At 40.5% G+C, this 288,358-nt stretch overlaps 3 protein-coding genes and 1 long non-coding RNA gene across 12 annotated transcripts; 1 reads left to right on the top strand and 3 right to left on the bottom strand.

Annotated features, from left to right (window-relative positions):
• The first annotated feature begins 87,102 nt into the window (after positions 1 to 87,102).
• ATF7IP (activating transcription factor 7 interacting protein) lies at positions 87,103 to 194,675 on the top strand. 9 transcript variants are annotated; one of them, XM_030480554.1, is made up of 15 exons: positions 87,103 to 87,258; positions 141,632 to 142,692; positions 149,809 to 149,895; positions 154,172 to 154,317; positions 155,401 to 155,538; positions 157,373 to 157,438; positions 158,141 to 158,214; positions 159,083 to 159,171; positions 160,439 to 161,074; positions 162,654 to 162,721; positions 178,078 to 178,156; positions 183,311 to 183,475; positions 184,353 to 184,538; positions 187,355 to 187,467; positions 188,727 to 194,675. In XM_030480554.1, the coding sequence occupies exons 2-15, from the start codon at positions 141,639 to 141,641 to the stop codon at positions 189,141 to 189,143; spliced, it is 3,318 nt and encodes a 1,105-aa protein (XP_030336414.1). In that variant the 5' UTR covers positions 87,103 to 87,258; positions 141,632 to 141,638; the 3' UTR covers positions 189,144 to 194,675. The 9 variants fall into 9 exon arrangements, 3 of the variants coding, with proteins under 3 accessions (XP_030336414.1, XP_030336413.1, XP_030336412.1); XM_030480553.1 differs by lacking the exon at positions 87,103 to 87,258 and adding an exon at positions 104,024 to 105,128; XM_030480552.1 differs by lacking the exon at positions 87,103 to 87,258 and adding an exon at positions 104,024 to 105,128 and having other exon boundaries at positions 183,308 to 183,475.
• Positions 98,246 to 102,776, bottom strand: LOC115605716. The gene is made up of 2 exons (XR_003990701.1): positions 102,393 to 102,776; positions 98,246 to 100,185 (listed from the first exon to the last, which is right to left on the bottom strand). It is a non-coding gene; the product is annotated as an uncharacterized LOC115605716 (long non-coding RNA).
• A 4,354-nt stretch (positions 194,676 to 199,029) lies between the features above and the next one.
• On the bottom strand, positions 199,030 to 238,009 carry PLBD1 (phospholipase B domain containing 1). Its single transcript, XM_030480555.1, has 11 exons — positions 237,904 to 238,009; positions 229,157 to 229,376; positions 222,692 to 222,775; positions 220,632 to 220,770; positions 213,632 to 213,796; positions 212,314 to 212,458; positions 205,410 to 205,610; positions 205,157 to 205,297; positions 202,176 to 202,361; positions 200,839 to 200,945; positions 199,030 to 199,289 (listed from the first exon to the last, which is right to left on the bottom strand). The coding sequence occupies exons 1-11, from the start codon at positions 237,977 to 237,979 to the stop codon at positions 199,122 to 199,124; spliced, it is 1,632 nt and encodes a 543-aa protein (XP_030336415.1). The 5' UTR covers positions 237,980 to 238,009; the 3' UTR covers positions 199,030 to 199,121.
• A 4,954-nt stretch (positions 238,010 to 242,963) lies between these two features.
• Positions 242,964 to 287,954, bottom strand: GUCY2C (guanylate cyclase 2C). Its single transcript, XM_030479498.1, has 27 exons — positions 287,744 to 287,954; positions 286,715 to 286,827; positions 285,325 to 285,392; positions 282,019 to 282,234; positions 279,563 to 279,684; positions 278,591 to 278,687; positions 274,181 to 274,295; positions 272,829 to 272,964; positions 270,569 to 270,654; positions 270,025 to 270,136; positions 266,273 to 266,354; positions 264,693 to 264,798; positions 264,094 to 264,156; positions 263,435 to 263,506; positions 262,394 to 262,498; positions 261,060 to 261,146; positions 257,593 to 257,725; positions 255,660 to 255,797; positions 251,946 to 252,034; positions 251,114 to 251,205; positions 249,334 to 249,492; positions 247,838 to 248,030; positions 247,307 to 247,481; positions 246,263 to 246,361; positions 245,389 to 245,483; positions 244,613 to 244,689; positions 242,964 to 243,584 (listed from the first exon to the last, which is right to left on the bottom strand). The coding sequence occupies exons 1-27, from the start codon at positions 287,952 to 287,954 to the stop codon at positions 243,410 to 243,412; spliced, it is 3,216 nt and encodes a 1,071-aa protein (XP_030335358.1). The 3' UTR covers positions 242,964 to 243,409.
• Between the last annotated feature and the right edge of the window lie 404 nt (positions 287,955 to 288,358).

The raw sequence follows: 288,358 nt of genomic DNA, 5'->3' as shown, positions 1-288,358 counted from the left end.
TCACAGTACTCTTTCCAGTCTAGATAGCATGGATAATTATATCTGTTTCCATGCTCTGCTTAACCAAAGTGGTATTTCTTAAACAATTCCATAAACATAGACAAGAGCACTTTGATTTCAATCTTGTACTTATTTTCCACCTGATACTAAGATCCATTTCTGAGAGTGAATAAACCTTAAAAAAATAATTTAATCCTATAGTCAATGGGCAGAAAGAGGAAGGGGAAAAACATGAGTTTGGGGAGCTTCATGGCTTATTGCTCTGCAACTTGTCATAATAGGTCATAGCCATTATGTTACATTACAACACAAGACCTATGATAGTAGACCAGGGTAAAGCATACAAAGATTAATATACAATTTATGCAACAACTGTTTAACGTACTGGTGCTAGGAAAAAACAGGTTAAAGGAAGTAACAGGGAGAGGGAGAATATAATCCTCATTTTTTGTTATTCCAAGATCATTTTAACCTGTTCAGTGGACAAAACATCTTGTTTGACCAAAATCTTTTTGCTTTAAGAGAGATCAATTAGTACCCTAAGTAACTTCTGCTATGCCCCAGGGTGGAGTTAGGTGTGTGCTAGAATGTTCTTATCTGTCTGTATCTGCACTGAACTGTTAAGCAGATGCTCACTGAGGAGAAAATAGACTGCAATAAACTGGCACTGACACAGATCTGAATCGCTGGAACTGCCATAGAGATAAAATTCATTTAAGAAATGTGGTTTCCATTTCCATTTTCTTTTAATAAAAAGCTAACAAAACATTAAAAATATGTACTATTTCTAACAGCACACTAGATGTAAGTAAAAGAAGGAACAAAGGCTTCCTTTTATTGATGCAAAATGTGAATACATCACAAATACTGGACCTCATGGAAGAGCCAAATTAAAGTCCCTTTTCATTGCAAGGAACAGAGCCTGTCTTCACCTACACAGCTGACCAACACTCAAGGTCTGAATATGGCTTCTAAAATGGACCAATGTACGGGACTCCCCCATGGACCCAAATAGAAGTACACATGGTAATGAAGAAAGCATACAGTACAACACACCTAAGCAAAGATCTCTATGCTATGCTGATAGAGAACTGCCTTTCCTTCCCTCAATTAATCTGCTCTTTATCTCCCAGCACTCCATCCCAGCCACTATGCAGTGTAAGCCCAATATACTCTAGCCACTTTAGCAATGCTCTTCCCAGAGTGGGGCAAGACCCTAAAGCAGTCTATTATTTGATCCTGGCTCAAATCCAAGTTCTACCCAGGCTGCTTCAACTGCATCTAATGAGCTCCTGTCCTGTGCAATAAGTAGTCATGATAAAGCCCCAAAATTACATATATAAATTGGTTTCTCCTCTCATGGTCCTGAGAAGAGCAATTATTCTGCCAGATTAACCTGCCTCCAAATCAAGCCTTTGGTTCTGCACTCTAGGAAGATTTAAGAGTATGAATTTGAAGTACCCTTACTACTTGGATGAGATCAGAAGCAGGAGTGGACAGCTATAAAGGAGAGCTGTATGCTCCTGCATCCTCTCCAATAACCTCTCTACGCCAGGCTGACAGTTCCAGAGCTGGCGGTTAGCTGTTACATCAGCCTTCTAGAGATATGTAAAACCTGGACAGATCCAGCACCCTAAATGCCTGCTATTATGTACCAAAGAGAAAAATTGCCATGCTAGCCTAATTAGTGATCAGGTCTTACTTAACAATGTGAATGAAGATCACCATGGATACTACAAGTCACTGCATACTTTTAACTCTAAAGTACATCAAGAAAAATCTGAAAAAAACCTGGCTAAGATCCCAAACTCTGCCTTACATATTTCTTCTAGAAATATTTAGTATCACAGCATCCCAATTCCCGTCTCTTCATGCTGCCTGGTACTCACTGTCACAGGGTGAACGAGACACCTCATACCACCCTGTTGTGGGAGAAACACTGTTCAAGGTGGCGTATCAACCATGTTGCTATAGAAAGTTTTCAGGTCACTAGCATAAAAGGACAGCAATCCAAAATTAACAAAACATCAGGATTACCAGTAGAAGTCTTATAGCTATACTGAGTTTTTTGTTTCCGGGAAGAAGCTAAGCAGCCATTTCCTTATAGCCGCATTTTGTTATGTGCACATTCTTGCACTGGATTAATGAAAGCCAAAGAAGTACCAACACTACTTCCAATAATGCCTTGAGAAGTACCTGTGATGAAGAAAAGTGAAGTGCAGCATTTTGGGGAGGCTCCTGAAACAAGACCCAAGCATCTCCCAAGATCTCTATTTGCCTTCAGGTTCTCAGGGAGCAGAAGGGCAGGCTGCTCCACGTGGAAAAGGCAAGAGAAGATGGGAACTCCAGGATCATACTATCATTTACACAGGGCCAGCCCCACAACACCTGAGCAAGGCCAGTACAGCAATCATCCAACAACCACAAATGAAGTCCATGATCAGTCCAGGAAGCCCAACCAAATTCATGAAAGATAAGAGCAAACCTGCTTACTACATAGCTCAGGCACAGAGCAAAGCTGAGGCTATATAGCACTCCCAGGCTGAGGAGCAGAGTGTGTGGGTTAGGGTCCCGGGTGAAACCGCTCAGGGCAATTACAGCCCATCAGGGCAGTCAGGTCTTGACAGCAGCTCATTCTGGGCACTAGGCAATACTTAGCGTCTCTGTTTCCCACATATGGGCCATGAGTCAGCTTCAATGGCTGCTGCTCTGAGTTTTTCACCTAGCAACAAGACAGACAGATGGATGGGGGGGTGTTAGGAGAGATGTTGAAGCAAAATGAAATGAGAAAGACAGAAACTACATTGCCAGGGAGACTAAGGGGTGGGTGCAGTGCCTGAAGCTTAAGTTTCTATATGACAAAGTTTGAGGGTATCAGAGTCCCTTCTGCACTTTGGCCTTCCTGAGAAACCATGACCACCTCTCATGGGGTGAGGGACACATCCAGCTCTTTCCTGAATCATGCTGGAGGTCAGTGGGCTCCTGTGCTTTGACCTGCATATCAGAAGCTTTGCACCAGCTCAGTTGTGACCAAAAGACTTTGCCATTTGCAGTGCATGAACCTGCCTCTCACCAGGTGGCAAAAAGTGCTGTGTCAAAAGGCAGCCATGAGGCAGCCCTTGCCATGCACACTGAGGTGCAGCAAGTGAGCACTGCCGTAGCTGATTTTCCTGAACCTGAAGCCATGGGGAGGACTGGTGACACCAAATGCTGCCCAGGGGATAACCCCTACCAGTGGTCAGAGCCCTGTGCCTTCTCCCAGTACATACTACACTGCAGCCATCGCTAGTATCAGGGGGAAACTATTATCAGTATTAGTACCAGTGGGAATGGCCAGGCTGCCTCACCACCTCTTCCCAGAGGCGAGGATGCTCTCAGAGACTCGGGGGTCAGCGCTAGGGAAGGCTGTGCCTCCTCAAGCTCTAAAAAAAGGACTTTGTTCCTGCTCAGCATTTTTTTTTTTTTTCCCCATCTGGGCTAAATCTACTCTTAGAAAGAGATAACTCTATCTCCAGGGAAACAGGCTCTCTGTGCTCACAGCCATCTCTCCCTCTCCTTTTGCCATGGGGTCACTCAGCAGCGAGACTGACACACACAGGTGCCATGGGGCGTCTGGCTCGTGGGGCCACCCCAGGCCAGGAGCACTCCGAGGCAACATGTGCTGGTCTCCATGCTGGAGCCAGGGCCACCACACGACCTTTGTGAGCGTGCCCAGCCCTGGAGAGCTCACAGAGGAGTGATTACGGAGATCGACTGTGCTCAGAAGTATCTCATTACTGAGACTGACTCGTGCAGTCTGCTTTGAATCTTCTTCTTTTATGCCCAAAATAGCTTCATGTTCTCAGCACCAGTTTTCTCTGCAAAATCACTCACTGCCCTCCCTCCTACCACAGAAAGCCAGACATGTCCTGCTCACAGAAGTCCTCCCCAGCTGCGCTGCAGCATTCCCATCCTCCCACAAAACCCTCCATCCTCTCCCCAGCTGAGCACTGCAAGTCCATGGGATGCTTTGGGTAAGCCGGGGCCAAAACAGCTCAGGGAGAGAGAAGATAACATGACAACAGGCTGAGCTCATTTCAGAGCCCCACAGGCCCCTTTTCCATCTTGCTCAGGCCAGTTACCCCCTTCCCTCCCCACCTGCCCAACCTCTGCAGAAGCAATTCATGTCATGGTGGAGGAAGGTTTCATCCAGCAGTTTCTGGGTTTCCTATCTTGAGGATCAACCCTCAAACCTGAGCCCCAAGGAAATTCCCACAGCAGCTACATTTTGGGGTGGTTCTTTATTCCCACAGCCAAACTCAATTTGAAAGAGCTTTTCTGCATTAGAACCTGAGTTGGAAAAGAAACAAGCCCTCAAGGGTCTTCTGGGCTACAGTTCCCCATCTATGGGCGGCTATGAGACCTTTCTTATGAGTGCCATCCCAGGTAACCCAGCCCTTCCCTGCTTTGGGAACCAATTCGAAATCTGTGATGGCCCCTCCCGGGTACCTCTTCTTTGCTTGAAGGCAGAGACATCCAACACACCCCACAGTGTGTTGCACGAGACTTATATGCAGATTTCCACGCAGTCTTGCCAGCAGCTCTGCCCTGCTGGGACCTCAGTCAAAGAAAAGCACACATTAGCAGTGGACACACTGTCTTCCTGCATCCCAGACTTCTGGGCACAGCGCAGAAGCATCAGCCCTGACACAAGGCCCGCACAGAGTTCGTTGCAGGATCCGTGCCTTATCTTGCCTCAGCATCTGAAAGCAGACTTTGGCTAAGTCCTACATGCTGCTATTTAAAGTAAGCCAATTTGTATTCATTCTGCTTGCTACATTCACCAGTTGTTCTGAATTGTGTTTGAAGCTGAAGGGAAGAGGAAATGTACAACAAGAAAAAATTATACACTGGTAAATTTTGTTCTAATCCCTTCTCCTCCCATTATTTCTTCCCCTTTTTTGGGTTTCTTTTTTGTTTTCTGTGTTTTATGTATTATTAGCTTTAGCATAATTTTGACTGAGAAAATATGTAGCTGATAGGACGGACTAATTACACTACCTAGAAGAATTAATTACACCATCTGTGACTGACAGTGGAGCCTGACTTGTTGCTTCCTGGTAGATGGAGCTACAACACCACCAGCCCCAAATCTTTCCCTCTAGAAGGCATAAGAGGAATTACTGTAGGAAACATCATTTAAAAGCCATTAATTCTCTTTTTTTAGCAATTTAGCATCATTGGGTGACCTAGCCTGTCTGGCCAAGTCAGGGATGAGGCTCATCTGCCTCCCCTTGCAATCTAGAAAGGAAATATTTCTACACTTATCCTGGCCGTCTGCCACTAGCAATCAGCTGGTTTAGTCAACCCTAGGAGCTAAAATGGTCCAGGGCTCACTTGCAAGGCAAGTGGCACAGTGGGGCTGAGGTCCCTGTGGCTACCTTCCTCTTCTACCCCTTCACACCTCCTGGGATCAGTCCCTGGACAAAGCTGTCCCTGAGCTGGAGCCAGGCTTTGTCTGCGAGTTGGCACAGGCTAAATCTGTGCTGGGGATTGCTCTTCTGTGTGATGCTCAGGATGATCACAGGACAGACAGTGCCCTGGTCCTGCCCAGTCACTCACAGAGACTCCCATGATCAGCATTTGCTGTTGTTCCCCACTCCAGCAGAGGTGGGAGGGCAGGCTGCTCTCTCAGCACCCACTGTGGATGAATAAGAAACCACAACACTGTGAGGGAAGCAGCGAGTTGAAGGCAGTGACGTTTTGCCTCACTGGAAAGACTGCATCTCTTATAGGTTCACCCACCAAGTCCTGCCAGCCTGCTGCTGGCATGTCATCAGCAATGGGCTCTGATTGCAACCCTGAAAGGATGGTGGCAGCTTTGGTCTCTGAAGCCAGCTGAAAATCTGCCCTGGTTTCTGTCCTGGCTTACAATGGACCTATGAAGATTGTCATAGCTGAATGTGGGTGAAGGAAGATCTGTTCAGCTGCATAGCCTTGAATGTGTGTTTTCAGCTAAGGGAGGGGAGTGGTGCTCACATGGGTCAGGAAATTTTAAATAGTCATGCTTTAAGGTAGCTGTTCCTGCCCTTTTTGCCTCCAGCTTTGCTGCAGTTCTTTTCCTCCCACTCCTCTTTTAAGCCCACTCAACTTACATAGGATAAGCTGTCGTAGTTATGTTAGAGCAAACCTCCTGACTGTATAAACACATCCCTAACTAAAATTCAGGACCCTGAGCATACAGTTGTCTGTACAGGTCCTTGCTATTTTTGTCAGGTGCACGTTACATTGACAAAAAACCCCTGGACTCCCCAGCTATTGATCCCTAGTTTTGCCCAGGGATCTGGTTTCTCTCAGTGCTGAACAACTCAGTGCAGTGATCCTTAGCCTGAGAAACCTGAATTCTTCTCTAGGTAACCAAGGAAGAACTCAAGACATCCACTGAGACCTGATGTTTGACTGACTCAGTTTTTGCCCCAGGTCTTGAACAGCATCCAAATAATATTTTGGTTAAGCCTCTAAGAAACACACACTAGATCCTGGGGAATTCCCAGGCACTCACAGGGGAGGCAAGCTTTATTTTGGACCAGATATTGGGAAATGTCCTGGGTGGTGACAAGTGACTGTCAACACACAAAGGTGCTTTGGTCTCATCAAGTAAACAGGGTGCCGAGAACAGCTCACGACTCTCCAAAGGGCTTTTTGTACACCATGAAATTCCTGAGTGGGGACTGAAGTTCCAAAGTACTAGTCCTGCACTGCCAGAGCAAAGACTCATGTCTGGCTCATAGCAAGTATTTGCATAGATGCATTTTGTATGAGAGAAACTTCCTGAAATCCTCCTTGTCTGGAAAGGAGAGGAGCTACAGAGAGCAACAAAATTTGGTGGTTATTCTTTCCTCCTCTCCAGGTAATCCTTGTGCCTCTCTTTGATTGGGAGGCATCATCTGCACCTCCAAATTGGGAAGTGCTTTTCTGTGCAGTCTATAGCCACTCCCAGCTCCAAGAGTATGCCACTAGTTTCTCTTAGAATGGCCAGGTTCTGCATCTTGCCAAGTTCTGTATATGTGGATGAAGGGTGGAAAAAGAATGGACTGGAGTAGAATTGAAGAGAATAAAGGAGATGTGCCAGTGGAGGAAGAAGAATAAGCCAGAGAGAGTCTAAGGAAAGTGTGTCTATACGAAGTAAAAGGACATCCGATGAAGGGGAACAGTCATGGGGGAAAAATAGGAAAAATTTGGGGAACACCTGCAGTGATGCAATGAGTGAGCAAAATGAGAGAGGAAAAGAGGAGCAGATGCATGGAGAAAAGACAAGGAGATGCCAGTTTGCCATTTGCAATACTGGAAATAGTGACGGAGTGAATGATTTGGATCCGGTACAGAATATTCGTGCACACATTTTTCAAGAAGCTGTTCCTGCATTTTCAGCTGGGTATTTCTGCGACTTTGAAATGTCACTTTTTTTCTTTATACCATAGCTTACTTATCTGTCACTTGGAGGCAGTGATAATATTTCCATTAGGAGACCATGGGTATGCTTAAACAAAAAGCTTCAAGATCACAGGTGGAAGCACAAAGTATTGTCACATTTAGTTGGATTTCACACACATATAGACATGCTCAGATGACCACATATATCGATAACTACATGTATGTACATATAAATATATCACGAAGATATGTATGCCTTTTTTATTTATTTAGGCCAAGCTGACATTTCATGGTTGCCTAGTTACCAGAGAACAATAATGAGAATCTGTTTAGTATATATTGCATGAGGAAGGGAAGGGAGAGGGCAACTGGGTATCATGTCAGACACAGCCACTTGTCAGGTAGATTAGCCCTTTTAGTGGGAAATATGGAGAAATGCAAACGAGATCAAAGCTGAAAGGAATTCGGACAGGAAGGCAATGAGCTGTGGTGTGTGGTATGTGTAGGTCTTGGTATTTCCACGGCACCTCCATGAGCATGAATCAAAGCTCACGTCATCGGAAGTCATGAACTGTTCATTACTTTTGTGACAAACTCCAGCTCTCAAGTTAAACAGACATTAGGAATATCACAAGTGGTTTCAAAATCTGCCTCCCTTTATACTGAGCCTCTACTCTCCTGGTCCCCATCTACATCAACACTGGTACCCTTGCTTCAAAACAAATGCCTTTGCTAACTGTGAGGAAGGAGGTTTTGCTGGTCAAAGCAAAAAGCACTGCAGTAATCAAAAGCAACAAAAAAGCACATTATGCCATTCCAAATGCATTCATTCTTTCTAAGACTTGCCTCTACTGCAGCTCCCAACCATTTCAAAATTTGCTTGGCCTGATTTTGTAAACCCATGGAAAAGCCTTAAAGTTCAGGAACTCATCTCACCATTTCACTTCACGCTGAAGGTAGGCTGGGTTAATTTTGTTGATGGAAAACAGCTTTCCCAGGTTGACATCTTGTGTTGCCAGCTCTCACACAAGCCCAGAAAACTTACTGAGAGAGCTTGAATTTGTCCGAGGACACCATGAGAGTGGTTTATGGTTCAACATTCCCTTGGGAATAGAGCTTCTATAGTTCAATCTTCTCTAAGGCACTTCTAACAGCAGATAAAGAGGTTAAAATAAAATTAAAGATATAGGGTATTTGCTACCATTCCTATATTAAAAATAGAATTGCTAAGCTTAGAGACAGGCATACATCAATCAAAAAAACCCAGACTTTTGCTATATTAAGTTGCCAGAAGTTCACTCTCTGCTTCATCCAGTTGAAAAGATGCTAGAACACAGTCCTTGTATCAGGGATCCAAATTTCAGCTAAGACCCTTGTCCTGGATATTACTCAGACACATATTGGATATGTTAAACACATAGTTCCCTCACAGGGTTCCACGAAGAGTTAAGCCTTCTTCCCATTCTCCCCAACTTCCAAGAACTCCCTATGACTCATAACATTAATATTTAATCAAGGTTTGTTAACATTTCTTCCAAATGATTATTGACTGTCCTAACTTCAGTGACGCTGCTGTTGTCCCTTGATCACATCTAGGAACAAGTCCTGACAAGAGTTCATCCTCTGCTGATGAAGTTAAATATCAGTGTTCAACTTGACTCCAAACAAGCTGTTTGTATGTTCTTAAAGAAATATTGCTAAGACTTTCAGAGCATATGTCTGGTACTGGACCCAAAGGACCACCCAGCCCAGTGCTCTGACTGCAACAGGAAACAGCAAAGGCTTAGGCAAAGACAGTGCAAATATACAGTGATCCTTCTCCTACCGTATTCTCCCAGCAGTCAGATACCTGCAGCTGAGAGTTTCCTGAGCCAAAGATCAAATCTGCGTCAATCTGTTTGGTAGATCTTAATGTTTTTTTTTTTTTTCCCCCCTGCCCTAAATGTGTCAAGATGCTTTTAGAACTATTTATAATTTTGCCCTCCACACCACCTAATGAATTCCATAGTTTCAGCATGCACCAGATGAAAAAAAGTGCCTCTTTTTGCTTTTGACTGATGGATTTACTGGGGATTCCTACTTTTTATATTAAAAGAAAACAGTCATATCCTACCCATCTCTGTGATCCTCCTAGACCTCTGTCATGTTCAACTCAGACATCTGTTTTCCAAGATGAGAAATCCTAACACCCTATCAAATAAAAGGGAGTGTTTGAATCTAGCAAGATTCAAGCCTTATGATTCAAGCCTTATAAACTGAAGCTTTGAAAAGTGTACAGAAATGTAGAAAACTATGTAGATGTAGTATGAAGTAGATATACATTATACAAACATATTAATGAGAATAGCATGTGCAATCTCTTAACAGCTTTTGATGAAGACTGGACAGGATAGCAAACAACCAGCCTTGGGGAGAACAGTATGCTTAAGGCAAACCATGCCTGCCCCACTACTGAAGGATGTTGTTATATCAGAGCAGTAAAAGCAACATTTGTTCATAATTCAAACTAGTTCTAGCTCAGCTAAACTGGTCCCAGAATCAGCTGTGCTGCCGCAGAGATCAGATGTCTGTTGTATTTCTATCAAGCCCATTGCAAAGCCCGTTCCAAGTGAGGCTGAAACCCTCAGCAGCAAAAGTGGCTCTGACTGTCTGAAATTTGATCTAAATTACAGCTCTGGCAAATTTTAGATCAAGCTTAACTGAGCAGGTTTTTAAACTATCTTGAATTTAGGAGGCATATGCTCTAAGTCTGGAGTTTGGGTTTTTTCTGTACTCATGTACACAGATAAGTACAAATTACTGCTTTTTAATCCCCTCTGCAGAACACAAGTCCTCTTACTGCCTCAACCTACCTTCTCTACTGTGTCATAAATTATGCTGGGAGCAAAGTGTATGACATATAGGAGCTAAAGAAACTACAAAAGAAAGACAAAGATCTGAAAATGTCCACCCGCAAATTATAACTCAGATTTATTCTGCAGCCTATACCCTAAAGGTTGTGGCACCTAGAGCCAGATGCTTGTTAGAGATATTGAAGTGACCTTTGACTCTTCCACTGCCTACCTGCTTAGCAAGACTTATTTACTTCATGATCATCATGCAATCTGAAATCATCCAATAATAACTATTCCAAAAAAAGTCAACCACATTTTCATATTTAATATACATACTGTAGCTAAATAAAACCACTTTCGAGGGGTAAATAATTGCAGAGGAAGAGAAAAATTCAAGAGCGTAGGCTATGAAGATGCACTTTCAGCTGAAATGTTTTAAAAAGCGATTAGTTGAGGCAGAAAAGCAGGAAAATTGTTCCTACATAGCTAAATCAACACTAGAGGAGGGTTTCACACTAACTCTGGTAAGTAAGTAGAAGAAACCAGGATGACACACATGAAGGAAGGTGTGGGAAGGAGGTTATGGTCTAGGAGATATAATAGATAAGAGAAAGGAACCTGAACCAGAAAGTTGCCTCACCCTGGGTCTAGAGGCAAATTCCTTTATCTCCTCTGTCGAACAGCTTTTCCATTTGTAGTGGGGAGGTGGATGTTACAAATGGGGTATTGTGAGGATTAATAGTGCAAAGAGGTTTAGGAATTTAAGTCCAGTACAGCCAGCCTCAAGGAGTGAAAAAAAAAACCAAACCAGGAGCTGGACTCCAGAAAAGTCATTACAAGGTTTACATATTTTTTTCCTCTGGAAATGCCACTGTGTTTGAACTGCCTCTGGAGCACCCTATTCCCAGTTCCCCAGCATGTAACATTCAGAGTCACCAGTGTTCCCAAAAACAAATGGTGATTTTGGATCACCTCTGCAGTGACTCTGGCTGCTCAGTGACGGAGAAAATCCAGGTCCTTCCCACAAGTGTTGGTGATTCCCCACATCCCATGCACCTCCTCATCTGCAACGCCAACAGTGAATTATACACTTCTCAGCCCCAACTCTCCTGCCATTATCCCAGTCCATAGGAGTTACTTCCCACTTCTCCCCCGTACTCCTTGGCACACCCCTGCGAAGATTCTTGTTTGCTTTCCTACCCCTACCAAAACCTACCACATGGGTTCCGGTGAAACAAGGTGGAATAGAATGGAGTAAAACAATACAACCACAGCTGCATTCAAACCTTCCTGCTTCTTTCTTGCCCAGGGAAAAAAAGAGTTTGGAATCTCACTTTTTCCCTTTTCCAAGCCTGGTACTACATGCTAAAAGTGAGTGGAGCAAAACAAAGTCAATATGTTTTCCCCACAGGTGACAAGGGAGGACCACTGCACAGAACATCTGCTCCCTCCGTTGTCCACTGACAGGAGGTCCACTGCCCTTTCTCCAAGGTTAAAAAAAACTTTTCTAGTATTTTTCAGAATCTACAAAAAAACAGTAGCCACCAGTGCAGTGAAACAGGGGTCATGGCTGAGAACCATGACGTGGCCACAGATGTAAGGCAGCACAGGCCCAGACCACAGAGAAATAGCACAAGGTGATGAGGGGACCTTTTCCAAACACACCATCCAGATGGGCAGGCTAGGCAAGGCCAGGAAAGTGTGTGAAATAGAGAAACAATGCAAAAATCAGCTCCTGAATCACTTGGAAACTGCTCCATTGGAGAGAAGGGGAGAGCAAACCTAAAGAAAGGTGTTGCAATGGACAAAGAGGATCTGAAGTAAAAATAAAGACTTCTCTAGAGGTAGAATTGAGACAATTGGTATGCAAAAGTCCCACACACTACCTACATGTAATGACACCACCTAGGGATTCATCCTCACAGAAATAGCCCAGCCTAGACTTGGCCAGCAGTGGGATGAACAGCACAAGGAGACAACGCAGGAGCTGTGTTGGTGGCTCTGCAGACAGCGCTCTGCCACCAGAGACAGTTCTGAATGAGCACCTCCCTGAAAGACTGTAGCTGAAGATGCTGTCTGCCAGATGGCCCCAAATTCTTCCCAGAGCTTTGGAGTTTGTCGTGATTTCCTCCTTTTTTAGGGCTATGATGTCCTGCCTCATGCAAAATGAGGCTTCATCTGCTTTAAGCAGTAGTGAGGCAGAAAGCTTGGAGAGCTCTCAGCACGGAGGACTCTGTTTCTCTCCAGCATTTGCAGGTACCAGTAAACTGCTCACGCCAAAGGCAGCTACCACACATACTTGTTTCTAGTGGGGATGAAGCATGTCTTGCCAGGTAGTAAGAAATTTGCCCTGTGGAGAGCAGGCTGGGTCAGGAAAAGATGCAATTCAGGAAAAGAGACTAGAAAGCACGGAGGGGTGGTTTGTAAAGCCAAAGCGGACTATAGGACCATGTCTGATCTCTGCTGAGGGGGCCATCACCAAAGCAACATGATGTGCAGGGGACCAGAAGTGGTGAAAAGGAAGAAGAAAGAAGAGGAGATCAAGTGGAAAATGGAAGATGCTGTGAGGTAGAAAAACTGGCAGATGAGATGGGAGAATGCAAGCTGGATAAACACTATTCTATCCCCCCTCCTTACTGAGCAAAAGCACTTTGAAAATAAGTCATTATTATTATGAACATAAAGAAATAATCCCAGTTTTTCTCTATCATCTGTCCGTTTGGTTGAGAAATGTCAGATGCTCAGGGAGAGGAGGAGGAAACATTGACATCAGACAACATCCATTTGTAAAATTGTATCTGCCAGTTTCCCAGCAGCTGTGATCTCCCATTAATACCAGGAGTGAATGTGAAAGGCTACACAGAGGGGAGCTGGGGGTGGAGGAATTAGGATTTTCAGTTCTCCCAAGCAATACTTGGCACTATAGCCAGTGCTTGCTAACGAATTGACTCAGTCACTAACTCACATGGGCTCCCTCTCTAGTAATGGACTCCTCTCTCATTAGCAAATACAATTGACAGTAAAAATAAACACACTTGCACCCTCCCCCTCTTGTGCTGCTGACACAGCCCTGATTGATGGATCTCACAAGTACATCAATGAAAGGAGAGGACAGTTGCTGTTATCAACTAGTTTGAACACAGGACAGAGCTAATAATAATATTTTAGGTTTACAGAGTCTTTCTGTCCAAAGTACTGTAAAGAACAGAGAGTGGTCTAGCAAGCTCTGAATGGTTTGCAGTAAGTAAATTTGAGAAAGGGCTCTCATTCTAAACTTCTCTGATAAGTTGCTCAAAGGAGCCATATTTTAAGTTTATTTATTTTCTGTTAGCACTGACAGTGAACAATACCCAGAGTTAACAGCCTAGAAAAGAGAACAACAGAAAGCAGACAGGCTTTGTTTTGTTTGCAAAGTGAACAAAGTCTCAAACAGTTCCTTTGGTTCTGAAGCACAACTGCAGATACCTGTGCCTTGTCCTAGTGATAAAGTATTCCAGCAAGTCTCAGGAAAAAAATTGCAAAGATGTTATGCCTGAGTTATCTGAGAACAAGAAGGGGAGAGAGGGAAGAAAGTATATTTGCTGCCTTTAAACAAATAATCAGATCTTTTTGCATTGAAGTGCAAGTAGTCAAGATCAACACTTTGGTGAGGAACTGTCATTACACCAGATCATAATGAAGGAAAAATCTTCAGCATTTTAGGAATATATCTAGTTACATATGCAGTAACACCAATGTTATCACAGAACATGCCCAGCAGCCTGCAATGGCAGATGCAGTTTTGTGCAGAAGCAAAGCCTCTACTTCCCATCAAAGATTATACATTACAGAAACTTCAGCAAAGAGCCATTATGCACATACTCCACAGTCTATGTCTGAAGACACTATTTTGAGCAAGAGCCGTATGTAAGTCTTCCAGCACACAGTGTTCTGCATGCATTATCCCACTTCACGTTACTCACTGCACATATCCTCCTGCCTGAACTGTCAGCTGCAATCTCACCGAAAAGGGCAACAGAGTTGAACCCATTCCCCAAGAGTCTAATACCATGAAGTCCATCCGTTTTTCTGAGAATCGGTTTCTCTCCTCGTAGGAGGGTTTCTGGCAAGGCCCCACATTTTCCACAGCAACAGAATTTCCTATGGAATACATTTTATACCAGAGCATTTCTTAAACAGCAGGACTGCATTCTTCAGGGAATAACATTCTACTCTAAGGTTGTAAAGAAATCTTAGAATATAAAACAGATGTAATGTGATGCCACACTGTCCTCCTGAATACATGGCTAGCATGGAAGCATCCTTTTGCATTCTCTTCCAGACAGGTTTTACGCCTAAGCCAGTTCTATGGCTCTTCAGCACTTATGAGAAAGGCGTAAAACCTTCCCTTTTCCTTACCGGCATCTAATCCTAATTAAAACAAAATTATTAGCTTTATTAGGTTCATCTTAATGGAAAAAATAGCTAAATGAACCTGGGGTTCCTCAGCCCCAGTATGGACAGTGGTGGATTTACTAAACCCCAAGTTACCATCACTTCTCTCATTGCCTTCCCCATCAGCTGGTTCAGCAGTGAACTGTAACCAGTGCAAAAACTAATTCCATGTTAAAAACAGAGATACCATGAAAACAAATTCAATGTAACCTCAATATTATTGGCGAAAAGGGCAATATTAACCAGAACATTATCATTTTATATGTAAATATATGATTCATTTAGGGAGTTTTCCAGCAGCATTAAGGCTCAGTCAATGGAAAAACACAATTTTTGTTTCTAGCAGCTGGGTGGCAAAGCCATCTCAGACCTGATTCCTGCAAAGAATCCAACCTGGCCAATTTTTCCCTAGTCACTTCTCTTCTGATTACCCAGCATATCCCATCTACTGGCATACATTCTTCACCAATGCTCCTAGACAGGAGTTTGTGGACGTCAGCTTGTGGACTTGAAGAAAAGGGCATCAAAATCAGATCAGTTAAACTGGCAGTAGTGAGTAGGGTTAGGGGCTGGAGGCTGCAAAAATCTCAGTCCCCTGGAGGCTGGAAATAGGATTTTCTGCATGGATGAAGGTCCTGGAGGAAGTAGAGAAAAAATGATAACATTTCTTTAGGAAGGAGGGAGAAGAGGAAGGAGACATGAACCAATCCCTACCTTTCAGTTCAAACCATCAAGAACGCTTCTATTCCTCCTGAATGTTCTGAGGTTGAGATGGAAAGCCATCATTTTTCCTTCCCCGTCTTACTGTGGTACCATGTTTTGCACAAAACCCCATCTGTTGTTGACGTTCAGTGTGCTCGACAGTGCTCTGTTCCCCTCCACCACAAGCTGTTGCTGTAGGGTTCAGTTCTTCTCATCCCAAATCTCATTTGCTTTCTGCAGCCAAAAGCTGCAGCTCTAAATGACTCCTAAAGAGAACAGAAGACATGCAGCTTCTGATCTTGCTGATGGAAGTATTTGCTTTGTAACCTTTATCTTTTTTCTGCAGGCATACAGGAATTCCTCTGTGTACAAAGACCCCTTTATTTTTGTACCCACCTGCCCCAGTTTTTTGCTCCTTCAACCTCCTGCATTGCATTCAGCACATCCTGCCTCCTGGGCCAGACCTTTCTGATAACGTCAGGTGAATAGAATAGGAGCAGCTCTATAACAGCAAATTACGTTTGTTTTAAATCTATATTTGTCATGCCAGTGTGCAACAGAGAAGATTTAATTAGCCAGTGAAGCTCACCTTTGGTATGTTTTCATGAATACAGTAAGAGTTTTGATGCATGACTTCAGGCTACTACAACAAACAAAGAAAACACACCATGAAATTAAGAAACATAATAAAATACAAGAGAAGACACTTGGCTGCTGTTACACTTTTCACCAAGAAATGGGCCACCACCAAACCTGGATCAAGCTGCCTAAATCTGAGGATGTACTTTAATTCAGATCCAAATTTTGCACTACAGTCTCAGTTAAATGCTGGAAAGAAGTTAACTGCATGTGACATGACTGTACAGGACCCTGTTCAGAAATAAGGAGAGAAAAGCAAGCATGCGTGACTAAACCAGTGGCCCTCATGTGACACATTAAGAAAATCCCAATGTTGTTTTGCATTGTTTTGATGGCAAGGGCTGCAAAACGACTACTGTGCCAACCAGGATAAGACCAGGACATAGCATGACCCTGTCCGTATTTCTGCCATGCTCCCTATGTTGGGTCTATACAACTTTGAAGTGGAGCCACCCAGCTGCACGAGTGCTCACACAGCTCTTTAGAGCAAAGGCATGTCCTGCTGGCTTCAGTGATGTCATACAGATGAGTAATATTAAGAGTCAACATCAAGAGTCAAAGCCGGACTTCCCATTGACCTCTTCTAAGCAGCTGCAAAATGGCACCCTTCAGATAGCCAGACCACTTCTCAGTGAAGGTCTTCCCATCAGCCCGGGTACACCTTTGATCCTGTCCTAACCCATGTCTTGCCTGACCTTCTCTGATGAGCAGAAATTAAATGATACATTTGACTTTGCAGGTATGTTATAAGGATTCATTATTTAACATTTACACTTCTCTACACATACTGCTGTGTGAGGCCACTTACTATCTTTCAGTCCTCCACTCATGTCAAGAAAATCAAACACAAAACCCCAGTTTCAGACCACCAGAAGGAAAACTATCCAGCCCAAATTTCCAGGAACTGTTTTCAATTTTATCTATCATGATTTCTAGTCAATAGACTTTCTCTCCCATGTTTCAGAAATGCTGGTAACCTACAACGTGAAGGAGAAGCACTACATCAGCAAGCTTTACCAGGTATGGTTCTGCTGGCAAATTCCTTAGAGCTTTACTGTGCTTGCAGCACCCATTAATGCATGTCTGTCTTTGCCACTACTATTTCCACATAGCACAGCATGAGAAAGAAAATAGCTCCTGCAAGCACACACCTGAGGTTTGCATCCAGGTATGAGCAGCTGGGACTTTTTAACATGACTCAGGTTAGGAAGAAGCCATGCTTGGAGCACATGGATGAGGAGCAGTGTGGGAAGGTCTTACCAAAACTGGCTCTGTCACTCCAGGGCTGAAGGAAAGATTTCATTCTCCAAGAGCTGCCAATCTAGTACTTTTTTGCTAGTGATAATATTTTCTAAGTTTAAAAATAAACTTAGTGAAGTATGTGCTACCTAACAATGTATGTCTCTTCAGTCTCAGGGAAAAAAATAAAAATAAGAAGAAAAAACTGACTGAATATCAAGCACTGCAAACCAGTATCAGGTATAACCAAATTATAGCTTAATATGTTTCAGGTATCCCATTTAGAGCTTCAGATCTTCCAAGGAAATAGGTTTTCCCCACTGAGAAATGTATATGCGGTGAAATTAAAGCTACTTTAGCCCCATGTGAACCAAAAGTAGGTTGGATATCTATTTTAAATAATCACCCAAATGTTAATTTTTCATGATGGAAGGAAGACCTGAGAGGAGAGGAACATTCTCTTCTTCTAACCCTTGTCTTCTCCTCCAGACTACTGTCTTCACTTCTCAAGCCTGGGGTGTAATACAGCAGAGGGTTAAACGTGTAAAACCCTGCTTTCATTGCTATTTGCCAACTTTAGAGACAGGGCAGGGCACCAGTGGACTGGAGAGCCTTCTCTGAATATTTGGGGCACCATCCAAGTGCCATATAGGATGAGAGGAATATGAGATGCCAGAGTGAGGGGGAGACTCCCAGCATATGTCCAAGCAGTGGCACCCAAACCCTTCTTCCATCTGACATCTATCCTCCCTCTCCCTCTTCGGAGGCAGACCCTGCGGGAGTGCTGGCATTCCGGATGGCCATGGGACAGGGAGCTGGGTCCTGGCTACACATGGGGCTCCTCTGGCTATCCCCCCCACCGCCCTCCACGAGCAAGAGGGAAAAAAATTCCTCAGGCAAAGGATGAAGGCAAGTGCTGCTGCTAAGTGGCTCATTGGTTTCTATGGCAACTGGCTCCGCTCTACTCCAGCTGCTTACCCCACAGTCCCTCTGTCACCCTATTTTTAGCTGAAAAATCAAAGAAAGAGGAAAAGCGGTGGAGGTTTGGGGAGGAGAGAGTTGGAAGACCTTTTTGGGTTTTGCAGAGAGGAGGTTAATATGGATGCAGCCATGTCTCGCTTTTAACCATAAGTTAAATCCTCGCTGTGGACGCTTCCTATGGGATTCCTCAGACTTGATGCACAGTCAGGTCCCATATTTGCCAAGACCATGAAGCAGTGTGCAAGCAAGGCAGCCCAGCCATCCCCTCGTGAGCATGTGAATCAGCTGGGCTGTGTTTGACCTTGGCATTGAAATTGGAAAGAGCAAGCAGGCTTTTCCATACTTGGGGAAGAAACCTCTCCCCTCCCACAACCCAACATAATGAAGTGATGTATGTCAGCACACCAACATCTTTTTAACTCTTTGGTCTAAGAGGTTATTTCCTTTTTTTTTTTTTTTAATAAAGTTGTGTCTTCTATGATCTCTCTGTCCTGCATGGTGCAAAAAAAAAAAAAAAAAGTCCTCACAATTAATGCGACATATTGTGCTTAAATACCTCACCAATGGAAGACCCAGAACAAAATTTACCTGGGCTGTATCAAGACTATACTTTAGCTAATGGATTTTGGTATTTGAGACTTTGATTGTTGAGCTGCAATATTATCTGCTGGTAAATCTAGAGTAAAGATACTGTAGCCTGCGGTTTTAGTATGCACAGGAGTGTGTGTTCACAGAAGCACGGGTTCCTTAGTCTCTTCTGACTACCTGCTTTTCTGAAATGGATATACCCAAACACTGAGAAACAACTATTTCACCAGACATTTCTACCTTCATTCCCCTCCTTCACCCTAGAAATTCTAGAAATTTTACAAAGAAATGTTGCAATTATCCCCAAAACAATAAACTTTAAACTCCAAACCAAGGCAGATTGATGCCATAAACTTCTATTCACTTGCTTCATTTCAACTGCCTTCAAACCGTTCCTGCTAACAGGGTTGTTCAAGTCTACCTTTGTACCACTCATTTTCATTTGCTGCCATGAGAAGAGAGATTGATCTGTATATCTGTGCTCACACAGCAAGGCTTCCCATCTTGGAGCTGTGATATTGTCGGACTAAGAGGACAGGAAAAAGATCAATGATTTCTAACAATGATCACTTTTAAGAGGACATGCATTGGTAAAAATGACTTACTAGTCCAAGTATCGCATTTGCAGTCTCTGCAATCAGTTCTATATCCTGGCAGGCATTAACACTTTTGCTGTAGATAAACGCAGTGTATTGGGAGAGAATCGTCCACTTTAAACATGTTACTGGTTATGGCATGTCATGGTATAGACCGTACAGGGCTTAAGAGGAATCATACAAATGGAGCAGGACACAGCCAACAGAGCCTAGCAGTGTCCATACCAAACAGCTTAAAGAGTGTCAGGGCACTGGCAGGGCTGAGAGCTCCCCAGCAAAATCCCACCATCCCAGCTAGGGAGCAGGGCAGCCAGGGGGTAGTGGGACCTCCACGGTGCAGCAGGACCCATGGCTAGTCAGGCCAGGGCTGTGGGGAACTGGAGAGTATCCCTGCTTCAGTGTCACTGGGGCAGAGACTGATGGCCTTTGGGGGCTGAAGTGGAGTCCTGGGACCTGGGCAAGGTAGAAGGAAACCCAGCTGGGCAAGGACAGTCAGGGCTGGTGGTGCCCTTGGAGCCCTGAAAAGAAGGTGTACAAGGAGGCTCAAGACAAATTTTAATTCCTAGGAATTTGGAAACTGGCTCACTCTGTAGAGCCACTTAGATTTTCCACCTCAGTTTGTGGCCTCCAGACCACTCAGTGGCAACATGTCTGGTGGTTTAATTACCACTGTGTGAAGTAACGGAAGATTGCCAATTTTTCTCTGAATGTTCCTTTGTTAGTTTCTGGAGAGACATAAAGAAAAAGTGTTTCCGACAGACCTCTTCTGGTACATGTTACTTTAGACACTTTGAACAAGTCCCTTCTGACTAAATTTCATTTTCTGAAACCACTACCAAGTCCGTCCTCGCAGGAAACCTTGTAAAACCCATTATCAAAATCTGCCCTCAGAGGAAAAAACACACTCACTTTATAACCCCTCTGCATCCTGCATCTCTGCCACAGTTTGGGGGACTGTCAGGATGAAATCCCACACAAGAAAGCAGAAAGAGGACTCAGAACCACAAATCTTCCTCTGGCAGCCCTGGAAGACAAGAGACCCCTCAGAAAATGACAAGGATTGTAGGACAAGTACAGAATACCCAAGCACACAGGCCTGCTCTGCAAGGAAACTTGCCTCTGGCCAGCCCAGAAGAGATGCAGGGGAGAAGAGATGCTTTGCAGTGAGAGGCACTGAAGGCAGGAGCAGAGGTCACCTGAAGGAAAGCAGCAAGGCTTGACTGCAAGGCAAGGAGGAAGAGAGACAAAGAAAAAATACATTCCACTAAGCACACATGCACAGCCAAGATGGAAGGAAGCCTGTGCTGGGTAGTGACGGATAACATCGTGCTGCAAGCAGTAAATGAAAGGAAGAGTGACTACTTTTAAAAGGGGCAGTCAAGGGTGGAAGAGAAAATAATCAATTGTGCATCCTCACTTGCATCTGCAAGTTAGGTAGAGAAGTTGAAGCTCTATGACTACCAGACAAGTGACTTTACTGAGGAACCGTGTCCCATTTGCAAAATTGGAGGCCTGACCTTCCTTGTAGAGCATTTTCACATCTACATATGGAAATCACCAGCTCTAGGTGGTGATTCTGATCATTATTTATTCTGCTTTCTGACAAGAGGAGTGTACGAGCACTTCCAGATGAAGTGTGTGTGCCCATTTAATATTAATTTATGACAAGTAGTCACGTGCAGCCTTGACATTTGTTTTCCATGTATAGGAAACTTGAGCCTTTGAATGTTTATGAGAAATGAGCACACATGCAAACAATGCTGACAGAAGATGATCTTCTTTAAAACCTATTTTCACTTCTTTTGCATTTCTCATTTGTCCTTACTCAGCACATTTAACCTGCAAACATTATCCTCAAAAGGTCACAAGAAACCTGGATTGTCAAATAAAGCTGAGGCACTGCAAAGATGGTACTTAGTAACTCATACAGAATAAGACTGATAGACATACATGGAGAGAAATCTTAAAGAGGTCTGACCATAGTCTAAAGTCTGATAAAACAATCCTCCACTCATCAATGGGGACCCTCAGCTCTATCTCCACCATAAACTAGAAGACCAAGTTAAAAAGAGAAAGCCATAATAATTATCAAATGTAAACCAGCCCCATGAAACAGTCTCTTGTAGCTGCACCTCCAGACAGTCCATGGCAGCAAGGTGATACAAAACTCTTCAGTCTGGGTGACACAGCCTAAAACTCAGGACTGACTCCTTCACTGAAGTGCCAGAGCTGTGAACAAACACATGCAGAGCAGCTACAAGGCATCAAAATCTATTTGTTCTGCAGAGCTCTTGGATAAATCCTTCCTGATAGCAGCCCTCAGGATGACTGAGATACAACGCTGGTGGGTATCAGTGACCACTCCAACAGCCGCTGTCTCTCTAATGATCTCAAATCCCTTAGCCTCATGGGGAAGCAAGATAAATCTAAAACAGAGTCACAGAGAAGGAGACTCTCTCCTGGAGAGAAAAATAAGCTCTTTGGAGTGTGCCATCCAGCAGTTCTTGTTCATGGAGATATCAAAGGGAAGAAAGGAGAAAGTCAGATGAACACCTTTTGTTCCTTCTTTGTAAGGACTGCTAAGCTACTTTGCGTTATAGAGATGTTCCTTGTTAAGGGTAACCCCATGTCATCAGATGTCTCTTAGCAATGTCATGCATGGATGCTTATCACCTGCTACGTTAGACCTTGTTTGAGCTTGATCCCCTTAATATCAAGCAAGCAAGTGTAGCATCTAGTCCAGGTGTTATACCACTTGTATGCTCTGGGTTCTGGGCACAGAAACATAGAGGAATCGAATCTTGAGGCTTTTTGTTTCCTCATCAGTTGTTTTAATGAAGCAGAAAAATTCCATTACTCTATACAGAGGGGACAGGCTGTCTATCCTGTCCTTTTGAGGTCTGTTTGGTTGTTCATAATTTGCAGTGATGATCTTGAAAAAGCTGGTATACTTTACAACCAGGAACTCCTCAGAAATGAGATACATCAATGAGAATTACTTGCTTACGCAGACCACTCTCTCCATCACCACATGCAAAAGGCCTGTAAGCTAATTTCCACTCTATCTTGTGTCCTAAGTCCATGTCAGTCTGGTGTTTGCAGTAAAGGAGTTCATTCGGTTTCATTTTCAATTCATCCTTAAAATTCTACCTACACCTTGGTATTCATTGACCCTGTTGCCTTGGCTGCAAAGAGATGGCAGGGGCATTTCAGGATCTTGTGCCAGCAAAAGAAACAGCATTAGAATGAAACAGGGAGGAGGATGCTGTGCTATACAAGACATCCAGGAAAGAAAGTGTGCAGGATACTAGCAACATCCTGCAAGACAAGCAGACTTCTAGGTATTCTTTCAGATACTGACAGTGGCTAAAACATCAGAGGATGATGATGCTGTGGCTGCTTTTGTACTTCAGCATCTCCACCAGGAGACAGCTCACAAGGTGTTTACATTGAAAAGCAGGAAACAGCTGGCTGGAAGTTAGGATTTCACAGCAGCAATGGTCCATAGGATTGATTTAACCACCAAACACAAGTGTGCACCAGAAGGGTTTGAAACACATAAGCAACTGTGGCTCACCCCTCAGAATAGCCTTTCAGTTAGGTGAAGGAAGACTCAGCTCAGAGAAATGATGGGGTAACATACATCCCACTGAGTTTGTCAGACACTAGACTTCTTTGAGGATATTGGGGCTCCCTGACCTGTCTCTCCTGCCCCATCCTGCACAGGCACATCTTTTGTTTCCTAAGGCCTATGTTGATTGAACCTCAAGGACCTTTCTCTCTAGTGTACTACTTCAAGACACCTTTGCAGCAAATTACATGGCATCATTCAGCAAGAGACAAAGATCAGACGACCAGCTTGGGAGTGGGCTAGTAACATCATACTGCATGATTCCTAAAAAGGCATCTAATAAAGGGGATAAGGGACTGCCATAACAGCAATCTGACAGTTTAGTGTTGCTATGCAACTTGAGTTGCGAACAGACTTTTGCAGTTGCTTCTTATTTGTCCACTCAATGCTCAGTGACAGTGTTTGGCAATCTTCCCCCTTCATCACTTTACCTAAACAGCAAGAACTCATGTGCAGGTTTTGTGCCAAGGTGTCCTCTTCCAGCAGTCTGGGCAAACTGAGATGCAGACATCTATAATATTTTTTCCAATCTGGATGAGATTCTTATTGTGACACACACACACATAAACAGCTACGTATGTTCACACACATTTCTCCTTTCCTCTGATTCATTGCACAACTTTCCCTTTTTCCTCCTTTCCCACCCTAAGGTCATCATGTTGTCAAAGAAGAGCACTGTCTTTGAAAGCTTCTTCCTTGCCATGTCACACTTCTTGTCATGCCAGTTCACACTTTCCTAACTTTCTACATGAGGTTCCTTCAGACCTTGCTATCTTTCTCCTGACTATTTTCTCAGACTCATACAAAGTGGGGACATATATGGCTATTTACTCCATCTTGTTTTGTTCACCTGTCCTAATACTGCCTTGTCCTGTCTTGAAACTGTGATTGGTTTTAAAACCCTCCAGCAACGATGCCTGCAGCCCTTTCCTTGGGACTCTGACACTGACAAAACTCAATGGTTAGGGAAGCTGAGCTGCTTGTCTCCCTGGCTGAAATCTGACTACTTCTAGTGACATCTCTATGTGCCACCCTCAAAAGCTCTCCCTTGCATCCTGGTATCACCTGAATATCAAGATGATGCCTATTCTGCATCACTATTAACCACTACTCACTCCCTATTACCCTTTGTTATCACTTCCCAGACAACCCTTGCAGTCCTCACACAATTTGTTGCTTTTCTCTGAATTCCTTTGGTTTCCACAATCTGTTTTGTGGTGTTGATTGTGTGATGTTTAATAGCCGCAGCTCGGAGTTGGCTGCATTTCAGTGGTAGGAGGGGGAACACAGCGAACTGTGAACTGAAACTCCATATAATGTTGCTAGAGATGAGAACAAGTAAAATCTCCAGAAAAACATCTTTGAGAATGTGTATCTGTGCAGGCATTGTGAAGATAGGGATTATGTTATGCAGAGAGGAAGAAGAGCTAACTGACAGTAGAGATTTGCAGTCCATATTGATGTTTCACAATTGTGCATCTGTCTGCAGAACAGCTATGGAGCTCTTGAAGTCATTGCACTAAAAAAAAAAAAGGAAAGATAAATCAATAACTTCACTCACCCTTTTACCACAGCTCAGAGGATGGAGGAGGAGAGTGTCATAACAGCTCACGCTAGTGAGAAAATTTTAATTGCAACAGTCTTCAACCAGAAAATACTATTTTGATAAAATCAACGTTTTTCACAAAATCGTAAATACAAATGAAAAATCCCTATGGCAAAGGAGACTCAACCGAAATTTTCAGTATTGAAAAGTTGGCCTTAGCAAAAAAAAAAAAAAAAAAAAAAAGGCCAGATTTTTTTTTCAAATTAAAACACTAATTTTGAAAGCAACCTTATATTTTTCTATCATATTCTATTCTTGTATTGTTCTTACATTCTTCAGTTAATAATGAGAGACCCTGATGTGTTCAATATCCTGCTGTTAGCCTGGAATCGGGTTTCTAGAGTAATAAAAACAATTGGTCCCTAACTAGTACCTAGGACATTTCTTCTTCAGAGTGTAAAAATTTAAATGGTTTCATTCAGCACAGACTACTAACGCTGGTACCACTTTTGACAGAAAACTCGTTACCTCCTAGAAAAATCACTTGTTTTGAAAATATAAAAAAAAAAAAAAATCACCTGTACTAAATTATGTAACAGAATATTTAATTATGATATTCATGGTATGCTATGTTACTGGTAAGATTGCATAACATGCCCTCATATGAGACTTGATTTGGCATAAGCTAACTCTGCATTACAACTGACATGTGAAACAGTACCAAAATTTAACTAATTTTCAAAAGAAAACATCAGCTATTTTTCTAAAAGTACCTAATTGAAAGGTTCTTAATTTTCAGTTCTTAGGAAGACACTGAAAACAGTATTTTTATCACTAAGAGCAACAAGAAGCTTTGAAATCATAAACTTTGAGATTTCTCTCAAAATGATCGTTTCAAGTTTCATCTGGCTCTCACTTAACCTGTGATTCATTCTTTGTACTAACTTTAAATCTCCCTATTTGGAACAGCTTTAAGATTGGAGGCCTTATTGAAAGCAATCGTCACAAATAGAGCACACACTTCATCTTATCTGGTTCTACCAGCATTTGTTGCTAGATATATCAGCTCATTAGTACTCACTTTCATCTCAATTTTAATATTTTTTATATACATTCACGGGGATCTCAAAATTATCCCCATCAGGATATATAAATGAGGATAAAATTAAATCAATCTTGCAACCCCACCACACCCAAGAACTAGGAATGCTTCAACACTCGCACCGCAGCCCTGCTCACAAAAACCTGTTGCAGGGAGAACCTAGGGTGGGACAGATACTTCTCCTCCATTCCTCCGCTCATCTCATTCCGCATCTGCAAAGCTCAGACGTTCCTTTCCAGCATGTGATAGCAGCAAGAAAGGAAAACGATCACGCTTCTGAAAGAACAAGTCTTCTGCTCTTTCTGCCTTCAGCAGCTGCGGTAAAACCGCAGCCCAAGGCTTCCACCTAGTGTCTGCTGGCAAGCTCGGCACACCACCACGGCTAAAAACGTGGGATGCCAGTGGGTGCCCTGGAGCTTACAGATAAGGAGCAAAGGCTTGGTTTGTTTTCAAGATGGGAATATTTTCCTTACAATACAAAACCAAGTTTTGGCTCATCATGAACCACCCAAGCCTCGTACGCTGTCACCTAGAACTCAAGCACTAGATTTTGATTTACGTGTGGAAAATAAGATTATCTTCCTTTATTATTTTTATCCTCCTTCCAGTCCATGCTAAAATGTTACGAGGATGCAACGCAAAAGAGGAGAAGAGAAGCTTGTTGTATGAGGTAGGACTGCTCTCCCATGCCCAAGGATGTCTTCCTAACCTTTCTCTGCAGTACTGCCTTTACTCCATGGTCAGCCTCAAAGAAAACTGAAGGACTTTCTACACTTCAATCCCTACTAATTGAGAGACACTTAGAAATTAGCCTAGCTTCTAGAACAGATACAGGCACTTCGCTGTTGGATTTTTATTTCCTCAACGGCAACTAAAGCATCTTTGTAGTTGTCAAAGCAGCAGGCTCATTGGCACCCTCATATACTGTCCTGATAGGAGACTGCCCTCTACCTTCTCTGGTAAGTCCAGATTTTAAAAATGTCTACTGCAAGTGTTTCCATGACAAAAGGCTGTTCCTTCCCAGTTTTATAATGCCTCTCTTGATCTCTTTGCTTCAGCTACCTTGGAGCAAAACTCCTTGTCTGCAGTCCCCTGTGCTTTGGTTTATGGAGGCTAGAGGCCATGTTCTCCTTCCAATACCTGTTATTAGTCATTTGGGCAAGTGCGTGAATATATGTAGATCCATACATGTACCCATTCACAAGAAACTCTGTAAAGAGGAGCTCAGAGCTTACAGCATGGCCCCAGAGCTTTTTAGAATATGGAGTACACTTGGAAACTGGAGTTACTGAAAGCCATGAAAACTCTCCAAGTCATGAAACCTAATTCAGGTGCCCCAGCACCTCACTACCCCACTTCTCTTGCCTACAAAAGCTCATTTTCCTTCAGGTTCCCAGATGTCTAATATTTTGATGTGTACATAAAATTCAGGATATGTTTTCTGGAGTTAAAAGCCCATTCTGACTGAAGCAGTCTTTTTGCAAAGTAAAGGTAAAAGGGAAAGGAGAAGCCACACATTGCCCCTTGGGGATGACAAAGGCATTGGGCAATAGAGACACTTCAGCATCCTGCTAGCGTAAGACCACCAGTCTCCTCTTTGTGAGCTCCACCACTGTACTAGTAGAAGCTACAGGGTGAAGACAGTATATTTTATTGACGTCACTAGCCAGCATTACTTAGAACAGGGCTAAGCACAAATGCAAAAAGAACTGCCTCCAAGCTATTCTATTTATATTTCTACCAGAGCTACCATTGGTACAGTCATCCTGCCACTGAAATCCTGACCTTGTCGTTGCCAGTGTAGCCACAGACCAGAGAACTTCATTTTGGATCCTTTCAGAATTTGGCATGTCTTAATACCAGCAAAAGCAGCACTGGCAGGGGGTGGAGTGTGCTATTTGCACAGGACCTGCGTCAGGATTGGCATTCAGTGAATAGCAAGACATATGAAGGCATTTTATCCCAATATAGAGAATAACGCATCTTCCTCTGCGTTGCTGGTGGTAACTTTGGCAGTCCAAGGAACAATGGTAATTGCTCGTTACTGTGGAAACAAGACCTCCAGAAATAACACTAATGAGCCAGCAGGGTCGTGGGAGAAACACAAGCATACTGTCTCCTGCAAACACACATGATTTGTCTGCACACAAGAGATGGGGCTCTGGAGAGAGGATCAGTTTATCTGAACACAACAGGCACCCAGCACAACCTCCACTCACCCTCCATGCCAGTCTGAGCTTGCAAACAGTTTAAGTGACCTGAAAAAAAGTTCAGATGATAACTTTCAGAATCATTGCTCCCCCACCGTACAGGGAAAATAAAAGAAGATGTAAATGTCAGTCACAGGGAGAAGAAAGAAGTGGGTGTACTCAGATAACAGGGGTTTATTTACCAATAGCTCCAGTGGCAGGCCAGGAACTTCTCAAAAAGCAAACAAACAGATAGGGTCACCACTTTGCTTATTATTGCACTCCCTCAAACAGTTTTTACTTACTATTTATTTATTAGCAACACTAAGAAGCTTTAGATGAAATCAAGGCACTACTGCACAGGTTAAGAATACCCCTGCCACTAGTGTTTGTCACACTTTATGTCCACACAAAAAGCAAAAGGATGAGAAGAAAGACTGTGTGTTGACTACAGGCTAGGACCTCAGGCAGAAAGACTCAAGAGTGGTTCTCTCAGGAGTTAGTGGCAGAGCCAGGAGTTCACTAATAGCAACTTCACTCTATGCAGCCTTTGTCCAGAGCTTTAATCATAAACTCCTCCTTCTTCCTGCAACCTAAAAGCCAGAAAGAGAACATGGGCAAGCAGTAGGAAGCAGTTTGACACATAAAATGGGAAATAAAAATCAGAAGTTAAAGGATCAAGATGGTGACATGTCCTTCAAATAATATTGCATTTACACAGTATTGGGGGGGAGGGTTCTCTAAGGCTTTAGTAATCTTATTTTTGGAAGTCTTAATGCACATTTCTATCAGGCTTTTTCCCTTTAAAAATACAAAAGAAAAAAATTCACAATAGAAAAACCAACCTGTTTAAGGCCCCAAGTCACTCTCAGACAGGTACATCAAACAAAACAAAATAGAACTATAGAACTATGTGTATATTGAAGCCAGTAAATGAACAGCATATTCTCCAGTGCTGAGCTGCTGGGATCCCACTTCAGGATTCCTGCATTTCCGCAGCAACAGTGGGTGACACTGCGGGCACTGGAGTAGAGCAGAGCACAGACCAGCAGCTCCTGGAGAGCAAAGCTGGCTTGGAGCTGCAGCTGGAGAAGGACGGAGCCAGTTGAATAAGCAAGGAAATTGCCTCAAACACTGCTCCTTTAAAGAAAGAAAACAAGAGTTTAAATCCATATGGCCTCCCTCTCATCTGATTACGTGAGCAGCTGCCCAGTGTGTAAGAACCCCATATATGTTAAAGAAAAAGGGGAGAAATGAAACCAAATTTGGATAACAATTTCTGAGGTTGTGGCCATATATTTGCCTAGAGCACCCCGCCCCTCCAAATCTGGAAGGTTACCATGGTGACAAATTTTCGCTGTAGGTAAGAAGAAAATGTTTCTGTATGAAAGCCATTTTGTGGAAACATAAAACCCAAAGATTAAGCCCCATTGCACCATTTATAATGTTTGTTGCCATATACTCACAACTAGAGCCTTCTCATCTCAGGAATGGTTAATCACAATGCAAATAAGCTGCTTTTGTTTTAATTCATGTGTTCTGCTAATGGATTTCATCTTTGTGCAGTAAAAAAACACTCTCAAAATTTACCAAAAAATGGAGGTATTCATTTGCTTCCAAACTGCATCTCAAGGAGTTATTAATACTTTTTATTCTCAGAAGACAGATCCATTCCATTGCCTGACTGTGAATTAGAAGAAAATTACCTTAAATCATGTTTGGATCTGATTCATAGCACCTTAAGCACGGAGAGTCCCCAGTGCAGCCCGTATCACGCAGGCACAGCGGTGAGCGGAGCGTGGCTTGGATTATAGACTTCCTCTCAGTCACTCAGGGGAAGGTTACAGCCCAGTGCTCACACATTCACTGGGCCTAAATTATATATCAGCTCATGAAAGCCACCACAGCTCCCAAACTCTCTCTGCTCCCACCCTGGGATCCCCAGGTAATTGGCATGTACTGAGCTGCCATTTCCTCAGTTGGGTTGTCTCAGGCTGAGGAGCTCTGCTCCCACTGGTTTAATTTCTCTCAGTCTTAGCACAGCAACAGGCATAGGCAGTCGCACAGCCTCAAACCACACCATATCATCACCTGGGAGCCAGGGGCAGAGTGCCAGCTGCGAGAAGCTCCTGAACTGACCTTACCACCACTGAGGATTTGGCTTTGTGGCATTCAACGATGCTTTTCTCTACAAACTCTTCCTCGTCTGCTTGAGTCTTACCTAGATACCAATGTGCCTGTGGACACAAGCACAGCTAAGTCATGCTCTGGCTTTAGGAGAGTTAAATGAGTAGCAAGATGGCACTCATGCTGTGGAATAAAACCATGCTTTAAGCAACTTATCCCTCCATATGGGAATCAGGGGGATGGGGCGGGGAGAAATGATTTGGGGTTGTTACTCCCCATTACTGAGCACAGGCTCATGATGTGATTGGAAACACATTCCCACCTCCTTTGCCTCCAGTGCAGGAATAAAGGCTTGATCTTTCCTTCTCTCTATGAGCCCATGTAGCCATGTACTGCATGGCCATCCCCTGTCAGCACACAAAGCCACATCAAAGCATTGCAGAGCACTGCAGGTACTCTCCTTTTGCCTCAAATCTTTTCAAAAGACCTACAATCTGAAATCTCAACATCCTGCTTTATTTAGTCTTCAAATTGCCTTTCAGTAGTCACTGAAATGTAGTGATTACAATCCATTTATTGTGTAAGGATTTACAGTGAACTATGCCACAGCGACTTCTGCCAGGTTAATTGTGCACTGAGCTCCACAAACACACAACCAAAGTTCAGCCCTTGTTCAGCCAAGAGAGGTGCTCTCTGGATAATTTATTCTGTCCTCTAGCCATGGTAGTAGAAAAGGGGGTAATCACTAGCCAGTAAAGCCAGCAGCAGTTTTGAGTCTTTGTCACATAGGAGCAAATGTGCCCTTGTGGTTAGTGATGGTCTGAAGATCCTTGCTGCTCGTCTTTCTTCCTCAGATTATCATAGGATCGTAATTAATGTTTGTAGTGGAGAGTCCAAGTTAAGCAGAGGTCTGGTCAGAGTTCAGATGGGAGAGGACTGTGTAAGCAGTCATTTCATACTCTTGAGCAGGACCAGGTGTTAAAATCCACCTCCAGAATCTCCATTCTCTGTGTACTTATCCAGGACCAGCACTGGCTCTGCTTAGCTCTGCCACCAGCCCTCCCACTGTCTTATCAGGCTCAAACCAGAAGTCTCTGCCCCACACAAATCTCCGCCCCACTTCCAGAACTGATGGGCATTATCCTGGCAGCCCAAGATAGCAATTCTCCACAGGAAAATCATGTGGGAAAAAGAGGTACATTCTCTTGGGAATTCGACTTTTCCTGGTGCTGGCAGTTGTCTTCTTTCTGGATGGAATAAAAAGCCAAGGTTCTTCCTGCTAATAGTCATTAAATAACTTTTCTCTTTTTTTCCTAGTACCATTTCAGTATTTTGATCAAGTTCCAGCTTGGTTTAATTACATACTTTCTATCTGAATTCCTGCCCAAGCTTCATTTAGAGAAATTATTCATTTCCCATCTTCAACATTATTATTATTGTGCTTATTTGCACGATGTGCTCAGCATTCATTGTACACATCTTCAGTGCTCTGATGGGCTCATCAGAGTGGTGCCGGTGGGATGGAACAGAAGAGCACTCCTCATCCGCCACCCTGAAAAATGAGCCCTCCTTCCCATCACATACAGGCAATTTTCCACTGCTGCAGATTAGGGAACGCTCACAGTCACATCTGAGGCATCAAAAAAAAATATTACCAATTCGTCCTCAGGACATGCCTGAGTGCTGAACAGTAATGTTATTTAGAAATAAAATCTTTATCTGACTTCAAATAACAAGTCAAAGGGAAAAATGTTCATTTCAGGCTATTACATTTTCCAGGACGCACCTTCCCAGTAGTGAAGAAGACAAGGAAAAGTTGAGTGAGGCTGGCAGAAGCACATGCCCTGGGAACACTTTTCATGTCTCCTTGAAAGGATAAAAGACTTACGCAGGCTTCATCTCACATGACCATCTTGTGTGAACCTCGTGCACCATGTCCTTTCTTGTCACATGGTAATGGATGCATGCAGAGTATATAAGTTTATGAAACTTAGTCATATTGAAACTGATGCTTTCTTTGGCTGAGTGATTTGTTTTCTACTCAGCTGTTTTCAACAGCTTTTAGACTTTACTTCTCAATATCCTTCCTGTAGCCCCCTGAGGTTTACCATACAGGATCAAAGAGCACTTTTTCTTTCTTCCCATCTCAGCCAGGGACTTAGCTGGAAAACTCCTGGAGAATGGCAGAGACCAGCACAACACAGCCTTTGCTGGCTTACTGACAGAAGGACAGGAGTAGGACAGCCAGAATGGAGGAGTGCATAATTTCCAGCACGTGAGGTCAGGCAAGCATTGTTTAAAATTATAATGAATATAAAATGAATGATCAAACACCAACTGCATTATATACTTTTGTAGGGTAATAATGTCCCCAGAACAAGAGACAGCCTCGCACCAATGTCAGAAATGGAGCAAACACCCAGACAGCCTATCTTAACATCAACTGCACTCCAGTTCTTGGCGTTTGTTTGCTTTTAGATATGCATTAAGTTCTGGTTCCAAACACAGGGCATCAAAATGAAAGCAGCAGTAGCATCTGGCCAGGGAACCCTGTACAACTCAATCTGTATCTAATCACGGACAGACACAGTGCAGTGATGGAGCAGAAGATGCCACATCACTATCCAGTTGGAAATCAGCCTCCTTCCCAATGCTGAGATAAAACCCAAAACACTTTCAGAGGCTCAGGCTCAGTCTCAAGGGCAAACATATTTCAGTGAGGTAACACCTGATCCTCTGCTTCTCAAGCACACTCCTTCCTGCACAGCAGGTTACTGCAATCTCTCTGAGGAAGCAGAATGCCCCTTAGAGGCAATAAGTTTCAGTGTCTGTAATATCAAGCCACATTATCAGCACTTTTCCAGCCTTGCCTTCGGTTAGACACACATTTATTCTACAGAGAACTGGAAGTGATTTCAGACACTACAATTACTCAGATGCATGCCACCCCCAATCTCCTCACTCCTATCAGTAGGATCCTCATTCCCGCTGCCAAGAGGACTGAAGGTGCAAGCAGTCCTCATCCATTGTTGTTCAATGCCCATTATCTGAGCACTGCTGGGGAAGGTGATATGACATTGCACCGTAGCACTTTTCCCATCGCACCAGCTCAGCTGGGGAGGCAGAAGTCTCCAGTGCTGAGGGAAACTGAACACTTGAGGGTTATGAACATCTTAAACTACCTTACCTAAACCCAGAAAAGAAAGCTTGTCCACATCCTTAAAGATCTTACACATCCTCTAAATCACTCAAGATTTATCTTCTACTCAGCATGTGCGAACATGTGTATGTCCCATCCTGGCATTCAAATCCACACAATTCTTCACTGAGCAGTCACACCCAGCACAACTCTTGTGATACCTCATGGCTTTCTGAGCATTGCAGAGGCTGTAATCAGGTAACCACCCCAGAGTCTAAGATCTATTTTTTCTTTTAAGCACATTTCTGGGTTTCATAACAATGTGGCAAATTTGCAAGCAGTGAATGTTCCAACACTAGACGGAAAATAAAAAGAATCTAAAATGTATTGCTTTAGGTTGTTGTTGGTAGTGGTTTAATCCTGTAATTTTAAAGGCAAACTTACTTTGGAGGGGAGGTTTGGCACGTGATTTCTTTGTGTTTGGGTTGGCAGAATTTTTTCCAATAAGCACACATTCTGCCATACTAAATAGGTACATGTTCAGAGACTGGCTTGTTAAAAGTATGTTTATGCAACATATTTCTGGTAGCCACAAGCTCATGCTGGCCTGTAATACACCATGTAGACATACCCTGTAATTCCCTGAGGAAAGATGTCTTTGCTTCACTCTCTTCGCTTGCTACCACAGAGACTACCCCAACTCTCAGTACAGTTTGAGAACTGACTTGTCTGCAGTTTGCTTTGAACATGCTTGGTACTAAGGTCACTCTGTCCACAAGACATTTGTTACTAGGGCCATCCCCTTTCCTGCCTCAGATGATTACAGGTTATAGGAAGCTGGGTCAATGAAATTTTAAAACAAAAAATACGTTTTGTTTTTCCAGTAGATTCTTTCCCCTGTCAATATTTTGTTAAGAATGAAGAATCCACCTCTTTTCTTAACTCTCAGTGCAGTTATGTTTAGTTTGCCATACCCATGATGCTGCCCATATCCTGCTTAACTTTCTAGCTCCCTAAACAAGGTCCTATCTAGTTTGGAGCTCATTATGGCTGTGGTCATACTGAGCATCTTAAGCACAAGCAGTGAACACTCCCTGCACTGGTAAGTGGGGATGCAAAAATGAGTACTAGTAAGTGGCATGGTCACTAGCAAAATTTCCAATAAAACAAAGAAACACGACTGAAACAAAGACCTCACAAAGAAGACCCAGATTTACTCCAGACAGAAAAGAGAAAAATGAAGAAGATACATTAATGAAGACTGTGCAGATACTTGCAGTTTAAAAAGTGTTTCTTACATTACCCCCACCATAACCCTAAAACCAGAAAGAAACTCCTCCTTTATGGGAATCTGAAACTCAGTTTCTGGAGGGCTCCAAAACGTGATGGAAGAATTTCTCATCATGTCTGGGGCAGGACCTCAGATCAAAAGTCACCAAAAGGTATGCTCTGAACACTGAAGGGCAAAATCACACCGTTCTTCAGATAAGACCAGGTATTTTCCAAAGAAACGAAAGGATGAGGCACCCAGAAAAATAGAACAGTAGGAATACCAGATGTTTAATAACTAAACATAGCATTTGTGTGTTACATGTGATTGCTAAAAATCTCAGTGCAGAGGAAACATAATTTCTGTGCAAGGAAAGGAAGCACAAGGACTAGAAGGCTGGTTGAATCAACCCTGCAGAGGGAGGGACAAGGTTTGGTGGTTGGCAGAGGAGGTGAACTGGTACCTCCAGAAAAGGGAAAACAATTACAATTACAGAGCTGAAACACAGTTGCTTTTTACAAAGAGAATAGCTAATGGATAAGAGGAGCCAGATAAAATGCTGCTGTGGGAGAGGTCACGATCAGTTCACACTGCTTGTTGCAAACACTGCATGCCCTTCCTCAGTACAAAAGCAGCAGAGAGATTGAAAGTCGATAATGCAATCAGGTGAGAAAGAAAAACAAGTTTGGCTGGTAAATTCTGCAGATAACTGCAAAGATCAGCTGAGGAGCTGGATGGGAGCTTCAGTGAAGAGCCATCCTAAACCAAAACGAAATAAGGGAGAGCACCTGGGAGGTGCTGTTTGAAAGCAGCAGCAAGCAGAAAAGGAATAAAAAGCTACTAGGATTCCCTCTAGAGCTCCCTAGAAAACTCATCTATCTTATTAAACCACAAGATCTCATGAAACCTTGGCTCTTCTTGCTGTTTCACACACACACACACCCTTTTTTTACTGTCCTTGCTCTTTTGCAAACAAACCAGCCAAAGAAAAAGTGTTTCATTTCTAAAGAGACCTTAATCAATACCACTATTACCCTGTTCCCAAAGCATGGTGTTGTGAAAGCTACAAGGCTACTAGGACCTGCTAAGAACTGCTAACATACAGGGACAGCAGCATACAACAAGGTATCAGTGTAGGATCACAGAAAGACACAGGATGCTACTCTGCAGCACATCTCGGAATCCGCAACAGAACGCCCAGGGTTACTACATGTGCATTCAGAGAATCAGGTTCAGAGACATTTCTTGACCACTACTTTAGCGTGTACAAACACAAATGTTAGCCACGGTGTCAGAAGTATTACCCTAATGCCCACCCCAGTCTTTGAAAATTCCACCTCTTCTCCAAATGCGAGTGGCCCACTTCTAATTTCCCCAGCAAGCTTCAGCTTCTCAAATTTTTTGTTTTTCAGGTGTCTCTATAAACACATGCTCTCTCTCCTCTACTGATGCTTCTTTCATTCCCAAATAAATGTGTGCAGCAGCAAGATTTCATTTGGGGAAGAACAGAAAAGCAATTTCAAACAAAACATGTCTTTAAAACACTTCTCAGATTTGATTGCCAGGCCTCTGGCAACCAACACAGTTGTCTATGGCTCTGATATTAGGCCATAAATTACCTAGCCAAGAGCACCACAAGCATAAAGAGTCAAAGAAAAACAGTAATAAAAAACACCATACATGTAAACAAAAACAGTTGTCTTTCCCCACCACTAAAATGCCAGAGTAGCAAAGTTATAGAATGACATTACAGTGGGGTTTTCAAAGAGGACAGATGTAAAATTGTCTAACAGAGCCAAATATTTCTGAGCCGTCAAGTTGTGTTCCAGTTCAGACCAGTATTCTATAACATATAACTTCTGAGCACTACTGGAAATCTCAGAGCAGTTCTCACGGAAACAGCATCCTCATTGGAAATGTACCACCTCACATTGTAAGGATGAGAGCAAAACCATCAGAAGTCCAAATGAAAACTTCCATTTTCTTATCATTAACTGTGATCTTTTTTAAAGGATTTTAAAAAACATTTGTGGAAACACCTCCACTGGCATAATTGTCTTTACGTATCAAATGCAGTTGCCAAGACAGGCACTATAATCACACCAGCTTGTTTCAATCTGTCCAGGAGGGAGTATAATTAGAAACAAGGACAAAGTTCATTTTCGTCTGGCTGCAGAGATTAGATCTGTTAAGAAACATTATCTTCCATTCAAATTAATATCTAACCATATTAATTTTCAAAACATAACTAAAACTAAGCTATAAATTTTTAAAATTCAGAATACATTTCAGTAAGCTTCTACAGAAATATTATATCTTGATCACTTCAAAATGATACCTTCAGGTTTCAGTGTTTTTCATGTACACTGGATTAAAAACAATTGTAATTTTAACCCAAAATCCTAAACTTCCACATTTTAAAACACTGGTAAATGGGAGTGGTAGGGAAAAAAAGACTGACCTTTTCATAAACTCTCAATAAAAATATAAGCCTATTGGAATCCACCCTTTTCCATTAATTCTTTCAGCTATGAGAAACTAACATCTTCCAGTGACAAACTTTCTGGCCAAAGAGGAGAAAACCCAACAAAACACTAAAATCCCCACACAAAATTATCATTTGGAATCAACAGATTGGATTGCTCACTGGAAACTAAGCTAAGACCCTATTTTATAGCAATGCCAAAGCAACCATTGCTTAGAAAGAGAAAGTGGATTTGCAACTTCCATGAACTCAGAAAGATTTTGTAGTCTCCACTTCTCTCATGGCTTCCAGTTGTAAAAGAGACCTTTTAGGATTTCACGAAGCATATAGTACTACTGTTGTTTTCATTCCTTTGATCTGTTTCTCAGCGTTAATTTTTAATTTGAGTGACCACAGTTCAGAACAACTGCAAAGTTTTTTTGACTGGTCAAAGAAGGTACTAAAAATAGAAAAGGCTTAACATAGCCCCACTTGAGGCAAATGTAGATTCGTGTATTACCTTATTTACATAAAAGCTGAGACGCTTTAGGGGAAGAAAAAAAAAAATAATTATGTCGCTTGTTAACTCGGGGGTTTGGAGGGGTCTTGGTTTTGCTTTTAAGAACCGGACCACATCTCCCCTGAATTATGAAGGGTGGCAATACCAAACAAAATCAAGAGATGGCAGCATTGGTAAAGCATCTCAACGCTCTTTTTTCGGTACTGGACCAGACTTTTTCTACACAGTGTTTCCTCGGTGCTAAAAGCCCTACCTCGAAAAATGTTCTAATTAAGCATTCGGTTTGGAGATCTTGTTTATGTGGTACAAATTTGGACTGGCAAAAAAGAAGTATTAGAAAAGAGGGAGTAACTACTCTTCTTATGGGAACACAGGCCAACTCTCAAAGACCAGAACTGACAGGCACGTTACTGTTACACGTATAATTAAGATTAGGAATTGTTTGCCTTACAGTAGGCCCCCGATGTTCCAGTCAGAACTATAGCTAATTATAGTGTTGCTGCAAAAGTATGTATTAAAAGGCAGTCCCTGCAAAAGATTTACAATGTAAATTAAGATACATTGAAAACCTACTAAATCACTGAAAATGAGAGCAGGAGTGCAAAGATTAACACAGAAAAATCATTCTACATATTACAGTCCACCCTCATACATACAAATTGTGGCAACGTGAAGACATAAAGTAAAAAAAGTAAGAATAATAATCATATTTTATAAAAAGATATCTCTAGTTCTCTCTTCAGTGTGTCCATCATTTTTTAAAATCCAGCCATCTGAGTCCTGTTTAGGCCCAGGAAAGCAGTTGCACAGTGCAACCACCTTTAAATGGAAACATTCTGTTGGGCTATGCCCAATCTGAAAGATATACTATAATAGTAAACAACTTAAGCACATTAAAACTAGACTAGAAGAAAAACAAGCACATTTTCACAACTTCCACCCCACTACATAAACCATGTGTGTTTCTGAGGTTATCATGAGATCCACTGTCAAACATTATTGTAAAGATCATTTTGTGGTACACAATATATTGATGACCAGTGTTAGAAAATTAGTTAAACAAATATCTGTGAGGGATTTACAGTCATCCAGCTAACGCTGTGGCCACACAACTTAGGTATATTTTCTTTGACCCCATCACTTAAGCGTAACATAGGCACCCAGTCAGAGAGGCTGGGAAGTCCCTTGGGACATGCTGTTTGTGTCCATGATCCATGGACAGGCAGTGAGAAGGGGAACCAGTGGTCCCACTGCAGGGGAAGCCCAGGCACGTACCACATGGAGCTAGAAGGAGAGATCAGGGGAGCAGGAGCCTAGGCTGCAGGGTGGAAAGGGGAGCTCTTCCTCTGCACTTTTCAGGTTGACACCTTCATGAGACACCTCAGCCAGTCTAAGAGCTTACTCACTCCGAAGACGACCTCCACTCCTTCCCACCCACCCCACACACCCCCACACACCTACTTATACCCTCCATCCCCTTCAGCACCTATCTGGCCCTTTGGTCAATCAGTGCATCTTGCTCAGGAGTAGAAAGCAAACCAAACAGTAAGCAACAATGGTTTTCTACTACTTCTGAAAGTGAACAGCTCACTAAAAGTCACCCAAAACACAAGGGGACAGAACCACACACGGGAGTAGGGGAAGGGCAAGCAGGACTGCCTCTCTGAATAGCTGCAAGCTACTAGATCAGCTTCAACTATCATATGAAATATCACCCTTGATTAATATCTGAGGACTTAGATGCTTAAGAATATCTTTGGTCATAGGTTTGCCAAGCTGGGGAAGAGGGTTTGAAACTAAATTTGCAGAGGAGGGGAACCTCAATCCATCCCACTCCTACCAGTTTCCTGCCAGTGCCAGCAGTAACAACAAGGTTTCCTGTTTCAGTAGTCAATGCCCAACACAGACAAGACAAACACCCAAAGCAGAAGACAAGTGGCTCACACATTCAGCAACATATATCAATCTGGTGGGCAAATTATTCACAGCCTTGAACATAAGAACATCAATCAAGTGCCCTAAGGTGCTCCCTTGACTCTCAGACTGAAGATGCCAGATGACCTTGCATGCCTGGGTGCAGACTCTATGTCTTCCCACCTCCCCCTGCTCACCAAGATGCCTGGTATGACAGAGGGAAGGGCAGCCTGTGCTCTTGCGGTTACCAAAGCAGTAAATGAAGGCTGGGGTCAGTAAAGCAGGCAGCAATTGAGACAAAGGCACTCCATCATCTAACAGACAAGCCTTACTGGATACACAGGATACAACTATACAAAACTAAGCAATGACACACAGTTCTGTTAACAAGACCTCACTAATCCTAGCTATCAAAGACCCCAGGAGCCTTGGGGACCTGGAGATGGTATACTGCAGAGATCCATGCAAATGCAGCTCCTTTATATTTAGTGCTCATGGGTCCTTCCTTCTTGTCACTTCTTACTCTTTTCCCAGTTCTTTCGAGTCTTCTCATGCCTTCCTCGACTTCAGCACTTATTTTTCCTGCCTCTTTTTTAAATCTTTACAAACACACTTTGCTCAGCTTTTCCTCAGCTCCTTCCATCCTTCTTACAAGCTTCAAAATCACACAACAGCAGCCATTCTTCTTTCTGGTTTATTTTGCTGATCTAGTTCTGGATTATTTAAGCTAACTATTGCAGATGCCAACTACAGGCTGTACTGGCTACATTAGAACTGCATGTGTAATGATTCTCTGTCTTGATTAACCTAGTATTAGACTTTGGATACTGAAGTCTCTCTAGCAGTCACTGCATAACATCACCAATCTTATTTTGTCACTATGTCTGAAATTAATAGGAAAGAAATGTCACGGAGCACAAAAAGTCAACACATAGCATGTATTTTTCTGCAAAGCACCTTATTTAATTCCCTGAAAAACAAGTGAAACATAAACTCTGGTTTCACAGAAGCTTGACTGTGAATGTAAAACAACATGCAAGCAAAAAGGTTATATTTTCATCAAACTCAAGAAAAGGAAGTGATACACAGTATTTCAATTTTAGGACAGGAAAGCAGAATGACTTTCCAAGATCTTATTTTGGTTTTAATAGAAAATTCCTATTCTCTCCAGATTTAGAAATTGTTGTGCTTTTTTTCTGAAAGCAGAGTCAAGCTATACTGTAGAAAAGCACAGGACCAACACTACTACTCCTATGTAAGCAGCTGTGTGGGAGCATGCCAGGAACCTTTCTTGCACTGCCAGCAACTAGCAAGTGTATTCAGCTCTCAGCAAGCATCCTTTGTCAGAGACCTGCAGGCTTCATCACTTGCTGAGAGAAAATTTCAAACTTGATTTTTCCAATTCCTTACCTCCTGCTCATTCACCTTCTCATCTCTCCTGCATCTCAACTCAACTGCTCATCACCTCTCAACTCCTACCTCTCTCACGGCTTATTTTGCACCACCTAATCAATCTATTCTGCTTCCAGGTCACCCACACTTCTCTGTCCTCAAGCCTCCTGAATGTAACTGAACACCTCCTCGAGAAAACTTATCAGAAGAAATTCAGTAAACCTTCTGATTTTTTTTTCAATACTCACCCCTACATTAATAATACACCTTTTTGTGACAAAGTTAGATTTCTGAATAAAATTTTATGTTTCTTTCACTTGAAATATATAACACAAAACCGGCTTTGCAGCACTATATCTGCTTCTGCGTGTATTTTACAGCTGACATTACACTGAGCACCTTGAGGATTTTAAAGTATTTCAAGACATTTGAGGATGACAATATTACTCTTAGGAATCTAAAAAAAAACCCCATGCCAACTTCTGGCTATCCTCTACACCTAGGTTTTCAGGAATAATATCAGCATTTCTTGTAGGGATTCAAACACTTGTTCTACTTCAAATCCTGTGATAATTTCTGTGATTACAGCAGATGCCAGTGAATTGTCAAACCGAGGTGAAATAAATCATAGGAATAAATAACAAAGGCAAATTCGCTTACCTTTATGAAAATTAAATTTTACATAAATCTACACATGTGAATTCTGAACCAGAAGTCTTTCCTATTTAAGTATTGATTTAAAAATCTGTTCTTTTTTAATGTACTAATACATTTCATAGTTTCCTATGCACATAATTATACATCTGTTCTACACATACTAATTAAACCTTTGGCAAATACAAGGAACCAAAGTGCCAAAGGTATATTTGGCAGCGTGAATCTCCTGTAGATTCTCCTGAAACAACTTTGACCTATACCTGTGGCCAGCTCTATCAGCTGCCAAAGGTTTAGTTCTTACATATCCCTAATAGGTCAAGACACTTTTGAAGCCTGCAGGCACAGTCTACCTGTATCTCCATTAGAGGTTTGCCAAGATTATATACCCAGAAGCTGTAACAATTAATCCATTTATCCAAACTGAAAGAGGGTGGTTCTAAGGCAATTGGTCTTTTGCTGACAAATGAAAAGCATGCGGGTGCAAAAAGAAGACTAATTCTGTTGAAAATCACTTTTCCGTCAGGTTATCAATACTTTGTAAAATCAGTAGCAGTACCATCAACATTAGCAGGTAACGACTTTTGTAATTCCTGTTTAACTTAAACAACTATTAAATCAACATCAAAGAATAATCCTGTTCACCTCCCTGTCTGGCTCCAGACACTTTCTCCTGCTGCTGCCCTTGGGCTGCCATTACTGTTTGCACTCCTCGCAGTGAGGAAAACTAGGCTAGCTAAAGAAAAATTAGCTTTCAACTGGACTGGTTCCCTGAAGCAAGTCATCACACAGCCACAGGCGTATGAGTGGCACAAGGGAAGTGGTGGGAAGAAGTGGCAGGAGACAGCGGGAGAAGGAAAGCCAGCCTGCTCCTTTCAACAGCAGCTCGTACTTCTGCCAGATTAAAATAGCAGTCTCATGACAGTCTAAACTACTTTGAACAAAGGAGGGAGGCTGCTTTCAGGGACCTTTTTTTTCTTTAAAATTTTCATAGTAGGACATTTGTTTGCTAAAGGGAAAGCATTCAGTTATGACAAATTATGGAAAAAACAACATGTTAAAAAGTCCCCCAGTTACGTAGGAGTAGGAGATCTGAGCAAGTTTAATGAGCCAAAAAAGTTTGAAGAGTTATCACAAAACAATCCAGGACAATAAAAAAATTATTTGACAAACAACTTTCCTAAGTTTTCTGACTAATTAACCAATACACTTGAATTTCTGAGAATATATACATTAAGCACTCAGAGTAAATGCGGGTGTGCTCTTCATAAAAAGCACAGCTGCTGAATGCTTGGTTTGCTTTTTAAACTGAAACGTTGGAACAGAATTGTTTGAAGTTTTATTATGTTTCTTCTACATCTATATTCTGTGAAGTGACTTTTCAAAGCTTTTTTATGTTGGTTCTATTTTTCCTTTACCTTCTAAATAATAAAATAATCCAGACAGCTACTTTCTTAGAATTCAGACTCTGGCATTCCTTTCTCATCTCTACAGTTTTGCCCTTTTCTCCCCTGAATGCATTAATTGCTAGAATAAAACAAACAAACCCTAACACAGTAGATTTGCAGTTGAAGGAGAGATTTCTCCTTAAGAATAGAAGACTATTCTGAAACAAGCCTGTATTTAGTTTCCATTTTTTAAAAAATGGGGAAAAGGAGATGGCAGAGTGGTGGCAGGATGACAACATAGCCGCTGCACAAAAAAATGCAGCTTAGTGATGTATTGGGACATGTAACTACTTGCAATCTTTTGGACTACAGGATACTCACATTCCTCAGTGTGCTGAGCATGATGCCTCCAGGATCCAGAGAGAGCTCTGTCAAAGTCTGGACTTAAATGGTCGTTTCCATGGGTAATGGCTGAGATGTATTTCAAAGCCAGAAAGTGGTAGGAATGAAAAAATGGCTAAAATTTCTGAAAGGAAGCTATAAGGAGGCAGAAAAAAGGCTTGGCATTGTGCACTAGGTCAGAAATGCAACTGAGGTAATTTACCAAAACTGGGACTGTTGAGTAAATACTACATTCAGGGACTAATAGGTACTGTCTAGAACTAGAGAAGGAAGATTATGTATTATCTGAGTACCCCTCAATCTATTTGCAGGCTTTTCATTATACACAACAAAAAAAGGTTTTTTAAGATACATTTTATTTGACTTATAAAGCAAAAGGTAAAAATTGGCAGCCTTCGGTGTATTATGTCAATACTAAGCCTTTAAAAGCCAGAAGAATTCAATTTACTATACTAAAACAACTGTCAAATTTCCTTAAACTCACTGACTCCAGCTCTTCTCCCTGTCACCACCTCTTCAGAAATACAGCCACCTCTCAGCTCCAGTTTTCCTGGCATCACTCCAACGTGCCGAGCTTGACTGAAAGTGAGCACTCCCTTTAGCAGATTTCCCCTGGCTCACTTTCAGAGATATGGCAAGATTTATGTTTTCACTTCAAGACTGCAAAGGTGAATTTTAAAATAGATAAATATTTATTTAACCCGTCAATACACTGGAACAAGCATGTACACATAAAATCTATTTTGCACAGCCACACATTCATTTTGAGTTCTTTGTGGATGGACAAAAGCCAAACAAAGACTTCACTACCCAAAACCCCACAAAATCTGGAAAAAAATAACTGCCATTGACCAGGAGAGGGAGACAAATGAGAACAGCCAAAATCAGGACTGTTGGTGCTCATCCTAACTGAGCCATAATGTATTAGAAGCAATTTTTTCAAGTCATGTTTCAAAAAGGGAGGGTGGGACATGCCTATTACAAAAGAATCTGTATTCAGTTGCAGTGTAAAACGGTTTTCTGATTCCCGAAATTCCTGAAGGTTTCTACTTTCTTTTTTTTTTTAATTTGATCCCTGCAGTTACACATAAACATCCAAACCCTTTCCCTGGAGTATTTCAGAGACAATGTGACCTATCTTCTCTAAGGAAATCAGGGAGAGAGTGCAAGGCAGCAGGACAGGCACAGGACAGGGCAGAGACTTTCTCTTTGTCTGAGTGGCCTCCCAGAGCCAGGTCTGCCAACATTTGAAAGTCATAAATAGAGTGTGAAGATGAGGGGATACTTTTGACTCTACGAAGAAATGTGAGAATGCAAGTATTTTCTGTCGGCATGAGGGCTGGAGGCAAAGGATGGGGTGGGGGAAGGGGTAGCAGTGCTTTGTATAGTGGGGCTAGTCCCTTTTAGCAGAGACAGCTGTTTGCAGACAGCCTCCTGTGTGATGAGTGAGACATTTTTTTCCTTACACTCTCAAATCTTCTCTAAGGCTAAGCAGGAACTACCTGTTTTGAAACGCAGCATTCTTCTACTCCTGGAGCAGAGGATCCTTAAAATAGACACCTAAAATGCAGCATAACTGGAAACCGACAGAGTGTAATAAATTCCAGTAAATCCACTTTGTCCAGACTTCATTTGGTAATGTGTCTGTGCATTTGTGGGTGTATTTCCACACATACATAAATTTCCCCCGAGGTCATTGCTGTGATTGGATGTGCTTCCTTCAGCAGGCAGTGACAATAGTGCGTGAACAGCCTCTGTAAAACACTCTGCAGCTGGTGAAGGGAGTAAAAAGAAAACTGGAAGGGGAGAGGTCAACATGCTTGATTGCTGGGCTGCCGCTCAGCAGCAGTCTCAACAAACTGGAAAAATACAACAACGGAAACCTCATAAAGTTCAACAAGAACAAATGTGAAGTCCTGTACCTGGAACAGAACAACCCCATGAATCTGTACAGCTCAGGAAACAAACTAGAAAACAGCTTTCCAAAAAAGGACCTGTGACTCCTGACAGGCAAGAAGTTAAACATCCTCAGCAGTGCACTTCTGCAGAAATCAAGGCCAACAACTGAGCTGCATTAGCCAGAAGCACAGCCAACAAGTTCAAGGGAATTGTTCTTTCTTTCTATTCAGCACATCTGAAATTGCACTACTCCATATAGCGTGTGCTGTTTTGGGCTTCCGAGTACCACAAAGGTATTTGCAAGCTAGAGCAAACTCAGTGGGCCACCAAGCTGGTTTTGGGCCTGAATCCAGTAAGGCAGACGAAAGGATAGAAAGCACAGGAAATGTTGCAATATTGTAGCAACAATGGAACACCTATAAGAGGAGAAAGTGATTTCATTCTAGAGAAAAATTGGTTTAATTTAGTTACTTACACTTGGTCCCAGTGGTCTAGTCAGGCTTCCTTGCAACTGCACTTAAGACAAGTGATGCCAGCTACCATGTGCTCCTCAGGTTTCCTGGGTTCATAGCTTTGTGTCAAGATGTTCTGGTAGCCATGCCTTTTTGGTTTTGGGTATAGCTCATGGAGGTTTTTTGGTAGGTTTTAGGAGGTGGCACTAACTGGTCTCTCCACCTTCTCGTCTCTGTGAGTCATTAAGATACACTGACAGTCTTCTGTCATAGACCTATTCCTCCTTGACGTTGTGACAAATGTCTCCCTGAGATGTGTAGGGTCACTACTTCAGTACCTTCAGAAGCATGGATATCTGAAAGCAAAGTTTTCACTGAAACTACCAGAATAGCAGCAGAGCTGGCTAAAGCACAGGCACACGTACAGCTCCTCTCTGTCACAAAACCATCCCTGACAAAACTGCTCAGCCACAGAGAAGTCGTGCCAGCCACTGGCTCCAAACAGCAGACAGGCATCCCACAGCATCCACGGGATGTGCTGAGAGGCAATTGCTCCAGAGGGAAGTTAAACCGCCGGGCAAAATCCTCTTCAACATGGGGTCAGGCGGGTTTCCTTTAACCTGTAAGAACGGGGGATGGGTTAAAGAAATGCAGTGTTTCCTGTGGTTACCGCGTGACAAAGCCAGGGTGTGCTTATCTCCCTGGTGACTGTGCGGGGCAGAAGGGAGAGAGCAACACCCGTATTCCCTGTGCTGACACAGTTGGACAGCCATTACTGTGACTGGGGGAGATAGACGGGCGTTGAAGGGGCCTTTCTCTGCCATCATGGTGGCAGGAAACGGAGGCTGTGATGAGAGGAGACAGAGCCTCTGGGGTCCCATGTGTGCACGTGTACGGGATGCAAGAAGCCGAGTCCAGATGTCTGACAGAGAAACGGAGTGGTTCCTCCGCGCTGCACACACCTGCAGGGGGACAGGCCATGCTTGGTTACCCAACAGGGCAAAGCTCGTGTTGTACCCATGTCTTCCCTAAGCAGAAGGAAAACAAATCTGCAAAACACACAGTATTTCGCTGACTCGGGAAGAGAGAGAAACGTGGGTAGGGCGCCAGGGCAGACAGGCAAGATGCCGATTAGCCCGAAGGGCAGCAGCAATGTCCGCAGGCGTGGAGCGGTGGGGAGGGCTCGGCATGGCCCCTCTGTCCAGCGACGCAGAGCGAGGCAGAGCAGGGGAGCTCCGGCCACCGGTGCTGCCGAAAAGCAGAGAGAGACTCAAGGGAAGGGAGGAGGAGGAAGGGCTGCTCCGCTGCCAGCAGAGCCGGTCTGGGCCAGTTCGAGCTGGTTTGAGCCGGTTGGGGCCCTGGAAGGAGACAGCAGCTGCTGAGGCTGTCCCCTGCATCCGGGCGGGCGGTACTCCCCGGACTGGATACGCACAGCCGCCGGAGCGGGGTTCTACGCAACGTCGCCCCTCTCGGCCGCCGCCGACAGCCGCAGGACGGCCTGGCCTCGCCTGGCCACGCCGCAGCCGGAGCAGGAGCCGCCTTCAGGCGGGACTCCACTCCTGTCTTTCCGCCTCGCCCCGCGCGGCCCCAGACTGCCGGAGGGGCAGGGGGCCGCCCGACCGGTGTCGGGTTTCAGCCAGAGAAGCCGGTTTTGCGGCCGCTGGGGGAGGGGGCGCCTCAGGGGCCCCCCGCCCCGCGGAGGGTCCCCCAGGGGCCCCGCTGGGCACAACTGGAGTCATTGCCCCTCATAAGGCCTAGCCGCCCCCCGGGGCGCTGCCCCAAAACCGCGGTGCGGGCTCCCACGGGGCATATCCTGCTCCTGCCCGGCGGGAAATCTGTCATGTAGGAAGAAGGCGGGCTGGCCCGCCCGGGACTGTTCTCAGAGAGCTGTTGAGAGGCTAGGGTGCGGGCGCTGCCTCTGAGCTAGCCTGGGGTGGGAAGTGTGTGGCTTACTGGTCAAGCGGGGCGAGAGGAGCATGGTTTGTCCTGGTAACCTTAAGCACAGGTTTTCAGAGTTGCCTAGAATCTCCCTTGAAAATGCGTGTCAAACCACACCTGATTTCTCTATTTTGCAGTGTACTTGCAAATATATAAGTACTGGATTTGATCTGGTGTGGTAGCATTCAAAGTACAAAAAGGCAGTTGAACACTTCTGTGGGGGAGGTGACAATCTCCCCTGAAAGACATTTGCTGTTATTTCCTTCTGTGACTGATACAATCTCATTATTATTGTCACTGGAGCACAGAGCCACAGGCTCCTGTCTTGCTTTGGGAAATGGTTTCACACTTTAATACTTCACCTAGTAGATGGCACTTCTTTATCCTTCCTCAGCCTAAATTACCGTTCCATTATGTCGTATTTTCTATATCATTTTTCAATAGCCACTTACAGCATAGTAAGTCGATCAACTTTTGACAAATGGTTTACTTTTCACTTGTACTCATTACTTGAGAGAAGATCTGCAATTGCAACAGATGTAATTTCTGGTCTTCGTGTTCTTTTGTTATTTCTGGGCTGGCCACACTGGGCTGGTAACACAATTAAACTGGCCGGTGGTGTTTCAGCCTAAGGGCTAACTCAATCGTTTTGTTGTTATGCATAACAGCAAAACAACAGCCTTGTCCCTTCTCTTTATATGAGATCAGGTCTCCATGTGTCTTTAATATCCTGCTTCTGGTTTCAGTCTTTCATCTCTGCCTCTGTTATTGGGTTACATTGTTCTCTAAATAACCCTGATAAATGGAGGACGATCCCTGCCTACCTGTCGATCATCAACAGTGAGTTTACTTTTTTTTTTTTTTTGGTCACTTTTTCACCATTGGCACAGGTTTGGGAGAGGTGGGAATGGAGGTGCAGGCAAGGTACTCCCTTGCCTAGTTATCTAACCCATTTAGAGAACCCATTTAGAGTCTATGTAGATCCATTTAGAGAAGCTATTGATAAAAATGCCTGTGCCCACACAGATTTTGCCTACAGCAGTATTCTCTTATCAGAAGCAGAGCTATTCTCGTAACTCCAAAGCAGTCGCAGAGATAATCTAACTCAGAACCTTAAGGTGTAAGAAGAGATGTGGGCTGTATTTTGTTCTTCAAAAGCTCAAAGGAGTTAGGAGGTAGTATGGACAAACTGTATTTTTGTAAGTACTAAATATGAACAGAGTTGCTGGATCAGAGGTGTTCATGTTTCAGCTTAATATCCTTAGTACCTGGTATAAAAGAGAAGTGTTGGTTGCATTTCCTTCCAAGAAGATATGCAAGTGAATATAGCTAGCAGCAGGTACTCTTTTCTCCTTGACACAGAAGTCAGTGAAGCAAGAGAGCTACTTACTATCTCTATTGATTACTACAGTGTTGTCAGCTGTGGTGCTTTGGGTAAGCCAGTTGTGCTGCACTATTCTGATACTCTGTATTGGCAAAGGATTGGGATGGGTCCCATCCTGTACTGTGGAATTAAAACTGTATTGAAATGCATAGGACAGTTTATTCTCCCAATAATAGCTCTTCTATTTTTGTGGGTTTCTGTTATAGTAATAAGAAGTGTACCTGTGTTCCATCAGGGGGAAAAAAAGACAAACTCCAACATTTCTGTTCCTTCAGTTCCGTGGATATTGTGTTTCGAAATATTTCTGCCCCTGAGAAAGTCAGACCCGATTATCTATGACACCAATGCAGGAACTGTAAACTCTTGAGGCAGCCAGATCTTTTTAGCTCTGCTTACTTGAGAAGTGTGCCTCAATGAGCAAGAGGTTTCCTGCATGTCTCTCTTAAATACTGGCGAATATGTGTTGCTTCAGAGTTGCTGTGTCAATTTTGTCACACTTGAAGTGTTTGCATTTTAATGAGAAAAAAGTTTCTAAATTACAAAACAGCATTTTTATCTCCTTTTTATCCCAAATGTCTCCACCGGTATGTTTGTTACAATGTTCTGGCGTAACCATGAGAGTACATGTGAGATACTACAAGTGGGTCAAACATTAAGCAGACTATTTTAGTCATATGCATATTTCAGATGTTGTGGTTAACACATTGCACAGCAAGTTTATGTTCTTGCGCTTTCAGGCAACAACATCGTATCGCCTATGTCACAGATCCTTTCATAGGGAAGGCATGAAAAATATTTGCTCACACAAACATGAGGATGAGGTTAAGGGAGTTGCTGGAGGTCACTGCAAGTTGAGTGGAGTCGTGCACAGGAAATAGATCATCTGACAGCTGAGCACTAGACTACTCAAATTACCGGCGTTTACATTCTTAAATAAAATTGAATTGCTACTCATCTTTCACCTATCTGCAAAGACTAGAATTGAGGATTCCCTGTCTGTAGGAACAATTGAGAATACTATGGACATATAAAGCCATATAGAATGTGAAGTGAAATATTTTGCTTTCATGGCTTTTATCCACTGTTTCCTAGGCAACAACAAACTTTGAATATGGGTCCTGACAGATAAAGAGAAATACAGTGGTTTTAGTGTAAATACTACCTATGCAAGCATACTGTAGAGTTGTTTAGTATACTTGAGCACTATACGTAGAATTAATTGGTTTAGTCCTCAATTTGTCTGATGTTTTTAATGAAATATAAAACTGGAGGACTAACAAGGTATTCTTCCAGAAGATCTTGGAGCTTCTTCTTTCTTGTCACTGGAATGGATGTTTGAACCTAATGCCTCAACCAAACTCCAATTTATGTAATTAGGTTTGGTCAGCTCGAGCTTTCTCCTGCCTACCTTATATACACCATGTGTGTGCAGAATTACAGAGATACTTTGCTCTGCCCTAGATCTGGCTGAATTTTAACCATGCGCATGGCCTTTGGTTGAGCTCTGACTTGTTTGTGGGCTGGACTATGGCCAAATAACAGGACTAAAACCAAAATGCCGGTCTCGGTTACTCTACCCCATCGATGCCCAAACACTGTAATAGGGGACCTAATTTAAATGGAAAAAGACCAGGAACTAGATATGGGAGGTAGATAGTCATGTGGGGCATTTGGTATCCCAGGGATACAACTGGGACATCAGAAGGAAATAGAGAAAACAGAAACAGAGACTGTGATTTAATATGGAAGTACAGTAGACTGGCTGGTCAAGAAAATTGGGTAGAAAATTGAGGAAAAAGCAGAGTCTGGGGGTTGTTGAAACATAAAGGGTCAGTTTCAAGGGAAACAGGCAGAGGAGTTTAAAAGTAGGTTTCTTTTTCAGGTCTGGAATAAAATTCATGACTTCTGAATCCCCCCAGTCCTCAGATATAAGCAAACAGCAGTGAAATCCACTCACAAGGGCATGGCACTAAGTGTAGAGGATGAAAACATGCTACCTCTGTTATTTCTGTGATAGCACAAGTCACAGAAGTCTGTAATTCGGTCTTGTCTAGAACCAAAGTGTCGAGCTGACATCATGTGATTGAGTTGCTAGGGAAGAATTTAAAAAAAGGTCCGTTTTTGTTTGTTTTATATTAAAACTTACTGATAGAAGTACTCATTTAAACCATTGTTAAGGCTGCAAAATCAAATGTTCATTCCAAAAATTCTAGAATGAAAGTTGCCTGCACAACTCCAGTTTATCCTATAGTTTCAGTAAACGTTAAGGTCATTAGCAAGATCTTTGCCATATGCAGTGTACAATGTTGCTGGAGTGAACAAAGATTATCTAATAAAGGAAACATCCATTGAACCCGTGTGTTTCTTGCTGGAGGTAGAAGTTGTATGATAGGTCACCATTGTTGTCTGTGTATTGCTCATGGTTTTTAACAGTTTACACCACTGAGAAGTCTCTAGATTTATTATGAAGTTGGGCCTTGCCTAACAACTTTTGTTGGTTTTAATTGTAACAAGCCTGATTCATGCTATTGGTGTTTGGTCAGCTTTTAACTTACTAGTAACAAAAAGAAATGTGGGTTCTTTGATGGTTCTTTTCTTTATGACATCTGAACAGTGTTTTGTTTCCCTTTCTTTGGGGACATATTGATCTTGGCTGATCACCACTTGTTTGACATTTTCTCTTCTTCCTCCATCTTCTCCAGAATTCAACAAGTTTTCTTCATTTTGTGTTTTGCGTACAAAATAAACCACATTCTTTGTCACTGTAGCATTTAGGAAACCGTTTGTGTCTTGTTAGTGTTAAGGATTAAAATACAGACAATAGGATATATTTTTAGGATGAGTAATTCCTTATCTATGCTAGTCTATTTTATTTTCTATTGCAATTATAGATAAAAACCTCTGTTAAAACTGTATATGTAGTTCTTTTTGAGTCTAGTTTAGCTTTCTTTAATACCTAGGGTAGAAACTTTTCCACTTATTCACTTGCTTTAGGGAATTCTAATTACCTCTCACTGGAAAAGGGAGTCCTCCAGGATAAGGAAGACCAGAAGTAGTCTGGCTTCAGGGCAAGTTTATTGTTGCTCTGAAATTCTCCAGATCTTTGAGAGCAAGAGAGAATGCTTTCCACTTCAGGTTCTTGACCACAGCAATGAGAACCTTTGCAAATAATATATTTAGAGAATAAAATGTTTTCTTCTCCTCTCCTGGTAAGTCAAACAGAAAGAAACAAATAACCCAGATGAATTAATTTTGCTTAGGGCATTTCAAAATACTTTCCAGCTGAGATTAAACATGAAGAATTTTCAAGGCTTAATGTGGAAAGCTTAAACACACAAATATTTCAAAAAGTCCCCTATTTTAAAAGTTGATATACTTAGAACTATTCTGGATTCCCAGTTATGATGCACTAGCAAGTGTCTGCTATGATACAAGTAATCATAACTAATGAATAATGGAGACTTGCAAAAAATATTTTAAAGGTAAGGGGTTGTGTTTTTTCTCCAGAGGTCCCATGCTTTAGAACCCCCATGAATGTTTTCTGAGTTGTGGTTATTGATAAAAGGATAGAGTTACTGAAGAGGCTTAGGGGATCAGTAGTTTCCTCATTAACTATCTGACCTGCAGTTGGTATTGCCTGCTGGTCTCTCTTAGTTACCTGAGAGGGGGGAACCAGAGCTGCTGCACAGGCACCTAATACATTCACATGATGGCCACATCCAGCTCTGAGCACCTGTGAAAAACTGCTTGGTGAAGGTCAAAGAATCAAGAACTCCCTCTCTGTAGATGTCCTGATGATGAGTTTACATTAGCAAGGTGTTATGCATCTCAGTAATTTTAAATGGCAGCATGGTCACAAATGCAAGTTTTTTACAGTCTTAATTATTTTGGTGACTCAGAATGTGACAAAAAGAGGGAAGAATAAAGAGAACAGGAAAGTGAAACTATTATCAATCTCTTTTTCTAGCAGAGTGTAAACACCAAATTAAAAGACTCAAGGACAGGTCCCATGAGATAGCAGCAGAAGAACAGCAAGCATGGTGAAGAGGATGGGAAGAGAAAATGGGTTGGAAAAGTTACATAAGGAGTAGGAGGAAAGGAGAGAAGGGTGGAAGGTGTAGGAAGAAAGGGGAAAGCATTGTAGATTGAAGAAAGACAAAAAGGGATGAAAGGAGGTTGGCAGAGGAAAATTTTAAAACAGGAAGGAGATTAAATGAAGAGTAAAACACTCAAAAAAGTAGGAATTCATTTACAAGTAGATTTGCATCCTTCCTTCCAGAATCTTTCAGAGGTCAAAATATCTCAGTGGACCTCAGTATAAGGTCTGTTGTCTTCCCCCAGATTTATTTTCTACATGATATAAAGTGGTTTTTTGTACAGTGTAGCTTAGAGTTTATAGGCAGCACAAAAGATGATCTACCTAGGTACAGCTGTGCAGACTATCGTTTACAGATGTCCATGTTTACAGTTCTTTAAGCTATGAAATGAGCAAGTAATTGTAATTCATCTGGTCTTTAGAAGTTATTGGGCTTTGCCTCAGAGCAGGGATAAGGTTATTAATGTGATGTTCATGGAGAGGTTTTTTAAATGGAGGGAAATGGCATTCATTGATTGGACAATAGCATTCCTCTGAGTTACAGTTTTTATAAACACAGTTTTCTGATTTCTGTAGTTTAGCTGTGGGGTGGTGGCAGCAGGTGTTTTAATGAATGTGCTCTGTAATACTTCTTTTCTGAACTGGACTAAGAAACTTTCAGCATTAATTTTCCATTAAAATGGAAGAGTATCTCACTTCAATTAAGCAACAACTGCCTCATTTCAACTAAGATGAGAAAAGTTGTTACTCCTTTATAGTGTCAGAGAATAGTTTCCATCACCAAACATATGCATGTATTGGCAAACAAAAAGGCAAGTATCAGATCTGTATGGAAGAAGTATATTTTGCTGTCTGTTTTCTAAAAATGTATCTTTTGTTATTAAGTTCCTGCTGATCTGAGGCAGTATTACTTTGTACAGTTTTTTCTAAAGAAGTGGAATTGATCAAAGAGCTTCCTGCTTCCATTGTCATTTTTAACCTATTGAAAGTAATTCACAGTTCCCCTAGTTCAACAAATAACTTAGGTAATTATGTAAGATATCCTACCAGTTCTGGATCACACATTGCCCCATACTTGTATTATGTATCTCTTGGCTAGAAATAAGGAATACATGTGCTTAAATGCCATGGATTTAACATGCGTATTTTTAACAGTGCCTTGTATCACAGCAATTCATTTGTTAAAACAAGTTATTTGTTTTTCTCTCATTGTGAGTTCCTTTTCTTTAGTGATGGGGTTTCACAAAGTGTTCAGTGTTTGGCAGCATAGAGACTAAACTCTCCACATGTCAGCAGAGGTGTGTAAAAACCTGTTTCCTAGGGTGAGAGAAAAAATGTTGGAAACTGATGAGACACAGCAGCAGAATTTGAAATAGTGCTAATTTATGTCTAGCTGATGGATGTATATCATAGTTCCAATGTTTTCTTAGTGTAATTTGAGCAGGACACATATTTTCAAGCTAACTCTATGTCCATATGTAAAATGGACATATGGAAAAGGCAGAAGCACTTTGAAGTCTTACTGTGAAATTCTTAATGCAATCGCAACTATGAAACAGTGAAATATAACCAAAAGTGTTTATCTTCCTTTATGCCTACATTAGGATTGCTAAAAAAGGGGGGAGGAAGGAGGAGGGAGAATTTTTCTCATTGATCATTCAAATAACTTACATGTGAACAATAGTACTCTAACCTAAAGCCTGTGTCTGGAATGGAATCCTCTCTCACACCCTTCCAAGCTGACCATCCCTCCTCCCATCTACCATAGCTCATATTTCAGAGCTGAGCTGATCGCCAGCAGACTATAAGCTGCCAGGAGAAACACATAATTTGCTCAAAAGAAAGCAGAGGCACAACCTTTAACTACCCGCCATGTCCCACTCCCTCCAGAACTAGAGATATTTCTATATAATAGATGATTTTGCTATTTCTCATACATATAGCAAATCTCATCAAAACCATCATGCATGCCCACCAGCATGAGGGCTTTATCATGATCAAGAGGCTGCATCTCCTCCCAGAAAGCTAAGTAGGTCATGGCAGCTGACCTGTCCCTGTGTTCTAATGTGATCGAGTCCTAGAGCCAAATCCAGATTGTTGTTCTCATGTGATTTAGGCACTCTGCTCACATCTGGCAAAGAACACATGGATTAATAAAAGCAAAGTTTATAAAAGGACGCCATGGTTACGCTCTTGCCCTTGGGCATAAGACATTTAACACCACGTCTTGCCTCTACTAAGAAATGTTTGAGATAGTTAACATGTTCCTACCAGCAGACTTTGGACATGCATGAGTAGCCGAGTCTCTTTTGCCCATCATCTGAACAGAAACAAATTGGCAGCAGTGCCCCCTTGCACTATAGTTCCATTCATTCTTAGAATTTTTGGCTCTGTGGTTTCATTAGTCATGGAGACTGGGAAGGCGGAATTTTCATTAGCTTTGTCAGTTGAACTTTAAGAAATTAGGAAGAACAGTGTAAAAAGCTTAAATTAAAAATGCTCCAATTTTAAAAAGGTTTTATAAAAACCAACAATATTTTTGCTTTTCTTCTCCCCCATCTTTTTTTTTTTTTCCCAATAAATATTCACTCACTACTAATCATCAACCATAATTACAATATCTGTGTCAATGTGTGCATGCTGTGCTTGGAATATACGTTGATTCCCTGATAGATGTTACTTTTAACTGCAGGAAGACATTTCCATGGAATTAGGTGTGATGAGACAAGGGGAATTTCATAGAAAAATGGCTGGACATAGTGAGATGATGGCAATATAACAAACTAAACATGGAACATTCGTAAATAGATGAAGCAATTAAGCCCAATGGCATTGGCTCGTATACAGGAATTTTTATTCAAATAGCCATACAAATATGGGGTTTCCCCCTGTCATATTTGTCCAGTGAACGTTCGTTATATCATGTCATCATGAAAGCGTGGAATGGAGAGAGTTTTCTTTACCAAAGCTAAGCATTTCAGGGTGACAGAGAATAAAAAAGGTCAAAGGTGTCTGTATAAATGAAATGTGAAACAAGCGGGGGTGTAAATATAAAAACACAACAGCTATTCTCACCCCTTCTTAACTAACATGAAGAACACTCATTCTGTCTTCAATTTTTTATGTTACACTGGCAGGTAAACAAGCTCTTAAAATAGGTTTGTTTTAGGAGCACTTTGAAGTTAATGTGAGTTGGGGGAGACAATGAATGTAAAAGTGGAATGGCTGGTCTGAAATAACTGTGCACAGATATTCCTTATTCAGAACAAAACTATCCATACATGAACTTAATTAGGAAAAGCTTCATGTGTAAATGAGTTTTAATAAAGTATTTACTTAGGTTCTAAGTGACAACATTTGACAAAGGGTGGTTGTTTATTCATTCATACCACTTAGAGGCTATAAAGCTGAATCTAAGCAAAAGGCTTTTGGATAAGAAACTGGACTCTTAGCTCGGTTAGAGCATTAGGTGGGCAAGGTGTCTGAGAGGAGGTCTCCAAGCCATCTTCCTTTTTTCCCCTGCCTCTGGACTGATCTTAAAGCCAGACCCATCCATTTTGTAACCGAAAGAGGTCTGAAGGTACAGTTAAGCATGTAGGAGTGAGCTTCTAGGCAGCAAATAGCCAGACACTGGAGCAATTCAAACATGTTGACTAGGCCTGGGTCCAGAAGTATTAAGTCACAAATGTCTTCGGCTTAATGCACTTAAAAATATTAAGTGTCATCACTATCTCCCAGCCACAGCAGATTGAAACAGTTTTAGAGAGGACGCAAGTTTGGGCTTGTATGTACAGGTTTCCCATTGCCTTTTTTTGCTCTTTATTATTAGAAGGAGGGACTGCCCCCAGCATGTGGAGAGGGGCAATCCCATGCACAGATCATCTTATGGGAAGGCATAAAGAGGAGCCTTCTAGTACTCCTGTGCCTCATCTTTTTTCTGGGTGGGGAAGAAGACATTGTCAGTTCACAGTTGCCAGGAGGTGATGGTTACTGTTCAAGAAATGCTGACAACTCCAGGAGTGTTGTGCCTGGGCCAGTTAAAGCTGTGAAACAAGTATAGCAGCTCCCATAGATTACATGCTCTACAGCTGCTCTGAAGGCTGCCTGTCTTTACTCTGCAGGAATGCCTCTCTCTGGACAGTGCTACTTGTGACATGTCCCTCCAAAAGTGCATGGCAGAAGCTGTTAAATTTTGTTTGTGATTTCAGGTTTCAATGCCAAGGGATGGGGGGAGTGGTTCCGTATCAGTAGAAATGCTTCTAACAGCTTTTTGTGTCTTAAGCTCTTGCCATATTTTAAATTAAACCACACTACTATTACAGCTACCAGTGAAGGAATGGGCTTCATTCCTTGGTACCAGCAGCCAGTTCAGCTGAACATGGATCTTGTGCTTTACAAGCTCTTGAAAGAGGCTCCACCATCATCAATCCAGTCCTGTATAGATGTCTTCATAGAGACAAGCTGCTGCCCTCCCCCACAGAAGGTGACTGATGCCAGAGTGTGAACCTTTGTACAACACCTTTTCCAGCCAGGATGACTAATGTTGTCTGTGTGACAGTGCCATGGAAACGGCTGTTAGGAAAACAAGAGTTGCTAGTGACCAGACCCACGTGTAGGGCTGGTGTGGCGAGCCAGGCACAGAGTTCTTCAGGAACTCGAAACCTCGCCTGACACAGCTTCTCCCAGTGCTCCCACAAACAGCCAGCCCCACAGCAGGTGACCCAAAGCAGTCCTTCTAAGTAGTGTTTTCTCAGCAACAGATTCTGACCCTCAAGATGTTTATTCCTCCTGCTGCGTCTCCCTCACGAATGCAATTTATCCCTTCTCAGTGAATCAGTACAAAGGTGTGTGGAGCTGCACTGGTAATCAGGTCATCAAAGAGGTGGGGGGAAAAAACCCAACAAGCAACCTATTTCCCCACCTATAAAGTTACATTTCAAACTGATAATTTCTGTGACATGGTGTAAAATACATCTCCATAAACAAATTACTGGCACAGTGGAAAGGGGTGGCAGACAGCTGGGGATAGGAGCAAGCAGCTGACTTTGAAGCCCTGTTAAACTGACTGTGGAATAATTACTGAACATGATTTAGAGATTAAACTTATATTTGAAAATGTAGCATTGTTCACACATAACAGAAAGGTGTAAAGTTAAACGGACTTTCAGGGTAAGGTGCGACTGCACCTGGTATGCAAGGAATTCACTCCACAGCAGTTCCCATGGCAACACTGCTTGACGGAGGATGGGGCAGAGTGGAGATTCTGCGGCCAAGCTCTGTCATAACACAAGCACAGATGGGAACTAAGTGGTATTAAAAACTCATAAGGACTGGTAAGCTGCACACTTGCTACCCTGAGCCAACAGTCAGGTTGGCTGTTAATATTTTACAAAATGTCCTTTGTGCGAACTTTGCTTCATTTTAATACATTTCAATACAAAAGCACACCTCCATCTCCAATGCTACCCACCTCCAAGGTGAGACCAACCCCTCCTCGAGCATGCTCTTTGAATTCTTTTTGGTATATACCTTTAAAAGCAAAGCAAGAGAATTTTACACCAATAATAATAAAGGTATGTATGACTAGAGTCACTCAAGCTCCACCTTGAAGGTGAAAAATAGTATAAAAATAGCCCAAAGAAGGGGGACTATCAGGGAAGACATCATCATGGACAAGTCAAGGAAGATTCCATCAGCAGATTATCCTTGACTTCTGGGACTGGTCAACGGGCTAGACCTTTCTTCCCCCCTGTAGGGACGCCTTTGGGTAAGACTTGCACGGTATCAAGTGCTTCCCTGGGAAAATTAGGAATCTTTAGATAGAGGCACTTTCTACTTTTATATTTTGAAGCCAGGCTGTGTTATTCATAACTTTGTCACGCGTTTGTACAATTCATAACCCTAGTATTTGCATGTGCTTTTTGCAGACAGTGTATTTATCACCGGTAATCCATAAGAACCTGTATCTTGCTTCAATAAACTGCACTGTTTAAGTAGCTAATCGTAATAGTTTTCTCATTGAGTGTGACCAAATCCTTTAACCGTGGCTGTGGCGGTTCATGAGCATGATTAGGCTGAAGGTGCAGTGTGCTATTAGTGCATCTGGAATCGTGATCATTCAATATATTGAACGCGACCAGACTGATAGTGGTAAATTGGGCATCACTCAGAATCTAAGCTGAGTGATACCCAGCCCCTCTAAATCTGAGGACCAGCTGGAACGCAAGGGGGTTTATTTTCTGCCAAATTGTTTTGTTTCTTAATGCAACACTGACTTCAGCCCCAAAGCCAACCTGAGGTGTGATGGCATGGCTGGTGTTGTCCTCCCCCTCTGGTTGATGCTTGCGGCATCTTGGGAAACCCATCAGTAGTTCTGACTTGTCACCCAGCGAAGCAGGATGGATGTTCTTTGTTTAGAATTATCTCAGTTATCTAGAAGAGAAAGATTGAGCATGCTGCCTGATTAGCATGAGAGGCAAGAGCGATCTTTAACCAGTAAGGGGTGGAATACTAACTAATAAACAAATTGTGTAACTCTCAACTAAGGGACACTAATTTATTTCTTTGTCAAAATGTATAAATAGCTTAGTTAAAATCATCGATGTGCTTGATTTGCAGAGACTTCCACCAAGCACCCTGTCAGAGAGTAACAAGACTCTGCATCTTTGTTTAGAAAGCCCCAAATCGGCAACACAGTTGAGTGTTAATAATACTAGAATAAGGTACTTTTCCTCTAGGTGTTTTTGCAAGAGAACCTTCTGCCTTGGATAGGTCACTGTCAGTGAAAGTCTTTGTCTGTCCTCCAGAGAGGTGAGGTGTGGGTAAGAGCAGATGACCTTTTACCCACTCTACTTCTTCCTTCCCCTTATGGTTCTTCTCTGAGCCCATGAGACCACTACTGAAGCAAAGAGCAGTTTAGTTTCCATGCTCTTGCTGTACTAGGCCTTCTAGCAGAGATTGCCAACTCAAGGGCTGATTAGTGCCCTGTGAAGTAGAGGGATATGAACACTGCTTCATCAGAAAATAACCATCGGCTCATTTGTACAGGCTACTGAGAGCTACTGAAGAAGTGAATCAGTTTCAGTCTCTCCTAGCCTGAGAACAGTTGGTAAAATCTGGGTGACAGATTCTGGTCTGGTTTTTTATTGATCCTTTTAGTTTAGTTTTTTTAGCACCTGTGAAGTGCTTTTCCTGCCTTCTCACAGTAAGAATATGAGAAAAGGACCCTTCAGTGGTCCTTTTACCTCTTGCTGGTCATCCTCTGTGCTCTATTTGTTTTTCTTAGCCAGCTGAGTCCCATCTCATCTCTGTGCTGTTCTCCCTTCCCCTACATCTTAATTACCATATATTTCCCTTTGGGGTTTTTTCTGTTCCTGTCACAATGATAGTAAAAAAACCCACAACAAAAATTCCCCCAGTTTTGACAACATTGAATTTAATTTGTGAATGCATAGTCCCCAGAGAGAAAACAATCTTGCATATAAGACAGAAAAACACTGACAGAAACAAAACAGAAAGCATCAGGAAAAGCTGGGATCTAAGCAAGATCTTTCTCTGGGCATTCAACAGTAAGGAAAGCATTACTTTAGTAGATGAGAGCGGTCTCCTGTAGCAATCACTGTTAGTTGCTTCAGGAGAAGGTACAACATGAGGACTAACTCACACAGAAAACGTCTCTTTTAGCACTTCCTATCCTCCTAACAAAGCTTGTCTTCATTTGACTTCAATTTAGTGAATGGAATGGCCATTTAACTTGATGGCACCTGATATTTGGGATGGTTAATGTGTGCACTCTTCACACAACTGATCCAGGTTCTAAAAGTTTATTCTTTAATCTAGGACTGTATCTTGATTGATAAAAATGGATTGTTCATGTGTGTATTCATAAAATTTCTCACTGTGAAACTCTAGTGGACAAAAACACATGGACAGTATCTACTTCACTGCAGTTAAACAAGGTCAACATTATGCTCTAAGACAGTCTTCCCACTCAGGCTGCTTGTAGGGTAATGAAAACTACAAGGCTTTGACTTCCCTGGGATTTCCTAGCATGATGGGTACTAAAAAGGAAAAAACCCTGTAATTCTGTCTGTAAAAACCACAGGCTGCTACTTGCTTTTCCCTGGAATCTGTTCCTGTTTGATTTTTTGTTTTGTTTTGTCTTTCCTTACTTTTTCTACTATTTAAATATCATTCTTGAGTGATGACTCATGGCAGGAAACAGAGCTGCCTTGTGTCCTTGAGCAAGAGCCAGAAGGCATATGTAGGTCAACAGAGCATGTACAGAATGTCCTGCAAACTTGAATGCAATGCACTCCACATTTTAAGTGTTTACACTCACAAGCATTCATCAGTGCTAAAAGTACTAGTGATACACTGTGTTCTGGAAAAAAAAAGGGAATCCAGAAGCAAAGAATGGCTCTGCTAGGAAAGACCTGGAGACATAATTTTTGATAAATAATCTACTTAATGTTAAAATGCTAGGAAAGACCTGGAGACATAATTTTTGAGAAATAAGCTACATAATAAATGTTAAAAATGTTAAAATTTGGGTGACCTAGATAACTTTTTCCGCTGTCTAGCTCTTTCTGTGGCTTTGTATACCTTTGCTGTATAATTATCTCTGACTCATAAGGAGTTACAATCTGTATGTGTTGAGAGGTTCTGTCCAGGCACTAGTCAGAAGCATCTTCCAACAGTTTCAGCCATGATTCACCTGGAAAAGAATGTGGGGCCTAATCATAAGGATAAAAAAAACCCCACAAACCAAAAAAAAAAAAACCAAAAAAACCCACCACCACAAAAAAACCAACAACAGAAAAAACACCCCCAAACAAACAAAAACCCAACAAAACCAGTTGAAGCTTTGGTCAGATCTGTAGAGCCACAATGACATATTTGCCATTTCACTTCCAAAAAGCTCCAGAATCCATTTCTTAACTTAAATAGATTTCTGAGGACTTTAGAGGTAGCTGACACTGGCTGGTGTAAAGCTGGTTACCACTTCAAAACAACACAGAAAAATTGACATCTATGCAGCCAATCTCAACGTTGTTTTTTTCCAAGTATTATTCCTATATATGATTCTACTATGTCAGTTATTGCAGCTTTTTACAATCAAATTTTCCTGTTTCTCAAATTGTCTTTTCATCAGCACAATAGTAGGAAAATACAAATTAGGGAAGGTGTGATTCTGACTGTGCATAAAATGGTAAGTTCACAAGTTCAAAATGTATAAATTTCCCTGCTGGTAATCTCTCTCAGTTGAGCTGGGAATAAATATAATACCACTTAATTATGGTGATCTTATTCTTCATTCTCCCAGGTCTTTAAGCTTTCCTGGGGCCATTTAGGAAAAATTCTGTGCTTTCTACTATGTATTCAGCCCTGCAGTGCCAGCAAATTTAGCTACCCTGGAACTGTGAGCACTGGTTGTCAGAAATTATTTCTAATCAGAGGAAGATATGTTTTTAAACAATCCTTACCATGCAAGGAACCAAAATCTTATCTGCCCTTTCTCTTGCCAACAAAACTACAAAATATTGCTGAATACATTTTGGACCTGGAATTTTTCCACAGTGAGACAAGACGGAAGGCCTTCCTGTAACTGTGGAGGGCCTACATTGCCATGATGGGTTGTGTATGGGTGAATGTGCATGTATGCACATATAGCACATGAAGACTATGAGACTGAACAGAGAAAGAACGGAGGAATGGAACTTCTTGTTTTCCCCACAAAAGTCAATAGGTTTGTAGCTGTTCTGCTTCAGTGCACAGGTGTAGAGGAAGTAAAGTTGGCAACAGTGGGAAGAGATGAAGTCAGACTTAACTTCACTCTATTATATGTCAGTCACAGAGAGAGAAATGTCTAGATGAAAATAATGATGCAGGTTCTTATTTGACATATTCAGTATATTTCCCTCACAGCAGCATGGAAAATGTGTCTTTGTTAGAAAATGCCAGATACCAAATGCACACAGTGTCCCTGGGACACATAAGACACATCCAAAGGTCAGGAGACCTCTATTTAGGCTGCAGATTTTGCCTCTCTCATCTGAGAGGATAGGACTATTTGCTTTGAACTGAAGCGAAGTCACACAGAGAGGAGTTTGGAGAGGGTCAAATGTACTATGCAGGGCCTGAACTGAGCTCTGTACTGCAAAGAAAAGGTTTCAGCTGGGGTCCTTGGAGAAAATTATCCATCTCAGCTCTTTCAGCTTCACCCAGTTAGGCTGCTGCTTGTTAATCAGCCCTGTCAAGGAGAGGCATTTCATCAGTGTATTTCCTTCGGCTTTGTCTTTGTCTTACCCCGGCATCATACTCTGCGGGTTGTTCTTGTGCTGGATAGCAACAGATTTCATTGCACTGTGTGATGGAAAGGGCTTCCATCTGGGTTTTATACTGTAAATTCTGAATTCTGTGTAATTACTTTAGTGCAGGCTTTAAAATAGATCCATATAGCTTTGCAATAGGTTTCAACTGCTAAGCGCCATTTCTCCCATGCTGTTACTTAACCACCAAATTTGCATTAGCAGGGTATCTTTGTGAAGGACATCTTGAAATTGTAGCATGATGTTACTAGTCATTCTCTAGTGCTGTGTGAGCATGAGCTGTTTGGATTTGGCATTGCCAGCTGAGCATGCTCGGAAATTGTGTAGGTTTTGGGTTTGACAATTTCTTCCTCATCCTGATAAGTAACCTCCATTGGTTAGTCTCCTGACTGTCTTCAGATCCTGCTAACAGGTCTCTGCTGACAGCACATTAAAAACAATTTGGGGGAAAAAAAAAAAAAAAAGGCAGGAGGTTTGAACCCTGGATGTTCAAGAATGGATGTGATTTTATTTTCTTCAGAATCCTCCATATTTTGGAGAGGCTTATCATAATACCATTTCCATCAGAAGAATATATAAAGCAAATTCTTTGCTCTGTAAATCTGCAAACCATTGTTCCAGATTCTGGTTGGGTTCTTTTTCATATTTAAGATAACAAAATAGCCTGATTTTAAAGTTATCCTTAGTTTAAATAGCACTTAGTTGTCAAAGGCAGACTTCAAAATAACTAAAGCTATCCAAAGTACCTAAATAATTGTCCAGATCATCAAGTTTTCAGGATGCTGGACATTGTGTGACTTTGGAACTGTGGCTGGTTGTAACCAGAAATAATTATTATCAGAGAGTTGTTTCTTATCCTGTGTGAAACAAGTTAGGGAGTGTAGTCTCTGATAGTTAGATGGCAGCCTCCCATTAACCGCTAATGTAGTTCCAACTGTTGCCAGTTTTTAGCTGGCTGAATTGAAACCAAGAATCAAAAGGCTTAAACTCTTTCTTCTTGTCAGAAACTGGGCATTTGCAGGACTGATGGTTGTTTTGCTCTAGTGTACAAATAAAGAGATAAAATATATATGGTAACTTGGATGTACATCAGTGAACTCCCAATAAAATTCCTAAGAAGGATTTTATATTATTAAAGAAAACATTCATTCAACATAATAATCATTTAAAGTGAATAGGGAACAACGACAGAATTTCCTTTCACTCTGTAACAAGCCAAAAACTTGCTAAAATCTTATCTATAAATAAGTATAGTATGGCCAGATATGGGCACTACACTCCAAGCAAATACACGTCAGCTGGAGAAAATACAAAGATGAGTAACAGAAATGATAAGAAATCTAGAAAACTTAACCCATGGTTGGAATAACTGGACTTGTTTCATCTAGTGAAGAGGAAGTGTAGTTACAATTCAAATACTGAAAAAGTTGCTGCTAAAAGGATCAGAATAATTATTTTGTTTCATGTCCACTGAAATAGCACAAGAAGTAACAAAGTGGAAAGAGAAGAAGATCATTTCATATTAAGAATGTTTAACAGTTTTTAAAAAACTTTTCTAAACGGTAGGACAGATACATGCTGAATGAATTCCAATTGGAAGGCTGTGAAATACCTGTTGTCTTCACTTGTCAGCTTTCTAGCCATTTTGCTGAGATGCAGATAGGAGCTCAGAACGTTTATCCTTCATCCCTCTCTTTTCCTTGGAGCTTTATCAGGTACTCAGTAGATGACAACCTCTATTAGGAGTGCAGCATGAGAGTGGAAATAAAAAAGAAAAAAACACATAAATCTTTATTGTCCAAATACCAGGCCAGGCACCAGCAAGGATGAAATTTGCTTTTCTTTATAACTTTTTGATGATTCCTATTCCCAGTTTGAAGTGTGCTTGAAAAGGACATTTTCTTTTTCACTTGCAGCTCTTTTCTATGGGACCTTTAACCCTATGCAGAGCTGGTATTCACTTGGAGAGCATTTGAGGAATCTACAGCCATGTCTGAAATTGCATGCTCAGACTGTCTGGGAGGAAGGCATTATTTGAGATGCGTTTCAGATGTCAGGATGGCTTCCTTCAAAAGTCAGTTGTCTTTTCGGAAATATGCATTATGCTGTTTGCAAGGTGTTGTGGTTTAAGCCCAGCCAGTAACTCAGCACCACTCAGCTGCTCATTCACTCCCCCACTTCTTCCGCCCCCTGGCTCTGGGCCAGATGGGGAGGAAAATCGGAAGAATGTAAACCCCACATGTTGAGATTAAGAACAGTCCAATAACTAAAGTATAATACAAAACTACTACTGCTACCACTAATAATAATAATGATAAGAGAAATAACAAGGGGAGAGAATATAAAACTAAAAAGGGAAGGGGGAAAAAACCATAAACACAAGTGATGCACAATACAATTGCTCACCACCTGCCAACTGATACCCAGCTCGACCCGAGCAGTAATCTGGGCCTTCCAGGTGACTCCCCCCAGTTTATATACTGTGGTATGTGCTGTGGTATGGCATACCCCTTTGGCTACTTTGGGTCAGGTGTCCTGCCTCTGCTTCCTCTTGGCTTCTTGTGCCTCTCCTCACTGGCAGAGCATGAGACTGAAAAGTCCTTGATTGGGGTAAGCATTATTCAGCAACAATTAAAACATTGGTCTGTTATCAGCATTGTTCCCGGACTAAAGCCTAAACACAGCCACTGCACCAGCTGCTAGGAAGGAGAAAAATAACTGTTTACAGCTGAACCCAGGACACAAGGTCAAAGCCTCTAGGCTGAATTAGAAAGAGAACACTGTGGGCAACCTAGAAAAGGTAGCATTTACCTAGGGAAACATTTGCCAAAGTTTAACACACACAACAAAGATATACATAGATATAAGTAAATTATAAAAAATTGCAGTGAGTGCCTTATAATGCATTCACGGAGATCTGCTTTTGACAGTTTGCATTCGAAAATGTGAAAGGTAAATAAAGGAGTGTAAGCAATTTTCTTTTTCCTGTGGGGTTTGGGGTTTTTTCCCCCTGTATTTTTCGTGTTTCTCCACAGTCAAAGGCTGCAGGATGTATCCCTGGGAAATGAGCATGTTGAAAATGTAATTCTTCGGTACACACAGCTTTTCATGCACGAAGATGCGCAGATAGAACCCGAGGATGCAGAGGGAGGGTAACTGTTCACAGTGTGGCAGCGCTCAAACACTATGAGGAATGAGGCAGCTTAGCGCTCTCTGTAAAGTCATATGATAACACAGCAGGTAATTATGAGCTAGATGAGCTCCATGTACCAGTTTCAGGCTGGGTCTTCACTGAATTTCCAGGAGTATCTGTAGCATCTAGATCTCTACTTCTGGGCCACACACTGCCATAGAATCACAGAATGGGCTGTCATGTGGGCAGCAGCAAAACAAGTGAGCTGGTTCAGTGCCAGCTTCTCGGATATATTTGTCAGTGCTACTGTGGGAAGCAAGAAACCAACAGGAAGGTTACATAGGTCTTTTCTGTGTCAGTCTTCAGATGTAATGAGGTCATTCCTTCTTGTCTTGATATAATCTGGCAATGGGTATACGGCCATTTCCTGGAACTATGTGAGTCGTCCTGGCTCATTAGTTTTCCTTTGGCTTTTTTCATAAAGAATAAGTGGGATCCAGGGTGAAGAATAAACACCATTGTATTTTCATTCTGTGACTATTTTATTTCCAAGTCTTTCCTTTGTTAGCCATGTTAATTTAAGAGGAGTACATTGATATTAGATCCTAGGCATCATTACTGCTACTGCCTTCCAGAACTGGGTTTGTTTCTTTGTTTGGGTGTGTTTTGTTTTATTTTTAACATGTCATATACATTGAATAAATTCAATGTATCTTCTTTTTTTGTTGTTGCTTTTGGTTTTGTTTTTCATGGGAAAACCAAATCAAGTAATTCTTGCAAAGCACCTCTTTGGAAGGAGATAGAAAAAATACATTTTTAATATCAAGAGGAAGCTGCTGGCTTGTCCCCCAAAATATTTCTAGAAGTGACTTGGATGCACGTACACATACAGATTGCGTCACTATACTGCTAGATTCTTAAACAGATCTCGGGTCCTAAGCACTTACACTTTTTGTTGTCTACAGTACAGCAGTCTCAAAATCTAAAGTATCTTGTCATCTGTTTGTCTAAGATCAGAAGGCAAATGGAACATCGAGACATCAGCCGGTAGGGTACCCCAACATCAACAAGGTGCAATTTTGTCTTTTGTCTTTGCCTTCTAGTTTCTCTCTTCTCTGCCTCTTGATGCTGGATTTTTATAGAAGTGAGTTGTTCATATTTAAGGATTTTATTTTGGGTTTCAAGTTAATCAGTTCTCACTAGCTAGCATGTACAGGACACCACCAAGAAAATCCCATTTGCTTCAATAAAAAAATATATTTTTTTTTCCCCTGTGCTTTTAATTTCAGTAAGTTTGATTAAAAAAGGACCTTGAAGTATTTTAAAAGAGAGATGATTGTGTGATTGTCCTGCACCATTCCACCTCAAACATGGTTCCATTTCAGAATAAGAGTTTTCCTGCATTAGAAGTTATGTGCTGTAATCATTAGTCTGTGGAGGAAATGAGTTGTTGCACATTTGTTGTAACATTCCTCAGTTGCCTAAAATGCTCATACCAGTAGCATTACGTATTTATGTATGCCATCGTAAAACAGACCCACCCATGCAATAATTATTACCGCATGAATGTGAGACACTTACTGGAGGGTCCACTTAGGAACATACAGGTCTGTACACAGATGAATATATATGTGGTCGTATAATGGTCATAAATATTATGACCATTGGTTCACGTACTTCAAAGGCACGTTTTCACAGGTATATTAACCTGACTTTATTGCATGCAGGTAAGGTGAGCACAATAGTATATAGGCTTAGAAATTAAGTGCCTGACTAAGCTTGGTAGCTTACAAAATGAGTCTTCTTGAGAAGTCACTAATGACAGCTTCATTCCAAGTATTTAATTCTACCTTGCTATGCAGACATGCAGCTGGTGGAAGAGATTTCATAGAATCATAGAATCCTAGTATAGTAAAGGTTGGAAAGGACCTTAAGATCATCTGCTTCCAACCCCCCTGCCATGGGCAGGGACACCTCACACTAAACCATGTCACCCAAAGCTCTGTCCAACCTGGCCTTGAACACCGCCAGGGATGGAGCATCCACAACCTCCCTGGGCAACCCATTCCAGTGCTTCACCACCCTCACTGTAAAGAACTTCTTCCTTATATCTAATCTAAACTTCCCCTGTTTAAGTTTGAAGCCATTAACCCTTGTCCTACCACTACAGTCCCTAAGGAAGAGTCCCTCCCCAGCATCCTTATAGACCCCCTTCAGATACTGGAAGGCTGCTATGAGGTCTCCACGCAGCCTTCTCTTCTCCAGGCTGAACAGCCCCAACTCTCTCAGCCTGTCTTCATATGGGAGGTGCTCCAGCCCTCTTATCATCCTCATGGCCCTCCTCTGGACTCACTCCAACAGCTCCATGTCCTTTTTATGTTGAGGACACCAGAACTGTACACAATACTCCAAGTGAGGTCTCACGAGAGCAGAGTAGAGGGGCAGGATCACCTCCTTTGACCTGCTGGTCACGCTTCTTTTGATGCAGCCCAGGATACGGTTGGCTTTCTGGGCTGCAAGCGCACACTGCCAGCTCATGTTAAGCTTCTCGTCAACCAACACTCCCAAGACCTTCTCCGCTGGGCTGCTCTGAATCTCTTCTCCACCCAACCTGTAGCTCTGCCTGGGATTACCCCGACCCAGGTGTAGGACCTTACACTTGACTTGGTTAAACTTCATAAGGTGGCATCAGCCCACCTCACAAGCGTGTCAAGGTCCCTCTGGATGGCATGCCTTCCCTCCAGCGTATCAACGGAACCACACAGCTTGGTGTCGTCAGCAAACTTGCTGAGGGCACACTCCATCCCACTGTCCATGTTGCCGACAAAGATGTTGAACAGGACAGGTCCCAACACCGATCCCTGAGGGACACCACTCATTACAGGTTTCCAACTGGACATTGAGCCATTTACCACAACTCCTTGCGTGCGGCCATGGAGCCAGTTCTTTATCCACTGCGTGGTCCATCTATCAAATTGATGTCTCTCCAATTTAGAGACAAGGATGTCGTGAGGGACAGTGTCGAACGCTTTGCACAAGTCCAGGTAGATGACGTTAACTGCTCTGCCCCTGTCCATCAGTTCCATGGCCCCATCATAGAAGGCCACCAAATTGGTCAGGCAGGATTTCCCTTTAGTAAAGCCATGTTGGCTGTCACCAACCACCTTGTTGTTTTTCATGTGCCTTAGCATGCTTTCCAGGAGAAACTGCTCCAAGATTTTGCCAGGCACAGAGGTGAGGCTGACTGGTCTGTGGTTCCCTGGGTCTTCCACCTTCCCCTTCTTGAAAATGGGGGTTATATTTCCCTTCTTCCAGTCATCAGGGACTTCACCTGACTGCCATGATTTTTCAAATATGATGGACAGTGGCTTAGCAACTTCATTCACCAGCTCCTTCAGGACCTGCGGATGGAATAGATATTGAATATATAACCCTCTGCTTACAGATGCATTAATATAATGCAGGACAGTATGTATTGTGCAAGGTTGTGTCAGCTTTCTTGTCTCTAAAGAAAGGAAGTTAGAGGCATGTGCTGTTAAAACTGAACTATCATGACCAGTGGGATTTCACAACAGAGATGATGTTGCAAAAGCATCCTGAATGCTTATCTTGACTTGCTTAGCCACACATTTCTACTTCAATTACCAGATATGCAGAAGTAGAATGGCAAGGACATTGGCAAGTAAGTCCAATGCAAAATTTCTCCTGATTCTGTTTTCAGCTGTAGTTTATTCTTGCTGTCAGACGAAAATCATTATTTCACACCTCATCATTCAGTGACATAGTTTCCATGCAGTCATCTTCCTCCCCACCATCACTCTGTTTATATGAGCTAAGGGGGTGGATAAACGTTTTCCTGTAAGGACTCCACCAGAGTTTGTTGTTGGCAGATATAGTCACAGAAGTAATTTCAGTGGGCTCACTGATGATGTCATTGCACAGTACTCTTTGTTCTTAACTCTCATGACTCTCTCTGATGGGACTGCTTCCTGTATGGCTCTCACTTCCTTTTCTCATCAACATTGCACTTTCCTGCCTCCAAAGGTCCTTCACAGCCTCCCGTTCTCTTTGTGTTTCCTGCAACCAATCCCTTCCGGTTTTCTGCCATGTAAAGGAGAGACAAAGCTGCACCTTGAAACTGAAAAACTAAGGCAGAAATCATGGAACCAAAAAAATCACTGCTACTATTTTGCTCTACCTTTGTTTTTTCCCTCCTTCACATCTTCCTTACTCTTTACATTATAAGCATTCCTTATGCCCTATAGTGAAAGTGTTAGTACATTGTAAAAACTTAAATGTTTCCAACAATTTCTTGTCAAAGCTAATGCAAAACATGCCAGTAATAATGTGGAACATTTAATATCTTAGTCTAATAGCTTCAAACGGTAGTGACTTCTCAGTATTTCTTACATGAAACTAATATTACAAGCATAAAATTCTACATCTTACCTATTTTTGAATTATAAAAGCATCAAAACCAAGTTTGGAATCATTTCATCATACTCAAATAATCCAATGATTAATTTTTTTTAAAAATGTGGTACTTCAACACATGCACATTATAAACAATTGCAAGTTACTGAGATTAGAATAAAGTCAGTATGTCAACTTTTAAAATTATGTGCAATAGAGAGTTAAATGTTTTGGGTTTTAAGCATATGTGCTATCAACAAAATCACACAGTGATTAATTACAGTGTAGTTTCAGTCTAGTTGATCCTTGGTTCCCTGGTTACAGTGAAGTCATGTTTTTTAATGATTAATTGATACCAATACAAATATGAAGTAACTATACCAGCATTCTAGTTATTCCCATTCTATGCAACACGTGTATATTCTACATCTGAATTCCACATACATGTATAGACAGACACACAATTACATATATGTATATGTTTACTTGTATGCATATGTATCTCAGACACTGTGTTCACAAGAACCATTGCATTCCCACTATGATTATTCCCAGCCATGTTCTTTGTGGTTATGTGAATTAGTGGTAATTGTAGGATAAAAAATTACTGGTATAACAATGCTATAATTTCAGTGTAATTGCAGTCATTGTATTATGAATTTTAACCAAATATCAAGCCTGTACTTCCAAAACAGAGCATTTAAGTGCAACCATTGCATGAAAACGCTTGAAACATTTCACTTTCTGAAAGTTTCCTCTTTCTCTCCCACACTAGTGCCTTTCTTGTTTGTTGGGATTTTTTTAATAATTAAAAAAAAGAATCTGTGGGTAACTGAAAAACTCATATATATGAAATATGCTTGGCAGGAAAAAAATATGGAAAATTAGCCTTTTTCTTCAATTGCAGAGTTGAGAATTATTAAATCCTAACTGTATTTTTTTCTGAAGAGATTTACAGTAAATAGAACACTTGTTGTAACGCATCTTTATAAAATACTATAATAGGCTGTTTTCCCCTTTGGATCTTACTTTTAATCAGTTTAATTTTAGTATTTATTATTTCCATCTGTCACTTTACTGAAGATGCATGCAAGTCACATTCCATCTTCAAACTGAAAGAGAAAGAAAGGAATATCTCTACACTGGTGTTTGGCCACAAAAAAGGGCCCAACACCTTTGCACTTCCAAAAAATACAATGAAATCATTTATTAGTATAAACAGGGAGGACTGTTGCTTTTCACCTGAAAGAAGGGTGGTTACTGTAGTTATGCGTCCCTAAGAAATGACCAATTGATTTTGCAGCCAAATAGTAAAAACAGCTTTTAATTCCTAGAGTATAGCAACCCAGCCCAGGATGCTCAGGAACTAGTGATTCACTGGTAATTGTCTTAGTGCACAGCATAGCAGCTATAGTTGAAGCCCCCTGCAGCTGACTGTGCTCATCAAGAACAGGGTTCACAGCTTCTGAAGGCCAGCTGCAATAAACCCTGTGTTTCAAAAGAGAAGATCTGATGTGTTTTCTCCCATGCTGAGTTCCCCTTGATAGTCACATGACAGGCTGCAGCTGGGGAATGTGCTTTTGGGAAAAACAGCACACTGAGAGACATGTGCCATGTCATTGCAGGCCCTCTCCCACTCCTCATTCACCACATGCCATGCTGAGCTGATAAACATGATCTTGGATGCTGGAGTGAGGGGAGGCAGCAGCACTGCACTGCTGGTGATGTAAAATGAGACAAGAAGCGGTTGAGTAAGCCTGAAGTTCCCTGAATCAAGGATTGAATCCATTGTCTGTTTATTCCTAAAATGTTTTATTGTTAGTGCAAATGTCAGATAACAGTGTAAAGATCTACAGGCCTGCTTTCTTACTACCCTGAAGCTTATGACATCATTTCCAAAATCAGAATTGTATATTCACAAATCAGCATATCAATACACATAGTAAAGTCAGGATCAGATGAAACCCATGCCTTCATATATAACTGTGTAGCACTGTTAAATAGTAAAAGAGGGCACATGCAAAAGTTTGACATATGAAATAAAATATGGTGCTCTCAATAGCACAGTTGACTATAATAATGTTACTGTTCTGTGCTTTATATTAAATGTGTTTTCAGTTTAAATTCAAGGTGAATGTAAAATAAGGTCTGTTTACAGATGGAATTATTCTCTTCCATTTATCTTATGAAGAATAGCATACACTCTTTTCTAATGCAGCAGAACATAATTTGACCAACTGGTGGTGGTGGTAGTGATAAACAGGGAGATAGAAAGACAAGGAAGTTTATCACATCAACTAGAAACCAGGAATAAAATTCTACACTTTAGAAATGCTATAAAGTGTGCTCATGAATCATAGAAAGAACATACAGCCACAGTGATTTGTACTTGTGATGAGTTTACAGTAAAATTCTGATGTCTGAAGAATTTGGGATAGTTTGTGCTTTTTTGCAGCAAAGGAACTCCGGGGCAAAGAGGCACTGAATCTGGGACTTCACAAATTTGCTTTTAGCACCATGGCAGTGAATATGCTTCTAGCATGTAGCTGCTAGTCAGCTGCTCCTTAGTAACATACCCACTTCACAGTTAGTAGGAAAGTTTATACTAAAATGGCAATTCTAAAATGCTAAACAGACGACCTGTAGAATAAGTCTAGTACCAGGAATTCAGATTGCCATGTAAGGATTTTAGCAAAACAATTAGAAAATTCTTTCCTACTGCACTGTTTGATAGTAATGGGAAAAGCTCAGAATTGGTTTCTCTTGTGGATGCAGGAGACTCAAGTTTAATGCCTGGAGTAGAATGAAACACAAGAAGATCAAAAGTAGATACATTTATTATTTGAGTTATCTTAGAATAGATAATCATAGAGTCATAGAATGGTTTGGGTTGGAAGGGACCTTTAAAAGTTATCTAGTCCAACCCCTGGCAATAAGCAGGGACATCTTCAACTAGATTAGGTTGGTCAGAACCACATCCAGCCTGGCCTTGAATTTTCTAGGGATGGGGCATCTACCACCTCTCTGGGAAACCTGTTCTGGTGTTTCGCCACTGTCCTGGGTTCAACTGTAGCGGTCATTTTTCTCCTTCTTAGTAGCTGATGCAGTGCTGTGTTTTCGACTTTAGCCTGAGAACAATGCTGATAACACACCGGGAGCGAGGAGTGGGAGAGAAGGAGGAAGGGAGGGGAGTGAGCGAGTGGCTGAGTGGTTCTGAGTGACCAGATGGGCTTAAACCATGACAACCACCTTCATAGTAAAAAATGTCTTCCTTATATCTAGTGTGAATCTACTATCTTTTATTTTAAAACCATTATCCCTTGTCCTGTAGCTATAGGTTGCAGTAAGGAATCCCTGGAGCCTTCTCTTCCCCAGGCTGAACAAGCCCAACTCTTAGCCTACCTTCATAGGAGAGGTGCTCCAGCCCTCTGATTATTTTTGCGGCCTTTCTCTGAACCTGCTCCAACAGGTCCATGTCTGTCTTACAGTGAGGGCCCCAGAGCTGAATGCAGTACTCCAGGTGGGGTCTTACCAGTGCAGAGCAGAGGGGCAGAGTCACCTCCCTCGACATGCTGGATACACTTCTTTTGATGCAGCACAGGATTTGGGCAGCAAGAACACATTGTTCACATCGTGCACATCTTAGGAACCTGCAGACCTGGCTTCCATTATGTGATATAGAAACTGCATATGCTCAGGTTTGAGTGAAGATGCAGTGGTGATAGGAAGGTGTCATACTGGAACAATTTCTTTCACATTGGACAGAGCATGGGTTGCACCAGGCAGTTCTAGTATGGAGACTACAATCCCAGTAGGCTTCCCAACTGCTGCAGTTTAGTACATCCACAGTGCATGTCTTCCAGTTTTCACAACATGCCCTCAACATGTTTTTTGAAAGGACAAATGGCAAGTCAGCACGAAACGTCTGTGCCACTCAGTATTTTTCATAGCTTTTATAGCTGTTCTCACTTGCTACTTTCTAAACAAAACATTCTAACCTTCTCATTTTTGTTCTAATCAATGTTTTCAGACATCTCTGAACTCAAATTTCTGTAGTGGTATACCTGTTTGAGATAGAAGTATCATACCTGAAAACTATTTCATATGAGAGAAAACAAAATAGATACATAGATAGATGTAATTTTTCTTCCAATTTTGTATGTCTCCTCACATTTTTCTATTTTACTTTTTAATTGTTAATTCATATTCAGTGAAGCTTTACATGTCCATCATAACCACTAGATGTCTTTCCTCAGGAATCACTCAACGTAGAAGCCATCATTAGGTTTGTGTATAACACCTTATCATTCTTATCTGTTGTCTACATTATGCAAATTCCCTAACTATTCTATGAGGCAATCTTTATAGTATGAACGTGTATCAACTTTGTTAATATATATTAGTCCACATTACACACTACAGTGTAATTAGGTAGTGGAATTTTACAGGAGACTTTGGTATTGTTCATTCTCAAGAAAACAAACTAATGGACATGAGCTCATTGCAAGGACCAATAGGACAGCCCAGCTGTGGAAAAAGGACACTGGGTCTTGCAAGCTTAGAGCTGTCCATGAAAGATAAAAGAGCCCTGAACAGCCAAGATAACACCAACATCCTAGCCCCTCTAAGACGTCTTTGAAACCCTCCCAGCATTGTCTGGCATCATAGACAAGTAACTGCGGCAAGACTGATGTCTGAATCAACAGACAAGCAGCCAGAATGCTGTGGAAATATAGCTGCTTTGCAAAGTTTTACAATGATTAGTAATGGCTGGTGTTATGTTAGTGATTAGTCAAATCATGTTGTAGCTGACACTTCAGGTGTCAAGAGCAAGCATAAGAACCTTGTGTAAAGTTGCATTTGGCATACCCCAATTTGGCTGGGACACCTCACAGGCATGAATAAATATTTGCCCTTGTAATTCTACACTTTGTGTCCTAGCCTCTCTCCTCAGTCGGCACGAGCAAGCTGCAAATTTTTAGAACATCTAGCACAGGGGGAAAAAAAAAAAAAAAGAAAACTGTCATACAGATATCTGGTTGTCTACATTAGCTTCCTCTGGATCTCTCTCACTTGTGACCTCTTTTGTTGGGATGTAGAGCGTAGATCTCAGCAAGTCTCCATAAACACATTCTATTTTAAGTAACTGTGTTTTTACTCTTAGTACTACTAATGTTACTGAAAAACAGAAAAGTACTGTCCCAGTGACATCATTTTAGAAAGCAACTCCGCTGCATAAGAATGATACGCTCAATGAGCTCCTCAAGATCTCAGTCTCCACCAAAACCAAAATTGGGGCAGGGATATTCTGTAACGTTCTTTTGCACTCTTCAGCTTGCTCTGGCCGCGCTCCCCCACAGGAACGACGAGGGGCCACACACCTGATTCGCAGGACAAGCGGTGCCTGTGGGGAGCCCTCCCCAGGCACGGCGTCTGCCAGGTCCCACGGCGCCAGGCCTCCCCACAGCCAGCCGCCGGGCCTCTCCGGCCTCGGCCCACCCTTCCGCCTTCCGTTTCGCCAGTTTCGGGCCCGTTTTCAAGGCAGGTTCTCGTTTCTTCTCCTCCCCCACGACGGCTCCGTTCCCCTCCCCCCGCTCCAACGGCCGTGCTGCGAACTCTCTAGAGGTTCCTCGTGCCCGGAGCGCCGGTTGCTAGGCAACACTGCTTACCTCACGCGCGTTGCCACGGTGACAGCTCCCCACGCCCGGTCCCTGGCCATGCCATGCCAGCCCCTCTCCGTGAGGCCCCGGCGCTTCCCGCACCTCCTGGCCTTGCCGCCAGCCGCAGGGTACCGCAGGCCGCCCTCCCCTTAGCCTGTTGGCCGGAGGCACCAAGTCCAGGCGGGGCTCCCAGCCTCAGTTTCAAGACCACTGGCCGCTCCACGGCTCCGAAAAATAAATATGGGAAAAAATGTTGTTCCGTAAAAGCAGAGACCAGGAATTCAGGCAGGCAGTGCAGCGACCCTTCATGAGCTCCAATGCGGTCATGGTTCAGCTAATGGGCAAACGTATTTTGTTTTACTGCAATACACACCATCTGTTGGTGGTGGAAGTAGTTTCCTCCAAAGGTGCCTAAAGGAGTTGAAGAGCATGTGTGTGCACAGCCAGAGAGGAGCCATCATGAAGGGATCAATTTGAGCCGGAATAAAACCCTAGAAACATTAGGTTTCCTGTTCTAAGAAATCACTCTTACCACTCTGCTAGTGAACTAGCAAGTAACTAGTAAGTAAAATCATGGTCTTAATCCTTAGTAAGAAGCAGATTGGTATAATGGAAAAGCCACCTTCTATCCAATGGGACATTACTTTTGAGTAATTGGAAGAAGACCCTTTAAAATTAGGAGGAGCAAGGCCACTAAAAAGAGAAAAAACTGCAAAGCACAAGAAAATTACTCATCCAAGCAGAACCTGAAACAAGACAAACCTTTTACCCCTTTGCAACAGGTAGATGGCTTTCCTGAATAAATAGCATCAGCTCATTTGGGGTTTTATTGTAGAGTAATTCCATCTCACAGTTATGATGGACATATGTAACACAATTTTTGTTTTCTGCTGTTGCTCCAATGCTGTAGCTTGTAGGATTACCAATTGGTAGCTATGTAGTTCCTCATTGATTTTACTGTTGGGTGACCAAAAATGTGAGTGAACGTGCTTTTTTCTCAACTGATTAGAGAAGCCCTGAACAGTTTCACATCTCAGGGAGAAGTGAGAGACACAGAAAGGCTGGGAAAGGGTAAAGCAAAAGAAATACCAGAGCCTGGAGCTGGTGGAACAGGTGAGACGGAAACAGCGCATGCCCTGGGGACACATCTCAGGAGTGAATAGGCTGGATATTAGCATGAGACTAGTACAAAAGGCAGAACTACATAGGAGGCTGGTGAGAAATGCACCTAACACCCTCAGTAATTTGAAAGGAGTTGACTCTTCACCTGAGGGTTTCATGTCTTTTATTCAGAGCTTTGTCCCTTGACAGTGAGTCTCCTGACCAGATTCCAATACAATTCCACATTTTTGTGGGTCAAGTTTTGGGGACAGGAATGAAAGAGTGATTGTGGAGAGGACGTAAAGAGCGAGCAGATACTTTGTTAAATTTCGTAGGTTAAGCAGGTTTTAATGGATGTATTCTTTCTAAATGTATCAAATATTCAAATGATATTTCTGACAATTCTGTTGGCCAGGTCTGTTGTTAATGAAATACTGTGTAGAAAGTGTGTTATTTAGGTGTTGAGAAATATTTACTTCTCTGTCATCCATCACACAAAAAGTTGCATTTTGGTGGCTGACAGTGTTACCATCAGAAAAACTTAAACTGATTCATTCCTCTTATTTCAGGCAACTCAGCACTAGCATCATGAGGGCGGACTATTTAACTCCAGTTAGTACATTGAGTTCTAGAGCTATATCTCTATTTTTTTCCAGATAGGAAAAAGACCAGGATAAACTGAGGTCACACAATGAGTGTTTAAAAATGTCTGAATTTTTAACTGAATGTATGTTTAGTAGTATTGACATTTCATTAGCAGTATTATTAATATAATAAAATTTTTCTTTCAAATTAAATACTGAAGAATTATTGGTATCTGAAAGTTGGGGTAATGTGAAACGCAAAATGAAGTGTGAATTTGCTCAAAGACATTACAAACATTTAGCACATGCTGTTGAGAGCATAACTTCTTCCATGTATCTATGGATTTTCTGCATGATCTGTTTCTCTTCCTCTGGCTTCAAGAGTGGTATTTTTGCCACAGGAAGAACTTCCTTAGAAACCTGTCCTTACTCCATCCTAATGAAGAAACCAAGTATGATGAGGTAATGTTTTGTTTTAAATTTGTTAGATTTCTTTTGAAACAAATGAGATATATTTGAAAGATAGTTTTGTTAATAATTAATAATTTTGATTTATATGGTGAGTTACATCAAGAAAACATTAAAATGTCAACTTTTAAGACTATAGCAGAAAAACACAAGCAAAACAAGAACCAGTAGCATCTTGTGATAAAAATAACTACTGTTTCAACCTTTTTATCAAAAAATCAAAGAATAAAGGAAAATATGTGATTTATTACGCTATTGGAACTTTGGTCTCTTCTTGGTTTGAGATGGGGAGAGGGGAAGGTGGTGTTTTAATTTTTGTTTTTATTTCTAACTACCCAAATCTCTTGGCAATAAATTCCATTAATGTTCCCCAAGTTGAGTGTTTTGCCAGTGGCAGTAACTGGTAAGAGATTTCACTGTCTTTAGCTCACCATTCAAAACTTGTCCATCCTATTTTTCCCACCTGTCCTGTTGAAGAGGGCGACAGTGGGCATCTGGGCGGGCAGCTGGCTGCTAGACAAGGCTAAGCCACCACAGTCCATTTTGGTGTCTAACATGGGGCTCAAGGAATTTTAGATAATGACAGTAACTGGGAGAGGTAATGGGCAAAACTTGGTCTGGACATTGCCAGGTAGTGGAATAATTTGGACGAGCTTTGATACTGGTGTTGGGAATTTTTGTTGTGGTGAAGGGACAAGAGGTGGAGTTTTATTGTGCGTGTATATTGTTCACTGTTCAGTTTGTGATGATGTGGATGTGGGGAATTTTTTGTTGATGTTGTAAGTGAAGTTTGTGGAGGATGTGTGATAAATTTATGTTCTAATGACAAAAAATGTGTTTCAGAAGGCAAGGGGAGGAATGTATTGCATGTAGGTGGCAAGGTTTTGGTAGCAGAGGGACTGCAGGCGCAGCCTTTGAGAAGAGGTCAGGGACTGCCCTGTGCCACACACAGCTGGTTCCAGCCAGCTCTGCAACAGACCCACTGCAGGATACAGCTAAGCCCATCAGCCAACCTGGTGGCATCTCTGGGATAAAAACACTTATGAAAGGGTAAAACACTGTAGGAGGAAGGAAAAAACATGTGAGAAATAACCCTGTGAATTCCAAGGTCAGAAAAGGAGGGTGAAGTTGAGCCTGGGAAAAAGGGGGAGGTGTTGTTTTAATTTTTGGTTTTGTTTCCCACAATGCAAATCTTTTTTAACTGGCAATAAATTAAATCAATTTTCCCAAATTCATGTCTGTTTTGCTTGTGACACTAAACCTACTATTTGTTGTAATCAACTGGTCACCTTCCTTTTAATTTTCCCTCTTCTCATGTGGCAGGCATCCATCCACTCTTCACAGCCTTCATAGGTGCAGGGAATGGCTGATATAGAAGAGGTGCATGTCACACAAAAGTGGGAGCGGAAAAGTGATTTCAGGTCCCTGTATCATAGGGAATGCCTCTGTGAGAGGGCTCTACAACAGTGGTAGAGGAGTAAGATTGTGTATATGTTAGCCTGTTAGCCAGATTCTGAGGTATTCTCATCAGTGGCTCCATATTCAGATTTTGTGGACCATGCCTCCTGTTTGATATTTTCTAAGCTCTATTTATACAAGAGGTACTGATTTTGTTTTAGCACATAATAAAAAGAACCTCCAGGAGGTGGTCATGAGAAAGTACTCAGAACATGGCAAAAAATACTAGATGACAACTTCAATTAGGAAAAAGCTTTAAAGGCAAGACAATGACTTCTAGCAAAAATAACACGCAACTTAACACTGACAAAACCTAAACCTTCAAAAGGTTCCCTTTTTTTGTTATAAATATAGTGGCACTTAAGTTGCCCTTCATTTTCAGTTTAAGTCACTGTGGAGAAAATTCAACCCAAGCAGGAAATACAACAGTAACAGACCCAACAATAATAAATAAATAAACTAAAACAAGCATGAGTTGTCCACTTTCTAGAAAAATCTAACACAGGTATTACATTGAAAAAACCCCAAGGTTAGAGCTGAGGAAAAGAAACTGAGAAAAGAAACTGATTCACCCTGAGGGTACCCCTTTTTAAACAATAGAGAAATTTTTCTTTTAAAGTAGGAATTTCCATTTCTAAACATTCAAAAAGGTCAAATATGTTCATCCATTTAAACTAAACCAGTAACATGACTACATAAAAATCAGCCCATGCATTTCAGATGATCTGCATAGTCCATCCCATATTCATTGCATTCCAGAGTGATGCTCAAATAGATTTCTTCCAACAAGTCAAAACATGCTTCCAAGGAGGGAACATATGAAATATTCTTTACATTTCTTCAAAATTTTCTAAAAATATTTAAATGTATTGGATAAAACCTAACAAGACACGTGCCCATAAAACTTTACCTGTGTAATGTGGAAGTCAAGCACATTGCATCTAAGTAGTACTGTGGGAGTTAAAACTGAGCACTTATTTCTTAACTTCTAGTGTAATAACAATGCTACCACAGTATTACTTTGCATTTTTAGAGGGGGGGGGAGAAGAAGGCATCTTCCAAATCAAGTTACTTCTAGAGCAATTATCTGGTAAGTAATGGAAAGACAACTGTGTTCAGGAAGTAAGTTACATAGTCAACAGCTTGATGACAACCATATTGTTCCACAGCCATCACATTAATATTTCTAGTGATTCAAAATAAACTGCAAGAAAAATAGCTAAAGCCAAAAAAGCTTTTATACTTGTAAGGTTCTCAAGTATATCAGCTGCTGTTTTTACAACTAGGTTTCACAACTTTCTCATATCAAAGAATAAGTGGGACAATGGGAGACAAGTTCTTCCAACAAACAGATTCCTGATCAGTGCTTAGAATTAACTAAATTTTTAGATCCTTTGGAAAAGGATCTTCATTTAACACATTCCAGTTGTCAATTAGGTCACATTTTGTTAAAATTACTTATTCTCTTGAAGTCTGATAGACTCTTCAGCTGGATGTTAAGCACAAGAATTCACAGTACAGATGATACTTGCTTTTATCTCAAAATATTGATAATATAGCATAGTAGAAAAAATTTAACAAGCTATAAAAACATGTTTTTGTCACTACTTCATCATGGAACTGTGCACTTACCACTGAACTATACCAATCTTTATGGTACAAAATACAATTTTCTTATTAAAACCAGAAATGAAGTTAGATCTAGCTTGTTATGGTGGAGGTGGAAGGTAAGAAAGGGAGAGTACAACTTCAGAGGAAAAAATGACTGGTAGGTGTGTAATCTAAACATGTCTGCTCAGCAAATACATTAGTTAATACAGCAAAGTCACCACAGAGTAAGTTAGATCACAAAGCAGCTGAGCAGCAGAATAATTACTTCATGATTAATACAGTTTATTTTTTAAAACTATTATGAAATCAGAGAGGAATAGAGTAGATTTAAAATTTTCCTCAAATCCCCTTACTACCCTTAAAGGTAATGGACAGTATTAGCATATTTTACAAAAGTCGCATTACAGGAAGGTACTTAATCTACAGCGGAAAGTAACATAAATGCCTTAAATAGCTTCAATTCATTATAGTAAAATTTTCTCAAGTATCTTGGTTACATTTACTATGTTTGTGTGTTTTGCATGTTGTTAAATTTATGTTTTTAAAAAGTTTAAGAAATGTCTTAACATATTTTCATTGATTTCTTCCTGCTGGCTGTGCTTTAAGTTCTGTATTTAAAAAAAAAGTGCCCTCCTATGACGAATTCAAAAAAATCTTCTCTGTTTTTCTTCACCAGGAAAGTATAATGCAATTCCTTTTTCAGTGACATTTTAAACATTCCTGATAAATTCTTGAAGTCTCAGATTAGCCATTAAATCACAGATTTATGTTGTCCAATAGGGATATATGTTTTTTTTTTTTTTCTTGCCAGAAATATTTCTGTTCATTAAATTAACTTTCTGGTATTATGGTGTTTCTTTTGCCCTGTGTAGGAACTGTTCATAATCAGAGAAGTTGTAATAATTTCATCCTATTAGGTTATTTCTAAGCAAGAAATACTTATTAATCTAGTCAATTACCAAGAAAAAGTAGCGTAAATCTTACTGACTCAAAAGTGTCATCCATTTAACAAATTGACCTCTTGCAAATACACATTTTCCACCAATGATTTAAAAATAAAAGGTACAAATAAAATTACTTTTCTTTTTTCCCCCTACTGCTAACCATTTCTTATCATCATATTTTGTTTTCATTAAAAGTCAGTAGTTGTCTATATATAAAAAGTACATTTTCAAACAGAGAACTATACCTCTTTTGTGCATCACCTTCCTTTTTCCTTTTCATCATTCCCATTTGTGACTCTTCAATGTCTCCATTAGTAATTATTAAATCATATGGAGAGAATTACTATTTGGGAAATATTCAAGGTGTTAAATTTCATTTTTCTAACACAATTTGACATACAGAAAGAAGGATCATGTCAGCTTACTACTAATAGGTCTTTCATAGGTAGAGACCTGTTCTATGACAGTACCTGGAAATAAGAAAATGAAATGTTATATGCATAGTTTAAGCCTTATGTTCAGTGGAGAATTGAGAACATCAAGAAGAAATTTTCTGTTGCACACAAAATACTTGTTTATAAACTTTTTTTACTGTGAGGGTGGTGAGGCACTGGAACAGGTTGCCCAAGGAAGTGGTAAATGCTCCATCCCTGGCAGTGTTCAAGGCCAGGCTGGACAGAGCCTTGAGCGACATGGTCTGGTGTGAGGCGTCCCTGCCCATGGCAGAGGGTTGGACCTAGATGATCTTAAGGTCCTTTCCAATCCTAACCATTCTGTGATTCTATATTTTTGTAAATATTGTGTTGGAATCTATCGGGTCCCTTCTCTGTGTTTATCATTACAATGCCTGAACACATTAGCAGAGTCCTCACACAAGACAGTGAACTACATGGACATCTACTTTTTCATGGTGTTTTACAGTTTTAGTATCTTGCAAATTTAACTCTAGTGTAGTATTTGCTTTACATGTCACTTTCACAGCAAAAAAATGAATTTTGCAAATAAAGAAAAGCTGCTGAAGTCACATCTTTTAAACAATTTTTTATTTTAACTTTCTTCTAACAAAGAGTCTCAGCAATAAAACTGATACCATTGCTTTTTCAAATTTATGGCCAGTCTGACTTCAGCAAGAGCAGCTGACAGAAACCTGGACTTCCGCTTCATGAATTACTAAACTGGTAATTCAGATATGGTCATTGTTCTTCAAATTTAAGGATGTTAGCATAGTGCTTATGCTGGTATCTAAAATGTCGTAGCAGGGCACTTACTTGCTGTAACAGCTACATTAATACAACTTTGGAGTTAATTAACACAGCTGTGGAGTATGTGAATAAAGTAAATAAAATACAGGTTGGGGTTTTCTTGCTTTTGTGGCTGAACGATAATACTGCCTGAGAAAGAAACTGAAAGAACAACACTGGCATTAAAAGCAAATAATTCTGGGGTATAATCTTTAGGGGTTTTAGAACCCATTTTTAATCACTAATAAATCATTATTTATTTGTAATGATAGAAAATGTCTATGATATCCTGAGGAATATATTAACTTAATTTGTGCTAAGTAAAACAAGAATTAAAATAAATTTTCCATTTAAAGATAATTTTGATGCTGATTTTCTGTCTTTGGTGATCAACAAGAAGTAGTTCACATTTGTTTGCTTTTTAATAGTTTGTCTTTTCTGTAATTGTTTTGGAGCAAAAGAAGTTATTCCACTTCTGTCCTTGTTGTAAAGCTTTGGTGAAGAACAGGATCAAATTCTGTCTTTGCAAAAAGAATTCATATGCAAAGTTAAATTTCTACTCAATTCAATCTAAAACTCTGAATGAATTTGTTTCCTGTCACCTTTCGAGTGTTTAATTAATTAATAATTAAAAAAACCCAACCCAACAAACCAAACAAGTCAAACAAAAAAAACCACAAACCCAACAAATCAAAACCTTTCTAAAGAGAATTGAAATATTTATGAGTAATTCTTAAGAAATAGCCATTGGTCTACTAGTATTGCAGAAACTTTCCCATGCTATTTAAGTGTGAGATTTCAATGGCAACTTTCATGTTTCGATATTTCATTACAGAACAGGCTCTCTGAACTTCTTTCAGAGATTTCTCAGTTTCTGTCCCTGTGAACAATATATGAACTCTGGACAGCTGGATTCTTCAGCATTTGAAAGAACACTATGAATAAACTTATAAACACTTCAGAGATTGCCAGCAACCTAGAGTTGGGGGATAATCACAGTCAACGGCATTCCATCTCTTTTGGTAGTAGTCAGTGGTTCCCCACAATTGCCAATGAAACTCTGTCCTGTCACGAAATGGAGACAGATATTAGGCTTGAAAATAGGAATTTTTTTTTTTTTTTTTAGGCACTTGGATTTTTAGTACTATTTTTAATTCAGAGATCCAAGAAAGATTTTTGTAATAATTAATTTCTTGGTGCATTTCTATATTTTCTATTTACCTGTGAGAAAAGAAAGTCAAGCTCCAACCAGCAAATTCATACCTAAATGCATATTTGACAAACTGTATATTTTTTAGGGTGACAAAACCTTTTTGATTCTCCCTTTAGGTACACAAAATGCACTGCAGTAGACAAAATACTATGTTGCATACTGAATTGTTTGGAATAACATCAACTGTTATCCAAATAGATGGTTGTACTATTACCCAATCTTCTGAAAACATGCATCTTTAACCACAAAGCATTCACTCCTAATTGGCTCTCAAAGGATGTATGTGCATGGACCTTGCAAAAGCATTCTCCAGCAGTGAAACTTCAAGTTAAACAATAGGCATGGCTAGGAACTGCTCACTTCTGGATAGTTCTAGATTTTTCTTTTCAAAATGCCTTGTCCTTGGACTGTATGCAAAAGCTTAGAAGACTCAACTAAAACTCAAGCCTCCCTTTTTCCAAGATGAAACATTCCACTATTGCACTGCAGCTTGACAAAGCTAGCTCAGAAATAACTGTTGCAGGTGTCTGTCACACTTTCTCTTAGAAATTGTCTTGCCTATAGTAAAGATGGCAGAGCAGGATATACACATTTCGACAGTTCCCAGGCTAGCATCCCTACTTAAGGCACTGTTGCAGATGTAAGTTTGCAGAAATTTATGGGCACATGTATACATTTCCTTCTTCCATCTCGGCTGTGTAATGGAAGCATGTAGCAAGGAGGTCAGGCAAACCACTGGGAACAGCAGCGTCTTAAAACACTGCCATTCAATCGGCCAAGCACATCTGACAGGACTCTTAAAATGGCGGTGTCGTAGGTACTGTTTCACAAAATACAAGAACAGAACATTCTGTTGGTCAGCCTGGTCTGTATGCAATAGACAAAAAATTCATATTTAGCTTACTCTTTAAGTAGATAAATGAGAATGACATTTCTCACACTTTCAGTAGGAAGAGTATGAACTTCATTTGCCTTAACAAGGAGGGAATGGGACTCTCCATAACTGAGTTAGTAGGTGTCTGATACTTGAATCTCAGCACTAGATTAGCAAGGCAGTAAAAGAGCATTTCTGCCAAAACTTCTACACATATCTTTGTGTGCTCTTTTATCTCCTTGTGTACCTGAGATACAGCTGCTGGTCTCTCTGCTAGACCTGACCCTTGCCTCGTTCATTGGATAGACCAGCTGTTGGTAATGGTCATTCCTGCCTTTGGCTCCGATACAAAGGGTGCCAAGTTCTAGCTTGGATTAAAGCAGGTCCTGTGGTTTTCTCCCCTTCCCATCTGCACCCTTGAGGTAGAAACGGGTTGTGGGAAATGGCCATTGGGGTTTGGACCCCAATGCAGCTCACCCAGGGTAAGCCGTGTGCCTTAGATCCACTTAAAGCACAGCCAATGGTAACTTTTGGCTTCCTGGCACTCGTGAAACCCAAAGCCAGTTAACAAAACCCCAAACCTATCTTTTGGCCACATGCAGCCTCTCGTGGAGAAAACTCAAGGCTACCCCACACACAGCCCCGAATCTGGATAAGAGGAGAGCTGCAAGCAGCTGATAACGTAGGTTATTTTCAGAGGTGCCCAGCGGACCTCGGGCCAGAGAGGCTACAGAGGCACACAGCCCTCAGCTGCTGTGGTGGAAAACTGAAGAAGAGCACGGAGAGCAGGAAGGGCGGGAAGGACAGGGCAGGAAGGACAGGAAGGGTGGGAAGGGGTGAGGCATGATCGGCTGCTCCCACCCTGCCCCTGAGCCGTGGCCCCGACCCCGCCACAGCGCCCTCTGGCAGGAACGGCTGCACTTTGGCCCCGACGCGTTATCAGCAATAACCATCCTCCACCGCCTGCCAAGGGGCGGAGCCACCCGCTCATTTAAATAACTCGACAGCTCATTTGCATGCTGCCAAGATGGCCGGCCCTGCGATTGGCCGGCTCCGAGGCAGCCCCCACTGCCGGCCCCTGTGCCCACGGAGGGGGCGGGGTTAGGACAGAGAGGGGAGGGGACATGCGGCTTATTTGCATAACGGCCCGGCGCGTGCGACGGGGGTTGGCGGCGTTGGTTCCTGGAGCGGGATCCGTATTTGAATCTCCAGCGGCAGCACCGAGGCGGGCGGGAGCGGCGGCGGCGCTCGCGCGGCGCTGAGGCAGGAGGGGCGGCGGGACACAGGGGCGCAGGTACGGCGCGTCCCTTTCGCGGCGCGAGCGGCCGGGCAGCGGCAGCACTCTGTGTGGAGCGCTGCCCCGCGCGGCGGTAGCGGCGGCGGCACTAGTGCGCATGCTCCCGGGCTGCAGCTTTGCACACGCGCCGCAGCGCGCAGCCACACGGGCTCACAAGCGCGGCGCAGCTACGCGGGCGCTGCATGGGAGCACGTGACGCAGCTCCAGTGCAGGCGGCGGCGCGCATGCGCGGTGCGGTTTTCGCGCAGAGGTGGCAGCAGGTGGGGCGCTGGGCGCGGGGCGGTGTCTTCCTCCGCCCCCCCACGTGTGGAGGGGTCCGTGCGGCAGCGGCGGCGGCGGTGGCGGTTACAGGTAGGTCTGGCGTGGGGCAGGGCACGGCTGGGGCACTCCGCTGAGTCCTGAAGGCAGAGAGAGCTGGGCAACACCGGGCAGTTGTCTGACTGCATTCTGTCCTGTGCATGGGTGACGTGAGGTGCAGGCGCCTCCCATGCGTCACCAGGCGGGTGTTTGGGTGGGACAGCAGTGTGTCTGCCTGGCGCCTCAAGAGTGTTACCTACTCTCGGAGTTGGGGATGACATGAGCTGAGTGGTGCTGCACACAGCTAGTGGGTATCCTCACAAATACAGCAGGTGTGGATGTTGAGTGTCGCGGTAGGAGCAATGAGGAGAAAACTTTTTTTTTTTCCTTACTGCAATCAGTAAATGCACTGATGAACTTCAGATTAAAGTTTCTGAAGCATATGGGTATGTGGTTTACTAGAAATAAGGTTGTTTCAGTGGGAAAAAAAGGCCTAGTTGTGCCTTATTTATGCGATGTCATCAGTAAACAAGGCCAGAGTGGCCGCTCCAGGTTGTCATGAGTGCCCATGCCAAACAAAATGGCGAAAGTTAACAGATTAAGTAGTATATTAGTGTAAAGAAGGCACATTTAAACTTCTAATTTTCTTTTAATTTAATTATTCAAAATACGAAAACTGTGTTTATGGTTAAGCGTTTCACACTTTAATTCTCATGTCACATGGTAGCCTACTGGAGGTGTAGCAGTTTTTAATGTCTGTGGATAGATACCCTTACTGGATTTCCTAATCTCTGGCAGATACCCAGTGGAAATGCCTACATTAGAATATTCTGTTGTGTAGTTGTAATCTTGAAATGCATCTACCTATTGTAATGTTGGTGCAACCCTTAACACAGAGGGCCTTGGATGGGAAAATTGGATGGAATTGTTGATGGAAAAAATATTATCTTAAAATAAAGGGGTGAATGGCTCAACTGTTCTGGGCAACAGTCAATGAGCTTAAACCTGCATCCTTCATGCAGTCACAGAAAAATAACACTTGTGCATCTAAACAGCTTATTTAACTTGCTAATTGGTGAAAGTAAGAGTATGTTAATGAATGTGTGGTCAATATCCCAGATTATACAAACACATGCAATATTATTATGAATAAATTTATTAGAATTTGTATCTGCAAGATCAGGATATTCTACAGTCATGCTGTTTGGCTCTCTTTTACAAGTTAAAATATATTTTGGACCATAATCTATTATACCAGTTACCTAAAGTAGATACTAGTAAATGTATTTAAAAATGAAAATATGAAGGATGTGCTTAATTTCTGCATAAATCTGAAATTAGTAAGCTAAATATGAACTCTGTACACAAGCAGTGGATATTAGTGTAAGAAATAAGTATGTTTTTCTGATTAGGTACTGGTTTGTGCAGTCCTACAGGAAGGTATGAAGGGGATTATGACCTCGAATATTAAGAATTCTGTGGAAGGGAATAAAAAAAAACACAAAACCCGCTGCTATTTGATATGTGATCTTGGGTAGGTAATTCATCAGTTTTCAGATTTCTGAAGTGAGGCTGATGATAGTTGTCAGGCCCATCATAAAATGTATTCACTAATGATTGCATGAGGACTTGTGCAATTCGTGAATTGTGGCAACTACACCCACTATTTATTCCTCATATTTAGCAGTTATCATCCTATTTTCTATGCTCCAGAAGTATCAAGTTCCTATCTGTATATAATTCAAAAAGGAACTGTACTAACAATTTTGGAGAGCAATACATTTTTTAATAAATGCCAAGTAATTAAAATACAGAAAAACTTGTTTTGTCACTGTTTGTAACTAACTGCTTATTGTGTGTTCTTTTTCAAAGAATCTCAAGAGATCTTTGTGTTCCCATCGTTATGTTTTAGTTTAGTACGCTTATTACACTGCTTGGAGTAGGAGGCTTTTTATCAGCTGCAACCTTGCTACCAAATGTAGCTGTGCTGAACTGATGCTTCCTGTGATAATGTGGAACAGTGTAGTATTTTGCTGTATGAATTAATTTAACAAGACCATCTTAGTGTTGTGAAGGCTCTAAACTGATCGTAACAAAATTGATTCACAGAAGGATGCAATAATTATATACATCAATTAAAACAGTCAATTTGATGCTCTTAGTGAGGGACCTCTTAGTTTTCATTTCCTACCCATTACAAAGTCAGTTTTCAAGATGCTAATCCCGCTAGATACTCGTACATGCTATCCTCTGCTGTATTTGCTGAAACCTCCTGCTTTAGCTTGTATTGTTATGCCCATTTCATGTATTTAGAAGATCAATATTAACTGTAGTACATTAGTTTCCTGTAAAGGCTCCTTTAGTAATGCTTCCATTTGGGGCATAAAGACAGGAAGTGTGGTACCATATAGTACAGTATCATAGACATATGCTTTCATCGCAGCATGGGAGGTCATCTTGCTAGGCAAGAGACTGAACGACCTATGAATAAAAGTAGGTCAATTTTAGATACTGACTTCACAGAATCTGCTGTAAACAGAAACCGTTTACATGTTAAGCAATTTTTAAAATCCTATTTTTGTAACTGATTCCTAATTAGTTACTAAATCCTCATTTTCATTGTGTTTGATCGAGATTTTTGGGAGAAGGCGCTTTTTCCTGTTACAGACAGACAGTATTTCCATAGTGAAAGGTCACTGACTAACCAGATACTCCATTTTCGATAAAAAAAAAAAAAAAATAAAAAAATAAAAAAATTCTCCCCATCTAGATATTTTTAATAGTATAATCATTGATTAGGCTTATGTGGGCTTACTGTCAGAAATTATATTTATGTCAAAAATCTCAAGGTTATTCATGTAATGGAGATAGTAAGGCCAAAAGATACTTTACCAGTTGCTCTTACTTAAATAGTTTGCAAGTTGAATGCCTTTTTTTTTCCCCCCCCCCCATTTACTCTCCACGTGGTATTTTTCTATACTGTGGGCTAATTATGTGCTTGTGAGTTTATTTTGGAAATTACTGCAGTGACAGAGATGTACATCAGAGTTTTCATAAGGGATATTAGGTGAGGAAAATAAGGTACAAGTTCTAAAGCTATTATGATACGTGAATGTGGGGATTTTTGGGGGGTTTTTCTTCCTCCCAAATATTTTTATATAATATTTCTCTTAAATTCAGTGACATCCAAGATTGTTAATATTTTTCAGCTAAATTTATGGTTGGACTCTTTACCTCTCCTTAGCATGTGACATTATTCTGAGAGGTGTACCTACACACACAAAAACATATTGGGAGCTCATAAACTGGCCAATACAAATGATGCTTTCACGATGTATATTTGCGACTCTGTTTCAGTTACACTCTTTGCACCATATGCTGTACTGTATGAAAAAAAACTCTACTGTTTCTACCATATTCTACAAAACTGTTCGTCAAACAGCAGTGACTTACCCAAATACAGGATGAAAAGGATTGTTGTGTGGGGCAACAAAAACCTTGATTTTATTTTTGACAGGCAGAGAGAAAACGATTCTTTAAAGTGATCCCTGTAATCAGCTGTTCTTGTTAAGCTGGACAGTTACAGAATGCCTTAATCTCTGAATAAAGTTTAGATGTGACTTGAGTAATACTTTACATTTAAAATTCCTCAGTCTTGGTTTAGATATTGAAGCCTGGTGTGTGATCCCAGAGGTGACTGAAGTCTTCTAGATTTCAGATTTTTAGTCAAGAGGATCTGGAGCATAGATTTTGTCAGCCTTTGAGTTCTGGTTATTTTTTTTTAAAGCAAAATTTTGCATGATGATGTGGAATCTTAATCTTCATTTGCCTGAAAAGAGTACGTGTATTATTCACAATGTCTTTAGTTGTCTTACCTTTTTTATTTGTCTGGGGTTTTTTGTTAGTTTTTTTCCCCTCCTTATTTAGGTAGCAATGGGAATCAGAAAATCCTTTAGTTCTTACGTAAAAAGCTTAAGTCTCTGGAAGCATCCGATTATTAAAGTTCATTGTTAGCCTACAGATCAGCCTATAAAAGTGACTATGATCAATTTTAGAAATACAAAGTACTGATATGATATTAGTTGTCCAAAAACTGAATCTTCAGAATGCATTAGTACCTTTTCTTTTTTTTTTTTTTTCCCCCCAGAATGGTAAAGTTTGAATTAAACCAGTACATACTCTAGCTTTTCAGGGTGCATACAACTGAACTGTGATTCAGAAATGGGAGTCTGGTTTTGGTTGGGGTTTTTTGTCTTCAGTTGCACATTCTGGTTTTAGTTAATGTTGTAGTTCTTATCTCTGTCCTGTCTGAACTATTTGTGTCCATATATATGCAAAAAAAAAAAACTCAAGGTTGAGAATAGAATTTCAGCTACACTTGAGTTTTATGTGGCTTAGTGTTTTATGTTTTCATTAGAGGCTATGCTAGACATTAATTAAAAAAAAATTAAAATGGTGTTAGTGAAAAATAAATGCCTGCATAAAACGTAAAAAATGCATGATCAAGATTATTAAATGGCACTTAGGAATTCCACTAAGACAAATGTGTTTAACAAAATAAATAATCTTTTTTTGCTTAAGCAGAAAATTGCAAAACAGTGTATGACAAAAATGGTTAATTGTACCATGACCCTACAAGTTTTAGCTGAAATCTGCTCAGTTCTAGCATAGTAGTACAATTTTATCTGAACATTGTTTGTCAATTGCTTTATCCATAGTAATTCTTGAAATACTTGTTGGTTTTCAGTAAATCTGACAGTAGTAAATATCAAAGAGAATTAATTCCTCAAGTTTTGTGAAAACAAGCATCTGGGGTGAGAAGAGGCTACCATTGTCCGCAGTGAGGGAACTTGGCAGTTACACACGGTTTTGGGAGGATAACTTGCTATCAGTCAGGACATGGGTATTGTCTGTCAAAGCAGTATGGAGGCTGTTACAGCAAAATGCAATATTCGGATTGGAAGTGTGTGTGCACTCACTTGCCCTGCATGGTAAAGCACCAATGATAACGTGAGGTTACTCTGATTAAGTAGTAGCAAGACAATAATTCTGCAGGAAATGTGGTTTCATTAGTTCCATTGCTCACTCATTACCTTGTTCGGTACCACTGACGTTATTTTTCTAAATCACCAGTGTATTTAATAGCAAGTCTCCTCCCCCTCCCCTCCTTTTTTGTTTTTTGGTAATAATTCCTTGGTGGTGTAACTGAAAGCATAATAGTAACTATGTGGTATTAAATAAATGCCTGATGTTAGCTGTATGTTAGCTTCCACCATATCACTGTGGAGGAATTCGGAACACTCTGTGTTTGCGTGTATATTGTATAAATGCCGTTTATGTTCCTTCGGGATTTAAAAGTAACTTTAAAAAAACCAAATGAAACAACACCACACTGCACCCTTTAAGATGTTTTATTTTGAGCTGTGAGTGTTATGGGTGACTAAAAACTGTACTCATGAGTTACTAGTTTTTATTTCTTCCAGGAACTAACATCAAATCATGAGAGGTCTTAGTAAATGAGATGTTTGTGTGTGAAGTTTTTGTTTTTTTTTTTTTTTTTTAATTTCTAAGATGTTTAGGTAAACTAATAGAGCTTTTTTGCTGTGCATAAGTTACATATTTTTAGTACAGGAAAAATGTTCTTCTCTTTTTAGATCCAATTTCTGAAAATGCTTTTAAGTAAAATCAAAGCACAGGTTTTTATGAATGGCTGTGAATATGTCACCTAGCTGTTAAAATAACCTGTATATTTGCTCCATCATTTTGTGCTGCCTAAGCATTATCCTCCACTTCAGAATAGTGTAAAGAAATGATGGGAGGGGAAAACAAAAACCAGCAACACTCACCCCTCCCCCCCCAAAACAAACAAACAAACCCCACAACACAAAAACCCGCGACAATAAAACCAGGAAAAAAACCAACCTCAAACCCAAAAAGACCCCATCAGAACAAACCCTGACACAAAACTAAGTTCCTTCTGTCTTTGCCTCCAACTTACTGCAGTTTTCAGAAGTCATTTTAAAAAGATGTTGCATTCTACTTCTTTGTAAGTCTTTTCAAAATGTGTTTAGTAGCAAACTAGCATATAGACGTACATGGTTGCTGACTCCAGTCCATACATTGAAAACTTCTTTCATTGGTCCTACCATCAAGTGGCTTTGAATCATAAGACGACATCAAATGTGCAGATTTTGACTTTCTGGACTCTAGTGTTCCTTATCTCATGATCATCATGGTCTTGCTCTTTTCCCCAGTGGTTTAAGTTGTTTTTATCTTCGAAGTCCTTGCAGTCCTAAGTGAAAGCTGGGATGTTTCTTGAAGTCAGTCTGCTGGCCTGTGAAAATATAGGAGCAAAAGAGGGTTTCAGTACTTGGTCTATTGAGACTTCAATTCAGATGCATACAAAGAATACTAGTCTCTCTCATGAGTTTCATCAGTGTAAGAATTGTTTTGTCCACTTAATGTTAACTAATATAAAAAAACAAAACAAAACAAAAAAACCCCAACCAACCTAAAGCAAACAAACAAAGGAAAGTAAGTGAGAAAAGTGGATGGGATGTGGTTTGCAGAAAAGGAAATGTGGATGATATGTAGCTGACTGGTTTAAGTGCATGATTTGAGTGAAAGAAATTATTTATCCTTTGGCTGCTTTTTTACTGCCCTTGTTATATGAAATAACATAAAAACCTATCTGAAAGTCCAGAATTTTCTGCCTCCTCATGACTTCCTACATACAGCCCCAGTTTAAAGTCTGACTTAATGTAATATTTAAGAGGGGTGAGTGTGTGGGGGTGTTATTATTTATACAAGGCAACAATTTGAGAAATGACAGGGTACTATTCTCTTGAGTTTCTTGTTTGATGTTCATGAGAAGGTTGGAAAATGGACTATTTTAAAATTTGACTTATGACTAGAATAATTGAACTTGCTGAGATGCTACTGCAGCATGTTCGCATGTCATCAGAAAAAGGCAGAGTTAAGGTTGCTTGGAGTCTTTGTTATGAATTTAACAGAAGTCTAAACATAGCAGGTTATGCTTAAATTCCATTCTGAATCTCTTTAAAATTACCAATTTTCTTACTTATTCGTGGTGTTTGGAGGACCTGTATAGGTGCCACCCTAACTAGCAATAAGAAATTGTAGTCCCACACTAATGTAGGAATTCCATGTTAGTGTAGATTCACTTAAATATTTCCTGGACCTACGCATTCTCAGATAAGTTATTCCAGTCTTAATTTTCAGTTTAATAAAACATCAGGTTTTATTTTCAAATTAGTTTGGTTAATATTTTAACCTGTTAACAGCTGTGTATGTTAACTGAAGTGAACTCTTGAGTGAATACATATGGTTTCTTACCACTCAGCTACATTTGTTGCAGTTTGGGTTAACGTATTTCTGCATATTCATGAAGCTTTTTGACAAGGTAAGATGACTGACTGCAGCAACTGGAGTGTGACATGGGTTCTGTTTTCTCTGGCTTGGTGAAAGTGTTCTCTGAATTTTATTTTTTTTTTTTCCTACAAGTATTCTCTATTCAAACCTATTTAAGGTCATTGAGTTTCCATATATCGAGCTCAAAGACTGAATGTTAGAGAATGCAGTGTTGTACCAGTGCAGCTCTTGGGTTCCAGATTAGAACCTCCATAAGTTTTTGTTGAACTTCTAGGACTGGATGTCAGAATTCACCTTTTGATGTAGGAATTTTGTAGGTGCGCTAAACATAGAACTCTCTTCTATTTAAAACATAACTACTGTGGAAATCAAAGTCTATGTATATTTGTCATACAAATTAAATACTAAGTTTGAATTTTTATATATTGCAAAATTACTGTAAATCCCTGTAAGCTGAAGGTGTTCTACGTATGAAGTTTAGAGTAAGCAACATGGAGTTATAATTGACAGAAAAAAACTTTTTTAAATTCATTGTAAAATTTGATTTAGTAATGGGTCTTGGGGAAGAAAAGCTTCAGTGTAGTGGGTAATTTTAAACTAATTGTAATAAAGTTTTTCTCCAGTCCTCACAAATTTGTTTTGAGAGACTTGTCTTTTGGGCATTTGAACTTCAAGCATATTTTTAGTCTTCTGATTCTGTACAGTATTACCAAAGACAATAATAATCAATGTAGCTGTTTATACATATGTGGCATGTGCTGCTTGTGTTGCAAATCATGTTGATGCAAGGACAAAAGGAAAAGCCAGGTGGTGTATAGCAACATTTCTGAAGTTTGAAATAGTAACTGTGGTGCTGATGAGTACATCAGACAACTACTGCTGGCATGATTAATAAGTCCTGAAATAACCAGCTACAGCTGGCAACAGACATGCACAGTTATGTAAGTTCAGACATTTTTCATAAAAGAAGTATGTGGAGGGCATTTTCTCCCACTTCTGAGGGGAGGGGAGCTTACTGTGTTGAGCTAATTTTGGATGACAAAGACTTTTTTTTGTAGAAGGCTAGGAATAATACAACATTTAGTTTCCTTCAGGACTGCCCCATATGCTGTTGCAATTCTTTTGTTTTAAAATTAGCCAGGTTTGGATTTTGTCAAGGAGGTGCACATGGTGAAGTGAGGCAGGTTCAGAGGAGCTCCCTCCAGAACTATCTACTGTTGCCTGGACAAGAGCGTGTGATTGATGTTAATGAACAGATACTAGAGAGAAACTTCTTATATTTTGTTCTGATTGCGTTAAGATTGTATGTTTGTTTGACAAACCCTTTATTCCCCTCATAGATTACCAAACCAGTTCTTCAGGAGCAAACTATTCACTATCATTACCAGATTACAGCAAAATTCCTGAAGGGATTCTAGATATGTCTTCTTCGAAAAAAAATTACTCAACATATTACATCATTCATAAATAATTAGATACTTGATTTCTGCAGGCACTGATGTTCTGGAATATTCTTGGGGTTTTTTGTTAGCTGTCTTATAAATTGATCTTCCTGTTCCCTCCCCCCCCCCCAGTAAACTTTTATTGGGCAACTGATATTATACAGCGTTTTAAAATAGGTGGTGCTGTAAAAAGGTACAGATCAGTTTTTTAAGGTTTTTGGGTATGGATTTTTAATTTTTTTTGTTTGTTTGTTTTTTTGTTTTAAGGCTGAAACAAGACTACTCTTGAAAAGTATTCCCTAATGTTTTTCAGTTCTATGCATGATCTGGCTCTGTTTCTGTGGCTGTTAATATGTGACATGGATTCCAAACTGCCTGGAGTCGGCAGGGATTTGAAGTATGCAGTACAGTTCCTGGATCAGAGACCTAGGAGGGCGGCCTCTCGGTGGTTTGGGGTTTATCTTAGTTTTCTCTTTACCAGTGGTGCTCTGAGTAGGTGCAATGTTGCAGCTGTGCCTTAACCATTTCCTGCCTGTCAAGAAACCATTCCTCTTCCCCCCCCCACTCTGCCTGTGCAGTTTGTTGCAGTGTAGCAAAGAGGGAGGTGCTTTGCTGTACAAATGTTTTATCCACTGCTGAGTTGTCACTGAGTGGCTGGTCTTGAGTGCACACTGCAGCCATCTTAATCACATTTTCAGTGCAGCTGAGACAGTGCAGTTTCAAAATGGCTGTCGAAGTGCTCTTCATTGCAGCAGCTTAGCTTGGCTGTATGCAAATGAGCAGAGCTGTTGGCATCACATGCGCCAGACTTTATTGGTGACAGAGGTAAGCACCAGCTCTGTTTTGCTGAGAAACAATTTGAAACTTTGTTTAGGCAAAATTAAGTGCTATAAGCTGCATAAATACTGTCCTTTTTTGTCAACAGGAGGGTGGCTTTTTTGTGGTTTGGTTTTGGGTTGGTTTTTGGTTTATTTTCATGGTTTTTTGTGGGTTGTGTGTTTTTTTTTTTGTTTTTTTTTTTTTTTTGGTGTTTTTGTTTTGTTGTTTTTTTTTTTTATTTTTTACCCAAACTTGGTTTTGGGTTTGGTTTTTTTTGTTGTGTTGTTTTCCCTCCTTCCATCACTGAATTAATTCATAGACCTCTATCTCTTTTCAGAGAGTACACTGGGTGGCACAGGAGAGGTCAAAGGTCATGCCATCTGTTTTGCCAATCAAATCATTTCATTTTGGCTCTTTCCTTAGCGGGCCAGAAGAGCTCTCACTTTATGCTGCCCTTTCTCAAAAGCTTGCCGCATTCTTTAACTAAAGCATAAACAGTTTATAACCATTGTTAAATTTTTGTAATCAAGTGGTTAAATTTACATTTGATCATCATATTTTCAACATGTAACTTTTTCCAGTGGTAGGTAAGAATTACAAAGCCCGCGTAAATACATTTGAATAGCAATGATAATGTAAACATTAACTATTCTGCAGGTAGCAGTTATTTGCTTCTCAAAAATAACATTCATTTAAATTCTGCAGAACTATTACAAATGATAGGATGAAATTTTCAAGGTTTTTTGGGTTTTTTTTTGTGGTTTTTTTTTTTTTTTTTTTTTTTTTTTTTGTGTAGCTTAATTGAAATCCGAGTTTCAAAAAGTGCTAGTGGTTTCAACATGGCCTAGTCTTTTCCTGTGTATGTTACTGGTTGGTGGCCTAGCTATATGTCATGTTCAACACTCATTAAAAGGTAGTTAATAGGTGTCAGTGTCTAGGGACATGAAGGTGGGAGAAAAGTAGTGCTCAGCATTTTTTCCGTTTGGGAGGGGAGAACAGAAAAGAGGAGAAAGAAGACATTTTTCCTCATGACTCATTTTCTTGGTTTGTGTCTGTCTGAAATGCTAGTTAAGGTCTTTATGGGATCTTAAGATGGACAGGAGTTAATTTGAGAGTACTTAAATAGGGAGTTACTTAAAGTTCTCCAGAAACGTATGAGGAGCAGCAGAAGAGCTGGATAACTCATCAGGATGTAGCTCATAGTATTTTCTTGTCTGAAGTTGAACTTAGTGCTAAGGATGTGAAAGTCAGTACGAAACACCTAAAAGTTTAGTCCTTCCTCAATATTTTCTCACAATTAATTTGGAGCTTTTAGCTGTAGTCAAGCACTTCATGGTTAAATTAGTTTTTAAATACCTGTTCCCATAAATGATCTTCTACAGTTAATGATAATAAACTGTTTATAAAGAAACAAAGTATTCTAGGCAGATCAGGTTCTCAGGAGATGTGGTTTGTCCACGTTTACTGTGTGTATTTAATGTGAAGAACAAAAAAAAAAAAAAAATCGGTAAAATACAGGATTTTAACCCAGGTTGATTGCTGACTTAAGCTAACTCTGATTTGTAAGTAATTAGTCATGGGGGTTTCCTGCATTAGGATAAAAGATCAGTGACAGGAACAATGCGAATGTGTGGTCCCAGGTGATGATGAAATGCAGGTAGGTAGATAGCGCATTACTTGCTTTACTGCTAGTAGAATTTTGGTTAGTGTCAAATTTTAATTCATAGTGGGCTTTCTTGATTGGGGAGGATAGTTAGGTCCTGAGAACATCTGCTCACTTTAAAATGTCTGAAAACTTTGATAACAAATTTTACTTGAATGCGTCTTGAAAAAATGCGAAGTTTTGCCATACATCCATCTAATGAATGCAGATTAATAATCTCATGAGATTTCCTTCCCATCCCCCAAACAATAATCTTTTTGGGTTTGTGCAAGATACTCTTGAGTCAAGTCATCCTGACACCAGCCTTATGATGATTACTGAGGTTTGTGCTGGTGTGGTTTTTGGTCAGTTATTGATTACAGACGTTAATAACTCATATTGTTCTAACCAAGCAGAAACAATTCATTCTTTATAATGAGGTCACTGAACTCCTACTTTGTAATCATTGACAGGGGATGAAATTTTATGTCGAAAACATACTGTACCTAACACATCCTGTGGTGATTTGTTCTTGTTGGTTTTGGGGGGTTTGGTTGGCGTTTTGGGGTTTTGTTTTGGTGGGGTTTTTTTTTTGGGGAGGGGGTTGCTTTGTTTTTTTAAGGATCGTATGAAAACGTTATAAAACAGTAGGCCTAAAAATTGTCAAGTACTGTTGGTTCTGTTGGGTTTTTTTAATCCTCTCTTTAGTGGGAACATGAAAAGGAAAAGTAGCTTTTTTTTGACATTTACTGTGGAGAGTAGTTCTTTACGTGTGTTATGTTTGAGTAAAATATTGTACATTCACACCATTCACACAGTCCTTTTTTGCACCATTTGTTGCCCATGTTTTTTTCCTGTGCACTGAGTAAGCTTACTCTCATTTTACAGAAAAGTCACAGGGAGACTGCCAGAGTTCAGAGGAAAGCTCTTGTCACAATGTCTTCCCTTCCCTTTGGTTTTGGTTTACTTTGCTCTTTAACAGGCCATTTTGAAAAGAGTATCATTTTTGGAGGTGCTGAACAAAATGGCTGGCCCAGAAGGGAGCAGCAGCATTTTGCTGTATGAGGTGGGTGGTGTGGTTTGCGTTTGGGTTTTTTGGGGTTGGTTTTCTTTCTTTCCTAAAGTGGGTGTTGGAATGCATGAAGTATGGTAGGTTTTGAAAACTGTGCTGTGTATGGAACACAACCCTGTTTCCAGAAGTCCAAGTACACTGTAATGTTTGCTGTACACTAGTACTGGCAGCCGACAGCATCACCTCTTCTCTCTTCCCTCCCATGGTGTTAATAGCTTGTTCTTTAGTAGTCAAAAAGAAAATGAGAAACACAGATTTACCTGCATGAAACAAGGCACTTCCGTAGAGGGGCGAAAGGGGGAGTTTTTATTAAATACATGAATTAGATGTTCATGATTTGAATTAGAAATAGTTGTGTATAATGAATTAATGACTTCAACTGAATTGATTGGTATACATTTTTAATGCGAGATGCATTGTCAGACTCTGCTCAGTGTTCTTGGGTCTGCATTTTCTCCACTTCTGAGAGCTGCTGCATTCTAGAACAATTAGCTTTACACTGCTGATAAGTGAACTGGAAGGATAGGTTTTCAGAAGTAAATACATGGCAAATGGGTTAGCAGGCTCAAACACACATACTTTCAAAGAGAAATGCCCAACATTAGTTCACTCTGAAGGGCTGTATAGATTCACAAGATTCACTTTTTTCTTCCCCTCCACCCCCCCTGCATATCCGATCATAAGAAGATGATTTTACTTTGTTTTGATTTGTGCTCCAAGTATTTGGCCAGTTTTTCATTACTAAATCGCATTTGCATGGAACCATTCTAACATGGCTTGATTATTTTTTTTATGTTCCTCTTAAAACTCAGAATTGTCTCAATTTGCACAGCTGCATCTTCTTTTTTGGTAGGTATTTTGGGAGCAAACAATTTCAGGCAGGATTCAAAACAAACTGGAATGGACTGCTGAATTAACGCAGTCCTACTCAATGCATGCAAATCACTTTCAAACAGCCGACTTATTTGGTTCTTTAGGTGCTAGAAATAAATCGTTACCAAGCACTTGGAACTGTTTGGAATCTTAAATACTTAATCACATTATGACTATTATTAAAGAGTTAAATTGGATCTCTATTTTTAGCTATGAACTTTGTCTTCAGAGGAATTGCAAGTAAGGCAGATGCTTGTTTTCTGCATCATCTTGATTTGCGGGTTAAGATCCTCAGCTTTTCAGTATTTGTTTAGTAAATGACAAAATTACTCGTTTAAGTGAGCAAAATATGGTTCTTTTCTGAAGTTGATAGGAAGTCAGAACAGTTGTTTTCCCTTTCTAAAGGACAGGAAAGGAGTGCAACATTAGACTTACTGCATGAAAGTTACCCATTTTACGCCTTCTCTGTCCCTTTCCTACAGAAGAAAAGCAGATACAGTTAGTGTCAGCCCTTCCCCCCTTCCCTTTCCTGCCTTCCCTGCTCCTGCTGTTGATGCATGCTTCTGCTGTAAAATATCTTGAAATAAACCACACTGGCTAAGGTAATGGGCTTGATACACAGTTCTCTACTTCAGAAATGAACACAATTTTCTGTGTCTTTCATCAAAGACCAATGTGACAAAAACTTGGGAGCTACAAAGCTCTGGCTGACTCTTATGTGAATAATCTGTTTCATGCTTTGGAGAAGGGGGTGTTTTGTGTTTTGGACTCTGTGTGTGGGTTGCCTACAGAAGGCCCCGGGCTTTTCATTTTCTTTTGCTCTGGTAGGTGTGGGGTGTTTTAGCTTTCTTCTTCCTCCCCCTTTTCCTCCCCTCCCCCCTCCCCTTCTTTTTAATCAAGCTACTGGTGACACGTTTTATCATAGTTGGTTTTATTTCATTTTAGACACACTTTATCCATCAAATGCTTTCCTATCTAAAATTGTGTCTGAATTAGGCAAATCACTGTGGCAGCCTTTTCCGTACCTTTCTAATCTAAGATGAATCAACTGACATTTAAAATTCGAGCCTGTCATCTTTGGTATGTACCGATTGAAGCCATACAGCTAATGGTAATTATTTCTAACACCACTGGCCTTACTAAGTTTGACTAACATCTGCTCTTGAAAATCGCTTCTGATGAGAGACTTAAAAATTGTGCATGTTGGAGCAAGAGTCCTGTTCGCTGGCTTGGAGAAGCCAAAGTCAGGTGTTTCCACTGACACAATGCTCAATGTGGAGAAGGCAGGCAGATATTTTGTGTTTTTTCTGTAATGAGAGTCACATGGAGTATGTTATGGTTTATTCTCCCACATTAGACTCCAACTACACCCACCCTCCCAAAAAAACCCACACAGAAAACAAAAAGAAAAAAAAACCACCACCACAAAACCAAAAACCCCCAAAACACCCAAATACCCCATACTGCAGCTAAAGCGGTCCCTGGACTAGTTCTCAGGGCGAGTTGGCCAGCTGTAGTTGTGTACGGCTTAGCAAGCCCTCGGGTTACTTCAGCTCGCCTCTAGCCCGGGGCCGCCCCCTGTGCCCCACTTAACCTAGCCGGTGCGTTTCTGATTGCTAAACCGATGGCTCCTCCTCTGCGTTACAACTAGCGTTATAGCGAAAGGCCGGGCGGTGCGGGAGGAAGGCAGGGCCGAGAGAGTGCGGTGACTCAGCGCGAACGTTCTGGAAGCGGGGTGGTGCCTCCCCCAGACGGCAGATGGAGAGTTCGCCCATGGGGCTGTCGGCAAGCTCTGGCGTGGATTTCCCTGAGCGGAATGGAGCTGAGGATGGAAAATGCTCCACGTAAAAGGCTCTTATTTTGCAGTATCCGTTTTTCTGTGTTGAATCATATTGTTATTCTGGTATTTCTGCACAAGGGTGTAGAGCTGGGGAGGGGAGTGGCTCTGTGTAGGAAACACGGGGGTTTTTTTGTCTGCTTTTTTAAAGCAGCATTGGTGCCCTTTATTTTTAAGCTCAGAGGCTGTTCATCTGATGATTCATTCTGCAAATGACAACAACATCACTGGAAGATGTATTCTGCACAGTGGTTAAATGTGCTAACACACACACATCTGCCTGAAAATAAAATAAATCAAAAGATACATGTGATGTAAAAGTAGAGCAATACCAGAGCACTTGTATACTTAATAGTTCTCATTTTAATGTGACAGTCATTCTGGAAAAATCATTATTTTTTCCTTACACATCACTTTAGGCTTTTGGATACAACAGCTGAGGATGAATTGTAACCACCAATGAAGAGTAATTTGCATTACTAAATACTTTTAGACAAAAAAAAAAAATCTATCTTTTTGACATTACAGATGAGCAAATTCTGTTATGCTCAAATAACCTAGAACCAACCTTACAGCAAATTACACTCACAGTGGGAAAAGGAGAGGTGTAAAATAATTTGACTATGTATAGGCTTGACACTGTCGACACTCCAAAGAGAATAGTGTAGGGAACTTGAAGAGGCCTGTGGTGAAAAGCAGGCTCTTCTGGTCCTGAGGGCCCTGTCTTTGCCTTGCAGGAGGCGACAAGCATCAGTCTCCATCACTTTCCCCTTCCACTAAATGGTGCCAAGCTGCAACTGCAGCAGTGTTACTAGATGTGTAGCTAGTCAGACTTTAGCTGTGGCTTTAATGCGATTTTATTCAAGGTTTCACAAATTCATGTTTACAGTTAGTATAACAACTAGTATGTCTATTTGCATTGATTTGTTGCATGCTGTAGGAGTTTCTTATAAGGCAGCAAATGAGGGCAAAAAAGGTATTGGTGAATGATTCGTCCTTTACATATGCACATTTAATACCAAGCAAAGCCTAGGTTTTGGGGGGTGGGGTTGTGATGGGTTTTGTTGTGGTTTTTTTTTTTTTTTTGAAACAGCATTTATAAAATATAATTCATTTATTAATGTAATTGGACTTTGGAAGGAAAAAGGTTAGAGTTAAGAAAATAACTGTTTGACATCAGAGTGAGGCTGAAATCCAAGCTCCTGCCTCTACTTGTCACTGTACCTTTCAGGTACTTGAAAAGGTAATAATCCATGGCTGTGGATGGTTTGGGGTTTTTTTTGTTCGTGTTGTTTGGTTTTTTTTTTTAATCTAACGAAGAAAAAATACATGTGAAGTGGAAACAGCACATCAAATGGCCATACTTGTTATCTGTCAGCATTAGATTATAAATTATCTATTCTACTTGTAGCTGGTATTGGTTATTGGTAGGTTGCAAAATAATGGAAATATCAGTTTAATAAAAGCTGGTTGCTGAGCATCGCACATACCCCTTTTTTTTGGTGTTATTTCCATTAGTACAGAATGCTCACCAGAATTGCTGTGAACAGTGTAGTGTATAGCACATCCTACTAGGAGCAGGCTTCAAGGTGGAATTTTTTTTGCAGAGACTATTGTCAGTTTTCACTTGTATGAACAGTAAGTGCAGCAGTTGACTTCTGATGTGGATCTGGGTTATTAGTAAAAAAATAACTATACGATGTATTCTAGAACCCGTACTAGTCTGGCAGGGAGGGGCTTTGCTCAGCAATATTCTGCTGCAATTTAGTCCTGAAATGAGGCCCCTTTATGTAAATTTTTACTGGCGCCAGCTAGCTGTAACTGCAGTCTGGCTGCGCGTCGGCAGTACCTAACATGTGTCATGGACTTCTGTGTGTGGATTGCAGGAGCTCTGGACCGTAAGAGCCATGCTGATGAAAGTGAAAAGATGCACAAAATAACCTAGGTGTAATTAGATTGCCAGTAAGTGAAAATACTGTGAGGAAATTCAAGCTTTCTTTTTTTTTTTTTTCTTTATAGTGTGCTGTCTTATGCTGTGCTATAACAAATTTATGCTTGTTGGTACTACTGTGTGGCATGTGGGAGGTACTTCACTGCACATAGTTGCTGCAGTGCTAATAGTTGGCAGCACAGAAGGCAGTACAAAGAGTCCGACTGGAGGCACTTGCAGTTGCAGCGTTCCCTTGGAGGCTGTGGCATGCTCAGTGAGCTGCAGGGGCACTCCTGGCACCTTCAGCCACTTGTGTGGAGAAGTGGGAGTTCCAGCAGGCTTTAACAAGCAGATGTAGGCTACTAGCTGAGTGGTACAACAGCATAGCTCAGGCTGGCTAAAAAATAGTACTCATGCTGCTGTGTAAACAAAATGAGATCTTAGTATCAAGATGGCTGACCTGGAAGTCTACTTGTAGCTCGTGATACTTATGCAAATGAGCTACATGTCAGTGGCTTACTCAGAGGAGGAAGCTCATTTTGCACGTGCCACCTTCTCACCAGGTAAGAGGAGCAACTTGTTTTCTGCATTAATATTTTAGAGGCCTTTGAAGTTATTTTTTCCACTTAGGTGCCCACCCCCACTTTGGCATAATGCCATGAAATAAATTTAAATGTGTTTTCTGGGGAGCCTGGAAGTTGTTTGTTCTTACTGTAATTGTTTTGAGGTTGCTGTTGTTACAGAGAACATTAACTAACAATTGTTGTAAAATGTTTAGTTCAGTAAAACTGACAACTTTAAAAATATTAGAAATAAAAGTAGAAATATGAGTATGTAATTTTTGCTGCTAATGTTACTGGGTTTGTTCAGTTCAAACCCAAACCTCTACTCGTTTGTTACTGTCTTATTGTCTCTATAGTGACACCAGTTGATGCACTGGAGGCTTAGCAATACTGTGAGCTTACCCCTGATAAGGGTGCAGAATTAAGAAGGCTGAATCCACCACTGGTGTGTTTTTTGGCTTCATTGTGTTGTGAAGAAACTTCTTTATTTGATTGTAATTTGAATTCTCTTCTTTTTGAGATGGCAAAGCTGTTAAAATTATCGGACACTGAGCTGTTGGCCATGTGTCTTTTCGTATAAATGCACATTCTTAAGTGCATTTATGTAAGTGTATTTGTAAATAGGGAAATGGATCAGAATACAGCTTTTGTCTGATCTCCCCCCTCAGAAGACAATAAGCTTGCTTTAAAGCAGCAAATTTTAGATTACAGTATTGCTAATTACATAATATACTGCATTGTGGTTATGCATGTAGTGCATGAAATGATTGCATGGGGCAAATGTGCTAGTTCTGCACAAACATAGTTGGGTTGTTTTTGTTTTAAAAATCAAAATTTTGATAGGATGGGAGAGTGGAAAGGGGAGATGGTAAAAGAAAGTGATTGGATCTGAGAAGTCTCTGAGCTAGAGAAAAAGAGATAATTGGAGATGCATGAACAGCTCAAGGAATACATGGTTACTTGAAGGCAGGCAGCTGCTCAAGATAGGCATGTGGAACTGGCAGTAGATGGGCCTTGTCTGGTTGAAGGAAAAATGAGATTAAGCAGAGAGAATAAAACTAAAAAGGTAGAAGAGCAAAGTAGGCAGATGATTTGAGTTTAAAATGGCAGTGATAGGGACAGAAAGTATTGGAGCCGTTCTGAAATGGACTGTGAATTAAGGCCAATAGAGAAAATATAAATATAGTAGGAAAGAGAACTATTACTGGTTGATATTGAGGAGGGGGAATTTAAAATTTAATGATAATATAGGTATAGTTCTGCACTGATATGGCAGTGTAAAATGCTGTATGCCAACAAGTTGGGCCAAGTGAGTCTTTTTTTTGTACGTATCTAATTTACTTTGGTACCTTTGTTAACTTTCCTTTAGTGGTAACTTCAGATTTGATACAGGACACAATTTCGCTTTTCATTTAGAAGTCTGGTCTATATACATGTCCAGAGTAAAAAAAAGTACAAAAATGGTATATGAGGGAGTGTGGGTGTGTGAGAAACTATGTAAGTATATATGTGGTAGATTTTCTAATAAATGACATTAGAATTACCATTAAGAACTATATAAAGGTTGTCCATAAAGGGCAAATTCTGCCATTACGGATTAAAATCTGTCTTGCTTTCATTGCAATATGAAGGAAGCAACTCAGGACCCCTTCCACCTTTTCTATAAAGTGTAAGTACAAGAGTGGAAGAGGAGATATGGCATGGAGTGGGACCTGGAAGATTAGGAAAGTGATTAACAGAAACAAAATGGTCCTGAGAGAAGACCTTGACTAGTCACCTATATTAGTCTTAAAAGAATTTCTCAATTTTTAACAATGATGACATGATTCAAAGCGAAAGAGAAGTCAGATTACATATTTTGGATTTTTTTTTTTTCTTAATAGAAGTGAGATTATAATATCTTGCAGGTGATTTCAGTACTTAAAATCTACAAGTTACAAGGAAGATACTAAAGAGTGCATGATAGACATTTCTTAACAAAGGCTATAAGCAGGTCTTTGTAATCTGCACCCAAGAGTTCTAAAAGAATTGGCTGAGAATATTTCTTTTCTGAGGTGTCTTTCGCTGTAACTTAAAATACATCGGGAATTCCAGAAGGCCTTGAAGACTTACTTATAAAGGTCAAGTAGGATGACCCAAGTCACTGTTTAGCCTCACTTCAATCCTGGGGAAAAATAATGGAGGGACACCTGAGGGAGTCAGTAAATGCAAAAGAATATTATTAGAATTAATGCTGAAGTGGTTTAATGGAAATAAGACTTTATTAAAAAAAAAAAAATAATCCTAATGTAATTTGGTTTAGAACAAGGTTGCTCGGTGTAAATACCTGATATGTGAAATGCAATTATGCCTTGATGCAGTCTTTTTCTTAAATAACAAACAGCTCCCCGCTACCCCCAATCCCTGTATCAAAAACACTACATTGGTTAAAAAGCTTTTGAAGGGGAGAGGGGTAGGAAGCATGCACCAAGTAAAGTTTCTTTGATCGGTATTGTAAAGCAGTTACTTTTGTTAACTTACAGAGGATAGAAGGATTGACTGTTAGAGTCATCTGGATAATTTGCTTTGTGGGACCCGCTCAGTCTACTATTGCACAGCAAAATCTGAAGTTGTACATTTAGAAACCATCTGTTATAGAATATACCTGCGCTTAACAGGAACCCCAGCCCTGGAATAAAGTAGGGATGATAGAGACAAAGAAAAGGTCCCAAATAAAAAGTTAATGTAGAGGGGCTGAAATTTTCTTGAGTGCAGAGAAACAGTAAGGATATCATCTGCTTTACTCTTGCTATAATCTGCCTTGACTATCCTGATAATGTGGATTCTGCCTCAGTACAGGTTGCAGCCCTGTTGTCCATAAGGTTTTTTCTTACAATGTCGAAAAATTAGGAAGGTTTCTGGGAAAAAGCACGAGTCTGGCTCAAGAACAAAACGGTAAAATAATTTAAAAGTTAAACCAGTAATTTAGGTTGGAAGGGACCTCTGGAGGTCATCTACTCTGACTTCTTCAAAGGATGGTAACTTCAAAATTAGACCAAGTTGCTCCAGGGTTTGTCAAGGTGAGGTTCAAAATTGGCAAGGGTGGAGATTGCACAACCACTCTAGATAAACTTTCAGTGTTTGACCACCCTTGTGGTGAAGAACTGCTCTCTGTATTTATTTGGAATGTACCTTGCTACAAAGCTTGTCAGTGTGCTGTGCATTTCTGAAAACAGTATGGCTTTGTCTTCTCTATGAATGCCAGTTAGGTTGTTGAAGAGAGCAATTAGTTCTCCTCACTTAGCAAATTCAGCTCAGTAATCTCACCTCATCTGTCATGTTCTCCAGCCCTCAATCATTTTGGTGGTTCTCCACTGAACCTAGGTCCTGGAAGTGGATGTACCATATTTCAGCTGTAGCTTCACAGGTGCCAGAGTGGAGTAATCATTTCCTTTGATGTACAGGCTGGTTTTGCTTATGCAGCTCAGTTTTGAGTTTGAAAAGAAAAAGTTATTATAAAGCAGTAATTCTATTGAAGCTGCATGGAGGTCTCATAGCAGCCTTCCAGTATCTGAAGGGGGCCTACGAAGATAGTGGAGAGGAACTCTTCATCATGGATTGTAGCAATAGGACAAGGGATAATGGGCTTAAACTTAAACAGGGGATGTTCAGGTTAGATATAAGGAAGAAGTTCTTTATTGTGAGGGTGGTGAGGCATTGGAACAGGTTGCCCAAAGAAGTGGTAAATGCTCCATCCCTGGCAGTGTTCAAGGCCAGGTTGGACAGAACTTTGGGCGAAATGGTCTAGTGTGAGGCGTCCCTGCCCATGGCAGGGGAGTTGGAACTAGATGATCTTAAGGTCCTTTCTAACCCTAATCATTCTATGGTTCTGTGTTCCTTTAGAAGGCAAAAATGACTACTAAAATAGGCTTTCCAGTCGGGGTGGGGGAGTAATGGGAAGCTGGAGGCAGACCAACTAATATTTTTAAAAGCAAGCAGTGAATTTTCTTTCTTTGTGTTTTGTTTTTCCGGAAAGACATCTAATCTTGATTTGAAGACAGGTTTCAAATTAAAAGAATGGCCAGCCTATGGCGCTTAGATGACATATGGATTTGGAACAGCTGATGTATGACTTCCCTCTCTGGCAACTCTGCAGTTGGGTTACATGGGATAATGCTGGAATGAAGTCTTCCATGTAATCTGTATCTCTGGTTATGGGATACAGTTACTTAGTGGGGACTGTTAATGACCTTTATCACTAGTTTGACTTAGAGCTGCTTACATATTTAGCCAAACCATGCCCAGCCTTATACTGATGTGGTGAGACCCCACAAAAGTTGTCTAGATCTTCTGCGCAAGATAATTTCTGGGCCATCTCATCTTGTGGCTCTTAGCCAGATAAGATACTTAGATGATAAGGTCAAGAAAGTTAGCCAGCTTTGCATTAGCCAAGTAAGTGCCTTTCTGGTTTAAGCAAATGGACAGCTAAGGGCATTTAATGGTCTGATGAGACTAGAAATGGTCCTTTTTGTTGTCATACTTTACAAAGTCTTCCTTAATTCTAGGCATTTGGTATTATTGACCAGACATGTTGCAGTGATTCTGGATACTTTTGCTGTTTCCTCCCATCCCTTCCTTTCTGAGAGGACAGTGGGCAAGGCTTAATCTCCATGCAGCAAAACTTGTAACTGTTGAGTGAAAACCCTTAGAGTCAAGAAAAGTAAAATACCTAATAATACTTAGTGATCCTGGGTAAAACAGTATCTTTGTGTAGTCAGTGATTTTTATCATCTTTTTATTTACAATTGTATTTCTCTTCTGTTGTGTATCTTTCTATTAATTGGTGATTAGACCTGCCTTAAAATTTCACCTTATGTGATGCTTTCTTTTTGCACTTATATCTGCTTTGTTTGTTTGTGGTTTGGGTTTTTGTTTGTTGGTTTGATTTAGGGTTTTTTTTTGTGTTTTTTGTTTGGGGTTTTCTGTGGGGTTGTTTTGTTGTTTGCTTGTTTTTTAAAGAAGAACAATATTTAAAGCTGTGAACAGTACAACTTTTGTATTGTCTTGTTCTAGAACTTCAGTGACACAGTCACAAGTATATCAGTCGCAAGTATAGCTATCAGTTGTGGTATAGGGCTGAAATCTGTGTCTATGCGTGTGTGTGTTGAGGTGGGAGGGGAGCAGGTCCCTTGTGTTCTTCATCAGCAACCTCACAGAGAGAAGGGTGAAGCCTTGTTTATCTGTTCCGAATAGAACTGATGTCTGCTTAGGAAAGATCTGCTAATCTGTGCTGCAAACAATGAATACACTACTGAAAATAGTTACGAAGTTTTCCAGCTTTGTTTGAGGTAGAGCATCAGCAATTTCCAGTGCATGCAGTTGGTTTCATTATGGGACCAGGGAGGGGAAATTATGAAGCTCTGTCACACTTGAATTTGCTGTCGTAAGAAGTGATGGACAGAGAATTCTGAATGTGTTGCAGCCCTGGATTTTGTACTGAACTGTCCTAATGGCAAATATTACATACTTCACAGCAGCAGGGAGAATGAAACTAATGTCTCATGAGCTAGTTCTCAAAGTGAGAAAGCTGTAGAATTGCATCTGCTTTCTTTTATTGGCTGGGATAAATCTAGTATCATGCATGCTAGCAAAAGAGCTGCATGTGTGTTCCAGGAAGCGTTGCTTGACAGCATAAGGCAAATTTTGCAAATAACTTGCATTCTTCAGACTAGGAAGTTATCAGTCAGCTCAATAATGGAGAAGAGGCATTGCAAAACCAAACCCAAGACTCCACTTGACATAGAAAATCCAGCTATCATATCAGCGTAAAAATGTTAAAATGTAGCTTTAGCACCACTTGATGTAGATGATGCAGACTATTGGTTTGGACATACTGTAATTATTTCTAACTTAGTATAGGAGGTGAGCTTCCTTTAGGGGGAAGGCTCTGCTTCCATCTTCTAAAGAGGAGTTATTGTTTCTAACGAAGAACTAGCTTTCATTTAACAAGGATATTGGAATATTGGAACATCAGCCTTACAAAATAATGAAAGCACTTTAATGAATGCAAACCTGATAAAAAAAACTGGCTGATAGTTGATCTGGGAAAAGTTAACGTTATTTACCCCTTAGTAGCTACAGTGTTCTTTTGCTTGTATGCAAAATCTGACTAGCTTTTATTCTCTCAGCACAGTTTACTTTTTGGTTTAGGTGTTATTTTAGTGTTTTGGGTTTGTGTTTGGTTTTTTAAATCTCAAGTCTGTTAATGAAAGCAGCATGTGTCACTGACTTACTAGTCCCTGATTGCTGCTGACTTTCCCTAGAAGAAGGTGGAAGCACTTTGGTCATCAGTACTCGAGTTACAGTATAACGGAAAAGAAACTTTTCTTCCCAAACAGCTGTGGTAATTATCTACTCTGTTCAAATGGAACATATGCAGTAGTTTGAAAGTTGTTGATACGATCTTTGTCTTCACACATTGAAGGATTGCTGTGATACTGCTGTAGATTCTGCATCACTTGGAAAGGCCTTCAACTGTCAGCAGCAGCCTTCTCTTTGAGAATTATGCGCTTTGAAAACAAGATGGAAATTCTCAGGATTCCTTGACGATTTGAAAAAACCCCAAACCTGTGCTCAAACTTCTAGCTTCAATCAGGTCTAAATAATAAAGTCAGCTTAGAATTGTTTGAGTTTTGAGAAGAAACCATTTGGGTGTCCAACACCACTGTCACGATTGTCAAGAAGGCTGGTCCAGACAGAGGGTCTGCACAGGTGCTGAAATCAGTGGGCACTGTGAACATGAACCCACAATAGTAGTATATCAAGATGTGGAGCCCATTGCTTTGAAAATTCAGCATAAGTGGACTAAGTTTACCCAAAACCACAGCAACCATGTGCAATTCTAAAATTATAGGGTATCTCTAACCATGAAAGGCCAAATGCATAAAATGGCAGCATCTATTTCCCAGAAGACTTCTGCATTATGCCGTGCCATATGACTAGTCAAACACTTACATGCAAATGTATTGTGGTCTGGATATGATGTCAAGAGATTTCACTAAACTTTTGCATCTGGGTACCAGTTATGGGAGAGAGAATGTTTCTTTGGACACTAAACTAAGCAGGTATGTTCTAAGCTATATAGCTTTCTCAAAGAATTGCTTCTTGATTTGCAATACAGTTTAAGTTCCAAGGAATAGAGAAGGTTTTGATAATAAAGCATTTTCAGACTGAGGGTAACTGATAGCTGGATTTCAGTCTTCCTATTTAAGACTCATATGTTCTGGGAGAACATGACAATGTCATGTATTTCACAAAAGATTAAAAGATGTAGCTTGTTTTCTGCTACCTGTCAAGCAGGTGTTTTATTTCATGACTCACCTTCACTACTGTGCATCAAATTACTTATTTGTTTGGGAGAACAATTATCAGGTTACAAATGTTTTATATAATTGGAAATACATAGTTGAGAGTACAGGATTCCACGTAAGTGGCTGCTCAAGGTCAGACAGGAGGTGAAGTGATTAGATCTCTTAGTGTTTATTAGAAACATAATGAAATTTCTTTGTTTTGAAAAGGTAGGGGATCTTGATACCTTCAAGATTTTAATGCAGAATCCTTTTCTAAGCTCTTCTGAGTATCAGTGTTTTAAATTAGATGGAACAAAACTGTAGTGGTGAGCTTTGCACGTGAGAATCCATGTTTGTTATTAGTTGTTTCCCTGCAAAACTTGGCTAGGCTTCTTATTTGAGTAAAAAAAAAAAAATCTGGAAAAGATACTGATTCACTGAAAAGCTGTTTACCCCAGTCATTTTTAAAGGTCAGATAAGCCTTCTTTTATGTACAATGTTAAAGTTTCATTAGTTTGTAACTGTTACTGAGGTAGTACAGGCTATGGAATCTGTGCTCTTTTGTGAACCACAAGGATCGTTTTGAATTGGTCTTTGCTTTAGATCTATTAAACATATGAAGAAAATGACAGTTTAGGAGTTTGAGTCCCTTAAAAGTGTACCACAAAATACTAGTTTTATTATATGCCTTAGGTAGTACCCAGAAGACTTCTTCTACAGCAGCCAGACCATTTATTGGTAGCTTGGGGACACGAAGGAGGTGTTTGCTGTGAGCTTCCTACGCTTCCAGAGTTTAGCATGAGTTAGCTTTCAAGGATAGGATTCACTTCACAGGCATAGTTGTGCAGAGCCATTTTAGATGCTCTAGGATGTGACTTGCATCTCAACTGTGATTCCAGGGCACTGGTCTTCTCTAGGTCTTGTGTGCTAGCTTTATGCAGATTCCAGAGCATCAAAACCAGTACTATTTGCCTGTGCTTGGGCTACTGAGTCTTAATCCTGTGTGTTCCAAAGTTCCTTGAACTTGTACATTTACCACAGTTTACTGTAACCTCTGCATCCTGTTGTCCTTAAAGTTGGAAGGTCTGAGCACTTCAGAACTCTTCAGGTAAAACATTGTACTTTGCTTAAACTAAGATGCACATGTTTGGATAATGGAGCACAAGTCAATCTGGTTTTCCGCATCAAGATATACCATTTTCTGTTCTGTGCTCTCATAAATTTGAATGATTTCATACAGCAGATGAATTCAAGAAGCAGCGTCTAAAGAGCAGCCACTTACCTGGATCTTTTCTGGAAACTTTTCGTAGGAGAAGCATTCTAATCCTCAGCAAAGATGCCAAAGCACTGAAATAGATATTTTTGCTTTGGTTATCTGGCATGTTTTGTCATGTTTATTTCATATCCTTGTGAAAAAAGACGACACAAACAGTGGCACTTGGAATGAACTTGTAACTTGTGGAATATTCTTAGAAGCAATGAATTTATTAATCAAAACTTTCACTCTTCAAAATGAATTCAATATCAGAATAACATTCTGAATAGGGAAGTCCCTTACTTGGTAAAATACGTCCTGCACTGTGTTATAATGGATGAAGAATTAAACCCAAGATATTCGGATTCAATGTTAAGCTTCACAGAAAACAATGCCAGCTCATAGGAATTCATAATTTGTCAGTCATCTAATCTTACCTTTTCTCTCTTACAAGACAAGCATTTTAGGTGGTTTTGTTCCAAAATTGCATGTGTATTTTCAGATCTACTAGAAATCTTTCTCCCATTCTTTATTTTACTTGAAAAGCAATGATTTTGTGTGGTATAGATTTTAAGGTTATGAAATGTGTTCCATATCCATTGTGAACTTGAAATGTGTTGTCTTCTTAAAGCATAAACTAGATAAAAGCTGTCTTTTCAAAATAAATTTATTTGCCTTTGTATTTACTTACATGTGTTACTGAGTCTCCTCTCAGTACCTGCTGACTAGCTGAAGCTTTTTTCCTAAGAAAATGCAAGAGGCAAGACTCTTGTGGATCACTTTATCACAATTCCTGATTTTGACAGTAGAGCTTACAGACTCATCCCTGTATCTCACTTTACAGTCAAGAAAAACAAAGGCAGGAGATAATGCTGATTTGACAGGGCAGTTGTTGACCAGTAGTGGAACTGAAATAGAAACAAGATCATCTTCAGCACCAGTCTTGTGCTTTGTTCTCCACGTCACAGTATCTTGTGCTAAAGGTAATGACACATCCTCCTCATGATTTGTCATTGTGCATATGCATGCACACACACACAAGCACACATGCACTGTGGCTAGAAAACAATCATTAGAGTAATCCCAAAGTTTTATTTGGGGGTTGTTCCCATGTAGGCTTAAATTATAGGCTTAAACTAACAATAGTGTGTGTGACTTTAAACTTACATAGTAAAATAGAGCAAACTATTCTAACTTGCTAGCGTGTAGAGAGAAAGGAATGTTTGGCTGAAGGGGGAGGGAACATCACGGGACTGATAACAACTAAGGAGACAGTAAATAAGACCATTGATGCTAGCCTTCAAGATAGCAGAGTGGTGCCTAACGTGGAGTGAGACTGGAACAGAACAGAAGCAAGGACATACCAGCTGCTAACACAGCATTAGGACCTTGTGAGCATGCGCAAGCACTGACGTCATTCAGTAAACACAGTGAGGAAGATGATCGACGACCAGAGACACCCACTCAGCAAGAAAGTGCACACGTAATAAGAATGCAAATATTATAATTAGGTTCCTGGAAATCTCATGAATATGAAAATCGTTTCCTGGAAAAGCTGCGAATATGCATGAGTATGTAAAATATATAGCTGCTGCCAGCAAGTAATGGATGTGCTCACCTTTGCGAAACTGACTTTTGCAGTAACACCCATGCTTCTTGCAATTCCATGTGATTGTGAGGAACAGTCATTCAGTGACTTTTTTTGGCCAAAGCCATATTTACCCATAGGGATACATGTGTGTTTTCCTGCCAGCAAACAGGCAGATCTTGCACTGAAACTCCAGTCGTCCAGCAAGGCATAGAGAATTTGTTGCTATCACATTCTTGTAATGAAGACCTCTGTTTTGTTCTCTCCTTTTTTTTACATTTAGTGCTGCTCTGCTTTTACAGACTGGTGCATCTTTGCTAGTAAAGTTCTGCTCTTGCAGTATGGAGGCTTTGGAATCTCCAGGCCTTAGGCCTTCACTGTACCTGGATCTAGTGTAAATTTTCACACATCCCCTCAGACTGACAGATGTTGGTAGAACGTATCTACTTAGAGCTGAATTCGGTATGTATGCTGTCTGTTTCATCTCACCTTCACTGCCTGGATAACCTCAAAGATTATGAACTTTACAGTATTATGGAACTTTGTGAGAAATTAAAGTCCCTTCTATGGAACCTCACATTTGAAGAAATCTTGAACAGAGCAGCTGAAAAGCCACACCTTCAAAAGCAGAGAGCAGTTTCCGGAACAGCATCTAGTGGAGGAATCTGAGCATTTTAATTTAATTTTTGGTGAAACTGCCTCTATGACTTGATTGGTTATTGATTATTTTTCTGGGAATTGAGACTTTTAGAAAGGAAGGAAGCCTGATGAACAAAATAGTTCCTTTTCCAGAATACTCTTTGGTGCCAAATATTCTGTTAGTTTTTAGGATTTGGCTCTCAGCATGAGAGACCGTTACTTCCTTAAGTACTTCTGTTCCACTACCCATATGACTTTGAGGCAGAGAAATGGATCACACCCATATAGTCTCTTGATACCAGTCTTAAGTTTTAGATGTTCTTCAGGGTTACATTCAAGGGTATCTTCTACGACGGTCAGACTAAGGACATGGCACTCCCAAACAAATGGTGTGGAGAGGGCTGAGGTACTGCTTCAGACACAAATAAAACTGCCTTTCTCTCCCACATGAGAGAGAATCCACATCAACCTGTCTTCTCCCATTTCATAGTTGTGTTATTTGTGTCTCTGTGGAAAACGAGTTCTTTTCTACGTGACGTTTAATTGCTTTTGTTTATTTAACCAATCAATTTCCTTTAGTGATAGTTTAGCAGCTTGAGTATAAATCTTTAGATGAAGTCACTTTGATTTTGTGTGGCTGTTAGTTTGAGGAGAGGGGAAGGGAGAGCAGGCGTTTATGTAGTTCATATGGTATTTTCACTGAGCAAGTGAAAGGAATTATTCTACCTTTTCTTTCTTCTTGGTCACAGTACTTAATCTTATTTGAAAGGTTTCTCTTAATTTTACTTGAACATTAGTTTCAAGTGCTGAGGCATCGGTACATACATTCGAGATGATGAGTCATACTATTTACCTGTGCTGAACCAAAACTTTATGTAAGTTTTCTCAATTGTTGGGTTTTATTTCCAAAAAAAACCCATAAGCATTGCATCTATCCAAGCACTCATTAGTTGAATACTGGATTGTGCCAGAGCTCACCGAGGTGAATCAGTTAAGGATGGTCAGAGTTGCTCTGTCCAGTGAAAGCTGAATCTATTCTCTGGACTATGTTTATTATTAAACATTTTTTCAAGGCAGCCCTTTGGAATGAGGTTAAATATCAAATGTCTAAAGAAAATAATGTGATGGGTAGAACAGATGAGTCTGTTCAGACACCTGCCCACATCACTTTCTGAAAGTCCACTGGTGTGGTGAGGTGATTGTGGACTCCTTCAAACATAAATTTGAAAGCATTTAGAAAATTTTATCAGTTAATTCTCTGAGGTGCAATTTTCACCATCTCTGGCTTCTTTTTTTGAAGGAAAAGGAACACAGACGTCACCGATAAAGCTGTGATGACTTAGTTTGGGACAACTGCTGTATTCACTGTTCAGCTGCAGATTTTTACTTGCTTGATAGCCTTCTGAATTTTTCTGGTTTATGGTGACACTTGAAGACAAATCTTTTGCTACTTTTGGTTTATCATTAAATACCTTATAATGTTGAAAAGCTGAGAAATCTTTATGGCGATTTCATTGCCATAATGAGCTAAAAATGTGGTGGTTTGCGTTTTGTTTTCCTTTGTTATATGTTTGGTGGGTTTTTGGTTTTTTTTGGGAGAAGGGGTTTTTTGTTTGTTTGGTGGTTTTTTGGTGGTTTTTTTGGTGGGTTTTTTGTGTGGGTTGGTTTTTGGTTCTTTTTTTTTATTATTGAGCATGGGGGAAGGGGGGTGCACAGCTGTGGGTAGAGGGAGGGAGAAGTTGAGTTCGCAGTTTTGAGTATGTAGTCATACATGATAGAAACACATGTAAACAGCGTAACGAGGAATTTCACATATAGGTAGACACACACTGCACACAAACCCTCCCCCCATCATCTGGTGGTAGAGTACATAAGCCACCAATAGTTGTGGCTTGAGTAGATTGAAAATGAGCTGGAAATAATCGAAGCTGTGATTTCAACATTTTTACATCAACCTGCTTAAGCAGCCCGTGTACCTTCCTGGTTCTAGCTGTTTGGTCCTAGCCTTTAACATCCTGTTCATGATGTTGGCACAGCAAGGAGCTGGATGGGAGGACTGATCTGAAGGGCTGCTGAAGGGAAGCTGGTTCCATGGCTCACTGCGCAGTGTTTTACAAACTGTTTGCCAACATAGTAGAAATAGCATAGGGTGGAAATGAGGAACTGAGGAATACGCTTGTAGGATTTGTCACTGCAAAAAGGCATGTTGATCCTTTACTTCAGTGTCAACAATCCTGTAAATATGAGCAATAACTGTAGAACAGAATTATTTTACGATTTTGGGGAAGGACTGTATTTTACAGAGAAAATTAATTCTTTGTTTCCAAGGGCATTACCTCATTTTTGTGTGTTAAAAGTTTTTGCTTTTGGTTTGAAGGGGGTTGAAGTCTAATCTCTCATATTGAATTTGGAAAGTATTCTTATTATGTGGGCTTTACAGAAAGCTATGTTAATGTAGAATAACAGTGAGAAAGATCTATAAATGTGTGGAAGTTGTGGAGTAATATGAGGTGGTTCTTTCTCACTCTGTCATTTACTCTGAATAAACACCCTTCTATTTTCAAGTCTAACTTCCATTGAAATGCCTTCTGTCTTAGGTCTGTCTTCCTTTTCATTTCCTCGGCTTATTCGAATACAGTGAAGAACACAAAGCCACAAATGGAGAAGCAAACCAGATTTTATCTTTTCTTAAATTTAGTCATGTAGGTTATATTTTTTTTTTTTTTTCTTCTTGGTGAAGTCTCAGGCCCTCTAAAGGCTTCAGACGGAGCAGGATTTTTTCCCAACCTTTTTAAGGAACATCTTCCAAGAAGTGCTGGCAGACCCTATGTTTTAAAATCTCTTCTCCTTCCTTGCATGGATAAGAATGGAAAGATGGAAGAACTTAAGCTGACTGAAATAGTCATTTGGGTCTTCTGAAGCTACTATGGCAGTAAGGCCTTGACTAACAGGATTCTGAGGATGGAGTAAGAAGCTCTAAAGAGCATTTCTCACTCTTCCTATCAACCTTTATCATCTCTGCACAGTTTCAAAGTGACCCAGAGCTGTGTCATGCCAGCAGTGTCAGCCCAGTTGCATCTCAGTTGAGAAAGAACTCTGATGGCTAGTTTTAGATCTCATGGTTTAGAATCTGGTACTCTGGTCATAGGCTGAATACACTCTGACTGTAACAAAGGATCTCTGGTGAACAAAGCGGAGGTGTCTGGGTGGCCCCTTGTGAAGTCAGTGTTTCAAGCATGGTTTGCATAAGCCTTCAAGTTAAAAAGACAGCTTGAAATAGCAAACCCAGCATCCTGCCATCAGAGGACTCCTATCTCAAATTCTGCTCTACATGATAAAAAGAATCGGGAAGGACTAAATGAGGAGAGACGACAATGGACCCTACACGATTCAATGTGAATCAAGCAGAAGCGACTTTATTGTTCCCACGATCCCTTTATATACAGAGTTTTCTATCTCTACATGCAGTCACACGCCTTTTGATTGGTAAAAGCCCTCTTGCACGAGGCAATCATGCAGCTCGGTAAGTGTCCTTATTGAATCACCTAATTCCTGGTGTTCTTCCCATGTATCCGACTGTAGATGTTTTCTTCCTCTTATCTTCTTCTTGGTATGCGGCTGCGTGTTTAGAAGAAGCACTCTGATGGCTGGTTCACATCCTCTTTTCTTCTTCTTGGTATGCGGCTGCATGCTTAGAAGAGGCCCTCATATGGCTGGCTCATTACATGTCCACTGTCCTCCAAATACGACCCCACAACTAAATTTGGATCTTGCTATAAAGCAAAAAATATGCAGCCCCAGCAAAAAGAATACAAAAAGAATTGTCCCTGTTTTCAACTACTCTGTGATGGAAAGTGAGAAAATTCACTGAAGTCTGAATGAGGAAAACAGCAACCAAAGCAGTTTTCTGTCACTGTTGTGTGAGGATTTTGCTAAAACATGCTAAGCAGAATCTGTTTCTTTCTATTACTAGCATTTTGTAGAGAATATCCTAATACTGCCTATCAGAAAGTGTGGGTTTACCTCCAGTTCTGATGTAGTACAGAAAGATATTTGGCGGGAGAGGGCGTGTGTCCCTATGCAGTACAAAAACACCAAGAAAACAACTTTGATAAGGAAATGCCTACAAAAGAGGAAAAGCATGATCCTTACCCAATCTGAGGCAGAGTCCTTACTCAATATCATTGTTAGAATAAAGAAAACTTTAAGTTTGGGACGAAGGCTTCCAGGCAAAAATGAAAGACTGCTGGGTATTGTCATTATACTCTTCATTCAAAACAAGATCCTTTATGCTGATACAGAAAGAAGACCTATTGTCAACCTACGTGTAGGCAGACAGAGTTATTTCTTCCTTTAGGGAGAGGTTATGAGACCCACATGTGGTCTTGATAAGAACAAACTTGAGACTATGGAAACTATGTTAGGAAACCATAAACTGTGATAATGGGCTCCCCTTATACAAACCGTCAGAGGAACAGGGGGAATTTAACTGGTAATCTAGGCTCAATGCCAGAAAAGCATCCGCAGGTTCTGTATTTATAGTCAGTTTTACACCAGTTCATCGCCATTATGAAATGACCTGCAAAATCGGTGAGCATTTTTAGGAAGTTGGCAGTATTGGAAGTATTTCTGGTTAACATCTTGATGTTATCCCTTTGTATGGCTTTTTGAAGTCTTTTTTGGAAACAAATGTCACAGCTATAGTGTTGTGTTACCAGTTTTCTCATAGATGGTCATGGGGGTGTCTTTTAACACTATCCTGGCACATTTAGTCTTAAAAAATCACAGAAGACTTCACAGGTATTTCCCTTGTTTCAAGGAAGAAAACAGAACTTATAGGGAACGTTAGCCCTCTCAAAACAAATAGTTTTAAAAAATGTCCATTCGAGGATCAGTAGTTTCTTGTGCAGACAGTTTGCACTGCAGCTGTAAAAGATTTTGAAGAAGACGGTGACAGCTTCCAAACAAAATGGATTAGAAAGATTTTTCAGGAGGTTATCCAGTTCAATAGCTTCTGTTGCCTTTTCCTTGATGTTTCATTATTTAGAGAAATAATTCCACAGGAAGGACCCATGATGACAAATCAATGTGACCTGGTTAAAATTCACCTTTTGGGTACACAAACAAGATAATTTTATAATCACAAATGCAAACTCTAAGAGAGTTGGTCATGCATACAGAATCATCAGGAGAGTCTGGAGTGAGTCTGCAAAATGATCAGGAAACAGCTCAGGTGTGTTATGTGCCAGCACGTGAAGAAAGGATGTATACTGATGTCTTCAGTCATTCAAAAATAAATTTAGCCTTTGATTTTTGGGAGAAGATGAAACTGCAGTCCTTCGTTTACAGGAAGCAAGCAGACAAGCATTGTGGCTTGCTGGTTCACCAGGCAAAAGTCAGCCTGTGGAGGAGCTACATTCAGAATATTTCTTTCAATGTTAAAGGTTTCTGAGTATAACCTTTCTGAAAGTTGAGCTATTATAGCTAAACTCAAATTGTCAAAATTTAATACAGCTTTCCTTTGAGGCTTTTCTACCATTTGTCAGTGGAGGCATTCCTGAGTATAATTCATCCTGTCCGCTTCTGGCATCTGACTCCGGGTGGCATTTGGGAAGCTTTCACAACAAGAAAAATTGAGTTTATTGTAGGTGATCACGCTGTCTGAGTGACCCTGTGCAGATGCACTTTTCTCCATGTAACTTCGTATGGAGTTTAGGAATGCAAGAAATCTAAAATAGCCATGTAAATTCTTCATGTACTTTTGTGTTTGTGTCCACGTATTAACCACTACTGAAAGTGCTGGTAGTCTCACTGGCCATTGTTTTTTGGGTGCAGGCTCAAAAACACTTGTCAACTGTTTGGGCAAAATCCCTGCCAAATACTCTTTTGGTTCAATTAAACTTGCAGCTCCTTTTTTTGGTATTGTATACTACAGTGAATGCTAGTATGATGTTTTATGTAGACTGTCAACACTTCATGAACTTGTTGTCTTGTTTTCTTATTTTTAAAGATTCACAGTAGCAAGCAAAACAATCACCTCATTACTTGAAGAAATGTGTTTTGCTTTTGCTTACTTCCATCCTTTCCACTTAGGAATGCAACACTGGCATTGGAGGTGGCTCTAGACCCACTATTTCTGAGCAGGAAGAGGCATGGGTCATAGGATGATCATATCTAGATACATTTCTCTGGTTCACTAGGCTAGTATCTATGATCTTACCAGTTGGCACCAAGAAAATGTTGCTGGCTGACTTCTGTCTACAAGTTCACTGTCAGCTACCATGTTGTCATGGTTAACACTTATCCCAAATGAAACCAGGACAGATGCACAGTTGATGATGTTGAGTGTCTGCAAACTGGGACTCATCATAGCTGTCTTTGAAAAGAATTCGGGGGGGGGAGGGGGGGGCAGAAATTATCCTAGATGTGAAGTTTAAAGCCAAGAATGCCTTGTGCATCCTGCATAATCTCAAGCCTCATCAAGGTCATTAGTGAAGAGCTTCTTAAAACATAAGAAATACTTTTGGAAGTTGATCGCCTTAGAGGTCTGTAGCTTCTTTTTCTAAAAGGCAAAGGTCTTCGTTTATCAAGTTGAACATCTCTGCTGTCTTCTTTCTTATTTTGCATTTATGTCCTCTGAAACCTGGCCTGAGAATACCTGCAGCCTACTGTGTTCAACAGGATTGTCAAGAGGACATTTTAGAAATAACTTTTTTCTACTTTCTTCTTCAAGGACCTTTCTCTAAGAAACTGAGAAAACAAAGATGGGCTCTTTCTTGTCATGTGGAAGAAATACCTATTTTAATTTCATTTTCTTATGTTCAGAAGTCCACATTCCTTTGTAATATTAACAAGAAGCTGTAATTCACAGAAAGTATTTCAGACTCCTAGTACTAAGGTTTTGCTACAGTTGACATTTGGTCACCCTGCAACACAGAAGATACTCTAGCTGCTAAGTAGCTTGTATTTATCTTGTTCATAGAGACTGGTGATTGAAAGGTTAATCCAACTCTCATCACCCTTGTAATTAACCAGTTTACTCATCACAGAAATCCAGTCTTCAAAGGGACTTATGTCAATATGAATTTGCAAGAAAAATGACTATCTGAAGGGAAGCTTTTTAATAAAAAGATTGCCAAAAGTATACTTAAGATTTGTTGGACTTGAGCAGTTTGATGAAGCAATATGCTAGACTTCAGAAGTCCTCTGAAAAAGTACCATCATGCAAAAATTTTGTAGAGTGGATTGTATCTTGACCAGAGACAGTGTTAGAATAGCTGCAAACATCCCATCAAATCCTCTCTTGTCAAATGGGTGAAGAAAAAAAATAATGCATGCAACACATCATCCATCCTTTACCCTTATCAAGGCATTTGGGAATGATACTTCCATCTGGAGATGGGCAGTCTAGCTATATCATCTTTTAGAATCATGGAATTTCTTTTTCCCTGGAGATGCTTAAGAATATTCTGGGAAATAAGGCCATCTAATTGGTCTGCCAGGCAACCCTACCTTCCCATGAGAGAGTTCAGGTAATGAGAGCGTAACAGCAGCTGGTTTTATATACTCATGGAAAGGGAAGAACTAAGTCCTTGTTGTTTCAGAATGTCATTATGTCTGGTTTTAAAGCAAGGTAGTGTTCTCAGACTGGTATTTTCAGAGGATTATCTAGAAATGTCTCTAAAACTTCTGTTTCCTTGAAGACTACAGTTCACGCATGCCTCACGATACAGAAAATCCTAGAAAAAAGAAAGGTCATAATAGATGTAAAATTGGTAGTACAGTTTCTGTACACAAACTTTTTAGTTCATTCTCAGTGTCTGTCTCTTTGATGTGGTCTGACAGGATAGATTTTTTGATGGCTTAATGTGCACAGTTGGGGGAAAAAGTCTTTATGGGAAAGGATCGCAAAAGCAGAATTGTATAGGCACTTGCCTGTATGTAAAGAAAAAGCACTCACTGGTCTCCAAAAAATCTACTTGATCACATTTCGTAAAATAGTTGAGAATAGCTCACTTCTTCATTTGGTATCTGATGTTATGCAATTAGTGCATTTTAGATCTTTGGAAAAGGAGTGAGATGGGGTTATTAAAAGAGCATTAGGTTCCAATAAATATTCCCAAATGGCAAATGTCAAAATTGAGATGAAACTAAGAAATGTTGCTTAGCAACTGTGGTGGTCTCTGGTGGCCACAGATGAACAGCGAGTCTGTCTGAAGAAAGATGTCTAAAGAAGGTCATGAAATTCAGTGATGATTTCTTCCTCATTCTGGTAAATCTTCAAACTGCCATTGTCAGGGGTGGGAAACAACAACCTGGCAATAAAACTGACCTTGCAAATCGATGTTTTCATAGTGGTAAACAACACTTTCTAGCAATTTTTTTGGTATTTTATTTTTTTATTATATTAGCAATAAGCTCTACTATTTCTGTTCCTTGACTTCAGAATTTGAGACAGGATTATACTGGATTAGTTGTACCATAGCCTATAGTAGCAAAACTGGGAGGAAAAAATATTTCATTATATCTGACGATAAATTTCATTTAATGTTTTCTTGGGTTTTTTTCTTTTGCATCAGCCCTAATATCCTCTGCGACCTTTGCAATGCTCCGTGCTGTACATTTATGCAACTGCAGAGTGTATTCTTAGAGAAGTTCTGCAAACCCCACTGGCAACAGCTTCATTTCTTCTTGCCTTCACATAAAGATTTCCTAGTGCAAACATATTTTGAAATATGCAATGTGTGAACTCTTTTGATATTCTTCTGAAATGAAATTTTGCAGGAGGAAGACAAAGATGAGTAAATGGGGTGTGAAGGTTGAAACCTATGTATGAAAGCACAGTCTGAATTTGTGGAAATTTTAACAGTGCTCCTTTTTTAACAATTTTTGTAGGTGTGAAGATACAAATCCAAAATGCTTTGCATTGTGTTGCACTTCAAGTTTATCCTGATGTTTTCACTTGAATTCTATGAAGTAAAAAACACCACCAAAAAACCCCAAAACCTAAAACACCACCTAAAAGAAGTGCTGTGTTTTTGTCAGGGACTTTAAAGTCTTAGACGCTCAGTGTCTTGACTTCTGAAAATTACCATTCCCTTCTAGAATGTGATCTTCAAGCCTTGCAGTGTACCTTGCCCATAAAACGAAGACATGCATAATGTTTATTAGACATGCTGTTTGTCTACATTGTTATGTAGGGTATTCCTAAATAAAAACAAATGGACACATATCCTCTCTTTTCATTAATTCTGCATTGCCTTAGATATTAAACCCACTGTCTTTATCTATTTGCAACTTGAAGAATTTGTAAGATCCTGTTAAACTTGGTATTCCTTGCTGTGTCTTCAAGTATATTTCTCTGTATTTTTATCAGCAGCATTTACTGAATGAATGGTTTATCTCACTATGTCAGAACGGTAAACAGTCAAAAAATGAATTCAAGAAGAAAATGCAAAATGGAGCTCTAATCGTATTCGTTGACCAAGGAAATGGAAGTCAGGTACTTGGAATTAATCTCTAGGGTCTGATAGAAGTCTCTGTGTTATATCATATAAATTAGAAATTACATTTCAGAAGCAGAGTTGTATTTTTTGTGTATCTGACGAGATGCCATATTTGTGTCCTGGGAGAAAGGTGGCTGAAGAGGAGATAACCTTGGACAAGCCAGAGGACATGCTTCCTTTTCTCTCCCGGGAAAGAGTTCCAAACCCTGTATTGACAAGAAGTTGTACAGAACTGGCACAGTATCCTATTTTCATAGGTTTGTTATTTTAAATGTGAAAATATATAGAACAGACTTCCTGATTTTGTGTGTGTGTGTGGCGGGGTGTTGTGTCTTACTGCTTTTTCTTGAACATTACCACTTTTTAAGGTAGCCTACAATGGTATCAGCAGAAAGAGCTTTTTAAATTTTGCCTCTTCATGCTGGATGGTACCAGAAAATAGAACTGTAAATGCTTGCATTGCATCTTTTGGAATTACTGCACTCGTCTTTATACTGCTTTTCTTTAAAACTGGTTAGTACTGACCTGTCCAGAGAGGATGCTGTCCAGTAGTGAAAATTAAGTCTGTGCATTGGTGACACTTGCACAGGTCACTTCAGTTGTATTTCAGCTGTGCTAAACAAATTCTGTTTGAAGGACGGAAGACTTGGTTTAGCTATCTGGACATATCATGGTAAAAATAGAGATCAGTTCTTTAGGTTATTTCTACTACAGGTTTCACTCACTGAGAAATGTGTTTGAAAAGGTACTAATGATCACACTGCTCATCTTTCTGTATTTACACATGTATCTACTGGTGTTTTTGTTTTCAGTGGTGAGTAATCAGCTTGATCTTTCTGAAAGAGTCTATAATAAAAGCAAACCTAAGTAATTTCTAAATATTACCAATTGTTATGTAGAATAACTAGGAACCTTCAATAATTGTAGGATACTCTAGGAACTAGGCTCCATAAAAAGCTTAAATGCTAGGGGCATCAGAGTTTACCACACTACCACCCACACTCTGGTAAAATATTCTGAAAACATTTTGTTCATTTTATGCTTCTATTGTATGCAGCTACAAGATGTTTACAAATCAAGAAATGGCACAGGACTGTTGCCAAATGCAGTCTTTGCTCTGTGTCCTTTTTGCATTGACTGTATCAAATAAAATAGCTTCCTGGTTTCAAATCACCTCAGAGTACTGGACAGATTTAAAATACAGGTTTGAGTGGTTGTGGTAGCAGGCTACAAATGTGTGCAAAAAGGGTAGATGTCACTGTTATTTCTTCAGATAACAGTTTTCTTTAGAAGAATCTAATCCAGTGCAATGGCTGATTTTTACAAACTGAATCAGTTTGGAAAGTAACCAGTTTACTGGTGGTTTACTGTTCTTTTTAATCAACACAAGGCATAAATGAAGGTAGGAGAGACTTGAGAGTTGCAAATGGGGGGGGAGCTGGGTTGAGTTTGGTTTTATTTTTGGTGGTGGTTTTGTTTGTTTGGTTTTGCGCTTTGTTTTGGGTTTTTTTCCTTTTTGTGGTTGGTTGGGTTTATTTCTAGGCTTTTTCTCTCATCTTGAGTAAGTCAATTAGCATTCTTTCTCTATGGCTCAGTTCTCCATCAGTAAAGTAAGTGCAAGATACATAGATTCAGTAGGGGGATAAGCCAGGTCTTTGACAGCAAAGGACTCATAAGATACTAAGCATAATAAAAGTAAATTTGACTTTCTCACTCTGGTCATAACTCATTTTTTTCACAATGCAGTTAGAATTAAGATTCCTGTCTCTGGTCTGTCTCTTTTTCTGACTGTCCCTCCCTCCCATGTACCACGTTTCCACTTCCCCTGCATGAATGATGTGTTTTTTGTTTCTCTAGTAATCTTAAGTCTGGGAAACATTCGATAATCTCAATGAAGTGTATGTGAGGACAGAAAAGATAAATGGAGTAAACTAGCTTTGTCGAAAATTGTTGTTGGAGGGAAATTTTACCAGCTTTTTGTATACATTAGGATTTATGTTCATCTGTTTAGCAGCAATTTTGAATTGCTGTTTAATTAATGCATAATTTATTGTCTGTACCTGATTTCGGATTTGGTACTTCGATTTTTGAAATTCTTCCTTACGGATTCAAGGAGTGAATGCACTCAGTTGAGATCAGTGATCATACATAGAATATTTATTGAAAATTATTTCAGTATTATAAATATGACAGAATTCCTGCATGCCTTGTTCAAGATCAGTATTTGATATCTGGTTTGAAGACAGGTGTGATTGCAGGCAACCAGCAAAAGGAGAGTGTCATCTAATCCAAACTACTTCCCAGTAGGTATCTTTGGAATGCTGTGCTCTAAACTCATCTACTTTTATGTTTTATTATTTGAAGCATGTGTCCCCAAATGGTCAGATTGGACATTGGATACTAGTTTTCCTGAGGCAGGGAAGCTGCATCGAATTTTAGTTACTGTATTTATAGGTGACTTTTGGCAACTTAGTACAGCTTCATTATAGCTTGCTTATGTTAGCTTCTTTGTTCTGTGTATTTTCAAATTACCCTGGAAGTTATAAACTCTAGAAATGATTTTAATCCCTAGATACTAAATACTGATAAGATGCACAGGAAGGCACATTTAGTATTTGTTTTTACTGTGAAGTCATACTGTACTATGTAGTTAAAAAACACACGATTACTTGTAAGCGGTTTTTAATACTTAGTGAAGAGGTTTAGATGAGTAAAAACTCCAATTGGTTGTATATGCCAAGCAGAACTCATGTTGGGGGGAGGATTATTCTGTTTATTTTTTTCCTAATATGGTTTCTCAAGTTAGTTGGTTGGTTGGTTGTTTTCCCTCAGGAAAGAATAGGGCCAGGGAAATCAGTTTTCTGTCTTTGCAGCAAAAATAGTTTGGGCATGGGAGGGAGGAAATGCTTTAATGCTGTCAACCTCTCCTAAAGATCAGAAATTTTCTTTTGAGTTTTGGGATAATCTGTCCCCCCTTAAGGAGTTACTTTTTCCTTTTGGTCCTTGTCACAAATGACTATTCTCTGTGATTATCAAATGCAGACACATGAATTTTGCAAATCATGTTTATGTAAGATATAATTAGTTTTAGGCTAAGCGATTTCAAGCTTCAATAGATATATTCCCTTAAGGATACACTGGCACACTAGACATGGATTTTTCTCAGAGCCTGACCTTTTTAGTTGATGCAGTACTCATCTTTGTGATGATGACACTTTGTGTTTGTTTGGACAACTGAATATTAAGCAGAGCCATCCAAACCAGCTGTGGGTTATAAATAGACTCGTCCTGAATTCATTTTCCTGGTACATTTAAAATAGTCATTAAGTTAATGGACAATCCAAATAGGTGAGTGAGTACAGAATTTCTGCAGAAAATTTCTACAGCTTAAATGCATGTAACTCTGGCTTCATATGACCAGAAAAACTTGAGAATGTTATGGAATTGAGTTTGTCGTCCAATTTAAACTGCCAAAGTAATGTTTTGTAATAACATACTCGATTACCATCAGGTCAGTTGGCAAAAAGTTTAGTATGAGCAACCTGGTCTAGTGGAAGGTGCCCCTGCCTGTGGTAGGGCTTGGAACTGGATAGCTTTAAGGTCTCTTCCAATCCAAACCAGCCTGTGATTCTATATTTATATGAACTGCTACAAATAATACTCTTCTTTTTTTAAATAGAGAATAAAATGTTTGCGCATACTGCAGGATGTTCACTGAAATGTTTTTAAAGGATGGGATAGTATGGCTTTTCATATTTTCTGTACTAATACTCATGGTATTGAATTCATAATCTTCAGTACAATCAACATTTGTTATCTGTAATTGAGTATGTCGGTCTGGAAATATGTAAATGAAAGATTGCATTAGGAGCTTGGTACTGTTCATAGAGCAGAGGCAAATTTTGTCTCCTTTTCTTCTTAATATTCTGTCCAAACACTGCTGTGCCTCATGGTCCTTCCACCACTGTATAATTTAGTACAGTCCAAACTCAGGAGTTAAATAAGTTGTTTATTCTGCCACTTTACCGTATTTTTGAAGCTTTCAAGAAATAACTACATATATAATATGTAATTAGTACCTTTGCACCCAGTCCTTTTATGTCAGAATAGTAGTTACAAGCATTTAAAAATAATTAGGAAGACATACACTTGAAAATCAAATATATTTGATTGTGGGAACAGCCTCCTTGCCCTGTCCCTAAAAAAAGCCTGAATAACCAGATGATGCTAACTTTATGGGTTACCTGTAGTGCTTTGTCAACCTCTGAAAGGTCTGCCTGTCCATTACAGCAAGACCTTGACTCATACATTCACACCAAAAAAACCTAGGGCTCTTTTATTGCATGTTTTGGTGCTGGAGCCCTGATGTTCCTCTGATTGTTTTGTCAGCCAGTTCAAGGAGCTGAGTTCAACAAAGCACTGATCCTGCTAAATATGTATCTGGAGGGTAAGCTTCCCTGATCTAACTCACTGCTGTTAGTTGTACAGGTAATGTAAGCTGGTATTGAACGGCTGCTATGCAATACACTAGTCCAAAGCTGTTCTCTTGTTCCCCCTTCTGTCTGCTGTCTTGTGCTGACTTAAGTGTTTAAAAGCAGCTGCACAATTAATAACATCAGCCAACTGATCTGGCTGAGACTTTGATTACTTGCTTGGTTGTTTGGTATTTGCTGTGTTAAACAAAAAGGTTTATCTGAAGTCACATGCAACCTCATCAGTGCTTGCATTATATTCGCACTTTATTTCATCCTTCATATGCAAACATGACTGCGTACTGTGTAATCTAATATCAACACGCTTTATATGGAGTGGGTGCAATTCTGTTATTAATGTCGATTCAAAAACATTGGTAGGACGAAGAAACTTTAAATTTTTTTCTTTTTTTTTTTTTTTTTTTTTTTTTTAAATGAGCCAACTACAAAAGGGTTTTCCCATCAATGGAGTGGTTACTTTCAGGACATTCCTTCGGTCCTCCTTTGCTTTTGCTCAAATATCTTTCTTTCTCAAAATATATAATGTGAGTTGACACGAGCGTGTTAGCATTAGGTGGAAATCAGCACCTCAGAAATAACTAGGGCATATTGGGCTTTGTTGCTAATGCAGATAGATACCCCTGTGCCACTTAGAATGTGTGACGTTATTTCAAAATTTATACCTACTTGCATTGAATTTTAAAAGTGTAGCAAGAAGATACTAATGAGCAAAGAGTCTCTTATACGGTAACAGTTGAATCTAAGATGTTGCATTTGGTCTCAAAACAACTTGTGCAAATGGACTATAGCAAGATTGTAAGTCCACTGACTATGCAGCAAGTATAGGGAGAAACAGGGGATACATGGAAGGTTCTAGAAAGGAAGAATACAGCAAGAGTCGATACTATTTCAGTACTATTTTACTTTTTGTCATCAAAATCTCTTTCAAAACCAGTTCTATTGTTCTTAACATTTATTTCCATGATTGGAACTATATAAAGAAACCATCTTGTGTTTGTCCACTGTCTGTTTCCTGTTCCTTGGTCAGTTTAGCAATGAATTAATTTAAATCTGGCAATCTGTGTCTACAGAGCCTTGTTCTAAGCATGCTTAAGTTGAAGAACCATCTATGCTATATAGCTGCTTGCGTGTTTGATTATAAAATGTTTAAAGTGCAGTTTCAGTAATAACTCAGGTAATTTTTCTTAAAACAAGCCTTTATGAGTTTGCAACATGACAAATCTTTGCTTAGCAGCAAATCCAGAAAAATAGTTGTCTGCCCATTGACCCAAGAGAATTTAACCTGCCAATGTACACTTTCACTAGGTTAAATAAATCTTACTCTATTGTTTGCTTAGTATGGTAAGAAATTGACTGCCATAGAAATTTATTAGAAAGTGACTGCTTATCATTGTGAAAACATGCATTACCCGCATTATCTAGGGGTCTTAGCATATTGATACAGTGGGTTACCAGCACTGGAAACTCAGTATTTTCCTCTTGTATCTTGTAATGGATAGAATATTAGGTTGTTAAATTTGTTTTTAAGTTCCCATCCTTCCCCAGCATTAGTTTATTTTGGAAAATATTTAGCCTCTGATTAATGAATAACTTGTAAGCAGGGGAGCACAGTTGCTAGTAAAAATTATTAGAGGTAGCCAACTAATGACTATGGAGTAAGCTACCTTTCCTAAAGAAGGAGCTTGTGACTGATAGTTCCAATAGAAGGTACAGGTAACAAAGTTTCAGTACATTGTAGCTTTTACAAGAAACTCTTGTGGTTTTTTTGGTTTTGCTTGCTTGTTTTCTTCTAATGTTATTTTTAAGATTTCTTATATTCAGATTTTTGTTTTCCTTCACCTTAACCTTCTTATTGGGATTTCTGATTAGTTTTTGTGATTGTTTCGTGTCATTCAAAAGTTATCAGTTGTTGTGCATGGTCACTCCGCGACTTCCTTCTCTCCTTATTTAGTTGCGACAATACATTTTCACGTACCAGAGGTGCCTATGTATACCTTACATGTCAGTGGGTGCTCTTCAGGTCGCTAAAGCCCTGGATTAGGCAGCTGTAGGTGTTCTGTATGCATTGGGTGCTGTTCTCATACATCTCATTACATTGCCTTACATTATCTGCCTGTAACCAGTTCCTTGAAACAGAAACCAGGGGGCGGATGTGGATAGAAAAGTGTGGATATCTCTTGCTTCTGCTGCAGTCAGAATAGTTTATGCCATCAGTTCAGTAGCCACTGCAAATAAAACTTGCATAGGTGATGCTCAATTTTGTAGGTTGAAAATGGTAAAATGCTGTATATGCAGATCACTGCTGAAGTTATTTGTAGTACAACATGTATTTACATAATCATTTTTAAACTGTGTGCTTTACCTACCCCATTTTATAAATTAATTCTTACTCTCAAGATGCCTTATGTATGCAGAGAGTTTCTTTTCTTGGTTCATCCTGTTCACCTTTCCAGATACCACACTGGTTTTAGTTTGACTGCACGAATTGTATGGGTGTGTCTCTAGTGAGGTGTGACCTACCAACGGATAACTTGGGAGCCGAAGAGAAGCCTGTAACTTCAGGTATAGAGTCCACATTTAATGAGGATTCGATGACATCTATTGCAGATGTTGTGGATGACTCCATCACCAAACTGAATGGGATATTAAACAGATTGAGAAGGATGGTTCTGTTCCTGGTTGCTTAAAAATGAAGGCAAGGAAGATGTGCAGATTATAATAGTTTGTTTTGAAAAGAGAAGAAATTTTTTTTTTCCTATTAAAGAAAAAAACAACAGCAAAACACACACAAACTGTAGAGTTAAGTGTGCCACACCCCCACGTGACACCTCTGCTGTTGGCACGGAACTTGATGGCTGGTTGGCCCTTCATTCCTTGTGGAGTGGCTCTTCTCTGGCCCTTCCCGCCAGCCGCGGGAGGCGGAGGACCCGAGCGCCGTGCCTCATTGGCGCACACGTCACCATGTGGGAGGCGCTCCCTCGCGGCCCGCCTCAGTAACGCGCAGACCACCAGCTCTATTTTTAGGCGGTTGCCGGGCGCATTTGCTCCGCCCCGCGGTTGCGGATTGATCTGTGCCAAGGGGATCTCCCACAGCCAATCCCGAGTGCCCGATTTCCCGCCGTGCCCCTAGGTTCAGCTCTGCCGGCCCGGGCATTGGTGAGGGGGCAAGATGGTGGCAGCGCCTCCTTCCTGCCTCTCCCGCCACTCACAGAAAGAAAATTCATCACTTCATGTGGGAAATGGGCTTCATGCCCCCAAAATCTAAAGATATTTAAAGTCACTACCAGGCTTCAGTTAGATGAAATTATGAAATAGCTGGTTCCTTCACATACTGAAGACCTGCCTCCTTCAACATGAGGTGATGTGCATGGTGGGGGTGCAGCAGTGACGGAATTCTGTGTGTAGAAGGTACTGGTATCCGCAAGGAACAAGCAAGTAAGGCAGCAGGGACACTGCCCCTCCTGAGAAAGGCTATCTTCTCAGAGGAAATACTTACAATACTTCATAACAGCAGGTTCCCACAGCCAACTAATCAGCTGCTATTTTAGTTCCATTTTAAATTGTTGCTTTTTTGTTACTGAGGAAATGTAATCTTTGGAGAAAAAATGAAAACAACCCAATAACCTTCTAAAAGGCACTTGTGTGCATGACAAACACTTCATAACTTTTTAATCCAGCATCACCTTCTTTGTTACAAGTTTTCTTTTCACTTCTGTTTCTTCTGGTATATGAGAAGTGACCTGAGGGGATCACGGTTACCATCAGACACCTCTGAAGTCTGTTGCCGCCAAGCTGTAAGTGTCTGAAGGCTAAAGTTACATCACTACAGTTAGTCGCATGTGTAATATATGTGAACTAGTTTAGGAAATATTTTACAGAATATTAAGGGTAAATATATCAGTGATATTCTGCATTTTATCTAACAAAAGACTTGTAAAGAGATGTTTACATTAGTGATATCTTCTTACAGCTGTAGCCTGTTGAATTTTCACTTGAAATTTCATCTGTAAGAGGAAAAAATACTGTATTTTATAATGCATAAAAAAGCCTAAACGTGAACAGAATATCTTGCCTTTTTTTAAGTATATTTTTTTCAGAGTTTCATATTTTTTGGTCTGTGCATACATGAACAGTTCATTCAGGTTACTCAGGTTTTAAGTTTGGAATATTAGAAATTGGGGAAGTTTTTAATTGTAGATGTGTTCTGGCAGTTAGTGTCCACTTCTGTGAAATTATTAGCACCGCTTCATATTTAAGGGTAATTGTAACTGTTAATCTTGTGCCAAAATGGAACTGCATTATAATATTTAAACTGTGTATAATAAAAATATTCCACAAATGTATCTTAAAATGCACAAATTCAACTTTACATAAAATTTCAGTAAATCTTTTTTTTTTTTTTAAACCGGGAACACGCTTAGTGCTTTAACGTGTGCTAAAAAAAATCAATTTGTAACAGCAAAATTCAGCTTTTTACAGATATTTCAAACAGCAGTACTTGTTTGGAGCTCTCACAGCTGAATTGAAAGCTTGTATTGGGTTGTTGATAAAAGTTGAAATCTCTGTACTTGTGGGAAGTAAGAAAACACAGCATCTACCACTGTTGTTCTGGCTGAGTTCTACTCAAGCAGTTTTACTGGTTTAATGACCTAAATAGCTGTTAAAATTTAGTTTACAGAAAAAGGCAAAACTCATTTTTGGAGAATGAGCTGAAGCTTCACATGCAAAAGACAGCGGGTGTTTGTAAGGCTCTTTAGTTGCTTGTGTAGGGCTAAGGAGTATGTATTTTAATAGTTGTCTTTTGCCTGTTTTCTGTTCTCCCATCTTCAAAAGTATCTACTTCATATATAGTAGTTACCAGGGCATAAACTGATGAACCATCTAAGGACAATTCTGCAAAACCACCAGCAGCTGAAAGATCTTAGTTGCATAAATGGACCTGCCGGTCCTTTTCTCCCCACAAGGAATCAATTTTTCCCACAAGGCGTGGCGGCTTCCTGGGAAAACAACTCTAAAATTACTAATTTAGTATGAGAAACAGGTTCATGAGCTACAACCAAAGGCGGTATATTCCTCTGATTCTAGAGGAAACACGGGACAACTGTTTAATTCACTGTGATGCCAAAGTGAACAATGAGAGAGCACAGTTCAAGTTTGTACATGAAGTTGTTGATCAAGTACAGTACGCAAGACCATACAACCTATTTGAAACTGTACTCTGAATTTACTCAAGGTTTACTAAGCCTGTAACCATACATTTGGTTGTTTTTCTTAGGTGTAGGCCCACGTGTGGACTTAATGTTTTATCAAAATGGTTGTTCAGAAGATAGTTTGCAAAGGTGGGGGAGAATGGCCTCTACTTTCATGGCAGAAGTCATACTGCACTCATGAAAAAGCACCGATTTTGATGCTTCTCTTGGGTCACCAGAAGAGTATGGGCACTGCATGGTGTTTAAAGAGAGTGTACAAGCTGCCATACTTGAACCCATGTTGGATATCAGCAGTTTCTGATTGAACATCACAGAAATTCAGTAGTCAGAATTGCCTAAAAACCCTCCTGCAGGTTGAATACTAAATCCGTACTGCAGCTGTGCACCCCCTGTGCACTGCGCTTGCAGGTTAGTGCTTTTGTGCAGCTCCAGGCCTCAGACTGAAAATCCTTGCGTAATTTACCAGCTCTTTGGAAAATCTTTAGTTTTAACCCAAACCCTGCTCGCCTGCGGTGCTGGGCCCCTGTGTTCGTGTTCATGCCCTGACTGCCTTCAAGCCAATGGTCTCCTGGGGGTTTGTTGCTGGGTAGAATTTAAGGAGCTGTTGTCTGATTGGCTGCCGTGTACTGCTCCTTCCAGCCAATCGGGTACGGGGCTGGAGCCTGTTCCCCCGCCGTGCAGTGCTGGCATGGTGATGTTAATTTTTTCTTTGAAAATGCCACATTCTTTCACTTTGTTCAGCCAACACTAACATCCTTTTAGCCTAAAAGGAAGGGAAACTCAAATCATCTGTGGTGGGAAGCTAGAAGACATATTATTTGCACTTCATCAGACTTTACCTGCTTAATACGTTCTAAAATAAAGGCATAGTTGTATGTGGATCTCAGTAGGCTCGTGGTATCTTGAATTAGTGGTAGAAAAACAACTTACTGGCACATTATTTCAACAGAAAACTGTTTTTTATGAACTCCTGTTTAAAAGGTAGATTCTATTTGCTACTTTCATTTCCTGGGACTCTCCGTCTAGAACAAAATACTCCTGCCCATTTGCTGCCTTGCTTTCCTTGATGAAGCTACACTACACTTTAAGTAGACTTGCATATTCGAGCACTGATTTTCATGATGAAAGACTTTTAACTTCTCCCATGTAGTTCTTGTGCTTTGGCAAACGTTGTATGGTTGTGGTGCTTTTGGCTAGCACTGCGTGCACTCCAGGAACCCTGTGCCAATGCTGTTCTAGACCGGTGATATTATGCAAACCCCATTGTGCACCATTGTTTAGATTGCAGTTCCCGCAACACCGCCACTCCCTCCATGTTTCCATGACCTTCTAATTGGCTGCTGCCTGTTACCGGGCAGGATTCAGGCAGCTGCCTGCTGATTGGCTAATGTTTCGAGCAGCTCCTGGGCTGCTCATACGAGTACATGATTATAGGCTAATCCATAGCAGCTAAGCGAATACCTTCCTTTGTTGCTTACAGCTGCAATCTCTCTACAGAGTAATAGTAATTAAAAATAATCAAAAAAGAAAATCGGGGGAAAAGGGAAAGCTTTATAATTGGCTGAGAAAGAGTCATTTGCATATTCCTGGATGCAGTGGCACATATTGGATTTGCCATGTAGCATACATCTGGTCATGAGAATGAAATCTACAAATATTAAATGGAGGGAAGTGCCTAATGGTGTTTGTGTCTTTCATGATGAAGTATATATGACTTTCAAGCTAAAAACAGGGAATTTTTCATGAATAATATCTAAACAACTATACACAATGTTTATGGGGGAGGGGTGGTGGTGGTGGTGGTGGTGGTTCAAAATTGCTTATTGTGTTTGAAAAAAATAAACCAAAAAAAGCAACCCAAAACCTACCACCTTACTTACAACATTTAACCCTTACACATTTAGCTCTACATGGAGGAGGCATTTTGTGCCGTTCTGTACAAATCCTTCTCTTTGAAATAAAAGGTGCCCGTACACTGGTTTGCTGCTTCAGTCACTCATTTCCCGCTGTGCGACTCAGTCGTACACTGGGTAAAACCTGAAAATACTCAAGCACCAGATGAGAGAAGTGCAGAGCAAACACAGCTAAACTTTGTGTGGCAAAGTGTAAAGGGAGACTACCAATGTTTGTTCATTTAGAACACTGCTAGTTTTAAATTATTTATTTGTGCAATAGTGAATTCACGTAGTCTGCTCTGGAGTTGCTCTTGGAAGGGCAACCTTCTTACCCTTTGAAAGGCTGGGAGGCAGTATTTATCAGATGCCTGCTGTTTGCCTTGCACTGGTATGACCAAACCTGCCTGGACTGGTTACTGATTTAGTTGCTGCTGCTTTTACTCAGCTCTCGCAGGAGATCTGTTACTTGGCTGTGGTGTGCTCCCTTGTGGGTATGGCTGGAAACACTTTAAGGCTGTTCTGCAGCCATACATACTTAGCTGTTACCAGCGTTTAGCATTCATCTTTTAATCTCATCTATGCCTATATTTTTTTGAGCTTTTATTGGATATTCTTTGTTTGCAGATGATGTGAAATTGAGCTGAAAATATGTACAAGTTACTCGAATAACCATCTAGCAATGGAATTTTACAAGAAGCCTTTTTTTCTTGTAAAGGTTCACTGTAGAACCGTATTAGAGTTTGGTTTTTTTAAACTGCATTTTGGATAATGTCATAACGTACTAAGTAAATATAATTCTGAAACACATTTGAAATTCAAGCTTATTCATTCAGTATATTTTTAAGAAAAAAGGATGCATCATTATAAAGGTATTCTGATGTTTGCTTTTTTAAGGCTACTATTCTTAGCAAATTTAAAAAGGAATTCCCATTCCTTTTACTCCGTATTTACTGTATTTTATGTTAAAAGTATGAATGAAAGACTGCTTGGATGATTAAGGAAACTAGAGCAGAAAATACGAATTTGTTTTAAGTTATATTTTATGATTACTCAGGTGATGCACTTAAGAATTATTTTAAGTTGTCTGAACGTTTTATTAATCTGTTAGTACAACTTCTGGTCATAGGAAAATTAGGATTGGGAATTTTGTAATAGAAGAACTTTTAAATTCAGGGTAATGCTTATAAAAGAAAGCATTGTAGTACAGGAGAGCAAACTACTTGTCTGTCTTAATTTTGATACAGAGGCCCTGTATCCTTGTACTGCATTAACAGAAGACTCTCTCTGACTGCTTATATCTTAGGAGCTTTTGGAATTTTTCAAGGTTAGCAAAGACTAATTTTCTATTTTATGCCCCCCACCCATTGGCTCTACAATATATATGTCTGTAACAGCATTGCACTTTGGTTGTAGAGAATTATATGCATGGGATATGAGTATGATGATCAGTATTCTTATCACATGACAGTCTGATATATGCTTTTATAGTAATGTGAAGAAACATGCCTGAGTTCTTGGGAAGAAGGAAAGGATATGCTTTCAAAAACTGCATGTGCGCTGTTAGAGGTTTTCATATGCTTCTCCTAACTTCAGGGCTAGAGTTCTTTTGTGAAATGTATTCTCTTCTGGAGAAATATGAAGATACTGTATTTAGCATGAAGAGAGCTCTGGAGAGACATGAAGAGCTCACCTGGAGCTCATCTTTCATCTGACTGGAAATGATTAGGTGATGAGAATAGCAAGTGAAGTGATGGTTTAGATCAGTGTTTTTATAGGTGTTATATTTTGCTCCCACTAGTGGCAATGCAGTAATAGACAATCCTGTTCAGAAGATATAGCTCAGACTGGCAAAAATGCAAGTCTTAATGGTGTTATTGAGAGTCTGTAAATAGAGCTGATGCAAACATTTGTAAAGATTTGTTCAGCTGTTCCCGAGGTGTGAATTAAAGTGTTATTTAAGCACCATCAGTTACTTCAATATGAGGATTCTACATTGTCGTGCAGAAGAGAACTGAGATAAAGTGGAAGGGAATCTCACTTACATTAATAGGAAATGCAGAACAGGGGAAAAAAATGGTACTACTTCTTTTTTTTTTAATTGCATTTCTTTCTATATTGCCCATGTTTTTGTCAGGCTGTGTTAAGTATAAGAAGCCTTATAATTGTAAAATATGATCTGTGATAACTATATGGTTTAGAGTTGGTCTTGATAATCAAATTAATATTGTACCTTAGAATATATATTCGTGTCTTATTCTAGAATATTGTGGGTGGCAAGGCATAAATGTTAAATAATTTCCTTCATGAACAAACTGTCCAAAGTAAACTAGGAAATGATAGGAGCCTAAAGCACGTGACCTGCAGTGTGGCGCTGAGGGAGCTCCACAACTTTTAGCTGCTGAAGAGAGGCTAAAGGCCAATCTTACAGCTGCCTAAATAAAACTTGTAGGCAAGTATGGTCACAAAGAGGGTCTAGATAGTGGTACTTTGAGGCTGCAGAATGTCTGTTTTGTGAGTTTGGTGACTTGGTTGTATAAAAGCATTGCTGATTTGAGCTAGTGTTGGCAATAGTCTTGTGTGTGTGCGTGCGTGTGTGTATATATACACACACGCCTCCTGAAAAGACAAAATACAGTTTATTAATGAACTTCTCAGCTCTCTGAATAGAAATGGGTTGGGGGAAGATGCAAAATGAACTGTAGTAAATATTTAAAATGTGTCCTTTGTGTAAGAATTCTCCTGTGTCAGTGGTAGAACCGTTTGCTTATCTAGTGCTTCTGGAAAAAATAAAATTCCTGATTTCTTTTCTTTTTTTTTTTCTACACTGTAATATCTTTTAACTACTGTTACCCAAGTGAACTTTCATATGTTTTCAGAAACTTAAGAAAAGCCATATCTTAGAGGGGAGTAACTTATGATAGTGGTGTAGCTTTAGCAGTGCTAAGTTGGTTAGCATCAGCTGATTCAAGATCTTAGTTGATGAGTTTCATTTAGGATATACCAAGTTCTGTAACTGCTTTCTGCTTTCGAACAATATTATCATATCTAAAACAAGACCACATGGTGGGGAGTATAGTTTAAAAATCCCTATGGCTTTGTTCGGTTAATTCATTTAATAGAAACAAATGAGATTTTGTTGTATTTCCACAAAATTATTTAACTCAATTTACTGATTTGATGAAGTAAATTTTTGAACTTTTTTTTTTTAATATATATTAATGTTCTTATTTTTCTTAATATTTGCGTGAGCAGATGGAATGAATAAAATTATACAGAGGGCAATACTATCAGTTTTCCTTGAAAAAGGAAGTTTTTTGGAAAGGAGCTACAAAACCTCATTTTCATGAGCACAAATGGTCTTAGTAAAATATTACTGCAAATTGAATGAAAGTGCTATAAATTCCCAAGTTCAGTTAACCATTGTATAAATACGGACGATGAAGGTCTGTTTTATCTATAAAGAAGAATCGTATCTTAACACATTCAGAAATTCCTTCAATATATTGAAGTTTTCTTAAAAGTTATGTGATAGAAAAATCTGCTCCTTTACCAAAGTTATTAAATTTATTTGAATCTCATGAAATTACATAGTTTTAGAAAGAGAAAATAAATGTAAACTGATCGACCAAGAATATTTCTTACTTTATTACAAGATGAGGGGCTGCTGGCTCTTAAATTAGCACAATCTGTTTCTAGCTAGAAAACCTCATCACATGGTTTTGCTGTAATACTACTGTAATAGACAGCTGGTCTAAAATGTGTAGTAAGAATATTACTATGTAATATTGTAGTGTGATCTGAGTAATATTCACATATACATGTGTGTGCAGCATACTGTCCTGGTTTCAGCTGGGATAGAGTTAAATTTTTCCTTAGTAGCTGGTGCAGTGCTGTGTTTTGGGTTTAGTCTGAAAATAATGTTGATAACACACCGATGTTTTAGTTGTTGCTAAGTAGTGCTTACTTTTTAGTCAAGGACTTTGCAGTTTCCCATGCTCTGCCAGTGAAGGGGGGGGCACAAGACACCGGGAGGGAGCACAGCTGACCTGAACTAGCCAAAGGGGTATTCCATACCACAGGACATGAAACACAGTATATAAACCAGGGGGAGTTGGCTGGGAGGGGCTGATTGTGGTCGATTGCTGTTCTAGGACAGGCTCGACATCTGTCAGCAAATGGTAAGCAACTGTATCACTTGTCTGTCTTGAATTTTATTTCTTTCTCTTTTTCCTATTGTTATTGTTGTTGATACAATATTTTACTTTTTATTTTGATTACTACACTTTTTATCTCAACCCACAAGTTTTACCTTTCCCAGTTCTCTTCCCCATCCCATGTAGGGAGTGGGGGGGGCAGCAGTGTAGAGGTGGGCGTTAGCAAGCAGCTACATGGTTGTAGAAGCTTGTATTCACTTTTTCTGAGGACAAACAAGCAAACTTTGAGTGTGTTGTTAGGTGTTTCTTTGTTTTTGTAGATACAGTTTGCTGTAGATACTGGTTTTCTTTAAAACATGCCAAATGCTACAGTCTTAGGAACGCTAATATGCTGATAATCTGTTACCTTCACAATTCTGTCTGAATTTTTTTAAGGGTCAAGATGGATAGCACAGATGAACGTCAGAAAAAAGTCTTTAAAGCACGAAAAACAATGAGAGTAAGTGATCGACAACAACTCGAAGCTGTCTATAAGGTTAAAGAGGAGCTGTTGAAGACAACTGAAGTTAAACTGTTAAATGGAAAGCATGAGAATGGAGATTCTGATTTAAATTCCCCTCTAAGCAATACAGACTGTATGGAGGACAAGAGGGAAGTTAATGGCCTAGTGGACTTATGTGTTAACTCTGAAGAAGGAAGAACAGCTTCTGATGAAACTAGTGAAGCCAAAAGCCCTGAAAGTAGGGCAGGCAACATAGTCGGTGATATACAACCCAAACCTCTAACGCTGTCTCCGGAGAATGTTACTCCTGAGCAAGGTAAAGATACTGATACTGGTTTAGCTTGTGAGGCTGAAAGCGGAGTGCTTGGTAGCAATAAAGATGACTTCCATGAAAAAAATAATACAAAAGATCATTTGGACCAAAGAGAGAGCCACATCCCATTGGAAGGTGAAAGTAAATCAGTCTGTGGTATTAGTGACTCTTTGGAAGAGAAGGTAGAAACACATGACTTAAGTATTACTTCCAATTCATCTGGTGAGGAAAAGAGCACTGAAGAAGTAACTGTTGAAGATGCTGTTGGAGAAGAAGCCATCTCTAGCAGTATGGAAGCTGACCAGGAAGCAAAGGACATACAAGATGACACTACAGGTCTTCCAGAAACGACTGTTCAGAAAACAACAGATGAGCCAAGTGAAAGTGTCTTGGACAATACTGACTCTATGGAAACAGATGAAATTATTCCTATTTTGGAAAAACTAGCCCCTGCTGAAGATGAACTGGGCTGTTTTTCTAAAAGTCCTCTGCTTCCAGTGGATGACACAGTCCCAGATTTAGAAGAGAAAATAGACAATGGTTTAGGTTCACCATCCAAGCAGGAAAGCAGTGAAAGTCTGCCAAAAGAGGCTTTCTTAGTATTGTCTGATGAAGAGGATCCCTGTGATGAGAAGGAGGAATGTGCTGAAGCGATACTACCAAACAAGTCAAGTCTTCCAGGTAAGAATTTTCTAAATGGGTAGTTTTGATTCAAGTCTGTGATTTTGTTCATTTCTTAGAATGACATACTTCTGACACGTTTCTCAATCAAAAAGGCAGTCTTACCCACCAGTTCTGTGTGACATAGTCTCACCGGTTTCAAGGATGAAATTTGAGGCCCAGAAAAAAAATGCACGTAACACAAAAACACTGTCATCTTTGAGATCTGGTTTGTTAGGTTTGTTTGTTGGGTTTTTGGGTTTTTTCTCATACTCTGCAAACTAGGGTGAGATGGTAGGTGGAACAAGAGGAAAGATGAGTAGTTGCCAGATACGGAACAGAAAGATTTGTGGGAAGAGAAATGTGTTCATTAACTGTTGTTGAGGGTAAGAAAGGATTTGAACTTTCTTTAATGTGCAAGTTAATACTAACAGTGAAAACATTCTGGTAATCCAGGCATGCCACAAGTGCCATTTGTTTCAAATTTCTTTTTTTCTACCCAAAGACAGCATTGGAAAGATTTCATTAAAAACATAGTCATGTATGAGTTTTATGCCATATAGCTTTTATTCATTTAACTCACAATGAGTTTTATCTAGCTTTTATTTGATGGCTATGCCAACTCATTAATATTTGAAATCATTAAGTGTTAGGAACATGGTACATCAGTCTTTTCATGTAGCTAGGAGAAGATTTTTATTCTTTTTTTGATGTTAGACTGAATCATGTCCTTTATAGTCTATTGCCTCCTGTCCTATTGCTGTGCACCTTAAAAGACTAGCGGCTCCATCTTCTCTTTGAATCACCATTACGTGACGGAAGGCAGCAGTACGATCTCCAGTTAGTCTTCACTTGTTAAAGCTGAGCAAAGCCAGTTCTGTCATCTGCTCCTTATATAGCATGTACTTCACCCTCTTGATCTTTCTGGTGACCATTCACTGGATCTGCTGTGGTTTTGTCAGTGCCTTTCTAGTATTTGGGATCTAATAACTGGACATAGTGCTCCGGATGGGGGTTTCTCAAGTGCTGAGCAAGAGAATCACTTCTCTTGTCCTGCTGGACACATTTCTTCGGCCCTGAAATGCTGTTGAACTTACTTCACATTGCTGAGTGATGTTCAGATTGTTTTCCACCAGGAATCAAGGCCTTTTCTCCAAAGTATTGTTCTAGCCAGTCAACCCCCAGCCTGTCCTGTTGCACAGGATTATTCTATCACAGATCCAGGACTTGGCATTTCTAATTGCTGCACTTTGTGTTAGCCCAATTTCCCAGTCTGCCACTGTGGCTCTGAACAGCAGCTATGCCCCACAGAGTATTTACCACTCCCCCCAGTTTGTGTCTGCAAACTTGCCGAGTGTGACCTCCTGCCCATAGTAAATACAATAAATTGCATCAGTCCAGTATGGATCCCTGAGGACTGCCTCTAGTGCTAAGCCACCAGTTGGACTATATACCACTGATGCCAATTCTTTGAGCCAGTCGTAAGAAGCTACTACGTCTGTCAGGCATGATTTGTCCTTACTAAATCCACGCTGATTCTTCCCAGTCACCTTCCTCTCCTTTGTGTGCCTGGCAATGGCTTCCTATGAGGAGTTTTTCCAAACCTCCTCAAGATGTCAGTTGAGGCCAACAAGCCTGTAGTTTCCCTGAATCATCCTTTTTGGATGTCTTGAAAATGGCTGTGGTGTTTCCTTTTTTTCAATCACTGGGAGCTTCCCTTGGTTGCCATGAGGATGGAAGAGGGGCTTCACAATGCCAGCAGTGCCTCCTCCCTCAGCACTCTTGGGTACGTCTAATCTGTACCTGTGGACTTCTCTATATCCACCTGGTTTAAGTGTGCCCTAGCTCTGTCTCCTTGATGGTGGATAGCACTTCACTTCTGCAAACTCTGCCAGAGTCTTTCCCTCTGCTCTCAGGAACTGAGGGAAACTTGTCAGTGAAAAATGGAGTCAGAAAAGTTGAGTGTCACAGCATTTTCCGTGTCCTCATTTATTAGGTTGCCTGTCCCAATGAGCAGTGGCCCCACAATTTTCCATAGCTTTCCTTTTGCTGCCATTGTAGTTCCAGAAGCCCTACTTGCCCTTCACATTCCTCACTGGTTTCAATTCCAATTAAGCTTTGGCTTTTCTTATTCCATTACTGCACAACTGGACAGTGTCCCTGTAGTCCTCTTAGTTCTTCCTTCTGTGTAATTTTTTTTTACATTGGAACTGTCAGGAGGTCCCTGCTCACCCATGCTGGCTTTCTTCCATGCTGCCTCTACATTCTCCACAACAAAATGAACAATCCTCTCGCCTTGAGGAAGCTGTCCTTAAAGAACAACCAGCTCTTCTGGGTCCTTTTGCTTTCCAGGGCAGCTCCCTTTGAGAAGCTACCAGGTAGGTCCTGAATAAGATGGAATCTGCTGCCATGAGAGAGAGGACTGTTAGGATATTTGTCCTGCTGATTTCCTGCAGGATTTTTAATTCCACAGTCTCATGGTTGCTGCAGGTGAGCCTTGGTGAACTCTTGACCTTCATGTCCCAGATGAATTCTTCCTTGTTTGTGAATAAAAAGTCCAGAGCATCTTCCCCAGTTGAGGCATCAGTTGCCTGTGTCAAGAAATTATATTCAGTACACTCCAGAAACCACCTGGATTGTGCCAAATCACACAGCACTTCCAGTTAAAGTACACCCATGAGTCAGTCCTAAGGCTTGCAACATTGTGAGATGACTCTGACTTCCTCCCCATGATCAAGTTGAGTGACTTGCACGACATTGCCCCTGTTGCTTTGCCTCCTTCTCCTTGCCAGCACTCAGCTGGCTCATCACCTGTCCACTGGCAAAGCTCTGGGCGCTCCTCTGCATAAAGCACAACTACTCCTCACCCTTTCCAGCCTGTCTTTCCTGAAGAGACTATGTTCGTTGTCTGGAACACTGTAGTCATTTCAGCTATCCCACCGTGTCTTTAATCCATATGAAATCCTAATTTTGCAGTTGTGTGGGGACTAGTAATTCCTCTTGTTTCTTGTGCTGCATTCGTTTACCGATACTTGAGATGATGAGCACTGAGCCATGATGCTTTCACAAAGGACAAGCAAACACCTTTCCTGTCATGCTGTTCTCCATATGTTTCCTCTCTGCCTCCCTTACCTCAGCTTCAGGTTATGACAACCATTCCCTACTATGCCTAGTTTCAGGTCTTCCTCATTAGGTTAGCATGCCTGCTTACAGAAGCCTTTTTCATCTTTGTCAGGTGGATTCAGCCCTGCTCAGAGATTATATTACCACACTGAAAAATATGAAAACCTTGCCTGCAACTTCTGTCCTTCAGACACGTGTTCATCGGCTGGATGCCTGCACTCTTAGAGCTTTTCTTTTCTTGTCTCGGTTCATTGGAAGGATTGGTGATAAAGCCACCTTGGGGCCTTCACGGTCTTTTGCGGAGATTGTTATCACTCTTGGTATGCTTGGAACTGTTTCTGGTAGTATTGTTGGTGCCCATGTGCATATGCAGCAAGAGGCTGAGGACCAAATGAGCCTTGGTAGCTTCTTCGCAACATTGGGGATCCAGACTCTCAGGAAGCAGCTAAGGTCTTGAGGTATCAGGCTGAGTCACTAGGTGGGTACCTCCTATGTCAGGGACTCCCTGGTGACTATTACCAGTCTCTCCTTTATGCAGGTGGGTGGTTCAGACCCAGCTGGCTCCGATGCCCCTGTTAGAGGATTTTCCTCTTGCTGTGTTCTGTCAGTTCTGTACCTGTTCAGTAACTGCAGATTTGCGGGTAGAGAGAAGTCTTCATTCTGTTGCTGGAAGTCACAGGCTTCTTACCTCCTCCATTTTGAAAAACTCCATTTGTTGCTATTTTGAATATAGCCTCTAGATGGCCCTATTTCCTTGCACTGTGGGGCTTGGGTTTTTTGTCTGTGCAGGGTCATAGTTTATCCCCTCTTCGTCCATTCTACACAGTCAGCTCATCTCCTCCTACAGCTTCTTCACTTTCTAACTCATACCAGATCAAAGAGAGAACTTCTAGGCAAGGATGGGACTGTATTTTAGAATAGGATCTTTCAGCCTGAAAGAAGAGATGGAGGAGAGATGTGGCAAAGATCTGTGTACAGTAAGTTGTAGGGGGAATGGATATTTGCTGTCTTTTCCTCTACAAGAACCTCACATACCAAATGGAGAAGAGGGAAAAAGTGAGAGTCAGGATCAAAGCATGGAAGAGATGGTTCTCCATGTGGAGAATTATGGAGCTCCTTGCTAGCAACAGTGACTGCTAGAAGTTTACCTACATTTGTATTCTGTGGAAGAGGAATTTTTTGAGGGCTATCAAGCACAGAAACCTTATGGGTCTGGAGGTCTTCCACCAGCAATTTTTCAGAAAGTGGAAGAAGCTTTCTGGGACTATGTAAATACATTTTTTCTCCTTGTTTTCTTCCCTACTTGATCATCTGCAGTTGACATGAAAGTGTTGGAGACAGAATCTTGGATTAAGTGAGCAGTTGGTTTTATCTGGTATAGCTGTTGCTGTGTTCTGTCTCTTAGTCTGTATGCACTCAAGTTTGACCAGGTGAGTGTGTCTGCCAAAGCAAATCTGAAGTCTCTCTTTCTCAGAATTGCTAGCACTTTGAGTGCATTCTAGACAGCTTGATTCTAGGCTTCTCCACACCAGTGGCTTTTCATGCTCTCCAGGGATAGTTTGACAGAGAACTTACTTGTTGCTAATCTTTATTAACAGAGTCTGAAGTCAAGCAACACACCAAACCACAACCTTCTAAGAATGCAGTTAACATTAAAAAAAATACAGCTTGTCTTCTAGAAAGTAGTGTTTGAAGATATCTGCAGAGCATGTGAATGGCAGATAAACAACTAAACGTGAACCTTTGACAGCTAATTCTGTCACAATACAGGAGCAAAGTTCTTGAATTCACAAACAGGAAAATGTTAGGCTTAAATGGCACCAATGAAACCATGTTTCTACAGAAATTTTTTTATTTCTGATTTTTGCTTCAAAAAGGGAAAATTGAAGGCTTCCCAAGAGTTGCTGCAAAAAATATTTCAGCATTTGGGAAACAAGCTTTATACTGGAAAGCCAAGAAGAATTTAGGTTTTGTTTATCCAATAGAAGATTAAGAGCTGAATACATGGTGGAGAAATCTTTCTTTAAATAGCAAAGACACAACTGCTGCATTTTTGATCCACTGGATTTTGCAGACTAGAAATCAGGCACACTTCTGTTCTAGCCAAGCTATAAGGAGAATGTTGCAATTACAGGATTATGGAATAGTGAGAGCTTGACTGTGCAGTTCAGAGTAACTTGCAAATACTGTTCAGAAGCTCTTAGGCTTACTCATTATTTTTATTTCCATTTATATGTATATTTTGGCAGAACGGACATCTGAATATGCATCCAGTCAGTCACTAAGCAGATATCAATGCTTGCAGCTGTAGAAATTAATAAAAGGTATTTTCAACTGTTCAGTGACAGGCAAACAGCAAGTAAAAAAACTCAGATCCACAGCAAATAGTGTGACTTAAGATAACTGAATTATAAATACAGTGGTGACTTAATCATATCATCAAATTTTTTCTTTTTTTTTTTTTTTTTTCTTTTAGGATTGCATTCATTGCTTCTTCCTGTCTAGCATCGGTATAATGACATCATAGAATGGTTTGGAAAGGACCTTAAGTTCCAACCCCCTGCTGTGAGCAGGGACACCTCACCCTAGGCTGTGTCGCCCAAGGCTCTGTCCAGCCTGGCCTTGAACACTGCCAGGGATGGAGCTTTCACTACTTCCTTGGCAACCTGTTCCAGTGCCTCAGCACTCTCACAGTAAAGAACTTCTTCCTTATATGTAACCTGAACTTCCCCTGTTCCAGTTTAAACCCATTACCCCTTGTCCTATTGCTGCAGTCCCTGATGAAGAGCCCCTCTCTGGTATCCTTGTAGGCTCCCTTCAGATACTGGAAGGCTGCTATGAGGTCTCCACCCGGCTTCTCTTCTTCAGGCTGAATAGCCCCAAATTTCTCAGCCTATCTTCATACGGGAGGTGCTCCAGCCCTCTTATCATCCTTGTGGCCTCCTCTGGACTTGCTCCAACAGCTCCATCTCCTCCTTATGTTGAGGACCCCAGAATTGTACACACTACTCCAAGTGGGGTCTCATGAGAGCAGAGGCCAGGTTGGACAGAGTCTTGGGTGACATGGTTTAGTGTGAGGTGTCCCTGCCCCTGGCAGGGGAGTTGGAACTAGATGATCTTAAGGTCCTTTCTAACCCTAACTATTCTATGATTCTGTGATTATTTCTTGCATAAATTAACAAAATGAAAAATCTCATCATTTCAGTTTAGGGTTTTCTGACTCCTTCATTTTTCTGATTTCTTAGGTGACTTGTTTAAATGTAAAAATAATCAAAAGTTCTTGATAATACAAATAAAATACAGTGTTGCAAGCATCAAGCATATCTTCATGAATAACAAAATGAAAACAGGAAATTGGAGATGTGCATAACAGTGCTGACTTGTCCTGTTATATTCTGGATAGATTTTAATGTCATCTTGAGAGTGCTAATTTTATTTGTATCTAGCAAGCACAGAAGGTAACAAATACCGCATGTATGAAACACATAATGGAAATTCATGGAACATATAGTGAAAGTTTTCATGAAGTGTTAGCATATTTCATTTTAGCCTGTGTGGAGTTGGGAGTGTTACTTCTGGTATTTTTTTCTTTAAGAATTTCCTAAACTGTATGTTTTTTAATGACTAGTCTTAAATTGTGACACTTTGTATTAGGAAAGACACTTCAAATAGAAATTCAGATTTGTTAAGAAACTAAGAACCTCAGCCTGTTCTACCATAAGGTTAACTGGTGAAATGGTCAATTGTAAATAGAGCATGTTGGTATTTTGTTACTGAATTTTTTTATACCCTTTTCCTAGGCGAAAAATAAACTGAAATAGTTTGAGTCCTTTTACTGCGTTAAAAATGGTTTGTTGCATTGTGTGATAGTTCAAATTTTTGCTCTGAAGGTATTCTCTGTTTTTTTTCATCTCTTCATTCCCTGTGTGTCATATGTTCACTAGCCAAAATAGGACTCTGAGACTTTTGTAAGTCAGCGTAAGTAACACGTGGGTTTTTTTCTTCTGGTTGTAGAAGAGGTGGAAAAGGAGATGAGAAAGGAAAGTAAGGAGGATAAAGAAGAAGAGGCCTACAAAGAAGAAGAGAAACACACGGAGAGAAGTACGTAATGTTAAAAAGCTATTATTCTTTGCTGGTGGCACATGTTAGAAGCACAGAATCATTGAGGTTGGAAGGACCTTTGGAGATTATCTAGTCCAAACTCTTTGCTCAAAACCAGGTCAAATAGAGCAGTTTGCTCAGAACCACGTCCAGATAGGTTGTGAGTATCTCCACAGATGTTAAGTTCACAACTTTCTAGCGTTCCACTTCCAGTGTTTGACCACTCTCACAGTAAAAATGTTTTCATATGTTTGAATGGGATTTCCTGTATTTCAGTTTGCATCCATTTCTCTCATCCTTTCACAGGTACTCGCTAAAAGTCTTGCTTTGTCTTTTTTCACTCTCCACCCATCAGGTAATTTACACACATTATAAAATCTCCCCTAACTGCCTTCTCCAGTTGAACAGTGCCGGCTATCATTTCCTCCTGTGCATGTCCATAAAACATCTTGGCGGCCCTACACTAAACTCCAATATCCTCACATCTTTCTTGTATTTAGAAGCCCAGAACTGCACACAGGACTCAGGATTTAGTCTCATAGCACTGCTTAGAGGGGAATAATTACCTCCCTTGGCCTGCTGACGATGCTTTTTCTTACTCAGCCAAGGATCTTGTTGGTTTTTTTTGCCAACAGAGCACATTGCTGGCTCATGTTCAACTTGATATGCATGGAGACCACAAGGGCCTTTTCTGCAAAGCAGTTTTCCAGGCAGTCAGTTCCCAGCCTGTACTAGTACATGGGTTTTTCCTTCCCAACTGTAGGACTTTGCATTTCCTTGTGTTGAACTTAATGAGGTTCCTGTTTCTCTATTCCTCCAGCTTGTCAAGGTGACACTGAATGGCAGCATAACCATCTAGCATAGCAACCACTCCTTCCAGTTTTGTATCGTCCGCAAATTGCTGAGGATGCCTTCTATCCCATTATCTAGGTCATTTATGAAGATGTTGGTATTGGTACTAGTATCATCTGCTGGTGTACATTACTAGCGATGAGCTCCAACTGGACTTTGTGCCACCAATCATAGCTGCAGTTGAGCCAGTCCATTTATCTAGGCCATACATTGTGAGTTTGTCTCAGATGTTTTGGGTGCCAGAAGCATTACTAAAGACAAGACAAGCAGCATCCACTGCTGTCCCTTCATCCACCAAGCCAGTTGTCTCATCATAAAAGGCTATCAGGCTGATGAAGCATGATTTCCCCTTGGTAAATCCTTTCTGACTATTCCCCATCACCATTACCTTAATGTGTTTAGAGATAGTTTCTAGAATTACTTGCTCCATCACGTTCCTAGGGATTGAGGTGAGGCTGACCACCCTGTAGTTCCCTGGGTTCTTCTTGCCCTTCTTGAAGATTAGAAGAAAGTAAATGTCACTTCTGTCCTCAGGAAACTTCTGCTATTGTCACAACCTTTCAGAGGTTGAGAATGGCTTTGCAGTCACCTCAGGCAGCTCCCTTGGCACTTGTGAGTTCATCCCTCTGGCTTGGGTGGACTTGCGTACATCCAGTTTGTTGTCTGCCTTTGCTCCAGCCAGTCCCACTGGTCTGAGGGAGCTGGCATTGCTGAAGGCAAACATCACTGAAGTCTGAGGCAAAGTAGTTGTTGAGCACCTGGGCTTTATCTGCATCCTTTGTCACTTGCTCCCCTGCCTCGTCCAGCAGGGGGGACATATTTTCCCTGGTTTTTCTTTTGCTGCTGGTGTACTGGTAGAAACCCTCTTGTTGCCCTTCATGTCCCTTACCAGACTCAGCTTAAAGTGAGCTTTGGCTTTCCTAATGCCATTTCCACCCACACAATGCCTTTATCTTTCTAACAGGTCACCTGTCCCTCACAGATGGGGGTCTCCAACCCCTGCAGAGAGGGAGTCGCTGCTAATATGCGGTGCCACTGCATGGCTCAGGCTTAGCCAGTTCAGTCATTTCACTGGGCACAGCTCCCAGTCCCGTATCTGCTACAAGGGCATTGAACCAAATCCATCATTGTCCTTTGCATCCACAGGCAGAGCGTGAGCTGCTGTCTTGGTGTTTCCAGCCTTTGTCATTATGGGAGTCTCCATTTCCCATGTAGATAAGCTCAGACTCTGACTACTTTCTTTGCTACAGCTAGGGCTTGCAGTTCTTGAGGCTGCAAGATCTTGGAGTATATCCAGTCAATCTCACGATTTCTGATGCTGTGCCATCCCCTCACTGCCTCCCATAGCTCCTTTAACTTGGCAACGCAGGTTTCTCACTACTTTGCAACTTCTGTAGACAAGAAGCTCATCTTCCTCTGCCATAACTTCAGCCAGACTGGGAGGCCTTAGATAATCCCTGCAGTCCAAGACTTGCAAAGCCTGATCTTCCCCCAGAATAGCTCAGTCTAGGTGGAGGCTCTGACATTACCTTGAGAGTTGTTCCAGTGGCTGCTGGAGACCACGCTGTGTGGCACATGACCACCGTTAGCGAATGCAGGGACCATCCTCCTTCTGTGCACCCTGCTGTACAAAGTCCTATGTTAGCTGCTCACTGGGAGCTGCACTCGAAGCTCAGCGGTAATATAGGTGCGTGTCTCAAACCTGTTGAAAGGGTGTTTGAGCCTCCGTAAGGAATCAGCTGGGACACAAGCACGAAGCACCCTTTGACCTAGAAAAGATGATGCAGCTCGTTAGAATTTGCTGGGATTTCCTAGAAGTCACAGCCTCCTTTAGATATCCTTTCCTCTAGTAGCAAACACCCCAAAGCTCTCCAAAGAGAATCTTAACTGCAGTAAGATCAGATAGAGCATCTTCTTCAGAACAAGTTACCTGAATATTAAACATGTTCTCTTAACTATGTAAGTAGCTCTTGCATGTTACAAATTACTTGTACCATTCAGAGTTTAGACTTTTTCTGGAGAGACTGGCTGGGAATAGGAAAGAGTGGTATGGAAGAGCCTAATAAACTTGTCTTCAGTAGTCTGGGAATAGTGTTCTAACTATTCAGTTTTTGTTTTTAATTCTATTTCTACAAGTTTTTCTGATGGATGGAAGAAAGATGTAGATGTAGCTCTTTTTTTTCCAGAATGACAGGAAACAGTGGAAAATGAAGGGGAAAAAATGAAAAAAAAATAATTAAAACCTCATACCTTAGACATTTATAGTGCTTGCAAATACTCAGCATTCTGCAAATGTTTATGAAGAGCCCTGTGGCACTACAAAACTTAGCTAAACTTTGAGGACCTATGCTTTCACAAACTTTGAAAAATAACATAGGTTGACACACAGATTTTTTTAATCATTTTCAGTACATTAACGCAGTTCTAGTGCAACTAAAAAAAATATTAAAAAAATCAGATCAGACTGAAACTAACAAAATTTAACCATCAAATATCTAGACTAAAAAAATTTGTAAAGTTAGAAATATGACTCAGAGTATATGTAATACAAGTTTAAAAAAAAGTAAATATGGCAGTAGAAAGTAACTATTTGTTATGCTCTTTCAGTCTCCAGTGAATCTTCACTGATGTACTACTAATTCTGTCTTTATCATCCTCAGGTTTGGAATGGTGGGGTTGCAGGCTATGGCCTGTGGTGTTTTGATAGCAGTCAGGTACCCACAGTATGCTCTATAACTTCCTTTCCTGATAATTTCCATAGGCTTAGTACAGTGTCCGGAGGTGGAGGAGTGAAGGAGATCTCTTTTGTGCTTCATTGCTGTGATGAAAATTACTTTTATAATATACCTCTGATTTGAGCCCGTTCTTTTGTTAGATTTTTACTTTCCTGCTTACCCAAGAAGTAAGAAAAAGGGTTGAATGTTATTTTCAGTCAGGGGTTGGAGATACAGGTTAAACCTTTATGGCAGGTGGGGAAAAAGTTTATTTCTGACAGAGACAGGATGAAATGTAGTTTTACTTGGCTGGAATCCTGAGGAGAGGATTCCTTTTGCAGAAGAGGGTTTTGTTTTGCTTCTCAGAAGCTGTGTTTCATTATAGAATGGTCCTGATAGGAGTAGGAAGAACTGGAGGCAAGTTCTGAAGAAGGGAATGGTGGTATTAGAGCCATTTTGCATTTGGAGCAGTAGTTTGGTGGTGAGTCACAAAGTGGAACTCACTAACAGGGAGGCAGTGTACAAAGACCAAAGGCACAGCTGTAATGCTTTGATGCTGTCAAACGTCTTGGTTTTCTAAAAGTGTTCTTACAAGTTTTGGATGAAAAAGCTTGAACTGGGGACAAATAAGCTTCTTAATAATCACAGCATTCTGCAGATACCTGTTTTTTTAAAGGTTCCTCACAAGTAGTTGTATCCAATCGTTCCAGGTGAAGTGTCAAGGAGAAAGCGTTCCAAATCTGAGGACATGGATAGCGTTCATTCTAAACGTCGTCGATATATGAGAGAAGATTATGAAGCAGAACTCCAAGTAAAAATTACAGCCAGACAGGATGTTGACCAAAAATTACAAAAGGTAGAATGGAGGTGTAGAGATGGCAAACACAATCTGCTCCCCGCTCCCTCCCCCCCAGCACTTTTTTGTAGTTGAAAATTCGACATAATTCAAGTAACAAAGATGTCTTAATACATATGAAGTCCTATATAGCCCTACTTTTAAGAGACTAAATATGATTTGAAAACTGCAAGAATTACATTTGAAATGTGTGAAATATTTAAGCTCTTAAACCTCATCTTAGAAAAAGAGAGATTTCAGTGTGGTAAAGATTTCTATGTGCTGCACTTTGTTGTGTACCTAGATTTAAAAATAGTCTGTTTCCAAACAAGAGTGCAGTCAGCATTGTGTCTTGCAGATTTTTATAGAGTAGTTAATTGCCTGTTTGCACCATTAGCATGTAAAGAAACCTGTGGTCTTGCAGGAAAAACTTTGTGCCCTTCTTCCATTAGTTAGCCAATGCATGTTGTAACTTCATTGATGTAGGATGCAGAAAACTGAACCATGTTTGTTTTGTTCCCTAAGGATTTTTTTTGCACTGCAGTAGGTATGGGAGGGAGAAAAAAAATAATAAGTGTATCAAGTAAATTTTATGGAAATCAGTCTCTCTTTCCGTTTTTAGCTTCTGATAAAAAACCAACACAGCATTTCTGCTAGGGAAGATGCATCACAGAAATAAGGTTTTGCTGAATGGCTTTAGTTTCTGTTCTTTGAGTGCCAGTGTCCCTCTCAAGAACAGAAGAGTAATAGGAAAAATTAATTTGTGTAAACACAGCAGTTTATGAAATATCTTCTGTTGTCAAGGTTCTTTTTATATGTATAAGGTTTTATACACATCATACTGCAATTAAATTAATTTCTTGAACTGATGGCAAAGAAGGACCAGTTGTATTTGCCAAAATGTGTGTAGAAATGTTTCTTAGCTGTGCAAGCATATGCTTACTAGTGACTACGGATTTATTTGATTTGCAGGGCACAACTGTTGTCATTGTTCTGTTTGTAGCAGGGTACTTGTTAAGAATTCAAAATATTTTTATTGATGATCTTCCAAATTCTGGGACTGCATTGTTATTTTTCTTTTTTCTTTATGTAATAATTTTGCAGGTTATCCAGAGACTGTTAGATGAAAAATTTACTGCTTTACAGTGTGCTGTGTTTGACAAGGCTCTGGCGGACTTGAAAACCCGAATAGAGAAAGTAGAATGTAACAAGAGGCATAAAACCGTGCTTACCGAACTACAGGTGAGTGTGTGTGTGTTGGACTGTATACTGTAGACAAATTTAAAACTAAATTCCTCAACATTTTGTAGTAAGTCTCCTGTAGCTGTCAATAGGGAAGTCATTTTGACTCCACAGAGAGAAAGGGGTGGGGGGGAAGCAGCAAATACTAATGTTGCTTTTGAGTTGTAAAATTCTATTTCCTTACTCAGAAAAAAGAAAGCAAAAAAAAATTAAAAAAAAATCCAAAGGAAATATTCTTTCTGGCAAACTGATTCATTAGCTGTTATTAAACTGCTTTTCCACTCTTCTGTTCCATTTAGACATTCTTCAAATAAGTATTAAGTATGAAAATACCTTATGCCTCTAGAAAACCAGAAATTTGCTTAAAAATGGAAAAGTTGCAGAAAGGAGAGGACAGTAGCATTGGGTTTTGTACAATGTTCAAACAAAGAAACATCGCATGCTACTTGTCCATGTTATTTCCCCAGAAACTAAATAATTACATTCTAGCAAGGAGACAAATATCCAGTGTTGAATGTAGCATGCTTTCTAAAATTCTTTATAGAAATTATGTAGATAGCAGCGATGTGAGGAACATCACAAAAATAAAAGAATTTTGAAGTGACAAGACAATTAAAAGCTTATGTCATAACAAATTAAAACAATAAGGCCATTTAACGTTGAAAATAAGAAAGTATGGAGTTTGCCAGGCCAGTTCATACTATATAACTCTTCCCACTCGCCACCCCAGACATTTTTTAAGTGATACTTAAGATGCTTTCAGTATAGTTGTATATCAGTGTCTTTAGCCATTAACTGCAGTACCAAATTAATAACATTGTATAAGGCTGTGGATGTGTTGATGTTACCATACTCGCAGTCTGAGCTTACATGGTTTTATTATGCAAGGTGTTCCAAAACACCTCTATGTTGTAGAAGAGCAGAAATTGAAATAAAATGTAACTAAAGGCAGACTATAACTGTAGCGTATGATGTTCCTTTGTAACAATGTGGAAGAAGTGAGATTTCTAAATGGACGAGCTCCTTTTAGGTAAGAAGTTCTGAAATCATAGTATGTTAAAGTTGCTCTTCTTAAAGAAAAAATAACTTCCAATCTTCTAGTGCTAACGTAGTGTTTTCAGGAGCTTGTAAAAAGAATCTAACTCTTCTTTCCATGCAAAACAAAAACAAAACATAAACAAGTACCTGCTCAGAACAAGTGGCACAGCTACTGCCTCCAGAATAAGTCAGCCATCAAAACTGCCATGTAGACAGGGTAGATTATGGAAAGCATGGTCACGAAATGGTATATTGAGGGAAGCACAAGAAGTAAATGTAAGATGTAAGAATGGTGCATATGAAGATAATGAACCTGAGACCTTAACATCAAACAGAGTAGAACAAAGCTGAGAATAGGGTGTGTGATACACCATATTATCAGTGAGAGGGAGGAATAGGATAAGTGGAGGAAGAACAGATAATAGGAAAGATGAAATGGGGTACATTTTTAAATATGGTTGAAACCTAAGACATTAAAACAGTCAGATGCTTTCAGTTGCTTTCATTCATGCAGAATAGCACGTGAACCTTTGCAGGATGGGTTCTGTTTGTGCAGTTGTGAATAGGAAGGACAATAAGTTGTCTTTATATTGACTGTGATACACGTGTGGTTTTTTGCTGCTTAAGTAATATAGTTGTACTGTGTTTCAAGGGGGGAATAATTTCTCCTCATATGAATATAGCCTTTGACTTTATGTTTTAATTATATATCTTATAGTTTGTAGAACTTCTTTGATGATTCTTGGGGAGGATACTTATGGTTTTGTGTGTTTGTTTTTGTCTTCTTCCCATTTAGGCTAAAATTGCTAGATTGACAAAGCGGTTTGGAGCAGCCAGGGAGGACTTGAAGAAAAGACAGGAAGTAAGAACTAGATTTGTTTGTTTCTGACTTAGCTTTAACCTTGTGTTGAGAAATAAATAAACTTTATATGCAGAAAGCTGTGACCTCACAAAATAGGTTTGTCTTGTTTGGTTAAAAGCAGTGATATGAAAGAATAGCCTTTTAGCAGCTGTTATATAATTCTGATTTGTACAGAAGGTTCTTTAGGCATTAAGAGTGTGAAAGCACCTTAAACTGTATGTTATTAATTTACTTCAGTAAGAGGAGTACAGAGTAAGTAAGCATGAATCGCAGTACCTTGATTTTGGGGGTAGAAGGGGTACAGTTTGTCCCACCATAAAACCAATAGCATTTATCTGTGTCTGGAATCAATATTTTAGGTTAATTACTGTGAAGAAGTGGAAGCTTAGAAGTCCATTAATTTTCTGGCAGAAGTTTTTATTCTTATCCTATAAATACCTGAAGGAGGAGACTTACAAAGAGGGAAGATGTAGGAGAGGACCAAGGGGTTTAGGGGGATTTAAAACAAGTCAAGTTCTCCTGTGGTGTTGGTTCCAGAAAATTTCTCTCTCACACAAAAATGAATGGAAATATAATGAAAGCTTAAGTTTGCAAGCTGACGTATAGTTGTTTTGTTATGGCTTTCTCTCCCCTCCCTCACCTCCTTTCTCTCTCCTCTTCCCTGCTCCCCCCTCCCTTTGTTTTTTTGTTTCTTTTTTGTAGGCTTCACCAAATACACTTCTATCTTCAGCAAAATCAGCAAGTGACACTGCAAACACAACCAACATGACATATCGGTAAGCAAACCACATCATTGTGCCCATGTAACAATTACAGTGGGACACTTGAAATGCCTAGTGTAATGGATAATCCTTATATTTTCAGTTTGTTTTTTTGCTGGGGTTTGGGGTTTTTTTTTGGTCTTTTTTAATTAGTGTTCCTTTTCCTTCATTGCTCCTCAGTTGTAAAATTCAATTTTCTTTCACGGAAGTCATAAATGGACAATTTTGAATCCATTCTTAGGTAAACAGAGATGAGGGTTGTTTCAGCAGCTAAAATATAATGGGTAAAATGGAAGTTTAATTTCAAGGAAGGATCATGAGAATGATAAGGGGTAGAGCACCTCCCGTATGAAGACAGGCTGAGAAAGTTGGGGCTGTTCAGCCTGAAGAAGAGAAGCTGCGTGGAGACCTCGTAGCAGCCTTCCAATATCTGAAGGGAGCCTACAAGGATACCAGAGAGGGACTCTTCATCAGGGACTGTAGTGACAGGACAAGGGGTGATGGGTTTAAACTGGAACAGGGGAAGTTCAGGTTAGATACAAGGAAGAAGTTCTTTACTGTGAGGGTGCTGAGACACTGGAACAGTTTGCCCAAAGAAGTGGTAAATGCTCCATCCCTGGCAGTGTTCAAGGCCAGGTTGGACATAGCCTTGGGCAACGTGGTCTAGGGTGAGGTGTCCCTGCCCATGGCAGGGGGGTTGGAACTAGATGATCTTAAGGTCCTTTCTAACCCTAACCATTCTATGATTCTATGAAGGGAAAATTATCGTGGTGAAAGGCAAACCTAGCGCGAGCACTTGAAAATAAGAGTTTTACACTGTTCTGTTCATAATTATACCCAGTGTGGCTTATTGAGAAATGCTAACTGAAACTTTGTTCCATAGAAATGCCAACACAGTGAGGCAGATGCTGGAGTCAAAGAGAAATATAGGAGAGAGCACACCAGCAACTTTTCAAGCCCCTGTGAATGCAGGTAAGAAACTGTCTATGGACTACAAACACACTTCTCAAAAGTTTTATTGCTTTCCATTAAATAACTAACTGAACACTGCAAAACTGGGGTTTATGACTTGTTATTTTCTGATATCAAAAATTATTTTAAGCTCCCTACCACATTCCCAGTTTACATTCATGTAGTCTGCTTACCGAGTAAGGGGAAAAATGTGTTGATTTGGCAAACCAGAACATGTGGGTAAATTACATGCTTCAGCAAACAGCAGTCTGGGTGTGGCAGCAAAACTTGCAGTCTCTCAACTGTTGAGAAGTGAAACGCGTGGTTCATGGGCCAGTATTTTGTACTTGATCATAGGATGCTGATCTTACCCTCTGCCTAATGGCTGCAGAAGTTGAATGGGGAACTAAAGGAAGTCATAAGCCCTATTTCTTAAGGGAATCAAGTTAAATTTAGTTTCTAATTAAAATTTTACAGGGAATGTAGAATCAAATCCACCATTGATTACATTCATTGTAATCCTTGGTTTGAAAAATAGTTTACCTAATATTGAATACTGAATCTTTTCCACAGCATAATCTCATAGTAGGTATATACTGACTTTCTGTATTGTATTGTGCTCCTGATCTTTAGATTTAATCCTGAAATTTTGTTGCACAAAAGTGAGTATCTTCTCTGACACGTTCTTGGTTTCAGGAGAACTTTCTGGATACAAAGTCTTTCCTATACAGTTAGTTAGTCATAACTAACATGAGTGTTTAAAATGCTATATTTCATGTGTTTTCAACAGTTCATTTTTTGAGCTTTCTTTAAGCCTGTTTGTGTCAAAATTCTTCGTAGATCCTATTTTTTTGCCATTATATATAGTACTTTCAAACAGAAGCACAGCATTGATTGTGTCTTTAGCTAGACCATTGAGTATCAGAATGTACAACAGAAAAAGAATATCTATAGCATTTTTTGGCAAAAAAGAAGTTAATAATATACCACATTTTTCATAGAATGGTTTGGGTTGGAAGTAACCTTTAAAGATCATCTAGTCCAACCCTTCTGCCATGGCCCAGGACATCTTTTTTTAGAGCAGGTTGCTCAAAGTCCTGCCCAGCTTGACTTGAACACTTACAATGATAGGGCATTCAGAACTTCTCCAGACAACCTGTTACGGTGACTCACCACACTAATCATAAGTCATTTCCATTTGCTGTGTTGGAGCGAAATTTCCCACTTGGTTCAGATACTTAAATTTTGTTGGTTTTGTTGTTTTTTGGTTTTCCTTTTCTTTGTGTAGTGCCAGCTTCCAGTCTTGCTGCTCCTCCAACACTTGTCAGTGGACATCCTAAGCCTCAGGCTCCAGTGACCTCCACCAGCAATTTGACAACAACAGTTCTTCCCACAGCCAACACAGCTACCATTGTAGGCACTAACCAAGTGCCCAGTGGCAGCACTCAGTCAGTGTCTGTCTCGTTGCAGTCTTTGCCTGTAATCTTGCATGTACCTGTGGCAGTGTCATCCCAGCCTCAGCTCCTGCAAGGCCACACAGGAACTTTGGTCACTAACCAGCAGTCAGGCAACGTTGAGTTTATATCTGTACAAAGCTCTTCTACAGTTGGTGGCCTTACCAAAACTACAGTGTCTTTGGCATCAACTAACCCAACTAAACCAAATAACAGCCCGTCTGTGCCCAGTCCTAGTATTCAAAGGAACTCTCCAGCCAGTGCTGGGTCAATAGGCACAACGTTGGCAGTACAGGCTGTTTCTACTGCACATCCTGTTGCCCAGGCCCCAAGGACTTTGCCCACAGTGGGTACTTCTGGACTTCATAATGCTACCAGCAGTCGAGCTCCCCTACAGATGAAGATTCCCCTCTCTGCATTTAGTAGTACAGCTCCTGCTGAACCTCCTGCCGTTACAGCACCCAGAGTTGGTAAGTTATGTTTGAGTGTTGACACTGGGAAGACAAAAAGGGAAATGCCAAACTGCACTCTGGTGGAAATTTGTTTATTAGTGTATTTTACTGAGATACTGCTTCTGGGTTGCCTTTCTGTTGAAATTGTCAAGATCAAAATCATATCTGTCATAAATGTGTTTCCAGCCATTTTTTAAAACAATCTCTCCTTAGGAGGAGTCAGCAGTGTGGCTCTGTAAGCTTTGTTTTATTTAGAACTTTGTTTATATAATTTCTAGCATGAAGTCAGAAACTCCTACCATTAACGACTTGATACTTGTTTTTAATACAGTCTCTCAAAATAATCTAAGCAGACATACTGAAAGGAAAGTATAATTTTCACAACACTTAAAAGTGAACAAAAATTGGGGGAGAAAAACACAACTGAATACTAACCTAGCCCCAAAATATTACATTTATTTAATTTAAAGTGTGTGAACACAATGTTCAAATTATGTTCATATATACTGTTCAAATAACAGTATATAGATTAACTATTTTAAAATACTTTGTCTCCATCTTTGGCCATGCAGTGGTGATTCTCTGCTCTTCTGATCTTACATGCTGCAATTTTTTTTTTTTTCTAAGAGGTCCTCAAGATTTGTGAGTTGGAATTATAGCAAGTTTCTCATTTGCACAATAGAATGTTAAAATTAAGTGAAGTAGAGCTTGACATCAGAACTAGTTTTATTTAATTTTCCCATCTCTGAATTATCTGTGTTAAAACATGTCTTCCACAGAGCTGGACAGTTATAGGCCTTGTATTGAGTTTTAGCTCTAGAGCTAATACAATGATTTAACACAACATAAAAAGGATTTTGACAGATGAGGAACAGTGACCAAAGGGCCTGTGTGTCAAAAAACCATGTCTCGTTTTATGCAGTTCAAATAGCCTTAGTGTATACCCTAGTAGTTTTTTCACCAGAATTGAAACACTGCCTTGAGCTAGCACTGTTGCTGATAAGCTCTGGTTAAAATGAAAAGGAATGAGAACAGAGAATTTGGATTTAAATGTTTATATAACATATTCAAGCAACTTCTGTTTAAATTGTTAGTTTAGATGTACGTTTGACTGAGCTAATGAAGATACTCAGTCTCCCTGCACAAATTGTCTCAGTTATGTATTTTGCTGTCTGTTTAACCATCCTTTGTTCAATCAGATTTTTTGTACAAAAAATGTTGAATAATTGTGGTATTTTTCAGTTTAGTATCTTGTCAGTTTACATACAGAGGGAAGAGAGCTTGCAGTTATGCTTTGTCCTCAGTAGGCAAGGGAATTGTTCACAAAATATTTTGGATACACTGTCAGACTTCCAAGGAAGGGAACATACACAGCTTTTAGGCTGGAAAGTGCCATTTTGCTTTTCTGTATTTTCTGTTCCATCTGAAAAATGGCAGTAAGCTTGAATACTTAAAATTGAAAATTGGAGCTGTAAAATGAGCCATATACTGGGTTTAGTATCAAACGATTTTGAATATTGCCTCCAAATTTGTATAGTGGGTAGCAGTATTTAGTACTGATTAGATACTGCAAATGAACAATTTCTTGACCCCTCAGAAAACCAGACAAGCAGGCCACCAACAGATACTTCGGCAAACAAGCGAACTGCTGAGGGAACACCACAGGTAGGTTGTTGATTGTTTCTATATAAAATTCTAAAGTTACAATCCACAGGAGAAAAGTTCTTTACCTTTATTGTTCATAAGGAGACAATTTTAGTTTCTTTTTTTGTGCCATCCTTTCTAGTTTCTGTCCATTTGTATTTTTCTTCTTCTTCTGACCCAGAGTATTACTTGGAGCATGTGCTTCTGATAATCTTCTCAGAAGTTTTTTGATGGGGTTTGTGTAAATAGGTGAGTTAGTAATTCAGGAGCACACTAAAAATTGTCTGATAAAACAGAGCTACCATACAAAAGAACACCCTGCCCAGTTTTTGTCTGAATAGCTTGAACTTAAAGCTACAGATATTTTCTAAATTACTTTAGTTCTGTCATTTCCATCCTAATCCAGAAGTTAATAAGAATTGGAGTTCTAATATTTCATTGCCATATATAAAAAAAAAATCCAAGGAAACTTTCTTCAAGAATAACTATTTCATGATAAAGGAGAACTTGCAGTACGTCTGGATTCCTCATCTAAAATTTGTTGAACTTGCTTTGAAATTTAAAGGTTGAAGTTAAGCTATTTAAAATTATTCATGATTAATTTTTTTTCCGTGTACAGATACTTTACAAAGTACCTCATACTTACATTGTTGTTAACTGGAAGTCATTTTGTTAAGGGGAATAAAATTCATTTATTCTAGTGAAAATTTCCACATTTAATAGTGTTTCAAGGTACAGGTAAATCTGAATTGTATTTCAAAGCAAGACGAAAATATACTGGACAAGACTGTTCTTCACCTGTTGCGGAAATAGTCTGGCAAAGATAAACAGTATTACAGAGTATAAACTGTGCCTCACTCTACGTTTTTATTAAGGCATTTCATAACGAATGGTTGTTTGGAACTTCATTTTTTCAAAGATACCTGTGGATTATAGCTATTAAAACATTTGTCAGTATTTGAGATGTAGGAAATTCAATACCAGAATGGATGACAGATGTATTGTTTTAAGATTTAATTTTCAGTATAAGATACATGTTTTGGAAATTTTCTTCTTTGGTAGAGTCTGAAACCCGGAAAAGATTTTGGAAAAACAGATTGAGTGTGATAGTGGTATTTAGCAATGGAAGGTGAGCAAGGAGGAGAGAAATAAGACACATGATGCTTTCCGGTTTTCAGTCTTCTGTTACAGCGTATGTTTCTAGGCTTCCTTTCAGTCAAATCAGTTAAAGCATGTGTAATGCCATGGTTAGTAAAGAAGGGCCTGATGCATTTTCATTGGCTAGTGAGGTATGGAATTGATATGCCATATCATTTGAGAAACCCAGTTAATGCCACCTGCTTTTTGTTATGTAAAATGCAAAATATTATGTATTACTCCGCACTTCACAGCTCTCAGATCAAAAAGTAGTTCGCTGTGTGCCGTATACCTGTGGCATATTTGATGGTACAACTTTGATCAATTGTTTCAAAAAGCAGTTGAAACAGGAGGAGACTTCATCAGAAAATAAAGAAGGAGTAGAAGCATCACAGACGAATTTTAACTTCCCCGAGGATGTCCTCTTTGGCTTGGAGGAAGAGGAAGAGGATGCTAAGAGCATCAAAAACACCCACAAGCAGACTGGCTGGGCAGCTAACCTATTAAAACAATGGCTGGCCAAAAATGGCAAGGATCCTAGCTTTGAATTGGTCCCAGTAAGTGAACTCAATGATATCTTAAGAGAGTTTTATTACACAATAAGGAATCACGATGGAAATACCTACAGTGTGGCAAGCTACAAGTCAATGCGTGCTGGTTTAAACCGGCATCTCAAAATGTCACCTTATAATCGTCAGATTTGCTTAATGAAGGACAAAGAGTTTGCTAGTGCAAACATGGTATTTGTGAGTGTGCTGAAGATGCTGCGCATGCAGGGAAAGGATGAGACTCACCACCATCCTCCTATAGCTGCTGAGGACTTGCGTAAGATTAAACAATCTGGCGTGCTGGGATTGCACAGTCCACTGGCACTCGTCAACAAGGTGTGGTTTGATTTGCAGTTGCATTTTGCCAAACGAGGGAGGGAAATTTTAAGAGATTTGGCTCCAGATGCTTTTGTTGTTGAAAAGGACAAGAACGGGCGTCGATACGCTATGTTTAGGTATCCTGGCAAAGGAAAAAATGGAGAAGATCCTCATAAAATGGGTAAAATGTATGATATGCCAGGGGACCCAAACTGTCCTGTTTTTTCATTGGAGCTTTATTTGTCTAAGTTGCCTCCAGAGCCCCCTGCCTTTTACCTGCATCCTTTAAAGTTAACATCAGAGCAAATGCAAGAACAGCCTGTCTGGTACAAAAGAGAACCAATGGGTGTGAACTACTTAGGTACTATGATGCCCAGGATAAGTGTGGCAGCCAGGCTCTCTCAACGATACACCAACCATTCTCTCCGAACTACCACCATCCAGCTACTGTGTGAAGCAGGACTGGGGCCTAGAGAAATAATGGCAGTGACAGGCCATCGCTCTGAGTCTGCTATTAGACACTACTGGGGAGCTGCAGAAGTTCGCTACAGGGCTTGGTCAGATGTAATGGAGAATAATGGCCCCAATTACCTGTGTAGCAAGATCCCAAACGAAGTGATAAAAGAATCACTGTCTGGTGCCTCCACCTCTTCTATAAACCATGTTGTTCTAGAACAGAGCAAAATTCTATTCCCTAAGAAATCTGTGGTGCCATCTGGCACTAGCTCTGGGACTTTAGTCCCAGAGGGCCACCCAGCTCTGAATTCCAAAAGCCCCACCCTATTGAACCACAGTTCTTCCAAAGTGTTTCTCTCCAAGAACACGGCCAGTGTGAACCTAACTGCCAGTCCCCTTCAAGGCTGTTGTAACAAACCTGTCTTTATAAAGCGTGTGATAAAACAAGAACCAATGACTTGATGCTTTTGTAATGGAACTGACTTCAGGTGAATAGCTAAAATGGAAAAATTATTGGATATGTTTTTTCACTTGGTCTACTAAGGAAATTTCTTACAGTCTAGTTCAGCAAGAAGTATCCTGTTCGCACTCCTGAAGTGAGCTATGGAACGGAAACTTAAACAGAGCAGGGCTTGGAGTTTGTATGACTTTGTGGCAGCTGGGACTCTTTAAGTGGCTAGGCAGAGCTATTTAAAAAGAAAAAAAAATGAAAGGGAGATATTGACTTCCACTTAGCTGAAGAGCTGTGCTTTCTTCACTAAGTGCATGGCTTTTATATTTTGCGAAGAGTGTATTTATTATACCATTTTATGCCTGCTGGCACTCATGTAGCATCTTACAAATCAAATACTTGATTACTGAAGAGCACGGAGAAAGTAGAAGCTGAATGAAATAGACAGAGATACACTACAAATATATACGTATGCATGAAACCACCTGGAATTGCTTGACCACTGTCACCCTCTCTGTTCAAATTGTTATTGGACCTACTAGAGGGTTGTGCTGGGGTTTTCTTTTTGTTGTTGTTGTTGTTCTGGGTTTTTTTTAATTCTTCTAAATTGATTTTCTCTGTCAGCTACAGATTTGTATTGCAGGTCTTTCCTTCTCCTGTTTAATATTTCTGGCTAAGATTGCAGTCATCTGTCCTCCAAAGGCAGTACTTGATACAAATTGTATTAAAATTGGGATCACTTCAGTTGTGCATGAACTGGCAAAAATGTTCTCAAAAGAGCTGAGAACAGGCTTGTTGCTTAAATGGCAAGTAATTAGAGTTGGAGTGTTGTCTCTGTATGTGCTTATCTTGTGAGAGGTTTTTTTGCATTTCCTCTCACACTTTCCATTACATTTCACATTGTCTTTGCAGTATAGTCAGTATAGTCTTTGTCAATATAGTATATAATTAACAAAAAGCACATCCTATTCTTCTCCACTGAACCCTACCCAAATATTGTTATTTTGTTTTAACTTCTTTAGATTAGTTCACTATAATAAACGATCAGTAAATTTTCCATAGGTGATTTTTACAGGTTAGAAATTCTCAGGATAGTAGATATGGATTTTGTCAGAGAAATGAAATTGTAGTTTAAAAGGCTCTTCAATGAAAAATAAAGATTAAAAACTAGGAGGGCTAGTCATAATTCATTCCTAATGAATCACGCTTGAGAATCTAATTCATGGTTTGTCTCTACTATTCTGTGTGTCCATATCATTGCAGAGGGATTGGACTAGATGACCTTTGAAGGTCCCTTCCAACCCAAACTATTCTGTGATTCTATGCCATTATTTTTGTCAAAGATTCTGACAAATCAAGAGATCTTTGAAATGGAAAACTGATCATTAAATCACAAATTATAGTAGGTCCACTTTGGAAGAAGAAACAGTGTACCACTTAAAACAGTTTTCCATTATGTTAACTAAATGAAATAAGAATGGCTTCATCCTTTTGAAATTCTGTGTATGTGTGTGTACACACATGCACCCTCACACGTGTTGTATAACACTAAGGACTTCACTGGAAGTGTCTATGTTGCTCAGCAGTGGACAAAACAGAGAAAAATCCCAGCTGAAAAAACAAATTGATCATGATAAACTCTTAATTTTGTGGAGAACTTCCTTGCTGGGAAAGGCTTTCAAATATTGAATGAGATTTATTGCTTTGTTATAGCCTGAACAGAGGACTTGATGCCTGACCTTTGAGTTTTTGTCTTGGCTGATGATGTTTACCTTTGTGGCCTTGGGTAGGTTATTTGTACTTACTGCATCAATTTTCCAAAGTGTAAGACCAGCACCGAGCGTTCCATTTTCTGATGGATCACGTTAAAGATTAAAATGTTTTGAAAGTGGCATATATTCATCTTAAATATTGTGTTCACAGTCACTTTATTTGGTGGTGTTATAATGCTTGAGCTAGTTGATTACATAAAATTGTTAATATAAAAATTAATTTGCACAATCCTATGCTTCCTTAGTTGTAGCATTAACTTATGACATCAGTGACTAGAGGAAGGAAATCATGGATCCAGGATTATCATTTTGTCAAGTCTGGAGTAAATCAAATTGAAATAATAAAGTAATCATTTCTAATGGCTAGAAAGAAGAAAAAGAGCAAAGTGTTCTCAAATTATAGGAGAACTGTGCAGCAACTTACTCTATTCTTATTAGAGCAACACAGATTTTCAAATCTTAGGGATTCATAGAATTTGTAATTCAGCCAGACTGGCAAATTTAGTTTATTGTTTGAAGAGCTCTGCTCTAAACTTTCACCATGATGGGTATGTATTATTTTAAGGAAAAAAAAAAAAAAAAAAAAAAATCCTGTCTTTGACTCGGTAGTTGCTTGTTCCAGCCTACTGTGGTGAACATCTATCCAGAAAAACAAGAAAAGTATGTTGTAAGGAGATAATTCTTTTTTGTTCCCTCTTGCTGCATACTGTGGTCATACTGACCACATGCCCTGCTCTGGTCCTAACTTCATCTAGGCAACTTACTGTAACAGCATATTGTTTCATATCTTCACACAAATCTAGTTGGTAATTTAAATTGAAAAAGGGACTCTTTTGGCCAATCAGGTCTCTGATTCTTTTCAATTATCATTTGGCTTCTAATGTTACTTCACTCTGTTAGCTCATAATTGGGTATTTCTGCCTTCTTACTGTTAAATTGTAATTCTGTTGGCACCAACTATACAATGTCCTCTCAGTACCTTCAGTTTGAACCTGATACTTCAAAGCTACTGGCTGCAGTATTACTAGCTTTTTATTTTTGTATGGGAGAGCATTCCTAGTTTGGGCTGAAAGTTATTACTGCTTCACAAGAGCTGGGGTCAGTATTCACTAAACTTTCTGTTAATATTTGAATTAATTCTAATAGAACATATTTCTAACCTTCCAGAACTGAAAATTCTTTCTCCCGTTCCCCTTCTTACCCAAAGTGTTAAGTTAATATTTCCTACATGGTTTTGCTTTCTAGTAAAGCTGAAGTAGGCAAATAGGATGGTGTTTTCCTGCTTTTGCAACTTTGGCTGTGTGTACAGTAATATGGGGAGCAGGGTGTCTTCTCCCTTAATTGTTTTTTCTTTTTTTTAACTGTGAGATAACATTTCAAGTCCTCAGTGCAGTATCAGCAGTGAACCTCAAACAGCAGGATAACTGAGTTTCCTGTTTTTTAAAAAACAGGTTAAGAACAGTTTGTTGAAACTTAAATTCGGACTTTGGCTGTAAACTTAATAAATTTATCATCTGCCACTCTTGAATTTTATAATTAGATCTTTTCCTAAAATAAGAGCATTTCATTTCAGTTGTGGCGGGGGGAAGCACTTAGCCTTAACTAAGTCAACTAAACTAATTTTTTAAATAATGGCTGCCATGTCATTGATTAAATTCCATATCCATTGATGGAGATGACTATGAAAACAGTAGGGAATGACTGGAAGCTTATATAATACATCCATATATTTGGGTTTGCATCTCATTTTCATAACAAAGCTTTGGTCCTGGTGCTGTGAATCTAGAAATCTGTATTTTCTGTGCTTTTTCCTGATAAGTTTGAAATCTCTGCTGTTACTTCAAGGAGTAACCTAATTACTTTTTATTTTTATGAAGTTGACACAGTATCTTACATTACATCTTACAGTATGTTAGTTTTTTTCATTGTTTTATTGCTATTTAAGTAATTCATCCCCACTGTAAGATACTGTGATCGCTATATGCACCTTCTCTGTGCCCCTTGAAGAGCTCTATTGTGCACAATGTCAAGTACCTGAAGGTATTGGAAGGATGCTTTAAAATTGAACATGTTGTTGGCTTTGTTGTGGTTTTAGTCTGGTACATCTCTTCGGTTATCCGGAACTATACAGCTTCTCAATAGTTGCATACTGTTAGGTCAGTATAGTCAAAGCTTTCAGTAAGCAGCCTGGACGTATGATTTTGCTATATGACTGCTTCTCCTTTTTCAGCCTTCCTCTCTTTCTGCTTCAAAAGGAATGGCCACAGGGATGTGGGAGGGGGCATCTTACTATTTTTGTGTTAATCTCTCACCTGAAACTTTTTCTTGCATACACAGAAATTTAAGGGTTGTTACTCAGCCCTAGTCATTTTACCAATGGTCATTCCACTGCCTTGAATCCTAGAACTGCATTTCTGAAGACATGACAAGCACTTTTAATGTATTGGAGTAAATATTACTGTTGCAGAGGCAAAGGCATTTTTAATTATATAAAAAATCTTTAGAATGGTTTTAAAGTATTTTATTATGAATCCCAGTTATAGATACAGGATTTATATATATTATATATAATATATAAATATAGCTATAGTATACTGAGAGAATCTATGAAAGCAACTTTTATTATGTTGTGACATAAAATAACAGTGAACAAATTCGAATGTGGTTGGATGTGTTAAAAATGGCTGGCATAAAGTCAGTCTGTTCAAGAACGATTACATTATATTTATTAAAATACCAGGTCAGGTGAATCGTCATTTCTTCCCTCTTCCCTGCTTCAGGTGCACCTTATCCTCTTACGGAGCAAATCTTTTTTCAGTCTAAATTTCATCTGTGCATTTCACCTTTACAGCTTACATTAGTTAAAAGGGGGGGGGGGGGGGGGCAAAAAAAGAAAATCAGTGTCCTATCCATTTCCCATTGTTTCTGAGATGCTTTGATTTGTTTGGTTGAGCTTCAGTTTAATTTAAGCTTTTCCACTGACTATTGGAAATTCATCTGGTAAATGTTAATAAAGTACATTTATAACTCCTATCCCTTTACTTTGCAATGTGTAACAAACTTTGTGAATGTCAGTTGGGAAAAAATGTGAACAAAGTGGGTATGTCAGCTTACAATTTATAAGCAGCTATTAATTCTATATTGTTGAAGCATTACTGATTAATGTTTCCTTGCATTTCATGGTTTTGTCACTGAAAATAAACATGCATAATTATATATGTAAAATGGGCTACTTGATTTTTGTCTCTGGGGTTATGTTTGTGCTGTTTAAAATGCAACTAGCTTTCACCTGTGAGGTGGAACCTTTACCCAAGACTAATCAGAAACCTAAATTATAAAGATGTTAGCAGGAGGACAGTTTAAAAAATGCATTTAAAGAATCATCTGAAAAAATTCCCAACAGGACTTGACATAGCTGAATTGGTTGGCTGTTGTAAGGAATAAAATTCAAATGAATCCATTCTTGTATGACTTTAAAGTGATTTGTCTTTCCCTGAGACCATGTCTGTGTTACCTAGACCACCTGCAGTTACTGAGAGCAGCTTTCAGTAAGGAAATATACTTGTGTTTTGTAGGCTTGTTTGTCATTTGAGGCCAAAAAATTGAGACAGTCTAGCTGATTATGACATTACAGCAGGAATGGATTATAGCTTTTAAAAGCTGCATTAAACTAATCTGAAAAGTACTGTAAATATATTTACTGATCATCCAAGATGACCATCCTACATAGTACTGTTGGGAAACTGTCAGTGGGCTTTGGAGAAACAAGGTAGATGTTTCACCTTAAAAGCATAAGAACCAGTAAAGAGGCACGTGTGTGTGCATGCATGCATGTATGTGTTTATTATATACCCTTTTAACTGTTTGATTAAAGAAAAAAATCACAGAAGTAGATAAATATTTTAACCATTGTGTTAAGTGTTCCTTTATAGCTTTTAGTTGGAATTAGGATTGCTAGTGCCTGAAAACAGCATTTCTGGCAGCCAGTCTCTCAGCCTTCTTGATTTATGATTCTAACTAACATCACAGAATCATAGAATGGTTTGAGTTGGAAAGGGCCTTAGCGATTGTCTAGTTCCACCACCCTGCCATGGGCATGGACACCTTCCACTAGACCAGGTTGCTCCAAGCCCCGTCCAGCCTGGCCTTGAACACTGCCAGGGATGGGACAGCAACAGCTCCTCTGGGCAACCTGTTCCAGTGCCTCACCACTCTCATAGTGAAGAATAAGGGTATCAGAGCCAATGTCTACTCTTAGCACCAAAGAAATGAGAGGGTGTATAATACTTAGGGGTTACTAAGACTGATTATTCATTTTTTCCATGCTTGCATTGTTCTTGGTCTGTAGAAGGTGTTGCACAGCATCAGTTAAGCGTAAGGGGAACACAGCAGTCTCATAAATGCAAAATGTAAAATGTGAGTGAATAGTATTTGAGTATTGTATAAGTATGCAGCCATACACTATCAAAACATGTATTGCAGCCCTGTGAAATTTTGTTTGTGCAAACTGTGATCTTGGTAAACTGCTACCTTTACAGCATTATCATTTCCATTTTTATCTTGGTAAGAGATGACAAATATATTTGGTACGTGGTCAAATAAATTTTCATGACAGCTTTGCAAGGCTGGAATAATTACTCCAGTTTTGTGGGTGCTACTGCATTGGGAAAAATAGGTGTTCAAGGAGTGATAAGTCAGATATTGAAGCAGTTAGTGACTGAAATATGCTTAAAAATGTATTAAATAATTTCCACAGCTGTTTAGACTGTGCTTGGAATCTGTAGTTTGCATACAGATGACTAAAAACACCATATAGACCTTATAATTATGCATACAAACACTGCATCACCACCCTCCCCACTGTTCCCCGAACATACTTTTAACATCACTCCCCATAATTTAAGATTGATTTTGCTATTATATAACGCCTTGGTGCGTCACGTATGATTGTGGTGATGTGATGCTTCGTGGATTGTCTTGTTTTACAATGCCCTGGATTTTTTTTCTGTTTTGTTACTGTAGAAACTGTGAATAATAAAGTTGTCTGCACTGTGTCAGTGTGCCACATGTAATCTTCAGAATTTAGATCTTTATTATCCTGGAATTAATTTTTATTTTGTACTGTATTTTTTTGTTGTTGCATTTTTTCCCTTAATTTTCCACTTTCACATGCTGAATTGTTCCTTTATGAAAAGCAGGTGGCATTACAATGAATAGCATTGTTATCTCTATGTGATGAACTGAACTGTGGCGTTATATAATACCAAAACCTTTTTTTTTCCTTGTCATATATATCATATGTGAATCACAACTTCCTTCAAAATACCAACATCTACTATTTGTTTTTTCATGTGGTACAATACTTGTGGCATGTTGGCATTGTATGCGTGCTGTTATACAAAATGGTGTGGCGGGTAACATTGGTTGCTCACTTTGAGTTCTAGAAATTGCTTTCCAGTCTTCTTCACTAGTTTGCCATTGGCATATGTATGCTGTGAGGTTGTAACTACTTCTTTGTGTTAAATTTCACAATTATAGTTACACTGGGAGATACTCCCTTTTCTCAACTTTGTGTCTACCATATGTGCTTTGGCCTGTAAATTCAGTCTCCTTCGTTGTATTCGTTGTCCTTATGGAATTGGAATAGCTTTTTGCCCTCTACCCCCACCCCTTTTTCTCTTTTGCTCTCTCTTTTCAAAATTACAAATGATGAATCAACCTAATTTGCATCAGTGCTGGTCTGAAAAAGTTGCTGGATAGCAAAGTTAGGATGGTGTTCTTCCACTACAGTGTATTTTACAACTCTGTGAAATGGTCTCAGCATGTGGAAAAACAGAAAAAGATAATAGCCTGTCTCAATGCCCCTGCTTTTCCAGAGACAGATGAGGAAACTGCTTCTGAATTATTTCAACAGCAGAGCTCTTCAATCCTTCATTTTACTGCGAAGCTGATTCCTTTCTGATTTCTCCCGATTTAAGTTACTATTGACTGTTGCATAGGTTAATTATTAGATATTGCAGTCAATGACATCTGGGATATAATGAGAGTCTTCCAAAAGAAAGAAAGTTCTTAATTACAAAGCATTTACATTGGTTTTATTGCGTATCTTAAATGTGACTCCAAATTTGGGTGACCCTGTTCTCTGTATTTGTGCATTTTTAACAAATTCCAGGATTTTTATTACTTTTAAGAACATTATTATGTTTGTTTTTAAAATTTCTATAATATCCATATGGCATTGGTTCTAGAAAGTCACTGTATTAATTCTTTTCCCTCTCAAGGAAAACTGTACTCTTGCTGCCTTTTCCTAGCACTTCTCCTCAGAAGTATATCTTATTTGTCCGTGCATCTATTTGTCAGTACTTTATTTGTTAAGAAGACTTTAGTCTTTATCCATAAATATCCCATAAAGGATGGGATTGGAAGAAAGCAGATGTTATATTGTTATAGTATATACGGTGGAAAATGCATGAAATTCTGAGTATAGGTAATTTTTACCAACCTTTAGTTGAAAACCCTGAAGTGTTATTACTGTAATATGAATATGTAAGAAGTGAAAGCAAAGTCTGTTTCTAGTAGTTTTCATTATAAAAAAGAAAAAAAATTTTAAACTGTTACTCAGAAGAATCAGTAATGTAGATCACTTTTCAGCAAACGTTTTGTAGCTAGTAGAAGACTTAGAAATACCAATTTCCAATACGAATTTAAGTGAGAGAAATGCAAAAATTTGAATAATTGCGTTCATTTTATACATACTTTTGCATATTTTATCTTCCATATGCACTATAAAGCAGTTTACACTTAACTGATTACATGGTGTGTAGAAGAGGTTGTGACTTAGGCTCTGTTTCAGGACTAAGCAGGTTTCACTCAGATATTTGAAGGGGATGAGGATTTACTGTTTTGGTTTTGCCCCTCTTCTAGGGTCTATCAATTGCCGCATTCACAAATTATGCGCTTGGCATTAAAATTATTTTCCTTCGCGCTTGCCTGGGGCATTTGGCATGCAAACACAGCCCAGGGATAGTTATTTATTGGTAAATGCAGACATGACTTTGCAGACTGAAGAAGCTGGAGCAGAGGGCCTGCTATTTGAGAAGATTTTCTTTAAAGAACATACTTTTCAAAACAGATCAAGATTGTAAATGTGAAGTGCCTTCTCCTTGGCTGGCTGTTTCAGGAAAAACGTACAACACTGAGAACAGCAGAGTAGCATTACAGCACACTTGCACTATACATCCGTATTTGTGGTGGTGCACACTCAGCTGATGCTTGGCTTGTAATTCTCTCTTCCCCTTGCTGCCTTTTTTCACCTTTGTTTCTGCTCTTAATCATACCTTAGAGTCCTCTTCCCCTCCATCACCTAGTGTTTCACCTTTCAGCTCCAAATGGCATGCATCTTCTTTGGCTGGATCTACATTATAATTCAGTCTGAAATACTCAGTTATGGGACATTGTTTTTATGTAAAATACCTTAATTGCAAATGGAAGTTCACCGACCAGATGAAGGAAAAAGATGTGGCTATATTAAAATTGTCAGAAAAAGATGAAGTCTTTGGTTTTTCTTGCTTTCTTCCTAAATTTTTTTCATGTTTATCTTTAAAACTGTGACGTTTCAGAGTAGGATTTGTTAGGTTTAATTTTTAATTTAATTTTTTTGTTGTGTTGTTTTGTGCCAAGATTATTACGCTCCTGGCTGCTATGTGACAGCAGAGAAATATTTAAAATAAGGCAACTCAGATACAGTTGTGGTTACCAGAATAGTTCAGTTCATGATGTTGCTACCTCCAGGTTGTAGAAAGTTAGCTCATCAGCTATGGATGAAACAGGTCCAAAATGGCAGCATGAATGATAGTGTTTTGGAGGATTTCTACTTACTTGGAGTTTAAAGGCGTATACATTGATAGGTGAGCTGTTAAGAAGGATGAAAAAGAGAGTTTGGCAGTTTACATTTCTTTTAAATCTCAATGTAAACTTTTTTCTGTTTGATTGTTAGACACTACCTAAATGCTGTTGTAAACAATCAGATTTAAGTGCCACTTCTGGTCTGTTTGCAGACTGGTGCTCTAGTTCTACCAAATGAAACAGTGTTTTGGGCGGTTGTGGTTTTGTTTGGTTTGAGGCTTTTTGTAACTACGATCTTTAAATAGATCGAGATCACTCTATATTACTGTGTTTATTTTGTTTCTGTTCCAGCTGAGGTGACTGAATCTTCTGTTGTTCAGACGTGCTAGGCAATTTGTGAACTAAAGCACCTGGCATATGTTTTGCATTCTCATGAAATGGTTTTAATTATTTCACTAGTGTGACTGTGCTGATGAAAAGGTGTTATGATTGCATCATCTTGCGCTTTTGCAGAGGTCAGCTGAAACAGATTCAGGTTCTTGGCTTCCTGTGTTTTGATAAAGCAGAAAACTGATAGCAGAGCAGAATGCCTTGACTTTGCTTATCTGCGTTACCAGTTTCTGCCTAATGCTTGCTGAAATCTAATATTAGGAGCTGAAAGAGTTGCTATCTTATTTCAGTTTTTGACATAAATATGAATGTTGTTCATACATGACTGAAAGTCCAATGTCAGGCTTCCTTTTGCCTTCATCAGTGCTGCAAGTCTTCTTAAGGTGGTTTCTAATTTTGCTCAGAGCAGCACATCTGAATCTGCTCTTCTGGTGTCTGACATAGCTGTCTCCTCCCCAGAATCCCATTCCCTTCTTTTTACAGAAGTAGTAGCAGTTGTTTCTAGCCTTTCCTCAAACATACCTCTGTTGTAAACTGGAGTTTTCACAAGTCCTTGTAGCAACAAAAATTTTTCCGAGAGAATTCCTGAGTAAAATAGTCATGATATGCAAAAGGAGTGGTTTTATTTTCTTGATGGGTTGAGTACAGGGTTTTCTAAGAACCATTTATTACTTGTTCTTGGCAGGAATGATTCCAAATACTTCCATTTGTAGGTCCTTATAAACCTCCCCCTCCATTTTTCAATCTTCATTCTCCTGGCAGAGAGCCATAGTTCAAAATGCACACCACTGACTGGGAAGATGATCAAGTTGGAATGAAATTCCTCTTGACTTTATAATAATCAGGCAAGCATTGATTATTTGACTGTGCCTTTTATCTTAAGCTTCAAGTGGGTAAATCAGCTCATCATACTAAGAAAACTGAAGCTCTGTTCTTTTAAATAGAAATTGCTTAACAGAAGAGATCCATGGTTAATAAATCTGAAAGATGTTTCGTTATGTATAGCAAAGATAGAGTCCCTATAGAGGCATTATTGCCTGTGAACATGAAAAGTTAGATATTTCTTACTCAAATTGTATATCCTGTAGGTAGTTAGCAGAATTTCATCAGTAGCAGCGTCAGAACTTAAGGCAAAAAGAAAAGGGGTTTTAATATTGCATAATGAAGAGAACAGTCATGTCAGGCACTCCAAATTCAGTGACCGATAATTTGGACACAGCTTTTGTTTGCATTTAGTAATCATAAAGGCTTTTCTCTCTCCTCGAAGCCTTGCCTGTGTGAGAATTGTCTTTAGGACCTCCTTAAAGGCTTAGTTTTACCCAAATGAAAGGTCATAGAGCAGATAATCTCAATGCTTAGGGGTTTTCATCTGTCCCCATCTGACTGCACAGAAAAATCTCATCTTCCTAGTATTTATCATGTTGGGATTTGTACAGGCTGTGTGGGGCTAGTAACGCTTATGCTTTTTTCCATGTTAATTGTTCAGAGATTTTGATAATTATGTTGCTTTCCAAACCCTTTGTCTGTCCAAACCCTTTGTCTAGTTTAATCCATAAATTGGGAGCAGTTCAGTCCAACAATAAATGGTCATCTCTTCTACAAAACAAACAAAAAAATCCCTAATATTTGCAGCAAGTTTAGGGAACTAGAAATTGACATAATACTCCCCCCCCCCCCCCAGCATATTTAAAAACCTGGGCTCCAGTCTGAACAGCCAAGGGACAACAATTATCCAGAAGATAAATCCTCTGGTCCTCTGGAGGGTTTTTTATAACACTTAGCCTTCACAATAGCTTAAAAGGTCCCTTTATTCTCTCAAAAGAGATGGTTATAAATGGCTTCATACATAGATTAATAGAACATTAAAATTTGTGACAGTGGATGAAAATACAGTAACAAAATTACTTCAAAAAGCTGAATACAATTAGTTTTCTGATGGCATTTGATGACATGTTTTGTAAGCATACAGGTTCCAATGAGGCTTTTCCTTATTGTGAAGACAGTTTCTTTACAGGCGCATTGGCTGACCTGTCTCAAAATAAATAATATATTGTCCTGGTGACTGTTCTGTCAAAAGGTTATACTGCTAGAGAGGAAAGCACAGATAACAACCAGATTAAAATGTTAAGAGTCATAATTGAAAGATACTCTGTAACATCAAATTGTTATTTATTTACCTGTAAAATAACAATATGCTACTGGTCGTAAGGGTTTTTTTACTCCTTATGAAACTAAAAATACTTCAATATTTGATATCACAGTACAGTCATTTGGTTATTGTCTGTTTTTCAAGTCGTGGGAAATTTGTCTGAAATTTCCTCCTCCTGCTCATTTCATCAGTTCCTTTCTAATTGAGTGTAAAATTCAGAGACCTCTCCTTCTGAATGTTCAATTCATAGCCCTTTTCCACCCGCGTTCCCTGGATTTGCTTTTGCAAAATGAAGGAGTTTTGTCTTTCAGAGCGGGAAGGTCACAGGAAGTGATTCAGGAGCTGTCATTGATCTTACACTGGATGAAGAGGACGATGGCTCTTCTCAAGGTAGGTGAAAAATATTTTGCTAGATGCAGGGGTAGTTGAGCTATAAGTATTATTTCCTCCTGTGAATGACAGAAAGGAATAGACTTCTGTTTCTGCTTCGTGTATTTTATTCATTGGTGTTTCAGTTAAACAGGACTGTTGTTAAAGAATTCTGATAGGCATTAAATAAAAGGAATTTATTTACTGTAGAACAGTCTAAGATTTTTACCTTTACCTTAATTTAAGCATCATTGCTGTCTATGCTTAAATCTGTTAGGCTTGGGGAATAATTTGAGACATTTGTATTCTTTATTATATTTTGGTAAGTTTTTGTAGATGTATTTTATTTTTCTGTTTACTGATTCATTAAAGACCTCTTAATTCTATAGTTGGTATTTAGGTATTAGATTATTACAGTTTCTAATCTTTTGTTTAACTAAAAAACTTCATGTGCAGGAGTTCAAATACCAAATACAGATCTGTTCTCTGCTTTGGGACTGTATGCCAAGATTAGAGTAAATACAGTTGTGCTTTTACAACCTTTGGCAATTTGGATGCACTTCATCTTTGAAAAAAACACTTTTTTTTTTTTTTTTTTTTAAGTAATGTTTTCTCAGAGCGTTTTTAACACTCTGATTGCAAAAAGTATGTCTTCACCTCACGGTCACCCAAAAAGATCAATACCATGGTTGCATGTGCAAGTACAAGGATGCTGCTTCTAAGCAGAAATGTTACCAGCCATGGCAGAGTCAGTACAGTAACTTAATTCTTTCTCGGTTTCTTTTTGGGGGCTTGAGCCAGTATCTTACAATTTTCTTTTGTGGAGTATTATGAGATTCTTTCCCCTTCATTATCAGGTTTTAGAAAATTGTCCTTTCATTAAGGAGAAAGGTTAGTGGGGCACTTTCAGGCTGGTTTATCTCCTGGGTCTCTTTGCTGCAAAGCAGAAGCCAGTCTCACGATAGTCTGCAGCCTTGTAGATTAGTTTATGTTTAGACTTTGTGAGGAGACAGTAGAAATATATGGACTAAAACCCCAAGAAAAGCTTGAGTATCACTATGCAGTGAAAACACATCTCCAGGGTTTTGAGCAAGTTTTTCAGGAAATAATTCACATGTTTTGATAACAACATTCAGGTTGAAAAGAGGAAGAGTACACTTCTGACAGCTTTTGCATAATCACATGCATGCATATACCTTAGGCTAAATATTTTTTCCATTGCACTTTGTTTACAGCAAGTGGGGAGCAAGTTTTATTTTGTTCTAGGTTCACTGGGACAAAACCTCAGGATAGAAAGCACCACCAGCATTATGATGTTTGCTGCAGTATGCTGGGATATCAGTTCAGTACTAATTCAAGTAGAAAAGCAACATATATAGTGTTCTTGGGAACACTCGGATCCTGATTATTTTGTTTAAAGCACTGTCACCCACATACTAAGTAAACCTAATTCTGTTACTTATAAAAGGTATTTAAATGGACGTTAATACCTGGAGAGATACCTGTTATGTGCTTCCCTTTAAATCTCTCTAGGTACAACCAGGAAACAAAGTTACACTATTTTGGTAGTATACAACTACGATGTATGTCCTTGTTGGCTGAAATTGCTGAAGATTTGGGTTGAGAGTAAATTTTAACATTGCGGTAGATTTTTAAACTTGTTCATGTAGCCTACTTTCCATCCTTACATTTTCCCACTGAAGTTTCCAATAGGATCAACAATTAATATCTTAATATTGTATATAAAAGTGTGCATGTAGGGTAAATTAGACTTAAACTTTAGGTTAATAACTATGGAATTTTTAGGTGTTTTGTGAGGTTATTAAACTGAAATCAAAGTTTCTGTATTGGGACATGGAAGACCCGACCTGTGTAGACGGTCATCAGGCCCAGTCTTCAGTCATGGTAGATAGCCAAAACCCTGTGTGTTATTTTTAAGGGCTAATTGTGTTTTCAGGGTGGGGGATTTTTGGTTGGTTGATTTTTGGGGTGGATTGGGTTGGTTTGGTTTGGTTTTTAGTGTCATAGTGACTAGGATCTTTAACCGTGTGCTTGAGCCACTGGGTTTGGACTCTTAGAAAACACAGTAACTGTCAACACCTATTAGTTTGGCATTTTGAAACCCCACTCTATTAACACAGAAACCTGTGTCCAAATTCCAACCCCTTTTTAACATACAGCAGTCTGCATTCAGATAGTGGTTTGCATAGCGGGAAAAAACCGTATTGCCATCACACTGATACAGCCAATACAGCATTTCCTCTCTATATTTGCAATTTTCTCTCTCTTCACCTTTATCAGACAAGAAGCACACAGACATTCTGTAATTAACATATGCAGGTTTTCCTGATCATCATCACTGCCCCACATGTGGTTTCTTGCATGAATAGTAGAAGCTCTTATCAATTCCTAAATGGCTAATATTGTGCTCTCTATCATCCTTTATTTTCTAGTTGTCAAGTCTTAGCTTTGTCGACTAATGTTTTGGTCCACCTCCATAATGGTGGCACCTTCCAGTTCAATACACTGCAACTAAATTTAGTGCACACCTTCTGATGTCTGCAAAAACTATTCATGAAAGTGTAACATTTGAGAAACCATGTTAATTTCTGTTCAGAACAATTGTTGTAATCTTTTTTATCAAAGAGCAATCTAGATACTTTTCTGTCTGTAAATATCTTGCAATACTTCTACAGTCCTCTTGCTGTCCTTTTTATTAAATACTTGTGTAGTGCATTACATCAAGTTATTTCATACAAATACTAAAACAGCAAATAGATTTAGCTCATCTAATGTGGATTTGTTATCTAAGATACACAATTGTCTCAAAAACAGCCATGTTCCACTTTTTATTTATTTATCTTTTTGTAGGAAAAAAAAATACTAAATACATATGGTATCATTATTTTATTAGCTGTTTTATCTAATTAAAAAAATCTGTAGTTCTCTGGATCACTTTTTGATTCTTGAACATGCATATGGGATGTTCGCTGTTCTGTAACTGCACGACTTCTGAATTAGTAGGCTGACTAAAACTCCTTCCTGTTACAACTGCAGTGTGTAGACCCATTTTCTGGCATGGAAATTAGCCCCTCTTCTTTTCCAATTTGTGTATTAGATTTAGAGTTTTGCTTACACCTCTAGTAGTAATGATTTCCATTTTATGCTCGTTTCTATAAATCAGATTGCCCTGTCTCCTCCAGGTCCACATTTTTAATGAATATGGCACTGTGTTCATTTAGGATTGGAACTGTTCCTGTATGACTTCTAATCTTAGTCCTGTGTGTAATATGCACCCAGTCTTCCTGTTTTCCTTGCTATTTTTTTTTTCTTTTCACAGCTAAATCACCCTTCCTTGGGTGTTTCCATTTATTTAGTGGAGTCTGGTTGGTTATCCTTTATCACTTCCCATGACTGGTGCAGTCCTGACCTAGTTTCCAGCAAGTGGAACCTCAGCAGGGCTCTGGATTTGTCAGGGACAAATGAACTTGCTTCTGTGTGAGATTAAAAACAAAAGCAAAACCAAAAAGTCCTCACATTTGTTCTGTCATTTTTGCTTGAACTACATTTTTACAGCAGTAGTGTGCTAGAGTTTTTAGTAGTTGAGTTATGAGCACATCTTCCCTAGGTCATGACTAAGAATGCACTCGCAACACTTAAATTATCCAATGGCAGTTGAAATGTGCATGAGTTTGACAATATTCAAAGTAAACAGCATCTCAGGAGGAGTCTCTTTAGAGCCAAATAATTTGCTGAACACTGGGATGTCTCTCATTCTCATGGAAAATAAAAGAAGCTTGATCTAATCACAATGCCTGTTACTTGATGAAAGAGCAGAAAACATCTCACCTTCTGTTTTCAAAATGAGCATCCCTTTACTGCCCCTTTTATAGACTTTGAAAAAAGAAAGAAAATAAGATCATATTTTCATCAAATGGCTTTAGTGAAGTAGCTCAGCTATTCAGTCTACAGAAAGAAAGTATGGTTTGCAATTTGTATTACATTTTATTTTTGAGGTGTTGAATTGTATTTAATTTATCATATAGCAGTGTCTGAAGTAGGGTACTCCTACTTGAAGCTGTTAGTAGCTGGTGTTAAAGACAGTTCCATGAGACCATAAATATAATCTCCAACTGCTAAAAAAAAAAGCCCAACATTTTGGGCTACACTGCCATTAATCCTGTTCTGAATGCTTTGAAATCAAATACTTAATTGATAGTTTCTAAATGTGTTCTTCAATATACTGTTGATACGTTTTCTCAAGTGTAAAATACATATGAATGAATTTTTTATTTTTAAATTGTGCAGATTTTTACTAAATTAGTGGCTGCTGCGTGTACAATATTATTAGGGCAAATCTGGTTTTGAATGATGCCCTTAAAACCTGCTCTCTTAGCTTGTAATTTTAATTTTTGGTGGTGCTTTCACTTCCCTCTACTACTCTAATCTAGCTGAAATATCCATGCAAAAGCTTGTCAATTCTTCTTTATTTCAACTTGTGCACAGGCTTGATTACATACTGACTTGCACTTGAAAATTTTTATGTTGCCACAAATAAACTAGAGCAGGAAAAAACATTGCTGTAGTAAACTACAGATATAGATGCTATTTGTCACTTCTCACGAGGCAGTGTCATGTTGAGGAGGGTGTCAGTGTGAGAAAACAAGTTAAATTCTCTTTTAAAGTTTCCTGTAAATAATAAAGTGATTCCCCTTTATTAAGAAAATAGCATGAAAATTCAAAACAGCAAAAAAAGGACTTGAACAAAGGAAAAAGTCAGCAAATACAAAAGGTAGACAAGTCTTATTTAGGGAGCTCTGTCACTTTTTTTGAAACAAACTGAGTACAGCAGTGTTTTAGGCTATTCTCTTTTTTTAATAGAAACTTTTAAAGACTTTGCTACTGAATTCAGTTTCCGTTATACTGAAATACACAGGCTTCATGAAGATAGAATGAAACATTATGGGGTGTGGGGGGAGGGGAGATTGAGATGATGGAAGTGAGAGGAATTGAATGAATTTTGCAGTTTGTTTGCATAATGAAAAGATCAAAGCAATGTCATTCTAGGAAATATCATTGCTAGTCTGTGAATGGGGGGGAGGAGAGATTTTAAATCTCTGTGATGTTCTAACTTCTCTTTGCTATCATCTATAATTTCATTTTTTTTCAAAGCAGATGGCAAGAAGCAGAAGCAGACACCTGTTACAGGATTGAGTATATCTACCCAGCCTGTGGCTCGACCCTTGCAGTCTTTACAGCCTTCGCAGCCAAACCCTGTGCAGCAGACAGGAGTACCAACAAGTGGACCTTCCCAGACCACCATACATGTGTTACCTACAGGTAGCTTCATTTTACACCAATATGTGAATGCAGTGACACTTTTTTTCTTAAACTAGACTCTTTTGTGTTCTACATTATGCTTATGTTTTCAGGTGAATATTCACAGTGTTTGAATCATGTTTTAATCTTCATTCTAGTCAGTTTACCATAACTTTTGGTTTTTTAAACTGATGAAGTAAAAGGGAAGGATAGTCCTGTTGGTTTGGAAAGCAGTCAGGATCAAGTTAATTCCATGGAGAGAAAGAAGTCCTGCTAAGGATGGTTATGGAAATTATTAAATGTACTGTTGTTTGTAAAAGTGAAGGAGAAGAAACCTGTAGCAGTTGCATTATTGAAGTAATGGGGGGGGGGAAAAGCCCACCAGCAACATCCCTCCTAGATCTGTCCACCTGCACTTGGTAGTTAATCCTTTTGGCAGAGTGAATGGCAAGGCTAACTACAGAAGTTCCACCTGTAGTTAAATGTAATTTTGTCTGCTGTGTAATTCCACCCCCCCACCCTCTTTTTTTCTAACATAAAGAAACATAGACCTCTCCCCCCCCCTTTACTTCTGTAGGTGGTTGTTGAAGATTAGTTGGCACTGGGATTGTCTTACATTCAGGACCCTTAGGTTTTTTAGTGGGGCGGTGGGTATTACTTTTCTGTTTGGAATTTGTATATGTATTGGCATTATTATTTCAGATGAAAATTACTGTTTGTTTAGGCTGTTTTCTCTTCTTGCATTGTCAAAAGCAGACAGAATTCCACACAGAGAGTTTTTATTTTGCGTGGCTCAAATGAGTCAGTTTTCCAAAGGAGATGTGTGCTCTGGAATAGGTGTATCATCTTAATGTCATGGAATTCCATTCTAGGTTGTAGTCTTTCTGTCTTCTTCCAGCTCCGACAACAGTGAATGTAACTCATCGGCCACTGACTCAAACTGCTGCAAAGCTTCCTATACCAAGAACCCCTGCAAACCATCAGGTGGTTTATACCACTCTTCCTGCACCACCAGCTCAGAATCCTGTAAGAGGAGCTATCATGTCAAGCCCAAGTTTAAGGCCAGTCAACCCGCAGACTGGAGGTAGGGGATGCCTTCTTCCATGCACATTTTTGCACGACACAGCTTGATGGGTTCTACCTGATGGACATGGGATTTGTTTTTTTGTTTTGGGTTTGTTGTTTGGTTTGTTTATTTGGTTTGGGGTTTTTTGGGTTTTTTGGTTTTTTGTTGGTTTTTTTTTACAGTACTAGTCCAAATTATAGAGGTTAGGGTTTTTTCCCAGCTTACAGACTTGAGAAGGTCTTGGGCTATGAAGAAATCATTCCCCCTGCAGCTATATGAATGAGGAGAAACTGGATTTAAGTAATCTTGGGCACTAGCTTTGCCAATTAAGCATCTCTGAATGACATGCCTAATGCTTTACAAGGTAGCGGAAGGTAATGTGATGAGCACCACTGTAAGATCAAAACATATAAGTACGTAGTAAATCACATCCATTTTCCTGTCTAAAAGTTACATTTATATCAGGCATTCTAATGTAGTTCTTTAAAAATGTGTCCTGTGCCCAGCAAATTTTCTTATTTTCTTTAGGCCTGGACAGATGAAATTTCTCACCAAATGTATCAGAAATTGATGCGTGCTTGAATTTCCTTGACTAGAGATGTCAGCAAGTTCATCTTGATTTTGCAAATGTGTAACTGGTATCTTCCCATAGCAGGAAACTAATTTTCTGAAGTGAGTTGTAGATGTCAGAAATAAAGACCTTAAAGTTAAATGATAGTCTCTATTATGTTACAAAGTGATAGATCTTAACTGCCTTTTTTTCAGCTCCCCACAGCTTCTAGACTATGGTTATTTTAACACCTTTATGTTAAACATAAATTTCCCTGTTCTAGTACACTGAGTATGAGCCTACTTTTGTGACATCCAGGTAGTGATTTTTCAGGCATCATCTGTATAAGCCAGAATCAGAACACTGCTTGAGCAGTGTAAGACTGTACCTATGTAGGCTTGTGCAGAAATAATCAATTCATTGTTCTGAAACTGTAGTTTCTGGAAAGGAGAATATCCATGTATGTTTGTAGAAATTTATTTCTAAGTGTCTTTTATGATTGGGCTCAGCTGCGTTGCCACAGACTGTGAAAAATCAGCTGTGCTCAACAGAAGTTGAGCCAACAGTTCTTGAGCTGTGAAATGTCAGGGAGTAAGGAAATTTCTGTTCTTTTCAGAATACTTGTTGATATTTTTTAAACTTCTTATGCCTTGTGCATTTGAGTTCAGGTTCTTCTGACCAGCCTTGTCTTCTGAGGGGCATGTCTGCATCTTCTGTTAAAAGGCAATAAAAGGCAAGGTAGCCTCAGCCCACACTTAGTTTTCTTTATCGTTACCTTTAGTTGCAAGTTAGATGGATGTGATCTATTTGTTGTTTAGAAGGAGTTTTGAGTACTTAACTGTGCATTCACTTACATTAATTATCTTTAATAGTATTTTCTTCTGTGCCAAAATACATGGTGGTGTCAGAATCTACTACTAATTTTAGAGCAGCTATTATGACTAAATAAACATCACTAGTGATATCTCCAGAATACCTTTAGCATTACACATGCAAGATAATGAATGTGTTATTGAAGAACATAAAATAGGTAATACGCTATTTTAAGGCCTTTTCTATAACTCAGTGAGGTAGGAATTCATGTTTTTCAGGCAAGGTCATCCAACAAGAGATCTTGTGTAAAGTGCTTCTGACCTGATGGTCCAGTGATACAATGAATGCTTATCCTGCAGTTGTCTGCTTAGAAATCTCAGAAATCGAGGCAGGTTTGCATGAAAGTAATTAAGATTCACCTTGACCAGACTCTGAATTACCTAACCTAAAATAATTCTTTCAACAGAAAGTTGGGCAAGGTCATTTCCAGAGGTTCCTTCAAACCTGGACTTTTCTTTGATTTGGTTAGAGGCAGTTCTGTTACTCTGGATTGAAAAGTATGTCTGTGTCTTACACAGTACTGTTGTCTGACAAACCACAGAAGACACAAGAAAATGACTATTCCTGCATAGCACTGTGTGTTCCCTGAACCTTCGGACAAGGAAGCCAGATGGCTAACCTGAATAGGCGAAAGACTAGTTTGGTTAGAATACAGATTATTTCAAGGCTTCATATTTTCATACCATTTAGCGAGGTTTCACATATTGGTAACAAAAAAAGCAATCATGTTTCTTGAACCCTTTTAGCTGTCATGAGTTTTCATCTTTTAGTCCATTCTACATTTTTCACTATCTTTGTTATGCAGCTCTCAGAAATGCTGCTACTGGTGTGTATTGGTTTATATTATCATTGAAATGGTCTTTAGTGTCAGTAGCAGATGTTTCAGGAGTTAAGAGCTCTGCGCTTTGTCTTTGACAGATTAGCTGTGAGAATTCATCCGAAGTCTTTGGCAAATCATAGTTTTGTATTTGTACCTCAACTAAGTAGTATGCCTAGCTAGAAATAATGCTAAATTTGTGCTTTATATCTTAAGACATTTCTAGCCATCTTTCTTCAGATAATTGTCATTTCCTGAGATAGAATAAATGTCATGCTAAAACAGCGTATCTGATTAAATTCTTACAGGTGAGAAATAGCCAGTTCAGGTGGCTGTTTATCCTACAGAAGTTTGCACAGTTACGTTCTGTCCCCTCTGCAGACATAGCACTTACTCTCTTTCATTTACAGCTTCAGGGGATAGAAGGTGATTTTGTTGTTGTGCAGTACTTCATCAGTCTGCTGGCAGTTTGAGGAGAGTGTGTCAGTTCAAAATTTGGTGTCATCCAACTAAACCAAGGAGTTGGTCTCCCAGTGCTCTGTTTAGCTGATTTTAAGTATTGAATACTGGAAGTATTCACTGTGCTTCTTATAGGTATGACAGTACGAATGCCTCAAACAACTGCGTATGTTGTGAACAATGGACTAGCTCTTGGATCTGGAACACCTCAGCTTACAGTGCATCATCGACCACCACAAGTGCATGCTGTGAGTAGTCCTTTTGAAATTACTTAATGCAATTTATAGGCTTGTTTCTGCATTAGTGTCTTCCAGATTGCTGCTTAGTGTGAACTGCAGGATAATGAAATGCCTTGTAGACACATTGCAGCCAGTTCACGTGCATAGCACCACCCTGTCACCTACAGCAACTTGAGACTGCTAAAAGCTGTGCAGTCTGTTAGCTTACCCCAGTGTTCTCCAGATCACCAGTAGCATGAATGGTTTGCTGTGGAGTTAAGGTACAGAAGAACTGCCACTAAAAAGTTTTGTCATAGTTTGGCTACAAATTGGATGACCAGTTTCTCAGTACAGCTGTTTGCAAAACTGAGGTAGGAGAACAAGGTACAGACAAGATCCTTAAAGCTGCCAACTCCCAAATTTCAGAGTTTTATCACTGTTGGGGGTGATTACTTCTGCATCACCTCAAACAGTTTTTCATAAGTATTTGAGAATTTACTCTGATTCATTTCATAATGTGGTGGTGTTGAGACTAAAACAAATACATTGCCTGCATACTTACTGTTGAGCAGTCACATCACTTGTGATGTCATGAAATTTTAAATATATTGCCAGCAAGACAGTTCACCATTCTTTCAATATAAATATCATTCAACCTAATGTATTCTCCAGGTATAAATAATGAGAATAAATCAAGCCAATATCACACAGAACACTTAAGATGACAAAAACTACCCCAACCTAAAAAAAAAAGAACCCCAACCAAAACCCAAGGGAAAGCCGCTTTTATGATCAATTTAAAGTGATAAAATCCACGTGGCACCATTACCCATTCTGCCTTTTGTGACTGAAAGCCTGCCTTGGTTGCCTGATGAGTTGTCAGCTTCATTTACTGCCTGAGGTGTTTTGGGTGGTATAGGAACAGCAGCTCAAATGTAGATTAGCTCAAAGTTGTTGTGAACTTGCCTGCTCAGCCTTAGTAAAAGAGCACAGTGTTCAGAACATCACCTCTTGGGTGAGAAGCAGAGGATATTGGGAAATAACTGTGGCAATGGTCATCTGTACAGCTAAGGTTTTATATGCGGATATTAAGAACTTATGGCATCCTTGGTCCCATCCCTTCTCAACATTTGCTGCTGCTTTCTTGCCTCTGCACACAGGACTAAGAGTTGTGCTGGTTGAGTGATTGCAGGCTCATTTGCTTCCAGTTGCCTGGGGAATGATGAATCAAAGTCTCCTTCCACTACTGCAGACTTTGACCTTTTCCTTATTGCTCTTACATTTCTTAGGAGCCACCACGCCCTGTACATCCTGCCCCACTCCCAGAGGCACCACAGCCACCGCGTCTGCCCCCAGAAGCTGCCAACACTTCTCCACCTCAAAAACCACAACTGAAGCTGGCACGGGTACAGAGCCAGAATGGTATTGTGCTGTCATGGAGTGTCATGGAGGTGGACCGGAGCTGTGCCACTGTGGACAGTTACCATCTCTACGCCTACCACGAGGATCCAAGCGCCACTGTGCCCTCCCAGTGGAAGAAGATTGGGGAAGTGAAGGCCCTCCCGCTACCTATGGCATGCACTCTTACACAGTTTGTGTCTGGCAGCAAATACTACTTCGCGGTCCGGGCTAAGGACATCTATGGACGTTTTGGACCCTTCTGTGACCCCCAGTCCACAGATGTGATCTCTTCCCAGAGCAGTTAAACTAGAGATCTTTGGAGCCTTTAAACCTGTCCTACTACCAAGAATTACCCCAGTTTTGGGGGGTTGATCCCCTGCATGAAATTCACTTTTAAATCCTCTCTCTGCAGGATTATTTTAGACAGTTGTGTGGTACACTACATGCATTCAGAACCAAAAGAAAAATAAAAGTATCACCTGCAGCAAGAGAGCCTGTGTTTTTCTGGATAGCTCAAGTCATGGGCTGTTTGAAAATTTAATTTTCCCTTCCATGACAGCTGTTCCACCTAGATACCTACCTTTTATCCAAGGATGCCCTGCATGCCTGGGATTCTGCTTCAGAGTGGGAACAAAATAATGAATTACAGTTTGTCTGAAGCAAAACATACACATCTGTAATATCTACCAAGGCACTAACGTGAGGGCAAGAAGAGATTTGCCTCTTGTCCCCCACCACTCTGAGCAGGCTGTGATGCAAAGGTGGTTGAAGGCGTCACTTTTTTTACTGGAAGATTGAGTGGTCTGGTCTTACTTTACAAACTGTAAAGAGCTCTCTGAGAGGAGGGAAGGGAATTTGAGTCTGGCCAGGGAACCAATATGTGTGTAAACGTGGAGGCGGTGGAAAAAGAAACAATCAACCCACTACCTCCTACCTCTCCTAAATAAGAATGTTCCTCTGCTTTCACAATCTTCCCCACTCATACTGGGAGCATTCCCAGGTCAGATCTGAAACTGGATTTGTAGAGACTGCGTTTACACCTCTGTAGCTCAGATAATTTCTCTACTCCTCCCCTCATTCATCCAGCCCTATTTTTTAGTTTTATTTTGTGCCTTAAAGAATAATTTCAGAAATAAAATGTAGCCAGATACCTTGTGGTGTTCTTTTTTTTGCTTGGAGTTATTTTTTCCTTTAGACTTCTAGCCTTTCATTACTGCTTCTTATTTTCCTGGCCTGCAGTAATTATTATTTCTGTAAAGACCAGAAAGTGTAACATCTGCTGATGCCGGATTTGTTTTTATCTGCAGTATCATTCAACCCTTTTCTCACTGTAATTCTTAAGTAGTTGTTTTTGTCCTGTCAAGAACATTAGAGTATACAGATGGGATTTTCCACCAGAGCCTTTCCCTGTTCTCTTGGGAAAGCTGTATGCTGCAGTTCAGCCAAAGAAGAAACCTCTGTGGTGCGGCACCATGAAAGCTTCTAGCAGCTTGCACTCAGTTTGGAAAAAGTACAAAAAGATAAGTTGGCTTCCCAGCTGTATTTTCTGTCATATTACCTGCCTGCCTCTGCAGAAAGCTAAGACACCAAAAGCAGTTCAGAAATTATTTTAGACACTGACCTAAAGCTAGTGAGCAATTGTGAATGTTAATAGATGCTTTCATGATGCTTCTGAGCTGAGAAAAGAAATTGGTGTGTCTGTCCCACTGTCACTGACATGTGAAACTTGCTTTTCAGAGAACCAAATTTTAACACACCTGGACAAGAGAGTATATGTAAGAGTTCTATTTTGGCACTTTTCTGTCTCATTCCTGCCCAGCAGAACCAAACAGTGGATTTAGAAGGGAAAGAGTCTGGTTTTTTAATATAGCAAAGCTGTAGATGGTGACATTTCTTAATTTCAGTGCTGTTTTTCTTAAAACCAACATTTTTACATGTAAAGCAAGGTTGAATGAAGGGCAGGAAAAATTAAATCCCAAAACATGGCTGGTGGAATATCCTGTGAGATTATAGGTTCTGTAGTTCTGTTCCCTTCAAGAACTTTTACAGTAAAAGAAACAGCACTGTAGATTTTTGTTTGTTCTATTTTACTGCACTCCTCCATGTAGCTGGGATTGTCACTTCTGTCAGGTGAGTAACGAATATTCTCTGTATGGAAAGTTGCATTTAAAGTATCGCAGTTTTACTGATTTGGGCAAGGAAAAATCCTGTCTGAATCCAGGTATCATGGGAGAAGGTTCACACTGAATCTCATGTATGAACAACGCGTAACCTTTCCTTTGAGTAACAGTTGTCCCTGTAATACTGGTGCCAATAATCAACAATGCCTTGAATTTTTCTATGTTTAATTAAATGTTTTGTCTGCCTATTTCAAGGACAAATTACTTAATAATGCATTTAGTCTGCTTATGGAGAGTTGGTTCTTTATAAAGCCAGTTCTGTAGTAGAGGTTAGAGCAGTTCATTCCAGTTGATGGCTGTCAAGTCCCCCTTGGACAATTTTTTAATATGTTTTTGAGGTGGTACCAAAGGGCCCTTGGCCATATCAATACAATGAGGTTTTATAGTTTGAAAATCAAAATAAACATTAGAATACAACCTAGAATTACACTGCTTATTTATTTGTGATTCCAGCCCAAACTGTTCTTGGCTTTGTTTTGCTTGGCATAGGATGGGGGGTGAGTCCTGTGTTAGAATTTTTCTCTTTCCTCCGATGGAGGTGGTCTGGTATTGTGTTTGAAGGTTTTGTGAGCTGTATCTTTAGAGAAAAAAGACTCATATTTCTTTATTAAAGATGTAGTTTGCAACTGAACCGATGGTAAAAAGTGGATTCTGGCTTAATAGATCCGTTTCTGGTATATATGGCAGAGTGCAATTGATTTTTTTTGTTGAGAGATTAAATAAGCGACGTACCGTTGACTTCTTTTTTGTTTCATCCCAGCAGTGGCCAATTGTATGAGGTTCAACAAGGCAAAGTGTCAGGTCCTGCATTTTGGTCACAACAACCCCATGCAATGCTCCAGGCTTGGGGAAGAGCGGCTGGAAAGCTGCTCATGGAAAAGGACCTGGGGGTGATGACTGACAGAGTGGAACATGAGCCAGCTTGTACCCAGGCAGCCAAGAAGCCAAGAGCATCCTGGCCTGTGTCAGAAATAGCACAGCCAGCAGGGCCAGGGCAGTGATTGTCCCCCTGTACTCGGCACTGATGAGGCCGCACCTCAAATACTGTGTTCAGTTCTGGGCCCCTCACAGTGAAATATTGAGTTGCTGGAGCAGGTCCAGAGAACGTCAGTGAAGCTGTTGAGGGGTCTAGAGCACAAGACTCATGAGGATCGACTGGAGAAGAAAAGGCTCAGGGGGACCTTATAGCTCTATACAATTACCTGAAAGGAGAATGGAGCCAGGAGGTGGCTGGTCTCTTCTCCCATGTAACAAGCAATAGGACAAGAGGAAATGGCCTCAAGCTGCACCAGGGGACGTTTAGACTGGATATTAGGAAAAAGTTCTTCCCCAAAACAGTAATCAGGCATTGGAACAGGCTGCCCAGGGCAGTGGTAGAATCACTGTCCCTGGAAGTGTTGAAAAACCTTGTAGCTGAGGCCCTTGTGACATGGTTTTGTGGTGGACTTAGCAGTCCTGGGTTAATGAACTTGATGATCTTAAAGGTCTTTTCCAACCTAGTTGATTCTGTGATTGTATGAACTGAGCCACTTCTGCAAAATCTTTGTCATGGTGAAGCACATTGCTGCAGTGAGTATTCACCCCTTAAGCTAGCAAACAGGAGTACTGCCTGTTTCCTTAACTTGTGACACTTTTCCATATGTTGTGGATTGGCTGGTTATTTTATCATTCTTTACCTCCCAGAAACAATGAAACTATTGAGAAACTAAATTTCTGCTAAAAAAAACCACATCCAGAAATAATTTATTTCAGTTAATAGACTTTATTTGAAAGTATTACCAAAGTATCCAGGAACATTCCATACAGCTGTTAACACCATGCTTGTAGACTGGGCCCTTCATAAAATGTTCATTGCTGGAAGTTTCCAATAATCCACTTTTAAATATGCCTAGAAATCTCTCTGTGGCTTTTAAGTGGAAGGGTTGGGTTTAGTTACTTCACACTTCATGCAAGTTTTTTTTTCCATCTTATTTTCAGTAGCCTGATATAAAGTTTCACCTGACCTTGGGTTTTGCTGCTGCCGCTGGGCACATGACATTGCAGTAGTACCAGCTTGGATGTAGTTCCCTATGTTTTGGCAAACGCAGCGCTGATTCTACAACTGTTTTCCACCCTCATTTAGTTTCTGTTTTGTTTTAGGTTTGCTTGGTTTTTTTCTGTGTGATACAGGGGCATCTGGATGTCCAGGTTGAAAGTAATTTTGAGTTAGTTCAGTTCTTGGTTGGAGAGGAACACTTCTGTGGACTGCTGATGGCAAAATGCCATTCCTTTCCACTGCATTCTTCCTAGTTAGAGCTTCACTGGCCTCTTTTACTCCAGTGTATGTCTAAAAAAAAGCTTTCTTGGATTCAAATAACTGCATCTTAGGAAGGGGGCAGGCTGTAGATACAACATCTGTACTGCATCTGCAATGGCAGCTTCAGAAAACAGAAGGGTGCAGAAGGAGGTTCCCCTCAGCCTGCATTTAGTTCCATGCTCTAACCACCTTTCCTTGGAACAGCAGCTGGTCTGAAACTTTGCTCCTTCAAATTATTTGTGCCACCCTTGGCTCTGTTGGATCACTTGAGCACTAGGACCAGACACTCACCCATCCCAAGGTTTTTAGCACACGGCTGGAAATGCCAATGGTGTCTTCCGTGTAAAAATAAGGGGTCTTATCCTGCTTCCTTGGAAAATGACAGCAAAACCCCTTGTGCCTTCAGTGGGAGCACAACTGGGCCAAGTAGTAGGATCCAAGCATCATTTTGTACTGTAACAAAGGGCGGGCTGAAGTGACTTTTTATGCTGTTTATCTTTAAATGTCCAATAAATTAGAATCTGTATTGTATGTAGGGACGGGTCAAATCTGTTCCTGCTCCCCAGGCAGCCATTCCCCAGTTTCAGTATTGCTACACTACTATACAAAATCAAGCTGTGATTCTACCTTCTTATAAACACTTGAGTATTTTCATTTAGTCAAAAATATCCAGATTTTTTTTTAACTAGAACCTTGGTATAATGAATATATATATTGGGGTTATTTTCTAATTTGTTGGTTTGGGCAGGGGCAGGCATTGTATGAAAACACTGGAGGGAGAGGACTTCGAATGACACTGAGCCAGCCCTGCTACCAAGATCTGCATTTCCTTCCAAGCACCTTCTGAGGGGAGAAAGACAAAAATAAGGATAGCTGAAAGAAAGCAAATGAATGAATTTTCTTTTTCAGCCTAAGTACTTGTTAAAATGCATCTTTATTTCTCATTGTCATTATGCAGGCTGAGCATTCGTTTTCTCTTTTTTATATATAGATATACATACATTTTTATATATATTCGAAGTGTTGTCTTAATTTAATGGGTTATAGCTGTAAATAAGATAACTGGGTAATAGCTCTTTGGGGAGTCCTGTTCAGCTTTAGTAATTTATTGGCTACTGGGAGTCAAACGTGCAAAATCCTTTATTAGGAAACTCAGAATCTGATTTCTTTTGTTTTGCAGCTGGACTTGCAAATACAAAAACATTAGCACTGATTTAATGTCCAAATTTAACTGGGCAGTTGCAAGCTCTCCCCATTTTTGTATGTACTGTAGATTAGTGTGTGTGTCTGTGTTAACTGTAGTGGGGTTTTGTCTGACAAGCCTGAAATTTATACTTTGAAATAAACTACTGGGTTTTTAACCTTTTGAGTCATCTGTGCTTAGTTGCAGACAGCTTTTTCAAAAAGAGCCCCATATGTGCTCTTTGAAATCAGACACACTAGCACCTTGCTGAAGTAACGTTAGGCAGCAGTGGTTTGGCTCTGGGTCATTCCCAGAAAGGCAACTGCACGATGCTGTCCTTTCTGCCTTCTCACAGAAGCAGGAAACTAAAGCAATGCTATACTTTCTGGAAAGTCACTTTCCAGGCCATTCTGCAAAGCAAAGAGGGGCTATGGAAGTGCTCGAGGCCAGGTTGGACAGGGCTTTGAGCAACCTGGTCTAGTGTCCCTGCCAATGGCAGTGGGTTGGAACTGGATGAGGTTTAAGCTCCCTTCCAACCCAAACCATTCTGTGATTCTATGTGCTGTGGACAGACAGAATCGAGGAACTTGCATGCTGAAGTTGCTCTCAGGGGGAGAGGAATGGAAGCCAAATTACTCTTCTCTCCCTCCCCTCAAAGGGCTGCATTTATCCTCTATAAAAATGCTCATTCTTTTAGCAAGAGGCTGTGGACAAAAAGTAAAGACCAATGGCTTTGGTTTTTCACAGCACCCTAAAGCATTAAAGCCGTGAGCCTCCATCAGTGGCCTCAGCGCACCCAACCGGCCCATGCTTCTCAAGCCAGGGGCTGGCTGTTGTGCACAGAACTAATTGCATCAGTCAAGGGTAATGAAATTGGGGGTAATAAAAAGGGCAGTTTAGTGCAGGGATCAAGAAAGCCTCTGCCCTCCACCCTGTTGCTTTTCAAGGGTAGAAGCGCCATGAAATAAGGTACAGCACCATGAAATAAGTTGTGGAACTTAGTTGAGCCCCTGTAAACAATTTTACCAGAAGGCAGTATGGGAAAAGCTGCCCCTTGGCCACAGCTCTGCTGCCAAATTCTAGAGGACTCAAAGTACTTGAAGCTTAGACTTTTGTCATGCCATCCCTGAGTTAGTGCTGAGCCTGTACTTCAAGGACATATAATTAATATATGCTGGTAAGAATTAGTTTCTTGCACTTACTGAAACGTGCTTCAAGCCACTGACTTAAAGATGATATACTCTTGTGAAAGTGATGCCTGCACACACTCACACTTGAGAGTCCCCAGTTTCTCAAACTGCCTATTTAAAATAAGAGTAGACATACTGCACAGAGCTTAGACCATTATTTTTATCATAAAATTTCTGCTGTAGGCAAGTTCTAGTGACTGAACAGCAGGTCTCTATTATTGCAAGACAGGTTCATCACAACCCCCTCCCAAGCCCATGCTCCCACTTGGCCCTGTTCAGCCAAGCCTGAAAGCCTAAAGTTGAAATGCAGAAGACACGGGCTTATAGCCAAGGGCAATAAGATGCTGAAAGAGACATTTTAGCTTTATACAGCTGCCTGAAAATTAAGTAGTCAATTCTCTGGCCCTGCCTGCAGGTCCATGCAGCCCTACTTAAAGCCGCCTCCTCTGGTCCCTGATGTTGCTGTGCTGGGGAGAGGAGCTAGAACCAGCTGCTGTGGTTGTGGTTGGCAGATCAGCCCAGGCTGGCCTGCTGACAAAGGACGCACATAGGACGGCACAGTAAGAAGAATGCAGTGACCTTTAACAGCACACTTAAACACAAGAGAAAAAAAAATAGCCACAGCCACATGGATGGGAGTCCTAAGGCTCAGAAGGTCCCATTCATATAAACATTTACTCATAGAAAAGGGCTCTTAAAAGCAGAGTTTTGTTTTCCCACAGGTTCAGGTTTGAGCACAAAACAGCTCCTGCCCCAGGGTAGGAAGCTCAAGGTGAGATAAAGGCAGAGCTCCCATTTCAACGTCCCACGACAAATGGTCATGGCACATCTGCTGCATGCCTCTGCTCCCCGCAGGGGGGAGCATCCAGGTGTGCCCTGGATCATTGTCCAGCACCATAATCAATCAGCAATTTCCTGGTCCCTGGGAACCAACTTTTAAACACCACTTTTCCTTTAGCGTTTTTATATAAGACTGGGTGAAGAGGCCTGCACTGGTCCTGTGTTGCCTGAGGCTGGCAGTCAAATAGCAAACAGCCATCCTTCAGCTGCTCTGCGCTTCCAGTCTCAAACAAGCAGCTGATTCCTGGTTCTCTGCTTGCTGTCAGCTCAAAGTCGTGTTCTGCCCTTCCTGACCCAGCTCCAGTCCTCCTTTTAAGCATGCTCCTTAATGCCTGGTACGACCTGTTCTATTCAATATGTGGCATTGGCTCTGTGGCTGCCAGTCTTCAGTAGAGGGGTTTAAAACATCTCAAGGCAGTGATCAGCTGCAAACACCTGAGGGCTCCACAAAAAGTCCTTAGTTCGTATTTGGTGCTTAGCCAAAAAGCATCAAGGCTACTGCCCTCTGGGGCTGGGGCTACAAACAGAGTCCCAGTGAGAGCTTGTAAAACTAAAAGCCAGACAGAGTGAGCCCCGCCTTGATGACAGACCAGCAGGAACAACAGCCTGCCCTCTGCAGGCTCCAAGCAAACAACACAAGTAAGTGACACATGGCAGGTAGAGCTTCCCCGCATCTAGAGCTTAACACAGAGGTAGGGGCTGCTTGGTTGAGTGCTGCTGCTCATGCTCAGGGAGACATCACCTATGCCAGTACCCCACTGGCCTTCATTCCTCACAGCTGGAACAGGGCAGGGAGGGGTTGCTGAGATTGCAAAATACATGGAGACGGTCTGTGCACATAGCTTGTGGCAAGGACAAGCCACACAGGCAAGGGCTCACAGAGGAGCCAAGGTCTCTGTGGTCCCAGCTGTGGGCAAGAAAGACACCTTCACTGATGGAGAACCTCAGGGTAGCAATAACATGTGAGCGCAGTTTGATATCCTGTGACTAGGGCTGCCTTCTCCCCATCACTTCTGGCAGAAAGCACCGGTGCAGCACTGCCACCTCTTCTGGGTCACAAGAGGCACCAAGCAAACACCAGCCTCATCCAGCCCCCTCTAGCACAGGCACAGCTGCAACTGACTCATGCACCAATGCATACACTTACAGTGTATCTGGGTACCACAAATGAGTAATTTTGTTCAGCAAATTTTACACAACAAAGAGCTGTACTGCAGATCAAAAAGCAGCTCTATGGCAAGTACTGTAGCAGTTGGTTATTTCCCACAGTGCTCTCCTGCCCCTGTATCTCACCCACTCCTCCTCCCCTGCACATGACACAGATGTTTCCTCCAGCCTCTCACACTTACCTCCTTCTGCTCCAGCAAGCAAATTACTTCAGTCCCTGCATGGATTTTTCATTCTTAGAAAAAGCTTTGCTGTAACTTCTGGTCTCCCTCTTCCCTTGGCAGAACTCAGCCCTACTGTGACAGCCAAATATTCAGGCTACAACCTCACCTGTACTGCAGTAACTAACTCACTCCCCCATCACACAAGCTGAACTCCAGAGGTTTGATCAAAACCTCACACTGCTCATTCTTTGCCTTCATAACACAGGGCAGTGCTGTGCATAGTTTAGCTTAGATCATCTAGGCCAGGAGGAAAGAGCTGTTTATTTTGTTTTGCTTAATTACACATATGACATCTAGCATAAAACAGCCCAGTGACTCGACTCCTCAGTGTAAACACAGGTAATTAAGAGTAATATATACAGCCCTGGCCATCTGTGAGAGCCAGACTGTCACATTCCACTTCCACAGCTAATGGAGAGGGCAGAGAGGTCACTGAGCAAGTGCCTGGACCCATCAGTGAGAGATCCATCCCACCACCACACACAGTTCTTTCCCTGCTGCTTCACTGCAGCCTGAGGTGGGGAGAGTGTGTGTGTGTGGGAGGGTTGTGTCGAAAAGATTCATCTGCTTTCAGAAATCTCCAGGCACATCCTTTTCACTGCCTTTTGCAGCCTGACCCTTGCACCGTGCTTTGGCAAGCCAACGGAAATCTTGCAAATGCCACTGATCACCATGCCCTGCAGGCAACAGGCACTCTGATCTGCCATGGAGAACTTTTGACTTTCTCTGCTAGTGACATTCCTAGATGAGAAGGAATTTGCAGCACATCTCACAGGCACTGCTCAGACAAAAGGCAGACACCAACGCAGCACTGAGATAAGCCCACCACTGGCCCAAACCAGCCACCTGGCTTGGCCCAGCCCTGGAGGCAGGTCCCATGTTGCTACTAAAGATAGATCACTTTCAGTGATCAAATTGCAGTTCACTCCTGCCCTGGGAACAGCTGTGATAATGGCTCAGATCACCAAAAGTCTCCATCAATCCTAGTCAAAGGAGAGGCCACCCAAATAGCTCAGAAGGGCAGAACATGTGTTGGGCTGCACCAAGGCAGCCAATGTCAATATGAAGTGTCTAGCAGGCAGGACAGGGGAAAGCAGCTAAGGCACACAGATGTGGCCATCAAGTTGATTTATTACACACAGGAATGAAAACTTCTGTTAAAAAAAAACAACCCAAAATTATTTGGGAATATTGCTGCTGGTTTTACAGGATGGGCCTCATGGTGACAAAATGGAAGTTGTATGATTCTGGCAGGCCCTGGTGCCGTGTGTGGTTAAACCGTTTCCAGGTGAAGACAGGGAGACCACCCTGCACCGGGGGGCCATTGATAGCGGTGGCTGTGAACGCTGAAGCCAGGCGGAAGTCCGACACCTGTAATAAAGGGCAGGAGTTTGGGCAAAAGGGTGGTGTGGTGGTGGACATGCAGCCATCCCAGAGAGCAGAGACAGCTCAGGAGATCTGATAACAATAAGGTAAAGAAAGTGAGCAAGGGGAAACGCAGGTTGATCAGGCACCATTCTTCACCTGCACAGAGGCATCTTCAGGCACAGAGCATCCAGCTGAAGGGCAGCAGCAAAGCACAAGCCCACCTGCCCTCTAGCCCTTGTGCTACCCAGGGTGAGAGAGGCAGCAATCTGCCCTTGGGACAATCCTCCTTGGGTTTGTGTCTCCAAAAGAGCTGGAGCTGCAGTGGGCTCCCTAGATGGTCTGATCTAAGCTCTGCTGCATGTTAATCCCCTGGGCTGTCCCCTGGGGCAAGTCAGGGTAATTCAGGAAAGGACAAAAGCAGCACAGAGTTAATGTTGCTGCCCAGGCTCCACCCTATTCCTCCATTACCACCCAAAGAGGTCCCCAGCCTGCTCCATCTTCCCAAACTCAGAGACACTAAAATTGCACTATAGTGCTTGAAACTGCCAGGGTTTGCCTCTGCTCTGGGCTACATATCTCAGTGTCCCTCTTAGGTCCCCTGTCCTCCCCCAGCCCATTCCCCTTGCCTAACAGTGCTGGCAAAGGCACCACCACCAGCATGCACTGACCTCCTCCATTACCAGCCACCTCTACACAGCATTCTTGTGTAGACATTTTGTAGACATTTTCTGCATTCACCTCGTAATAAACAGCTCTGGGAACTCCTACTGGCCACTACAGCAGGGAGCTGGCCTGGGCTTGCATAAACCGACTGGACATAAAGCAATGCCAAAACAGAGCACTGGTGATGTCAAAACAGCCTCCCCAGGGCCCATCCTAGCAACCAACTCGTAATCCCAAAACGCAGCAGGCTGGACTCCACAGGACAAAACACTGTACAACTTCCCAGCACACAAGGGCTGGCCTGGGTAGCTGCTTACCCAGGTATTGCCCCTCACCGTGAAAATACCACACAGGCTGCCTAGAAAAACTGCTGCTTTCCCTAGGACAATGGGTCTGAGGATTTTCCTGCATCTCCCCAGAAAGCAAAATGATCTTTACCAAACTTTGCTCAAAGCAGTTTCACAGAGAGGTGGAGCCCTGGAGCAGGTTGACTCAGTAGAGAGACAGGCTTTTGTAAAGGTAAAGCTAAGTGAGACTGAAAATACATTCCTGTGGGCTCTGGGGAGGCACCCACACAGTCCCCATGAACAGGAGTCCAAGGCTGTAAAACAGTCACCTTCCTGGAATGATGTGATGACTCCTTCCAGCTTTCTCTTAGGCTCCTCCTGCTGCAAGGCTTTGGGGTTTAACCCCTAAACACCACAAGTTCCCATCATTCTTTTCCCACACTTCCCCCTGTATCCTCTGCCCACCACCTGGACAGCATGAAAAGAGGGAACCAACGGGCCTAGCCATACATGCCCTAGTGCAGGGAAACATCCCACAGGTCTGGTAGGAGCACAGAGGCTGCAGCAAACATTCAGCAGATATTGAAATGGAGGTAATTTACCTTGGAGTCATAGCAGCCTGCAGGCACTGGAAAAGAAGGATTCAGGTCTTCCCGACAGCAAATGGTGTTACAAGGATTGTGTTCGGCATAAGGATCATGCTGGTAGTCTGGGAAGAAATGTGGTGGGAAGGGAAGGGAAGGAAGAAAAGAGAAGAAGTTAATCCCCTCACGAAAAGCTGATGCAAAGTGCCCAAGCCGCTAAAATCTGGGTGAGAGGGCAGAAACACAGGTCTATCACATTGCTCTCATGCTCCTCCCCAGGTACCACCTAGAAGTCACTGCTGGAGACAGGACATTAAGTAGACAAGCTCCTAAGCCAACTCCATACAGCTGTTTCTGCGTCCCAGGGGCACCACTGCCAACCTCTAACCACAAAAATCTGCAACTCCACATGACGAAACCTTGCAGGAACATTGTCAGGAGAGAAAAGCAGAAGAGAAGGGGAAGTCAGGAGAAGATGTGAAGGGAAAAGCGCAGCAGTGAGAGCCTCTGTTTTCCTGTTCTTGACTAAAATAAGTAGCATGGAGCAAAGCCTTCAAACACCCACTGTAGCAGCTGCAAACTAAGAGGGGAAGGTGGCAAGCCTCAACATCTATGAGCATGCTGCTACTCGCAGCCCAAACAGTGGCAATACCTCACCCTGGGAGAGGCCTCCCAAACCCCAGGCCCAGTAATCAGCATGGTCCCTGTAATTGGGAATAAAAATATAGCATCTAAAGCTATCTGCACTTAGAGATGGGCTTAGCCACAAGTTAACTAAGATGGTTGTAATTCAGTTAAGAACCCCCCTGTCAGGAAAAAGCAGAGCAGAGCATTAGCTACCAAAGATTATTTGCATGAACAGGAAAAACCAAACCAAACAAAAAAAAAAAAAAAAAAAAAAAAAAAAAAAAAAAAACAAAACAACAAAATACACAACCACACACAAAAACCAAAACCAAAAGACCTGAAGTTTTATCCTAAATTCTCATCTGATTTGACCTAACTGTTGCTTAGGATTTAAGGCTTTCAAGATTGATAGGCTGTAGATGTATTAGGGAACAGCAGTTCACAGGGTCTCCTGGAGTGTCAGAAGCTCTCTGGAAAGCTCAAACAGCAAGCCTGAGGGCCCTGGTTCTAGAAGGAATCCAGTCTTGTTTCTGTTAGAGTAATTCTAGCCTGGTTTCCCACCTCAACAATGAGCTTGTGCTACTCTTTTTGCTTTGTGTGTACTCTGCACCTAAGGTAACAGAACTCTGCTCTGTACATGAGGCTGCAGTTTCCCACTATGATCCAAGAAATAAAAGTAACACTGCTTTATTAAAATCAGCTCCACAGTACATAAACATGTGTCTTACTGTTGTATCTCATGATGTACTTCATGCTTTCCAAGCTGGTCACCTTGCTGTGGTCTCGACGGAAGATTTTTGCTCTTGGAGCAAGCTCATAAGAGAAATCCATGCCATACTTCTCAACGTACGCCGCATACCCACTGAGATTGTAAATCTTTTCATGGAAAGGAATATTGTAAGAAGGCCAGTAACCTGCCAGAGACAAAATCCAATCTAGTAATCACTTAAAAAACCTGAATGCTCTTGCTTATATCAAAAAAGAAAAATAAACCATTTTCCATGCTGTGTTGTCCTAACATCATGTCAAGGAATAACACGTCAAACTGGTTTGAACACAAGAAAATAAGGCAATGGTCACTGGCATGACCAGGGTTGACTCCCAGTGTAACACCAGTGGAGACTGTACCCAGGCAACCTGCCCCCAGACTTCCACCCTGCAGACTCATTCTGCAAAACAGCTGAGAAACTTGCAGGAGTCTGAAGTGAATACACAGAGAAACCTCCTGCAGAGGTTTCCCTACTCAACCTCAGAAGAGCAAAAGATCATTCACCTCCACCAAACTTCCCAGCTTTTTTCCAGGCCTCCCATCTCACCACAGCACAGTAATGCACCATGCGGACATGTCAGGGATAGACAGATACCCACAAACACACACGGACCACACACAAACGTGTTTGAAAAGCTGTGGTTGCACACTACAATAAGGAAAGACGGGGGATAGCTGCATATTTGCCAGTATCTGCCTTTGAGGGTTAAGAAGTGGTTGATTGGCAGAGCAGAGCCCTGCCCTAACCTTTCCAAAAGCAAGTATGAATCCTGCAGTTTTGCTAACTCTAAAGGGCAAGTTTAACAACCAGAACTCCAGAGAGAGTTTTAGATAGCTGACATACAACTGTCTGAAACAAGACTAGTGTAGAGAGCAGAAGAGCTTGTAAAGAGCCAGAATACCATCCAGGTCAGGATCTGGGTACAGCAAGTCCTGGAAGAGATAAAAGTTGATTCCTACACCTTAACATTTAATTTGTTGGTGTTTCTTTTGCAAGGCAGGCAGCAAGGAGTGATTAGGGAGAGAGTACATAACACGAGCCAGTCCCAAGAGCAGCTCACTTTCAGATTCTCTCCAAACTACTAGCATTCCTGGTGTCACTGAGGAATGTTGCTTCTCAAATGACACACACCAGGATTTGGCTTGGAGTTTTACTACTTTATTTATCTAGATACTGGTGAATGCAGCACTCTGTGTATTAATGTCAGCCCTGCACATGAGGAGTCTGACTGTGAGATGCTTAAGGAAAACCAAGTGGGACTCACTGTAAGCGAGACACAGATAGAAACCAAACCCGCTGAAGGACAGATACACAGACCGCATAAGCACTGGAACACCACCTGAGCTGAGACCTTACCAGCTTGGGTCCTGCCTAGCATGCAGCCGCCAGGAATACCCTGTCTGCTGTCATTTGCTTACATGACCTAGAACCTACTTGAAGGAAAAGAGCTGTGTACACACTGTGTTGTAATAGAGGCATCCTCCAGAAATGAGCACACTGGCCAGCCTCTGATGACGCGGGCCGGAGGATACTGCTACATCAGCTCTCTTATCAGTGGGGTTTAGTTGTAATTCAAAAAGTTGCTATTGTCTCACGTGAATGCAGTGCATACAGATGACTCCCTTCTCCCACCTGGAAAAGCTTTCTGTTTAAATTGCTAAAACAGAAGAGGCTATTCAAGTTCTCCTCCAACAAGAGCTCTTCTGCATCTCAGGCTCTTCAAGACTGCAAATCCCATGCAGACAGTGCCGCACTCAATCTAAGGCAGGCTTTACACAAGGGCTGCTATAAGCCAGTGAAACCTGCCCATTAGGCCTGGCAGGGTGAACAGTGACAATAACAAGTCAGAGATGGTGTAAGGCTGAAGGGGGGTGAGGGAGATTACACGAAGGCAGCAAAAATTGTCTGAAACAAAATGGCTTCCTCTACTGCCCGCCAGAGCAAGAGATGTCAGCAATATCAAGAGCAATGGAAATATTTACATATCCAATGGAAGAGACTCAAATCTCAGGTTCTGATCTGATGCATTGCTTTGATGCTGAAATCAAAGTACTACTCATTCATCATAAAGAAACAGGAACTGCAGTGCACTCCTGTGTCCTTAGGCATTGTGGCAATGCCTAAAAAAAGCCAGAACTTTCCAAGGGGACAGACTCGGCGGAAAATTCCAGGGTGAAATAACCACAGCTGCTAACATAAATGCATTTCCAATCATTTTGATGATGAAGAGCAATTCATCAATTCACCTCCTCAGCACGTGATTAGAGGAGTGAGCACAAAGCACCAGACACGCATTTAAATTTGTGGAATGAGCTCAGGCTTTTGGATGCTGCCATAAAGCGTGTATAAAACATCTGTGAAGGAAACCCGACAGTGGGTGTTTTGCTTCACCTGGATTTTTATTTGTTTTTCATCAAGTTGTTGCTAGACTTGCTAGTCTTGATACTAACGAATCTTTTAAACAGCAAGTATTTATCAGATAACAGAGCTCCAGAAAAGTTCAGAATCTGAATCTAACATAGAACTTCTCTCATATTTTAAAGCTCATCTCCTTGTAGGGTGACATACTCATCAAACATTTCAAGTAGCCCACAGCATCACAGTTACTTAGTACTACTCCAAAGAGACCTCACCTTTTTCCTCGTGGGTCTCTAAGACAGGGCAAAATAATACCAGGAAAAAAGGCACGAAAAAGAGAGAAAGAAGGTAAAGTCTATATTTCACTCCCCTGCTTCTAAAAAACACAGATGCTCACCACATTTCTGCCACAACATAAAGAAAAAATAAATACAACATAATAGGCCTGGCAACAGAGCTTTCTAGCTTGCAACTCAGCACTAGTGTTCAATAAGCCCTTCCCAGTTACAAAGCGTGACTCTCCATCAGCTGACACAAAGAGATGGCTTTCCTAAACCCGTAAGTGCTATAGGAGCTATTACCTTTCCGGAGAATATTTGTTTGATCAGAATACTCCACAAGGGTTGGGATCTGCTCAACAATGTACAATGCACCGTCATCAAGGCTCTTCTGCAGCTTGACCTTCTTCAAGTCCAGCACCATGTACTGATTGTTGTAGGTCCCTAGGTATAAGAGCAAAGAGAGAATTACTTGTCCTGCCTGTGGAAGGAAAAAAGTACAAGGGGAAGAGGGAACAAGTCCTGTTTTCTAAGATTCTTATGAAAGTGGACTCACCTGAGTTGCATTTCGAGAAGGTTTCTGCCCAAGTTTTGCCACCATCTGCCATCATGTTAGCAATGCGGACCCTCTGCCAAGCTAACAGGGATTCAGGCACCACTTGCTTAATGAGGCTTTGGTTGAACACACTGTTGGTAGTCTGCAACATTACCAAGCCACTGCCTAGTATGTAAAAGTCATCCAGGGACACCAAAAAGCCTTAAACAGCAATAATACAAATTTGTTACTTTTGTGAACCTTTGATATACTCATAGAACAAAACAGAGTGACAATCTAAGAGAGTATGAACGAGTCAGCATGTGTGTGTGTTCGAAACCAAGCTGTACAAATATTAAAGATGATGTGGCAACTTCTGCAAGTGCTTTAAGCCCACCTGTCAGCAGTCTCTCATTTGTCATGCTTTCAACACAGCCTAATTGTTTGTCTAGAGCATTTGCTTTGTGTTTTCATCCCAAGCTTCGAAGTTTCTCCTTCATATGTCAAGCTGTGTTTTAGGCTGAGGATTACATACTGTAAATGCCTAATGAGTGTTTGTTTCTAACAAAGAAATTCCTTTTAAAAATACAACAAATAAAAACAAAGTACAACTCCACAAAGAGATTTTCAACAACCAGTTTCAGTTTTAGATTTTTATTCTGCAAGGGCAACAGATACACCTTTAAAATTAATCCCTTCTGGATTAAACCAAGCCAAGCAGAAAAATCTTCCTTCTAGTTTAATCTTTTCCAGTCTAACCTTAAAAGCATCTCCAAGAAATGGGCACCTCTTAAATCATAAACCACACCTGTATTTGAGAGAGTTTCACCTACTCCTCTATGTGACATGTTGTCATTGGGATTTTTTTATGCTTATCAGCCCTGCAAACTCAACATAGTGATGTATCTCTGGGAAATATTCCCTTCCACATTACATGCCAACAGAAGTCCTAGGTCCAATTGCAGATCTGGCTGCAGATATGCAGAAATGCAGCCAGAGGTGGTATAGAGAGCTGCAAAGGTCAGCTATGATGCCATGGATAGCATGGTGACTACTTACAAAGCAGAAATAACTTGACTTTGAGATTCCCCAGCAGATACAGGGCTATCAGGTTGGGAAAGAAAGGTTGTTAACTGAGCTCCTGATGGGGAAGTCACCCAGAACTAGTCTCTTGCTAATGAGTTTTAATGGTATCACTCTTCAAAGAGTACAAAATGCTGCACATCAGGGTAGTAGTCGAGTGCCACTAAGAAATGTTCCACAGCAAGCTTTATTAATGCACTCTGCAAACAAACCAAGGTCAGCAACCTATGACAGACAGAAATATGACTCAGCTCTGCCTCCAGTTTATGGGCTTTCATCAAAAGACAGACTTCCTTCAAACAGGAGTACTGTTTAAGGGCTCCATTTCTGCAAGATTTCTTTAAAGTCTCAAGTTCTCAAATCAGAACAGATCCAAGAATATATGCTTTGTGGTCACCTGTTCTCTAAAAATAGGTCAGTATAGAACAGGCAGAGTACCATGGCAGCTTGTGGTTCCTAGTATTTTGTTCTTGGAGACAGAAAAAGAGCATCAATAAATTACGTACATCAACAGCAGAGTTCTCTCAAGTAGTAAAGGACAAGAAGAGAAACACTCTAAGCCTGGCTCTGCCAGTCTATTTTATAGAAAGACATGGGATACTGCAGTAATAAACTGTCGTGTAACAAGTCAAGTGCTTACCCAGAGGCAAGAAATTAAATTGTTAAACAATTGTGATCCAAATTGAATGCCAGTTCCCACATGGGTGCCAATGCCAAGTGCCCTACTTCAAAATAAACCAAATAATTTTTTCTTCTTTTTCAATCATCAGCTGAGATAAAAGAGAAAAACTCAATTCAAAGCAAGTGTCAACACAAGGAATGATGCTGAATTAACTGAAGTTTGAACTCTGTAATTCAAATAAATTGCAAAACTCAGCAGAGCTGAAAACCAGAGGGTTTCCTTCTGGGCCTTAGTATTTACCAAGCTTTATCCTGCAATGTTTTACAATACAGTGTGCCCTCCATGATACACCATTACATTATTTGTAATTATTTCAAGGCCTAATTATTCCAAGACAACATATACCATTTTGACTTAAGGCATAGGCACTCCTTAAACAAAGGGAAATAAAAACACCTACAACGGGTTTACCCGGGACAAAAACGTCCACAAAAAGAAAACCTGGGTGAAGCCTAGAGATATCAGCACATATTTAGTGTCCTTTTGTGTCATTCTTGTCTTTTTAAGTATGTATGAGAATCTGTTGTAATTGAAAATGCCTTTATGTCAACTGCTGTCTGACTGTACAGTTCGCTTATTTTTTTCTGTAAACCCATCTCCCATTTTTATCAGCAACTCAGGTTTTTTTCCATCTTCCCCTCCACCTTCTCCCAACCTTCCCCCAGTGAACCCAACTCTTCCTACATAGAGAGAAGCAAAAGCACTTCTGAAAGCACTTTGGAATGAGCCTGAGCCATTTAGATTCAGTTTCCAATCACCACTGGAATACTGAGGTTTCCAGAGTCTGCAGTTTCATTCATCATGACAATATTAAACAGCCAAGCAAAGCAAAATATTTTTTGAAATCTGAGTCAGTGTTCTCCAGCGAGTCAGCACACTAAAGTGTATGTGGGGGGTAACACATTCCTGGCAGCTACTGTTCCTGAAGAGGTACGCTGCTGCTTTCTGAACCAGATGGCATCAGCTTTTCAGATGTTTTAAGAGGTCCTTGTGCTCATTCAAGTACAGAAAGGGTCAGTACAACAAGGCTGGAAGTCAGAGCCATGAGGTTTTGCTAATCACCTCATACGGATGCGAGTAGCTCCAGCTGAAATGCTCAATGCTCTGGGCTACAAACACATCTGAGAATGGGAAAGGAGATGTCTTCTCTGGATTAGTTTTCTTAGTCCCATCAGCAGCTGCTTCTCATGACAATACTGTGCTCCTGCCAGCTGCCTTAATTTCACTTACAGACCTCTCCTAGGCACTAAGAAATAGCACATCCCACACTATAGCTCTGCCCTCTCATCTCCAAAGCACATCAGACTTTTCTCTGCTTCCCTCCAGGTTTTAGACACATGTTGGATGGAGCAGAGAAGCAAGAAATGCTCTAGCAATATCTCATGAGCAAGCTGGTCCCAGGAATGAAAGGGCTACCACCCTTCCCATGTTTTGCCCCTCCCAGCTCTTACTCAGGCCATAGGGAAGGATAACAATGCACTTCCTGATTCTGTACTAACGCCAGACGACTTCAGCTCAAGGGACACACATTACTTCTCTTTCCTGTCTTAGCAGGACATGTATAGCCAATTCATCAAGACAACTTGTGCCATCTTGTTCCCATGTCATAGCCTGTCTCAACCAAGCAACAGACCAGAGGAACAAAAGTGGCCATTAAGTTCTTCTCAACATTTTCTTTTAGCAGCTAAAATCAGAGTAACAAGACTGCGATTCAGCCCAGAGGAAGCATCAGAGTGCTTGGGTCCAAATGGTAGATTCTCTTTCTTAAGCAGAGTTCAAAACTACTTGTTCAAGAAGAGGTCCAGCCAAATGGATGTAAATCTTGGGAGCTGCAACCTTCCTGCTGTCCAAGGAAAACTGCAAATTTTATCAGTTAATTGGGCTTATTTCTTTGAATACCTCAACAGGGCAGTGTAGAGCAGTGACTCAGGGAGGGGGCGGAAGTTCTCTATGACCTTTTACTAGGTATGTCCTGCAAAACCCAGCACCTAAAGTCTCTGTCATCACATTTCTTACACTCCCCAAATGACACTCAACATTTGTGAGCAACTGTAACACATCTGTACAATGTAAGTTCTCTCTGCTGTGCACAGATTCACCAACCACGTTAAGTACTTATGTCCAGAGCTTGAACAAGACACTGAAGTCAGGGATGCCCAAGAATTCAGCTCAGACACTTCCTTTCCAGAGGTTCACAGAGCTGTTCTACATGCAGCTCTGCACAGATTCTTTCAACAGAAGAGGAAACTAAGACTATGAGCAGAGTTCAAGTGAGGATTAGGATTAGTGTGGAAATGAGCAGCAAGTAGCTAAATCATTCTGCAACAGCAGAGATCACTACGCCTGTTCATTGCCACTTAACTGTATCTCTGCAGCACTACTGGTACTCTGAAAGGGAGAAAGCATGAGAGAAGACATGCTGTAACAGTGGACATTTCAGCATGCTGGCAGGAACGTGGGGAACTGCTGGGGAAGCCTGGATGGGATCTGCAATTCCTGCCTGCCTGTCCTGCTACCTGCTCAGTCACAGCAGAAGCAAGGAAGCGCAAGGCCCTGTCGCTGTATCATAATGCACGTGCTGACATGCATCATGGTTAGTGAATAGCCTTAGATCCTCTAAACTGAGTCACAACAAATATTTTTTGCAGTGTAGTTGCCTGTCTTTTGAAATACTGTAAATAAAAAATCTGGACAATTTTACTTTGTGACTGCAGGAGAAATCAGGGAGTTGGCACGTTCCTTCTCAGAAGGCAAATGACTTCTTGAAGCTTTTCTGACACAGGTTTTGGACAGTAGAAGAGTTTTACTTCATATCCAGTCTACTGGATGACAAGAATCTTTGAACTACTCAGTTGTCACTGAAGGCCTGGAAGGACACCTTTTTTTAGATGTTGTTTTCTATAATACTTCATGTATTGGAGAACACTCTATGTACTTTAGGATCGTGTTTCTATTTATGAGAGCTTACTAGCTTGGCCTTTCTTACTGGTTCTTAGTGTCTATCAGGACAGCGAATAAACAGTGGGAACTTGCATGCAGAGAAGTTACATGAACGATGAACCATGGCCACGACCTGCATATTCTATGGGCAGATGCTGTGAAAATACAAGGCTTCATCTCATCACAGCATGGAGCAGAGGAATTTGGCAGTTCCCTCCCTCCTGCATGATGTCCCTAGATCATTACCAGGCCAGTGCTTTAGAGCTTACTCATCCTCTGGAAAACTGCAAGTTTGTGAACTACACCCACAGCTAGTGTAATTTGCTGTAGTCAATGGGTCATGCTTGTCTAGTGCTTACAGTAGTACCTTGTAATTAGGTGGCCGGTGAGTTTGCTTTGCATACCAGAGGTCTCAAACTTCACTGGAGCCATGGGGACTACGTTTCGCAATAGTTCTCACTCAGTTTTGTTGGTAGAAGTACACCTTACCACATCACCATGTCAGAGTCTACCCAGCACAGGCAAGCTTTAAAGTTAGCCATCTCTTCAGACCTCAGCCTCAGGGAAGCACGCTGGGATTTTGTACAACAGGCAAACAGGTCCCAACCATTTCAGCTTAGTAGTAGCTGATTTTCAGGTATCCTCCCATACTGCTTTATCAGTCTCAGAAGACTTGTATCCCACTTTATACAAAGAACAAAATGAACAACCCACAGACATCACCATAGACACCCACTAAAAAGATAACAAAAAACACTCTTCATGGCTAATCTTGACCCCCCGTTTTGAATCTGCAGCACAACGCAGCATGCAACAGTTGCTAAAACAAGCCACACTCTCCTGAAGGATAGTACTATCCTCAACAGTATTTCTGCTGAAAGATACAAGATCCAGAATAACCTTCTGTACAGTCAGGTGATGAACAGAGCTCAGACAGAAACCTTTCTGTCAGGTTACATAAGCTTGGCAAAATTCCTTGCAACAAGTAAATTAAATTCCTCCAAGGGAACTGGAGATAACCCAAGCTCTTGAGAGGCTGTACACTTAACTGGTATTCACCAGAGTACCTCTACTCCTTCCTCAAAGCAAAAATTGCACATGTCAGAATATGCTGCATTTCTGAGAGTCACTTACAAGGGTCTGAACCCCACAGAAAAAGACTTGCTTTCAACATAAAATGAATGCAACTGCCTTTCAAAACAATTTCCCAGGGACAGTCCCAGAAGCCCCTGCCATGAAGGATTCTTGCCTTCGTAGTAAGGCAAGCAGAGTAATTCAACAGAGCACATTTTGAAACTATCAGCCAATAAAATTTAATCAGAATGAGACAGTCTTCAACAGCACACACTTCACTTTAAGAAGTTTATGAAGATTCTTGAGTGTTTGGGTATTTTTTTAATTTGAAATTCCACCTTTAAAAAACTTATGCGATGTTAACTCAGTCTTAGATTTGCTTTGGTTTTTCATATTCATGTTTCTTGGTGCTACTCTAGCAAAAGTAAATATTTTACCACTGAAACATTAACTGCTGGCAATTTCTAACCTTCTTCCAGGAAACTTGAGAATATTATGTGCTGCCTAATCTTCCCAAGGGAGATTTTAAATATTCTGGCTGGCTACATTACTAACACATAAAATAAGCATTAAAAAAAATACTCCTCTGCAACAGCTTGTAGAGAAGCTGGAAGAGGCAGATGGGGGGGGGACAAACCAACCAAGCAAAACGCAACACTGAATATTTGCTAACCCAACACCAAAGAAGTCCATACAATTTCAAATGGCTATTGTCTGATACTCTCTAATAATCCCATTACAGCATGAGTCATGCCACAGTACTAAACAGAAGTGTTCAAAATTGTTATTACCAAACATGTGAATGCTATAGGCAAGGTGAGGAGTTCAACAGTTGAGATGACTGCAGACTACATGAGCAGAATTCAAAGCAGCATGTTTGTGCCAGAGGTAGAATATTTAACAAGTACTATTCAGAGCACTGAAGGTGATTAATCAACAACAAAAGTAGACAACAACAATATCACACTCAAGCCAAAAAACTGAAGAAGACATTTTGTCCTCTCAATGGCTAAATGTTTTAAGGTAGACTAAAGCCAGTGCTTGTTAAGGTATCATCCATTTTATAGACAAGATATTTGCATGACAGTAAGATGGCCCATATCCACATCTTGGAGATCGATATTGTTTTGGTTTTCTTGATTTTACCTGGGTAACTGCTGAATGAGACACGGCCAGTCCTAGTGTCTGGATCAACTATATTGAAGTTCCAATGCTTGTATATTCTCAGTGTGGCCGCATATGTAAACCAGCTGGAATGGGCAAAATATATATTCTCATATCCAGGCAGAACCTGGAAAACAGCAGCAGAAAGATGAATAATTTCAGACCCTACTATACTTTGCATGTTTTGTACTTCATAAAACAAGTTGTTCTCCCAGATTCTAAGTAGTTTGATTAACTGCATTGTTTAAGAAGGAGCAGATTCTTGTGTTTTTAACTATGTATATAACAATGAATTTCTGAAACCTCTGGAAATAATTCTTGCCCATGCATTATTTTCAAATAATTAGTAGTTATTTTTCAAAATGAAACAGCTTAGGGGGTTTTGGGACACCTGTATCACGTGGTATCTTTGTTTCCCCACTTTCCTCTTGAGTACTTGTATGTACATATTCAGATTAGCCCCCTGCGAGCATACCCAACATTAAATTAAAACGTGCTATTTCTGTGAAAATGCCTCTGGGTGACTTTAAAGTATGGAAACAAATGCAAGTATATTTAATTTGAAAAGGTAAATACATATTGACAATAGCTCTTTTAAAAGTATTTCCCTGGATCTAAGATCTGTTGTTAGCTCAGAAACCTCTTGTGGTAGGTACATGCTTGAACAAATGCTTCCCAATTTGAGTATTCTTGCTCTGGGATACATGGAATCTCCATATGCTGACTAGATCCTTGATAATTTTAATTGAAAAATTTAATTGCCACTATGATGTATCAGACACTTATCCTAAAAACATTTTTTCTGTCATTACTCCAATTGGAAAGCCATTCCAGAGTATCTGTTAACACTTGGAAAATATCAGCCAACTGCACCCAGTTGTTCTTGTGCTAGCACTGTCCTTTAGTTTAAGTAAACCTCTTCCCTTCCTCCCTGCTTACTTGCGCAATGTATTTGCAGGCATTCACAATACCCTCTTTCACACTTCACTTGGCTAGGTGGAACAAGTTACTCTTTTCCAGTCTCCTCTCCATGGTAGTTCCCCATTCCTTGGTAATTCTAATAGCTTTTCATTGTCAATCTCTGTGGGTTTGTTTTGGTTTTTTTCCCTGCCCTTGAACACAAGTGAGCAAAACTGGACCCAAAATCCTACAAAGGCATGAGTGATAACTGCATAAAAGCACCTTGATTGACAGGACTCTCTTTATGCACATGCAACGTAAACAATGAAGACTCCAGAAATGCAGGCTCATGACACTGCAAATCAGCACAGTGACTGGAGATGAAGTTCTTGATGCTCACCTTGATGAGTGCAGAGCAGTGACCCATATCCCACTGATATTTCCCATGGCTTCCTGGCTCCACATTGCATTGTCCACCCCTTGCAGAATACTCAAATAATGCAGGAATGAGGTCCAACAGGTCTCCAACTGCATTCAGAAACTGGACATCAAAGATGCTCAGTGGCTGAGGAAAGGGAAGAAAGAGAGACCACAAAAAGCACTTTCAGACAGAGAAGCATTAAGACGGTCTCAGCTGTTAGAATTTTTCTTTTGCTCTCAAAGGAAGCTCTTATATGGTCTAGGAAATACCTGCTCACAAGGCCCAGATACACATGGACATTAGCGTGGTGTTAGGCACCTAGGTATCTTTAAGGGTCTGGCCCTTGTAGTGGCATTACCAATGCTAACATTTCTGAGGGGAAATAAAAGGAGACACTAACTATAACTTACGCAAGTTCTGTGTGTGTCTTTGCAAACAGCATCCCAAGCAGTCTGCTGTTACTATTATGCTGGGGTAATAGTAAGAAGTAAGATTTTAGGGTTTTTTTGTTTATGTATGCCTTTGAAGAGCCTTACATTAACAAACACTCTTGGGAGTTTCTGGATTTTTATAAAGACTGCAATTTAAGACATCATCAAGACTGAGGAGGAGAAAACAAATGAGAGAAGTAAGATATGTGAACAATACAAATAAAGTATGGAACTAGCTGAAGAAAGAAGTCAGTCAAAAGGCTCTCTGCTACGTGCTTTCAAAACCCCTTATGGTTGGAGTTAGCCAGGGTTAACTACACACAGCTTGTTGTGCAACATGCTCTTCAAAACCTTCTCTTAATTTGCCTCTTCAAGAATAAGAGCTTAACAGTGGTCTAAGCTCAACCTCCAAAGACTGTTTTCTAAGTATTTCCTCTTCTTGCTTGCATCATGCCTCTAGCTAAGGCAAGGATTAAGGAAAAGAAGTCAGAGCATACATCACTTTAGGGCTATAAATGGTAATTTTAGAATGGGACACAATCATATAGCAAATAAACACATTGCTTGCAATATAAATCACTATTATTAAACCATACAGCTGACCTCTCTACAAACCCCAACAACGGGGAGGCAAGGAATGGAAAAAACAAACAGCACCAAATCCATTTACTTTTTATACAGAAGGCTGAATTCTGTGTTACCCATCTACTGTTTTGGCAGAGAGAATAACTAACAGGAAAACCAAAAATAATGTAAACTCTAGACCACATATTCCCAGGGAAGCAATTAAACCTTCCCACAATGCTTACTAAGACAACTGAGAAATAAGCCATTCTCACAACTAAAAATTATGCATCACAGAAGGCCCTAACAACAGCTATATTTTGAGGAAGAAATCCAAAACCAACTTTCATATATGTTACATTGCTTTAGTTCATCATATTTTTGCTGTCAGGAGCCAAACTAGGAGCAGCAAAGGCCACAAATGACAAACATCAAGAGATACATCTTTAGATAATTTAAGCAACTCAGTGGTATAAGTCATTTACAAACCAGTCTCAACAACTGCCATCTCACCAGAATCCGTAGAGAGAGACCTGACACTGTTTCATCACAATTTTCCCCATCCAGCTGTACCTAAAGGTCTACAAGCCCACCACTCAATGACGAGAAGCTGTTTTCCAACATCTGATTCACACAGGCATTACTGTACAGTACCACCAGGAGAGGAGCAAACAGGATTGCATATGAGAATGCATATGCATATGACATGCCTTTGCTACCACTTTGCTACTCCTCCATAAAACCTGCCTTCATTGCAACATCTACAGGCAGCTACACTGATATTGCTCTGGCATCACTTGGAATTGCCTGTATATTTTTTAAAAGCTTCACATTTCTGTGCTCTCTTACAGTCATCGCAAGTAAAAAATTCAGTAGCTACTAGGAAGTCCATTCAAGCTAGAACAAAGCCAAGCTTCCTTCCCAAGCAAGAAAACTATCAGAACTGTACGCACAGAAAGGTGGCCAGAGAGCTGGAGGAAACATCCACTCAAAAAAAGAAGCAAAAGCTTCATAAATTCCTAGGGCTCTACTGGGTGAGATTGGGCTGCCAGCTCCCAAAGCCAGCCAGAAGAAACAAGTATCACAGAAGTAAAAGAGGAACTAGGTTGTTAAGCATCCACTAGAGTTCCATTTTCATTCCCCTTTTGAGAGGCAAGCAAGTTTTGTTCCAGTTTATTTCCAGGAGTTCATTGCTTTGCTTGGATAAACCTAGTTTTGTGTTTAAGATTGTCTGATGCTCAGTGACATCACACAAGCACAGCACACAGAGCTTCTCTGGAGTCTCAGTAAAACAATCCTCTCAAACAGAAGGCTCTAATGCAGCCCAAATCTGGGAACTTCAGGAATGGCCTGAGACATGTGCCACAAAGCTGAGAGCCCCAGTTTGGAAAAAACTACAGCTGATTTCCAGGATATATGGATAAATCTTCTCTATGAAGACTTAATCAGGGCCCACTAGCAGGACTTATGGACCAAAAAAAAAAAAAAAAGTATGCATCATAGCAAGTGCATAATATAGGGCATATTACAATCTTCTATAATCACCTTCTCCCATCTCACACAGCAATGTCAGTAAAACTCCTTGCATGAATGGTTTACATCCTGAAGAAGAGTGAATGAATGAGCTAAATTGACAAGCAGAAAGCTGGTATAGCCATAACAAGAGGAAAAAGTCCTTTTGCTAGAATGTGTGCCTCCTCTAGGGTACTGTCCTGAATAGCAAAAAGAAAAAGAAAATACCAAATTGAGTTTGAGTTACATCAGCTGTAGGGAGAAATAAACTTAGAAAGGGTAGCAGACAGGCAAGAAACAACCTTAAAGGCTTGTCTACATAGGATATTAAAATAGACAAGTTATTCTGTAACAAGTGTTTTCCAGTACCTTCCCCATGCATAAGCATTCTCAATACAAAATAAGGAAGTACAAATAGAGAGCTGTCCTAGAATCATTGTAGTATTTAAAACTCTGACACCTCCTTATTCGAAGGTAATTTCCCTGTGTAGACAAGCCCAAGATTAATCACAGCGTTGGTAGAGCATTAGGCAGATGAAAAGGCTTAATGTTCTTTGAGTGCCCCTCCTTCAGAAATTGTCCTGACAAAAGGGCTGGGTTTGTTTACTGGATATGAAATGCTGCTAAACCAGATGGAATAATGTCACGGTTTAACATGGAAATCCATTCAGATTTTGACATCATTCTTAATGATACCTGTAAATATCAAACTCAAAATACAGAAGTTTACAACATAGATTGCCTTCATCAATGTTTTAATGGAAGCACCTACCTAAAATAGCCCTGCAGGAAACTATACTCCATGCAACTAAAAAAGTTCAGAAAAGTACACTATAAAACATTTGCTTCATACATGTACAAATAAAAATATGTACTACTACTACTACTGTAAGATAGTCCAAACCAAATTTTCTTTGCACAAAGTTTGTGGCAGACACAATGGTTCCACAATATTCAAGTGAAGTAGACCTGAAGTTTAGGAGATAAAAGAAAAACTGAACCTTTCAGAGTGACCTGCATGCACATAATCCAACTCTCATTTAATTTCTTTGTAGATTTGGCATAGCTTCCAACTACCATGCATACAAGACAATGAAAAGTCAGATCTTTTCACGTGTCTTCCTCAAATAAGTGCACATTCAGAACTCCAGCTACTTGCAAGTTTGAAAAGGTATGTGTAGTGCCAATAAGAAACCCTGACACACGCAATGTGTAAAATTAAAAGTAGATTTACTATTGAAACAGCTTGTTTCCATTCTCCTGAAAAGGAAACAATTTTATTCAACTTTGCTCAGCGCCCAGTGTTGAAATCCACAGGCTTCATAAATGCAGCTCCTTTTCTCTACCCCCTTTAGCAATTTTGGCCTAATCTTGAAACCAACCAACTTCTCAGTGTTCAGGAGAGTACTTTGTCCATGTATGAACATGGTGGTGGAGGGGGTGGGGAAATGCAAAAAACTTAGAAATCCATCTTCTCCCCCTCTTCTCCTCCCCATGCCTCTGATCATTTGGAAGTTAAGGAAAAAGGCTTCTCAGCCTTTCTTCTGCAGTGTTTAATTTTCTTTTAAGCTTAGGGCATTTGGGGGAAATTGCCCTCTGCACTTACACGGTGGTCAGTTGAATTTAGAAGTACACATAGTTTTTCCCGATGGCAGTTAGAACATCAGACAACAAAATAATACAGCCTGTCACGTCTTGGTTTTAGGCTTGGTTTTGGTTTGGGGTTTTGGGGGTTTGTTTTGGTGTGGGGAGGAGGTGTATGAGAAAAGAAAATAAAACCACCACAACCCACACATGAGATATTATCAGTGTTTCTAATGTTTATCACCACCATGAACCCAAACTACTGCACCAGTAGTAGATCGAAAGAGAAACTGATAATAATAATCCTAAAACAATACACATATAGAAAGGATTTTTTTTTATACGAAAAAACAGTAGTATCCACCAAAGGAAAGAAGGAAGACACAACTCTCAAACCTCTAAGGAAAAAATGTAATAGGGATGCAATTTGCTTTTTAAGACATGCAGAATTTGTTGTGGGCGCTTTCAGTAACAAGGTGGTGGGTTTTTTTGTTTGGGGTTTTTTTTGTTTGTTTGTTTTTTGTTTTGGTTTTTTTTTTTTTTTTTTTTTTTTTTTTAAGTTGTGAGTAATGGAAATAGTAAATACTTGTTATTGCAGTTGTTGCACAATGTAAGATCTACGAACAACGTGTTGATCTAAGAACAACATTGGATTAATTGAACCAAACTATAACACTTAGAAATAAGGGAGGGAAAAAAATCATCTATGAAGTGAATTTATTTGCCAAACATTCCACTTACTAACAATCTAAGGGTTTAAATAAAAGAACCTTTTTAACATTATTTTAACATGTACTGCAAGAGCAAAGTTGGAAACAGCCTGTTTGGAGGGTAAATGTTCTTTAATCACAAGGAATAAGGAAGATACTGTTGGTTGTCTCTCAGGAGGGTAAGGGGGGTGTTGTTTGTTAGTTTAGTTTTTTTAAGTACCAACAGTTTACAGAAGCTGGCTTGATTTGCAGATAAATGGATGTGTCAAAGCTAGAATACTAGTCAATAACATTGCATCTGCACCTGATTTTATTGTCCATGCAAGCTCAGAGCAAGAATCTTCAAGATGTTTATTTCCCTAAGGGGATGCTAACAGCAGTAAATACATACACAAAGAGCATTGCTGTAGCCTAATCTCTCCAAAGTATTTGAAAAGTAGTATTGTATCCAACAAAGTGAACTGCCTGTTCTTTTGCAGAGCTGTCAGGTATTATTTTGATGCCAAGGAAAACCAAACACCGACGTGCAAGAGCAGCTGTCCAAACTGCACTCAGAGGTAAAAGACTAATGTTAACTTTCTGGCCCTGCCAAACGGGAAACTGCAGCACCACCTCAAGTCAGAAATACATACACAAGGGACATTTTTGCTTTGAGTAAGAAGATATGGATCTCAACATAGGTGATAATGCCCAAAGCTGAAACCGTGAATGGCATAGGAAGCAGTCAAAATAAATCCCACCAACTGCTTCAGACACATTTGGGAAAAGAAATAAATATATCCACTGTATATAATTCAAGAATAGAGGACACAAATATTTCAGACCAAACCACATGTCTGAACTTTCACTAAATACACCATTTTTATATAGGCATGCTGATGAGATCTCTGAAAAGAGAATAAAAATAACTCAGTCACTTCAGAGGTCAGTGTTTCTAAGTATCAAACACACAGTTAAATAAGTATCAGGGAATACACGTTGCAGGTAAGGCACGCCTGTTATAAAGAAACAGCTCAGCCACAAACTAGCACTCTATGCTCCCCCATCTGAACCTAAAGGATTCTGAAGCAGCCAAAAAAATTGATAAGCTTTGAAGGGCTCTTCAGATACAGGTGTTGTGAAAGGAAATTAATGAGTTGTTTTTTTCCTAGAAAGTCAAGGTTTTTTACTATCTTACCTAAGTCAGGCCCATTAGGGTGGATTTTTCCATTATTGTGAACACTTCCCCCCCTGCCATTAGGGAAGCCCCAGAGCAAGTTCTACACAAGAAAAAAACGTGCTTTTTACTAAAACCCAATTGTTTATAATTTAGGACTTCCAACTTCTCTAAATTCTTGATATGGTTTAACCAAGACAAAAAGGGTCAACTACAATTACTCAATCCCTCCCTCTCACATTGAGAAACCTATTAGACATTACACTTAAGGACAGCATTGTAATTACTACAGCTCTACTGGAGGTAAGGAAGCTCTGCTATTACACACAAGCTGATGATCCAGAACAGAATTCTAACTGAATGGAGAAAAAAAACCCCAAAAACAAAAAAGCAAACCAAACACCACCAAACAAACAAACACGCACAAAAAAAACCCAAACCACACAACAGCCACCAAAACCTACCCCATTTGGCCTGCCACAGCACTGACCATATATTTGTAATGGAAACTTAGAAGACAAAAAAGGAGAAGAATTCAGCAATGTAAAACATACCCCAAAATAGAGAGGCTTTTAAGGTTTGAAATGTGATGCTTGGAAATAAGAATGGAAGCTTTAATACACTCCCTACATGCTGATTCATGCTATTGCAGCTACTCTTTATACCTAGAGGGACATTTGCTTTATAACGATTTTAAAATGACAACAGCAACCACTCTGTCTGTCCTTCCAATATTCACACACAGATCCAAAAGCCACCCTCAATCTAATCAACACATGAGCACCTGGGTTCCAAGTCCAGCGCAAAGGATCTGTGGTGACATGACTTTGTGGTGACAAGTGCTGAGTCACATTATCTACACTGAACAACCACTGAAGTTTTTGTAGAATGGTATGCAGAATGAGTACTTGCCACTAATTATTCTAATTATTCTTTTCTTTTTAATATCAGATTCCATTCTCCCATCTTTGTCCTCTGACATCCCATCCCCAGCTACTGAAAGAGAGATGCAGTAGTCTTACTGTTTGTTTGTGTAGTTTAGCCCACTCGAGGGCTCCCATGTACAGACCATCCAACTGTGCAATAACATAGCCAGCATGCCTCCAAAATGGATCATCCTTATTATTTCTGATTTGTTGTCTTGTCCATTGATCTTGTCTCCTGCAGAGGAACAAACAGGTTGGGGTTTTCTTGGTTTTGTTTTAGGGTATAATTGATAATGCAGGGAAGGGACAAATGTATTATGACCCAGATGATCCAACCTTCCTAGTGTTTTGAGGCAAATCATGCTTTGGAAATCCTGCAAACATTATATGTTATATCCTCTGGGTGTAAATGTTCAGATCTTCATAACATACTCTACAGCAGTGCGGCTCTACTAGACTTTAGTATCAAAGTGTTGGACTCCACCTCTGTGGGTGGCTCTGCTACATTAGATCTAGCATCCCCATATAGTCAGCAAAGGGAAACAAGCATTTGATAGGTTAAGTGAATCATTCCCTTTTAAATGCCTATTCAAGGACAAAAAGAGACTGACCTCTGAAGAGCCTATTTCTCTTCCCTAGGTACAAGTGCAATGAAGGCTTTCTGCTGGTAGTGCTCAAACACTGCCTAAGACCCACTGCCATGCCTCTGAGGAAAAGGTGGGATACCAAACGCAACCAACCCATGTACCGAATCCAGTCAAGAGTTTACTAGCTAAATAAGCCAGATTTAGAGCACAAGGCAACATGAGCTGAAGAGACCTTAGGGCAAGAGCAGCCCGCACTAGAAGGATCTCTTAGAGTTCCCTCTTTGCTGTGAGCAAAGGGCCACAGAAGAACCACAGGCATTAGAGTAAGTTAGGACCAGATTCATGCCTCTTCCATCCTCCTGTATTTATCCATCCGGCATTATGTACAGCAGCAAAAAAAGAAAGAATGAACCTGGCAAGGAATCAAACTCTTCCAGCAGTATATGGGTGATAAAACCAGCCAGATTTAACTTTCTAGAAGTAAAAAGATGCAGGAAGTATGTCAGAGGAAACAGGGATATGCTCAGAGAATTCAGGGCTAACAACTTTGAGGACAATGCACCAGCTCATATTGCAAAATTGCTATTAAGTAAATCAGTGATGCAGGAGTCAAGGATATAACCAATAGAAAAAAATATACAAGGTCACCTAGTATTGCCCCTCTCCATCCAACACATCTTGGGGGATACAGCTACTATGCTGAGTCAGTCTGGAAAAAACTGTACACATTGGTATGGTAGCTATCCCATTTCTTTCACAAGGAGGACAGCAATGCTGAAAAATGATAGCAAGGGATTGCTAAGTTTTTTTTCCTTTTCTTTTTGGATAAGCTAAAGCAAATCAACTTTACCTATGTGCACCAATAACAGAATTGGTCAAATATATAACCCCTCATGGAAAGCAGAAGACGAGAGAGCTGGAAAAAGCAGTCCCCAGAAACGACCAAGGTTTCACAGAAGTATTTGTAAGGGAAGAAGACATCAAGTGTAAGGAGATTTACATAGCTGGTAACCACAGTGAGTTTCCCAGCACCTGGCCTGGTTCTCCTCCCAGATTCCCACCAGTGTAGCTGCATTATTTGAGCAGAATCACTTTTGGTTTATACAGCTGAAGAGAAAAGGGAATCAGGACCTTTGCAATTAGAACAGAATTAACATCAGCAGTAGAATAAACAAATGCTAACCTAACAGAGGAAGAAAAGGATACACAATGCTAAAAAGATTCAGATGCCTGGAGACCACACTGTTCGGTGTAACATTCAAAATACCAGCTTTTAGAAAAAGGATTTTGACTAGAATGACCTTCAGAATTCATTGACATTATCCACATCCCTTTGTAGCAATGGTTTTAAACATTTTTTTGACAGAATCGGAATTAGGCATTGGTATATGCCCTTCTTCATGTATATTTAATTATTTTTTTTCTTCATACTAACAGCATTCAAGCAGAGGGAAAGGAAGAATGTATTTCCTTAGGCCCCCAAGGAAGAGAATAAAAACCCTTCAGAAACTCTGTCATCCTCCAACCCCAAGTTTTGAGTATTTTCTTTTCTGGCAACTAAATACATACGCCATAAAATTCTGAACTCCACTTCGAACGATGGGATTCTTAATTAACTGTGGATACATATTTGCAGCATGGTCATACATGTGCCTGAAAGAACAAAAGTAGCAGAAGTTATTCTTTTGCATCTCTCTTCTTTTTGCTTACCAACCCACTGATCAACAAGCATTGAAAGACAGACATCACAGTGCACAACATAAGCTTTTCCAGATCACAGAAATTACTTCAGTGCATGACTGAAGGAAACAAAATAGCAAAGGCAACACAAATGGATTGTTTAAATTTAAGTTAAAATAAACAACCTTGCTAATAGCTGCTGAAACTACTGCAAGATGAAAAGATAAGCAAGAATGAGACTGAACTACTTCATAGCTAAATTCACATTTGAGAAGTATTTGTAGCCAGAAGCATCTTGAAAACAGCACGTTATTTTAATGCACAAAAGAAATAGTTTACTGAAGAACTATCCTACTGGGAACAAAAAAAAAAAAAAAAAAAAAAAAAAAAAAAAAATCAAAAAACCAAGAAAACCACACCACCAAACAAACAAAACCTAAAAAAACAAACAAAAAAACCCCATCACACCACATAACAAACCAAAACAAACCCAAAACAACAAACTAAACACAGAGGTGATGAGAATATAATTTGCTGATTCAGTTGAAAGAATTTCAGCCTGATACCTAGCAGGTTTTATTTACCATTAATCATATTATTTCCATTCAGATTAAGCTAAATATCTCTATTTTGAAGTGTGTATAAGTTAATCTTTTATGTTACCACAGAAACTCCCAGTCATGCCAGCCCTAAAGAGATTCAGCTTTATGGAGACCAAAACTATTGTGGGTTTTTTGTTGTTGAATTCCGTTAGCTGTGTCATCCCTCTTGACTAATAGGAACAAAAGTTGTAAGGGTTTGGTTTGGGTTTTGGTTTTTTTGTGGTTGGCTGGGGCTTTTTCTTCATTTTGTTGAAGTCCTTTACATTTCAAGATGAAATCAACTGCCAAAAACGGCTCAAGAGCCCAGAAGTTATAATCACCTTTCCATTTTAGGTGAAATGTAATCTTCCGATTCAAGCCAAAATAGAACTCCAGCATTTCTTAGTTTGGGTCAAACTTAATCAACACTTTTTTTTCTTACTAAAAAAAAAAAAAAAAAAAAAAAAAAAAAAGAGAGAGAGAGAGAGAAGGAATACTTAGTTCTAGGTGTAAATCAGCATTTATTTCCCTGAGGTCTGGAGTTGATAGAACTACATCAGTCATCAGTAAAATTAGCTCCTACCAAGTGCTGAGAGAAAGAAAACAGAACTAAAACAGATACCAGCCTCAAGGAAAGCACATGCCAGCAGGACAAGAATTCCTTGTATTAAAACTTATAAGGACGACTTCCTCTGAGACGGATGCAGACACAAACTTTTCCCAGTTTCCCTCAGGCTGTAATTAGAGAATACAGCCATAGATGACTGAATGGTTTGCTGATGGTTAGAGAATTAATTACTGATTCTCTAACAACCTTCTCCCCTCTCTTTCTGTCCCTTGCCCCATTCCCAGCTGGTGTTTTGAGTACTTGATTGCATGTGACCCTGCTGCTTCTTATCTCAGCTCTGATACCATTCTGACTACCAACTCTATCTGCATACGTTCAGGCAAAACACTAACCCTGCAAAAAAAGTGAATTCTTTTTCTGCCAGTTTGCAGTTTGAATTAGGTTATTATGTAGATAGATAAGCAACAGAGCTGGTGCAAGAAGACAGCTCTCTCCTGTGTTAGATGAACTGAGGCATAGATGATCAGTGCCAGGGCAGACACAAGCTGGGGCTTATTGGATCTGTGGAGGGAGGTGCTGGGGCAAGAGAGGGGAGCATTCAGCAGTTTCACATCATTACACCTTTCATGAAACTGCAGCTACAGTATCAGTTTTAGTTCTAGAGCTTTCCGTCTCCCATGTAACACAAGACTACATGCCATGTCATAACCTACTTCTTGATCACAACCTACTTCTTGAAGACAAGAGAGTTGAAGAGACAGATCAATATTCTCCACCCCTGCAGTTACAGCAGATTTGGCAAATAAAAGTCCTGAGTAATTTTAGGAAGGAAATTATAGCCTAACATAGTCCATACTACAAGCCAGAGCTCTCATGGTACTAGAGAAGAGGAGCAAATAGCACGAGACAATCCATCTGGCAGATGGCCTTTTAGAGATGAGAACCAGATGTGGAGGATAAAAAAACCTGCCAGAATACTACTCTAATCACTGCCTAGGCCAGGACAGATGATGAGGCTTCCAGGCTCAACCACCAGATCTACTCTCTCCATTTTACACTCAAACGTTATGCAACACAAGATAGATTTTAGTAATATCTTTAAGCTGTGATGATGGATGTGGAGATAGGGTTAGTTCAGAATCAGTGGACTGAAAACAGCTTCTTTAATGGCTTTCCATCTTGTATATGCTAACAGAAAACAGACAATTCCTGGAATTGATTTTTCTATTTAAATGCTCAAGGTTATTGAGAATTTTTTCCCTAGTTGTTCTGTTTAATTTTTTTGATTTAACAAAGCTTCTGTGCACATGGCTTGTATGTTTTGTAAGGCTATTATCCTCTGAAGTAAATTGGATCATTACAGCAAGGTAAGGCTTTGCGACTGTATCTGAGGCCAAATGCAAGGCAATTACAAAGCTGGGACAAGAATTCAAAGTCTAAAACCAGCAAAGCAGAGCACTGCTTCTTCAAATTAGAGAGGAAGATGACAAGACTCAAGTCAGCTGAGGTGATACCAGAAAACAGTAAAATTAACTTTGCTTCAAATTTAAATACTGCTCTTGGGCACCTGGCATTCCCCAGTTGGAAGTGATTAAAAGTAATGTCACAGATTTGGATGTGCTCTACCATTGCCCAAATAAAATAAGGCCTCATTAACACTTCTCTGTAATGGGGGAAGAGAATTCATACTCAAGAAAAACAGAGCAATCATCTTTGGTTGCGTGATAGGACTGGACCTTACAGAGAGGTGAGATACTGGTGATAAAACCAAATGTCTGGATTTCCAAGCACTACAAACACTAGAATTAGATTTATCCACCTCCTAACTATGTGTTTTCAAAATAGCTACTATCTGAACCACGTACTAACACCAGAAAGATGACTCATGCTTTAAAAAAGGCTTGTGCTTCTCTGCTCACTGGTAAATGGAACTGACCAGCTTAGCTATTGTTTTTTCTATCACAAATTTATACGGCTAGAGCTGAGATTAACTCTTCCCCAGGAATCCAAGATAAAACAGTCTCTCATGTCTCATACTTTGCTATTTTTTATCTGTTTGGTTTATATTCTGCTTACACTCCTACCAGGGACAAAGTGTACACTTAAATACTTTGTCACTCTTTTGCTTACATGATGAGGCACCTAGCTGTGTCTAAAACCCTGCTTCATGCCTTAAGTGTAATGCAACAACTGAGCTAGCTGAGAATTCATGAAGGTCTTTAAATTGCAGGCACTGCCAAGCTGCAGCTTCTGCAGGAACCTGTACTTCAACCTGGGATAAGGCATGCAATGTATCCTTCCCATTAATGCTTCACATCAGAGCTCTTCCCAGGAGCACTTCAGGGTTTCTGCAAAGAGCCACCCTGGGTCATTTCTGCTTCATGGAGTCATTATCACAAATGGATGCAAGACAGCTGGAGACCCTGGAGTTGTTCAGGCTACAGGTAGCAATGTGCTAAAGGGCACTTTAATTACCAGGCATACCCAACATTTTCATGTTGGTAGCCTCTGCCTGAGCCACCAGAGGTGGCTGGTGCTTGTACAGGCAAGTGACACAAGAGTTTTCACTCTGGTAGCTAAGTGGGTGTTGATGCAAATAAAGCATTCCGCTTAAACACATTGTTATACTCTTCCTTGTTGTTACAGAGTCCTTAAAAAGGAAGCTTGAGCTGTACGCAGCTACTGCAGGCACTGATGCATGCAAAAGCAGAATAAGATAAGGGGGCTGGAGCACCTCCTGTACGAAGACAAGCTGAGAAAGTTGGGGCTGTTCAGCCTGGAGAAGAGAAGGCTGTGTGGAGACCTCATAGCAGCCTTCCAGTATCTGAAGGGGGCCTATAAGGATGCTGAGGAGGGACTCTTCCTTAGGGACTGTAGTGGTAGGACAAGGGGTAATGGCTTCAAATTTAAACAGGGGAAATTTAGATTAGATATAAGGAAGAAGCTCTTTACAGTGAGGGTGGTGAAGTACTGGAATGGGTTGCCCAGAGAGGTTGTGAATGCTCCATCCCTGGCGGTGTTCAAGGCCAGGTTGGACAGAGCCTTGGGCCACATGGTTTAGTGCGAGGTAACCCTGCCCATGGCAGGGGGGTTGGAACTAAATGATCTTAAGGTCCTTTCCAACCCCTACTATTCTATGATTCTAAGAGTGTTTAGAGACTTCTCATAAGAGAAGTTGTGATAATGCTAGACAGCTTCCCTGAAAACAGGCTGAATGTGCCAGGCAGTCTGATGGGAATAGAGTTATGGATTGAGAAAGCCTGTTTCCCAGTTTTACTTCCAAAGACTTGTGTAACTGTCCCAAAGAAAGAACATCTGCCTTCATGTTAATTAAGTTTCCGTGACTCTCTAGGCAAGATAAATGAGAACTAGAGCTCTGAGAGCAATCTTAACATCTGCAAACTTAGTGTGTTCTCACTACTCCCACAGTTCAGGAAATTGCAAACACACTGTGTAAGAGGATTCATTAGCTGCAGTTTGTTGAATAAAAAAAACCGCCAAGGTCCTGCAGCTAAAACCTGAAGTAACAGGTTCTTCTCAAGGGTCAAGGGAGTACATCACTAACCCATCTCTGTTCCTTAGCTGGAGCATTTTCCATCCATTTTCTTACCTTCAGGAGAAGCCCTCTTTATCCAAATTAGCTTTACAAGACCTGACAGAAAAAGCTTATATTCATAACTCCCAGTGAGAAATATGCTTTCATTGCAGTTACAGACACACAACGGGGCAAAGACGTAGCTATGGTATGTATATTATTTGATAGTCATTTTAGTGATGATAAGTATTTTCAGGTTTGCATTGTCAGAGGATTTCTCAGTGGATTTCCTCAAAAAGCTTCCTCAGAAAAGAAAGGCTTTGGCTTCTGGTTTTGCATCTTAACTCACTCTCACACTTAAACTCCTTTAAAACAGTTGAATTTCCCACTTTGCTTAGAAGTTGAAGTCTCAAACCCTACTTTTCCACATTGATACAAACCCTCAACTTCACATCCACAGACTTTAAGATCTCTGTTCATTACCTTTTCTGCTATATTCACTTCTCTACAAAGGACCAGTCAGTGCTGGAACTGGTAGCCCTACAGTAACACAGCTAGGGCTAGGAAACAACCTTAGTAAGCACCTGGAGAAGACAAAAGTCTTGAGCTGAATAACTTGTGAATCTTCACTTGACATTCCTGGAATAAACAAAGGGGAAAATCTCCTTCCCCCACACCTGAGCATAGACTAAGACATCAGGTAAAGTCCCTGCAGACACTGTTTCACATTCAAGCCATGTTTAAAGGCATGGGCATATACTTAAGTTTTTTTAAAAGCCAGGAAGACTTATAAATCTACTGCGGAGTCAAAAGGGGAACAAGGTGTGGGTTGTTGCTACTAGAACATTAATTGCTATCTAATTGGGCTTAGCATGGATTGGGCTCTCTGTAGTATGACAAAGCTTAAGCTTAACCACTTAGAGATGAGTACCTAGGTAAAACCTTGTGAAAAAATCTGCTGAGCAATACTCAATTTTAGTAATATTCTAAATGTAATCCTAGCATCCCTAAGATCCAAGGGAGGGTTAGTAGGTTGGTTGGAGTTTTGGGGGTTTTTTTTGTTCTTTAAAAAGCTGCTCTGGACTCATAACAAGTACAAAATTCTGTCAGTTTTCATAGATCTGCATTGTGGGAGAGATTCAGCTCCTCATCTTCTCTCCAAAGGGCTTTCAGGAATAATCTGACACTTCTAGACACACACCAGTCTGCCTTCAGGCTTATCAGTATTTTTTTTTAATTATTATTATTTATCTAAAAGAGACTAAATTCCTTATGCTGTGAAGATTCAGTATCTGCTCCCAGTAGTTTCTTGACAGTGTTCACTTAAGGAAGCCCTGTAGCCTTTGCTAGCAACATAGGGCTTAGGCACTTTCTTACACATACACTATTCTGTGATTACGTTATTTAATCAGTAATACTGATACAGTACTCCTCTATCTCATCAAGGCATTAGCAGAGCCTGCAGGATGAGAAGAGGGTATATCTTGATGCCATAATGAAGAAGCTACACTTCATACCAACTACTAATTAAAAGAACACCACACAACTGCAAAATGTATGGTTAGTTTAAATGGATGGGAATTAAGTGAAATGAAAACCAAACAAACAACTCACAAGTACAGAAATCCACTGGAAGTGCGATAAATTGAGTTGCTTCCCGAGGTACTTACGGAGCTGTGAGATAGCCTTCCAAGAAGCCAGCTGCATACATGATATCTTCATTGCTTAAGGTCTGACCGCCATAGCCTGCTCTGATCTCCAGAACTCCCCAACCTGTTGTCTGTATAGAGTTGTTGTAGAAACCATAAGCATCTCCGTGCCTATCCAACATATTCCTGACCTGAAGCGTTTTTGCAGCTCTATTCCAGTACACAGTTGCATAGCGGATTTCTATGGTGGAGAAGAAAGGGAGCAAAGGAAACAAACAAAAAAGAGTAAGTATTTCCTATCCAATACTGAAACGTTAAGACAGCATTGTCACAATTTTAAAAAGTTAATTTGATAGCTTTCCATCAAGTTCAGTTCTACTGTGGAGAGCAACACTAATGTTAACATACTGAAAAGTGGCATTAGAACTAACTGGAGTTTTACCAAGACAAAATCTTACAGCTAAATATTCTCATGTTACTCTTTTAGAAATCATCCACAACTTTCTCAGTGTAGAGCTGCAACACAGCTGAGTCTTGACATAAAATTCAGAAAAGTACTTCTTTACCCTGGCTCAGAAGAAAATCTATACAAATCTTATTGAAAGTAACTGTAGAAGACAGCATGACTTAGCAACTGCAAAGGATTATAGGCTACTGTGGACTTTGTTTTCCACCTAAAGATTCAAAAGGCTGCAAAAGTTTTTTAAACTGCCTTTCTGGCCAACTAATTCTGGAGGTGGCAATACACAACAGGAGCACTAAAACTCAGTAGATCACAGGTTTAAAGACAAAAGCACCACAGGTATGAAATCCTTTATATGATACACAATCCCTATCACCCAGCCATATTAGTATCAATCTCAACTACGAAATGAACAGGAAGGAAGGGCACTAGACTGCTCAAGAGTTCTGCTTGGACTGCTGTTAAAAGCATTCTTCATTAGTTGGGTTTTAATCCTGTTGTCCTGAAGAACAAAGAGCAAGGTAAACTGCTTTCCACAAAAAAACCCCAAAACCCTAGAACTCTAATTCAGCCTTCCCTAAAATGGGACCTGATTACATCAGATCTCTATTCATACTGATCAAATCACTAATACAGTATTACAAGTGAAAAGAATTCAAAAAATCATGAGCCAGAGTTCCCAGAACTACTTTAAAAGTTTTAAAGGATAAACTCGTAAACACTTAAAACTACTGAGAAACCCTCAATGTTTTTATTCCCTAGACCCTTCTCCAGTGTGTAGCAACTAGTCCTGACAGTTTATAGCAAGAAATTACAATTTGGTTACTACTTCCCCACAACAATTCATTTTGTGTATCACACCACAACAGCTGCAAAATAGAGAACTTGATCTAACTCTAGATGATCTTACACAAAATACTTAGTATGCATGCTATGATAATGGAACCACAAAAAAAGCAATGTAATAGCAGTACAATACCTAATGCTCTTTTAAAAAGCTGTAAGTAAAATGTTAGTGATTAAGCAGCTAGTTCGATTTCAAATTAAGTGCACCCACTTTATTCACTACTATAAAACATAACATAAAGAAGCTATTTTTATAAAGAGCCATGACGCATTTGAATACAAAAAGCAAACTCAAACATTTTCCAAAAACTAAACTCTTTCTCCAGCTAATCACTTCTTGACATAGCAGTTACCCACTTGCTTTAAGCCAGTTTTCATCCATTTTACCAGACTGTTGAATAATCTGTGTCATTCAACAGCCACTAAGCTGTTCTTTCCTGGTATTCCAGCAAGAGCAGCCAAAACTGTTTCTTATAAAGAATCGGAAGATGGCTGAGGTTAGAAGAGACCTCTGGAGGTCATTTTGTCCAAACCTCCTGCTCAAGGAGCATCACCTAAAGCCAGTTGCCCAGAATTCATCCCAGATGACTTTTAAGTATTTCCAAGGATGGAGATTTTACAACCACTCTGAGCAACCTATGCCAGTGCTCACTCACCTGCATAGTTAAAAAGTCTCTCCTGATCTTCAGAGGGAACCTTCTGTGTTCCAGTTGGTGCCCATTCCCTCTACTCCTGTTCCTGGGCACCACTGAAAAGAGCCTGGTTCCATTTTCTTTACACCCTCCCTTCAAGTATTTGTAGATATTGATGAGTTTTCCCCCTTGCACCTTCTCTTCTCCAGATGGCATAGTCCCTGCTCTCCCAGACGTTCCTCACGTGAGAGGTGCTCCAGTCCCTTAATCACCTTCACAGCCCTTTGCCACAATCTCTCCAGTACCTCTACATGTTTCTTGTACTGGGGAACTCAGAACTGGACCCAGCACTCCAGGTATGGCCTTAGCAGTGCTGAGCAGAGAAGGATCACCTCTCTCAACCCGATGGCAATACTCCTCCTGATGCAGCTCAGGAGACAGTTGCCTTTTTTTGCCATAATGGCACATTGCTGGCTCATGTTCAGCTTGGCATCCACAAGGCCCTTTTCTGCAAAGCTGCTTTCCAAACAATCAGCCTCAACATATATTGATACGTGAGGCTACTCCTCCCTAGGTCAGGACTCTGCATTTCCCTTTGTTGAACTGTATGAGGTTCCTGTCAGCCCATTTCTCCAGCCTTTTGAGGTCCCTCTGAGCAGCAGCGCAGCTCTCAGGTGTATCACCAGCAAACTTGCTGAGGGTACACTCTGCCCCATCACCCAGATCACTAATGAAGATGCTGAGCAGTACCAACCACTGGCATACACCACCCGTTACACACCTCCAGCTAGATTTTGTACCACTATGCACTATATCTGTCTCCATGATGCACTAGAGACACTACTCACACGAACAGGAAAAACGTTAGCAAGAACAGAATTTTAGTAGTGAAGGAACTGCATTTCTTTCCCCATTCTATGAATAGAAGTTTTACATGAATCTATCTAGAGATGAAGTCATTTCAGGGACTTGGAACACAGTGTTTAAAAACATGTTTTTCATCTGCCAGGTACTAAGGCTATTTAAAGGACTAAGACATGACAGATAACTTTTCAAGCAGCTCTAATCTTACTTTTCTGTTGTCTTCTTAACTGTTTCTAGTAATACATACAGTAATTGCTACTTTACGTGAAGAGTAAACAGGGGAATTACTCAGACTGAAAAAGAAACCCAAACATCTATAAAGAGAGCAGGCTGACAAGGGTCAATACTGAAGAGAGCCAAAGGCCACCTTACAAAGCTAAAAGCTTACATAAGCATAGCAATTAGGAAAGGGAGGTCCAGTGAAGTAAGCAGTGCAAGGGGTCTGTGCAAGCAGCACAGAACACAACTAGCCTGTCCAGCAGTAAATGGGAAGGCTGATTCCAACCAAAAAGCCCAGTGCGGGGCAGAGAAGAGACAGGCCACGTGCCCAGTACACAAAGACAGCTGAGAACTGGGTAAAAAGAGCAAGACAAATGCAAAAGATTATTTTCCTCCCATCTTTTCATTATGCTGTGGAAAGGTGACAAGTAGCGAAGAGGAACCAGACAGCTGGGTATCGTTACTAGTGGCCACAGGCTAAACAGATATGTCAAAGAAACTTTCTTCTACCTAGAGCGGAAAAAAGAAAAAAAAAAAAAAAGCTTTCTTTTGTAAAAGAAGGTTGATCCCTGAGAGATCAATCTGACACAGGTGCTCTAACATGGCAGGCTGTGTTTCTTTGGTTTATGCTCTACCAGAGCTATTTTTAAAAGTCAGAACAAACTTTCAAATTACCCACGGAGTTTGCCCTGTCCCAACTTCACTACAAGACAAATTTAAACTGAAGAAAACCAGGACTAGAAGAGGATGGGAGAGAAAGGGAAATTACATGATAATTAAATTACATGATAATTTGTAACAAACCTAGTGAGGCCTCTAGAGGAACAGCATCAAGACACCTGTCATAGATGTGGCTTAACAATGATGCTGGAAAACACCATTTCCAATTTCAAATTTATTATTCTTTCCCCCTCAATTCATTCACTTGCTGTTCTATTTCACCCCATTAATTTTTATGTCAGTTTCTGCAAATCTAATTGCCCTGGTCTAAATAGTCAAAATACCTACATATTAAATTGCTACGTTTATTTCAAGGAACATATATATAGTCATATAGTAATTGTCATAATTTAGAAGATTAGTCTTTATCTTGCTGTAGAGTTAAATGAGTTACATGCTGTAGAGATGGAGTTAAAACTACAAGCTTAGAAAGCTGTGTACACTTAAAACTAGATGATCTCCAGAGGTCCCTTCCAACCCTAATGATTCTGTGAAAACACGCTTACACTACAATGTAATTAAAACATTTGTTATCACCCAGTCTGTTACAATATTAATCTGTGCTCATCTAAAGTAGCAGCAATATCTTTGCCAAGAAAACCATCCAGAACTGAAGTGTGATATGGAATATAGATATAGAAGAAGCAACTGCACATTTCCAAACAATCCTCTATGTGCCCTGCAACAACAAGTACATTCCCTTTGAATAATGCTGGCATTTTTTTATAGTTATTTTTGGAGGGTGAGGCAGGGGCCCTATAATCTCTTATCCCAACAGTTGCATTGGTAACTTCTTGCATATGAATCAAACACAGTGTCTCCATGAATCTCTAAATCATCCTTTTATCATCGAAGTTAGACTTCCCAGTGTGTAGCTGAGAATGCTTACAAGTATTTCAGCCTATTAGGACTCTAAAGAACAGAAAAGACTGCGATAATCTGTGGCTATTCCAAAACAGTATCACTTAGAATAACCTAAATAACAAGCCAAAGCACACATTATTTACTGCAATGAATGACTCAAAATCCCTGGGGACAGGGTAGGTCAGTGGAGTCACCATTCCCTTTCATGCAACCAGGCAGTCAGAAGAACTGCATTACATCAGCGATACGCAGTTCCACCACAACCACCAGTGCACTGTATGGTGGGAGACAGAAGTGGAGAAGCGCAATGACAAAATAAGCCTGGTAATAAACCAGGGTGCCTTCTCCTTTCTGCAGTCAGTAGGAACTGGGAGGAACCTTTCCTCAAATTGCCTGTTTTCAGAGATACATCAATGCTTCCACCAAATAAAGACCCAAACATAGGGACTGCAGTTGGGAGAGTGCTGGAATTTCTTCAAGAATTGAGAAGTATCTGCTTTTTTCCAGGTTTATACCCTAAATAATGGAAAAATGAAGATACTTCAGCTATGGCTAGGAGGTGACAGTAGTCCCCTTGGTTTTTTGGCTGAAATGCCAAATCTGTTCTCTGTCTTTTTGGCCCAATAAAGGCATTTTCAAGGTTATGTTAAAAGTGAGTTTGTCTTTTATTTGGTGGCAGTAGGAAAGAGGAAATAAAAGTTCGTGAGAATATGGAGAAAGCAGAAGGAGAATACTAAGTGAGAAGACTGAGGCAAGATGAAACAAAGAAGAAAGCGATGCTGAAGAGTACATGAGAGAGTAGCAGTAACTTGTAATGAAAGAGCAGAATGGACAGAGATGATGAGGAAAAGAAAAAGAGCAATACAGCGAGATGGCCCAAGACCATCTATTAAACACACTATTTGATAGTTGATATTAATATCTATTAAATAAATTATACCTACAAAAATAACACCTGACATGCCTTAAGAATGCCAGTAAAATTTGTTTGGCAATATGCAACAGCTGCTTTTCCTTATGCTTTCCCAACCATAAGTTGTTTTTAAAACATAAATACATAGAGACAGGCTATTGGACTTTCTAATTACAGAAATTAATAGAACTCGCTTTTCCTTGCAGGCAAAAGAGCTACAAGGTCTGGGAGTGAGAATATTCTTATTTTTCCTTAGTCTGAGAAAGAAGCTAACTTATAAGCAATGAAGCACTGGGTAGGTTGCATGTACTAACCTAATAAACAACCACGAGCATTTCCTATTAATAGCAAAAACACTGGCTTCCTTAAGCTACTAATTTTTATCTGTATTTCACATGCTTATTTTTGTCAATGACTTCTCAAATATGAAGCTTTTTTGTAGAGTTGTTTGGATGTATTTCATAGTGTCCATCTTTCCACAAATAAGGACGCGCTCACTCCACTGTTTCACTGAAAAACTAGTTTTGTGCAACTTAGAAACACAAAAACCTAGCAAAAAGTTGCACTTCTGTTTTCAGTATACCCTCTCCTACAGCTAACATTCACTAGTAAAGATTATATATGCACAGTTTAACATTTAAACATTTCAGGTCAACCACAATAAGGAACTATATGATGTTTCTGTTCAGTCTTGTAATTTGATAGATCTTGTCCTATTATCCCATTAAAAAATTTAGAACCGTTCTATTAATGGTTTTAAAAAAAGGTTCTGTACCTCTAAAGTACAACTAACATTTCAAAATACAGTTATGACTGGAAGCCATTACAACACAAACGTTAAGCACTTCAGGACTTCTTTAGAGATTAGTTTAAACCACACAAGAACTTAACATGAAACCCAGTAATGTTCAAGTAAAGAAGTAAAAGCTTTCTTGTTCTGCTTGAATATAAGCTATTTGTGTTTTCTATTCTATTGGCCTTAATTCATCCTCATACATTTCAGGTGTAAGTAATTTTCCAATTTGGCTCTAACAGCCCTGTCATTATTTGAAGCCTAATCTCCTTATTTGTGCCTACATGAGAGAGAAGCAATATTCAAATGTGAACTATAAAATAAGAGTTTGAGTATTGTATGGTTTTCATGTTCACAAGGATACTTAACTAGTAAAGCTTGGCAAGTTTCATGCGTTAGCTAAAACAGTTATAAGTCATCCACAAAGGAAACAAAAATAACAGTTTTACAAGTACCTTCACTTATCATACAGTTCCTCAATTTAAGTCATTTTACCAGAGAACATTCTCTAAAAACACTTTCCTAACTGTCTGATGAAGAATCTCAAAGGCATTCAAAATGCTAAACAACAACAAACAAATTAAAAAAAAAAAAATTAATCTATACAATTCACAATGCTGAAGGCCAACTTTATTCCATTAAATAGCCTAAAGGTGTTTCTATTTGCTCCACAGTAGTTTTCTACCAGTACTTCAATTAGGATGTGAGGAATCAGATATTAGCTAAAACTCCTTCATACCCTAAACTTCCCTTCACTTCTTCTGCATGATACACAGTACCCTTCCTTCAGTCCTCCTAATGTAGCACTAAAGTTTTTGCCAATTCAGATAAAGTTTGAAAAGTAGGTCTGTAAGATGAGGTAGGACTATCAGCAAAATTATATGCTTGTAACATTTTGGACACATTAAAACAACAGTTACCTGAATTTCTCCTTGTTTTGTGGCAATTGATGTATGAACTAGGAATTTCCTAGAAGATAAGCACTGAATCCAGCCTTTAAGATCTTCAGAGTTCATTGAAAGCAGAAGAGGAGGCAGATATTCACCTGATGACATCTGGTCCCCAACAACCTTTCTATTGCCATCAGTACAAATAGTATCCAGAATTCTCTAAAGGACATTCTGCTTTGAATGGCTGATGCACTAGCCTTCACCCATCTTCCAGAGGCCCCTTCACTTTCACATACGCCACACTTGCTCAGCATTTCTTAAAATTCCCTCCTTTAGTGACTCCTTTCCCCACCCTTCTAGTTGCTGGCAAACCCATTTCATACTTTGAAATGAAAAAAATAAATAATAATGCTATGTTAATACCTCAGTGGCATGTTTTTTCCAGCATATAGTGTGTATGTCCACAGCTGCAATAATTCTCAAACAAACCAAGCAAAAACTCAATTTTTAAGATTTAAGAGATTTTATGAAAAACCATGAAGCTCCCTAAAACGTGCTGTTATGCCACTTGCCAAATTTTGTTTGCATCTAAATCTGACTCTGATGTTACAACAAGAATTGAAATACCCTAATTGAGCCTTACAATTTTGAATGAAAAACTCTTATATTATGCAAATGTATGACAAAAAAAAAACCAACCATGAACACAAAATTAGCATGAGGTGGTGTTTGTACCACAGAAAACACCTTCAGATTTTAAAAGCTAACCGGATATTGGTGAAGTAGTTACTCTCATGGCAACACATAATAAATCTACTCAGAAAACACCAGATCATGCATAGGTATGAACTCTGAAACACAGATGACGACCTATACCCACAAGCTAGCATTAAAACTCTTGTTAAGATGCATGCCATAGGCCACGGCACCAAAACGAAGCATCCGTCCTAAATGATTCCCGTGCACGCACGTTAAATTAAAAACCAGCACGCCTGGGAGCTCAAGGCAGCCTCCCATCTGTTGAATCCTTAATGTGGTTCCCCTCGCCCATTCTGGGAACCGGAAAGATGTTTCGAAAGCAGAAACGAAGTGCCAGCACTTAACACCCACGAGGCACCATGGCCGAGCATGCCTCAGACGGCGGGATGTGAGGTGCTCCCGGAGCAAGCCCGTGAGCAGCCGGCCTCGCCCCAGGAGATGGAAGGGCTTGACGGGCCCGGCACTGCCGACGGACGAGGCCCCTGTCCGCTTCGCAAGGCGGCACGGGGACCCTATCCCCCTCAGGGAGGAGGCACAGCGACGAGGCGGAGCGCGGAGCCTCCGCCAAGCCGGGGCGCGGAGCCCGGCGGGCCCTCCGGGCCGGGCCCGGACAAGCAGCCTGCCTCCTCGGGAGCCGCGGCAAAGAGGCCCAGGCCGGGCTCAGCTGGTGGGACAGCTCCTCCCGGCCGCCTGGCACCCCCGGGATAGGGGACAGCCCCACTGTCTCCCTCCATTCCCCCCCACCCGGTGATGGGACTTTGGGGCAAGGCCCCCCTGCCGCCCTCCCGCGCCCCGTTCGCCTCACCTGCTCGGCCCCCCGCCGCCGCCCACAGCAGGACGAGCCCCCAGCAGCAGCACACGCCGCCGCCGAGCCGGGCCATGCTGCTGCTACCCCACACCTCCTCTGAGCACCGGCGGGCGGCGGGACTTTAACAAGTTCCCTCGCTCAGGGCAGGTCCCGCCGCTGCCCCCGCCTCCTCTGGCACCCGCCCTGGCTACGGCGCCCCGTGCTGGGGATGGCCCCGCCAGGTCAAGGGCTGCGTCTCGCAGCGACCGCCCTCTGCCCTCACGGCTCCGGGATGCGCCCCGGGACCGGCCGGCAGCGGCGGCTGCTCTGCACGCTGCGCTTCCCGTCCAAAGCGCCGTGGCGGAGGCCCGCAGGCGGCTGTTGGGCCCGTAGCCGCCGGCAGCCCCGCCGGCCCGGCCTGCGCGCCGACCTCCGCGCCCGGCCACCTCACGGTGGTGGTGGCAGAAGGCACTGGGGAAGGCGTTTGGTGGACGGCGAGCACAGGGCTCCGGCATCTTTTTTTCGCCGGCACTTGTTTGGAGGCCCCAAGTGCCTGGCTGGGACAGGAGGCTCACTCCAGGCCGAGGCTGGGTCTCACCATTGTGCCGGACACCCTCATGAGGCACAAGGCAGTGAGGAGGCGGCTGCTGGGCTTGCCGAGGGTGATTGCCCAAAAAGGGGCAAAGGTTTGTCAGGAAAGCCCCTGTAAAGCAACAGGAGTTAGGTGGTGCCTTGTCGAACTTCACATTTTGCATCAGAGGAAGAGCAGCTTTCTTTTGAGAACAACAACTGCACATGCTGGGGAACAGTTGCACTTGATGATCTTAAAAGTCTTTTCCAACCTAGTTGATTCTATGATTCTATGTCCCTGCAGAACGGCTGAGGGACAGTCCTTTCCCTAGGGTTTACAGGTAGAGACCACTTTCCCTGGGGACTCCCCTTGCCCCCTTGATTCAGATAATTTTGAGATAGTGCCTTTTCTTCTCTCTGCAGTGTTGGATATTCTACCACTGTCCTAAACCAGCCATTATTAGGCCATTGTGTTTCGGTAATTGTTTAAGATAGTTCAAATTTTATGCCAATGCCTGTAATATCCTCATATAACAAGGTCACGTGCCAACCAGTTCAGGCCAAGTAGCAAGTCTTGGCCTCAAGCCCAGGGTAAGAGCACTATAACACTACTGCCAGCTGCAGGGATCCTTCCATACCCATCGCTTCTTTGTTCTGGGCTACTTTTCACTAAAAGAGAAGGTTAAAACACAGTGCTGTTACTTTTATTTTTTTCCAACCCAGTCAAAAGTAACTCTTAAATGCCTAATCATGAATGGATGCTGTGTTTGCTTTGGAGGAATATTCTCCAAAGGTTTTCCAAATGAAAAATTCACCTGTTACATGCTGCTCTCAGTTTTACTGTGTTGGTGAAGTAAAACACAAAATTATATTTTCCATAGAATTCTCTTTACAGGATTAATACAGGAAAAAAAAACCCCACAGTATTTAAAGCAAGATTCTCTGTGTACAAGTGATGCACATGACCTGGAATTGGAGGCACATGTAAACGTGCAGGATAGAGAGCACAAATACACAATGCAGAAACAGGAGGGGAGTATGAATGAGTGACGAGTGACAAGTGTTCCTCAGGGGTTGGTACTGGGACCAGCACTTCTTAACATCTTTGTTGGCGACATGGGCAGTCAACATGCTGGAGGGAAGGGATGCAATCCAGAGGGACCTGGCCAGACTCAAGAGGTGAGCCAGTGTGAATCTCATTAGATTGAACAAGGCCAATTCAACTGCACCTGGGCCAGGGCAATCTCAAGCACAACTACAGGCCAGGTAGAGAATGGATTGAGAACCGCCCTGAGGAGGACTGAGCGGGTGTTAGTTGATGAGAAGCTCAAATTGACCCAGCAACGTGCACTTGCAGCCCAGAAAGCCAACCGTATTCCAGGCTGCATCAAAAGAAGCATGGCCAGCAGGTCAAGGGAGGTGGTTTCCCCCTCTGCTCTGGTAAGACCCCACCTGGAGTACTGCATTCAGCTCTGGGACCCCCAACAGAACACTTGCTCGAGCAAGTCCAGAGTGCCATGAAGATGATCAGAGAAGGGCCATGAAGACGATTCGAGGGCTGGAACACCTCTCCTATGAAGACAGGCTGAGGGAGTTGGGCTTGTTCAGCCTGGAGAAGAGAAGGCTCTGCGGAGATCTTAGAGCAGCTTCCAGTGCCTGAAGGGGTCTACAAGAAATCTGGAGAGGGACTTTTTACAAGGGCCTGTAGTAACAGGACAAGGGGGAATGGCTTTAAAATGACAGAGGTAGGTTTAGATTGGATATTAGGAAGAAATTCTTTACTGTGAGGGTGGTGCGGCACTGGAACAGAGAAGCTGTGGCTGGCCCATCCCTGGAAGTGTTCAAGTCTGGGTTGGATGGGGCTTGGAGCAACCTGGTCTAGTGGAAGGTGTCCCTGCCAGTGGCAGGAAGGTTGGAACTAGATGATCTTTAAGGTCCCTTCCAACCCAAACCATTCTACGATTCTATGCATGACAAAAATGAGATGGAGAAATGGTGGGAGTCTGAATATGACCAAAGCTACAAAGCTCTTGATGTGTATTTGGAAAGATTCACTTCCTCATGCTCCCATGATTCCATGATATGAATCCCAGTCTACGGATTCACAGAAAACTTTTTTCGTGTGAGTTAAGTTCAAATGAATGGTGGTGGTGCAGCCAAAATTCATTCCACTCGGAGAACTCACACAAGGTTTTTAATATAACATTTCACTGCTTAAAAAAACAAAACCCAAAAAAACCCCAGGAGAGGTGAATGATTTCTGACAGATTTCTGATGGTAGAAGGCTCTGATCTAACATTTGATAGCAAGATGCAATGGTAAGAAATCGAATCTAAGACAGATTCAAAACAGAAACCAGGAGCAAAATTTTTAAAAGGGTAGTAAAAATTGATTTTATTGTGATGTATCATTGACAGATATGTGCAGGAACAAAACCGTGTAGAAAACAAACCTACGAGAAGATGGGTCCATCATCTCATTTCTAAGGAAACTATTTATCTTCAAAGAATTATATGAAATTTGCAATCTGAAGAATGCAGGAATGAGAAGGGCTACTGAAAACTAAATACCGTTTAAATTAATTGTCTCAATCAGTGTCAACAGACATTTACTCTAAAATAATTTGTGTCTATCTCAGAGGTGTCAAGGATGGAACCCATAAAACTCCTCTTTAAGAATAGACTTACATCACTTCAAAGATTAGATCCTGATTAAGATAGTAGTAGTGGGCTTCTTCAGTCTTGAAGAGTCCAAGTTACCCTTGTCACTGCATTACAGCTACACTTGCTGAGCATATCAGATACAGCAACAAGGATAGCCCAGTGGTACCAAGTAGTGCAGCAGTTGCACCCAAGAATGCAGACATAGAGACAAGGCCTGTTGATTTGCACAATGATGCAGGAAATAGCAGACTTTGCACTTCTATACTGTACTGATATTCTTTTTAAATATCAATAGTTTTAGTTTTAATATCATTTTTAGAATACTGGTCTTTTTTTTTTTTTTTCTATCTTCATCCCAATGAATATTTTCATTAGGATACAGACAGAAGATGGTATGGTATTATGACCCCACTTGGAGTAGTGTGTGCAGTTCTGGTGTTGTCAACATAAGAAGGACATGGAGCTGTTGGAGCAAGTCCAGAGGAGGGCAACGAGGATGACAAGGGGGCTGGAGCACCTCCCGTATGAAGACAGGCTGAGAAAGTTGGGGCTGTTCAGCCTGGAGAAGAGAAGGCTGCGTGGAGACCTCATAGCAGCCTTCCAATATCTGAGGGGAGCCTACAAGGATGCTGGAGAGCGACTCTTCATTAGGGACTGTAGCAATAGGACAAGGGGTAATGGATTCAAACTGAAACAGGGGAAGTTCAGGTTAGATATAAGGAAGAAGTTCTTTACTGTGAGGGTGTTGAGGCACTGGAACAGGTTGCCTAAAGAAGTGGTGAATGCTCCATCCCTGGCAGTGTTCAAGGCCAGGTTGGACATAGCCTTGGGCAACATGGTCTAGGGTGAGGCGTCCCTGCCCATGGCAGGGGGTTGGAATTTAAGGTCCTTTCCAGCCCAAACCAGCCTGTGATCCGAAGATTCTATGATTCGTGCCAGTCCAAGTTTAAGATTGATTACATATAATCTGAAAGCTGTGGCTGTTGGTTACATATTATCTGCTGTTTCTGTCTATACCATGTTCCGGGGTGAAGGAATTTACATTCATTAGACAAAAGTATAAACCCTACAGCACCTCATGATTTAATTTTTCCAGGAATCTTTGCACTTCTGTGTGTTTACACCTAGATTGTTCTTTTTGTGTGTGTGTTTTCCTACAAAGACAACTTGAGTTGACAAAGAAAAAAAAACACAGGCAACTGGCTTGCTCTTTTTAAAATATTTTAAGTTGTTTACTTGAACAAAGATGCTGTTCAAAACCATAAAAGAATGATTTTGCACCAAGTTTTATGGTTTGAATACTGACCAGTATTTGACAATGGTGAAAGAAGTAGCTCTGCTTTGAAAGTCACCAATGCACAAAAGGCCTTTGCAAAAGTTTCACTCACTAGTTGTATTTCTTCATGTGATTGCTGATTTTCTTTTACATGCCTCCCCTGTGTTTGGTTGCTTTTTAAAGCTGTTTATTAATATAAATGCTATGGTGTCAGTTAATGAGAAAGTCACTTCAGTAAAACCTGAGTTTTGCCTGGCTGTGAAACTTCATCCAAAAGTTGAATTGAAAGTTTCTGAGGTTTAATTTCAGATAAGTTGGGTTTCTTCGTTTCTGTTGCACTTCTGGCTTGGGGACAGAAGTAGAAATGGAGGAAAGATATGGTTTTGCAAGATTTCCATTCTTATTTTGCAGGCCCAAGAGATTCAGATAAGCTTTAGAAACCATACAGCTTCTGGAGTAATCTCTCAAGGTAAATAACAGAAGCGTTGTCTCTTGAACAAAGTCAACTTGATTAAACAAAACGTGAGACACAGGGGAAACCAACAGAAGCAGCAAAATGGCAACATATCCAGGATTTACATATTATATGTTTAATGTTATTTTCAAATATATTACAGCAAATCTTTCTTCAAATAAAAATTGCAAGTTAAATACAACATCTAAAAATCATAGCAAATTAAGGCTTTGCTCTGAATATTTTCAGAAGTGGATTATTGAACAGGCTATCCCATTTAAAAAACTAACCAAAACAAACTAAACCAAATATTTTCCAGACTCAAGTGCAGATATTTTCATTTACCTCAAATCAGGCTGCATGTGTCTTACTGAAGTCATCCAACAATTTTGACATTACAGTGAAGAGAGGTTTGATTACTGATAGCAAGTCAGCTGGTTGAAAGGATACTTGAAAAGATATTTTCTTTCTCCTCTAGCTGAGATTATAAGCCTCCAAGCCTTCATATGAAGTCCTCCAGAGAGTTGCTGCAGCTTTTTGAGTTATACTAGACATCCAGTTTTAAATATATGTGGCAGAATTCTCTGTGCTGACCAGTTGCAGGTATTCCAGGGTACCTGATCGGTAACTAGCTACCCGTGAAAGCTTTCGTGTCTTGGATCCTTCTTTTTCCCTTTTCTGAAGAATATTGGTTATCATCTCTGCCAGGTCATCTTGTAACCGCTGCTGGTTCTCCCTAAAAGCAACAGGATGGAAAAAAAAAATCAGTGATTTACATGTTTGTACTGTTCCCCAGTGTTTTTTAAACATCTCTATCCCATGTTTATCTTAATCACATTCACACGCTACTGATAATAAGTGTGCAGAGAACCATATTCAGGTTCTGGATTTGGGAATAGAATTCAGAATTTCCATGTGATTTTTCCAAATAGTATGGATCAGTGTCTCTGCACAGTGTCATTATTGACCTTAAAAAAAAACATGATTATTTGCATGAAAAGGAAGAATTAATTAGATTCACTCCCAATCAAAACAGACTGTAGCTCTCAACACCATTACTGGCACCAGTCCTTCCCCTATTCAACTTCAGGTGTCCTTCAGTAAGTAAATTGCCACCTTTTCATAAATTTTCTTCATAAATTTTCTGGAATACGCCACATATGACAATTTTAAGGGGCAATTTTATCAGTCACAGCCTATATAAGGAAGCAAAACCAAAACCATCACAGACCACAGTGATACAGCTCAATAGGTACTTTCAATAGTTGAATTTCAGAAGAATTAGCAATTTGATAATTCTGATCATATCAACAGATCATATTGCTTAAAAAAATAAAAAAAGTTCTGAGTTTACAAATGCAATGTACCATAGAAGTGGGGTTGACAATATTTCCTGCGCAGCCCAGAGACATGTACTTTCAATGTGTATTTTCTGCACTTACCGCGTCAGAACTTGTCCTGTAAATCTTATTTCCCTTCCAAGGAAATGAACCCGTTAAGTGCTTATATATATATCATAGAATCATAGAACAGTTAGGGTTGGAAAGGACCTTAAGATCATCTAGTTCCAACTTTCAGCACACACATAGTCCAATGTCATGAATATTTACGTATGTTTATATGCACATACACTGTTAAGCCTCTAACTACTGAAAGCAAGTTGAATGATATGAAAAAAACACAAGTGCCAGGGAGAAACAGTGAAGGCTAAAGTGCAAAAACTGGGAATTTCTCTTCCCTTTTCACAAATAAAGACCATCTTACACAGAAGGAGGTGTTGGAAGATTGTATTTCTTGTCCTCAGTACCCGTCAACCAATAGGTAATCTCTGTTCCTCTGCCCTAAATATGTATGACAAAGAAGAGAGAGCACAATTTCAGGATTAGAATGCAATTTCCCATTGTTAATTCACTTAAATAATACTGTATTGCATATTGATGTATTTGCCTTCGCTTGTTTTCAGTAACTGATGCTCACAGCAAAGGAATAAAAATCAGATGTGAGAAGAATAATAACGGGAGAGATGCAGCCGCACAGAGGTGAGTTGTGCTGCCTGCCACCAGCTCCCAAGTACAGAATCTGCCAAGTGTAATAGACTGAAATAAATGGATTGTTAGATAGACAGTCAGCTATCAGAGCATGAGGAAATCAACTATAAATTCAGCTTCCCTTCCATCAGATTAATTCACTCTGCAGTTTTCTGTTACAAATGATACGTTTCATTTATTCTCCGCATCTTATGTTGCTTTAATTTATGACTTAGGGAGTTCTTCATTGCCTCCATTGTCTTTATAGAAGTGTCTTCAACTGCTAGAGACTGTCATACCAACTGATCTGTAACCCTTGTTCCCCTGCTATTAATTAAGCTGCAGGGTACTCTCAGCTATGTAATACTTTTATACTACCCTTTTTCTCAGTGTTCATGCATGTACGTAGAATCATAGAATCATAGAATGGGTTGGAAAGGACCTTAAGATCATCTAGTTCCAAGCCCCCTGCCATGAGTTGGGACACCTCACACTAGACATGGTAAAGATTACCTTCAAGTACGTTTCTCCTCTCACTTCATACTGGAATGGGCAGTCTGTTCTTTTCAGGATGTTAATAGTGGAACCACTTACATGAATCCTTAAAGCTAAAAATTAAGCAGACAATGAACGCTCAACCTGGAAACATTCCACATAATCATATTAAGTATATATGAAAACTGCTGCTATAGCAGAAACTCCTTCAACTATTATAAACATAAATTCTGAGAGTCAAATTAAATGAGAATCAGTTACATTGCTGTACAAAAAATCTGACTCCGCTACATAGCATAATATTTAGGGAGGAATTGCTGGTACAGCTATTGATTGGAAATACAGGTGACCATGGTATCTGTAGTATTTAGATGCCAAACTTTAACAGAATAATTGTGAATTACCTAAATAGAGATAGTTGTGTGAAGACAGTTGGTAGAAGGAAGACAAACTGACTCTTGGCACAGTCCCTAATGGTGAAGTTGAAGACATAATCGCTTCAATTTAAAATATACGGTTTTCATATTTACACAGCAAAGCTGAAATACAATGCTAGTCGAACTAAAAATCTACACTTCATAGAGCAAAAATTAAATTCCAGATGCATAAGTATCATATCTTCTGGGGGAACTCAGACAGTGATCCAGCCTATGTACTCCCCATTACCAGCACTGAAACATGACCAAGGAACAATTCTTCATTGCTTAGTGAAGTGCCCACTATCACTTCAGACAGTGAAATAATTAGTAATCAAAATAAATAGGGCTTTTTCATCTTTAAAACTTCTGCAAGCTGATAATAAATAGTTTTCAGCTGAAAACAGACACTTCAGTCACAAACTAACCAACAGTCTTTGGTCCTGTTACACTGACAGCTAAAAGGAAATCCTTACGCAAACCCGTGGATTCCATCCGCGAAGCTGTGTTCACCGTATCTCCAAACAAACAGTAACGAGGCATTTTTATTCCAACCACCCCAGCTGCACATGGACCTAGCAATGGGATGCAAAGAATGAAAAATGGTGATCAAGAGACTGTTTGGAAGGTGTCTCACTGTTGCAGAGCAGTGCAGTGCCTCCTGGAGCTCTGCATTCCTCACCAATGGCAATACTCTGTACGTCACTTTCCAAAGGGCCTAGTGGTCTCCCCTTCTACCCCAAAGCAAGCCCAGCTCTGTTAGTCTTGCGTAATCCAACAAGAGCATAAAAAGGACACAGTTTCAGAGTGTTAATTGTATTTAAACACAATGTCTTTGCAGAAAAAAAGTACAGTTACTAGCTGTCAGGTTTGGAAGCAAGAGAAAAAAAGAATAAGCTTCATTATGGAGAGGTGCATAGTGGTGCCTCTAGCCATTTCCCAGTGCCTCAGTCACTTTCAGTGGTATGTTCCTCCCCTGGCAGTTGGTGTTCAGATGGTTGTTGAAACAATTGGAAATAAAAAGAATATTTCCCAAAGTACTTGGGATTGTTGAGCTATCTGCAGTTCCCCTTTGATGAAAAGTATTTATATGGATAAATTAAAACATTAATTCCCATGTAGGCTTGACAGAATTTTTGCTTCCAAAATGTAAAATACAGGCTTGCATTTTTTGGCTAGACAAGCATAGCTGGCCATGACTGATCTCCACTTTGGTCAGAGAGGAGTGATCTGTGAAGGCTTATTTGATACAATTGGCTTAATCATACCAGGAACAATGGTAGTTGCTCTTCCTAACTACTGACAAAACTATGAATGAATGAGTATGGGCTATCTCACTACAGGAGAGCAAATCAGTGGCTTATTTACTTCTGTTGCTCTTCCTCCAGGTACATTGTTTTCCACGTGATTCTTCATGAGGAGAACAATTGTGTATGTACTACCAGATCTTCTATGGATGTCTATTCTGTTCAAAACCAAGGCAACAACATTGTCATTGTTGATCTAGCACTATCGCGTACCAGAGTGAACTCCAATGCGAATCCAAACAGGCAGACCCGGCAGATGTCTCAGTTCAAAAGATCCCATGAAGCTGAGGATGTCCAGAGCCATCATGGAGATGTCTACTGCATGCCGGTTGCCATTCCTGTTTGGTAAACCACTCACCACCATGTAAGCATCACCAATGGTCTCCACCTGTGGTAACAAAATTAGAACTCACTACTTGCAGACATAGCAAATTACATATTTAGTTAAAAGCAGAAAGGTTGTATCAGATCTTCTTGTTCATGATTAAGCATTTCTTCCCTGGACAGCAGGATTGATTGATTAATTTAGGGTAGCTGACACCTTTTTGGTATATAAGTGTTTATAACTGTACCTGGATTCCAGTTAGTGAATCTACTACCACCTAGTATAGAAAAGTCAGTATAAGTAGGCACATTGCTTCTTTTGTCTTTGCTTAGAAGGGAGATTCCCAAATCCATCACATCACACACTTTGATTTGTGTGTCCTCTGATTGTTAAGTGAGCAAAAGGGCAGAGCTAATCACCTTGTAAACATCATGATGGTCAAGAATGTGGTCAAAGTTCTTGTAGATATCATTCAGCATATCTACCACCTCCATAGGGGTGCTGTATTTGCAGAGTGTGGTGAAGCCAACAATGTCACTGAAGTAGATAGTGACTTCTTCAAATAGCTCTGGCTCTACCAGGCCAGTTTCCTTCAAAGACTTTACTACTGGCCTGTGTAAATAGAAAAGGCAGGAAGACAGATGAGTAGTGTTTAATATTAAAGATATTTTTTCATGCAACCCAACCACATCATTGTTTTCTATGTAGGAAACATCAAATAGTTTGCTGAAAACTGCCACTGTAATTGTATTTAAGATGCCCATAATGCCTTTCAGCCAAATTATGGGACCTCAAAGCACTTAATAATGTTAATTAATGTGTTACAGCCTTACAAAATCCAAGTGTATTAATAGCCATAAGGAAACTGAGGCACAGGCAACTGAGCTTCTTAGGTAAGGTCAGGAATAGGGATATTGAGCCAAATTTAAAACTTCTGACATGTAGATCTACATTCTACCAACACAATAAGTAAGAACAGACATATTTTTCTGTTTTCCCAGTACAGAAGTAATTTCATCCTAATAATTACATCACCTCATCCTGATTTTAGATATGATACCATAATAATTTTATGGAACAAAAATTCAATTCCATGATAGTCAATATCTATTCAGAGGGACCTTCATTTTCTTCCATTTCTAAATCCAGGAAAATATCTATTCCTAGTGGAGATATTAGAAGAGAAAACTGCAGGAGTCCCAGAAAATTATAGATGTTGCAGAATGCTGTGTTCCATCTACAATAAGACAATAATAGAGTGGTAGAAACAAAAAGAGTAGAAGGAAACATGAATTTCTTGTCACGTGGTCTACACAGCCAGATCATTTGCCCCAAAACTGGATTGAACTGCCACTTTTTTTAAAAAGATTAGTCATAAAATGAATACCCTGACTACTTAAATACCCTTGAAAATAGTAATGACATGCCAGGATAGTTTTGCTATTATAATATCAATAATAATTGTCCTATATCATACTCTGAAGCATCCATCTAGCCCAGTATGGTCCAGTATGGCCTAGCCCACCTCAGCCCTTCTGTTGCATTGCTAAACCCAAGCCTGAAGCTGGACTGCACTTCTGCTCTCCAGCTGGAGACACTCTTTCTACCTAGCAAGGTGCCGGAGCAGAACAGAGCTCTGTGTGTTCCTAGAAAGGCAGTGAAAAAGAGGTTTGTGCTGGAAAGAGGGATCCTGTGCATGAAGAGAGGTTGGGGAAGAGAATTGGTCCCAGTTTCATCTTGGCATGAAACTCCACTATACAGTGGAGACTTCAAGGACAGCTTCTTCTTTTCTCCCTAGCAGGATGAGGTAAGAGGGGAATGAAATGGAAGATTAATACTAATCCAACTCTCACTCTCCAAGAATCAGGTGATATATGCAAGTAAAATGACAGTCAAAATCCTTCTGGCCAGTTACCTTGGAAGTAACATGAAGTTAAGCCTGTCTGCTCTGTCTCGCTCTGCTTTATATAGCTCTGTCCTTTCCTCCACCAGGTGCTCCAAGTTCCGGGAATACAGCTGTAGACGCCGGATCAGGGTATCCATATAGCTTTCATTGGTCTGGCCATGGTAGTTACTGAGAAGAAATACACAGGAGCCAAAAAGAAAGGTTGATAGAAGCACATTGTTGAGCGAGGCAAAAAAGAGGCCAAAAAGGAGCAATGGAAAAAAACTTCTCCAGTGTTTTACTTCCATGTAGTTAGAATGCAGAGTGCCTCGAGTGCATCATTCTTTTTCTTGCTTGGAGGACGTATATATATGAATCAAAAGTCTGTGATCCATGTTTCTCAGTTGGAGCTGGTAATTCTTAAAGCGCTCTTAAATCACCTAGCTTTGCTAATATTGTCAACTCCAGGTTACCTTGGGTACTCTGTGAATATTCATTTGTAAAAAGTAACTGACAGCTCGAATGCTGAGAGGAAGCTAAAGATAGTAGATAGTAAATTGCATGAAGCATTTAGATGGGGACTTCAGCCAGAAGAATTAACACAATTTGGTGCTGCCTGTGTGGAAGAGCAAGCAATTCAATGGAACTATTAGCAGCTCCTGGGCTAGTTTTACTTACAAGATCCTGCAGACTCCAGCCTACTAACTCCTGGAAGCAGAAGTATGGTAACATGAGTTACTCATAACCCCTGTTTGGGCAGCCTGCACTTGCCAAAGCAGCCTGAAAGTAGCTGAGGCCAGGCTCACTGGAAAAGTCAGATTAGCATTGTACCAAATTGGACTTTAAAGCCACTCTTATTTCAAACAAATCTTTATGTCAGGGACGCACCATCTTAGACTCCCCATGGGGAGAATGAGACATTGCATGTGGCAAGAGGCAACCTCTTTGCTTTTGTAGGATGGGGGCTTAGGAGCTGAACCAGGAGGTCGTTCTATTCATCTGTGGTAAGATTATTCAACTGATACATTCAGTTATGCATAGTGCAGTTGTCCTTCTGCCCATGTAAAGTGTGAAATGATACAAGTACTGTTGGGGTTTGTTGATGAGGAGAGCTTGAAAAACTGGAAAGCAATTTCTGCAGAGAAGTGATTAAAAGCTCACTGTTTGGGCATCAAAATAATTAATTCAGCCCAAACTCTGTAGGAACAATGCAGCATTAGCCAGGAGAAAGGCCTGCGTAACCCCACAGGGTTTGTCCAGCTATGGCCCTTACTATGCCACAACTTTATACCAATAAAACCCTGTAATTAATACTTCTGGTGAGTTACAACCCAGCACTTCTAGTCAGCTTAATTTGGGACCATCCAAACTCATGTATGGCACAACCCAGCTCATCCAAACTTTCTAATCATCCTCCAAACATTTATGTGCTTTTATTTCCTGAAACCTAGACAACGTGAGTCAGTATCCAGCTCTTGACTAGAGACAGGGGGTGAATTATTTGGTTTAAAATGGTTTAAATCTCTAATTATCCAGCTTGCTACTTTCACAATGTAACAATTTGAGGTATGGTGATCGTCTTACCCTCACTCAGCTAATACATGCATAGATGCTCATGTACACACATGTACGTATACATATGCACGTGCTCACCTACATTAATGCCCAGAAATAAAAGAGGATCTAAATGAAGATACTCAGGTTTTCCACTGAATCGTAATCACATCAGCTTACACACTTGAAAATATGAGCTTTCTAACCCTTAGGAGGAGTTTGGAGCATCTTAAAAAACAGAGTTCCTGCTGCTCACCTGAATATTTTAGCCAAAGTATTCTCAATTTTCTTAAAGTCTGGCCTTTTCTCTGGATCTTCCTCCCAGCAGCTCTTCACTAGTGTATACACCTTCAAACAAAAATTTAAGGAAAGTCCACCTGAGTAATGGATATAGATGGTTAATGGTGCTAAACAGCAATAGTTCATTAAGGAATTTCTGGTTACTCTTGACCGGCAACATATTAAAATGTGTGACTAACTGTTTTGAATCAATGGTTAGGACACTCATTGCAGGCATCTTAAACTTAACTCTGTGATGACTAGTGACATGATCTTAACTTGAATTTGAGTTTGCAATACATCAACAAAAGGCAAGTAAATGGATCCAGTCTTGCAGCTAGTGCCAGATACAGTTATTGACATGGAGGTAAATGATGTGGTAATTATATTTCCAATATCCTGAATCTGGGATTTTTCTGAAACAGATGATTCAGCCAAAAAGAATGAGGTTCATTGCTGAATATGTTGATGTCTACCATGCAAACATTTTCACCCAAGCAAGAAGCCTTAGAGGCTACATAATCAGTTGAGAGAGGTATATTTGAGGTGTGATTCATCCCATCTTAAAGATATCTAAAATAGGTCAGCAGAGTGGCACTATATAAGCATCCATTTCTTTCCAGTGAAATAATTTTCATGAGTTATATTTCATTCCACTGGTTACAACTATAGAATACCATTTTTCCCATGAGGTTAGGGCATTTGACATAAAATGTGCAAAGCTTTCACCGTCCCATGATCATGAGCTCTAGTTTGGCCATGATTTCTGCCCTTCACCCAGAAAATGCCTTAGTTAATTACTAGCTTACTTCCATCTGTCTTTCTCCCACTGTTTCCAATAACAGGTCTGGTCGGAAAGGCTTCACTCCTTTGCCACTCTCCACTCTGTAAAGTTTCTCTAACACAGGAAAAAGATGCAAACTTTTAAACAAAAAAATGTAAGAAGGACATTCCTTGTGGATAGCGTCCTATAGTGTTACAAGTCACTGCATAAGTAGAAGCCTTAAAGACAGTTCCCACATTTTGATGTGAATTTCAGCTTTGGAGCTTTTCTAAATATATGGCACAAGATCAAATCAGGCTGGCTTGAAGGCCCCTGAAAGCAAAATGAATAGGAACATACATGAGTATTTATTGGTCACGGTAGACATGGTTATGGCATCTTCCCAAATGAACGTTAGGCATTATTAGTGTGCCTCTCAGCATGAAGTATAGCTATAGTAAAAAACAATGTGAAAAGCCCATTGTGACTTGATCAAAAGTGCAGAGACATACAACTCTCAGAGCAGACCAAATCATCCTACAGATGCTCTGCTTCCGTGAAATTAGGCTATTAATGTATATGGTTTAAAAACATTGCATTTGTTAGCTCATTTGTACTTTTATTCATGAAATCTGTTCTATGAAACTTATTTGGATTCTGAACATGTCAGAATGCAGGCTGCATTTGCACAACTCGATTTAGGCACAGTGAGAGCTAAAGCAAAAATCTCTCTTTGTCCTCTCCTCCAGACCTCAACAGTTCCAGAGGGAGTTAGTCAAAAAAGAGAAGCAACTTTTTGCCTCTGGGGGAGAGAAAGAGAAACTGAAAGAGATCCTTGAACAAGCATGAAACACATCTATTAATAATGTCTGATTATATTTGGGAGTCAATTTTACTGAAGGAAGCATACAGTGAGTTGGGGAAGGTTTGTAACCGTGATGGTACGTGCAAGTCTAGAGCAAGTAGGGATGCCTAAGCATGTCCAATGTGCATGATCACTTTAAAAGATTCAGTAGTTTTCAGTTATGTGGGACAGAAATTACAGACTAGAAAATGAGCATGAGACTTGAGTCTCACAAATGCTGTGGAGTGGAGAGAATGCTAAGAAGTCTTCTGCGGGCTGAGATCGGAGAATCTGTGTAAACCTCATGCATGCAAGAGGAATGTGTTGGATTTCCATGTTGCACACACACCTGACAGCAGAAGTAACAGCAGCTATTAGCAACACTGCAATTAGCCAGTGGCAGAAAGTAGTGGAACAAGAAGGTAGCTTGAATTGGGCATTGGTATGTGACAAGATTTCAGACTTGAGCAGTGAATGAAGTGTTTCTGCAGAAGAGTGGGGCAACCAGCTGGCCTAACAGCTGTCTTGCAGAGAAGTCAGGAAGAGGACTATGACCTAGTTACTTCTATACACTAGAAATCCAGTTCTGTATGCCCATCTTCTTAGTGGGACTTCTTTTCTCTCATTAATAGCAATACTATTGTATGTTAAGTTGAGGGATACATGTTTGCAAGTTGAGAAAATTGTCTCACTGAATACCTGGAAGTTGAGTTTCATTTTCCTAAGTTGGTGTATGGAAGCTAGGTACAGGGCTTTTAAAACAACTCTTTTAAAATCCAAACACACTCCTTGCTTCAGCCAATGAAGCCCTGGAGAAGTAGCTATATCAGTTCTCCTGGAATATCAGTATCATGTCTTCTAACCTGCAGAGATTGAGTTCTGATAGCCTAGTCATTGAGACACTTTCTGCAAGATACTTAAAAACCAAATTAATCTAACATGCAACATGGGCATTTCTTTGCCCATTACCATTTATTCTAATTTGGTATTCTTTTCTCTCTTTTTATCTTAGATATTTGTAAATTAATGGTCATGCCAAGTTTGAGCTACTGTCTTCCAAAGTTAGATGATTCCACAAAAAAATTCAAAGGTGTTAGAATACGTATGGTCCACCCGCTTGCTGTCTTATCTTGGCTAATGAACGGATCCAGACATTTAAATGAGGAGGCACTTCAGCAATATATAATAACACTCATTCCTTTCTGTTACATGAATTTTTATGAACTGCTGAAAATAGGCTGAACACATTTACTCAAATTGCATAATCAAAAATTAAGAATAATACTAGAAACCATTAGATCAGCAATATGTATCTTATATAATGCTTTTAAGGAAAAAATTTTGGGGAGAAAACAAGATCTCCTCACTGAATGAAGAATTTGATATTTCAACTGAAGTTTACAAAGCAGATTTTTTTTAGCTGAATTCAGATTTACTAACCAGGCTTTGGGCCCAGTAGGTTTATTGCTGTCTTACTAAACACACTGATAATCTGTGACCACCTCCAGCAAAGAACCTAGAGGCGCTGAAAATTCTTTCAGTTGGATGAATTAACCTAATGCTATTTGAAATGGATAGTCTTTCTAAAATGACAAAATGCAGTGTTAAGGAAAAGGTCAAAGTTAAAACAAGGAATCAGATTGTGACTGTGACATCCAGGGTCAAACACAGAGCAGTGAGGATGCCGCCACATCTCAGAAGAGCCCAGAAACACTGTGTTGGAGACAAATTTAATAACCATTAACATAACACAGAAAGACTGTAACTGCTCAACAAAGAGTTAAAAGAATGTAGTTTGTTATGAATTTACTTTGCAAGTCAAAATGAGCAAGGAAGAACATTGCTCTTTCCTTTCTCCATCTATTTTGGTGATATTTGGTAAAGTCCTTGCATTCACAAGGATTGTACCTGCCTCTTCCCAAGAAAAAGGAACATTTTTTCTACTTTATCTTAAGCATGGAGTCCTGAAGAGTTGACATGAAGGGGAACAGGCATTTCTAATCTCTTTTAGGTCTACATTTCTATTAAAGAGTTGGTGATGTGAAATACTGTGTTTCCCCAAATATGAACATAAATTTGTGATAATGTAGGATGATGAATGTGCCTCAGAAGTTATTCCTAAATATAATTCAGGAAAAGAGCTATTAGGCTGTCCAGCTGCTGCTCTAGATGTTTTAACAAACGTGAGGCGGATCTATCAGAATGACTCAGAGGTAAAGGAAATGTCTAAACTTGTTGTTGGTAACTGTCACCAGGAAAATCTCAAACCCACACATGCTTTTATGTCAGTTCTAGTATATCTAGTTCTGGATTCTGGGAACTGGGATTGACGGGGCTATTAACCACTCAAAAACTTCGTCATAAAATTCACAAAATGGAGCTTAATGGATGCACTACAGGAGGGGATGCTTTTTCTGACAGAAGTTAAATGACTGAAGTTAATTTTTTCACGCTTGAATGGAGTCTGAATTGCCAGTTTTTAAATACCAACTGTTCTTGTGTCATGCTGCTGATTTTTTGCTGTTCTGTGTTGACATTGCTGATTTACAATGCCTAATATGAGTGAATTATTATATGTTGTGCACAACTCACAACAGAAAAACCTTTGTGGCCTTTAAATGTTAGAGGAAGTCTGGACAGCATTCTATAATGTTAACTTTTGTAATGCTGTAGCCAAGGTGAGAAGGGAGGAGAAAGGGCAAGAAAACCCAATGCGAACTTGCTTTACAGGAAGAATAAGGACACTTGCCCCCACAGTGAGATCCTTCAAACAAGCTCTTCATTCATCACGTAGTGAAAGAAGCAGTGGTTCAAGCAGCTATCAGAAACAGTACTTTTCACAAAACATTTAGAATGGGCCAGTTACAGCTACATCACCCCGGAAAGCTGGTATGAAGGAGAAATTTCTGGATTTACCTTTGTTGTCCCAGCAGTGCCTGGTGTAGAAGGTCTCCCTGCGTAGAATAATTTCTTGGGCGATGATCCCATAGCTATATACGTCACCCTTCTGAGATACATCAGCATGACGAAGGTGCTCAGGAGCTGTCCACAGGTCTGAAGATCCCGATGATAATGGGGGCCGAGGTAAAGAGGGAAGGGAGAGAAGTAATTGAAAAAGAGTGATCCTTCTCAGAGCATCCATTTCCTGTAGAGGTATTTCTTTTAGTCTTTCCAGATCAGTCCCAGAGCCCACTGGTAGAGTTTATTTCCTACTTCAGCATTTCTCTTGAGAAGCTGACATCATGCAGGTTAGACAAACCTTGATTGTGGTAATTTTCAGTTGTCTGGGACTGTCTACTATTTTCCATTGTAGATGCAGACCCTCACACCTCCAGAAAAGTTATGGCTGTTGGCAATAAACTTGCTTTTCTTAGCTACCTTTCATGGGCTACTTAGAAATAGCTTATGCATCTGTATAAGACAAAGGAATGCCAGTGCTATAAAAAAAAATTAAAAGCTGAGCCATAAATTGTTGAGCTAGATGCATGGAGTTTGTTATACAAGATGTCAGATGAGAAGACTAATATTTCCTAGCGGCCTTGATAATATGAATCTATTGAAATAATTCTCAAGTGCTTTTGAGCCTGACATAATATTTCCTCCTCATAACCACTTTCTTTCTACAGAAATTATTAATCTGTATTTCTAGTGCAACAACCACCATTATACCTCAAAACCTGAATGCTGCCATGGTATGACAGTTTGTTATGACATGCTGGTGATGTAACAGTGACCTGAACATAGTGACACTGAATACAGTGTTATATCAGGCTGCAACATCCAGCCACAATGAATCTCTTGTGAAACATTAATTCTTCTTCAAGGAAAGAAATCTAGTAGTCCAAAAGTTTGAGGCTGCTTATGAGAAATGAAAGAAGATAAATACATTACAATGTAATAATAATAATATAAATTTAAATATGAAAATTGTAAAATAAAGAATTAATAGAGCACTTACATTCACTGCACTTTTCTTACTCCTTTTTATGTTCTCATTGCTACTCCTGAGCATGTTTGTGTCTGAATGTAAAAATTCCTCTCAACCTAGTTGCAACCACAGTTTCTTCTCCGGTCATATACAGCAGTTATGGCATAATGCTGTGCTCATTATACCCGAAGCTCTATTATACAGACTGAGATTACATAATTTCAGATGAGCTCATCTTTCCACTCAAGATCAAGTAAGAAGGAAAAGATGAGTAGGAAGGAGTGCTCTATTTTACAGAAATGTCCTATGCATATGAGATTAATAGAAAATGCAAAGAAAAGTTGTTAAAATTACTCCATTCTGATCAAGCACATATTGCTAGATTCCAACTGAAAGAATGAAAAACATTAAGGTTATTACTGCATACCATTACAGATTTTTTTAAGGATGATCAGTCATGAGTGTTAATGTTTAAATGAAATTACAGAGCACTGTGATAGCATGTATCTGATCAATGACAAGATCATCTGGTACTTAACTGCTTTTTTTTTTTTTCACACCAGTTCAGCATTACTGCTGAAGAGAGCTGTTTGCATGAAGGCCTTCAGTGGTGAAAATATTTCTTGCATCTCAGCCACATGTGAATTCTCTGTTTTCTAAACTATAAGTTGAAAATTAATCTTTCCTTTCCTTCTCACCTGCACTGACTAATTTCTTTCTCTACCTGGTAATAATTCTCTCGTGTTATTTAAGACAGTGTTTTCAGATATCATTTGTATGATGGCTGCTACAAGAAACAAAATCATATTGTGTATTTTTTACTGTGTACAAGATGTAATTAGACCCTACTGGACTTCTAATATAAGAAAATTCCATTGGGTTGGAAACCATGAAAGAGAGTCTAATTGGGTACTTTTTTACCTTTTCTTGGAGGCAGAATTGAATTACAGCCAAAATCAGTGATCTTCACTACCATGCGATTGTCTACTACACAGTTTGTGGATTTGAGTCGACCATGGACTTCAGTTTTGCTTGAGTGCAGGTAAGACATCCCCTGTGGTTGATAATAAAAGAGGAAGAAAGAAAGACTACATGTGAGACATTCAGCTGTTAGCAGACTCAACAAGAATGTGAAGTATTAGTGTAATGTCTGTCTAAGCAATTAAATGGCCTTCAACAACAATGGATATACATAAATCACAATTCCCCATCATGGAGGGAAACAAATATTATTTTACAGAGGAGACTTAGAAGGATAATGTCATGGAAGACAATCCTTCCTCTTAATTATCAAAAGCCTGACATAGCATCTTGGGGTTTGATAAGATTAGAGCACAAATAAGCAATCAGGAAAAATTATTTCCTCCCACAGAATTTTTTCAATAAATGCTTTTTTGGTAAATTTAGTACAGGTTTGTTGGAATGTCACACACACAAAAAAAAGTGCTTCCAACTCCATGTTCATCCACTGAAAACCATAGGTGTGAGAGGAATTGCACTTTATGTCTGCATCATCTTTGAAGATTACCATACACCAGAGATTTAATTCAGAAACATTGCAGCAGATCCTCTTCTGCAAAGCAGAGGGCTGAAGAGAGGTCAATGCAGAGCATTAGATGATGCACTAAGGCTTGTAAAAGGCAGGAGATCAGATTAGACAATCACAGTCAGAATCTTCTGACCTGACTGATTATGGTTTTCTCTATACTAGCCAATACATATCAGCTATCCATGAGCTAAACTCTGAAGTGGGCATCATAAGGATTGGCCAATGCAGTTCCAGCTATATTTCCTGAGATTCAGACTCTTGACTTACAACATACACAGGTGTACGAAGGCATGCAGTTTGCTCATTTTTACTCATCACCTCTGAATTTATTTCATTTAGTCTAAGACACTCAAATATGGTGTAATACATGAGAAGGGGCCAGTACTGAGGCACAGCAGGAAAGGAACATTAGCAAGTGGGTGTAAACTGAAGAAGGGAGTAGGTATGCTAATTTGCACCCTCTTGCTATTATTTATTCTGTTTCATCTCTCTCTTCTTAACTACTTAAGTTCCCACCTACCTAAAGGCTACTGCTGGTTGTTTTTCTTCCTATAGTCCTCTCTCCTGTAGCTCAGTATATGAAGCAGAAACGATACTCTGTGGAAGCCAGAACAGGCATGCCATATCTGTTTAGTTTCTTCCCTGAATGGTCTTCCACTTTGACTCCTACATTTTTTAGCTCATCCTCTTATATGATAACTTTCAGATACCTTTTAATCAGGAATACATAGCTCATGTGGTCATACAGTATACAGTGGTATATAGTATACACTGTACGACATGCTGGGTTTCTCTCCAAAGACTGGATACTTGTAATTGGGAACAGATCAGCAAATACTGCAAGAGATCACTGAGATATCAGCTGAGGTTTGGGCACAGTAGATGCATGTCTCAGGCACAAGCAGCCTGCAAGAGATGCAATCTTTGGGGAATGCTGTTGGACTAGTTATCCTGGACCTATCTAAAACATGCCAAAATTTAGAGAGTCTGTGTACATGGTATATCCAAGGAACATATTTCTTGATTAAGCAGCTTTTATCATGCAGCCCTGATGACACTATGCAGGATGTTTTGCCTGCTTAGGTCTTATTTCCTCCAGCTGTGCCTTCTTCCAGCTCCTGCTTTCATCAGCCAGGAAATACACTGATTGCTACAGCAGAATTCCCAATCAGTTTCAGCATCAAATGGCAGGCAAAGATGATTTTGATTTCCTTATACCAGGGCTTTCTTGTTAACAGTTTCTGGAGGCAGAAGTCTTAAATCTGTGCCTGATAAAATTTTCCTCTTCCCTTCCAACTATCCTGCACACCTGAAAACACAGAGTTTATGAAGAATCAATATTATTAACAATGTGATCTTCAAAATCTATAATGACTTTCAATGTGGTACTTCTAAATCCTTGAGACATTCTTGTAGCCTCTGCTCTGAAGCTTTAGTTCTGACTGAGAACCCTTTTCCTGACACAATGCAAAAATATTACAATCTCTTGCACAATATCCTGCAGAGTCCCTTATTTAATAGTGTCACAACAACAGTGTATGCACTAATAACTGCAAGACTCAATTTATGCAATTCATCCTTAGCAGACCTTTCATCAGAGCTCTTTGGTCACATGTAGCTAAATCCATGTAGCTACAGGTGGTGCCATCAGACCTAGAGAGAGCAAAGATAGCAAAAATAAGGGGAAAAATGGAAATGGAGAAGATTTAGGGCTTTCGCTTTGTCTAACCCACTTACCAAGGAATAGAAACATCTGAAGGTGAACTGCAAAGGGTTAAAAAATACCCTGTTTTTTGATATGCTTTAAAGAGGAAGGGAAACTCCACCACTGCTATTTAAAATTAAACTTAATGCTGAACATTAACTGAACTTCAAAGTCATTAACAAGGCCAACAAACTGTGACAATTTGGATTAAGGAGGCTTTAATAAAGAGCAAGATTTTCAGTATCTCTTTAGAACAGACACAGTGGAGTCATTCAATGTGGAGACCAAATCTGAACTGATGCATGTAGGGAAATGACAGGACCGTCCAACTGCAAACCAGCAATAGGAAGAGAAGAGCAGTTGAACGCTAGCAGAAAAGCAGAGGTAACTCTCCACATTCCCCGCAGAGGTATAATTAATTATTATACCTGTGAATTATGAAGGATCCTTACCTACCAGCTAAACAGATGCAAGTCTCTAATGTAGAATAGAATTTCTTTTACTGAGCGTATTGGTTCTTGCTACTGCAAGAACTTAAAATGCAAAGATATGCTGAAAGCTACTGAAAAACAGTCTTGGTTTCTGTATAAGATTAATTTCTTCCCTCTTAAACTTCCCGAAATTGATAGCTCTAGTGAGAAACTGGAGTTTCTCACTCTAGTGAGTGAGAAAATCAGGATATAAAACAAAGTTTGTTTAGAAAAGGTTGATCCCATTTCTGGATACAAATCAGAATAATTCCATCATTTGAAAAACAAGTGGTTTCCTCTGTATGCCTTCCCTGAGGTCAGAGAGCACTGTGTTTTGCAGGTCTTGTGACTGCAAAAGCCCTACAAATCAGAGGCACTGATAAACAGGTTGTAACCCTCTGATCTTTGGGTCACATTTATTTGGAACATACTTTATTTGATTATTTATAAATAGCGCAAAGACAGCTCTAGCCCCTTGTTCCCCCAGTTTGAGAGCCACTGGCTCCTTCTGCCTCATATACCTGTTCCCAGAGCAAGGAAGAGTGCAATGGCATACAGCTCTAGCAAGGAAAGGAGAAGACCTTGAGCACTGCCCTTCTCCAGAGGATCAGTTTTGCCAGACAGGACAGGTTGATTAACATTGCACTGTCAGCAGCCCGCTTACCTTGGCAATATCATACATGACAGAGATTTTAAATTCCCAGTCCATGAACGTGCCATCAGGGTAAGAGATTTTATCATTTAAAACATCCTGTCAAGAGAAGAAAAGAATGGTTCTAATCTGCATCAGGGAAAAAGCACAAGATGAGATATGAGTACCTAAATCGCACAGCCTTTCAACCAGTGACTGAAAGAGATAGTCCTTCATTTTTTATAGGGAGTACATGCACTACAGCAGGAGATGACTCAAAACAGAGGATATTAAATATATTTTAGACTTACACAAAGCTAGAAAAGTGGGGAATCCAGAAAAGAGGGTTTTGTATAACTAAAGGTAAATTGTGAATTTGCTTGTAAACCCGAGTCTTTAATAAGGTAAAATAGCTGAGACAGAAATGGGCAAGGTATGCAAGAGGAAGGCAGAGGAATTTCTGTGTTTTGTGCTCACAGCCCATTTCCTATCAACTTACTCATGGCCTTCTGAGTTCAAAGTAGATTGTTTCTTTATCTTAAAGTGCCAGTTATTTACAGCTCTCCCAGCCACTATGGTTCCCGTTGCTAAAAGTAAACCTCCATGAGTATGCCAGTTTACAAGAAAAGAACTAGAGAGAGAGCTGTTATTTTGCTGCTTTGCCGTGAGTTTGTTCCAGAGACCACTGCTACCGATGAGAGTCTCTGTATGAACTCAGAAGTAGAAGCAACGTGTGCCTGCAGAAGAGCTAGTGCCACCATTACTTAATAATTAGCACTGAAATAATATTGGTAGTAATAAACCATAAGTCTTTCCATAACTTTTGCCAGTCATGAACTTACCGTTTCTTTTTACAAACAAAAATTAAGGGTTGTTGTCCCTTATGCACAGGATTTGCCATATTCCAGCCTCAAAGTCTTTGTCCTTTATTACTATGGAATATATTCTTTTCTCTATCCTTTCACACCCTGAGGCCACTGTGGGGTCCACAAGGGCATCATCAGAGACAATGGCTACAGCTTGGAAATAAAGCAAAGGTAATATCCTAAATGCTCCCATAAGGGAACACAATACAAATACTGGCTGTGGCTGTTGTTTGGGAAGAGCTCTGCCTGCACTTTTTCTTGTTTGCACCTCACTTCATCCTTTGGCTGCTGAGAACCATCAAACTGATGGCACCAGGAGCAGCACCTGAGGAAGGCTGGAGAGAACTGAGCAAGGGAGAGGAAACTCGGAGTCAGAAACCTGCCACCATTTGCTCAGTCCATGGCTGCTGCATGAGGGCCAGAGACATGGAGATGGGGATTTTCTTCCTTACTTGAAATTTGATAATTTTGGGGTGGAAGGAGACCTGCAAAATCCTTTACCCGCAGAGAACCTCTTTCGCAGTATTCAATCACCCCAAAGATCATGGCGTCTATCTTCACTGTGCCATAGAACTTCGTCAGGTTGTAATAATCGATCTGTAGGAGCTAGAGCAAAACCAATGCATCTATTTTTAATAGCAATCACTGTTAGTACAGAAACACAGGTCAATGATACTTGTGTCACATGGCTTTTTATCACAGGCCTGATAAGGTGTATGAGTTTCCTTTAAACTAGCGTATACTAAGGCACTGAGTGAACTGCTTGAAGACACCTGTCATTCCAGAGCCTTCTGGATTAGGGAGATAAGAGTGGCTGTTGTTGGATACTGCAAGTTAATTCCAGAGCCCACTATTCTCTCCATTATTGCCTCCCTACTCAAACCTCCCAGTTGACCAGAATAGCCGTTATGAGTGACAGAATGTTGTGAATCAGTCAGTAAATGAGCAAGTAATAAAAATTTAATGACACTGGATTTGTATTATGCACTTTGTCCATTTATGTAGACAACTGTATTTTACTTTGAGGTATTTTTAGAGCTTATTGAATCCAAAGTATAGCTGTGTTGTGTAAAAAGGAAAGACATTCAAAAAAGATCCAGTAATGCAGCCAAATTCATGTCTCATGTTGGAAGAGGCTGTATGCACAAGTTAGCAGAGTTACTTGTATTTAAAGAGCTGCACTTGGCATTCAATAATAAGATTTAACTACAGCATTCCACTACTAATCAGCATGATAGGAGCAAAAAGAGTGCATTAACTTTTATCAGCTATAAAAATGTATTTAGCAAGGCCATATGACAGAGCATGAATTACTTCATTCATCTTCAGCTTCACAGGCATATAATTCAGACTCTGAACTGGTGATGAGATCACACACACAAAGAGAAAGTTCATCGAGCAATATCCTTTGAGGAACTCATTACCCATCCACCTCACAAACATGCACAAGCATATGGCTGTTGCAGTTGACAGCAGAGAGCAATGACTTCAGTCATAGGCTCCATCCCACCCTGCAGTGTCCAGTCGCTATGTGCAAGTTACCTTGTTCAGTTCTACTTTTTGCTTCTCTGAGAAATTACCATCACTGTTTTTGAGATCCTTTAAGATCACCACCTGAAGAAAAAATACCAGTGGAAAAAAACCCAAACATAGGTTTAGTACAACAGCAATTCATCCTTCTTTTCCAGTAAATGTCCATACAGAGAAATATTACAGAAACACCTGCCTACTGCTTTGCTGTTGGAGTTTTGGTTAATCAGCTAACAAGTAACTGAGTTATATTTCCTTCAAGAGATTTACCAGGCAGATAGGAACTATTTAGAACTGTCACTGATGCAGATTTTATCTTAATATGAATATACCTCATTTAGGCTGATAGCTTCACTGAATGTGCAAGAATTGCCATGTAAATAGCCTGTCTTCCATTAATCTGTTAATCTCCTCAGTAACAAAATGCACCAGATTTCTGGTCCTTCTGCTTCTGGACTAGGCTAGGAGTTTATGGAGTCTAGTATTTTGCCTCCCATCAGTAAGCAAAGTGCAAAGCACCTAATAGGGAACAAATGGCTTACTCTTTCCATAAGATCAACCCATTTTGCAAGGTCAGGGGAGGTGTAATTTTCTCTGTAGAGAGACAACTACCTCCCAGAAAGAGCACTCCTAAGCCGAGGAAGAGAGTGTGGACACTGCAGTCAGGTTACCTTCTTGTCATATTTGCCTTGGCGCAGTCTCTGGGTGGTGTCACGTCTCTTATCGTCATCGATCTGGAATAAAGAAGAATAATTAACTTGCAATTATCACCTACTTCCCACTTGGCAGGTCCAGAGAGGTAAGTAATGTTAGTGTGTGCCATACAGGGAAGCATAAGCCTCTCTAGGGAGGGCCACTACATGGCACGAAAGTATGGGACATCCATGCCACTCCCACGGTTGGCCAGGGCTCCGCCTGCTGCTTTCATACTCTTGGACGTTACAGAGGTGTAACAAAGCACAGGGAAATCATGTGTAACAGGAAGAGACTGGAAATCCATACCCAGCCCATTCTGTCATCCCAAAACAAGCTTTACTGCTGCAGAACAGGTATATTCTATTAGGGGGTGATAGATGGGGAATAATCCCCTTTTTTAAACTAATACAGCAAGCGAGGGCTAAAAATTTTTAAAAACCCCAAACATTTAACAGATCCCAGTTCAACCAGAGCTATAGCCTGCATTGTAGTCAGAGCATGCCAACACCCCAGCATCGATGGTCTTTAGGAGAAAGAATCCAAGACCCAGCTTTGGGCATTGTGCTTCTCTTACCTTCAAACTAACATGACTTGTCTCACTGGTCTCCAAAGGCAAGATTTTCTCAGGCGGTATATGGGACCATTTCTTCCACCGGCGCTCATTGTATCTCCTGTATTTCCTGCAAAATGAGCGAACTCGTTCAGAATATCCTTCCACAATATCCTATCCAGAAGATTAGGACAGGGAAGCTTCCAGTGTCAGGGTGACACAAGGATGGGGTGTCAGGATGGCAAAGCTTGAGCACAAGCCCCATGGCCTTTCATACAGTTTTCCAGTTTGAGGCTGCTCTAATTCCCTTAGCTTTGGAAAAGCCTAAATACCCATTCAATTCCATAGATATAGCAGAAGAACAGATTTAGCAGAACAACTGCTAGGCAATTGCCAGTCTTAAGGGATGTCAGACCAATTTAAAGTACGAAGGGCCGTCTGGATTTTACATACCTTTTCCTCCATGTTATTGAAGGTACTCTGAAAGGAGGCCCCATGAACGAATGCAAACCAAAGGAAGTCCTACCATCAACACTAGATGGTAAGAACTGGTGTGAATACCATGCCAGAAGAGGAGGTAACAACAGCGTTGAGACAAGTTGCCTTTTTGTGGGTGGCCTGTGTTCTGCACATTTAGCAGAAATGAGGGAAGAGCCCTTGGAACAGGAAGAAGGAATCTGCTGTCTCCCTTGCAGAACTTCAGAACAGACACTGTCTTCTCTTAGAGAAAACTAGTATTCATCAAACTATCTGCTTGCTTGTGCAAATCCTTCCTCTGTTAAAAAAAACCCAGCACAGGACTGACTGGAGAGGCTGCAGGAGAATCCTAACACACTGATGACTGCTGGCAAATGCTCCAAACAGGAGAACTCATGGGTGGTATTGACTAACAAAACAGATTTTCACTTTTCCAATATATTTTAACGTACACATGTATAAGAAAGGGAAGACCAATAATTGCAGTAAGAACTGGGTTTTTTTAATATGAAAGAAAACCATATGCTTTGGAAAGGGGGGTGGCATTTCTTCCAGCAAAAGGAGACATCATTGATTTCTACTTCTGCTTTTTCCACCATGATAAAGCTGAACTGTGTTATACTCATGAAATTCTAGCTGCTAATGAAGTTGGTGTGTGAGGAGTTGAACTGAGTCAGAGGAAACTGAAAGATAGGATGGATCCATGCAATAAAAACATGGTGGTGTTTTGACTCCTACAGTGACTCAAGACAAATATTTCTTTCTAGATTGAACTTTTATGTCACCAATAGGCAAAACAAACATAAATGAACCCAACTAAGCTAAAGATGGGCAGTAAAGTGGAAAAACTCTGAAGACTGGTCTGAGACATATGCTTCTGTGCGTGTACAGGAATCAGAGCTTTTTAGCAGATGCAAAACTTCTGAGCCTTGCTGCATCTTCTTCCATGATTATTAACCTGACATAACAACATTATGGATGCAAACACTACCTAGCATATACTAAAGAGTTCACACTGAGGGCAACCACCCAGGTAAGCTAATGAATGTCTCTTCAAGAGAGACCAAAGGCATTGCCCTAGGAGGAAAACTGTTCAAGTACGAACTGAAGGCCAAAGGCATTGGTACCTTAGAATCAGCAAAGAGATGATCAGAACCAGAATCACAATTCCTGTGAGTGTAAAGACAGCAATAGTCAAGATCTGTGGGCCTGCAAAAAGAAAATTGAAAAATAAACAACTTGACAGAGGATGCTGAAAACCACTATTATATTTAAGAAATTATGCTCACCCACACATGTGCAAGTCACAGTATCTGAGATCGATACTCTTTGGTCACATCCAAATTGAGAGGCTTTGTTAAATTCCAGCACTGCCTAAAGATGACATGTGCAGGATGAAGCACAACCTGGAGCAGTGCAGTCTTAAATTGCTGCCTAAGGGAGGGGCTCTCTGTAAGGACACCCAGATGGGAGGTGAATTTAACAGCACTAAATCTCACATCAACTCAGCAGCAGTTTCCAGGTGTTCTCTTTAAAAACAAACTAGGATAGTCCAGGAATAAAGATTACTTTTCTTAGTAACCACATTTTAAAAAATGAAGCAGCCAAACTTCTCCTTGCAATAACTTCATAAGAGTGGTTGGTGGAGGCAAACCTTGGATGCAACTTTCTGCGGGATCGGATGTAGATGGGGTAAGCAGTTGGCCATTTGAAATCAGAGTCACTGGCACAGTACAGATTTTAACATTTCACACATGGGTTCTCCCCTTATTGGCCCAGTTGTTTAAAGTCATTCTATAGCAGTTGTAGACAGACCTTTGGAGACTGCGAATTCATTTCTGAACAGGGAAGACAAGTGCTGCTGAGTGGACTGTACTCTTCAATAACAAATTCATATGCTATAGAGGGAAATTAATCTGGTGACAGCACAAAGCTAGTAAAGTCCTTGGAAGCTGCCAGGACCAAACAATTTGAAAATCAGGCTGTTCAGGCACCTGAGGACTTAGACCCAAAAACACAGAGCACATGAGTGTCCTAATCTTGAGCAGGCAGGCAGGACAGACAAGGCTGGGAACTGACTATTTAAGGTTGTAATTCTGATTGTCTAAATGTGGAAAAGCAACCTGAAGCCTGTTTTGGGTCAGTTCTTGGAGCTCAGGTGTACTTGGAAGGAAAATTGCAGCCACCAACTTCCTTTGAAGAGCAACAGGTCATTAGTGCAGACCTTCATGTGGTGGCCACATATCTGGAGTGTGCCTACTCTACTGAGCAAGTCTCTCAGGGAAAGAAGAGAGAGGCAAATCTGGTTTTTTTCAGATTGCCGTATAGGTTATGGATAATAAAAGAGTGGAGCTACTCAGTCTTAGAGGCTAATGCACTTCTGCCTGTTCTCAGAAACAGAAATAAAGGCACACAGAAAAATGATCAAGTGTAAAAATTAATAAATACATAAAAAGCAACACAACACACACTAGCTGCCCTCAGAATCAGGCAGCAACTGAGCAGGGATTTTCAGTATACCAGTGTGTCTGCATCTGACATAGAATTCAATTTAGGAACTCCTCTGGGATTTGGACCTAGCTTTCTGGCTTTGATTTTTCTTGTGTATCACGTCTCCCCACCTTCATTCTTTGTGCTCACCCCAGCATCAGTCTCAGGGGCTCCTAGTAACTTAATATTAGTCTGATGCTACATTGAAAACTGTCAGTAAGAATGTTTCCCTCCACCAAGAAATGACAATAAGTCACCACTAACAAAAGGACAGATACATGAGAATGTGCAAAGCATGAGAATGTGCATTTCGTACGAATTCTTTAAAACTTCAGTTGCGTGAATCGTGGTTTGCTGCTTAACAATCAGCAGGTTGTATTTTCCCCTGGAAGTGCGGTGGCACCACCATTTCCCGTTCCTGAGGCTCTGCTACCACCACCTGGCTTTTAGTATTATAACATGCAAAGGGAGAGTGCATCACAAATTAACTACTTTCAGATCTTCTGGAACCAGAAACCTTTGTGTAATGGCGGCTGACCTTATCCGTGTTTAGAGCAAGGGTTAAAACTTTCTGAGTAATGAGAAAATGTGGATGAAACCCCTTTCTTTACGGGCTGCCAGGAGGAAGGAGGGTAGCAGAACTGGGTCAGCTCTTCTCAATTACAGCTTAGGAAGAAGCAGAGTTCTGGTTGCTGTGTCTGTTCACCTCCCTGGAGGAAAAAACATATTTCTGATTGGAAAGTTTTGACTGGCTTTGGCAAAGCATGGCGATTACTTAAACTTTGGCCATAAAAAGTTGCTCTTTAGGGGAATGTATTTATTTAGACTCACACTAAAGGAAGGTTCAAAAATGTGAAAACAAAATAATCAAGTGCCTGTGGGAGGTGGTTTTACTTTGGTTTAGTATAGCTTGGCCACAAAGTCAGGCCTACGTTAAGTGCAGAATATTAAGCTACTGGTTTGTAGACACTGGCTTTCTGCAATTTCCATTTTCCTTTTGCCCTTGTATAGCAGCTTCAAACAAGGACACACTAAGGGGAATGTTTTAAAGATACAAAGATCCATTGACAACACAGCATGTTGGGGGGCCCAAGGGATAGAACAATACTAAGAAGACTGCAACCAGGCAGCACATGGCTTGGGGAGCTGCAGGGACACCCTGTGGTTGACCTGTGCAGCATTGCTGTCTCTGCACAAGCAGGACTCATGGCTGTACCAAGGGAGACTACAGATTTGACCAGATATGAAAAATAAAAGCTCCACTGAACTCCCTCTGCTTTTTCCAGAGCCGTCTAACTGGAGTTGCGTCAGTGCTGCTACCTGCCTCTGGCAGCTCCCATGTGTCCTGCTTCTCTTAGGAGGGGTAAGCCCTGATTTGAAGACATCCAATTCACTTTACTGAGGAATAAAAATGTTTAAATCCATGTACCACCTTACTGTGAGTGGACTCCTAGTTAGCAGGAGGTGTTTGTTTCTTCAGTTATTGCTTTACCTATTCCCTAACAGAGGTAAGCAATACAGCAAACTATTGGAGGCCTTTAGCAGAGAACTTTAACAGTGGCACTTTGGACACTCACTGGTGAGAATGACTCAGGTGAATACTAACCCACCGTGCACTGGCCCTTGCAACCACTGCCACTGCAGTAATTTTTATCCTGCAGATCATACCCTGAAGCATATACCTTTCCATCGCCAATAACCATGTGGCAGCAGTTTAATTCGGGAAATAATCTCAATCTGATCAGATTGACAAGGTTGTACTCTGCTGTGCTGAATAACAAGAGGGTTCATCCATTCTATCCAGGAGTCATCAAAAACTCAAGAGGTGGTGATTTCTGGGATTTCAGATTTAAAGTTCGAGTGTAGATAGAGCGATAACCTAGTTTCCCATTGTCTTTTTGCAAAGCACCAGCTCTTCTAAGAGACCCCTTCATAGAAGCACCCTGAATATGCACTGTGCTGTGTCCTCTCCTCAACAAGGATAAAGGGGCAAGCAGAAGCCACCAGGCTGCAATGAAGAGTCAGATAACTCATCATAACCTTAACTCTGCTGCCTTTCCTTAACAGTCTTTTAAGCAATTCACACCATCTTCTAATGAAGGTTCTATGTTCAGAGGTAACCTCTTCCAAAACACACCATGGTGTTCCCTACAATCACTGGTACAGTACGGAGTCTATAAGTGACTTCGTAGCAGCTCCTAAGCAGAAATGCACATTTAGAACTGAGCTGGATGCAAAGAACATGGGTGGAAGGAAAGATGCTGTTCTGCCCCCAGCTCCTGCCATCACTGGCTGGGGCAGTGTGAAGGTAGTGTGCTGGATTGACATCAGGTGGATCTCAGGATTGTGTGACTTGCCTTCAAAGAGGTAGGTTTAATGGGTATCTCACCAGTGCTTGGAGTATCACTGGGCAGCTTGTGGTTCTTCCAGACAAAATCCGGACTGGCAGTCTCCATGCGTGTCTCATTGTTGTGAGTGTTGAAATATAGAAGAGTTTTGAACTATGGGTGAAGGAGGGAAGAAATGCAGTCAGCAGCTGTGCTCTCCTTCTTTTGTCCCTTGCTTCAAACTACCAGTAATAAGTGTATTGCCCAAACTCAAATAATTCTTGCTCTTTCTGCTACAGTGGTTCATTCGTCAGCTTAGACATATCTTTAGCTGCCATATTCCTCCTCATTCGTCCCCTCTCTCTGAAAAGAAATGTATCAATCCCACAAAGTACCAGCTGTACTTCACTTACTGAATCACCAGATGACATCAACCCTGTCAATCTCCAGCACAACTCTTGTGACCCCCTCCCAGCATGTACAGCATGCCTTGGCACGCCACCGCTTCTGTTGTGGTTATTTTCATCATTCTTATGCAATAGTACAGGGTGTTTTGTTTCTCCCTTCACACATAAGGTCAAACAGTTGCTCCCTGGACATACGTACATGATTTTCAGTCTGTGACGTGTACAGCAGTGTCAAATTCGTATCAATGTCTCCAAATTCATCCAAAGTCACAGGACCCAGTACACCTGCAGACATAAGGAATTAGAGCACCTGCGTTCTCAGAAACACAAGTATGTGGCAGGAAGGATGGGATAAATACAAGGATTTCTGATGCTCAGGGTATTCATCTTCTTCATGTGCATGCTAGAATACATATCAGCTCAGTGTTAGAGCTACTTTTGCCTTAATAGCATACTACATTTTCTCTACAAAATCCAATAGCAGGTGTTGAACTGACTGCACAGAAGAGGAAAGTCTCCCTCTAGCTATAGAAAAATATATTTGTCAAGTTTCTTCAGCATACCAAGAATGTCAGAGTAGCCTCACTTGTAGGGACATTTTGCCTGTTTCCACCCACAGTTTGAATCTATCAGCAAGAAAGGAAACATAGAGATACTTTCATTCCCGTTACTTTTTTAAGACCGACCTGCTTGGCTCTAATAATGCTATTTTAACCATTTTTTTTCCCTTTTAGCCTCCTGCCCCTGTATGTCAGCAAATGTGCAGGTTGAGAAACTGCCTATGTAGCACATTCCAAGGATTTTAAGGTGAAACTTCCTAAGTCCCTCAGCATGGCTTCATTTTGCTCTCATGAAGTCAGTCATTTCACCAAGTGCACAAGCTTAGCCAATACCCACCACTCCTGAAAGTCTCACCTTCATTTTTTTCCCTTCTTTTGTCAGAAGAGTCTTTTTGATCAGTTTCAGATTGCTTTTTGCTGCTGTTGCTGATGACTTATTTTATTTTCTTGAAGTTCAGCGCCATTATTTTAGTTCAGGAATGACCTTCTCCCTTTTCATCTCAAAAATTGATGCTAAGTTTTTCATGGTCCACCTTCTTAATATCAAAATAATTATTGTATGGACTCCCTGCTCTCCCAGGCTCCAGCACAAGAAAGAATGAAGGAGGTTCAACACCTTTTCTTTTTTTTTTAATTAAACCTATAACTGATGTGAAGCATTACAGTGAAAGATTGATTTTGGATAAGTGAAAAAAGTTTGTGCAACTTACATTTCAAATTTGAAGTGAAATTGAGCAGATGAGTTTACTGATACTCAAAAAAAGATGCTGTCTCCAGGAGGAATTAGTAAACCGTATTTTGACAGGTTTGGGATACCATAGTTAAACAAAGATAAGCCTAAAACCTGTTAGGCCATATTAGGAAAATTTGGGAAACTTCTACAAATGTGTTGGCTGAAAGCAGGTGGGACATAAACACAAAGCTTTGAGTCATCATTTTGGTACAGATCTCTGAATTGAAGTTACAGCGGGGACCTTGCCTCCAGAGAGGTAATGTTGTCCCTTCTTTATCTAAGTCTTGCCTCTGTCTTCTCCTAATAATCAAATTCTGTGATTTTAAGCCTGTGGTCTACAAAAGCCCAGTGGTGCTAGACAACCTGTGAGAACAAGAAGAAAGTTGACTAAGAGCCAACCCATTGCTAGCTGGCTTACACTCATTGCAGGCACCCAAGCCTTTGTAAACTGGTTGAAGAGGTTGAAACTATTTCATTAAAGCAGCCTAAGTGGATGTCATTTTGAACTGCAATCATATTTCATACGTTCTGGCCTCAAGTCAAGACTAGACCTTTAGGGAAAGCTTAGGAATGTTACTGTTGCAAATTAACAACTTGAATGCCAGGTTGCCTCCGGAGGAAGCATGGACCCCAAAACCTACCTATATGCCTCACTCTTCCAGCTCCCTTCTCATTCTCCAAATAGTCTCCCTATAGAGAGTTCAGCTCTGTCAAAAGAATGACACCAGCTTCTGGCCCTGGGCCCTGTCCTCCACCTCTGCTGGCTGGGAAGCTCTGTCTCTCCTCCTGCCCCTAGCCCTCCTTAGGCAGCAACATTCTTTAAATGTGTTTTGTACCTCAAAGTAGCAGGAAAGCCCAGAAAGGAGTCTGGTCCTCAGCCTGTTGCTAATTGTAATGTTACAAATTATTGTCTTTTAGACTTCCTCTCTCTTCTGTGTGGTGTACACTGAGATGATTCTGCACAACTGCTACGTAGTGCTTCTGCTAATATTGAAGATAACATCCTTGGAAAAAAATGATAGAAAAAGAAAAAAGGCTTGGAATAAAACTCATTGAAGGGCTTTGACTTGTTTAATGTAGAAGTGACTTATAGTTAGAATGCTTAAAACCAGATTTCTTTCCCTTCATCAATTTAGTGAACCCTACACAGGACTGTTTTTTTTTACCTTCAAAAGTGATATTTCGGGATTCATTGATGAAACTAAGAGGTGACACTGGGCTCTGGGAAGATATAAATTTCTTCAGAATATGTCCAAACAGCAAGACTGCATTAAAATATCCAACAATAAAGTCATCTTCCACCTACAACAGGAGAAAAAGAAAAATGGCAATTTGAGAGTTCACGTGTCTACCTTAAAACTACAATACCTGTGGCGGTCTCCTTTTGGCAAAAGCTTCAGCATGGAAGACCAGAATCTGCTGAACACTGAGTAAGTAGATGGGCAAAGCCACATCAATGTTCTCACTTGGAAAAATAAAAGTAAACAAATATATTTTTGGTGTATGAAGACAGGGAAGTGGTGAAAACTTGTAAAAGGCCAATGTAAAGCTCTGGCATGTTGATCCTGATACAAAGGATTCAAGAAATCCTACATTGTAGGTTCTGAGCAGGCTTGCTCAGCAGGACCCAAAGTCCCTGTCTTTGGATTAGACTTTCTGCGCAAATAATCTGGTGTGGTGCCAGCAAGTCTGGACTTCCAGATGGCCACAGCTCAGGGACAAGGAGCTGTGCCAGAATTTCCAGCAGCCTGCCATAGAGCTGGCACCCAGAAAGTGTTGAGCCCAGGCTGGGGGATCTGAAATCCCTGTAAATCCAGCCAGAATCTTCGGGCTGCCTACTGGAGAGCTGGCACTCAAAGCCACAAATCCTGGGAGGAACTCTACATATAGAGTCTGGTTCCTGGGCAGATGGCAGGAGTATCAGTTTCACTAAGCAGACACAGTGTTTGCACAGTTTCTGCTTTCCAGGAAATGAAGAAAATACGTGTTTCCTACAGAAAAACAACAACAATAAAATCCTATATTTGAAGTTTAACTGGAAAGCCCCTGGACAGAAACAGCAATGGTTGCCACTGCTTATACGTATCTGTACACAAAAATCAGTCAACATTTATTAGTTCTGAACTTTCCATGCTCACATCTCAATTACACGTATAGATCTCCCTCCAGTGATGCCTTGCAGCTACATATAAGACTGTCAGTCACTCAGAAGTGGAGTCAGAAGGCCATGCACCTATAAATCTCCCTCACACCCAGTGAACATGACATGTGCATACCAAATTAAAAGCTTGAGTTGAACTTCACAAAGCAGGAATATAAGAGCCTGCATGTTTGCCTTATGATATTATATTTTTACAACATTACAGCAGGACAAAATGTCATCCTGTGATAACGTAAGAAAATATCAGCATACAAGCATGATGGGGGATGATTACAGCTGCATTTTCAGTTTTTATTTCCTAGTGCATGAACATGAATGAACTGAATGCATTAGTCAGATATAAAATAGTGTGGTTACCAGGGCGGCATCCTCAGTCGTTACAGTATTCGAGCTGTAATTAGCTGGTGTCAGAGTCAGGACAAGTACATTCTGCATGTAATGGGCTGAGGTGTTGTTCCTGAAGTACATATTACTGCAAAGCAAAGCACAAGAACCCCACAAACAATCAGCCACAGGGGCAATGGTAACCATGACAGAATTACTCTACTCTTCCCAGCAGCACTGTTATTTAACAGGTTAAAACAATAGTTGTAAAAATAAGATTTCATCATGGACAAAACTCTATGATGTTGTTCATTTTTCAGATGCCAACTTCTGTGCTTAACTACATTAAAAGGTAATATCACAGAGATCTGGCAATCTGAAACTCAAAAGTTGCAGCGAATTATTGTTATTACTGTAACTGTTTGCTTTCTGTTCTATTTATTTCCTATTCTTTCAAGCAGGACTTTATTAAAACTGATTCTCTTCTTGGAATCCCCAGTACTGCAATCCGTAGTTTCTTCATATTATTGTGCATGTTTCTGACCTCTTCCGCACTCTTGTGCAAGTTCCTCTAATTTTGGTATTTCTTGCTAGAAATCACAGCAGGATTTGCATTAAAAGCATCTAACAGGAGGGCATGAAACAATCAGAGGTGCAGAGAGTAGCATATTGATTTGTTTGTTTAATTCAGTAAGCTAGGAAAATTCAGGAAAACTGTGTGAACTTGAAAACTATGCTAAGATAAGCAGAAAAGGTTGTAGCTTTCAGGTATCTTTGGTTTCATCACCCTGACAGGCCATCTGGAAGTGCTTTGCAGACTGGCCATGACTGGATTCACATGTTACAGAGGAATTTAGCAGTAGATATTAGTGTCAAGTGGCAGCATCTGTCATTGCTATAGCCAGATATATTAAAAATAAAAAATGTATGAGCCTTCTCTTATTATTCATGTTTGATCATGCTTTTATTTGTTCATTCAGTATTATATTAAGAATTTTTGGACACTGCAAGCTCTAATCCAAAGCCATCAGATGGAATCCTGACACCAGAGTCCTGTCCCTGCCTTTCCCTGAACGTTCGGACTTTTACATTGCACTTTTCACCTTCAAGAATTTCTAAATGCTCCTCATTCAGGCTTGGACTGAACAAGCCAGGTGAAAAAGAAACTTAGTTAGACTCCACCAGACTGGATAACCCTACACCATCCCACCTCCCCTGAGGGAGGTTTAAACACTGTCTTTGTGTTCTGGCTGCCAGAGGGCTCAGAGCTGAAGAAACTTTAAATCCATCACTTTGGCTGCCTCCTACAGAAGCATGAGACCTTCTCTACTGTCTTCTACAGCTTGAGTTTACATCTAACACATTGTCTGTATTTTGTTTCTGTTTTAAGAAGAAGAACATGATTTGAGTTATTCAGCAAAATCAGGGGTATGTAGCAAATTTAAGGAGGACAGCATATAAAATGGGCTGAGGCAGCTGGATATATCAGAAGGATGCATATCATAGCAGATAAGCCCCTAGCTGCCCTCACCTATTGTGAGGCAACAATTATACAGGCCAAATTTACCAGCAAGTAAAAGCACTGACATATGTAGCCCCCATTGTGCATTTGCAAAGAAACAGGAATTGTGTCCAGTTGCCTCAGGAAAAGCAACTGGGTATTCCTAGTGCCTGAGTAAAGTGGTGAAAGTCTAAAGTTCTTAGAGGCACTTCTGAAAAATACATACGGTGAAGTTGAAAGTGTACAGGGCAAAGAAGATCCTGTTAGAATTTGAGCCACAGGCTCCAGTTTAGATCCAAAGGTTAAATGACTGAAGTCATTAATAATAAAATCATAGAATCATAGAATAGTAGGGGTTGGAAAGGACCTTAAGATCATCTAGTTCCAACCCTCCTGCCATGGGCAGGGACACCTTGCACTAAACCATGTGGCCCAAGGCTCTGTCCAACCTGGCCTTGAACACTGCCAGGGATGGAGCATCCACAACCTCTCTGGGCAACCCATTCCAGTACTTCACCACCCTCACTGTAAAGAACTTCTTCCTTATATCTAACCTAAACTTCCCCTGTTTAAGTTTGAAGCCATTACCCCTTGTCCTACCACTACAGTCCCTAAGGAAGAGTCCCTCCCCAGCATCCTTATAGACCCCCTTCAGATACTGGAAGGCTGCTATGAGGTCTCCACGCAGCCTTCTCTTCTCCAGGCTGAACAGCCCCAACTCTCTCAGCCTGTCTTCATACGGGAGGTGCTCCAGCCCTCTTATCATCCTCATGGCCCTCCTCTGGACTTGCTCCAACAGCTCCATGTCCTTTTTATGTTGAGGACACCAGAACTGTACACAGTACTCCAAGTGAGGTCTCACAAGAGCAGAGTAGAGGGGCAGGATCACCTCCTTTGACCTGCTGGTCACGCTTCTTTTGATGCAGCCCAGGATACGGTTGGCTTCCTGGGCTGCAAGCACACACTGCCAGCTCATGTTAAGCTTCTCATCAACCAACACCCCCCAGTCCTTCTCCGCAGGGCTGCTCTGAATCTCTTCTCCGCCCAACCTGTAGCAGCGCCTGGGATTGCCCCGACCCAGGTGTAGGACCTTACACTTGGCTTGGTTAAACTTCGTAAGGTTGGCATCAGCCCACCTCACAAATGTGTCAAGGTCCCTCTGGATGGCATGCCTTCCCTCCAGCGTATCAACCGAACCACACAGCTTGGTGTCGTCAGCAAACTTGCTGAGGGCGCACTCAATCCCACTGTCCATGTCGCCGACAAAGATGTTGAACAGGACAGGTTCCAATACCGATCCCTGAGGGACACCACTTGTTACGGGTTTCCAACTGGACATCGAGAAATTTACCACAACTCCTTGCATGCAGCCATCGAGCCAGTTCTTTATCCACTGAGTGGTCCATCTATCAAATTGATGTCTCTCAAATTTAGAGACAAGGATGTCATGCGGGACAGTGTCGAACGCTTTGCACAAGTCCAGGTAGATGACGCCAACTGCTCTGCCCCTGTCCATCAGTTCCGTGGCCCCATCACAGAAGGCCACCAAATTGGTCAGGCAGGATTTCCCTTTAGTGAAGCCATGTTGGCTGTCACCAACCACCTTGTTGTTTTTCATGTGCCTTAGCATGCTTTCCAGGAGAAACTGTTCCAAGATTTTGCCAGGCACAGAGGTGAGGCTGACTGGTCTGTAGTTCCCCGGGTCTTCCACCTTCCCCTTCTTGAAAATGGGGCTTATATTACCCTTCTTCCAGTCATCAGGTACTTCACCTGACTGCCAGGATTTTTCAAATATGATGGACAGTGGTTTAGCAACTTCATTCGCCAACTCCCTCAGGACCCGTGGGTGGATTTCATCAGGTCCCATGGGCTTGTGCATGTTCAGGTTCTTAAGATGGTCTCGAACCTGACCCTCTCCTACAGTGGGCCTAAGGTCTTCATCCAAAGCTCCTCAGCCCTACCCTGTCAAGGTCAGCTTTAGATATGAGGGCTGGGAAGCCCCACAGGCACTGGAACTTCAGGGGTTCTTTTGCTATATCAAAAGTGAAATAAGTAAGATCAAGGTACGGACACATATATTTGCCTTGTGATCATCCATACTATTAAGCTGCCAGCAGAGTCCTGGGCATAGTTTCGTTCTAGCTTTCTCTCAGACTGTGTCTTGCTACAGTGTCTGAAGCCATACCCAAAAAGCAGTTTGGGCATCTAGACTTAGCCATATGGATGTGAGCTGTGCTGTGTCACTTAGGCTTAGGGCCAGAGATCAGCTCTTGGTCCTCATATACAGACAAAGCTTTTGAGGCTACCATTGATAAGGCCAATTTATATCAGTCTTCATCTATAAAGACTTTGTAATTAGTAATATAAAGATGAAATCGAACAACATAAAAATTAGCTTGTACACTAAGAAATGCCTCTGAAAAGTTAGATTTATGTAGTTATAAAGACATTGAAGAGATAGTTATAAAATGCAAGAGTTATACAGTGGAAGGCACAGTTGTACCACTTTTAAATAATTTTAAAATGCACTCAATGAAGCCTACGAAAATATACTGTAAGCCACATTTACATAATTGTCTGGTTGGGCAGAGCGTATGAAAAATATACATTATCTCATATGAACAGTTCATGACCATTCTGGCTGTTTGGTTCTCTCATGGCTTCCTGCACTGATGAGTCCACAGGATGACATTATCCCTACCTACTCTGTCACTGTCTTAGAAGAATATTATGTGCACTAAAGGGGATGTTGTAGAGGATGTGCCACGAATTGAACACTAAGCGGCTTAGATAAATGGCAAGACACGAGGGAAGATGGCAATGGAAAACATTTTTTGAGAAAGCATTTCTTCAACCAAGCAGTTCCACTCTACTATTTCTATTAGCTCTATCCTTCAAAAATAGGAAAAATAGGAAGAGGAAAAGCAAAGGTGATACTTTACTTGAAGAGATCTATCAGGATGATAACAATGTCCTTATCCACTTCCTCCATCCCTAGGTCTGTGCTGACATCAGATGGAGAGCCACACATGATGATCACTACAGATTGGGCAAAAATGGAGACAGATTGGTGAAAGGTACAGACAAGAACAGGACATTTGCCTGCTCCCCCGTGCTTGAGTAGTAGGCAGGAGAGCAATGCTGGGCTAAAGCACATTAACTGCACTGTGCTGGGACTCAGGCACAGAACTACAGCTTCTCTGCAGTAAGACAGGGATATTTGAGGGAAAGTAGTAAAAGATGCCTCAACACCTGCACCATTTTCTGTCTGATTGCACCAGAGCACTACCATTATCCCACTCAAATAGGCATTACCAGTTCTGGTGCCATATGGGCTACTGAATATGAACATTTCTCAGTTAAATGGCTTTCAAGTAATAGTATCATTGGCTTACTTCTTACTCTTGCACACCTGGCCTGCTGATGCCAGGTGCTTATTCTTAGGAGATGAGGTATTTATTCAGCCATTTTTCTAGTTTAGATGGGTCACTTCTAGCAGAAGTGCCCCTTGATGGCACAACTGAGGCCCATATACATACCAGGGCTGCAAACACAGGAATGTTAGAAAGCTAAGCATTCTTATAGTATTTAAGGACCCTTCTTTGGAGGAGTTGTGATTTCTGGATTTCTAAATCTTGCGCCTAGATGGGATAATTCACCCCAAAGGATCTCTGGAATCAGGATTTTCCCCCATTTTTTGTGGGGATGGAGAGAGGACTCTAGGAACTTTGTGCCATTTGTTTACATCCATGTGAAATGGTGCATCATCTGTTTTCTCCATCATTTCTGTGGAAAGTCTATCCCTAAAATGTAACCAAGGGAGATGTTTAATTTCCTGGGAAAACCAACTTACCAACAGGGAACAGTGCACCCTCGGCCCCCTCCTCTCCTCCTCCTCCCCCCCTCCCCCTTACCATTGCTATTTCGGTTTGTATCTTTCACGGTTTTTTTAAGCTGCTCTGGAGTCCTTAAAATCTCCTTGTACTTCAGTTTTTCAGAGAAGAGTGTGATTCCAGCATCTAGCGCATTAATATACCTGACACAAGGGAGCACAGATACTGTCAGAAAATGGATAATTCCTCACATTCTCCTAAATAAGCCAAAATGTGAGATAGGCTGTTTACAGCACACAAGAGGGTTTGTAAGGCGGTATGGAACATTTTTTTCTGCAGCAATAGAAGAGGGAAAATCAATAGGGGCCGTAAAAGACTTAGAAGTATTTGGAAAGTCACCCAGAGGTATTTGAACATGATTGTACAAATGATGTAATAAGACATTAACAATTAAGAAAGGAAATCAGGGATACGGGGAAATAACAGTGAGACTAACTGCGAGGCAGACCCAGGAAACTCTGCTGTTTAAGACATCAGTGGTTATCTTAGAAGACATATATGAAGGTTCAAAGGAGTAAAAGGGAGCTGCAGAAAGAACCGAGATAGAAAACACACATGTACCATGACTGTGAGAGAAGTGAAGGAAGGAAAGTAGCAACAAAAAACCCCTATACTTAGTTAAATCTTGAAAGGGAGAAGTGAAGACAGCAAAAAACACAACTGAGTAAAAGCTAACTAAAACCAGCCAACTCCTAAATCCTATTCTTGGCTCAGCATGTTGTATCTGAGAAGAGACATTCTATCTGAAATAAAGTTAATGCAGAGGGAAAACCAAAAGAAATCCCTTTGTTTTCAAAATGCTTAACTTTTCATTTAGCAACACTGAGATCCCACTCCTACAAACTACTAAGTAGGTTTTGCTTCCCATATTTTTATAGGAGCAGAATCATTAACCATTAATTTACAGGAACATATCCATAGTTGAGACATAACCTGATTTAGCTATCACTGTGGGTATTCACTTATTTGGATACGTATATGGGGAAAACAATTAGCCCATGCAGTATAACTTGTGCTTTAGCAAATCTTGATTTTTTAAATTAGACAGTTCATACACTTTCAGGCTGACAGTTTCTATTAAAGCAGAATGAGGTGCATTCTTACAACTATATTAGGATGAAAAACGGGCAGACATACAAAATTAATTTAAAATTTTTTGTTAATTTAACAATAAAGAAAAGGAACGTGAACAATTCTGAAGTCATAAATAAGATCCTGAACAGAAGTATTAATAAAGACAAAGTAAGAAATACTTGGTAAATAATTTACATGCATACACTTCTCTGAAAGATATGAAACCTGCAGGATTAAAGGGATTTAGCTAAAGTATGCGTAGTTGTATTCAGCAACTACAGCTGTAAACATGCAGAAATAGGGAGTGTAGTAAGAGATAAGTGCACTGATATTTCAAAGCATCAAAGAGAGGTAATCATAGCATTATCTGAGCAAGTTGCTATCTATACTAAAAAAGAAGAAGCAAATAATAAAAGACCCTAAATATCCACAAAACAGTGAACTGGAAATTGGTTTTTATGCCCCTTAATTCAGAAAGAAAAAACCACCCACATTCTGTATACAAAACGTTCTGTAAGTACATGCTTATATCACTCTGAAGAAAACAGTCATAAATTTAACTTAAAATTCTGCAAGTTCCTCAGGTTATGAATTAGAAAGATAAATAATAGTTATTTCCATGAATTCTTGGCAGCATTTATACAATTATTAGAAGAAATGAGTTTGTTTCTTTTGTGTTTTGTTTTTTTTTTCACTTACTCAGAATTTTATGCCCCAGAATTGAGAAAAAAATCAAAGGAGCATAGAAACACTCCAAGCTGAAAATTAAATAAAAGTCAATAATAGAAGAGTAGTGACAAATATCAGTATATTGAAGAGCCTATTTGACTAAAAAAAGCCTTTGATTTTAGCCAAGGAGAAAATCCAGCATTCTTGAGAATCAAGTACAGGCTGACATTTCTGCCTCCTTTGCTCCAAACCAGTGAGAGCATAGCTTAAACTCTGCAATCATTGAGGGTCATTTTGTTCAAAGAAAGATACAGTTTGAACTTTGGAAATGTTTTTGAGTAACAGTAGTGCCCACAGATTGAAGCCATTAGTGTGAAAAAACTTTACAAGAGCCTGATAACACCTGACCTAAAAAGGCATCTGTGGAGAGCCTCTCATGTCACATTATTTACATCAAGGATGCAGTAAACAGTTATTTCCAGCAGGGACAACATGTGGGCTATGCTGTCCACAAGAAAAGCCAAAGCTTGAGCGTACTGGAAAGTAGTCCGAATGAAACATTCAGATAGACAGTGCAGCTAAAAGGTATAATTCATGTTTTCCTTCTCTCATTCCTTAGTAGCTGTGGGGGACCTGCCAAAATGTAGGACTCAAAGGACAGCTTGTAAGGGCCATATCCAAGGATGGAGGCGAAGTTTACCAACAGCCAGGTCAGAGATAGATCCAGTTCTTACCAGAGGCATGGCTCTGAGTTTTCATTCCCCTTGTAAATGTAAACAGATTCCCAGGTTGTGGTTTTGAATGGTAGCTGAGATTCTTCCCAAAAATAATAGAAGAAATCAGTCACTTTCCTGGCTGGGGTCAGAAGGCGGGTTAGGTTTACTTTGTAGTCACAGGACAGTCCAAAACTCCCTACAGAGATCAGAGGCAGGCTCAGTACAGTTTCAAATCTGGAGGGAGAGACAAGAGGACAAGTTTGAACAGATTGCTGTCACACCAAGGCAGCTACCATGTGATTTCCACCCTCATCTCCCTCTTCTCTTGTGCCCTGCATTGGTTTAACGGCAATTTTAACCTGAAACAGAAGGCTTCTCAAGAACACAAGAAGATTTGAAGTCAGTATAAGGCCCTGTCGAATTGGTCCAGGCAGCTTCTTTCACTGCCCCCGTTTCTCATGCTCTTTTGGGTACCATGCACCATGCACCATTTCAGCCCAAGGGCTGTGACAGGAGTCCAAAGACTTGAGGACCCATCCAATTCTGCTCCCTGGCTGCTGTTAACATGGGATGGATTTGATCTCTTTATTGGGGCAGTGCTGAAGGGTGACAGCTTTTTGCCATCAAAAAAGCTTTACTCCTACAACTCAAAAGAAAACTCTTAGTTTCACTATGGCATGTTTTAGGAGCTATACAACAGCAGCAAACAGGAAGAAAAACAAGGCAACCCTCTGCTGGCAGGAAATTTGTAAAAGAAAGATAATTTTTACATACAGAGACAAAAAGTTTTTAAGGATAAAAGTATTTTCCTAGATGCTGCATTCTTATCAGACTACTTTCAAAATATTTTAGTCCTTGTATGGTGTTTTTTTAAGACAGGCAATTTTGCCTGCAAAAGACATGGCTATTAGAGTGGTTTGCATTATTGTGACAAAACTTCATTTTCCAGGTAAAGCCCACTTACCAAATTACAGGGTTTATGCTTGTTGCAACAGAAACAGGCACAAGTGATGTGATAAGGAATGCCAGGGAGAGTATTTCATTAATGAAATGGACATTATTCTGTCTGAACTTAGAACAGAAAAGAATAGACTGTTTCAGTTGAAGGGATCTACAACCATCATCTAGTCCAACTGCCTGACAAATTCAGAGCTGACCAAGCTAAAGCATGTTGTGAATGGCATTGCCCAAATGCCTCTTAAACACTGACAGGCTTGGGGCACTGACCGCCTCTCTAGGAAGCTTATTCCAGTGTTTTGACTAATGTCTTGGTAGAGAAACGCTTCCTAATGTCTAATCTAAACCTCCCCTGGCACAGCTTTGAACTATTCCCATGCTTCCTATCACTAGATACCAATGAGAAATGCTCGGCACCTCCCTCTCCGCTTCCTCTCCTCAGGAAGCTGTAGAGAGCAATGAGGTTGCCCCTCAGCCTCCTGTTCTCCAAACCAGACAAACCCAAAGTCCTCAGCCACTCCTCACAGAACACGCCTCCCAGCCCTTTCACCAGCTTTGTTGCCCTCCTCTGCGTGAATTCAAGGACCTTCACATCCTTCTGAAATTGTTGGGCCCAGAAGCGCACACAGTGCTTAAGGTGGGGCCACACTGAATACAGCATGATAATCTGTATTAAATTATCTGTATCTGCTAGTACAACCAGCTCTTTTAAGCAGCTGGTTATACTACCTTTGGTGCACCCCAGGATGCAGTTTGCCCTCTGGGCTGCAAGGGACCGCTGCTGACTCCTGTTGAGCCTGCTGTTGACCAGCCCCCACCAGATCACTTTCTGCAAGGCTGCTCTCCAGCCACTCGTTTCCCAACTTCTACTTGTGCCTGGCATTACTCTGTCCTAGGTGCAGAGTTGTTAAATTTGGAAATAATTAAATTTTCAGAATTTGGACTTGTTAAATTTCATCCCATTCCAAATGCTTGTTACTTCCACTGTTCTGTCATATCCCAGCTGACGTTGTGCTTATAGAGCTCTTGCAGTTAACACTCAGTGTCACTTAATGTCCATCTGACAAGCCAAAGATGAAAATGAAACCCAGAGAGTGGCAGCCAAGCACAGGCAGCAGCCGGGCTGCTGCAGGTTCTGCACGCTCCCAGCCCACTGCCAATGAAGTACCTTCCCCACACCACCCTGCCCACACTGAAAGTGCTATAAAGTAATGCATTTTTTCTGATTTGCAAAGCTATTGCAGCATGGGCAAAAGCCAGCTGCCTGCTTGTTCGTGTTCTTCATTGCTTTGCATAAACTTCCCCTACTCATATTTTATGCTGGTTTATCTGTGTCAAAGTCTGAGGAAAATACTTTAGCACCACTCTGGGCAGCTCCATATCCAGCAGATAGAAACGCAAATATAAAGTTGGGAGGCACAATGAATAAAACAGGGTATATTACATAGTATTTTACCATGGTCCTACATGGTAAAAAGATTTAGCCTTTTTATTCTACTATAAATTAATCACATGCATTCACCAGTAACATTGTATTCATTTCTGGTCATGCCACTCAAAGAAAAGCATAGAGCTAAAAACAGATAAAGCTTGAGGCAGAAGTGCCTCATCTTCCCAGTATCTCTCGGTGAAACCGAAAGGTTACCAAAGTTTTAAAAGGGAGGTGATTCACATGAGTAAAAATTTGTATTTGTATGTTATGACTGATGTGAGGTTTTTAACTGATTTATGCTAGAAGTCTGCAGATTCATCTTACACTTTTTGTAATATCTGAGAATGAACATATTAATGTATAATATAATATAGACTAGAATCATAGAGGTTGATGTATAATACAATAGTAGACATTTCATTCTTCAGGAATGCTTCCTCAGGCAGAGGAGTTAGGATTAAACTGACTGCATCCTATCTAAAAACTCTTTACTGACGACGGTTGGGATTTTGGGATCTTCTCTTGACACATGTAACTCAGGCCCTCCTCAGTGACTGAACACCCACCCAGAAGGACACTCGTTGCTGAAGTTCTGTGATGACTACATGCCTCAAGCTAACATCTCTTTCCTGTTGCAGTTGCTGAAGAGTTAAGTCTTTTGAGCTCTTAATCAATCAACTTACAGTCAGCAATTAGCAGTTTCCCTGCTAGCAATGGGGTTTCATCATTCACCTACTGTGCTTTGGAATGGGCTTTTCTTCTCCCAACCAAACATAGTGTCTATGCATAGGAGTCTTACTGCCTTGACGACATACCTTGAGGTGTCTGATGTTTCCTAACCCAAACGTCTCTGCTGGCTTGTTGTACACAAAACAATTCTGTTCAGCAACCGATATCTTCAAGATCACAGTATTAGGGGAAGAGGTGGTACTTACGAGACCATTTGATAGGTGGCATAAGTGCAGGCGGGTCCTATGACAACACAACCAAGCATGCCAGTGTTCTGCAAGGGATCAGAAAGGGTCAGTAGTGGGGACAGTGCAGAGGACTGGCCAAGAGAGGAGGATGGGAAAATAAAGAAAACTTTAGGATTTGAGAAGGAGTCACAGAATTGATCCAGCAAAAGCAAGAACAGAGTAGCAAAGGAGCTACAGAAAGGTTAAAAGAACAAACCTAGAGTGAAGGAGGGAGGAATCACAGAAAGCTAAGAAAAGGCAGAGGACAGAATAGTGCCTGTGAACAGGACCTTCATTAACGGAGAGACAGCAAGTTAGGGTTAAAATGTTGCAATTGCTACAACTGCACATATGAAATTACACACCCCAGCAGTGCTTGCATTTGCAGAAGACAGAGGGGTTGGAATTACGAGATGCTGTGTATCAGGAAAATAATTAGTTATGTGCATATGAAGTTTGTATGAAAAAAATTAAAACATTCCATGACCACCATATGAGGCCTGACCAGTAGCTTTGTGTGTCATGAGGGACTTCTTATCAAAGACTATTGCACATGCTCATTAATTGCTAGATTTGAGAATTCACATTGGATTGACAAAGCTTCACTTAAAGGTAACAGTTATTAGACATGACAAAATCTACTGAAACACAGCTTCTTGTAAGATATCAGTTCTAAATGAAGCTTTTCCGCACACTAAGGCATTCAGCCAGTTTCTGTCACGTGACTTCTGTGATTTCTAGTGAGAAGTGAGCACTTCATCTTTGCCCTTTGGGCATAGTTCCACATGCATTTCTTTGCTATCAGTGCCAGCCTAATCCCTTTGCCGGCATGTTCCCATCCTCACACAGCTGTCTCCTTTGCGTATTTGTGTAAACTGATGGTGAACCAGATCGGGGTCTGATCCAGTTGGAAACGGGCCTTTTTTGCTCTGCTTGGGCTGTTTGAGACTTTGGAGTTGTTGTTTGGGGTTTTTTTTCTGGTTGTGGTTTGGTGTTTTTTTTCTTTTTTAATGGATTGCTTTGACCATGTGGCCACACAAAGAGCTGTGCAGATACAAAAAGGAGGGCAACTTAAGTATAGGAAAAGGAATCTGAAGCTGAAGGCTGCTGGCACTGCCACCAAACGTCTAATGACAGCCTCTAGGAAGCATTCATAGAATATCTCTCCAGTACTTGCCTGCTTGTCTTCACAAAACCTACAGGAACATCTCCTCTTTGAAAACTCCACTTCCCTGTCAAATTTGTTTGAAACTGAACAACAGGATCAAAAGCTAACAAAGAAAGACAGAGACACATATGCATGCATACACGCAGAAAGAAACAAGTCTTGTCTTCTTAGGAAATCAACTTAAAGAAGCCTGCTACTCACATAAATTTGTTTGATGAGCTCCACGCCTTCACAGGTGCTGGTACGACAGCCTTGTGAGACATAGAGTGATGAGGTAAAGCTGTGGAAGGTGGCAGTGACTGTAACATTTTCTGCTGTAATGCAAACATAAAAGTGAACAGCATCATGAGTTGCACATAACCACTAATACACAGGTCTGAGCAGTCTTGTTCTAGGTTGTCTCCCACCAAAAACCTACTAGAAAGTCCATGTACCACCTAACCCCCACTACTTAGGATGAGACTGTAAAATTTGCTCCAGTGTGGACTGCTGACTTCCGCTGCTGAGTCTTAGTACTTTCAATACAAAGTACTTTTAGTGTTAGCCATCATTAGAGACATTTTCTAAGACTCTGTATGAAGTAACTGAGAGACCGCTTTCCAATAAAATCGACAAAATCTCTTCAACTAGAGGGCAGAAAGGGAATAGATATAATTTCTCTGGAGCCTCTTTTCCCCATGATATTCTAGAGAGTGACAGTAGATTGGTGATATTGAAAGAAGAGGTAAGATACCAAAATAAATAAAAGCATCTTCTGCAATGATTCCAAATGAAGGGAAAACATATAGACTGCACATTCTTCACACTTCAAGTCATAATGTGATCAACGGATAGGGTCAAGAGGAAAATTATTTTCAGAAAGTACAAGCTAATCCAGTCAGGAGAGGAAGCAAGGACATCCCAGTTTCTGCACTAGGTGGATCACTGGACTTGTCTGATCCAGTTCAGCAATTCCCAGGTTTCAAATCCCAACTGAATATCTCCAGAAAAGCATGCAGGAAGAATCTGCTCAAACACCATGAAAGCAAATATGATTCTGCCCACTTGTGGGCAAAACTTGTTTTTACAGAGGGAGGTTGTTGTTTCTGTAGGATCCATATAAGGTGAACAGTTAAGCAGAGAGCCTGTTGGAGGAGCAGTTTGCTGAAGGTCAGATGGGTAGAAAGCTGTGGCACAAAGTGTGACAAGGAACCACAGCAGGAGAGGGATAACCAACAGCCATTGCCTTACCTGTCAGGTGGACTTCATTTTGTACCCTTTTCAAGGCTTGCTTCACAGCTAATTTCAAATTATCAGTAGTTGACGGGAAGTCGGAGTAATTCATGAGCATCACATTGATCACATAATTGTTGTTGCTACACTCATTCGAACTAACTTGGTGGAGCAGCTGAAGTGAGAAAAACAAAGGCCAAAGGGCCAGACCCAACATCCGTTTCTTCATTATTGTTTAGTTTAGACCCATTGTGTGTGCTCGCTCTTTTATTTTTCCCTTCCGATCCTCTTCCTTTCAGATACTCTATGTTGGTTTTGTTCCTGGATGGGACGAAATCGATCTCCTGTAGATTCAAAGACAGGCTGTATGATCCTTCTCTCAGGCACCTCCCTATCCCCCTTCCTGCTTTCACCTCTGCCTGCCCCTCTGATGTACTCGGTGCACTTCTGTTTGTGAAAAACTAGCAATAGCAAAACTCGGGAAAGGAGAGAGGCTAAAGGTTGCTGTGAGTGTTTGCTCATGGTAAGGTTGAGGCTATAAAACTGAAACATTACCTGAAACCTTGTCCTATAAGGGCACTAACTCTTCAACACGGGGATGAACTAAGAGAAGGAAGAGGAGGGGACAAATGG

The sequence above is a fragment of the Strigops habroptila genome, chromosome 3, assembly GCF_004027225.2.
Source record: "Strigops habroptila isolate Jane chromosome 3, bStrHab1.2.pri, whole genome shotgun sequence".
Classification (NCBI taxonomy): domain Eukaryota; kingdom Metazoa; phylum Chordata; class Aves; order Psittaciformes; family Psittacidae; genus Strigops; species Strigops habroptila.
Note: the sequence above shows the minus strand (reverse complement) of the source record. Positions and strands in the feature narration are given on the sequence as shown.

Coding starts and splice junctions, on each gene's coding strand:
- PLBD1 (XM_030480555.1), bottom strand. CDS start 237,979: ATGGCCCGGCTCGGCGGCGGCGTGTGCTGCTGCTGGGGGCTCGTCCTG. Junction 222,776..229,156: donor GAAGGCTATCTCACAGCTCC/GTAAGTACCTCG, acceptor TTGTTCTTTCAG/GCACATGTATGACCATGCTG. Junction 202,362..205,156: donor AACAAATATTCTCCGGAAAG/GTAATAGCTCCT, acceptor TGTCTCTGGCAG/GTTACTGGCCTTCTTACAAT.
- GUCY2C (XM_030479498.1), bottom strand. CDS start 287,954: ATGAAGAAACGGATGTTGGGTCTGGCCCTTTGGCCTTTGTTTTTCTCA. Junction 274,296..278,590: donor ATCCTGATAGATCTCTTCAA/GTAAAGTATCAC, acceptor TTTGCTTTGCAG/TAATATGTACTTCAGGAACA. Junction 264,799..266,272: donor ATCTCTTTGCTGATTCTAAG/GTACCAATGCCT, acceptor CTCATTTTGCAG/GAAATACAGGAGATACAATG.
- ATF7IP (XM_030480552.1), top strand. CDS start 141,639: ATGGATAGCACAGATGAACGTCAGAAAAAAGTCTTTAAAGCACGAAAA. Junction 183,476..184,352: donor CATACATGTGTTACCTACAG/GTAGCTTCATTT, acceptor GTCTTCTTCCAG/CTCCGACAACAGTGAATGTA. Junction 184,539..187,354: donor AGTCAACCCGCAGACTGGAG/GTAGGGGATGCC, acceptor TGCTTCTTATAG/GTATGACAGTACGAATGCCT.